The 288,358-nt window shown below is 34.7% G+C and overlaps 22 protein-coding genes and 1 pseudogene across 37 annotated transcripts; 10 read left to right on the forward strand and 13 right to left on the reverse strand.

Annotated features, from left to right (window-relative positions):
* Positions 1-1,516: 1,516 nt before the first annotated feature.
* On the forward strand, positions 1,517-3,658 carry LOC147403308 (putative indole-3-pyruvate monooxygenase YUCCA5). Its single transcript, XM_086438836.1, has 3 exons — positions 1,517-2,287; positions 2,543-2,914; positions 3,208-3,658. The coding sequence occupies exons 1-3, from the start codon at positions 1,625-1,627 to the stop codon at positions 3,430-3,432; spliced, it is 1,260 nt and encodes a 419-aa protein (XP_086294962.1). The 5' UTR covers positions 1,517-1,624; the 3' UTR covers positions 3,433-3,658.
* Positions 3,659-11,547: 7,889 nt separating this feature from the next.
* ILA (putative protein kinase regulator ILITHYIA) lies at positions 11,548-47,211 on the forward strand. Of its 2 annotated transcripts, none has more exons than XM_086438834.1 (60): positions 11,548-11,898; positions 13,248-13,633; positions 13,733-13,864; positions 13,994-14,375; positions 14,518-14,664; positions 14,763-14,947; positions 15,063-15,189; positions 15,297-15,370; positions 16,668-16,744; positions 16,872-16,908; positions 16,991-17,157; positions 18,401-18,584; positions 19,807-19,884; positions 20,449-20,568; positions 20,665-20,724; positions 23,325-23,450; positions 23,679-23,778; positions 23,882-24,051; positions 25,145-25,447; positions 25,543-25,659; positions 25,758-25,859; positions 25,945-26,094; positions 26,485-26,649; positions 26,730-26,906; positions 27,828-27,950; positions 28,107-28,187; positions 28,281-28,397; positions 28,950-29,122; positions 30,302-30,379; positions 30,472-30,619; positions 32,604-32,726; positions 32,835-32,891; positions 32,969-33,079; positions 33,165-33,356; positions 33,536-33,709; positions 34,593-34,703; positions 34,811-34,880; positions 34,952-35,030; positions 35,142-35,244; positions 35,320-35,490; positions 35,614-35,736; positions 35,828-35,941; positions 37,349-37,455; positions 37,562-37,613; positions 37,705-37,811; positions 37,890-37,949; positions 38,035-38,149; positions 38,893-39,003; positions 39,106-39,243; positions 39,321-39,443; positions 39,611-39,682; positions 40,302-40,414; positions 42,421-42,579; positions 43,267-43,363; positions 43,454-43,636; positions 43,823-44,017; positions 44,122-44,301; positions 44,452-44,584; positions 44,747-44,825; positions 46,743-47,211. In XM_086438834.1, the coding sequence occupies exons 1-60, from the start codon at positions 11,796-11,798 to the stop codon at positions 46,783-46,785; spliced, it is 7,884 nt and encodes a 2,627-aa protein (XP_086294960.1). In that variant the 5' UTR covers positions 11,548-11,795; the 3' UTR covers positions 46,786-47,211. The 2 variants fall into 2 exon arrangements, with proteins under 2 accessions (XP_086294960.1, XP_086294961.1); XM_086438835.1 differs by having other exon boundaries at positions 13,257-13,633.
* Positions 47,212-55,978: 8,767 nt separating this feature from the next.
* On the forward strand, positions 55,979-63,073 carry LOC147403310 (carboxyl-terminal peptidase (DUF239)). The gene is made up of 7 exons (XM_086438843.1): positions 55,979-56,453; positions 56,567-56,653; positions 56,918-57,184; positions 58,300-58,467; positions 58,608-58,661; positions 61,499-61,645; positions 62,034-63,073. Exons 1-7 carry the CDS (start codon positions 56,238-56,240, stop codon positions 62,409-62,411), a joined length of 1,317 nt encoding a protein of 438 aa, XP_086294969.1. The 5' UTR covers positions 55,979-56,237; the 3' UTR covers positions 62,412-63,073.
* On the reverse strand, positions 62,188-83,493 carry LOC147403311 (putative triglyceride lipase). 7 transcript variants are annotated; one of them, XR_015177468.1, is made up of 19 exons: positions 83,052-83,485; positions 82,891-82,949; positions 82,611-82,692; positions 80,651-80,718; positions 78,800-78,869; positions 78,481-78,562; positions 77,945-78,009; positions 75,004-76,029; positions 74,752-74,814; positions 74,619-74,665; positions 72,250-72,295; positions 72,016-72,095; positions 71,606-71,719; positions 69,410-69,491; positions 68,226-68,351; positions 66,108-66,188; positions 65,152-65,277; positions 64,161-64,297; positions 62,188-62,323 (listed from the first exon to the last, which is right to left on the reverse strand). XR_015177468.1 is itself a non-coding variant. In XM_086438837.1 (18 exons), exons 1-18 carry the CDS (start codon positions 83,382-83,384, stop codon positions 64,226-64,228), a joined length of 2,622 nt encoding a protein of 873 aa, XP_086294963.1. In that variant the 5' UTR covers positions 83,385-83,484; the 3' UTR covers positions 63,963-64,225. The 7 variants fall into 7 exon arrangements, 4 of the variants coding, with proteins under 4 accessions (XP_086294963.1, XP_086294966.1, XP_086294964.1 ...); XM_086438837.1 differs by lacking the exon at positions 62,188-62,323 and having other exon boundaries at positions 63,963-64,297; positions 83,052-83,484; XM_086438840.1 differs by lacking the exons at positions 62,188-62,323; positions 82,611-82,692 and having other exon boundaries at positions 63,963-64,297; positions 80,647-80,718; positions 83,052-83,103.
* Positions 83,494-87,352: 3,859 nt separating this feature from the next.
* On the reverse strand, positions 87,353-88,225 carry LOC147403312 (receptor-like serine/threonine-protein kinase ALE2 pseudogene; annotated as a pseudogene).
* Positions 88,226-98,164: 9,939 nt separating this feature from the next.
* Positions 98,165-110,459, reverse strand: LOC147403313 (receptor-like serine/threonine-protein kinase ALE2). 3 transcript variants are annotated; one of them, XM_086438846.1, is made up of 9 exons: positions 110,140-110,459; positions 106,104-106,196; positions 105,909-106,019; positions 105,724-105,828; positions 105,219-105,551; positions 104,896-105,135; positions 100,345-100,701; positions 100,022-100,262; positions 98,165-98,884 (listed from the first exon to the last, which is right to left on the reverse strand). In XM_086438846.1, exons 1-9 carry the CDS (start codon positions 110,243-110,245, stop codon positions 98,278-98,280), a joined length of 2,193 nt encoding a protein of 730 aa, XP_086294972.1. In that variant the 5' UTR covers positions 110,246-110,459; the 3' UTR covers positions 98,165-98,277. The 3 variants fall into 3 exon arrangements, with proteins under 3 accessions (XP_086294972.1, XP_086294971.1, XP_086294970.1); XM_086438845.1 differs by having other exon boundaries at positions 105,219-105,587; XM_086438844.1 differs by having other exon boundaries at positions 105,219-105,599.
* Positions 110,460-114,864: 4,405 nt separating this feature from the next.
* LOC147403314 (protein ELC-like) lies at positions 114,865-116,439 on the forward strand. Its single transcript, XM_086438847.1, has one exon. It carries the CDS (start codon positions 115,001-115,003, stop codon positions 116,225-116,227), a length of 1,227 nt encoding a protein of 408 aa, XP_086294973.1. The 5' UTR covers positions 114,865-115,000; the 3' UTR covers positions 116,228-116,439.
* Positions 116,440-122,019: 5,580 nt separating this feature from the next.
* Positions 122,020-123,451, reverse strand: UNE15 (Late embryogenesis abundant protein (LEA) family protein). Its single transcript, XM_086437648.1, has 3 exons — positions 123,314-123,451; positions 123,107-123,241; positions 122,020-122,401 (listed from the first exon to the last, which is right to left on the reverse strand). Exons 1-3 carry the CDS (start codon positions 123,365-123,367, stop codon positions 122,312-122,314), a joined length of 279 nt encoding a protein of 92 aa, XP_086293774.1. The 5' UTR covers positions 123,368-123,451; the 3' UTR covers positions 122,020-122,311.
* Positions 123,452-125,869: 2,418 nt separating this feature from the next.
* On the reverse strand, positions 125,870-133,163 carry LOC147403316 (beta-amylase 1, chloroplastic-like). Its single transcript, XM_086438848.1, has 4 exons — positions 132,399-133,163; positions 127,557-127,767; positions 127,059-127,169; positions 125,870-126,889 (listed from the first exon to the last, which is right to left on the reverse strand). Exons 1-4 carry the CDS (start codon positions 133,025-133,027, stop codon positions 126,080-126,082), a joined length of 1,761 nt encoding a protein of 586 aa, XP_086294974.1. The 5' UTR covers positions 133,028-133,163; the 3' UTR covers positions 125,870-126,079.
* A 10,575-nt stretch (positions 133,164-143,738) lies between these two features.
* Positions 143,739-145,155, reverse strand: LOC147403317 (uncharacterized). Its single transcript, XM_086437649.1, has 2 exons — positions 144,949-145,155; positions 143,739-144,076 (listed from the first exon to the last, which is right to left on the reverse strand). Exons 1-2 carry the CDS (start codon positions 145,035-145,037, stop codon positions 143,845-143,847), a joined length of 321 nt encoding a protein of 106 aa, XP_086293775.1. The 5' UTR covers positions 145,038-145,155; the 3' UTR covers positions 143,739-143,844.
* Positions 145,156-150,815: 5,660 nt separating this feature from the next.
* Positions 150,816-159,800, reverse strand: LOC147403318 (Nucleic acid-binding, OB-fold-like protein). Of its 3 annotated transcripts, none has more exons than XM_086438849.1 (6): positions 159,572-159,797; positions 159,057-159,131; positions 157,613-157,701; positions 156,667-156,751; positions 155,646-155,727; positions 150,816-151,213 (listed from the first exon to the last, which is right to left on the reverse strand). In XM_086438849.1, exons 1-6 carry the CDS (start codon positions 159,749-159,751, stop codon positions 151,122-151,124), a joined length of 603 nt encoding a protein of 200 aa, XP_086294975.1. In that variant the 5' UTR covers positions 159,752-159,797; the 3' UTR covers positions 150,816-151,121. The 3 variants fall into 3 exon arrangements, with proteins under 3 accessions (XP_086294975.1, XP_086294978.1, XP_086294977.1); XM_086438852.1 differs by lacking the exon at positions 150,816-151,213 and adding an exon at positions 155,311-155,440 and having other exon boundaries at positions 159,572-159,798; XM_086438851.1 differs by lacking the exons at positions 150,816-151,213; positions 156,667-156,751 and adding an exon at positions 155,311-155,440 and having other exon boundaries at positions 159,572-159,800.
* A 273-nt stretch (positions 159,801-160,073) lies between these two features.
* On the forward strand, positions 160,074-163,283 carry LOC147403319 (uncharacterized). The gene is made up of 2 exons (XM_086438853.1): positions 160,074-160,509; positions 162,461-163,283. The coding sequence occupies exons 1-2, from the start codon at positions 160,126-160,128 to the stop codon at positions 162,989-162,991; spliced, it is 915 nt and encodes a 304-aa protein (XP_086294979.1). The 5' UTR covers positions 160,074-160,125; the 3' UTR covers positions 162,992-163,283.
* Positions 163,284-164,635: 1,352 nt separating this feature from the next.
* LOC147403320 (Peptidase S41 family protein) lies at positions 164,636-171,719 on the reverse strand. The gene is made up of 13 exons (XM_086438854.1): positions 171,555-171,719; positions 170,105-170,477; positions 169,851-170,000; positions 168,657-168,739; positions 168,283-168,491; positions 167,758-167,826; positions 167,447-167,565; positions 166,105-166,180; positions 165,981-166,022; positions 165,746-165,854; positions 165,378-165,475; positions 164,985-165,078; positions 164,636-164,890 (listed from the first exon to the last, which is right to left on the reverse strand). Exons 1-13 carry the CDS (start codon positions 171,684-171,686, stop codon positions 164,765-164,767), a joined length of 1,680 nt encoding a protein of 559 aa, XP_086294980.1. The 5' UTR covers positions 171,687-171,719; the 3' UTR covers positions 164,636-164,764.
* Positions 171,720-176,781: 5,062 nt separating this feature from the next.
* HOT5 (GroES-like zinc-binding dehydrogenase family protein) lies at positions 176,782-183,645 on the forward strand. The gene is made up of 9 exons (XM_086438855.1): positions 176,782-176,941; positions 177,083-177,219; positions 178,380-178,426; positions 178,518-178,843; positions 180,577-180,659; positions 180,745-180,820; positions 182,415-182,572; positions 182,664-182,825; positions 183,308-183,645. Exons 1-9 carry the CDS (start codon positions 176,908-176,910, stop codon positions 183,422-183,424), a joined length of 1,140 nt encoding a protein of 379 aa, XP_086294981.1. The 5' UTR covers positions 176,782-176,907; the 3' UTR covers positions 183,425-183,645.
* A 1,757-nt stretch (positions 183,646-185,402) lies between these two features.
* TPR2 (Tetratricopeptide repeat (TPR)-like superfamily protein) lies at positions 185,403-191,094 on the reverse strand. Its single transcript, XM_086438856.1, has 8 exons — positions 190,904-191,094; positions 188,293-188,505; positions 187,997-188,188; positions 187,422-187,624; positions 187,215-187,293; positions 186,784-186,916; positions 185,957-186,049; positions 185,403-185,848 (listed from the first exon to the last, which is right to left on the reverse strand). The coding sequence occupies exons 1-8, from the start codon at positions 191,006-191,008 to the stop codon at positions 185,775-185,777; spliced, it is 1,092 nt and encodes a 363-aa protein (XP_086294982.1). The 5' UTR covers positions 191,009-191,094; the 3' UTR covers positions 185,403-185,774.
* Positions 191,095-192,808: 1,714 nt separating this feature from the next.
* On the reverse strand, positions 192,809-197,448 carry LOC147403323 (uncharacterized). Its single transcript, XM_086438857.1, has 3 exons — positions 196,545-197,448; positions 194,265-194,351; positions 192,809-194,167 (listed from the first exon to the last, which is right to left on the reverse strand). Exons 1-3 carry the CDS (start codon positions 196,884-196,886, stop codon positions 193,034-193,036), a joined length of 1,563 nt encoding a protein of 520 aa, XP_086294983.1. The 5' UTR covers positions 196,887-197,448; the 3' UTR covers positions 192,809-193,033.
* Positions 197,449-199,338: 1,890 nt separating this feature from the next.
* LOC147403324 (Transducin/WD40 repeat-like superfamily protein) lies at positions 199,339-205,524 on the reverse strand. 2 transcript variants are annotated; one of them, XM_086438860.1, is made up of 9 exons: positions 204,833-205,524; positions 203,865-204,077; positions 203,570-203,770; positions 202,689-202,796; positions 202,073-202,210; positions 201,708-201,959; positions 201,254-201,574; positions 199,996-200,171; positions 199,339-199,751 (listed from the first exon to the last, which is right to left on the reverse strand). In XM_086438860.1, exons 1-8 carry the CDS (start codon positions 205,415-205,417, stop codon positions 200,004-200,006), a joined length of 1,986 nt encoding a protein of 661 aa, XP_086294986.1. In that variant the 5' UTR covers positions 205,418-205,524; the 3' UTR covers positions 199,339-199,751; positions 199,996-200,003. The 2 variants fall into 2 exon arrangements, with proteins under 2 accessions (XP_086294986.1, XP_086294985.1); XM_086438859.1 differs by having other exon boundaries at positions 199,339-199,773.
* A 1,917-nt stretch (positions 205,525-207,441) lies between these two features.
* Positions 207,442-225,956, forward strand: AAS (Pyridoxal phosphate (PLP)-dependent transferases superfamily protein). Of its 3 annotated transcripts, XM_086438863.1 has the most exons (14): positions 207,572-207,600; positions 207,683-207,803; positions 208,407-208,479; positions 208,681-208,911; positions 210,169-210,332; positions 212,035-212,175; positions 217,377-217,436; positions 218,021-218,185; positions 219,082-219,138; positions 220,096-220,160; positions 221,358-221,481; positions 221,808-221,945; positions 222,624-222,742; positions 225,825-225,956. In XM_086438863.1, coding segments are annotated over exons 1-14 (1,494 nt in total). In that variant the 5' UTR covers positions 207,572-207,598; the 3' UTR covers positions 225,859-225,956. The 3 variants fall into 3 exon arrangements, with proteins under 3 accessions (XP_086294987.1, XP_086294989.1, XP_086294988.1); XM_086438861.1 differs by lacking the exon at positions 225,825-225,956 and having other exon boundaries at positions 207,442-207,600; positions 222,624-222,893; XM_086438862.1 differs by lacking the exons at positions 207,572-207,600; positions 208,407-208,479.
* MYB305 (myb domain protein 305) lies at positions 225,842-227,114 on the reverse strand. Its single transcript, XM_086438864.1, has 3 exons — positions 226,674-227,114; positions 226,340-226,469; positions 225,842-226,247 (listed from the first exon to the last, which is right to left on the reverse strand). The coding sequence occupies exons 1-3, from the start codon at positions 226,825-226,827 to the stop codon at positions 225,842-225,844; spliced, it is 690 nt and encodes a 229-aa protein (XP_086294990.1). The 5' UTR covers positions 226,828-227,114.
* A 4,476-nt stretch (positions 227,115-231,590) lies between these two features.
* Positions 231,591-233,449, reverse strand: LOC147403327 (membrane protein PM19L-like). Its single transcript, XM_086438865.1, has 3 exons — positions 233,238-233,449; positions 232,211-232,388; positions 231,591-232,071 (listed from the first exon to the last, which is right to left on the reverse strand). Exons 1-3 carry the CDS (start codon positions 233,365-233,367, stop codon positions 231,840-231,842), a joined length of 540 nt encoding a protein of 179 aa, XP_086294991.1. The 5' UTR covers positions 233,368-233,449; the 3' UTR covers positions 231,591-231,839.
* A 901-nt stretch (positions 233,450-234,350) lies between these two features.
* LOC147403328 (protein CANDIDATE G PROTEIN-COUPLED RECEPTOR 7-like) lies at positions 234,351-236,476 on the forward strand. Its single transcript, XM_086437650.1, has 2 exons — positions 234,351-235,241; positions 235,904-236,476. The coding sequence occupies exons 1-2, from the start codon at positions 234,458-234,460 to the stop codon at positions 236,470-236,472; spliced, it is 1,353 nt and encodes a 450-aa protein (XP_086293776.1). The 5' UTR covers positions 234,351-234,457; the 3' UTR covers positions 236,473-236,476.
* Positions 236,477-253,655: 17,179 nt separating this feature from the next.
* On the forward strand, positions 253,656-266,602 carry ABCC5 (multidrug resistance-associated protein 5). 2 transcript variants are annotated; one of them, XM_086438866.1, is made up of 12 exons: positions 253,656-254,119; positions 254,419-256,647; positions 256,737-257,057; positions 257,184-257,270; positions 258,501-259,196; positions 259,536-259,700; positions 260,793-261,087; positions 261,742-261,956; positions 262,841-263,146; positions 263,783-263,846; positions 265,111-265,350; positions 266,017-266,602. In XM_086438866.1, exons 2-12 carry the CDS (start codon positions 254,602-254,604, stop codon positions 266,127-266,129), a joined length of 4,548 nt encoding a protein of 1,515 aa, XP_086294992.1. In that variant the 5' UTR covers positions 253,656-254,119; positions 254,419-254,601; the 3' UTR covers positions 266,130-266,602. The 2 variants fall into 2 exon arrangements, with proteins under 2 accessions (XP_086294992.1, XP_086294994.1); XM_086438868.1 differs by having other exon boundaries at positions 253,656-253,945.
* Positions 266,603-269,188: 2,586 nt separating this feature from the next.
* LOC147403330 (NAD(P)-binding Rossmann-fold superfamily protein) lies at positions 269,189-276,636 on the forward strand. The gene is made up of 12 exons (XM_086438869.1): positions 269,189-269,381; positions 269,583-269,679; positions 269,861-269,925; positions 270,644-270,729; positions 270,835-270,919; positions 271,012-271,082; positions 272,929-273,060; positions 274,502-274,617; positions 274,930-275,053; positions 275,134-275,202; positions 276,032-276,152; positions 276,242-276,636. The coding sequence occupies exons 1-12, from the start codon at positions 269,285-269,287 to the stop codon at positions 276,382-276,384; spliced, it is 1,206 nt and encodes a 401-aa protein (XP_086294995.1). The 5' UTR covers positions 269,189-269,284; the 3' UTR covers positions 276,385-276,636.
* The last annotated feature ends 11,722 nt before the right edge of the window (positions 276,637-288,358 follow it).

Consider the following 288,358-nt stretch of genomic DNA (forward strand, 5'->3'; position numbering starts at 1 on the left):
TGGATTTTGAGTCACTATAAGTCCAAAAAGAATTTCATAAACTCATTTTATGATGTTCATTCGCACTTAAATTCTTTGAATGTTGGTGACTCCAAAACCCATCGTCGACGAGAATCAAAGCTCCCCTTTGAATATCCACGTATCTACACATCTCATACACATCATGCTCCCTGCACCTCTCCTTAAAAGCCAAAATTTAGCTTACCATGTCAACAAATCAAGCAGTTCTTGAGGGTGCCAATGGGTACCCAACTAATTGATTAATTGATCTATCTGAAATGTATTAGTCAATTTTGGATCTATCAAAATAGGCTTGATTATTTTTTAGTTCAATATCGAATGGTCATCATTGGAATCCATCGTTTGATGTACGGGCATTGCACGTGCCCTGGGACAAGACTATGGTCTATGGATTGGGCGCCCAGAGACGGCCTGATCCGCTCTCCACAGGCATACTCAGTCAATATCTTCTTTCAAAAAGTTTCATGTTTGTTTTTATAGTTTATCTTATAAGAATCCCTTAATGGCATCAACTATCAAGTGAGAAACTAGCTGTCAGATATTTTTTTCAGTCAAAAATAATTATCCATCTCATGGGTACCATTGCTAGAATGATTAAAGGATTTTGTACCAAAAACTAAAATCTATAAGATTTGGAACTGCTGTTTCCAAATGTTTTATTTAGGTTTCGATTACAATAATGTATAGAATTGTACCAAAACTGACTCATTCACATCCGTAGTCATTTGTATCACATCACATCAATCAATCAATCAATCGATCAAAATTGTTCAATTTTTCCAACTACCATTTTCTCCTGTATGATTTTTCTTAATAAACATTATAAAAAATCATCTTTTCATAAATAGAATTATCTATTAAATTCATCATTTGATGATTCCGCAGCCATTCATTCTTGGGCCCACTTGCCAACCAATATTCAGATTTCATAAACTGTGAATTATTTCCCAATTGGTGCAAAACCCACAGTAAGAGAAAATTTCACTATTTGCCACATGTAATAATTTTGTAATTCAACCTGACAGAGGGGACTCATAAACACAATTGATGTGTATGTATCCTTTAAGAACTGTAAATTTTTGTCTCTCGGAATACACAACTACACATCCCCATAAAATAAGTGCAGTTGTGTATCTCAAAGAAAAAAAATCTACAGCTCTTACACCTTCCACGTCAGTGAGTTTTTAGTTACTGTATCAGGTTGAGTTACAAAATCAGCACTCATTTAGTAATGTCCAAGGAATCTGTTGGGAGTAAATATGAGATGGATTGGTGGGTGAACTATTTATTTTTTATTTTTTATAAATAATATTATTTTATTTCACATTAAAAAAAACTATCAGATTATTTATCAAAAAATAAAAAAAAAACTATCAGATTATTAATATCATTAATATAATAATATGTAGGGGCCATAGAGAATGACCATTAAGACTTTCCACACTCATCACATGCAACTCTATTTATACACCCCCCACCATACTTCAAAGTTCAAACCACATTCGCTTCTCATCCTTTCTTACCTCCAAACGAACAAAACTTCTTTCTTCAACTTATAACCAAATCTCAAATACTCTCTCAACTCAACTCAATTGTTTCGAAAATGTTTCGATTATCCGATCACGAAGACTTCTTCTCACGTCGATGTGTATGGGTTAATGGCCCAGTCATCGTAGGTGCAGGCCCGTCAGGGCTCGCCGTAGGCGCTTGCCTCAAAGAACAAGGTGTACCCTTTGTAGTGCTCGAACGAGCCAACTGCATTGCCTCTCTATGGCAAAAACGCACCTACGATCGTCTCAAGCTTCATCTCCCGAAGAAATTCTGCCAACTCCCTAAACTCCCATTCCCCGAAGAATATCCCGAGTACCCAACCAAGAAACAATTTATTAACTATCTCGAAAACTATGCCAATCACTTCGAAATCAATCCGAGGTTCAACGAGTGCGTGCAATCGGCTAAGTATGACGAGACGTGTGGGTTGTGGCGAGTTAACACCGTGTCCACTACAGACACTACTCGGACTGAAGTCGAGTACATATGTCGATGGCTTGTAGTGGCCACAGGGGAGAATGCCGAGTGCTTGATGCCTGAGATTGATGGTTTATCTGAGTTTCGTGGCGATGTTACTCATGTTTGTAATTATAAGTCCGGTGATGATTATCGAGGAAAGCGGGTTGTGGTTGTTGGGTGCGGGAATTCGGGCATGGAAGTCAGTCTTGATCTTTGCAACCACAATGCCTTCCCATCAATGGTGGTTCGTAGCTCGGTGAGTCATCGTTTCAAATGGGTTTCAAAAGACCCATTTCTAGAATCGCTGCCTATTTGGTTCAAATTCTAGAATCTGATTCTTACCCATTGTCCGATATTGCATTTCTGCTCGGATTTTGATAAGAAATTGGTTAAAATCGAAAATGAGAACGAACCCATTTCTGAAATGAGTCAGTTTTCGTAATCCGATTCTGAGAATTCAACTGAGTTTATTTTGATTCTAACTCTTTTAAGTTCTGTTTCAAATTTACAGGTTCATGTCTTGCCAAGAGAAATTCTCGGGAAATCGACATTCGAGTTAGCATTTTTTATGTTGAAATGGTTACCTCTTTGGCTAGTAGATAAACTATTGTTGATTTTGGCCTGGTTGGTGCTCGGAAACATGGAGAAATTTGGGCTCAAAAGGCCATCAATGGGTCCTCTTCAACTCAAGAACATTGAAGGAAAAACCCCTGTTTTGGATATTGGTACACTACAGAAGATCAAATCTGGTGACATTAAAGTTGTTCCTGGAATCAAGAGATTCTCAAAGAATGGAGTTGAGTTCATTAATGGTGAAAATCTTGAGGTCGATTCGGTTGTTTTGGCGACTGGGTATCGCTCCAATGTTCCTTCTTGGCTACAGGTGAGAAGATGTTCTTATTCTTCTATTTTCATTTTTATTTTATTTTTAAATCTGTATTTAATAGTTCTGGAAACTGGGTGTCACTTAGATTCCTTCTTTTTTGTTTCTTTTCTTTTTTTAGATTGATTTTTATATCCATGATCTAAGAAAAAGTCAGAACTTAAATAGTTGATTTTGTCTTTTTGCCTAATTTTGCTCTTTTAGAAGTTTCTGTTTGATTTTCAAAAAACAAAAATTGAAATAAAATAAGTGGACAAATGGGCTAAATTTGTTTTGGGTGTTTGGTTTAACAGGAAACAGAATTCTTCACAAAGAATGGATTTCCAAAAGCTCCATTCCCAAATGGTTGGAAAGGAAAATCAGGACTTTATGCAATTGGGTTCACTAGGAAAGGGCTCTCTGGTGCAGCATTAGATGCTGTGAGGATATCACAAGATATTGGCAAAGTCTGGAAAGAGGAAACAAAGCAGAAAAGGCAGAATACTCCTTGCCATAGGAGATGTATTTCACAAATCTGATCCACTACCACTGCCACTATTAACATTCGCTGCTGCTGGCGATTCGATTCTCTTTGTTTTTCTCTTTTTTTTCTTATCCATTCGATCAATCTTTGATCGAAACTGATCATGTTCAATAGTAATATTATGGAAACAAAAAAAAGAATAGGTAGCACAGAGACTAGCCCTCTCCAAATAGCCCAAATTTTGAAAGGAATTGGGCATTTTGTGTATTTTAGAGGAAGATGAGGCTTGTTAGTTTTAGAGATTTTTGTGTAATAAAATTCAAATTATCAAGTCAAATGGAAATGTGTACCCTTCTCTCTCTCTCTCTCATGTACATTAGAGAAATAAGTTCTTTTCCTTCAGAATTAGATTCTCTCCCTTTGTTTGTCAAATTAGAGAAATGGGTTCTTTATTTTTCTTCAGAGAGAATGTATGATGTTAACTGTGGTCCATCACTCTCAAATGAAACCTACCCCCTGATACCAAACATGTGGTCCACCAACTCACTAATCCTTCTCCTTCAATTGTTAATCTACTTCTTAGTAGGGCTAAGAACGAGATTTAAATCCAATCCATTCTGATACAATAATTTGAAAATGTTCAAGGATTTGAGTTTCAATACACATCTGATCAGATATAGTTCCAATTTTATTACATATTGAATCGCTTCAAGATCAGCCATGTCCTCAGCCAAAACTGACCTGATCCAATTAAATTTGAAGAAAGTATGTATTAAATTACATATATTAAACCTGATCAAGTCAATTAGATTGTTTTCAAATTAATTTGATTCCTAATATTGAGATCAGGTAAAGAACCCAACTGAGATTTGAAATAAATCGATTCCTATTCAATTTGGACCTGATCCATTGGCGGCCCTACATTTTGATTTTTTTGTTCAATAAGCCTATTTTTAATGAGATCAGCAATTCAATGTCGGTGGAATCAAACCCAAGTCCATGGTATCATCACCCAAAGACTTTACCAACCAATTTGGTAGTTGGTACCGACTTTGTGAAGATGTACGATACTTGGTGAAAAAACTTAAAAACAGCCCTACATATTAGGTTGTATATAACGCTCAGCATTATTTAGGAGGCTAAATATTAATATAATTTTATAAATAATTAGTAATTTCAAACAAAGTATTGAAAAATAACCATCATATTTCTTTTTTCTTTTCTTGATAATTGGGTGTCCTCGTAGACAACAGATCAGGCATATTTCTAAGAAGGATTAGTCTTGGGGCACGTGCAACGCCCGCACATCACACATACTAGGTAAGTGAGGGTGCGCCGTCGCAGGTGTACCCTGAGGAAATGGTCTATTAGTTCAATAGTCCAAATTGTCGGTTTGACAAATCATGTGGTGGAAGGGCCACTTTAGAGTGATGGGCATAAGTCCATCATTGAAATTCTTTTTCTTTTTTTTCCAAGTTTATTTAGAGTCATGATGGATGCACGTGGTAAATCTTACAAGATCTATGCGCGGTTAACGTGGCAAGGGCACAAAACCTCAAATCTTTTTCTTCGGGATACACAAGAAAAAAGATTTGCGAGTTTGTGCTCTTGCTACATTAACTGCGTAAAGAACGCCTATGATTTACCACGTGCATTCATCCTTGTTCTTTATTTTAAGGTAGAAAATTCAAAATTGGCATTGGGGATAAATAGGAAAAGGTAGCATATGTACAAAGGAGATAATAATCTGACTAGAAACTTTCGGATCTGGGTTGATTTGGAACCATTCATATTAGAGTTGGATCGGTTTCGAATCAATCCAAAAACTATCAGATTGAATCCTTATATGATCTGATAAATTTTGGTACAAATTCCAATCCTATTGGGTTCTACTATAAACCGTTCCAAGAAGAGGGTTCAATCTAATAAATTATCAAATTGAATCATTATACGGTTATATCAAATTTGGTCCATATCCAATCTGATGATACCTATCAAGAGAAATGAAGAAAAACAAAAACTGTTTATAATTGGATCGGGTCAAGATGAGGATATGATCCATTGATCCAAACCAATCCAATAAGTGAGGTCCATCCCAATACATCTAGTCATGTTCCTATCATTTAATATCCATCAGATGATCACAACCATACAATCAAGTTGACTTTTTGACCAAATAGGATCTAGGTTACCGACAACCTGTATGGGTGCCATGTGTCCATCAATAAGTGAGTCTTTCTTAATTTCCAAGGAAATTAATGGATGCTCATCCTTTCCATTTTCAAAATTTCTGACCGAATCCTCCAAATTCCTTTCCTCCACAAAAATCCTCTCTTTGAATTAAAAACACTTAAAAAACAAATAAAAAATATTTTCAATGAAAGAGAAATCTAACTCAAGAGTGCCCCCCATCACATTCTTTCAATTTATGCATTCTAGAAAGAAAATTCTTTGACTTATTTTATTTATTCTATTCTCCTGATAAGTTTCAATAACAAAATTTTATTACTCATATAGACAGAGATGTTTCTTTCATTTTTTTTTAATTTTTTTAATTTTTTATTTTTCATAATTGGATATTCATGTAGACAACGGATCGGATTCTTATTTGGGTTTTGCCCAATCCATAGACCATGGTCTTGTCTAAGGATTAGCCCGCACATCACACGCACAAAGGAATTAACGATCATTCTTTCATTGTTAGGTGTAATAAATGGGTTTCAGTAAGAAATTTCAATCAATTTAACTCCTTGTATTACCCTCTTAATGCATTTATCGTATATGACATTATAAAAAATATCCCTGGCAATACATAGTACATATCATTGTTTTTAAACTTATTGAGTTGACTCGAAAATCAGCCGAGTCAAATCAACTCTATTGAATTTCAAGGTGACATGAGCATGGGTCCAAAAATGGACGGAACCAACTTGCCAAGTCAACTCGGCAAATCATTGTGTCAACTATAAATTTGGCCTAATCATCTGGAAAATGCACCTAGTCAGATCAGAAACTCAACTAAATAATTTCGCTAAGTCTGACAGTTTTATGGAGAGAAAAATAAATAATTTTAAAATATTATAAAAAAATTTCTATAATTATACAAATTTTCGAGTGTTTTTTTTATATTTATAATCGGGTAGCCCTGTAGATAGGGGACTATGCCCATAGCTGAGCTTTGCTCAATCCATAGATCATAGTCTTGTCCAAGGACTAGTCCTGGGGCATGTCAATGACTGCACATCATCAGAAACCACGTAAGTGGGAGTGTGCCCTCGTAGGTGGCTCTGGGGAACTAATGCTCAGACCGGGCATTGAACTCACGATCTATTGGCATTAACAATTTATCGGTCTGAAATTGCCATTGAACCAATCCTCGGAATTGACATTTTTGAGTTTTCAAACTATGTATTTATTTCTTAGTCTCCTAATAAGTTTCAATGATAAAATTTTAGCATTTGTTTTGTTGATAGGTGAAATAAATGGATTTCAGTAATGTAGCAAAAAATCAACTAATTCAAATCACTGCATTTACCCTATTAATGCATTTATTGCAACTCTGACAGCATGAAAAATGTGTCTGGCAGCATATTTCAACTTAGAAAGAAAAAAAATTTACTAAACAACCAAACGAAGAAAAGAGAGAACAACCCACATGAGTCCCCATGCTTGATGATTAAAGCATACAAAATGCTTTCTTCACAATGGGCCCACGTAACACTTCTATCAACCTTCAACCTTTCTTTCTTTTTTCCATTTCAAGGGCCCATATAAGGCTTCCAATGGGCCGCGGTTAATCTAGGTCTGAATAGTTATTGGGCTCACGAGGCCCGATATGTTTAAGGCAGACTTGAGAGATAGGCTCATTATGTGACTGGCCCTGCCCAATAACTTATATGTGGCGTTTTGTTACTTAGCGCGGTCGACCATTACACGACCTTAGAATTTTGAAGCCCAATTAATAAGGGCCCATTTGATGCCTGGACGGGTCCTTTTACAGGCCTAGACCCATGCCTTAGGTTCATACAAGCAACGATAGGAATCTTATTTAAATTGAAGCAATAGTTTGCTAAAAGAAATTGGGATTGGGGTTTAAGGTTTAGCAGGACTTGAGGCGGATCTGATTTGATAATTGTTGGATCTTATCTTAGATCCAATGGGATGTCAATATTTGGGCCCTAATCTTATATTATAGCCAATAAGTGGACTAGATCCAAATTAGATACATTCATTTGGATCCAAATCCAATTTTGTAATAATCTTGACAAGTCGAATAAAACCAAAAGCTAACTCCATAAACATACACATAACATATATATATATATATATATATATATATAATATATATATATATATATATATATATATAGATAGATGAAATATATAACATATAATTTATATATGAAACACATATTGTATGATTGAGATATGGTTGACACAGAACCATCTGACAAATATCGCACTAGTCTTTATCGGATATTATTTGTTTAAAATAATTGATTACTTTATTTCAAAATCGAATAATTGATTATGCATGTGGTGCGAGAAACCTAAACACCATCATAATTAACTAAAAAAGATTACGAAAATTAAGATTTTAGACTATTAAACTTGAATTAAATAAACACGTTTCATAAGTAAGAGTACTCTTATTTGTTACACCAAGTCATCCTTGTCTATTAGTTCAAATGCATTTTCATCTCTATCGGCATCACCTCCTTGTGCTCCCATGTTGAACTCTGTCTTTCAAAATTGCTTGTGGGGATATTGCACGTACCTGAGGAACTTGGGAGAGATATGGTGTTCTAAGAGGCTAGTTGCCTTGCTCTTATTAGTCGGACCTATGGGTCTGGACAACCCTACCATCTTAGAACCAATAAGTATTGGGTTACTGACCAAGGCTTACATCCAAAACTGGAGAGGTCTTGAGTTCAAGTCCCCTCGTTGGCCACCCATGAGGACTTAACTCAGCTTACTTGGTATGATGTGGTTTGTGGGGTATTGCATGTTCTTGGGGGATTGACGAGATATAATGCTCTAAGAGGTCAACTACCTTGTCCCTACTGGTCGGGCCTATAGGTCACCCATACACCCCGTCAATAAAAAAAAAAAAATGTTGAACCAAGTGAAGTGTTGATATTTAATGTGTTCGGTATACGATTTGGGAGAGACAACATACTTCATTAATGAAAGATTCTTTAATAATACATATTTAATACCATATTTTACGACAATAACAACAAATAATTTAGTAATAAATGCACATTTTTTATTCTATAATAAATATAAATCAAACAAACTAAACTGAATCATGGTTCCACCACAATATGACCAATTTCACAAATTTGGTTTGGTTCTTAAAATATTAGATCAATGTTTGATTACTTGCTTTGGGTATTTCGAAGTCGGATTTTAGATTGCAATGCCCTGCTACTAACCATGCACACCTTCTTTTTACAAATTACACCAATACAACCACTATCACTAGTTGTTGACTCTATCGAATTCAAGTCCCTAATTTTCTCTTTAGCGGACAAAAGGGAGATTGACAACCGCTTTCTTGTTAATTCACTCATCGTCCAAGTCAATTTTTTCAACCAAGATCGGATCGACATTTGGGTTCAATTTCATTTCTGTACTTCTTTCTCTCAATTTTATATTATACACGACAAAAATACGAGCATTTAATATATTTGTACACAACAAAAATTTAAGAATGCCTTTTAAAATCTAACTAAATTGAAATCTAAAATAATTCATTCTTAATTAACAAGATTAAGATAGTTAACCTGTAAGATACTATTATTTAAACTTACTTATCACATACTTGTTTATCTCTAAAAACTTGAAAATCTTGAAAGAAAATCAAACTAACTCTATTTTGGACAATAATAAATCAATTTTAGTGTTTAATAACCCAAATTTTAGCTCATGGTAACATGAAACATAAGCACGGTCGTATCGATGTAACATGGATAATGAGTTTATCATATAGCAAATCCAAATGGTATATCAAGTAGATTTATTACACAAATCATATCTAACGAGAAATTTTATGTAATAAGAGAATCAACGTCTTTGTATCAATTCAAACACATGTATACTTACAAATTGACCCTATTGTGCATAATAAGTTTGAGCCTTGTTGGTTCCAATTCATTTTGTAAGTCATATCGAACTACAACACTTTAACTTGCAGATATATATATATATCGCAACGAATTGGATACTCGTATTCATCGACGCCCTAATATCAACTCGTTACGATGATAGTAAGGTTACCATTGGCCCTATTTCATATTATCAGACGCTGCAAGGTCGTAGAATTCTAGAACACAAAATTTTAAGAATTTTAAAGGATAATAAAATAAAAAAATAGTTCACTCATTGGGGTAAAATAAGGAGTTGGGTAACGTTGCATTTTCAAAGCCTTGAATTAAGCTAAAAATTATGTTTTTTTTTTAACTTATGATATACTCCATGAACTCTAGAGGCTGAGTGTGTTATTTGACCAACATGACAAACCCACAATTCGAAGTTTCCTCGGCCCAAAACTCTTATTAAAAAAATAGGGAATTGTTTAAATTTTGGGACTCAATTTGTTTGAGCAGACATTGATCATGTTCATCATCACGATCACTTGTTTTCTTATGTGGGTGATCTTGGACAAGTTATCTACCCACTTATTAAGAATTTGCAACTCTCATCTCAATTTGTAACTCTTTTAAAAATGATAGTTGTATAGCATAAAAGTTGTAATAGATTCAAACCGTACGCGTGTCCAAATGCATGCAGGATAGATCAAGGCTAGACTTGTGCTTTGATGTGAGAGCATGGTAAATCTAGTAGGACTTGGCAAATCTGACTTTCGAAGTTCAAGAAAAAATCCCAAGAATTCAAGACATAGGAAGAGGAATAGTTATAATTTGATTGTGATTCCATAGATCATAGAATTCTTCATGACTGGATCTCAAATTGAAAGGAATCAAAGAGGAAATCCCTATTATAGGAAAAACCCCATAATAGGGAGAGAGAGATCTAGAGCAAAGGGGTTCTTTGGGTTCCCGACTGAAAAGTTAGGAGAGATCTTTCAACATTTTCTTCTGAAAAATCTAACTTGATCGTTGGAGAATTTTTGACATATTTCACATTGGTGCTACAAATAACAGGACGAGCAAGGAGTAATTCATCGGAAGTGCAAAGTAGAGTTGAGAGAGGTAATCAAGAAAACCCTCTACAATAGTTATAAAGACTTGAGAATTATAACTTTTTTGAGTTAGCATTTCAAACACACAGACATACATCAACTTTTGTCGTTGCCAACATTCATCCTTGATCTGCTCACAAACCACCTTGTATATAAATCATATGTATTAGTTATATTGAAATACATGCAAAGTCCACACTTCACAAAATCAACCTGTTTACTTGATATCAATCATCTATTATTCTAACACCCAAGGGTTGGTGAGATGCCAAGATCACGCCTGAGGAAGTGTTGGTTTTGAGTTCAAATATCTCACCTCAGAGGTCACCCTCAACAGAAGGATTGCGTGTGGCATGAGGTTTACTGGGATGCTCTAGGAAGCCCGAATACCTTGGTAAAAAAAAAAAAAAATAAAATAAAAAGGCCATTATACTGCATTTATTTAGATAATTTATAATAAAAAGATCAATGCCTTATCATGATTTTAAATCTCGTACAAGACTGAGATGACTTGTTCGATTTGTCTCGATATCGTCCACTAACGAGACAAATAAACAAGTTATCTCAAACTTGATGTGTTTCTCAAATAAGATGGATGGCGTTCATTATTAAACGAGATGACTCAAATAAATTGGATGACTCAATCTCGTTCATGGATGAGACGAGATGTCAAAATGAGTTTTAAAACCATGTGCCTTCTCTTATAATCAGAATATTTAACAACCATGTTTTATTGATTGAACTGAACAAATTTTTTTCCCTATATGTTCACCAATTTGCTTACCATCAATGCCCATCGCTTATTAAATATGCCATAGGTAGACAATCTTCATGGTCAATCCGCGACGCACCTGATAATTCTCCTTCCAAAAGGCTGCAAAATTTAGTCCAAGTCTTTGCCCTAGCAGGCCAGCCCAGCCCAGCCCAAATGAGATTTTTCTGCTTTTAATTGCGTTTATCATCTTTCAAGTGTCAGCAGTCAGCACTCACAAACTAAAACCCTAATTTCTCCTTCGGAAGAAACAAGTCATACTGAACTAAAATATCTGAAAAAACCTAGAAGCTCTATCTCGAAGAACCCTAAAAAGTTTATAAAACCACCAATTGAAGAGCCAAAGAAACTCTACTGTTCTCCATTAAAAACTGCACTAGAAGACCATAGTTTCATTTTTTGATTCAGCCTTTACAGGCTGATTTCACTTGCGGAACCAATGGAGGCGCTGAGATCTGTATCCGAATTGGTATCGACTTCCTCCACCAAGCAACGAGTTCGGCTCTTCCGAGACGATTTATCTTCGATTCTAAATGATTCAGGTGTGTCTGCATTTTTTATTTATTTTTGGTTTGTTATTTGTTCCCCACTCATTTGTGTTTGTTTCCGAACAATTGGTCGAGTTTTGATTTAATTTTTATTAATTTTGAAATATTAATTGTTCTTCAAAATTAGAAACTTAGAATATTTGTTGCCGAATTTACTGGAAATGATGTGTAATTGCACATGAAATTCTTAATTGGCGATATTGGTCATTAAAATTCAGTTGATCCCGATGAAACAATCGAAGATTAGGAGTACGTAGGACATCACTTTAGAGGAAACCGACCAAATTAGTTGTTAGTTGAACCAATTGAAATGGCATTTATATCTCTTCCATGAGAAATTTTGTTTGAAATAATTTCTACCAATTTATAACTCTGAAGATCTGTTAAACTTTAAATTTGCAAAAGCTCTTATTTTGTTTATATTTCCATCCATAATTATCTATGGGCAACGTCAAAATCTTGGGGGAAAACGGTTAGATTAATCGAGACAAAGTGATATAAAGCTGTGAAATGGTGAGATCAACCAAAGCCAAAGCATTGCAAAGATGGGGCATACCCCAAATTTATGTACCACTTACCCCAAGAACCCATTTTTATAGCTTGGAGAGTGGCAGGACCTTATGATACCTTTTTCTTTTTGGATCAGTAAAATTTCATTTAAAGCCAGTAGAGGAGACCACCCAGACTACAGAGAGATTACAGACCAAACCCAAAACCAGAAAACTATAACCCCTACTTCAAGGACATATTACCAACCCAATCCCAACAACCAAGGAAGTATTTGAAGAAGACACCCCTAAACTCCTTAAAGATTTTACACCAAACTTAAAAACCTTGGTTATGAGGTTCATTTTGACTACAACCTTTTGCACTTCCCTAATATATGGGATAAGACACTGTAAGCCTAACTTTATTTATGCTATTTCTCCTCTTGATTAGGTGATTAAGAAGCATTATTTTATAATTAAATTTCGTTATCATGAGTCACGATCTCTCTTTGAGCACTGTGACAGCAGAAGTCAAGAGGTTGTCCTACAAGAGGACTGTAAACTCTTCCCGACAAGTGAAATTCATGTTGACTCAAACTGCTTTTATATACCTTCAATATATTCATTTAACTTCACTGGTTTCAGTGTAAATTTTGATTTGGATAAATTTTTTTGAGCATATGGTTCCTTATTAGGTTTCACACATCTTCCATTTTGTAATAGTTGCCTTATTTTGATGAATGGGTGAGCCTTAGAACTTTATAAAATTTATGATTTATATACTTTTTTTTTGGGGGTATTATATCATGTCTTCTCTGGTTCTTGACATATTTTCCATAATTTTCCCCATTTTAGCCCTTGCAGAAATGCCCGTTGATCTTGCATCACTTTTGGTGGATATTATTTTCAAAACATTGTTCATTTACGACGATGGTGCATCAAGAAAAGTTGTTGATGATGTGATTGTCAAGGCTTTAGGTGAAGTTACCTTTATGAAGAGTTTTGCTGCTACACTTGTTCAGGCCATGGAAAGGCAGCTAAAGTTCAAGTCCCATATTAGCTGCTACAAACTTCTCAAATGGTCTTGCTTACTTCTAAATAAGAGTCAGTTTACCACTGTGTCAAAAAATGCCTTGTGGAGAGTAGCTTCTTTACAGGCTTCCCTACTCCATATAGTCTTGCAAGGTTCCTTTCGCGTTCAAAGGGCTTGCAAGCAAACATTTATTCATCTATTCTCTCAGGTATATGTTTCTCATTTCTTTCCTAGTTTTCTCGCGAGTATTGATTTGTGTAATGCAAATTCCAACTACTTTTTGGGTTTTTGATTTTCGATTTTTCAGTCACCGGACCTGTACAAAGTCTATGTAGAGTTGCTAAAGGATTCAAAGATTCCTACCAAAGATAGTGCTGAGTTGATATTGTTGTTGCTAGACTTTTCAACTAGAGTCCCTTCTCTATTTGAACAATGCAAGGTAAAAAATGTTTTATTCTCATTATGGATAATAATCTCTCTCTCATTTCCCGTAAGAAATTTAGCATTTTATCTTTTAATGCTTCTTCAACATTTTTTTGCTAAAATCCTTATTCTGTCCTTTGCACAGCCAGTATTTCTTGAAATATATGTCAATGCAGTTCTGAATGCAAGAGATAAGCCTTCAAAGGGCCTTAGTGAAGCTTTTCGTCCACTTTTCAAGCATATGTCGCATGAAGATTTTAAAACTATAGTGGTTCCATCCTCTATTAAAATGTTAAAACGAAACCCAGAGATTGTGTTGGAATCAGTTGGAGTTCTGTTGAAATCGGTCGATCTTGATTTGAGCAAATATGCCACCGAAATTCTTTCAGTGGTTTTATCACAGGCTCGTCATGCTGAAGAAGGTAGAAGACTTGAGGCTTTGGCCATTGTAGGATGTTTGAGCCAAAAGTCTAGTGATCCAGATGCTCTACAAGCAATGTTCAACGCTGTCAAAGCTGTCATTGGAGGTTTTCTTTTCTTTTTTGTTCATATTTTTATATAATTAGTTGAGCTATTCTGTACCTTATAGCAGTATGGGTTCCTCCATCTTCAGTTTGTGAATATGTTTGTCCTGACACAAGTTTTCTCACATGGAACAACTGTAAACAGGTTCAGAAGGAAGACTAGCGATTCCTTACCAGAGGGTTGGTATGATCAATGCCTTGCAAGAATTGTCGAGTGCTCCTGATGGAAAATCACTGAACAACCTTGTCCGTACCATATGTACCTTTCTTTTGTCCTGTTATAAGGATGAAGGTAAACATCCCATTTGAAATTTCTTATTTGGTGCACTGTCCCTCTCCCTCACCCCCTTATAATCCCTTAACCTTTGTATCATAACTTATTGTATACAGGAAATGAAGAGGTGAAGCTTGCGATCTTGCCTGTGATAGCTTCCTGGGCTGCACGATCTGCAGAAGCTGTTCAACCAGATGTTATTTCTTTCATTTCTGCAGGCCTCAAGGAAAAGGAAACCTTAAGAAGAGGGCATCTTCGTTGTCTCCGAGTCATCTCCAAGAATGCTGATGTTTGTTTACGGGTGTGGAAACTGATCTAGTTATTTATCTCTGTCCTCTGTATTGTTGATTGGGCTATTCTTTTAGTCTGTTCTGATTTAGAGTTTATTGTAACATATTATAATACCCTATCTGCAGATATCATCTTTACTGGGACCTCTTACCCAACTTGTGAAAACTGGTTCTACCAAAGCAGCACAACGATTAGATGTCATTTATGCATTACTTTTAGCAGCAAAGATTGCAGCTATTGATATCAAAGCAGGTTTTTTTTGGATTAGTATCTTTTATTAGCAATTTTAATGGTGCTTATTATTAGTTATTGCTTCTCTGTATGCGTTTGGTTAAGGTTAAAAATGTTGGCTTTTCCAGAGGAGACCATGTCAAAGGAAAAGATTTGGTTGTTAATATGCCAAAGTGAACCTTCATTGGTACATATTTCACTGGTAAGTGTTCAGGATTTTTGTTAATAGATTTTAAATTAGTTTTTCGTATCTAAAGCTGAGTACAGAATAAGGGATATCTCGCATTGTACGAGAAATTTGTATTTACACCACCATTTGTCTAGGAATCTGTGACATTGTTTGCTTTCCAAAGTGCATGAGAGATGATGAGGACCCATCTCTAACAAGGTCAATCACATTCATAAGTTCTTGGGATCTCTACGTTTGAGGAGGATCTGTGCAAGTCCTTTTGATCTTGATCAATTTGTTTTCTCTTGCATATGATTTACAAATCTTTGTTAAATGTACAAATGTAATTAAAAATTGTACCTAAAAAAGAATTAGGTTATCTCTTGTTACAAAAATCTTGTGAATGGGGTGATAAATTGGGACTTTGGGTTTAGAAGAACGTTTAATGATTGGGAGGTGGACAGTTTAGGGAGTCTAATTTCTTTGGTGGAGAGTAGAAACTGGGAGAGTTCCTCGGAAGATCAGAGAGTGTGGGGTGGTACTACGGATGAGAAGTTTATGGTTTAGTCCCTGTATGAGGGTATGGCACATGGCATGGTAACGTCTTTCCCTCACTCTGTTGTCTGGGGCAGTAAGGTTCCCCCAAAGATTTCAACCTTTCTGTGGTTGGCAACTTTAGGGAGACTTGCAACTTTGGATCAGTTAATAGGAAGAGGTTTTATCTCGCCAAATCAGTGTTGCATGTGCAAATCTTAGGCGGAAATGGTGGATCATTTATTCATTGCCAGGTGGCTCATCTTGTGTGGTCGCATTTTCCATCTTTGCTTGGTCTCGTAGGGTGTTTTCCCAAATCAGTCAAGTTAGCATTAGAGTCTTGGCTGACATGGGGAGGATCTTTCATGCCCTTGAAGCGGATTATTTAGTTCTTGGTTCCGTTCGCAATTTGTTGGGGTATTTGGAAAGAGCGCAACCGACGCATTTTTGAGGGGAAAGATTCTACCTTGGATGGTCTTATTCTCTCCATTTTGGAGATCATGTTTTCTTGGAGCAAACTTTTTAAAGAGTTTAAAGGGGTGTTTTTTGAGGATTTTTTTGTGAGATGGGATAGGGTGTGTTCTTTGTAGTAAGAGCTTTTTGTTGTTTCCGGTTGCTTTGTTTCTTCTTGTGTTTTGGGTTGATCTCCTCGACCCCCCTTGTTGGTTTTTAATAAATTTATCTTTATCGATAAAAAAAATAAAATTGTACCTATATTTCCCTGCTACAACACCACGTGCATGTTTTATATTCCTTGTGTTTTCTGCTATTTTAACATACTTATATTGTTCTTCAGCTTTCAAAATTATCAATCGAGGATTGTTTGGCATGTGTGGATCTTCTTGAGGTGCTGCTTGTGGATCATGTGCACAGGTTTTAAATTTGTACTGCATGGTGTTGCTGTCATATTTCTCTTTACCTCCGTTAGTTGTTTATGTAAAGCGTCCAATTAAACTGGGAATGTAGATTATTGATTTACTCATTGTTCTCTCTTCTGTAGAGTGTCAGAGACGTCCGTTGTTCTACAACTTTTACAGGTAACGGATTTGGAAATGCACTTCTTAAGTCACTATTTCCTGCTGAGAGTTTCATCACTGACTAATGATTGGTGTGATGCAGTCAATACTCTACCTAATTTGCCATCCAAGTTGGGACGTTCGTAGGGTGGCTTATGATGCCACAAAAAAAATCTTCTCTGCTTGCCCACAATTATCAGAGGACCTCTTACTTGAATTTACGAATTTCCTTCATGTAGTTGGGGATAGAATGTGCCATCTTAAATTAAGGTATGTTCAAATTTATTGAGAGGCCCTAAGTTTGGGTGCATTTGTTTGTGGTAAGTTCCTGGCAGGAATAGTAAATTCTAGATTGTTATTTGAGTTGTGTTAATTATTTATGGGATTTGAAAGTTCTTGATGGTGGCGGTGATAGTGGTTGCTGGAATTTGGAGATATGTCGTCATGTGTGATGAGAGAGTTGTTTGTTGTTGTTTGTTTTTGACCTCTATGATTACCAGAAACTAACTGATGCAAAAATGTTTGGGTGTTGAGAAAGATAAATGTACTGAAGGGTAAAGAGTACAGAAAAAGAAGCTCCAATGTGATTGTGTTTTCATCGAACTAGTTTGTGTTAGAAACTATGGGCATTGAGCAATGTAGTTGTGTTTTCCTGTAATACTAAAAGGTATTTTATTTATTGTAACACAAATCATCATCAATGCACTGTGAAATGATGGTACATTAAAGTGCTTTTGTGGAGATTTTTACTAGGGGACTGGGCAGGGGCGGATTTACAGTGGGGGACTTGGCCCGACAAGAATTTTCAAAGTCTATATATTAATGAGCTATTGCGACAGATATTAGCGGCGGATAAAAATCTGCCACTATTGCCTCCACAAAATATTTTTTTCACTCTAAGTTGCCCTACAAAAAAATTTCTACTCTTAATTGCCCCCACATGAGCAAAATCCTGGCTCCGCCCCTGGGACTGGGAGTGTTTTTCTTTGTAGTTGGGTAAAATGTGTATTACATTAATTGATAAGGTGTGTGTACGGTTCCTAAGGGATACAATTTTGTCCTAGTCAACCGACTTCATCGAGAAAGCTTACTATTTTTGGGCCTACCAGTTGATAACAAGATCACTAACCAACTTATAGGTCTCATGATATATCTCAGTATAGAATATGAGATCAAAGATCTTTATTTGTTTTGAAACTCCCCCGGTGGGTGGGTAATACCTAGAATAGGCATTTTTGATACTATGCGATATGTGCCTACTGATGTGTGCATACAGTCTGCATAGGATTAGCTGCTTCAATGGGATCTTTCCTCCTGGTTGGAGGAGAAATTACCAAACATCTAACAGTCCCTCACGCTTGGTGTCAATGATTTTTTTATTTGATTTGAGTAGGATCAGTGCCAAAACGTTCTCACTCATTGGTAGTCATAGATCATGTTGGGATTCTGGGCAAGCTAGTAAGCTGCTACCCTAGGATATTCTGTATTATCTCAAGTTATATCGGCTCTGTAGTGATGCAGAAAATTTGCTGGATGCTCAAGTGCCATTCCTTCCATCGGTTGAGGTTATGGTGAAAGCTTTGCTTGTGATTGCTCCACCAGCTCTAGCTGCTGGTCCAAATGCGTGCGCAAGGCTTATATTTTGCTCACATCATCCCTGTATTGCAAACAATAAGAACAGAGATGCAGTATGGCGGGTAATTCAATTCATAATTATTTTAGATACTTCATATTTTTTGGTTATTCTTTTTTGTCAAATTTCTCTTCACGTGACTATTAGAATGATATATAAGCCTTATCTGAAAGCAACCATGTCGAAACAAGAAAAAGTTTTTTCCCTGAACTGAGTTATGTGGGCATCTTAGAGCACCCGACTCATCCTTGGGGCACATGCAGTCCCCAACACGCACCAGGTAATTTCTGGGATAAATCCCTGAGGGTGGCCCCCTAAGGGGGAATTCGAACTGAAGACCTCTGCTTCCTGAGGTGTGGTTTTGGCCATCTCACCAACCCTTAGATGGTTGAAATTAAACCCCTAAAAAATACAAAACAAGAATTGTTGCTACCACACAGTTCATGGAAATTTGTTTATATCTTTGAGGCAGTTAAATATGATGTCTTATATCTTTGACTGCCTCAAAGATATAGCAAGATTCCTAAGTTTTATGTCATAAAACTATCAGAATTTGGTGGTGGCATGAATCGAATAGTAAGTTTTGTAAAACCAGACTAGACCGGCTGGTTGAACCGGTTCCCTAGGCAGCTTGGGAAACCATTGACCCTGTAAATTGGGACAGATTGGCATATGTCTTGCAAACCATTGAATCCAGAAGATGGTTGAACTGGTGAACTGTGTGAACCAGATGACTTGGAAGTGGAACATTTGAACTGTCAAGGTCCATGCGATTTCAGCCTTCTATTGTAAAAAATACCTTAAAATAAATTGAAATATGTTAAAAGTTAAACAAAACAAAAATAAATGAGGTCCAAATAGAAATTTAAATCCAAACAGTTTTTATAAACTTTAAAAGAAAATAAAACCCCCTAACCCTAGGAGCAGAGTTGGATGGTTAAAGTGGAGAGTTGTTTGACATCTTGAAAGGTTACATAGATATTTCACCACATGTCAGATATGAGAGGAATCTGTTTATTGTGTTCCGAAAGTAATAATTTTACGTCTGGTCACCGAGACAAAGATGATTGTGCTAAACTAAAATCTGTTTACTTGTGGCATAAATTGATTTTTATAGTTGATACTATAGGCTGAATTTTATTTGAAAAGGCTTTGTTAAGTTTGTTGCTTCATGTACTATCTACTGCATTTAGTTATTCCCCCTCCCCCCCCTCTCTCAAATTCAGTTGTTTTACTTGATGGGAGAGTATGTCTCTGAAGTCATTGCCTTTTTTGCTCATTTTCAGCGGCTTCAGATGAATTTGCGAAGGCATGGGTTTGATGTTATTAGTGTTATTACTGCAAATCTGGGGGACATATGCAAGGTAAAACAGAACTTTGGTTAAGTAGTTTAGTGAAATATTAATCCTGAGGCGTTTGAAGTTCATTCCTGAATGAACTTGCACTGAAAATATTCGGCTATGCAATGGATTTGATATTTCTTTTTTAGGCAACTGTTAGTTATTCAGCATTTCTCTTTGCAAACACATGCATGAATTGATTTTAAGAATTGAACTTCATTGTATCTAGCTTTCCACTCAACCAATTTCCTATTGAACCTTTCTGTGACTGGATCCCACACTCCACTAGCTTTTTTTTTGGGGTACCAAGCCCAAGGTAACTCAATTGTAACAAATGAATCAAGCAGCCCAAGATGCTGGCCAGTACAAGTGATGTTAACTGATGTTTCTTTCTTTTTCTCCTCTCTCTAAGTTTATAAAAGTGATGTTTTCACTGTCTTAAGTTGTTATTTTCATGTCCTCACGTCTTAATCAATATTCATTGGTCTATGCATTACTTATATTTGTCTTAGTTACCTAATATATTTTACACATAAATGACATGCTAGCAGCGACTAATATTCCCCATGATCATTTGCGACTTTACAGGGTCTGCTAGGACCAATGGGGCTAATGAATCCTAACCCTTCGGAACAACTAGCTGCTATAAATTCTTTATCAACCTTGATGTCTATATTACCCAAAGACACCTACGTAGAGTTTGAGAAGGTTAGCTGCTTTAGAACATCTTGTATACTTTCTGTACTGGTTTAATGAGTTCATACTTTTTAAATGCTACTGTCACTTGTCTACTTTTCTGGCCAGCACCTGAACAACCTTCCAGACCGCCTTTCACATGATATGCTTTCGGAAAGTGACATTCAGGTAAATTGTTTCAGCTTAACTACTTGATATTTATTTTTAGATCGTTTCCAATGTACGGAACATAACTTATTGTAATATATATTTTTTTCCTTTGCCTACTTTTTTTCTTGAGTTAAAATTTTCACAAATTGGAATATTATTTTTGAGAGTCATGTAAAAGAGCCCCATAATAGAAATGATGTTCAAATGCATCCTACCCAAGAAGGCCTTGAAATCTAATTCTGCCCTAGGGAGATCTTTTCTCTTGAGTGGTGGAATAGTTGAGCTTGTATTGGTTATATGCTTCATCAGAGGGATGTGGACCAATACAATAATGAATTTTCTATTATGTTTCTACTCACTCGTGTAACAAATCTTCCGTTAAATACGTTGCTCCATTTTTTTGATGAAGAAATATGCCCCTCCCATTACCGTGTACTGTTTAATTTCTAATATTTAATTTCTAATAGTTGCTGCTATTCAAAACTAACTTATGAAGACTTCTGATGCAGGACGATGAAGGGAGATAGGAAAATGAAATTTGATTTAGGAAAAAATAGGGGATGTAGGGAAATCTAGTAGGGGATTGGGTTAGGGGAAGGTTTAGGTTATTTGGGTGTAGGGTAGATTTGATTTAGGAGATTAATGAAGTAAAGGTTAAAAAAAGTGGGGAAGGATTAAAGGGTAGAACAAAATGGGGTTTGTAGGTTTCAAAAATCCAGAATCAAGAATTAAGAATTAAGAAAGGGATTTTAAGAATCAAGAATCAAGAATCAATAATCAAGAAAGGGGTTTCAAGAATGAAGATTCAAGACTTCAAGAAATCAAAAATTAAGAATTCTTGAATAAAATCTAGAAAACAAAATTTATGGGTTGGGTTCTTGAAAGGATTAGAGGGTTCTTGATCTCTCATAAATAAACAAAAGGGGATAGGGAGAGAAAAAAATGATATTTACCATAGAATCACCCCAATGATTTCCATGACACCAACCACATTGAATGTACCAACATTAAAAAAAAATAGAATCTTCTGTAATTTGTTTATTCCATTCATTCGTTGTCAATAAACCCTAATACAATCTATTACTAAGGAAAAAAAATATCAAGAATCCTATTCAAACTAAAATACAAAACAAATAAATCTAATTTTCGTAACTTTCTCTCTCCTAATTTTCAAACCCTAAGAAACTTAAATAAAAGACTAAGTAAAGTTACTAAACTATCCCTAGATGTTATACTAAGACCATGGGCCAATAAAACATGAAAATAAGTCCTAATAACGTAAAATTAAAGCCCTAAAATAGAAATCTAAATAAAAACTAAAATCTACTCTTCAAGATTTGATGTCCTCATCAATTCTCTTCAACTGGGAAGATTTCGTCATTGGCGAAATAAAATTGTAGTAATTCTGATTATCGGTTGTGTTCCGAAATAACTTCCCTTTTTGTAAGTAAGACCTGCACATTTATTCATTTTTTAAAAAATTTCTCTAGTTGAGATGTTCTAGCCGATGTCATCCTACGTTTAAAACATAATTCAATATCAATCGCTACAAATTGTCCACTTAGAATCAAATGTCTTATAGAAAAACTATGGTAATGAGAAGACACCATTTGATAATAAGGTTGAAGCATGGGGCATTTGTTTCCATTCATAGGACGGTCCTTTTATATTATGCATTTTTTGAAAGTCTTTTACTGTAGAATCTTATTTCCAAACCCATTAAGTAAGTTAATAGAAAAAAAATTATAAATTCAAAATTGGGAACTCTCCTAACAATGATAAGCTGATGTGATCGTACTATTCTAACCACTCCAAATAGTTGCTTATTTTATGAAGGTAGGGTACAAAATCTATGGTGATGATAATGATCATATGGTTGATGGTGTTGTCCTTGTCGGTGATGAACTGGGTCTCTAGTTCTCTTGCTTTTGTGTAATATATGATGTTTCTAGGTTGGACCCACTCCCTGTGCACCTTATCACAAGTTTTTGACATTTAGCCATGTGATTCTTGATAATCCAAACATTTGTTAAGCTTGCAATCATCTACTCTTGCTTGCCGCTGTCATTTAGAAACGTATCTTACTTTTGACCAAGATCTATGTTTTTTTATTTTCTTCATTATACTGGCTCGGGCCTCTAGTTCTGATACTTAGTTCAAGAGGCCGGTGTTTTCCAAAAACTCAAGATTCAAATTTTACTAGATTGTGGTCTTTTTGCAGCTCTCTTGTACCACAATAATTATTGTGGACCGTCTTTCATGGAATTTTTAATTTTCCCCTCAAATTCAGTCTTTGGATGCATCAGAATTCAGGAAAATATTGGTGGGGGATTTATAATACCCGCTGGTATTATTGTCCCCAACCTTGTGCATTTACCATTTTCTTAAAGATTTTTATTTTTTGATAGATATAGGTTTAGTGGTTAGCAAATGAAGTTGGGTTCAAGGGCTTGAACATAAGACGTGGGAACAACACTCCATGTCTTACCACTTAGCTAAGTCGGCACTTCAACTTTAAGATTTTTATTGTTACGATCATGCGTAATTTTTAGTTTTGATCTTAAATTTATTGCATCATGTTGTATAGAAAGTGTTCTGAAGTCGAATTTATCATACAGATTTTTCATACACCGGAAGGAGTTCTCTCCAGTGAGCAAGGTGTTTATGTTGCAGAGTCTGTTGCTGTTAAAAACACAAAACAGGCAAAGGGGCGTTTCCGGGTTTATGATGACCAGGATGACGAGGTAAATACATGTACTCAATTTTACCTTTTGTTTTTGATAGGTATAGGGTTAGTAGTTAGTAAATGAAGTAGGGTTCAAGGAGGTATGAACCTAGGACGTGAAAAACACTCCACACGTCTTACCACTTAGCTAAGCTGGCACTTCAATTTTGCCTTCTTTTTATTTATTTATTTTTTTGTTTGTGACACATCCCAATCTATGATAATACTTTGTTATGTCTGTTGCTAGGATCATGTCAGACCTAATCATTCTGTACAGAGAGAGCCTTCTAAAAGAGAAGCTACTGGTGTAGGGAAAAAGGACATGGGGAAGGGAACAAAGAAAACTGGCATGCCATCTTTCCACTTCTTTTCTTTGCGTAAATATTTTTTCCATTAAAGTACCAATTCTGAATTTTGATAATATTCTTTTAATTTATTTGGTCTATCTAGACAAGGGTAAGACTGCGAAGGAAGAGGCACGCGATTTGCAGCTAAGGGAGGAAGTTTTGACTCGTGAGAAGGTTAGATGTATACAGAAGAATATCTGTTTGATGCTGAGAGCTCTGGGGGAAATTGCCATCTCTAATCCTGTATTTACACACAGTGAACTACCTTCCCTGGTATGCATCTCACCATCTGTTTTTCTTTTATTTCATTATATTAATGTTTTCTGAAGTGAAAGTCATCCTTCTTGATATATGTATATTATGCTGGTACTTGTATCTGCCATATAAAATTAATTGTGCTTCATTTAGTTTTTAATGTTTGTGTCCGGATCCCATTTTCAGAGTATTACTTAGAAGATTGGAATTGAAAAATGATTTTCACATGTTTTTGCATAGAATTTGTGATTTGCAGAAGAACGTGCTCTATGTAGTCATTGGTCCAATGCTTCCCTTTAGAGTAAGTTATTTAAACGAGGTCAAAATCTTTCCTTACTTCCAATGTCAATCAACCATCAAGGGTTTGAATCTAATGGATATTGTTACAGAAGACAGCAATGTTATTTTTTTTTGGTTCCTAGAGAAAGAGTTGGTCTTGGAGATTATTTCATATCATCAAAGAAATTTGGGATCTAGCATTGAATGTAAATGTCTTCTCTCTTTTTCTGATGTCAGCCAATGTTAAGGCAGATTTCTTAACCGGTGGAGGTGTTTCTAGGGCGTAGTGGTGTTTTGTTATTTTTCATCCTTTTTGACAGCTCAATATTTAACGAGCGTCTTTCATTGCACATGGCCAAACTATTTGAGTCAATTCCTTTGTCTTTTTACCACATATTGGGGCTACTCCTAGTTTCTTTCGGAAGTGATCATTTTTAATTTTACATTCTTAGTTTTGGCATGTATCTGTTGCAGTAACCCTACTATGCACACAATTCTTTTTTCCTATATTTTTTTTATTGGTCCTTGTAGCTTTGCTTTTACTATGAAATAAAACTGCTATGGTTACTGATGATAGTTTTTTTTTGGTACATCATACATGTTTATTTTGATCTCAAAAGGTTTTTACCATGATTTCCAATGTGATCATGATATTGTGTGGTGGACTAAATTTCATATTATAGTGACGATCATGCACTTTTCTTCATTAGATATTCTGCTTGTGTAATTAATAATTCCATTCCTATGATATGCTCTCTCTCACTCTCTCCCGGTTTTTTTCTTTGACTTTTCAATTTTTGCTGCAGTTGATATTTATTTCTTTTAATGACAGGTTAAGTTTGTTGAACCTTTATTGCGGTCTCCAATAGTAGGTGATGTAGCATTTGAAACCATGCTGAAGCTTTCAAGATGTGTTGCTTCTCCTCTTTGTAATTGGGCTCCTGAGATTGCTGCTGCTTTACGTATAATTTCTACTGAAGAAATTCGTGTCGTGTGGGAGCTAATTCCACCAGTTATTGTCGGGGAAACCCGAGAAAGGCCCTCCGTGGGTCTTTTTGAGAGAATAGTTGTTGGATTATCAATATCCTGTAAATCTGGACCACTTCCAGTAGATTCCTTTATTTTCATATTCCCGGTACTTCTCACCGTTTGAATTATTTGTTTGTGTTCTCTACTCTTAATTGTTTCACTAATGTGTCTGATTGTAAAAAAATAAATTTTTTCATTCAGATCTTGGAGCAGATATTGTTGTCATCAAAGAAGACAGGGCTTCATGACGATGTGCTTCGGATACTTTCTTTGCACTTGGATCCCATATTACCACTTCCCAGGCTTCGAATGCTATCAGTTACACCTTTCAAACCCTAACTCTTGCACATCTGGCATTTTTTATCTTCATATTTATTTTTAATTACTTAGTACATTTTCCGCCTCCTGTTTTGCAGGTTCTTTATCATGTTCTTGGTGTTGTCCCAGCTTATCAAGCATCAATTGGACCAATGTTAAATGAATTATGTTTGGGTTTGCAACCAGAGGAACTTGCACCTGTGAGTGCCTTCATACCGTTATTGTTCTTCAAAGTGTTCTTTTAATACTGTAATGTTACATACTTTTCACCTACATGTTGAACAGGCTCTTTGTGGAGTGTATGCTAAAGATGTTCATGTGAGGCTGGCCTGCTTGAATGCCATAAAATGCATCCCCTGTGTTACTGGCCGTTCTCTTCCTCAGAATGTTGAGGTTGCAACAAACATTTGGATTGCTCTACATGATTCAGAAAAGGTTGTCATTCTAATTAATGTCATTTCTGAAAGAATAATTGATAACCTTTGAATGACCAATTGGACTTTATGGTTTTTTTTGATAATTTATGAGCGAGTTTTTGTTTTTTATGTCTGTTTTATCATTGCCCATTGTTTCAACAAAAGTTTCCTGAACATTTCCATAATTTTTGTTTAAATAGTATTAACTTCCGAGCTAAATGTACCTCAATTTCCTTGGCAGTTTTATGTCAGTTATTTTTTATGCATTTTCTTTTTAGTTTTTTGATTGTGAGTCAAAAATATTTATGTTTCCCCTTCAATGTTAGATTCCCTGTACCGCTTATTTGGTTTCTTACACTGCATGTGTGACGTCTTTCACATGGTTATCTTTATGTATCTTTCTGTTCAGTCAGTTGCAGAAGCATCGGAGGATGTGTGGGATCGTTACGGGTATGATTTTGGGACTGATTATTCAGGACTTCTTGATGCACTTTCTCATATCAACTATAATGTCCGCTTAGCGGCTGGTGAAGCAATAGCTGCTGCTTTGGATGAAAACCCAGATACCATACAGGTTTGTATTTTATGGTCATTTTTCATCATTGATTGTAATAAAATATTTGGATGGATCTCATCTTTTCGTGATATCTGCAGGAAACTCTTTCAACTTTATTTTCTTTGTATATACGTGATGTTGCTTCTGGAGAGAACAGTGTGGATTCTTGCTGGTTAGGGAGACAAGGGATAGCACTGGCATTGCATTCTGCGGCTGATGTACTGAGAACAAAAGATCTTCCTGCTGTCATGACATTCCTGATCTCACGAGCCTTGGTATGTGTTGATATGTTGTTGTTAAAATTTCCTGTTTTTGAACTTGGATTCTTCAGATATTTAGAACTTTTCATTTGCTCATATTTGAAACTAGTATAGGGTTAGCACTAAGATCATCCCTTTGTCTCTGTGTTTTCACGTCGAGAATTCTTTGCAGATCAAGAGATGTCAAAGGGGCTTCTTACTTCCCAGACAGATCCTCCCACATCTCTATATAAATGCTGGTTCATCAAGAATACGCAAGAAAAGTACTTAGAACTGTTGATTCATCACCAGAGATGACTTAGAACCAATAGGTCGGATGCTCCAGATAGAAACCCACTTAAACAAAAATAACTACTCTTCTTCCCCCTGTTGCCTCGGTTACTCAGGTTTCAACAGTTCAATTTGAATTGGTGAAATCTGTTCACATACTCGAATAAAGTAGAGCAGAGAGAGGGGCAAAGGGAAAATTAGTTGGAAGGAGTAAACCCAAACCACTAAGACAAGTCCTTTAAGGACGGGTAACAAAAATAAGAAAACAAAATAAAGTAAAAACATTCTTACTTTTATCCTGTAACAGGCATGTTGAAGAGGATGGCTATTCTGAGTTCATATCTGTTATGGTGTCATTTTTTTTTGTTATGTGTGAAGTATCGTGTTATTTTTCCAATCAAAAGAACTATTTTTTGTTGGTCTCTAGTTGTTCTTCAATATGCTGTCTGGCTGAACAATACTTCTGATCAAGTTATGAATTTTTTTTCCTTTTCTTTTTTTTTTACTAGTTTTTCAATTTGGAATTTTGGGACATGATTAGGGTGTTTAATGCATTGCAGGAAAAAAAAAGTACGACTAAAATGTCTATAATACTTCTGTTATTCATTTGATGAGTCTTGCTGATAAAAATATTCATGTCACAACTAACAGTAAATGATACTGCAGGCTGATCCTAACACGGATGTTCGGGGAAGAATGATTAATGCTGGTATTATGCTTATTGATAAGCATGGGAAAAACAATGTGTCTTTGCTATTTCCTATTTTTGAGAACTACTTAAATAAAAAGGTATATTTCCTTTTTAATGTTGGGACTAGACATTACATGTTCTTTGGTCAAAATTCATTAATGAAACAGTACTTCTTATTTCTTGTTTACATGTTCATTGGGGTCTTTCTCAGTGAGATCACCCAGTTTGCCTATCATTTTTATTAATTTATACAGGCATCGGATGAAGAAAAATATGATTTAGTGCGTGAGGGAGTTGTTATATTTACAGGAGCTTTGGCAAAACATCTGGCAAAGGTGTGGTAGTTACTATCGTTGATGTTTCACTATGGAAATATGGGGCTATTCGGATGTCCCTGGTATGCATTAATGTGTTTATTTTTTGAACAGGATGATCCTAAAGTGCATACTGTTGTAGAGAAGTTGTTGGATGTGCTTAACACACCGTCAGAGGCAGTTCAACGAGCCGTCGCAACTTGTTTATCTCCATTAATGCATTCAAAGCAAGTATGTTGCCATTGTTAGTACAGGAAGCAGTATTATAAATTGTCTTCTTATTTTTCTTATTCTGGTTAGGATAGATTTCATTTAACCCTTAGTGGAAGGACGATGAATCAGCATTTATGTCAGGAGTGATTAGATTGCCTTGAAAAGGTCATGCTGTTTACATTCATTAAAAAAAATGTTCATGCTTTTACAATTAATAGTTGTTGGGACCGGAACATGCATTCATTATCCATGCCTAACTAAAATTTTCCATATCATTCCCATCTTAATGATAAAGCATCGGGTACCATGAAACTTTCAACGAATGTACGAACCATTATTTATTACAAAGCATACATTCTTGTCCGTCTGCTGTTGTCAGGTTAACTTTATCATTTTCTTGTGTTTTCAGTATAACTCATTCTATCTGTTTTTCCATGTTGCAGTAGCAAAACAATTAAATTGATTATGTGGAACTGGGAACTACTATAATGTATTATCAGATTTGTTAATGTTTTATTTATCCTTGAAAGCTTCTTATCTTCTTGTCTTTGTTGATATTATTTTGATTAGGAAGATGGTCAAGAACTGGTTTCCAGGCTGTTGGATAAGTTGATGCATAGCGATAAGTACGGGGAACGCCGTGGCGCAGCGTTTGGACTTGCTGGGGTGGTTAAAGGATTCAGAATTTCTTGTCTGAAGAAATATGGAATTGTGACTGTATTAAAAGAAGGTCTGGAAGACAGGTGTGTTCTTCTTCTCAGTTGACTACCAGCTTTTGCACAAGAATCATATCATTTCTTTTGGATGGGCTAATAGAGTTTTAATGATTGAATCTCTAAATGCTTCAGAAGGTGTTAACTGTCTCTGTACAGCCCCCACGTTTTGTTTTGTAGGCCACTTATTTTTTTGATAAGTAAATGCAAAGCCCTTAAGGAAAATATGTAATAATGATTCTAAGTGTCTAGAATTATAAAATCCTTTGTAACAACTCATATATTAAAACAGCCACTTTATGAAATTGACCAAATGCCCGTCTTTTACATTAATTTTGAAAATTCCCATGGTTTTACTTTATCTCTAGATGGGATGTTCGGTCTTTTTGAGAATGCCAAGGGACAAGCACTAGAAAGCCAAATGTTATGAGGTGGCTCCCTCAAATATGTGGTACTGCAGGTGGGATCAATTTCCCATTATGATGCATCAATCTCAAGCTATTGAAGATGGCCCATGTTAAATTCTTTGAAAGATTTGGAAATAACATGTATGATGTTGAGCTTCCTGAAGGGGTATTTCCCTCTATATTTAATGAAGTTGACCTCTACCATTTCCATGGGGCAGTGGATATTGACGAAGGTTTCATTGAAATTAAGACCAAACTATTAAAAACGGCCATAAATCCATAATAATCAAAGCGGATTTTATTTGGGCTGATCTAATTTGATTATTTCTATAAAGTATGGAATATGGAATGTTTCTAGACTGTCTTCCTTGACTGCTGATCTTCAAGAAAGAAGGATAAGTCAGAGTCGAGTCTAACTTGCATTGGTTCAATACTTCAGCCAAGGAAGAAAAACTGGTTGAATTCCTCAGACCAATTATGATATCTGTTCCTGGTCTTTGAACACATACTGGGGATTTTTTGTATATGTCTTTCTAGTCCCCAGTAAAACTAGTTGTGGTACTGAGAGTCTGAGACTAAGTCAACCATTGACTTCCCCAATCTCATTAAGCTTTTTAGAATTTTTTGGTATTGTTATTACTTGGATAAATATGTAACTTATCAAAACATTTGTCTCTCTTGTTGGATGCGGTGGTGGAAATACATTACACTATTTAGATATTTATATTGTCTTGGATAAATGTAATGTGCTGAATTCTTCTGTGATCTGATGTTTAAATTTGTTACTCCTTTTGGATTACAGGAACTCTGCAAAAGCTCGTGAAGGAGCTCTTCTGGGATTTGAGTGCCTCTGTGAGAAGCTTCGTAGATTGTTTGAACCGTATGTAAAGATCTTTCTTTGGCATGAACAACATTTCTTCTACAGATGGGTTTATTCTTGTGTCTGATTTATTTATTTATTTTTGGGTCCAGGTATGTAATCCAAATGTTGCCCTTGCTTCTGGTTTCCTTCTCTGATCAAGTTGTCGCTGTTCGTGAAGCTGCCGAATGTGCGGCTCGTGCAATGATGTCTCAACTAAGTGGTCATGGTGTCAAGCTCATCCTTCCTTCGCTTCTTAAGGTGTTTATTTAGATATTTTGACCATTACTAGTGCTGATTCTTTCAGACTCTTCTTGAGATTTGTCCCATATGCTGTTTATAAATTGTTTTTCTTTTTTTTTATTCTTTGTGGTTTACATTAAGGATTTTTATCGTCAAAGCTGAGCCTTGCCAGGCCACATCTCCTTATAAAAAATAGGTGCCCGAGGCGCCTCTAACAACACTGGTTGCATAACCGTTCAAATATGGATGTTTCATGTGGTAACTTATTGTTGGAATGACCTGTATTACACATTGATGTCCATTATACAGCCAACCATGTGTTCTGCTGATTTCCCATAATGTAGAAGTGTAGTATGAGACCCTTGATGTTGCTGACACTGAAGCTAAAGAGCGGAGAGGACAGGTGATAGTTCAAACCCTAACATTTGTGCTCTAGCACAATGTATGATAAGGAGAAGAAGAGGATGAATTGGCGTACGATTTATCACAGTAGTATTTGTATTTAAAAAATTCATACATTTTACTAAACAACTTTTATGTATGGAAACACTAACGAAATGACAATTTTTACACGCGCAAATGCATATGAGAATTGAGCACTTTACTAGAGACAGTTAATTTAGTTCAGCAATAGCTTCTTTTGGCAAGAACCTTGAATAATATGTAAGCTAAGGAATGCTTATAAAAACACAAAAGATCTTTATTATACTATTGGAAGAGAGGAGATCAAGAAGACCTACCTTAAAGAGAACACGGAAATACAAAGAGAGATTAAAAATAAACTACAACAAATTCCACACTGGGCAAAGGGTTAGATTGCAATAATAAGGAGGTGGTCGACTTCATAGGGTAGTGGTTTACTAAGACAATCCCTTGTGGGATATGATGGTCAGTGGTCAGTATCTTTTCCAAAGCTATTTCCAAACAGAAAAGGAAACTTTTGATGGGATTTTGGACCTCCAAATGCTGGATCCCAGAAATCTGGGGAGAGTTTGTTGTGAAAGCATGGAATAAATGAACTAATAGAAGAAAACATTTCAATTTGGCTTCTGAACTCTTACATCCTCATTCCTCAGATTCATTGGGATATAAGAGGGACTGCACATTAAGAAAATTATGAATAACATCTGTCAGTTGTTAAATATTCTCTACTCAAACTCCCAGGGAGTGTGACCATTTGATCATACCCTAAAGGTTTAGAGTTGATTTATTTTTCAATATATCATGTATGGTTGGAAAATTGAGACATGAGGGGAGAGTCCCCTCACCATTGATTTTCCCAGGAAGATATCTTGTTCCCTTTACCTACCTTGAAATCAACACCCTTTTAAAACTCATTTGATCTTTTTAGAATCCCTTTTCAAACTCCACATCGTTTATGCTCCCTAACTAAGCCTGGCGATTCTCTTGCAAAGGCTATTAGGTTTAACTCCAAACATTCACAACCACTTCCCCATTAGAGCCAGATAACTGTCTCAAACCCAGTGACCCCTATTTTTTGAAGAAGGGATTCTTTTTCATTGGACTAAGGGAGTTAGTGCTTTATACTCTACTTACTTTTGTGCCATGAGAAGTTCCTCGTATGTTTCTCCATTTGAATTATAATTGATAATTGATTTTGGAATGCTAAAGAGAGACATATGCTGGACTGAAAACCGATCAAAAAGAATATGATGGACCAAAGTGCCAACTTAGCAAAGTTTGTAAGATGTGTAGAGTGTATTCCCAAAGAGAGAGATGCTGGACCGAAAACGGATAAAAAAGAATATGGACCAAAGTGCCAACTTACCAAAGTTGGTAAGACATGTGGAGTGTTGTTCCCACATCCTAGTTTCAGATCCCCTCGAACCCGCATTCACCTATCTAACCACTAACCCTTTACCTGTAAAAATAGATGTATGATGGACCAGGATACTGAAAAGAGAACGTTTGATTAGAACCAGCTTTCTCCTTTATGATAAAAACCTAGAATTATAAAGCTTTCTCCTTTATGGTTCCCCAGGGCCTTGAGGATAAAGCTTGGCGAACAAAGCAAAGTAGCGTACAACTACTTGGTGCTATGGCTTACTGTGCTCCTCAACAACTGTCTCAGTGTCTACCACGTATTGTGCCCAAGCTTACAGAGGTAAATTCCCTATACAAACTTTAGTTTTTATTCTTAACTGGCGATTTCATATTCTTTTAGTAATCGTAAGTATTCTTTCAATGATTGTATTATTCTTTTTTGTTACAGGTGCTGACAGATACCCATCCAAAAGTCCAGTCCGCTGGGCAAATGGCTCTTCAGCAGGTGATTGTTTGTGTGCCAAACTGTGAATCATGTTATTTGTTCTAATAATGAGTACTGGTGCCTTCTTTCTTTTTTAGGTGGGAAGCGTGATAAAGAATCCAGAAATATCTGCTCTTGTTCCTACCCTTTTGATGGCTCTTACTGATCCCAATGAGTATACAAAACACTCTCTTGACATTCTCCTTCAGGTAAGATTTTCCCGCATATTTTACATTTGTAATTCTGTCTTCCTTGTCCTCATTAATCCTCATATTGCTTATTTATGTGTTGCAGACAACTTTTATTAATTCAATTGATGCTCCATCTTTGGCACTGTTGGTGCCAATAGTCCATAGGGGCCTAAGGGAAAGAAGTGCTGATACTAAAAAGAAGGCAGCTCAGATAGCTGGAAATATGTGCTCATTAGTGACAGAACCAAAGGACATGATTCCTTATATAGGGTTGCTCCTTCCTGAAATAAAAAAGGTATCTTTTTTCATCTCTAGATGTACTTGGGACTTTATTATTATTATTATTGTTATTTTTAATAATATTATTATTGTTATTGTTATTTTGTTGTCATTATCATTGCCTTTATTATTATTATTATTGTTGTTGTTGTTGTTTAAAAGTTGTTACTCGTGGACGATTTTTGTTCTAAACAGGTTCTTGTAGACCCTATTCCAGAAGTTCGGTCTGTTGCAGCTCGTGCTCTTGGATCACTTATCAAAGGAATGGGAGAAGAAAACTTCCCAGACCTGGTCTCATGGCTGTTTGATACACTTAAATCTGATGGCAGTAATGTTGAACGCTCTGGAGCTGCTCAAGGATTGAGTGAGGTCAGCACTCCCCCCCCCCCCCCAGTTATTGTGGCATTGATCTTCTGTTTTGCCCTCTGCAAAAAATTATCTGTGTAGGATGAATGTTTATTTTCATAATTTAAATGAGGTGCACTGATCAAAAAAGAAAAAAAAAAAAAAGGGAAAAATAGATGAGGTTCCATGTCAGTGCTTATCCCTTGTATATTTTCTTTTTTATCTAATTTTCACTGATTATATCATTAGGAGTTAAAAGCGATTTTCTAGGGGTAGAATGCACCTTAGTATAGTCAATAGTCTATTTCTATCGCCAGTAAACCTCTTGGAACATGAAGTATACATTGCTCCAATTCACCCTATTTTTCTTTTTTGTTGGCGTTTTGGACCTGGCTATCAAGTAGTAAAACCCTAGCAAAGCAACAAAAAGTTTACTCCACAAGAACAGTAGCCCTAGTATACATAAAATGGAATGTGAGTAGATAGGTGCTTCTCTTAAAATATTCTTCTATCGTTGAAGAGAAACTGCATATAATACAAAAGATCTCTCTCTCTCTCTCTCTCTCTCTCACACACACACACACACACACACACATTTGTACAACTAGTATAGTCCTCGCCTTTTTTCCCTTCCTCTTTTTCTGGCTTTTATGTTTTTAGGATAAATTGCATATAGAAACAAGATCTTTTGACCCATTGCAAGATTCATTTGACTGATTGCAAGATTGAATATAGAAACAAGATTCTTCCGCCAACTGAGTCCGTCTCTAATTAATCACAACTTTTTTACAAAAATGGACGGTTTTTTTCACTATGTCCAGTAAGTTTACCCTTACAAGTAGAAAGAAAGGAAGAGAACTTACTGCTGAGTCGGTGGACTGACTGTTCTCGGAATATGTGTCTCCAGGTTTTAGCTGCCCTTGGTAAGGAGTATTTTGAGCATACACTGCCTGATATTATACGGAACTGTTCTCACCAAAGGGCTTCTGTACGTGATGGGTATTTAACACTTTTTAAGGTAACATATACAATTATATAATGTTAATAAAGTGATTTGAATGGTATGAGAATATACTCATCTATTTAATGTATTTTTTGTTGCTTTCTAATGAAATATGTGTATAGTACTTGCCAAGGTCATTAGGTGTCATCTTCCAGAACTATTTGCAGCTGGTACTGCCAGCTATCTTAGATGGTAAGTGCACTTTTGCCTTTGTAGGTATTTGGATGTCAAATGCTGTTGATACTAAGCTTATGATCACGCAGGACTTGCTGATGAGAATGAGTCTGTACGTGATGCGGCTCTCAGTGCTGGGCATGTTTTAGTGGAGCATTATGCAACGACGTCTGTGCTCTAATGATTCTCATACTTAATAGGGTTTATTTTGATGAAGTAACTTCTTACTAATGTGGTGTTGATGAGATTCTTGACATTTTCTCTTCTTTGTTAAATCAGGTCTCTACCTCTACTCCTTCCTGCTGTTGAGGATGGTATTTTCAATGACAACTGGCGTATTCGGCAAAGTTCTGTTGAACTTTTGGGCGATCTCCTGTTCAAGGTAGGCCCTTTCCAATGGTGATGTTTGGAGTCCTTTTCATTATCTGTCCTTTGAAATGGATTTTGTGTCATTCAGGTTGCTGGAACTTCTGGAAAAGCAATTCTTGAGGGTGGTAGTGATGATGAAGGTGCCAGTACTGAAGCTCAGGGTCGTGCTATCATTGAGGTACTAGGAAGGGAAAAGCGTAATGAAATCCTTGCTGCGCTTTATATGGTTCGTACTGATGTCAGCATATCAGTACGGCAGGTAATACTTCTTTTCCTGTTAATTTCCTGAAAAATATTTCTTTTGCACAACTTTCCAGAAGTAATTATAAATAGAGGATGCACATTAATGTGCTTATTTGTTCTTTACTATTAATTTTATCAGGCTGCTTTACACGTGTGGAAGACTGTAGTGGCAAACACTCCGAAAACTCTCAAGGAAATAATGCCAGTATTGATGAGTACACTGATCACTTCTCTTGCTTCATCATCTGCTGAAAGGCGGCAGGTTTGTTTCTCTATTTTCTTTGTGATTCTGGTCGGACTGATTATTTATACTATTGTTGAATACTTTGTTTGTGTTGTCCATAAATTTTCAGGTTGCAGGAAGAGCGCTGGGTGAGCTTGTGAGGAAGCTTGGTGAAAGAGTCCTGCCTTTAATTATCCCAATTTTATCTAAGGGGCTAAAAGACCCTAATACTAGCAGAAGACAAGTGAGATTTCTTCTCCCTGAAAAATTATTTAATGGATGTTCTTATTGTGCCCCTCTAGTGTTGCATGAGCGTGGTAAGTTATGAACTGAGAAAATGATTGCATTTGTTAATAATCATAAGGAGTTCTAGCTAAGAATGTGTCCTCTCCCAAGTAATCAGGATGCCTAGCTTGAACATGAATAAAGCGCTGTTGGATAACAGGTTGTGGTGATTTGGAGAGGAGGAAGAGGGCCTGTGGACTAAAGTGATTCTAGCAAAGTATGGGTGTAGAAGTCTAGCCTGGGAATGTTGAAATCATAGGTCTAGCAATGGATGTTGGGTTTGGAAAGGGATCTAGAACACCAGGGGGGAATTTGTTTTGGGTGTTATATTGGAAGTGAAGAGAAGTAATATGGTTTATTTTTGGGAGGATATATGGTGTGAGGAAGGATCTTTGAAAGAAACATTTCAATTTTTTTCCTTATCCAATATGGAAGTGAGCCTGATGTCGGATTTTATAATTAAGGAAGGTGATGACTTTTTGTTTATCAGTAAACCTGTTTTTAATGAGGTCAGTAACTTGGTAATGAGAGAATTGAACCCAGTTCTATGGTATCATGACCCATATACTTTACCAATTAAGCTATCTGGCACCTTCTTTGGAATTTTCAGTGTTGCCACCCACCCCGTAAGCCTGCTTTTAATGTGACCTGTAACTCTTGTAAGGGTGGGTTTTGAACCCAGGTCTATTGTAGCAACACTATAGACTTTACCATCTAAGCTAGGTGGCTCCTTTGGGAAGGTAATAACTTTTCTTTGGCAAAGTATTGAGTTCTAATTTTCCATCTACTATTCTGTCAGTGTGGAAATAGAAATATTTTGATCAGTGTGGATAATTCAGTTTACTTGGAAATGGTGAAAATGTCTTGGAAATGACAGAAATATTATTGAAACTATAAGAAATGTTAGAATTGACATTTAAACAAACTTGTAAGTCGTCAGAAACACAATAAGAACCATTTTGAGTGTGGAAATGAAGATCACTAGCGTTTCACTACATGTGGGTGCTGGAATTTGAGAGTTCACAATAATCACTACCCAAAAAACAGCTATATTCTGCATGTAAATTGGAATAATAATGTCACATTGCCTAGTATGCGTTGAATACATAAGAATGACAAGATACATAGAACCTGACTAACCATAATTTATTCCTGCTAGTAAATGAATATTGTGCATAACTTAAAGTCCCTTCTACTGGAAATTAGTTTTTGTTATCTTTATAAATTTTAGAGTTTTTTTTTCCCCCTAAAAGTTGAATATTCCTGTCAAATTTGATATTTTGTCAAAATATCTCCTTTGAAATATTTTGTCATGCATACATAGTTGATTTGTAATCCTATATTCATCTTCATGATGGTCTGGCAGGGGGTATGCATTGGTCTCAGTGAAGTGATGGCTAGTGCTGGTAAGAACCAGTTATTGAGTTTCATGGACGAGCTGATTCCTACAATAAGGACTGCCCTCTGTGATAGGTTTGTTCATTCTTTTCTAATATTTTGCATGATTACTTAAACTTGATGTATTCATTTCAATATGAAAAAGGGTTCTCATTTGATGTTCATATGTTTCCGTCAACAGCACACCAGAGGTTCGTGAGTCTGCTGGCTTGGCATTCAGCACTCTTTACAAGGTGCTCTAATTTATGTTTCTCTTCCCTTTAGATATGTTTAATTTGCAAATTATGAATGAAAAATAGAACATAATAAAATCTAACAACGCAGAGTGCGGGATTGCAAGCAATTGATGAAATTGTCCCAACCCTTCTGCATGCTTTGGAAGATGATGAAACCTCTGATACTGCCCTTGATGGCCTCAAACAAATCTTAAGGTAGGACATTTTCTGCCATACTTTATAAGTGCATACTTAGTTCTTGTTGGTGCTAAAGTTACCATTTGTCAATGCTAGTGTCCGGACTGCAGCTGTTTTGCCTCATATCCTGCCCAAGCTAGTCCACTTCCCCCTCTCGTAAGTGCTTTGTACTGAACTTCTTGTTTAGAGATTCTATTTCGAAAAAATGCTGTTTTGTTTAAAGCTTTTGTCATTCATCCAGTGCCTTCAATGCACATGCTTTGGGAGCCTTAGCAGAGGTTGCGGGACCTGGTCTTAACTTCCACCTTGGGACAATTCTTCCAGCTTTACTATCTGCTATGGGTGACGGTGACACTGTAAGTAAATTATACCCGGTTTTTTTTGATGTGTCATTCTTTTTCCAATTACATTTCTTGTACCATGTTGCTTTTTAAGCTTTTCTAATAGTCACAGGATCTTAATTGATCAAAGAAAGCCTGATTGTCATTGTCTTAATATTATTATTCATGTTATGAAGGTTGTGATTGTCATTATCTTTTACCGATTCTAGATTTGGATGGCATACCGTGTCCTATCTTTCTTGCTGAATTCTACATTTGTGCTAGGAAATTCTTTTTCGCTATTGTTACCTGCTCCATTATTTATCTTATTGATATTTTCTTGTTTTCTGGATTTGGGTACAAATAACTCCTTTTGTTGTCCATCCGACAATCTACTCTTTGAAAGTCTGGTTGAAATTTTTAGGGGAGCAAGCATATTGGAATGTGAAAGAAAAAGTCCCACATGAGCATGGTTTAAACATATATGGTGATTTGTGCATGTGGACATTTACCATAATATAATATATTGTAGTATGATATGATATAATACATTAATTTACCAACTTTTTCTTTATAATAATGTATTGTACTGTATGCTGTGATATGATAATATGTATACATATATTTCATGTGTGAGCATTGTACATCACTAACATCATACGTATTTTATTTTCAATTCTTTTTCCTGGCTGTTTTATTTATCTCTGTTTTGTAGTTTAAATATATGTCCTTTTATGTTTCAAACTCTCAATATATCTATTGCATGCTGAAAAAATTAGGATGTTCAAGATTTGGCAAAGAAGGCTGCAGAAACGGTCGTATTGGTCATTGATGAGGAGGGTGTTGACTCTTTGTTATCAGAGCTTCTTAAAGGCGTCAGTGATAACCAGGTTCTCTCTCTCTCTCTACTCTCACCCAGCCAGCCACACCCACACACACACACACTCTCTCTCTCTTGGTTTTTATCTAATTCAGCTACTCCTTTTTTTCAGGCTTTAGTCAGAATGGGTTCTTCCTATCTAATAGGATACTTCTTCAAAAACAGCAAATTGTATTTAGTCGATGAAGCCCCAGACATGATCTCCACCCTAATTGTTTTGCTAAGTGATTCAGATTCAGCTACTGTTGCGGTATAACCATCATCACGTAAATCGGATTTGAATTTACTTTTCCTTCTGTATCTTTAAGATTTTCTTCTATTCAACAGGTTGCTTGGGAAGCTTTGTCAAGGGTTATTGGCTCAGTTCCCAAGGAAGTACTGTCTTCATATATAAAACTAGTCCGTGATGCTGTATCTACATCTAGAGATAAAGAGCGTAGAAAAAGAAAGGTACATTAATTCCAATTTCACATTTTATGTTAGTCTTGCTCCATAGGATATGCTGTCATTACTCATTAGAATCGCCTATTTATGTGCTGAAACTAAATGTTGTGTCCTGGTCTTTTCTGTTGTAATAGCTGAATTCTTTTGTCAACCAAAATTTTTTACTATTTCAGGGAGGACCTGTTCTTATACCTGGGTTCTGCCTTCCGAAAGCTCTTCAACCATTACTTCCAATCTTTCTTCAGGTATTTCTTAAAATAATTTGCTGCTGCAAATTTTAAGTTTATAAGCTGTGAATAATTGATCTTTTCTTGATAACACATGTATATGTTCTACTATTTTGTCATTACCACAAACAGAATCAATGCTATTTTGGAAATTGATGGTAAATTTGTCCATGGAATTATTCTTGTTGTTTTTGACCTATGATAATATGTTCGCCTTTCATGTTATTATTATTATTATTATTATTAATTTTTGCATTTTTTTTCCTTTTCTGTTCTTTTCTTTCCAAAAAAAAGATTGAGTTCTATTTGCACGGGCTACCTGTTTTTCTTCATGGTAGAGTGAATTGAAATTACAGGTGGTTATACTGAGAACTTCTTCTGTCACATCACATCATTTCTACGAGCCTTCTTCTGAGCTAGATTCTTTTAGGAATTATTGGGAATTGTTCTCTGGTTGTTTATTTTTTTGATAGGTGTCTCTGATTGGCTTTTAAGCACTGCCAGTATAAGAACCCCATGGTTTTGCACCTCTAAATACATTTTTTTTTGGTTGAATGTAGACTTTTTTTTTCTTCTTGCAAAGCATTTTATTTTTGAGCTGTGAAGTTTCATTTATGATGTCCCTACGTGCCTTCAGGGTCTAATAAGTGGTTCAGCAGAACTAAGGGAGCAAGCAGCACAGGGTTTGGGGGAATTAATTGAAGTGACTAGCGAGAAATCTTTGAAGGAGTTTGTGGTTCCCATAACAGGGTATGTACAAGGACAAGTTTAGTAGATATGTTTGGTGATGTTATTTTGATTGAAATGATCTTCACAATCTTACACATGCCCCCCCCCCCCCCCCTCAAATAATTCCATTGTTTGGTACACATAAACTCTGTTATGGTGATCTTTTTTTTTTTTTTTGATCTGTTGGTCGAAATGATTTTCAGTCCTTTCTGGGAGTGTGAAAAATAAAATAACAAAAATTATGAAATAGTTAAATAGTAGTTACTATTATTACCATTACTTCTGAGAGCTACGCATAATGGGTTTCTTTCTGTTATTTCTTTTGTAAATTCTTATAATTTATGAGTTGAATTTTGTGATTAAAATCAAATGACTTGAATTCTAGGGTTTAGTCTGTTAGAGAAAAATAGTACAATCTTCTTGTGATTTTTTAATTCACAATATCAATCTTACGATTCAATTAAATCCTCTAATACAAGGTAAAATAGGGGGTCACATTTTTGGTTGAATATCTGATCCTTTTTTTCTGCTAAGCAAGAATATAGGATCCTCAGATTGTTGTTATTCTTAGATTTTCATTCATTCTGAATGCTACTTGAGACCTTGTATTCCCCTAGTAACATCTTTCTTATTTGCGTGGACATAACGAAAACATCATGCAGTGGAAATGATTTAAACCCTGGTTTTCTCTGCATATTTTCAAACTATCAACAAACTGTTTCAATTGATGATGTCAACTCCTAAGCAGGGTATTAAATTCTGATTTTGATGTTTATTTTGGTCATCCTGGAAATGGAAATATTTCAAATAGTGTGGAAAATAATACAATTTTTCGTAAATGATAGAAATATTATGAAATGATGGAAATGTTGAGGAAGCTTTCATTGAAAGGTTAAGAAATGATAAAACAAACATGAAAGTATACTAAGCTTTCAGTAGTGTTTTGCTACATATTGACATAACTATCTAAGAATCTGTCATCTAGAACAATTTTATGCATTATGGAAATAAGAACAATAATGTTGCATTAACTACAAATACTTTAAATGTAAATCACTTTCTTATATGAACAAACTATTATCTACTGTCTGCTCACATTGTCATATATTTTTTGATCTTTTAAATACATATGAAAAGGTTATTAATATATCTTACTAATTAGAAGTAGAATACTGTATGTTTATACTTAAATGAATATTTAGTAGAAGTTTGCCGTTCATCAAAATATTTCCTCTGAAATTTGGCACATTCATATATAAATTTTTTATTTGTTTCGGTTGAAATTCATTTTTCATACGAAATATTTTGCGAAATGAATAGGGATTTCCACCCAAATATATACGTAAAGGTACTGTCGGTTAAATTTTTTGTTGGACCTTGTTGAAATGTAATTATTTCTCTATATCTCCTAGAAAGATGTCAAAATTCAATATTATGCTTTTAAATCTTTCTATTAATGCGGTTTGAATATAATTTTCCTGTAGGGTTCTAGTTGTTTTGTGTTACTGTAAGTCGCTATGTGTAGACCTATTTTCCTCTAGTACCAGAATAGGGATTAAGTATGGTGAATCCTGCAGTCTGGCTACAAGAGTGAACCCACTATAATTTTCGCTGAGAGTGCCAGATTTTCGTTGCAGAAACAACAATGTCTTGTTATAATGAATACCATCCCGGAAATGTAGCATCTAGATATATTTTACCACTATCTTCTTGGTTTTGGATTCTAGAAAGCCATCCAAAGCTTTGAGCTATGGTAGTTTGAGAAGGAATTAGACACTTGAATGGGGAGCCAAATGTGTTACTTCATTCTTAAATGATGTTGGCGAAAAGTAATATGTGTTTCAAGAATAATGTACTTCGGATTGGTATCGGATCTGGATCCTTGGGGGTCCCTGATTGCTCAGATTAACCTAGCTTTGAATTAATCCAATCTCAATTAAAAAGTTTGCTATGCATGAACATCATGATTCCTTTTTTCCTTTAGGTTATGATGGTGAGCTTTTCTAATTTCATGGTTTCTATTACAGGCCACTCATTCGGATCATAGGTGATCGGTTCCCTTGGCAGGTGAAGAGTGCCATTCTATCAACATTATGCATCTTAATAAGCAAGGGTGGGATGGCGCTCAAGCCCTTTCTTCCCCAGCTTCAGACAACATTTATTAAGTGTCTTCAAGATAATGCAAGGTGAGATTTGCTGGGTTCTTTTTTTGCAAATTGTATCAGCTACGTGCCATTTTTTGAACACCACCTTGTGGAACAGTAATTTTTGTGGCCATGTTACTTTTTATTCTTTAATTTGGTTGCTCTGCCCATTCTGAAACTTCAAGCCCCATGTTTACAAGTTCAAGAATCGTGGACCGTCCATTTTTTGCAAACCATTTTTGATGGGGTTAGAAGTTTTGGAATGAGCCGATTTTTGGTGAGGATGACCTCCTCACCATAGAGATCATCCTCACCAAAAATTAGCCCATTCCAAAACTTCTAACCCATATAGGACAAAACACGTAGGGCAAAACGTAGGGTAAATAGCAGGGTTCCGAACATCCCCCTATATATATTTTATTTTTTGTTGTTGATGGGTGTCCCCAGACTCGTTGGCCCGACTAGAAAGGGAGAGGCAATTGGCCTCTTAGAGCACCACATCTCGCCCAAATCCCTTGGGTAAATGCGTTACCCTACACACATCTAGTAAGTTGGGATAAAATCTTTAAGGGTAGCCAACGAGGGGTTTGAACTCAAGACCTTTCGCTTTTTGGAGGAAGCCACTACACCCAACACTAGTTGATTTATAGACACTGCGAACATGATAAATCGCATCAAGCCAAGGATTGATCCTTTATTGGTTACTTATTAAATTTTGTGTTGTTGCAGGACGGTTCGTTCGAGCGCTGCTCTTGCACTTGGAAAGCTTAGTGCTCTCAGTACTCGGGTTGATCCTTTAGTTAGCGACCTCCTTGTCTCTTTGCAGGTGATTCCTCCTATCTTTACTTTTTTTTTTTTCTGAGTTCGAAACCCAGAACAATGTATCACTCACTGCTTAAATTGAACCTCCACCTAGGTATCGGAGGGTGGAGTCAGGGAGGCTGTGTTGACTGGTTTGAATGGTGTACTAAAGCATGCGGGGAAGAGCGTGAGTGCTGCCATTAGATCCCGTGTAGTCATTCTCCTTAAAGACACAATTCATCTTGATGATGATCAAGTTAGAAGTTCTGCTGCAAGAGTATTGGGCACCATGTCACAGGTCAGATGTTGGTGCTATTCGTAAAAGGAGTATCTTTTCGTTTTCTTTCTTACTTTATTTTGATGATGGATTTTTCGTAGCTATAACTGTATACATTAATCTTGTAAATGTGCACACAAATACTGTTTTGATTCCAAATTTCTTTTTTGTTATTTTCCCCTAACTTTATCTCTACTGTCATCACAGTACATGGACGACAGTGAGATCAGTGACCTTCTGCAGATGCTATCAAATTCAATGTCATCTCCATCGTGGGCTGTTAGACATGGCTCTGTCCTTACAGTCTCTTCCATGCTTAGGCACAATCCTTCGGTGATTTGCGTGTCTCCAGTGTTTCCATCTATTATAGGTCACCTTAAAGATACTCTTGAAGATGATAAGGTATAATATTTAGAATTCCATGTGTTGGTTATACCACGTTTAGATTTTTGACTAATTCTGTAAACAAAATCAAACTTTAAAAAACTTCACTCTTCCTGGAACAGTTCCCTATTCGTGAAACTGCAACGAAGGCATTAGGAAGGCTTCTACTTCATCAAACTAAAAAGGAGGCCTTGAACACTTCTGTTCAAGTGGAGCTTTTTCCATTTTTGATATCAGCTTTGCAGGATGACAGCAGTGAAGTCAGAAGGAGGGCATTATCTGGCCTGAAAGCTGTTGCAAAGGTAATCATACATTGGCATTTCTGCCTTTCACGTAGGAACCTTTTTTCCCCGTTTGGCAGTAACTTTCATATTAGAACCTATGTATTTGGAATTCTAAACTTCATGACATAGTTTTCACATGAGATTTGAGCAAACAAAATTTTGTGCCAGGCGAATCCTTCAGCCATTACGGCCTATCTTTCGAATTTGGGCCCAGCATTGGCTGAATGTTTGAAGGATGGAAACACACCTGTTCGCCTTGCTGCTGAACGATGTGCTCTGCATGTATTCCAATTGACAAAAGGTATCTCTCTCTCTCCTCCTGTGTTTTACTTTTTATTTTATTTTACGAACTGTGCCTTCTGTGATTGTCTTGACCTATTGAGAAGAGCCATTGTTTTGGTCTTCTTGGTTCTGGGAGAAAGAAATTGGCTAACTATAATTGTATAAACCAATGTCTTGATAGGTACGGAAAATGTCCAGGCTGCGCAAAAATTTATCACAGGCTTGGATGCCAGGCGACTGTCAAAACTTTCTGAAAACAGGTATGTCGTCATTAGTTTACAAACTCTATTGACTGGCATTTGATAACATTTAGTTTGACATGTTTTAACTGTCATGGGGAAGACATGGGGAATTCTTCATGCTTGTTTGGGGACTGAACACTTTTACTTGTATATAAGCGGTGTTATGTCTCATACCCTTTTTACTACCAAAAAACATGTTCATCAATTTTCTATGTTGAATTGATGGACCATTCTTGAACTTCATTTACCTGAACAATCACAATGAAGATGTTGCTAATTGTGACATCAATCAAATTCTTTCAAATTGCCAAATTTTTATGTCTATAAAAAGGAGAGAGAAAAGACAAACTATGGCCAATGGTCATGGTTAAAGCCAACTTCATGGATCTTCACATGGAGATGATTTTTTGACTTGAAGATCTTCCATGTGGGTCATTTGTTTCTTGTTGTTGCCTCTCATATTTCAGTGCCATTGGGGGTTACAAAGCTTTTTCCCTTAAATGTGAAGGATTATCACTCTAGACAAATATTCATAATTGTCTTTCTTGTTTTGCTCTGATTAATAACTCTGATTTCCCTGTGTCTATATTATGAGTGCTTTCCATTCAACTCACAGATGGGTTGTTTAAGGGCAGCCCACTTGAATTGTCTGTAGCTTGAAATTGACACGGACCATGCAAACTAAAACTAATCATGGACTTGCATTTGGAAGAGTGGGTATAGCAAATTACACGAGTCAATTTAAGCATGGTTTGAGAGATTCTGTTCATATGGTTTTTGCGTTTTTGTCGAAAGTGGCAGCCTACTAATCATATAGATTCACAAGGTACTAAACTAATTTTTGAGAAGGCTATTTGACGTGGAAAAGTTCCATAAAAATACACTATTTTGAGAAGTTTGGAAAAATATTATTAAAACATTAAAAAGGGTGATGGGGTGAACTTGATATACCAGTTACTTTAGTTGTGTTAATTCCTCTCAACAGGATAAACATCCTTATCCACCAGAGTCGGACTGGCATTACAGACTTTGTTGCAGCCATGGTTAAAAAAAAAAATTCAGCGATTTTTTTAAAAAGTCGCGTTTAAAACTCGACTTGCATCCCTGACGATTAAAACGATAAGAAAAACAAGACTTTTTCATTTGTAACAAAAGTCGCCATGTTTTCCTACTTTTTCCCAATTTTTTCACATGGACAATTTTAAACATTTTCTCTCTTTTAAAATGTGGGATTTGATACATAATAGAATTTGGCAATTCATAAATGTAAAAATATGGGATTTGATGACAATATATTGATTTTATGAATTTTCATTAGATATATATTTTTTCATAACTTTTATTTATTTTTTATTTTCATCATTTTGTTTGTTTGTTTGTTTGTTTTTTTTTTTTCTGTTTTTAATGTTTTTTCTGAAGTTTTCCTTTGCCGATTTTTATTCCCATACTCCGACTTTGTGACTATGGTTGCAGCATTCGTTTATTTCCTCTTGGGTTTTTGTTCTTTCATTTCTCTGTAATTGACAATTCCATAATTCATGTATGTCCATGATTCAGTATTTATTTCTAATCTGAGAGCTTCTATCAAATATAATATTAATATATACTGTTAGTACAGTATATTTGGTAGAAATATTTTTGTGATCCACGTGTCTTTGATCGCAACTACTATCCGATTATTAATGGAAAATGGTCAGTTGTACAAGGGCTTTGTTAGTTAAATACGGAAGATGGTTTTAGATGATTGTAGGACTAATTATAAAACTATGTTGGCTAAGGTAACTTTATTGTCTTTATTACCTTTTTTCAAGATAGTATAAGTTCTTCGAAGGGAAAAAAAAGGTAATTAGTAGGAAAGTTTGTATTTTCTGAAGTTTATGTTTGCCTTTTAAAATGTTGGTTGCTTAGTTTTTTAACCTGAATGTGGAAATGCAGTGATCAGAGTGACGACAGTGAGGAAGATGTGGCAAGTGGCTGACAGATTTGTCAATCAATGGATCCATTTTAATTATTAAATCCAACTTCAGGGGAAGATTTTTGTAAAGTTGGCGATTTTTCTATAGAAACTTTAGTCGAAAATGTATTTTTGTGTCAAGGAAAAGGTGGTCATTGAGGTGAGAGACCCCTTTTCCCCTTCCCATGAGGCTTGAGTTTATTTTATGTAATTTTGCTTGATGCAAGTGAGAAGCCAAGTTTAACACAGAGGGCATAATTGCCCCCACCCCATAATTATATTTTGTTTGAGATACACAAAGATAAAAGAGGGAAAGTTGATAGAAGCGATTTCTTCTTTTTCTTTATTTTGCTTTCTGAGAATTGTTAGCAAGAAACACCTTCAAGAGTCCTTGAACAGATTCCATACTATAGGTGATAATAAAAATATGTTGTTTTACTTTCTTTGAAGGATTGTTAAATCCTTCTCAAGAATCCCTGGATAATGGGTTTTGTTTGGACAAATATAAGGAAAAATTGGAATCAAAAGGATTCATGTGAAGAGAGAGTTTTGCTATTAAGGTCACACATTAATATGTGGTTTGTCATCTATATGCAGAAACCATCTCTGAATCATTACTATTGTCTAATTATATATACATTTAATTAGATTCATTATTAAGAGAAGTATTATTAAGATCATGTATCGATGAAATCAACACCTTATTGTTGTTTGAATACTATTGATTAATAACGAGCCGTACAGCCATCTATGGTTCTCTGTGGTATGATTGGATTTTTCAAAACCTATTTAAATTCGTATGAAATACAAAGAGTTCTCTTGCTTCTTTTGGACTTGAAACTAAAGTGAACAATTAGGAATTTTTGCAAATAATATTATTACTAAAATAACCTTGAGAAGCAACAATAAGAATGGTTAAATTGCATTGTTGTTCCAATGAGAGATCTTTTCGAGCAATCCTAAAATGATATATGATAATAGCCAAACTAAAATTAGAATTAGGGTCAGTTTTGATGTCTGACAAGTCGCACTATACGTCAATCCAAACTGCATCGTCATCTCCAGGAAGCCGAAAAGGTACTTTTGGAACACCAATAGGCATTAAGGGAAAGAAAAAGGCGTGTTAAGTACTATACATCACTTTGATGTGGAAACGTAACAATGGGTTTATTGTTTTCATAGTATTGCCGTTTATCGGATCTTATCCATAGATTGGAAAGTTCATAGAGGAATACGAAATGAATAAAGGAAAATTCTGACGAATGGGTCGGGCTGTTCGAATGATGAACAAGTATCTATGCATTCGTTCATAGAAAATGGGACCAATCCCCCCATTGCGTATTGATACTTATCGGGTATAGAATAGATCTGCTTCTCTTTGTTCCTACGAACAGAATTGTTCCATTATTACCAATGGTCACTTTTAAACAGAAAAATCAGCGAATTAATCAGATAATTTATGAAAAGTTCATGTCTATCCCTTTTTGTAATTCTCTTTTAAAAGAAACTGGTAGACTTAGACCCAAATGTCTTGCTATTTTCGGGATAGACCAAATTTTAAAATAATTTATATTAAATTCATTTTCATGAGTTATATGATGTAATACCAGTCAAAGAATGAGATACCTCATTCAAAATAATTGTTCCATTGATTACTCACATTTCACATTGACAGCCCTTCCATGACATCTATTTTTCTTTTGGGACCATCTTTATAGATTTTTGGAAGATATCTTCGCTATAGCATCCATAAATATATCTTGTTAGGTGGGAAGCCCCACGATACAGACTTCCACAAGAATATATATATTATATCTCTTAAAATTAGTCATCAAAATCTGATAAGACCCAAGCCAATGCACCAAAAATACCTGGGCGTCAATGGAGCAGAAAGTTTAAGTCTTAATCTAAGGATGGTAACATGCCCCCACGATTCAAGGCCGATGCCCTTGTTGGCTCACGTTATGACGAGTCCCCCAGCCCCTTGGCCTTCTTTCCAAGTATCAAGTCGCCCCTTCCCAGACCAATTACGGTGAGACGGACCCCTTCCATATCCCATACCATGACTAGCCCTCTTTTTTTTTTTGCGTACCCTCTCCATATCCTCATACTATAGAGGAGTCCCTTTTTCCCCTCTTTTTTTTTTTTTTTTTTTGAGAACCCCTTCCATACCTCATACCATAGAGAAGTCCCTTTAATAATAATAAAAAAAACTCTCCACAACGGCCTTCCCGTGACTTGAACCTTGGACGCAGGTCAAGAGAGTATTTTGAGTATGCCACATGGGAGAGTTAGAATATCATTACTCATAATAATAATAATTATAATAAATAAATAAATAAATAATAGACAAACGAATGCTTGAGTCAAGAGTTGCATACCCATTAAAATTAGGGTTGGATTTCATTGTTTTTTAAACAAAAAAAAAAAAAAAAGGGTGAATTCCCGCTTTATCCTTTATATATATACCCTTTGTTTCTTTTTTATTTTCATATCCAGTTCTCTAATTTTTGAAAAGTTCATATCGGATTTTGTAACTCTATAAATAAAAAAAAATCTTCACATGCATGTAACCAATATATCCTAGGTTTGTTATCTTAGGGTTCCATAAACTTATAAAATAATTTAAATTAAATTCCCTTTCATATTTTCTATGATCTAAGAATGTGGTACCTTATTCAAAATAATTTTCCATGGATAAAACTCTCATTTGATGTTGAAGATGAGTTTGATAAGATTTCCATGACGCCTATTTTCATTTTGGGACCATCTTCAAAGTATTTTGTAAGATACCTTCTTATGAAGTTTCCCTATAGCATCTATAAATGCCTCGTTACATAGGAAGCCTCGCAAATAGACATCCACATACAGGAATTAACTTATCGACTCCCCCGAACTATTATTGATAAATTTGGGGTCCAACTCAAAATAAATTGGTAAGGAGTGGAGAGGCAATGAGTGTCCGATGTGAGATTAAACTCAACATGGGTGCCCCTGCACGTGTGGGCTTGACTGGGCCAAAGCATATGGAGATTTGAACTGAGTGACGTGGAGGGGAGAATGACGCAGTCTGATACCACAATAAATTTGGGGGCCCAACTCAATACCAATTGGCAATGAGTGGAGAGGCACAAGAGCTTCTAAGAAGAAAGACAAGGCAATCAACAAGTATCTTAGATTGTCCATCAAAACCAACCCTTTAGCTAACACATGGAGGTTACAGACTTGATCAATCTTGGACATGATTTTCTATCTTCATTTGAAAGCGAAAATATCTATCATCAATAAAGATATTTTCTTCGTGTCTCTTCCATTTGTATTTTTCATCATCATCAATATAAACGTCTATATGGCAAGATATTTAGGAAATGAAAGTAATAAAGATGGTTACAGCTAACAAATCCGGATATTTATTTATTTGGTAGGGTATTAACTTGGCGAAATGTCAAATCCTCCAAGTTAGCAAGAATTCGTTTGTTTATTTCCTTGGTTGCTGAATTTTAAGAGATCGAGAATAGATCTAGTGACAGTGCTGTGTTGTGTACAATTATTGATCGTAGGGATGTCAATGGATCGGTCTCAAATTGGTAGAGATCTTATAAGAAGTTTATCAGACTCGGACCTAATCTGATCTGTATGTATTGTTTTGGATTTGACACGTTCCAATCGAAAAACAATATTTTTGATTCGTTCCCTATCAATTTTGATTCAATTTAATAAATGTATGTATATATATATCGCTTTGGGGGGCCGCACGAACCATTCACCTGGACGTGACAACAGTTAAATAAACCACTTTACGTGGTGGGGCATATTGAGATTTAAAGGTGTAACCTGTGGAGTATATCTAATCGTCCTTACAATCTCAGTTAACCCTTAGTAGGTGAATTAATCAATGTATATATAAAATACAACATATATCTAAATAGAATTTAAATAAACACATTATTTATATGCTTCAAGGATCAAGCCCTATTTTGATCATGGATAGTAGATCTAAAACCGATCTGATAAATTATCTAATCGAATCACATCCTTACTAGAACAAAAGTCCTTGATTAAAGCTATAGTCATCGATTTTCGAGTCGACTGCCTGGAGTCATCGAATTTCGTAAAATTTGACGAACTAAGATGTTGACTTTTTCATTTTGGTTTTTTGTTTTCTCGATATATGGGTTTAAACAGTCAAAATTAATGGAGGATGGGAGAAATTTGACAACTCTAAGCCGTCAAATTTGATAAACATAAAAAATTTCAACAACTTTAGGTCATCGAAATTCATTTTCTAAAGTTCGTGGGTTTTGGCCCATCGAATTTTGCAGTTTTCATGTTGTGAACGAAGTGAAATATTTTTTTTTAATCAGTAAAGTTGATAATTCTTATGTGTAAAAATGATATTTTTAGCTTGATTGCAATAGTGACTCTAAATCTTTAAGGTAAGACTCCAATAATGATGGCGTAGCCAGGAATATTTACATTTTAAAAACATGGATGCATGGAGTGATAGTTGTAATTGTAGTAATGGATGAAGAAGGCCTGATGAAAATCACCACTATCATCCAATAACAGAGTGACATGTGTATAATAAGAAAAAGATATTTCAATTTTCCCTTTTCTTTCCAATGGCTTTTTCTTTCTTCCATACGTGTCATTTTTTTATTGGGAATGGGAAATAGGTAGCAAGTACAGCAAATTTGATAGTGAGCAGAAATTTTCTTGTTTATTACTGTTACTTGACTTCACAAAATGGCCTAACCACCCAACTGTGGGACCTACAAAGGAACTTATCTTCCCTTGACGGTTAAACTTCAATCAAGACTCTAAATCTTTAATATATATTGGTAGATTGACGAAAATACCCCTATGAGCTTTCAACATTTAAATCGCGTAATTAATTTTTATATTAGATCTGGTTGTTTGACAGTCAACCATGCTCGTACGAACTCTAAATGTACTTGAGATGTATGGGATAAGAACCCGATATTGTAATGGAGTTTTAAGTTTCGACTAAGAAGTTTAAGTTTCTGCCTTGTGTCTGGCTTTTCAGTAATGTTCTAAAGGATAGGCAATGGAGATCAGGTCTGGTTTGGATTGGATTGATATGTATTGGTACTGATCCGATAATAACTTTAATATATATCCAGATCTAATTTAAATTTGGTGTTTTGGAATCTTTAACCCTATTTTAAGTTGGCTGATTTTTTGTGAGGATCATCTTTATGGTGAGGAGATCGTCTTCATCAAAAATCAGCCTATTCTGAAACTTTCAGCCCTATGTTTACAAGTTGAAAAATTCTAGACCGTCCATTTTTTGTATACCACTTATGATGAGATTAGAAGTTTTGGAATGGGTTGAACTTTTTTTTTTTTTTGCAAGAATGATTCCCTCATCATAGAGATCATCCTCACGTTGTAGCTTTATGTGTCTACAAATCTTGACTATATATATATAGGGTCCCTATCCGTGGCCAACAGTTTGGCAAACATTTTGGCAAACACTTTTTCAAAACATGGGTTAGAGGTCTTGGAATGGGCTGATTTTTGGTGAGGATGATCTCTACGGTGAGGAGATGATCCTCACCAAAAATCAGCTCATTCCAAAACTTCTAGCCCCATTTTACAAGTTGAAAAATCGTGAACCGTCCATTTTTTGTAAACCATTTTTGATGAGGTTAGAAGTTTTGGAATGGGCTGATTTTTGGTGATGATGATCTCCTCACCATAGAGATCATCCTCACCAAAAATCAGCCCATTCCAAGACCTCTAACCCATGTTTTGAAAAATGTGTTTGCCAAAATGTTTGCCAAACTGTTGGCCATTGAACGCTACTCATATATATATATATAATATATATATATATATGGGAGCGGTTCAGTAGTCCTAAAGTTTATCAAGTTTTGTGTCAAACATTTTTTGTAAATCACTTTTGATGGGGTTAGAAGTTTTGGAATAGACTGATTTTTTGTAAGGATGATTCTACGGTGAAGAGATCATCCTCACAAAAAATCAGCTCATTTTGAAACTTCTAAGCCTAGTTTACAAGTTGCAAAATCATGGACCGTCCAATTTTTGTAAATTACTTTTGATGGGGTTAGAAGTTTTGGAATAGACTGATTTTTGGTGAGGATGATCTCCTTATCATAGAGATCATCCTCACAAAAAATCAGTTCATTCCAAAGCTTCTAACCCATATTTTGAAAAATGTTTGGCACCAAACTTGGCAAACTTTAGGGTTGCTGAACCGTCCCCTATATATATTTTTAATGAGTGTCCCATGACTTGTAGGCTCGACTAGCAAGGAAAGGCAACTGGCCTCTTAGAGCACCATATCTCACCCGAATCCCTTGGGTACATGCATTACCCTACATACATCAAGTTAGTCAAGATAAAATCTTTGAGGGTAGACAATGAGGGGGTTTGAGCCCAAGACCTTATCCATTTTGGAGGAAGTTACTACACCCAACACTTGTTGATTCATAGACACTACGGACATGATAAATTGCATCAAGCCAAGGATAACTATGACTCTTGACCACACAAAAAAAATCATTAAACTAATCTACAGAGTTAACGATCGAGTCTTGGAGCAAACAACTTTATTTCACTAGTACAGGGTCTGTAGATGGGATCCCAATTATAAACTACTAATGAATGCATATTTTGAATGAATAGAACGCCAATGCAAAATGATCGATGCGACATTGTGACTTAGGACTAAATAAATTGACTTAATTTATAGTTCGATTGTTAAACTAATTCGACACCTAGCCTCAATGTAGAATTTGTGGTATAAGAATTTCAAATTAAGATTGATGCTTGTTAGTATTCCCAAGAACGTTATAATCAAGATACTATGAAATAAAGTTAGGGATTTGAAAATCTAGAAGAAAAAAAAATCTATAGTTCTTTGCACACTGCCATGTCAGCACAATATCGAAGGGAGTCAGTTTAGAATGACTCTTAATATAATTATATTATTAGATCAAGTCTCCATTAGAAGTCCAAATCATCGGTCCAAAAGTTTTTAGATAGAAAATGATGGGATTTTGAGTTGAATATCCGATCCCTCGACAGCCCCACCATGCATTATTCCATGAAAGGTCGAAGTATCACCATGTCGACAGTTTGAACCATTTTAGATAAACAAATTTATAAGCCACGTGTCTCAGCACAGTGAAGATGCTGCACCTGAGATACATTGTATAATATACTTACTTCCTCAAAACAGGTGATCCATTCGTTCAGCTTATGCCCGATGACGTTTGACAACGACAAGTTTGTTATGGGCACGCTTAGATAGCGAAGGTTTTTTAAATTGTAAAAACCTCCTTATATTTATACTGTATTTATAAATAGAGAACTTCCATTGACACCCCAACTTTTACTTATGACACTCATATAATTTAAATTATATATCATATTACATTAAAAATCTTACCCACTCTATTTAAAATGAGAACTAACATTTTCACATCAAAATTTCTCTTAATATGCTAATAAAATTTTTACAAGATAAAAACGAAATACCAATACCCACAATATCCATCAGAGAGAACATGAACCAATGAGAATCATCTACTTCGACAACTTAATGTTGATTTTGTGTTCTTTACTTTCTTTTCACTATAAAAAGAGGAAAATATCAGACCTAATGTTCTTTCTTAAGGTGAGAGTGCTACTATCACCATATTAAATTTTTTATTTTTATATTTTAATATAGGTGGGGTGTAATAAGTAAAAGTTGGGCTGACAATACAATCTCTCTTATAAATATGAGAGAGTTTTCGAGGGATACTTTTGTCATTACACTTATGTAGAGTCAATTCCAGAGTTCCAGGTGAGATGTAGAGACTGACAACTGAGTTTTTTATTTTATTTTGGGCCTTACGAATGAGCAAAGAAGCGTTCGAGAGTCAAGAATGGAAGTTTGCACATTAAATTATCACAACTTAACATATCTTACTGTTTTAATGCGCACATGCAAGAGAGCGTATTGTAGCACGGATCAAGGGTTATTGCTTACGACCCAAACCTCAACATGAGAATAGAAGCCTCTTCTCTCCCACCACCACTTGAAAAGTCAACAGAAGCCCCTATTCTCTCCTTGGCTTCCACATCCAAACCCTAGTAACAAAGTTAGATAATTAGAAAGGATGTAAAACAAAGAGAAGTTATAATACTCAACTAGGAGTATATAAGATGGTGCTCCCAACGCATAGAACGCGAACACGTGGCCCAACATGGACACGAAAACATGGTATAGAACACGAACACACCTAATAGGTATCTCTTGTTCAGTTGACACTCTATTTGAAGTATAGGAGGTGTCCCAATGAACCATTGGTCCGAATCAATGGGTCAATTGGATGTTACAATGATCATAAATAAGCCAAGAAGCATTAGGAAGCAGCTCTATGTTGAGAGTAGGCCAAGATTTTCATTGATCAAAATTTAGAAATTTAACTATTTTATCTCTGTGCGAGTAAAAGTCAAGATCTATGAAACGATTAAATTGCAAACATTGGGTATCTTTGATGAGATTTTTTTTTTCGCGCATAGAAAAGATTGTGAAATCCCAAATTGACCAATCATAGGATGTCGCATGCATTACAAGCATTCCTAATTTTTAAAAAGGTACCCACTTTAAGAAAACCTTCAATATACACGATGTTCTATGATTTACCAATCTAAGATTCTGTGAAATTTTAGATTGACTTTTGTACATAATTTCCTTTTTTCAAAATACTATCAAATTTACCATTGATTTGATCACTTGAATATTTTTAGGCGCAAGAAACAAAAGACATTCAAAAGGAAGAAGCCACACAAGTTTTATCCTTTCGTAACTCGTAAATTTCATCCACAAAATGTCCATAAGCAGGGCTATAGTTCCCATACACTATTAACTGGTCTCAATTAATAAATGGGTCGATCAAATATACATCGAAAGTTCATTGCAAATAGGGTGCATATTTATCCATGCTTCATAGGAGTACCCTATACATTCTATCAAAAAGTAAAAAAGAAACAAGTTTGTAAGAAAGTGAGAAGTTTGAAAAATGTATTTAAAGCTTATAATGAGATGGCAGATGGGGATATTCAAGGTGTAATAAAGGGTGTGTGGAGATGGGTAGGTCAAGTTTTTATAATGCTTTGAAGCCACTGTTCTAATCTGCTGGTGCAAATACAAATGGTAATGATGACGATCGATGAGTGGAGGAGTGTGGCCCAGGTTAAAATTTAACCTACACCCACTATTGCCCTTCTCTCAGCAATAAAAGAGACGACTTATAACACCTCACCAGCCAAACCTAGCAAAGCAAAGCAAACCCTTATTACATGTCGTTTTCTTAATTTCTTACGACTGTTGTTGTTGGTGTTCGGACTGTTGGGTGAGAGAGATATATATGATTAAGAGAGTTCTGATTTGTTAAGTATTACTAGTAATGGTGTTGTAGGCTTCTCAGTTTTCTTCTATGGCACTGAATGATATGGAGACCTTAAGGAGAAGAAATAGAGAATCAAATCTTCTTCTTGTCTTCTTCATGGTTGTCATTGTTTTCTTGGAGAGATCTACCTTTGTGTTTGGTTTGAATTACACCAATAGTTATAAGCGAGTAGGAAGCTTGAGACTTGGAAGGATACAAAGGCACTTGGATAAGATTAATAAGGGAGGAGTGAAGACGATTCAGGTAACAATATTAGGACAGTTTGATGATCTTTGATCTTGTTTTTGTTCAAATGGGTATCTGTTGTTTTGATGTTTTTGATTGATTTTTTTTTTTTTCATTTGTGTTGTATGTAGAGCCCAGATGGAGATTTAATTGATTGTGTTCATAGACGCAGACAACCAGCTTTTGATCATCCCCTTTTAAAGAATCACAAGATCCAGGTACAAAAAGCAAAAAAAGGAAAATAAGTCTCTCTCTCTCTCTAAAAATATTTATATTTGATAGTGGGTTTGTTTGCAAATTTTGTGATAATGGGTTTTCTCCCTCTCTATCTCTGTCTGAAAATATTTTGATTATGAGTATATCAAATACCTTTGATATTAGCTCTCTTTCTTTGCAAATATGTTGATAAGGGGTCTCTCTCTCCAAATGTTTTGATAATGGGTGCCTCTCTCTGATTAATTATATGTGTTTGTGTATTATAGAGGGTACCATCAGAAAGACCAAGATTAAGAGTAAGAAGAGATCAAGAAGAGATGAGAAATAATAAGATTAATGGGAGTAGTGCATGGCAACTATGGCATCAAAGGCATGAGGATGGGTGTCCAAAGGGAACAGTTCCCATTAGGAGAAGTTCAGTAAATGATGTTTTAAGAGCCAAATCTTTGTATCACTTTGGGAAGAAACAACGAAGGATGTTTCCTCATATAAATGTTGATGCACCTGATGTGGTCAGTGGCAATGGTCATGAGGTATATATATATATAACCACCATCTATCTTTGCATGTATTCATCTTCATTTTTGTTCCCTTTTGTTTTAATAGTTGAAACTTTTTTAGTGGTTAATGTGGGTTCCTCTGCATGAGATTTGAGTAAAAGAAAAGAAAATTCCTAAATCCAAAAAATATACAATAAGATCTATGTTAGAGTATTAGATTTGAAGTATTCTTATAAGAAGTATTTTAAAATCTTATAACAAATCATGTTTTTATAGAGTTTATGTAAGATTATGATTAGATTTATTAGAGATAGAGTTTATTTCTATTAGGATTTATTTATAATATTCATGTTTATAAGAAAAATAATAGGAAAATGATCTTTCTAGAAATATACAATTGACAGGTAGGCATAAGATTGCACATTCTCATGAGAATATATATGATTTTCTTGAGAAAAATGGATTTTTGATATTAATTGGAAAATATCCTTCGGCCGTCCGTCCTGGAAGTGATGTTATTGTCAGGGCAAAGAATACTTATGTATACTCTCTCAATTGCCCTGGCCAAGAAAAATAAAAATCATATTTCATATTGGCATTTGCTTTGGTGCAATCAAACATACAAACATTTTACGCGGAAATCCATTTCTCAAGATCATATTTTCATGAAAGTAAATTTTCTCTAAAAATATTCTCTGTGACCCTACTAAGCTTGGGCCCAAATTAAAAAGTTTTGATGGCAAGATGAGATTATAATGTCTCATAAAGTATGTCATATCCTAAACATTGATTTTAGCAAACATAAGTCCAATTTCCCCATCACTTTCTTTTCTTTCTCAGCTAAGAAAAATTAGAAAAAACCCAAACCTTAAACTTCCTCTCTCTTTAGGCATCACTTTCTATGTTATTTTCATCATTTTTAGAGCCTTCTCAGGTATTTTATTTTTTTAAAAAGAATGTGGTAGACAGTACACCAGGCCCATTAAATCACCAATCTCCACCAACAATTTGGAAGATTGTAATAATAATTCAACGGTTAAGATTAACAGAATCATGCAGATTGGTTACTCTTTTGCATAAAAAATTTCACATCAAGCGGCCAAAATTTATTTGATTGCTCTTTTTTTTGTCCTGATGTACGTTAATAGCATGCAATCGCATACACGGGAACATCTCAAGAATTGTATGGAGCAAGGGCTACGATAAACGTGTGGGACCCATCAATAGAAGTAGTGAATGAGTTTAGTCTCTCTCAGATTTGGGTTTTATCGGGATCCTTCGACTCGGATCTCAACAGCATAGAAGCTGGTTGGCAGGTACTTCTTTTATCTTGTACTCCGTGTCACACAATATCCAAAGTTTGAAATTTAATAAAAAAATATACATGGAAATTAAGAAAAATAATTAAATATATAATTTTAAGAATATTTTTTGAAGCTGAGATTCTTCTAGTCAGGTCAGTCCGGAGCTCTACGGGGACAGCAGGCCAAGATTATTCACTTATTGGACGGTCAGATCTCTTCCTTTAGTTTCAATTTTTTATTTTTTATTTGATAAATTTAGTGATTTCTTCAGGTCTATTTTTTATATTCTGGGAGCACTTTAAAGATCAAAAAAGAGACTTAGTTCCGGGGTATTAGTGAAATTTGACCTGAAGATATAAAACGTACTCGAAAATAGTTGATTTATTTATCAACTGAGCCACCTCGATGATTCACGATTCAACTCGGCCAAGTTAAATTCAACTAAATTATTTAAGATCTTAAAAATAGCTTTAACTGCTCTAATGGATTAGTTAAGGTGCACTTTAAACTTGTCAGACGTTAAATACAATTGCTAGCCATGTCATTGTGTTAAACTCATCAATTCTCAATTCAATGGTTATGTTTAAAATTTGGAAAATGCTGGAATGATACAAACAAAGACACAAAGGTGACAAATGATGTAGGCGCGCGCACATAACCGTAAATGCTTTTTACTTGTATCTCTCGAAAAAGCATCCATGGTAATGTGCACGATGTAGATGCAATTTTTCGCTTTACCTTGAGATCCTCCTTGAAGACTCCCAGTTCAGCAGATGACTTGCAACAAGATGACTTGCAACAAGATCATTCTGACGATTAAGTTAGAATTTAATGTTGAACTAATAGAGTGTTCTTAGGGAAGATTTTTTATAACCTTCAATGTGAATTGCCTTATGGTAGTATTTATAGAGTCCCTCACTTGTGGATTTCCCAAGATCCTTGTAATGATTTATGTCAGAGTAGTTGTGCCTACTTCCTGATCTGTCAACTGCAGGAGTTACTACACCTAACCTGTCAGGGGAGGAGAAGATTCAACCGATCTGTTAGGTTTGGGGTTGTCACATTTGACCTGTCAGTGACAGGACTGTTACATCTAACTTGTCAGGTTTCACATGCATCCGACCTACACTACATGAAAACTGGAAAATTCGACATAAAAATTTGACGGATTAAGGCCCACGAATTTTAGAAACTGAATTTTGACGGTCTAGGACCGTCGAAATTCTTGATGTTCCCAGATTTGATGATTTAGAACTGTCGAATTTCTCTCATCCTTCATTAATTTGACAGTTTCAACCCGTCGAAAAAAAAAATTTGACAATGAAAAATTCGACACCAATTTAACCTCTTGTTCCATCGAATTTTATGAAATTTGACAGCCCAAGACCGTCAAATTTGGGCTTTTTTCACATTGTGCTATAGTTATGAAAGTCGGTTTAATGCAGCTCGGTGCATTCTCCATTTGACTCGATGAGTCAGTTATGTTTTTTTGGAATTGCCATGTGTCAATAGCTTTGAGAAATACCCTCCACGCATGACACCACGCATTTTTGTCACCCTTGTGTCTCCCTTTGTGTCACCCAAAACGACTCTTAAAATTATAAATATTCAATTTAAGATTTTAAAAATATTCTAATGTGCACATTAGAGGGGTTGAATTTGTTAATCAAATTTTGTTTGTTTGTATGTGTTAAAAGGTGTTTATGTGACACATTTTGACATCTAACTTTCAAGATCACAATTGGAGTTGCTCTAAATGAGTTTATTTTCTGCTTTCAGAAATTGACTACAAGTTTCTAACATGATTTCAAAAATCATCTCAATATCGTTTGTAAACGAGACATCATTGACCCATTATTTCTTCTTCTTCTTCCCTTTTAGTTAAAAGATTCGGGCAAAAACTTACGTCTCGATTGAGATAACTCGGGTGTCTAGTTGAAAAACCAAATTTCAAAACCATGGTTTCTAATATCACTTGATGAGTTTCCGAGTTCACTCTGATTGATTTCTGATTTGACTCGATATATTAGTTCAATATTTAGATTAAGTACCGAGTCAACTCATTGAGTTCCAAAAACATCTCGTTTCACATTGGTGTACGACGGGATGATCAAATGCATCAGTTGTTGTTCTTCCCAAGTTACACGCAAGGTTAAAATCATTGCGATCGTTAGATTTGAACCATTGGAAGATTGGTGAAATCGAATTTACTTGCATGTCTACCACGTGTCATGATATGATGGATAGCCTTAACTATATGATGTACTAGATTGTTTTTCCCAACTGTCACCACCGACTCCATTTTAATGCACCAAAGTTTCTAGTTTTGATGAAACAGTAAACTGTCCGATCTGGACGATCTTTAGCCCACTGGGCCCACATTTATTAGTCTTAGATTGATGAGTCCACGTGACATGGGCCGGATTTACAGGTCAGTTGTTAATTGGGTGGGTTTTGGGTCTAGGTCAACACTGTCCGCTTTACAATTGGGACAATAAATGGATTGGGTTTTAGCTTCCCAATTGTCAAAATCATTATAAAAGATGGATAATGACTAAAATACCCTTGAAGTTTTGCTCAACAGAGATGATGCTTATATAAATGAGTGGAAAGACTAGAAGAAATAAAAAATAGAAAATTGTATTTTAAAAAAGTGAAAATGAAGTAAACTAAGGGAAACTTAGAAGAAATAATTTAGAAATATTTAATGATGATCGATTACAATCTTAATAAGTAGATATATTTAAGTAGAAGATTCTAAAAGAAAAGTATTGATGAAGACATGAAAGTAGATATGAACTCACTTTCAATAATAGAAGATTTAATTCTTGACAGAATGGAATAGAGAAAAAACATTTAACAAACATAATAAGTGACGCAAATAAGAAATTCGGTAGAAATAATTAGACTTAGCTATCTTGTTTAAAAAAAATGGTAAATTCAAACACACTTGGAATTTCCTGAACCCATACACACTCAACAACAATGTATGTTTAATTGTTGTAATACTAATTAGAGTGATTAACTCTTTGTAATTTTACAGAGTGATGCGTATCAAGCGACTGGGTGCTACAACCTTCTTTGTTCAGGGTTTATACAAACCAACAACAGGATTGCAATTGGCGCAGCTATATCTCCAGTCTCATCGTTCTTGGGCAGTCAATTCGACATTACTATTCTCATTTGGAAGGTTAGTTAAATCAATACAATCATAAGTACTTGATCAAAGAAATACAACATTTTAAGAACCCAACTGGTTGAACCAACAATTTGTCAAATTAGTTGGACCCATTTACCCTTTATTGAAGAATATTAAAAATATTTGTATTTTATTTTCTGAAAATCATAATATGTAAATGTATTTTATTTTTAAATTATCTTATTTGTATTTTCATAAAAAGTGGCATTAATTAAATGTCTATTAAGGCTTTGATTATTGAATAATCCTCCCATATCCACCCAACAGACTAATTGGACTGCAGTTATTAGCCTACTCTCATTTTCAATTATAAAATAGTTTAATTTCTAATTTTTGAGGATGTTCGACTTCCAACATAGAATTGAGTTGAATGTTTCAGGATCCCAAGATAGGGAATTGGTGGATGGGGTTCGGCGACAATACCCTAATAGGATACTGGCCATCCGAGCTGTTCACACACTTAGTGGACCATGCAACTATGGTCGAGTGGGGTGGTGAAGTGGTCAATTCGCGGTCCAACGGTGAGCACACATCCACCCAAATGGGTTCGGGCCATTTCGCTGAAGATGGTTTTGGTCGGTCCAGCTATTTTCGGAATCTCGAGATTGTAGATGCCGACAACAGCCTCAGCTCAGCCCAGGACATTTCTATCCTTGCCGAGAACACCAACTGTTACAACATCAAGAGTTCATATAGTAAGGAGTGGGGCACACATTTCTACTACGGTGGGCCTGGGAACAATCCTCAGTGCCAATGATGTAAGCAACTATATAATCTTTAACCCAATTAATTATTTTTTTTTTCGTCCTATAAATATCTATCTTATCTTTCACACAAAGTTAATTGTTTTTGTAATATTTAGTATTTAAACCGACATTGTTCTTTTTTTCTTTTCCTTACTTAAACAAAATGACTATAAAGGAGTTATTTTAAGGTGTTTTGTGAGCTTACATCATCTCCAATATTATTATTATGGTTGATAAAATGGTTTTAATACTCAGCTGAGTCACTCAAAACAAGTTGAATCTAACTCGACTTGGTGAGATTTCTAGGTGGTTCATTATCAATACTTAGTAAAAAGGAATTATCAAGTCAACTTAGAGACTAATCGAGTTTGATCGGAAACAAGGTAAGTGATGCATCACATAGTTGGTATATGCTTAATGTCTAAGACTTATCTTTATTTATAAACAAAACTTTTATAATATTCATATGGTTTGAGAATACCATGCTATTTTAGAATATTCAGCAAATATAACACTCAATTTATTTAACTTGGCCCAGTCAACTTATGAGCCATCAAGTTGTCTGACTTACAAATATCCAAGCCAGGTCAAAGAGTTTTACAACATGGCTCACAACCTGCAATATGCAGAGTATCTACGGGTTTTTTTTTTTAAAAAAAAAACAAAAACAAAATCACAATTTTGATAATTGTAATTAAAATAATCTCTGATTTTTAAAATGTCAACGAAATGAGCCATAGGTCCAAAAACAAATCGGTGTTCATCTTGAAATCATATTAAATTAAAATTTGGAGTCAATCCACATCTCAGCCATGAGTTGGAAGTCAGAAATGGAACAGACTAGAAAGATAAACCCCAACTGTAAGAATCTTCTATTATGTTACTCCTGCTAAGGAATTATGTCCACTCTTACTTTTAATTATAAAATAATAATTTATTTTTTATTAAGATCTCAATCTCAACATAGAATCGCTTAAATAATTACTAATAATTAAAAGAAGAATCCCACACTAGACGATCTCAAGTGGCTTTGCGTGAAATCTTGGGGAGTGGGGTACAGAATTACAATTAAAATACTGTTTAAATTGGCTTTGTTTTTGTGGGTACCAAAGCAAATAATTAATAAGTTTGGCCCAAGTCAAAAGCTGGGAAATAAAGGTAAATGGGAAGCACTTTGTATTAAACGCATTTAGTATAGGAGGAGTCAGGAGCTGAGCCTTTTAAGATTTCTTAATTGATTTGTAAATGTACTGGATTCTTCAGAGCCATTTATCTACTAAAATTGCAGAACTACCCCTCCTATTTTGGGATGCCAATTTTGCCCCGCCGTGACCCACCCCATGGGGTCGGATTTTTACTACCTTAAACGGTTTCAGTTTTAAAAATAACAAAAAACTGATTCGGGGCAGGTACAGTTTTGACATACCAGCCCCGATTATCCTATTTTCTAAAACATAACTTCTAAATGATAATACCAAGCTTCGTCTGTAAGATTAATGGGCACAAAAGAGTGTACTGTAGAACTATTACTGGGTCACCAGAATGATGCAGACACTCATTCGTTGAGTCGGAAAAACGATATAATTTTTTTATAGTATAATTGATGATTTCATATAAGAATTGTACTATGTTTGGGTTTAAGTATAATTGATGTTTATAATATTACAGTTAAGCCCAAACGAACGGAGATCGTAATAATTAAAGTAAATGTAAGCACATTGCCTCAAGAGATGTAGAAGATTATTTGCTGATTATCATACCTGTAAACATGGTGCAAACTGATGTGGGATGCCCAACCACTGATGGTGAAGATCATTTGGTCATCTCAGCTTATTGATACACTATCTTCTTCATTGGAGTTCGAGATACCAACAGTTTGGTAATTTGACCTGACATTCTATAGAAGGCAAGAATTTCAGAAGTCAATTAGTTAAGGGCCAACAAAGCAATAGCAAAGCCTTATACCAAAGATTTGGAGTCTGTTAAACTAATATTGTTCATTCATTCTAATTTTTCCAGATCCAAGTCTTTTGTTATTGAAAGTAAGTTCATATTTGTTTTCATTCTCTCCATCACGTTCTTTTTTGTGTGTTTCTCTCCCTCCTTTAAGACCTTCAACTTGAATATTTCTTCTAACTGGTGCCGTAATCAGCCTCAGTTAGATATGTCAAACTCATCTCAGTTGACTCTCTTAGTTTTTTGCCTATTGGAGTCACTCCTTCATTTTTGTGGAGTTATATTGTAATAAAATTAGAAAACTTGTATTACGGCACCTAACTTCTTTTTATGACACCAAACAACGAAATAAAATTGGTGTCTAAGTGCCAATAGATATTCAAAAATTTTAATGACCGCATTCTTTTTCTCCCAAGATCATCTTGGCTTTGGCTTTCTACTCAGATGAGAAACGCTTTTGGAGTTCTAAAGGAGCAATTATTACAAAAAGGGCTTAAAGGTCAACCAACAGATCTGAATTATTCAAAAATTCAATAATCAAGTATCTATGCACAACTACTACTCAAATAGGTCCTGGAGTTAATGTGGGAATGGATTTAACACACAAAAACTCAAGAAGGATGGTCCGCTGTTCTTTCAGAACTGTACTTAAAATAACATTTCTCTAGTTCATATTTTGCAATCACCAGAAGCCTCAACACACAATCACAATGTGATGTAATAGAAGTCCAAAAAAGTTATTTATAAAGTAAAATGATTCAGAGGAAGGACTAGGAAAATAGCAAAAGAACATACCTCTAGCAGTGTGATGTAATAGAAGTCCTCCATATGCTGCATAAGAGCACTCCCATCTCTTATTGAACGGAAAAGATTGATCTCGGTCAGCAATATCCTTTCAATTAGTTCCTTTTCACCTTTCATCTGTGTATGATAATGATCCAGGGTCAGAAATTATAATGATTCACCTTTCTTTTTCCCCTTATTCGTAGGTTATGCAACCAAGACAGACATGTCCATCCGACACTGGTATGAAGTGTTGAAGACTGTTAGAGAATAAGATGCATGAGATACACTGTATCATTGTTAGTGTATCTCATCACAAATGGAAGGTTGTGATGGAGGATATTCTAGAATATATATTAATATTTAGAATATATCAATTAGGATATTCTAGAATATTTATATTAGATAGTTTTCATATATCTTGGTTGATGTAATGTCTATAAATACCCTATTGGGGCTTTTGTAATATTCAGCCAAGAATCTCAATAAAATTCAAGTTTCTACATGTTAACCAACCAACTACTCCAAAAGACCGTTTTGTTGGAGAAGGGGAGAATTATGAATATAAGAGGGTCATGGGGCTTAACTAGGGTATGACTCACCCGAGAGTGGAGGAAAATATACACTCAACACTCCCCCTCACCCATAAGGGTGGAAAGATTCAAACCAAAAACAGTGGGTTACGATGAATATGAATCCAGCAATTTCCTTATGCACATGATGTTATCGGGACACATTTCTCTATTGAAAATTACTCATCTATTAGGAATTGATTTGCATTGCAACTTTAATTGCATATAAGATCTTTTCCAGATACACCTATTTGTTTTCATTTTTCATACAGACTCCTGGAATCTACAGAGGCACGACAGACCTTTTCTTGCCAATAGGTCAGTTAGCTATTGAACCTGTAGAAAGAATAAAATCCTAAAGCAAGAAACATTTACATAAAAATCATACAAACTTACAAATTCGCTGACTAGAACATCTGGTGTGTACTCCCCAATCACGTCTCCTTGGTATCCATCTTCTAAAAGCTCCATATTTACCTGAGATCACAAGTTCTAACTTGAAACAGCCTGCTGTTTATATGAGAATGCAATACACAGTTCATTGCAGTTGAAATTCTTTATGTAACATGCTATATCAAGTTCTATCGTCAAGTTCTATCGTAGAGAGTATAAGTAACAGAAAATCTCATTTTAACAATTTTCCTTTTCTTTTCGTAAATATTATCATAGTGTGGAAAACATACGGGGTGATTGGTACTTAAACTTAGTTTTGTGTAGACATCATTATTCATTAACAATGCCTTATTCCAACTGCTTCGGGTACGCGAAACAAATCTCTTCTGCCATTCAATACTATGTCTGACTATATCACCTGTCAAAGGTGTGTGCTTACATCTGTCCTTACTACCTCAATCCACATCCTTTCCAAGGTATTTAGAAGTATAGACAAGGTGTAAAAAATTATGTGCTGCAGGTACCATAGTTGTCCAAGAGTGAAAGGGTTCATGGATCAATGCTAGTCCTGAAAGCATTGTGGACGGGGGGAAAATATAATATAGGGGTGGGTAACATGAATCCTTTGTCTCCATTCAACTTTATGTACAATTAACTGTATCTTTTGTCAAGGCATGTGACATCATGTCTTTTATCACTACCCACAATCCACCTCATTTTCGACCTCCTAATGGCATTTTAGAGCCTTTAACTTGCACTGAAGTGTTTCTGTCAATGATCTTTGTTGTTCATGCCAGCCAAACCAACTCAACCAACTTTGCTTCATTTTATCTCCATTTAGGTTAGCCCCTACCAAAGTCAATTGAGACTAGCAATAATATAAGTGAGGAATGCTTTGGTAGAAATTTAAGGCTCTACAAGAGACCAAAGATGATCTAGATGGAGCTAGTAGAAAAAGAATACAAAGACTCATACCTTGCGTGAAGATATGGATCAAGGTAAAGTTCAATGGAGCAAGAGGGTTTGTGTTGAGAACCCCAATATTTGGTAAAGCTCAATGATGATTATCTTCAAGTGGTGCTATGAACATGTTTATAATGTATAAATAAGGATAATGAAATCATTCTATAAATCTCTAATTATATTCAATAAGGTCTAATAAAATTTTATTAAGGTGCAATAAACTTCGTTAATTAATGTTGAAGCTCAAAAGGGATGATCATAGTAGGACTTTTCATTCAGAATGTCTGTTTGCTTAACAATCTCAAAAAGATTGCATGGCTTTGGAGTTCAATATAGGGTCTTTCAACATGAGGTAAAGAAAAAAAAAATTACTAGGAGAAGCACAAAAGAAGACCAAATCCATGAGTTGATAAAATCTTTTGATCATATGAGAGGTTGGATTAGTATAATTTACAATATTCAATGGAGTGTATAGAAATTCCTTGCATATTGAAAATTATCTTTTCTAACCTGTAGTAATCATCTTTGTTAGTAAATTCTGAATGATTCTTCTGATGAAGGGGATGAAATAAGAATAATCATACTCTTACCTTTTACTAAACACATCTAATTTTTTTTATTTGGAAAGAAAGGAATGACGGAGTTTCAAAAGGGTGGAAGCGAAAGAGGAAGAAGTTGGATGTTCCAATGTGCCTCTCCATGTAGGGAGAGTTCAAAGTGGTATTTACCGAGGATTTGGTTTTTAGATGGGAGCTCTGCCTCGTGATGACTCATAGCATACAGTTGTTGTGTGTTGTTTTCTTCTCCCTGATCTGCTTTGTGGTCTTTTCTTTTCCCTATCCTTTCAGCCAGGTCATCTCGAGCTCCTTTAGCTGCTTGTACTTGTATTTTATCTGTACTAAATTTCCTATGCTCATCAATAAATATATAAGCAAACACAACTAGTTTAAGAAGAAGAGTTGGAAGATTGACTACTATAGTGAAACCCTTTCTCTGTTATAATGGACTATTATTATTTTGGTCATCCAAGATAAAACACAATACAAACAAGGTAACACCAGGAAATAAAGACCAACATATGTAGAAGACAAGTGATATTAAGCTTATATTTCCTTTTATGTTCGTTGGAAAATGGTATATGGAGCTAGCAATACTCACCAAAACCTCATTTAGATCTCCAGCTGCAAGATAAACAGGTTGAGCCACATGGCAATAGCCCATCAGCCGAGGGACTGTTGGGATAATATCTCTGTGGTTCACAACTCTCCAACTATCTATAACTTTCTGCAAATGGAAAGAAAAAAATGCAATTGCAAGGTGATGTGGAGTTATGCATTAGAAAACTACATAGAATAAATCAAAACAACATATTTAAATCATATGTGGGCATCAATGTTTATGAGTGAAGCAGCAAGGAAAAACCTTTTTAAATGTATACCAAACATCAAAGATTAAATAAATATAATAGGATAATTTCAAGAAAACTATAACAACCTGGAAAATATTTCATATAGGAGGAAAGAGATGTTATTATTTTAACCTAGAGTAGTTTACATCATCTTTACAATGGTTAGAGCCAATCAAACCCGAACAAGGAAAAACATAGAAAAAGAAAGGTAAGACCATTCAAAATGACACCACCACATGAGCCACATCACTTAGGTATAAGCGATCAGAGCATTTTCTCTTGTAAATCTTAAGCCATGTTGTGGAAGCCTCACCCAAGGAGTAAGCCTCAAATGCCTTTCAAAATAGTGGGCACAAAGAAGTGGTCAAGAGGTTGGCAGTTGCCAAACATTGCTTCCTGTGAATTACTTAAATGGGAACATGAACTTCTTATACATATAAAATTTTCCAACATAAATACTACCACATTGAACAGATAGGACAAGACTGACTGAATTTATTATGCTACAACTATGCATTAGGTACTTCATATTCAAATTCAGCTTGGAGAACTTAAAGCTCGAGTTTTCTGTCAAGAAAGGAAAGCATGATTGTATGCCTAAGTTGTAACAGTTAGTGATACCACTGTTCAAACCTCTCCTTCCTTTGAGTTATTGTTGATCTTTAAAACAGGTATACCACTTATATAAAAAAAAATATAATAAATAAAGCAACAATGATCATGTGCATGGCATTGTCAGGCATATTCATGGTAAACCACAAAGAAGGTTATCAAAGTGTCAATGTGAGCTTAGCAGCCAACAAGGATTGCAAGTCAGGAAATTGTTCTAATAGCTTCAATCAAACCCACCAAAAAAGGAAATAAAAACAATCCATGCAACATACATCTATTTAGGGATACAAATTGAAAAGTATTGACTTCATCTATTTATTACCTCATTATAGACTTCAACAAATCTTCTGTTCCCAACTCTGGGAGAGCCAAAGTTATACATTGTCACAGAAATTGCACCACGCCTATAAATAATCAATGAAATAAAAAATTAAATCCACATTTCAAGAGATTCCAATTTTATTTGCACAAGCGAGAACTGAAAACAATTACTATAGTAGTCCATATGAACCATATAAGCCAATCTACTTCTCTTTAATTACACCAGACCTTGCTTACAAATGTAGTTCATTACTGTGTAGTTCTTTTGCACTGGTGAATCCTTAAAACTAAAAATTATCATCAAGTCTAGATAGAGAAGATCAATCTAAGGTGTAGAAAAAGGGTGACTTACATTTATAAAACATTCAAACTGATCATGTTTGTTATTACATGTAAAAAACAAACACAATTGAAGTGATACACTTAATAGAGAGAAAATAATTGAGACCAATGGACCTACCCCCTATTACAGGCTAGGTTTTCTATCATTGAAAGTTTCAGGTATTCTAATCCAAGTAAGATACTAAAACATCGTCATGGTTCCCTTTAGTTGATATTAGTAAATGTTGATCCTTGGCTTCTATTGGATTGCCTAATGTTTATTTGATACATACTGTACAGATTTTTGATGCATATGATCCTCACAATCATCAATGCTTATCCAACTCTTTGATGCAAGTGTGCGTTAAGGAACCAGACTAAAAGAAAGATATTTGCAAATATTAAAAATTTCATTGAATCTTGCACTAGTAAATTGTTAAAACTTGTACTTATGCTTTAAATAAATAAGTTGAAACATGATATTTATATTGCCAGGGCATGTGCATGCTTATGTATACATGCTAACATGCTTAGACGACATGGTGATACCAAATCAAGGATATTTCATTTCTACAAATGAAAGAATATTGTGTATATTTTACAAGTCCTTTCTACAAGTAATTTATAATAATGTTCTTAGTTTCACAAAAAATTATCATTTATAAAGATCAACATTACGTTGATTATTTTAGTAATTATATAATTTTTGCAATAACTACGGATCTTCTGATTAGACATTTTATTCCATCAAATAGAAATATGATCTTCATGTAACTGGAAGTCACTGATGGATTTCGGGTATTTCATGTGCATGAAGTAGCCACTTGGCGGCAGATGAATATTATTAATAAAAGAAAACTATAGTAGTGGATCATACAGTAGTGAATTGCAAGGGCTGCATTTTGAATTGCATAGAGATTTGAGGGTGATGGAATAGTTTGATAGGCCTCATTTGTAGACATCTTTACTGAATTTTTCATAAATTGCAAGTCGAGTCAGAAGCTCTCCAACTGGAGTTTTTTACATCGAGAAATCATGGAATAGTATGTAAAATGATTGTGGCTATAAATTGACTATACCTCACAAATAAATTTTCTCCCATTGCACCACCTTACATGCATTCCATTCTCGGATAGATTTTCTAAATAGCAAGTCAAGCTAGAACCTCCCCACTCTAGGAAGTCTAAACTATTAAGAAAGGGAACAAAAGAAGGTTGAATATTCAGATTAGGATTCATCACTGATGTTCCCAAATAATGGTTCTATCAGGGTTTGAAGATCAGTTCTCATGTTTCCAAGAAACTGATAATGTCATGGTGATTAAAGATCAAACTTCAAAATCATCAAACATTTCGATATCATGGACATAGAATAGAGCTAATTCAAAGGACATGTCCCATGATATTTTTACTATAATTTCTGATCAATATCTCCAAACTCAGAAATATGTTAATCACCTTGCCTGTAATTTTTTACGAATGGAAGTTAAATGAATTCCACTGCATGTGTTTTTTTCAAATTTTAAAATGAGACAATTTCTTTATACATGTCTGCATGATAACAATGTAGAAGAAAGAAAAAACACTTAATATAAAGATAAATCGATGAGGAAAACACATTCATAAATTGACTGCAAGAAAGCAAGCCAACATGTAGCCAGATTTTTAAAGTAGTCTATGAATCCCATCACTGCAATTGTTCAAATTGATTAGGTACCAAATTGATTTCCAGGAATGTCTATAACAAAAGAAATTTGATTAGTATGCACATCTTATCTAATATTAGCCAAATTTGTAGCTAAATGAGAACAGATTTTCAGACTATGTAATGTGTGAAAAAAAGAATAGACATACGGGTTAAAATGAACAGAACTAACTTTGCCATTTGACTGGATGAAAGTTCAAGAGCAAGAAGAGTGGCTAAAGCACCCCCTAAACTATGACCAGTCACATAAATGAGCCAGTTGGGCATGGCTTCAGAATCATCATCTCTGCAATGAAAAACATAGTTTGTTTCATCAGACCAAAACAAATAAAACAGAATACTAGCATTGATCTTTAATGCTAATTTTGCATCGAAATAAATTAAAAGGCTTCCAAAGCTAGAAAGTTATGTGGCATTTAAGTGAAAAATCACAAAAAACAAGGTCAGGTAATGGTGAAGTTAAAACTTTTTGAAGAATGTTTGAACGCAGCCATATTTTTGAAACATTATATACATGATAACATGTGAAACTTTATGCCCTGGATGGAATTCAAAACAAATTCCTCTGGAAACATGACTTACACAAAACCAATCGACAGTTTAATGAGAGAGATGAGCCTAGTCCTGACTGAATCATATGCGCTTAAGAAACCACTGTGAACCTGGCAAAAGCAGCACCGTTCACTAAATCATGAATGAAACAGACGAAATTAGTTGTTCATCATTTTTTAATGGGAAATATTAGTTGTTAATCATCCCCCATATCTGTCAAGTACATTTAGATATAAGCTTTAATCAACATGGTGTGTTACTTACTTGAACTTCTTGCTTGAAATCACCACCTACCCTCTCAGGGTTTAACCTGTAAAAGTCAATTAGTTAACAGCTAATGAACATGATATAATGAGTGTAACTCTTCCAAATGGATGAGTATAATATAAATGAATCACTTGGGAAAATGATAATCAGCTAAGCTGCACTTATCGATCTAATGGAAAATCTTGCTCTAGATACAATATTAAGGCACAACATCAGAAGTTGCAAAATGATGGATATTTTGTTGCTGACACATTGACATGTTTCTTTTCTTCATTGCTTAGATGGGACTGGCAATCAAATCATTTAAGATGGAAAATGGATACATTATGTGGGATGCAGGGGAAATATTAAAAAAGGAAATATATATATATACGCAAAAGACTGAGCTTAAATTTAGAAGGTGAAAAAAGGGTATCCACAGAACTGGTAACCAATACAATCCAAAATGTCACACCACAGTTGCAAAATATTTTATTAGCAAGCAAAAAGCACAAAACAAGTCATATATTAATTTTTCTTTTAAGAAGTGTAATAATTCATAAAACCCAGGAAGAAAAATACAAATAGGAGGTAGATGAGATCTACCTAGCCAACCCCAAATCACAACCAAAAAACAAACACAAGACAACAGTGATAACCTAGTGCAAGTCCACAACTCATCCCGAAAAACAAACAAGCTCCCGCCTAAATAAAAGAACCTCAAAAAAGAAATTCCAAAATTCTTTATAAAAAAAAAAACAGAGAAAAATGTTGATCATGGCCTCGTGAAGCAGGAGATCCTTTCCAAAAAAAAAACTCGTCCATTCCACTCCTTCCAAATACCCCAGCAAACCTCAAATGGTATACAAATCTTTCTCCTTGCATTTACTTATTTCTTGAGAGTTATATGGGAAAAATGGCCAGACTTCCCTTAAGAGGGCAATATGTCTTCTACACATCATTTTTAATATGTTTTTACATTTTTCATCATATTAAAAAAAACTCTTATAAAGTCCGTCTGCTATTTCAAAAAAAAAAAAAAATCATCCCAGCAGACCAAACGCTTATCTGACTCCCATCACAATCCATTTTCCCATAAAGAAATTTATCTCTTGTATAGTTGAGCTAGTCTAGAATTGATCTAGTGCACTCTTCTTCCTTGGCTTATGTACAAAAGGTGCATACTTTCATTAGTTTCTCATGTACTACTCTATTAAGAATAACATCCAATATAACCAAAAGTTACTTAACCGGCCAGGAAAGCTTTACCAAGTTAGTTTCAGACAACATCTCATTGGACAAAATTCCATTTCAATTTTGAATTTTGAATTTATCATTTGAGTGTGTTTCAAATTTAATTTTCTATTTCTCTATACAAAAGTAACCCCCATTCCCTTCATGATGTTTATTTTTCTTCACTGGTTTTCATTTAGTATTGTGCAATATCAAAATTTACTCTCCAATCAATAGAAATACTGAACAGGAACAACATTGTCCACTTCTATTGGAGGTTTTCGTTTGATTATTAGCAGTCACATGTGCAATCAAACAGTTTCACTGTTCCTAAGGATACGGTGAATTTTTCAGGCTCTTGGCAATGTGATATTTAAGTTTCAATATATATATGAACAGCGTTCGGTAGACAAATTTTTGTCTTATATGGCTAAAACGTTTCAGAATGGGCTGATGCTAATTTTTTGTGAGGATGATCTCTATGCTAAGGAGATCATCCTCACAAAAAATCAGTCCATTCTGAAACTTCTAACCCCACGAAAGTGGTTACAAACTAACGGTGACGGTCCACGATTCTTCAACTAATAAATTAGGGTTAGAAATTTCAGAATGGGCTGATTTTTTGTGAGGATGGTTTCCTCACCATAGAGATCATCCTCACAAAAAATCAGGCCATTCCGAAACTTTTAGCCCATATGAGACAAAACACTTTGTCTAGACGTTTGTCCACGGAATCTGACCCTATATATTAAGGAATAGGGGCAAGGATCTTGTGGAAAATACTTTCTCAATTTGTGGGGGAATGTGAAAGCAATAAAAAGCATAATTTTCAACGATAGAGTACGCAAAATACTAGTTCTTTGTAAACACTATTGGGTGCCTTTTGGTGGACTAGTCATCAGTTGTTATCTTTGACCGGTTAAAACCTAAAAGAGAATTTAGGGGGGTTAAGATGGAAAAGTTTCTCGTAAATTTAGACATCAATCTATGGATTTCTTTAAAAGAGAATTTAGGGGGGTTAAGATGGAAAAGTTTCTCGTAAATTTAGACATCAATCTATGGATTTCTTTAAAAGAGAATTTAGTGGGGGTTAAGGTGGAAAAGTATCTCATAGATAAAAAGAAAAAAACCAACAAGCTAATCAAACCACTTACCCAGCAGGAACTAGCATCAAATCAGTTCGCAAATCCTTCCATCTTGTCTGGAAAAAATCAATAACAAGGATATTTAAATGCTAGCCTAATCAAGAGACTCCACACAGATGCATATAAAAAAAAACTAACACACTTGTTCAGTTCCCCTGAAAGCAACTACTAATCTTTTCCGTGGAGAGTCACGCCAAATTGCTACCTGCAATTATTTGAATTTAGAAATTACCATAAGATACATTGCAAAGGTGAAAAATAGAAGACAATACTTTGTTAAATAAATAATTCAAAATAATTTATTTCCCTTCTCAAGTCAAATGAATTACGAGAGGCAAAGTAGACTCCTTTCTAAATAATCATGATCACGCACTATTAGGAGATAAAAACATACTTGAGTATCAGTTGATGGATTATCAAGAAAACATATCTTCTCAAATTCAGATTTGATGAAACTTGGTTGGCCCAATGATGTAGCAAGCATAGCCCAAGCCTCCATGGCACTTTCTGCAGTTGAGAATAGTGCCTTCATCTCCTCTGCTTTTCTTTGATCAAATGATGATCCATCCACGCTCGTGGAATGTACCGAAACACCATTCACTACTGCAGTGGAAGCATCTTTCTGAGTCTCGCTATCTACCACTGAACGTGCTTCATTGTTTTGTTGAGAAAATGTTGTGGTCACCAACATCCATGCTCCTAAAATTGAATCTGTTTGCCTTAATACATCCTCTGACAACTTCTTAATATCTGGAAGAGAAGACCGAAGTGATTTGGTGGTTGATGTTTGATCTCCATCATCAACACCTTGCCTTTCTGGAGAAGCAAGCCCAGACTCAACATACCTCGCTTCTGCAATCTTCTTCGACTGTAAGCCAATTTTGTTCAACATATCAAACCCATCCCACTTTATTTTTTCCGGAATAGGAAAACCAAGCTTCTGTACAACACTTTGATTGAGAACATCAGTAAAGCTCTTCCAAAGAAAGTTGGCAGATTCCATAGATTCATCGACTTGTGTCTCGGGTAAAGAGCTATTTGTATCACCTCCGAAATCGTTCTCAGTATGATATTCCTGGAAACTGCTGTCTTGTTCGCACTTTGAGTCATCTGAAGATCCTTCTGTATTACTCTCCTGTTTTAAGGGCATATCTGAAGCACCAATTACATTTATGGATTTCCCAGAGCCTCCTGTGTCAGAACTATCACCCTTTGAAAATTTATCCTTCAGGTATGCACGATCAAATGATCTTAATTGTCCAAGTGCATATTGTGCAAACTGTTGTGCTTTTATTGTGTCAGAGCCAAGAACAGTTTTTAAAGCTGACTCAAAACTATTTTTTCCAAGAAGATCTGAAATGTAAGGTATTTTCCACCACTTTTTCTCTTCATCAACTTCATCAAAGCTTCTGTATCTAACCTGAACAATCCTACCAGAAACAGTGAGAATGATTCCAAATCACTAAGATTAAAATATGAACGTCTTTAGGATTATTAACTATGGATGGTTCTACAATTAATAAAACTAGATCTGGTACAGTAAGGACCCAAAGGAAGAAAAAAAAAACCCCTCAAATGCATGAAAATAAAACGATTTGAGATATTACTACAACAGAGCAATATTGTTGATAATGTCCTGGATGAAGACACATGGTAACTTTATCAGAAAAAACTTAATATAATGATTAAAGCAATGCGAAAAAAAAAAGGAAGAGGAAAAGAAAGAAAGAAAACAAGGAAACTCAAGAACTTACTCTAGAAATTACATAATAAACACAGACACTGTTCGGAGAATACAGATAATAGGCTAGGCCAGAGAAATTTATTGATATAATAAGCATCCAGGACTGCAAAACTTCAAACCAAATGTCAAAAGGGTGATTGCATCAGAAATGCCTTTGTCATCAAAAGACAGAGAGAGTATTCATAAAGTAGTCTCAGTGGGGTGGTAGAGTAGAAACAGGTACATAACAAGTGGAGGACTAGAAATGAATTACAACAGAAGTCAAGTTTGAAAATAGGGTAAATATGTGTCTGTCAAGCAGGGGCGGATTTACAGTGGGGACACTTGCCCCCACAAGAATTTTCAAAGTCTATAGATTAATGGGCTATTGTGGCAGATATTAGAGGTGGATTCATTACAGCCCCCACAAAAAAAAATCTCTTAGCTGCCCCCACAAAATATTTTTTTCATTCTAAGTTGCCCCCACAATTTTTTTTCTACTCTTAGTTGCCCCCACATGGGCAAATCTGTCAAATCTGGCAAATCTTGGGAATTACAAATCCTAACCAGGAAAAAAAAAATTGAAAGTTCCATTGGTAGTTCAGCTCTTGGTCAAGACAGGTCCGGTTACACCATACTTTTTTATCTCAAGCAAAGCCCAACTTGAATCGAAATGAGTTAACTAGAGCCCAACTTGCCAGTCATGAATCCCAATTCAGACCCAAAACAAGAAGGGACGGATATCTGGGAAAGGATTTCCATTTAAGGAAGAGATAGAAAGTGGGGCAGAGGAGATATAGTATTAGCAAGATTCAGGTAGATGAATAGTTTAGGGTTGGCAGCTATATGGTTATTTCCATAATTAATATAGATTGGTCTTCCGTAAAAGATTTAATTAAATTTTGAAGTTGAGGTATATTTTGACCTATTGGGAAAAGGAAATTTTCAACACAGTGTGAAAATAATGCAGGGAAACGATGGAATATTGTGCAAATGTTTCATTGAAACTTTAGGAAACAATAAAAACAAGCATAAAAAAAACTCTCTTAAGCCATCAAACTACAACAATCAACCATAGAGAGATGAAATGAATATTCATGGTGTTTTCTTACATGTGGTGCAGCTTAGTTTCTAAGGGCCTGAAAAACAATATATACATACACACACATAAAAATGATTATAAACATTTTATTTTAATTTTCAGTACATAAAGGCAAAATATAGATCTATAGAAATACATAAAATGATTATACTCATTATATTTTAAGTTTTCAGTACAGAGGCAAAGTATAGAAGCCTTGTAACCACTTGATCTGCAGCCATCTATCACATAAAACTCAACCTCCTTTCTAACCCTCTCATGTTCTTTAGTTTGTCTTTCTTGAATGCTTTGAATTTGTAAATTTTTCGTACACTTCAATTAGACACGTCGTGGAAATGTAATACTTAGATGCTTGGTGGTAAAGTAGTTTAAAACCCAGTGTTCGAAATAAATGTGTAGGGCATCTATTTGGACAAGGTGGATTCTATCGGCAAAATGGTATGATGCTCTTTATAGTTTATAGTCCAAGCTTATTCTGCCTTTAATGGTCACCAAGGGTAGAATATTTACCTCTAGATGTATCCTTCCACCACCTCCCAAGCCCTCCAATTCCACCAGCACCTCATGCAAGGTTCCTAACAAAACACATGTGCTACTTTTATCATTCTAAGATAAATAGTTAACAGCTTTCATATCCCCAACCGATTCCTTCCAATGTAATATATCATTTACACCAGTCTTCAATAGTTTAGTTCATTTCTGCACAAGTACTCCTTTCCAAGTAAGCAATTTGGTAAGGTTCTTAGTTAACTAGTAAAGTTAATGTGAGCAATTGGGGATAGTACTAATCCATGTTGTAAATCACAAATTTTGTTTCTGCAAATTACAATTGGTCATGCAAGTAGAAAAAGAAACCTCCAAAGAGGACCAAACAACAAAATATATGCATCCATGCCCCTTGAAACAAATATAGAGATGCCAATCAAAGTAATATGTGAGTAAAATTCCTCCCTATCACAATTTATTTCTGATAAAAAGGTGTCAGTAAGTTGACCCCCCTTTTTTGGATGATGGGGACTATAAAAAGGTGTCAGTAGCATTCTCACCATCGCATAATGATTCCAAACTGATTCCTGCATTACCCATGCGCTTATGTGGAGTCACAAGGTTTGCATCCCAAGCTGCAACCTGAAGTTTGAAAGACTACATATCAAAAAAAAAAAAGAATCATGAAGCCCTACAATTGGCTTCACAGACTCACACCAACCATAATATGGTTCACATCTTTTCACTACTTTAACTCATAAAATCAATATAAATAAAAGAACATGTCAATGCAAGGAGAAATAAAGAAGATATTAACAAGATTCACAAAATATATATTCAGATAACCTTAAGTTTTAAAAAAAAAAGGTAGATAGAGACCTGGAGAATTTTGGTCGGAGGTATCTTGATGTTTAAAGTGAGGTCCTCGTTCCACGTTGGCTCCTTTGTTCTATATTCATTCAAACAATAAATGGTTGAGCTGTCAAGGATCATGAGATAAAGATAAGATGATTCTTAAGAAATGCAATGTGATTAATTAGTTTCACCATTATTTTAAATTTAAGAACGGAAATCAGCCATGCTACCAATCGATCATATATACAAACTATTATATTGAGATTGAGACCCTACAATTAGTTGGCGTTTTACACTACAAATTCAATCTCGGGTGAAACTAGGCCGAACTCCAGTCAAAGTCAAGCCAGACTAACCTTTGCACAAGTGACAAAAGTGCCAACCTGGGATCGAGCTATCAAGAACCACCCCATCAAAGCCCATCTTCTAACATAAGCCAGCCTAAACCCATCCTAGCTTTTCATTCTTTTATTGTCATCGATAACTAACAAGAAGAATTGCATCCACTATGAAACATAATTTACAAACCCCGTGTATTTGGTGAAAGGCGATGATGATGATGATGATAATAGGGTAAGTAGGTTAGAGAGTTTCCAACATACACAGCATTTCGATTTATAAATTATACCAGTTTTGGCAAGAGATTCCACAACCAATGCTTTTAGGTCCTCTGATACCAAGTTGAGGTCTGTGATTAGGGAAAAATATAGAAGGAAGAAGAAGAAAGAAGATACAAAATTAAAGCAATGGTAAATCTCAATTGGGGTTGGAAAGAGCCTTAACCCTTTCTTTATTCCATAACACCGTTAAGCAAAGACACTAGATACCCCTTGCAATAGGTAACATTGAGAGCTATGTAAATATTTACACAAAAGACGAAAAACCAATCTACTTACATAATGATATGACGTATATAAGAATGTCAAGTAACAGTCAAATTGTACCAAATCATGCACCACTAATTTTTCCACAACATCATACATCATCATCATCAAAGCCTTAACCCAAAATTTTGGGTCAGCAAATTTCTTCCATATGTCAATTATGTACCACACACACCTCAATCTAAACTGCCGTTTTAGTTTGATGATAAGCGCCATCATAGCAATATTTTATGCCAAAATTTGCGAAGAAAATCAAAATGAATAAATCATGCACTTCTTGCCTCTTCAAAATGAATAATGGACTTTCTCACTTCTTTTATACAAGTACAAAACTGATTTCAAAACCTAATATTTGGAGACGATACCAAAGGCCATAAATACTTAAGATTGTAAATTGTAAGATGCCTTTTGAAGCTAGAACTCCAACATTTTCTTCCTTCTATAAAAATGATTATCATGACCAACAATACCTTTTCCAACTATTCAAGCTCAACAATCTTATTTGCCAGTTTCATCTAGAGTTGTCCTTCAAAAAAATAATAATAATCAAAATGTCTTCTACAATCCATGTCATCTTTGGCCTCCCCATACCATTTAGGAACCCCTTCAACCTACAGTGACCTCATCTAGCTCGTACTATCAGTTGCATTCATGGGGCATCACAATTATTTCAATATACCTTATTTTATACAACTGAAGCTAAGCATAATTAACCAAGTCTTTGTGGTTTTATGATATTTTTTTCATTTAGCATAATGTAACCACAAGATGTACATGAGATGTAAACATTTATTTCAAAATGCTCCTACATCTTGTAGATCTTATTAAGACTTTTAAATCAATATCGACCATATACTATTTGGCAAGATACTAAGTACAATAAATAATTGGTTTAATTTAGCATATTGAGAAAACTTAATCCAATAGAAATAACAAGACTTGATAAGTAACATCTCATGTCAAAATTACAATAGGAAAGGTACTAACTTACGCCCACTTAACCGTGCTCTTGACAACCTGACCATCCAATTGCATTACCACATATGGGTCACTTGTTCCCTGAAAAGCACATTTTTTATTTTAGAAGTCGAATCATTAGAGAACATCTGAGTTTATGAAAATAGATGTTCACTTGCACGTGAAATGCTGGTTCTTTAAGTTACAAAAGCATGCAAAAAATCATGAAAATGTGATGCAGGGAAAGATGGAGGTAGAAAGCTTGAGATAACTTTTGTATTATCTTATTTAACAAAATATGACATCAAAGCTATCATATTATTACATATTAGCTGAATTCTCAATAAACCTTGTTGATTTATTACCTAGTGAAATGAAGTTTACATATAATACTTCAACAAATTGCATTGTTCAAGTTCAAACTTAAAAGATGGTCTTTAAAACACTTCCATCCCCATTTTTCCAAATCTACTTATTATGAGAGGCCATAGGTGAAGATCGACCACTACATTTAGGTTTCCAAATAAAACCATTGTATATTTGTATTGTCCAGTAATGCCATGGTCAAGACGTATCAGTTTCAGCCAGATTAGAATGAGATATGGATCCTCAAAAGTTTGAGGTCTTGGTATTATCTCAAAATGTCTCAAGTCATCTTGAGTAGGATGATCTCGATTTTCTTTTTGACCAAGACAAGGCCTCAAGACGAGATTTGAAACCTTGGTTAAAACAGCTTGTTATAGTTAAGATCAAGATCAAACACTCCTTGATTTGCAGAAGAATAAGAAGACTTATTATAGTTAAAATCAAGATCAAACACTCCTGATTTAAAGAAGAAGAAGAAGAAGCTAAGAATCGATTACATATTTACACTGGATTTATTTGTTATTTTACACATTTTTATAGTGACAAACAAAATTTTCTTTTATAAGTGAACTTACTAGAAAGTGGGCAAGCCAGAAAAAATACAATGTCCCAACATCAAAAATCAAGATACTTGAATCTCAACCATCTGCACTTCAAAGTGAGAGAAGACCAATAGAAAATCAAGGCTTTAGAAATAAGAAGCATGTCACCAGCATCCTCAAGTTTGTCTTTAAAAAGTAAGTTATTCCTCTCTTTTGAAACTCCCCAACAAACAACGAAAGGGATACAACTCCAAAAAGGATCTCTCTTTTCATTGAGAAGAATCAGACCTCATCCAATGACCACCTCCAAGAAACTATGACATAATCAAGAAACACCCAAAGATAACAAGGTGTCATCCAAATAACTCTAGCGAAACTGTTGTCCACAAAAGAAGTAAACATTAGATGTAATCATAACTTTCCCTATGAATTAAAAAGTTGGATTAATCTTTTCCTACAAATTGAGTGGCGGAAAGATTTAACTATAAAGTGCCACATAATGGTTCCACCTTCACAATTCTATTTTCCTCATCAAAGACTACCCCAAAGTCTTCTAATTCTCAATCATTGAAGTTCCCATAAAAGAGAAAATCTCATGAAGATTGTCCATCATCAGTTGGCCAGCAATTCTTCACCCATACACCTTTAGCCTTCGAGAGAACAAAAATGGAAGGCCTCACCTCTCTCTCCAAACCTGCACAGCCACTTTCCAAGGTGAGCTTCATTCAATTATCTAAAATCTAGTAGAAGGAATCTTCTATTATCATGCCACTCCCACTCCAGAATCCTGCTCTTGCTTTTGGACATAATAAGTTCTATACTATCTCATCCCTAGCCCACCAACATAGCTTCTAATACACAACCAAGGGATGTTTGAACTCAATCTTCGTTGTCTCTTCAAAGGAATAATCTTTCCATACTCTTAGCAACACAAACCGACTAAGTGACAAGAGTGGGCAATAAAATTCAGTTAAATATAAAAAATAAATAGAAGAAGACAAACACAACTGAATAAAAGGGATGGTAAGAGAGTGAACACATAAGAGCAACTCTCAATAACAAAATAGGTTTAGCAAGATACCATACCCACGGGTCCATGGCAGGAAAATCAACTCCTTTTTTCAACTTTATAAACAATTGCCCATCATACACCTCACGCAGAAATGGCCTATAAATATAAAGTTCCAAACTTAAAATTCATTAAAAATGACAAATCAAGAAACCCTGAAAAACTGCAAATTTTGGCGATTATAAATTGAAAATTCTCTATTCCATTATAAATCATTTGATACATTAAAATATGCAATTAAGGGAATTTTCTTAATAATTTCAAAAAAAAAAATAATTCAATCATTTAATTGCTCACTCAGAGAGAAACACAGTTTGGCATTTTGCTGCATCGACTTCTCGCTTTCCTATCTTATCCTGCAACAGAAAATTCAGCGAAATTCAAAAAATACAAAAACATAAAGAAGAAATCAAATCTCGACAAAAAAAATGAAGTAATTCTGTGGAGTAAAAGCTTACAGGGGGACTTGAATAAGCTTCGAATGCGAATCCAGCGAGTACAACAGCAAGATTAATATCAAAAGGAGGCCGTTCGATCTCCTCCTCCTCCTCAATAGATACTTGTTCGATTTCAGAATTCTGTTTGCAGGAGCAACAGAAAGTGAAATTTCCATCTTTGCCGATGTTTCTCGACTTTAAAATCGTTAGTTTCTGAGAATCTTCTGCAGAGAACACCACCTTTGTGTGCGGAGTGAAGAAATTAGGGTTTCGAAGGTTTAGATGTTTAGGGGAAGAAGAACAGAAACATAGAAGGGGACGAAGAAGGTTTGGCTGATTTCTCACAGCAGACATGACTGAGACTGAGAAAGCTAATGGAGCAAAGCTGGTTCTTTGTTTAGTTGCAGTGGCAGTTGTGTAATTTTATGAAGGATAAGGAGCGTTCTAACGGACGTCATCGTGCTTTTCCCGCGTCCACGTCATCTTCAGAGAACAAACGAGAAAGCTGTGGAACCAACCGTCAATTTGAATAACGGCAGTCATGAGACTGAGTTGACTGTCTCAAGTCAAATCAATTATTTATTTATTGTTTATTATATTTAAATAATTAAAATACTTCTCTTGTACCTTCTAGATTATCTAAGATAATTGACCATAAAATCATATTTTCCCTAGATAACAAACATTTTAAAACACTAAAAATGAGAACAGTTACTTTTACAATAAAAATAGAAGAATAATGCTGAAATGGACTTAAAATCGGTCGAATTTAACGAGAGTTATCAAAATTTAGCAGATTTGATTTTTTCAAATATATCTGAATTAAAAAGATGAGTCGGATATGAATTGATATCCCTTGACCCGAATCAGATACAGATCAATCCCTATCCATCTAGATTCAAATGATATATTACTTTGTAAATTATATTTTATAATTTTTAACGACCAACAAGTGATTGACACATTGACTAACACCTCCCCCCCCCCTCTCTCTCTCTCCTCTCTCTCTCTCTCTCAATAAAGGAAAAAAGATCTTAATTCAAGTCGTACCTTTAGTGATTTTTATTGAAATACCTTGAACGGTTCAAAATTACCTGACCCAAATCAATTAAGCAAGTTGGGTTGGATTTGGTTATGGATCCGATATAAAATTTTGGATGTATATATATATATATATATATATATATATATAGACTCATGTCAAACCCGAACCCAACCCATTTTAATCCCTAATGCTAAAGTGACCTCAAGGTCATATTAATTTGAATAAAAATTTGTATATATATATATATAAGACCTGAACCCAACCCATTTTAAGCCCTAATGCTGAAGTGACCTCAAGATCACACATCCTGACGTAAAAGTGTGTAGGAACCACTGATGTTTTTCACGTCCTGATATACAATACGAGGTACAATCTTGAGGTCACTCTGGCACGACTCAAAATAAAATATTCGATTTTACTTGGCCAACATTTTATTAACTGAGTCCATGTTGTCAAAATATTGAACAAGTCATCTCAAATCTCAAACGAGTTAATGTGAATGATGATTTATATTAATCATTTTTCATGGGGTGATCGTTTGAGTCATCTCGATGTGTATGAGTTTTTAAACCATGCCATCACTTATAAAACTTTAGAATAATATAAGTGGGGAAGTGCTTCTCAACTTCAAAAGTATGATAAATGCGTTCCAAACATGTTACCAAACGCTACCTTCGATTCTCTAAAGAAATTTTGTATCATGTAGTAACTCATTTAATCTTAACTACTAAAGATAAGAGTAAGATACTAAGCCACATTAATTAATATTTTTAAATTACAAGATATCCTTTCTAAGTTGAGTATTGTTGAATGAAGTTCTCTGATTTTATATTTTTTTTAAATACAAAAAAAGCAGTGGGTCTGATGACTTGTGAAAAAAAGAAAAAAAAATTAAATCCTAGCCATACAAACATGAAATCTAGTTAGGTAAAGCACATATCTCGTTAACACCTTTTTATGTATGAACCTCAATCTTGACCATACACACACGGAATCTAGTTAGGTAAAGCACATATCTCGTTAACACATATTTTTATGTATGAACCTCAATCCTGACCCTACAAATACGGAATCTAGTTAGGTAAAACACATATCTCGTTGACACATATTCCTATGTATGAACCTCAATCTTTACCATTGGATTTCAAGTCTCCCCTCTTAAATATAATTTTTCTCCCTAAAAAAATTAGGGTTTTTCTATTCCTTTTCGATAACTTCAGAGCAATTCAGCCTCTCTATCATTCATTCTTTTGCCTAATCGCAAAGTCCTTTCTGTACGTTTTCTTCATTTTGCGTTCATCTCTCTTCTCTATTTTGTTTTTAGAAAGTAATATCTTTAAAAATTAAGAAAGTCATTTTGTTCTTCAATGGCTTTAGAGCAATTCAATCTCTTTTGTCACTCATTTTCTAGCCTAATCTTCAAGTTCTTTTTATATTTTTTTTATTTATTTTATACTTATGGTTAGGTTTGTTGTTTCTTTTTTGCCTTTCTCTTTACTCACGAACTTTTATCAACTTTACGGTTTATTTTAGGACCATTTTCTTGTTAAATGTAACTTTTGTTCTTGATTATTGCATTTAAATCAATTACAACATTTAAATATTTTCTTTTAAAAAAGTAAGATTTATTCTATCCCTGCCACACATACATCTTTCTTTATGTCTAGGATTTTTTAAAATAACTCGATCTTTTCTCTTTATCTATCGTACATATTTTCTCTATCAACCAAACCTTTTGGGGAAGAATGAATTACAAGATTCTCTTTTTGTCGATCAACTAAAAACGCAATGGGAAGAACAACCTAGGAATTAGGGTTTCTTTAATCTTTTTCGTGGTATCTAAGCTTATAATCTTTAAAAGGTAATATGTCTCTTCCATTTATTTCTTTATCTTTTTTATTTTTGCTAGTTTTCTAGAAAAAAAAAAGAAAGATTATTTTCGTTCAATAATGTTTGGAGACTCCACCTAAGATGTTGTTTGGATTTTCATATATATTTTCCTTCAATCTCTATTTTAGGGTTTCATTTGGTATACAAATCATGATTTTGTCTCACTTGATCATCATATATATGAGTTTGCAGGCTTATAAGGTAAGATATATATATTCCATATTTCAATGCCATATATGAGTTTGCAAGCTTCAAAAGGTAAGACATATATTCCAACTTTTCCAATCTTTGTTGATTGATCTTATATTTTGGTATCTATCATGTGATTTACATTTGCCTTTTGTGTATCGCTCATGCATTGTGCTAGTTTTTAAATAAACCAATCAATGAATTAAATATGATATTTGAGGTGCCAATAACCATTAATTTTTCTCTTATAATACCCCATTCCGTTTCTTCTGTAAAGAAACTCTTCAATGTTGGCTACTATTTAGATGAGAAAGGCTCTTCAAGTTCTACGATAAGAAAATGATCAAGAAATAAATCAAACCATATATAATCTTCTATGATCTATATATTTTGACTAAAAAACATTATTAATTTTTCTTTTTGTTCATTGAACTAGGTACAAGATTGTACTATGAAGAACATGCAAATAGATACAATTTATATGTAGGGATCATAGGATGGGTATCCCCATAGAGGTGTAGGGTCTTTATAGGGTTCCAACATTTTGGGCTATTGAAATTTTGGCAAATTTTAATGTTTTATCTTTTCAAATGGGGATAAACTCTAGATGAATTTTTCTTGATTCTATTAGTTATATTAATAGGGAGGTGCTATTGGCACCTCAACTTTTACTTATCACACCCCAATTTCTTAAATTATATATCACACCCAATTAAAGATTAAAAGACACCATTTAAACATTACAAAGTTGGTCTCAAATTATTCTATAAGCATTAAAAAACATTACAACACTTGTTCAAAAAAATTCAACAGTTGTTTACAATTATAATTAGGCTCATATTAAATCTTAAACCCAAAAAATAGAAATCTAGAAGAAAAAATAAAATTTGAGAGAGTTTCTATTGGCACCCCAATAGAAAGTAACAAGTCAAAGTCAAAGTGCCAATAGCAACTCTCTTAAAGCTTTGTCTCAATTAGAAGAAAATCATTTGTCTCGACCAAGACAACACAAGGCAACCCCCAAAACATTGAAGGTTTCGGGATCAATGCTTTGTTTCGATCTTCATTGAAACCAAGACGTCTTGACCATGACATTTTGATATAGTAAAAAACTTTAAACCATCATGTTACGACTACAATGCATCAATCAAAGATATTTGAAGATGTATCATATGGAATTGTACACATGAAAATAGTTTCAAAAGAAGTCGCAAAAACAATATACATCAGACCATGCATGCCTATAAAGAAGCTGTCCAACCTCACTCACATTCCCCTTAGCTCATAAAAAGTTGGTTTAGGGGGAGTCCTTAGAGGGCTTGATCTGTAAGTGTTTTGTTGGTGTTCTCTTCCTCTGACTAAACTTAACGAAGAAAATAATTTGTTTTCTTTCATTAAATGGACCTGAGTTGTATTTCGTGATTATGAAAGAAGAGACATACGTACGAGTCAAAGGTGGTGTAGCCATCACTAGCGTTCAGAAAACTCAATCAAAAGGGCTGAAGTAGCCCTTTAACTTGCAACTAAGTCCAGATGATGACTCATGACTTCTCAAATTCCCACATACCTCATCCATATCATTGTTTATGAGTTTCAAAGTCTGCACCACTTCACTCATGAGTGGCCTTTGGACCACCTCCAAATGAACACACATCAAAGCAATGTCTACCACTCATGCCATGTTGTCGAAGTCAGAGTTTCCAGCCAATGTAGGATACGTCAACTATTCTAGCCCTTCTTTGTTACTCAATAGTTGCTTTGCCCAAGTCATAAGACGTTCTTGTCTCTCGGGATGAGAAATATCTATTGGTATCATTCCTGAAAGAAGCTCCAGCAACACAACTCCATAATTGTAGATATCACTCTAGACAAGTGGATGTGTAGTAATTGAATATTCTAGAGTAATGTAGCTGCAAAATAACATTTTGAACCCTTATTAACAGGGAAAAGAAATGTCGAGAGCGCGTTGTGCAAATGCATGACAACAACAAACATGATTTTAAATCTCATATGGGACTGAGACATCTTGGTGTTGAGCCATCCGAGCATGCTAATCACTATTACTCATTCATTTTCACCACTCATCCGAGTAATTTCGACCAACTTTTCAAAACTCAACTTACTCAACTGTATAGATATGTTTGGACTTTTTTCCTACATGTGTGTGTATATATATATATATATGTGTGTGAATATTTGATTTTAAGAATTTAGTTGTTTGTGATCTTATATAAAATGAGACTTGTTATTGTAACATCCATTTATAATAGAAAAAAAAAAAAAAAACTATTATTTAAATATCATCATTCTCAAAGCCTTATCCCAAAGATTGGGGGTTGAATAAACAAATCCAATTCTTTCATACCATTCTGTGCAGAGCCACTTCTTCTATAACTAAAGGAGTGTTCAAATTATAATTTAAATATATGTGCCATTTGACTCATTTTATAAGGGTTGTCTACACAAGATGACTTGTCCAAGTTATTTTGGTCTTGTGGGTGCTATGCTTAGACAAAAGTTGATACTAAAAAACCATGGCAACAAACCCAAATTTAACAATCCAATTTTGAGGTTACAAAAGTTTGAATCCTACATACCCGAAAGTTCCCATGACCCGAGTTGAAATATGGTCACTTCCCTTGCCAGACCAAAATCTGAAATCTTTGGAGTGAAGTTGTCTTCCAGTAGAACATTACTTGTCTTAAAATCCTGATGTATTACCGAGGATAAGAATCCTCGTGAAGGTATGCAATTCCTCTTTCTGCACCAAGGGCAATCTTCATTTCGAGTATCACAATTGAGAAGTCTCTTTTTCTTGTTAGAACTTGAAACATTTTAACATAATGGGTAATTTAAAAGACATGCTATGTGAGTGAAAAAGTGGAAGGTAGTTCAGAAGCTATATACCATGCAAGTGAGACTCAATTCTCCCATTGTGAACAATCTCGTGTACCAAGCAGCGGGGGTTCTCTTCAAAGCATATACCGATTAGTTTGACGAGGTTACGATGATGCAATCGGCTAAGCATATTGACTTCTGAAATGAGCTCGCAATATCCATTTCGGTCCTCTCTCTTGAGCAATTTAACAGTAACTTCGGTTCCATCTTCCAAGATCCCATGGTAAACGAGTCCAAAAATCCTCCTTCACCCAATATCCTCAACTAGCAAAAATATATGTTGGATTATGTCCTCCACCAATATTTTTGCATACTTGGTATTTTATTACATTTAGATAGGTCGTTTATCGTAAATGTTAAGTTTATTATTGGTGTAAGAATGAATGTAGGATTTTTTATCCCAGACATATGGTATTACTTGCAGAAATTTACCAACATACCAAGTTGGCACCCTGAATGGATTTTATAACCTGATGGGTTGGTTGATACACTCGTTCAGTATAAGAATAGCTGTAGATAGGACATAGAACTGAATCTAGGGTATAAGGATTGACTAGCCCCATCCAATGAGATTTTGAATAGAGTAGGATTTGGACGCGTTTACAATGGGATCATGGATGATGGAACCCAAGTTGTTGTTAAATTACTTAAAAAGAGGACTAGAATAGAGACCGTGAGTTCATTTCAGAAGTTGAGATGTTATGTTGATTGCATCACCATAAACTTGTCAAACTAATTTGTATATGCATTGAAAAGTTCCCACGCGACTTGGTATATGAGCTTCGCCACAATTGGAGAATTGAGTCCTACTTCAATGGTATGTATTTTCTAAATTACCTGTCAACAATTTCATTTATATGGCATGTGGTCTTGTAAATTACCTATTATGTTAAGGTTTTTGAGTTTTGACAAGAAAAAATATGCCACTTGATTGGATGCTCGGATGTAGATATTTCTTAGTGCAACAATGAGGTTGCCATATCTTCATGATGATTTTAATTCTCGTGTAACACAAAAGGATTTTAAGGCTAGTAATGTTCTAACGGTTTGACTTTACTCCTAAGGTTTCAGATTTTGTTAGGAAAGGGACGTGACAGAAGGAACTGATCATATTTCGATTCAGATCACAGGAATTTTTTTATATATATGTTGGATTCAAACTTTGATAACCACAACTCGGATTGTTAATGTGGACCATATATTGTCATGGTTTTAAGTTTTGGTATTTTGTCTCAACTCGACACCCATGAGATCAAGATAACTTGGACGAGTTAGAGCCTTATAAAATGAGTCAAATGTATTTATATTTAAAAATAATGGGAATACTCCTTCACTAACAAAAGGTATGACTATGGACAAATAAGTGGTATGGAAGAATAGGATTCATTTAGACGACCCCAAAACTTTGGGATAAGGATTTGAGGATGATGATGATATTTAAATATGTTTTTTTTTAATAAATGGATTAATAAATTCTACAATCACAAATCTCATTTTATATCAATAAAAAACATTTACATTCTTAAAAAAAATTATATACATAGAAAAAAAAAATCCAAAATCAATCTATACCAATTAACTTGGCTGAGATTTGAAAAGTCAAATGAATGACTCAGATCTCAAACGAGTCATTAAGATGAGTGAGTATAGTGGGAATCTCTCTCAAAGGCCGAGATGAGTCTATCAAGTCATCTCGATCTCGTCCATGATTTGAAATCATGTCAAAATTTCTTTTCCTCTGTTAACAAAGGTACAAAGTGAAATTTTGCACATATGTTGCTCCAAAATATGCAATGAGAAGAAATCTACTTGTCAAGAGTGTTTTCTACTGTTATGGAGTTGTTTTGCTGGATTTTCTTTCAGGAAAGTTACCGATAGACTTTTCTCGAGCTAAGGGACAAGAGCATCTTTTGACTCGGGCAAGGAAGCTACTTAGTAGTATCGAAGAGCCAAAGTAATTGGTTGCAAACAACAACTTTGAACACATACGAGTAGCAATATTGTTTAGATGTGCGTTCATATCGGGGTGGGTGGCTCAAAGGCCTTTCATGTTTGAAGTAGTGTAAACGTTGAAGTTCATATAAAATTGATATAGATAAACCATTTAGGGATTGCAATAATCATGACTCATCATCTAGTCTCAGATGCTATTCAAGGACTACCTCAGCCGAAGCTTCTGATGGAAGTTCGCAGAATGTTGTTAACGGTACACTACATTTGACTTATGGGTATGCTTCTTCTTTCATAACAATGGAGTCCGATTCATGGCTACTTGAAGAAATAGACATTGGACTAGTTTTATTGTTATGTTTAGTTGGAAGAAGAGGATCTTTACCAACATAGCACTTTTACAAGTTAAGTTAGCATGGAGAGATTTTTTTAGAGGTATGCGTGATCTAATGCCATATTGGGTTTGGCACTTCTTTCGAAACTATTTTTCAATTGTATGTTTCTAGGAAAGGCATCTTTAGATGTGTTTAATTGATGCATTGTGTTTGCCGACAACATGACTTAAAGTTTTGTACGTTCACGGAATGTCATGGTCGAAGACATCGTGGATGAACATTAATGCTCAAACATTCAAAACTTTTGGATTGTCTAGGGTTATCTTGGTTGAAAAAATCTAATTTTATTATAATTGAAACAAGCCTTTGAAACTAGATTTTAAACCATACTAAAGATCACCGTAAAACTATACCTCAGACTATTTTGCTTATTCTCGCTTGAATTCTGATGCTTCCTTATGAAACACATAGTGACATGCATGCCTCCGACAAACTCAAGATATCCTCAAAACAATAGCATAAAGATAAGAGCATAAACTTCATTTTTTTTTTTATTACAGAATTTGTTTTATTATATAGTATAAATGCACATGCAACACCATACTCTATGTTGGATTACATATTAGCCAAGTGACCTCTTTTTCACTATAAAAAGAAAAGGAAAAGAAACACAAGAAAGGGAACTAAGTACATTTACTACTTTTGGACCCTCATGAATCCAAATATTTATTATGCTCTACAGCAATCCTCTTGCTAACTTGATCATCGGAGTTTGTTTGGCAGGTACCATGCCAATGTCCTAGCGACAAAGGCGACCGAAGAATACAAAGCAGCATGAGAGAAGATTTAATCTAGCAAATATACCAATCTCAAGGAGTGATTGGGAATATTGAGGTCAGTATACAAATCTCGAGGAATGTGTTCTAAAATCACCACAATATCTTTTTATTAAAACATAATTATTCAAACCTTCTTTTGGGATAAGGAATCATACAAATCTTTTACACAACCTCAATCAATGTCATTTTTAGCTTACTCCCATCTTCTTAGAGCTTCATCACAACACTCTTCATTTGTTTCCATTAATGGTCTTCAAACAATCTTAGTCAACTCTTCTTTATTCATTACCTATTGGAGTTGCTCCTAGCTTCATCAAATGTGTTCATTTCTGATTTTGTCTTTTAAAAATCTTTTCATTGATTCATTTTAACATCCTCATCCCTTGCCATGGTTAGATATTCATTTTGATTCCTGTTTGAGATCTAACTGAAATTCAAAATTAACCTCTTAGGTAAGTCTGTGATTCATTCTCTGAAGTCGACTTGGAATTTCTTCGTTAACATTGGTCTAAGGAAGCTGAAGTGGGGCAAGGGCATCTTTCTATATCAATATTGTTTTGCAAAAACTTGATATGGTTTTACGAGGAAATAAAGTAATATCATGTACCTTTTATCAGTAGAAGAATATCTATAAAAATGTTTTTTCTTTGGAATATAAACTGACATGTAATTTTGAGCAAGAGAGCATGCTTATGGTCTTAATCTTTCAGGAACTTTTCATGATGTACCTCCATACATATTGTTTATAATAGAAAATTTAGTGGAATTTGTTTGAATTAGAAAGTTTAGTGTAACATTGAAAAATAATGTTGAACACAACATTCAGTTTTAACTTCTATATTATGTTTAACAGTTTCTGCTATAGTAAGTACTTAAATTTCAATGAATTAGAACACTAGAAAGTTCTCACCATAAGAATGATGAAAAAAAATATCAATTTTCTTACCACTTGGTTTCTTTGAATGATCCAATAATTGATTATTGAGGTCATGAAAAGATCAGTCATATGTTAGTCTTCTTCAAATTCAAACCTCTTCAATGTCATACCCATTTTGATTCAAGAAGGTTATGCAGTCGAATCTCGTCAGTTCATATGTGGCTACATATTTCTACATCAAAGTGTTTGGATTGTAAGCATTTTGAAAGCAAAGAAGAGGTTGTTCACAACATTATCCTCCGTGTTAAGGCATAGTGTTTCATTGGTGGTGTTCAAAGAATGTGACCTATTTATTTTTATTTTTCGAGGATTTCGTCTTCAAATGGGACTCAATTGCTTGAAGGAGTCTGTAGGCTGTTTTTTCTTCTTCCTTGGTTTTCTGTTGTTAGTTTCTTGGGGTTTGTTTGTCTTCAGAGGGTCATTTCTACCTCTGAGGGTTTTTGAATATTACATTTTGCTTGGTTTATAAAATTCTACACTTATAGGAAAAAAATGTTTAGTAATAGTTACTAAGTATACACATTATCAAAGAGGCTAAAACATGCTATGGGATATATTATGACAAAGATAAAAACAAGGTGAAAAATAAAGACTTCATTGCTAATTTAGATTGTTAATTGATGTGATAAACAAAAATGCGCAATTGCCCTTACAAATCACACCAGATGCAGGAAATGTCAAACAAGTAGGAAATAATAGGTGAAACATGTGGAGAACACATAGTATACGACATTCAAATATTATGGATCAGTTATCTTGGTTAGTCTAGATCATTGTTGGTCTTAGAAATCTTTTACATGTGCCCAATAATTAAATAATTTGGAAACAGCATGTGGAATGCTTCTTTACACTTCATTGTTGAACCCAAGCTTAGATAAAGGAGCGTAAAGTCAAGATGATGGGAAACTACTTGCTTTTGCCCCTGCATGCAAACCTATGGAAATTCCCCCACGTAGAATGTAAAATATGAAATAAGTTACATTGGGGCCTAAATTAACACAAGCAAACCACAAAAAAGCACACCAAGATTTTTACATGGAAAACACCTCAATGAGAAGTGAAAAACCATGGGACCAAGTCCAGATAAAATCTTCCATTATACACATAATGTGATTACAAAAGAATGTTCTCTAGACAAAACTAGAGGATTCAAACATCAAGTAAAACAACCACTCTTGGATTCCAATATATGTATCTTTGCCAATAGGTAGATTTCAATCAACAAATACAAGAAATCTCTTACCCGGATTAGCATCGTAGATAACTCCAAAAGAATACCTTTCAAGCTTCCAATCAACACCTTCAACTTATGGAATAAGCCTTCACAAGTTTGGTGATGCACCATCAAAGTTGTAGGAAAAATGAGTAAGAAACAAACTTGAAAGAAGCCTTCAAAGTAGACTGGTTTTTCTTTCTTGTGTCGAAGATGCATAACAAATCATATACTTATGTCGAAACCCTAAGAGAGAAAGAGATGAGCAATAACGAGTCTCAACCACTAACACTTTTCAGGGGGTAAGAGAGACATTGGAGATGGGAAGAGAGATGGGTCCCACCTCATAATAAGGATTAATGGTCTAATAAGGACATATTTATAATTGTAAAGACTGTATTACAAAAATAGAGATGATGGGAAAAAAAAACTGCAAAATATTCTCATAACGTGTTAGCCTTTAAAGGGAAAGGACATTTCCTCAAAGACTAAAGCTCTTTTCGAGAGCCTTACTCCGAGAGGAGTCTTAAGGCATACAGCACCAACACCTTTGCAAACATTGTATAAGACAAAGCTACCAAGCCCCTAGCATGCAAATGGAAAGAGTTTTAATATGAGGTCACAAACATTCAGTCACAGTTCACCAAGCTATGTCATGATGATCAAGGGCTATGATCCTCAGCTTGATAATGTGAAAGAATGTATCAAAGTTAGGCACTTAGAAATCATAACAGTTTGTATAACAATAGAATGTTCTTGAAAACGATGTCTGATTAATAAATCATGTCTAAGACATTTCAATATAAACAGTAAGAAGCTTATAGAGAAGCATCAGTTAAAGCTATTACCTGGATTACTAATGTGTATCACTTCAAAATTGCCAAAAAGAGTAATATTAATGAGCTCCTTCTTCCAAATTCTCTCATAAATCAATAAAGAAATTTTTTTACCAAATTTATCCTCGGAGGGACCAAGTCAATATCTTGACTATCAGCACTTGCACCCATTATCCTCACTTGACTTTGTTTCAGATATGTGCCTGATGCAACCTCCATCACTAGCTCTTCATCCCGGGTAATGCTGCATCCGGAGCTACTCCAAGTTGAAGTTTAACCTGCACTGGAAGTACACACCATGAGGTAAACCCATTGAAGTTGAAGTAAGTGCCTCTGGACAAGTAATCTTATGAGTTATGACAACCTACCCGATATTCTAATATCAGGGCCATTAAATTTTGTACAAAAAAAATTATTTTTATTTTTTTAATAGATATATCAGAACTATTGAAGGACACAATAATTGAATTAATGACATAAAGAAGCTGGAATTGCAAAAGAATTTTAGTTTAAAATCTTCAGAGCTCAAACCTTGACTACCAAATATGGTGGAAGCGGTCGGTGAGGCAGAATGGATTCTCTTCCTATGAAGATGGACGATATTTTAACAAGTCCCTATTGCTGGGATGGGCAGAAAACTAAAAAACAATTTATAGATAATTATGAAAAGTTAGAAAGTTGTGATGTTAGGAGTTTGAGGTTAAGAGCATAAAGTTTACTTCGATACGTTGGAGTAGCAGGCAGAATTACTGGTCCCAATTAAGGTTTAGCTATTCATGGCTCTGGTTGGTCTGATGGAGCAAACCTCAGGCTTGTTGGTATTGAAATCTAGGAGGGCACATATTAAAAGGGGGATGTCAAAAGAATCTGGAACAACACCGTGAATAGTGGGTACAATTACTCTTGGATGTGCAGAAGGATGTACATGGACAGATGTGATCAAACCCGTGTTACCAGATGAATATTATCTTAATGTAATGAACTTATCAAGCGAAAAAGTGTTAGATGACAATAAGAATGCTTATGCAACAGCCTACCCTTGAAAAGAACCCGTGCAGTTTCCACACACATAAATGCTTGTATCTTATTCATCTGTTAGTAAGATAATAAAGTTCACTTAAATATCAACTAAAAATTAAATTCACACAACCAAATAAAGGGAATGGTTAGCAAGCAAACAGATTAGAGAAACTCTCAATAACGAAATAGGTTTAACAAGGTAACATACCCACAGGTCCATGGCAGGAAAACCCACTCCTTATTTTAACTATATAGACAATTGCCCTTCATACACCTCATGTAGAAATGACATAAAAATATAAATTTCCAAACTTAAACATCCATTAAGACAAATCAAAACACCCTGACTAACTGCAACTATTGTTGAATGGTGAAACAAATACAAATGCAGCATAGAAAAACAAATCAACAGAACGATTACACAATGAATTTTCTATTCCATTATAAATCATTTGATACATTAAAATATGTATTTAAGGGCATTTTCATATAAAGTTCAGAAAACAAAAAGGAGTAGAACAACTAAAAATTGCTTAGAAGGGAACAAAAAATCAAGTATTTAATTGCTTACTTGAAGAGAAACACAGTCTGTCAATCTCTTGCTACATTCTCCTGCACCAGAAAAATAAGTGAAATTCAAAAAATAAAATATCAAATCTAAAAAAAAAGGTTTAATTCATTTGAGTAACAGCTTACAGGGGAACTTGAATATGCCTCGAACACAAATCCAGCGAGTACAACAGCAAGACTAATATCAAAAGAAAGCCATTTGAATCCTCCTCGACAGATTCTTGTTTGACATCAGAATCCTATTTGCAAAACAATGCCTTTGTGTGTGGAATGAATAAATTAGGATTTTGAAGGTATTTAGGGAATGGAGGGCAGAAACATATAAGGCAACAAAGGATGGTTCCTGCTCACTTAAAATTTCACCAAGGATAAAGGAGAATTCCAACTTTTCCACATCATCGTGAATAATGACCATAACTATATAAAGCTTCAGAATAACAGAAAGGAGGAAGTGCTTCTCAACACCAAGTATAATATGATTTAATCTAAGGTTCGTTAAAACGAAAACATGGTTAATTTTTCTCTCATTGATCAAATTGGGTACAAGATTGTACGTAGCCAAGCATACAAAGAAATATGAACTTAATTTTTTTAAACTACAAATTAGCCTCATTAATGTTTTCTACATTCCATTAGAGTATTAGTCACAGAGACGCCTAATAAATTATTTGTCTTTAACCACTAAGGGTTTAGAAAATTATGTAGAGACATTATTATTTCAATTTAATCATTCAACCATACAATATCCCTTGAAAGCTTTACAGTAAACACATTTTCTGATAATTTCATGCTGATTCAATTGCACATAGGAAAAAATTGATAGAAAAAAGTTTTTAAAAATACATTGTCATAAAATACACATCTTTTGACGAATTTGGTAAACTCTTTTTATCAAAAACCATCAAACTTGGTTAATTCTATCTAACTGAAACATAGAAATAATGAATTGAACATGGTCTCCTTGATGAGGTGGTGGATCCCTTGTTGGACATTTAGTCACATTCAAGTACAGTATAATTAACAAAAATATCCACACAAATGTGGTCATTTTCTGATAAATAAAGTAATTTACACATGTACAAAGTAAAAGCCAGAATCCTCAGATTTAGGGGCAATCAATGCATAAAATATTATTTCTTCAACTAACAATAATGTTTTACCATGTCCATTATGTTTGGATCTTGATCGATACGTAATAATACATCCACACATAAGTTTAAAATTCATTACTACGGTGATCAAGATAATGCCATCATATCTTACAAAAACTTTGTACATGCCTATCATTTAAATGGGATGTCTATTTTCATACCATTTGTGATCATTTCAAGTTTGTAAGGAATTGGACAAATAGCTTTACAATTAACAACAAGAAGATCTTATTTCAAATTATGAAAATCAATAGAGATACCTTGCAAATTATTTGATTATTCATTAACAATGTATAACTTAAATATGAATTACAAGAACATAAATTTGCATGATATGAAGATACTTATTCTTGATCTTTACATTTAAAATAGTTTCAATATCCATCAGACCATGCATGCCTTGAAAGAAGCTCATGATCACTCACACTCCCCCTTAGCCCATAAAAATTTGGCTTACAGGTGGTCCTCAAGGGACCTGATTTGCTAAAGGGCTTTGTTGGTTTGTTATCTATTTCTTCCAATGGACTCGAATTGAATTCCATTGTGATCAAAGAAGAGGTGTACTTTTGGGGCAAAGGTGGTGTAACATTACTAGCATTATGTGGATTGCCACCAAAAGGGCTGCAATCCCCACATGCGTCATCCATATCATTGTTTATCAATTTCAAAGCTTGGACAACTTCACCCATGAACGGCCTCTGAGCCACCTCAAGATGAACGCACATCAAAGCAATGGCTGCAACTCGTGCCATGCTGTCAATGTCGTAGTTTCCAGCCAATGTAGGATCCGCCAATTGCTCTAACCCTTCTCTAGTCCTCAGTAGCTGCCTTGCCCAAGTAACAAGATGTTCTTGCCCCTCGGGTTGAGACATATCTACTGGTATCCTTCCTGAAAGAAGCTCCAGCAACACAACTCCATAACTGTAGACATCACTCCTAATAAATAGATGTCCTGCCATTGCGTATTCTGGAGCAACGTACCTGCAAAATCACAGTTTGAAGCTTTTTAATAGGAAAAAATAAAGGGCAAATTACTAAAAGAAAGTTAAATATTTTAATATTTACAAAAAAGAATCTATTTTTTTTCAAAAATTACCAAAACTGAATTAAGTTGTTTGACAGTCCAAAGTTTTAGTAACTCTCTGGACTGTCCAGCATTTTAAACGGAGGCTAAATAAAGCAAGCTATTAAACAGTCCAGCGTTTTAATGATTCGGAGGGCATTTTTGGTAAAACAGAGTATTTTAACACATTAAAACGCTAGACAGTCCAACAAATTACTAAAACCTTGGACCGTCCAGCAACTTAATTCGTTTTTGGTAATTTTTGAAAAAAATAGATTTTTTTTGTAAATATTAAAATATTTAACCCTCTTTTAGCAATTTTCCTAAAAATGTCGTAAGTGTTGTGTCAAATGCATAAAAAAAATACAATTTTACATCTCAAATGAGACCGAGATGACTTGCTCCCGTAATCTTGGCCTTTGATGCATCCAGCGAGATTCTGGGCAGACTTTTCAAAACTTAGCCAAGTTGGTTCGTATAAATCGATTTTGAATATTTTCATATATATAATTAATTTTTAAAATTTTGTTTGTGATCTATATATAATGATAATTGTGATTGTAGCCTTTATTAATCCATTTTATAATATAAAAAATTATTATTATTATTATTATTATTATTATTATTATTTAAATATCATCATTCTCATGTTTCTCTATTCCACTCCATCCAAAGCCACACCATTGAGAGAGTGATATTATTAACTTAAGGGTCAGGATCAGTGAATCATGAAAAAACATACAAATTCTGGCCATCAAAACACAAAATCTAATGGTTGGGAGTAATACATATGCCATTGATACTTACACCAAGGATAAATCTTGACCATTGGATTCATTTACTAACAATCGGAATCATGTATTTTTTGGGTTAGTGAATCTTGACCCTCATTTTATAATGTCATTTTTGTTAAATCCTGGACGAGATGACTCGTCCAAGTTATCTCAGATCGTGGGGTGCTTAGCATAGATAAAAAGTCGGAACTAAAAACTAGGGAAACATGCCCAAATTTAACAATCCAATTTTGAGGTTACAAAAGTTTGAATCCAACATACCCGAAAGTTCCCATGACCCGAGTCGAAATATGGTCACTTCCTTCAATTACTTCCCTTGCCAGGCCAAAATCTGAAATCTTCGGAGTGAAGTCATCTTCCAGCAGAATATTACTTGTCTTAAAATCTCGATGTATTACAAGAGGATTAGAATCCTCATGAAGGTATGCCAATCCTCTTGCTGCTCCAAGGGCAATCTTCATCCGAGCATCCCAATCAAGAGGCTTCTTTTTCTTGTTAGAACCTGAAACATTTTAACATAAGGGGTAATTTACAAGACATGCTATGTGAGTGAAAAAGTGGAAGGTAGTTCAGAAGCTATATACCATGCAAGTGAGACTCAATGCTCCCATTGTGAACAAACTCGTATACCAAGCAGCGGGGATGCGCTTCAAGGCATATACCAATTAGTTTGACGAGGTTACGGTGATGCAATCGGCTAAGCATATTGACTTCTGAAATGAGCTCGCAATATCCATTTCGGTCCTCTCTCTTGAGCAATTTAACAGCAACTTCGGTTCCATCTTCCAAGATCCCATGGTAAACAAGTCCAGATCCTCCTTCACCCAAAATCCTCTTGGAACTAAACTTCTCAGTGGCCTTCTCAAGCTCAGCTAGCGAAAATGCCTTTACCGAGAGTGTACAAGTAGCCATTGAAGAAATAAGGGACGGTTCTGTTGAGCCTACATTAAACATGTAAACTAACTTATTGTAATTTCTTCTTAGAACTATAGGTAGTCTAAATGGTCAAACCATGTGATAAGAAACAATCACAACAGTTTAAAATCTACAAGAGATGTAATACGAGATTGAACAATCAAGCCTAAACCATGATTTGGTGGGATGATTATGAAGTGGGTCCCACATGGGTAGTTTAGGCATTGCAAATAATAGTGGGCAACTGTATTAAATATTAATTGGGATATCTTGTCATAATTTCATGTCATTCTCCTTTTTTATGCACTAGAGGTAGTTTGGTCATTTTTCCAATTTACAAGAGAACAATAAATTTGGGTTATGGGACACTATAAGTTATTTTGTATTTTTTTATTGGAATTGATGAATTAAAAAAATAAAATTGCAACTTGCTATTTTCTTTTCGATGTGCGAAGCTCAAGAAACCAAGATGTGATTCCTATGATAATATTGGAGTGATTTCAATATATCCATCTCTTCTTATGCTCTAGCATTACTCTTCTTCCAAAACCCTAGATTTTTCTCCTATTCCTTCTTCAACATACTGAAAGCCTTTTTATTCCATATCTTACTGTTTTAACCACAATAATACCAATTTCTTATTTGTCCAAAATTATAACCACTTTCTTTAAACCCTTTGCTATTTTATGGCCCTAACTTTGGAAACCCTAAACTTTAGAAAATCCTTATTTCCTCTAAAGGTCCTATATCAACTAGGTACCAGAGCTTAAGTTCAGCCATGTGTAATATTCAACAAAATGAGTTGCTGTTGAAAATTATTGGAAAATCTAATACCCTGGAGACTTGCAACTATCAACCCATTAAGAATTCAACTGATGAAGTACATGGAGAGAATCCCAGTAACCTAAACAATGCAATGGAGGGATATGCCAACAATGAACAAAACATGGAACAACCACTTCAATATTCTAGGCAAAACTCTAGGACTACACGTGCGACAACCACTTCATGTATGTCCATTTTCATGGAGTCTTTAAATTAAGTTAGTAGCCTCTTTGTCCTTTTAGAGGTAATTCTAAAATAGTCCTCCCCTCTTTATGGGTATTTGGATCTTTTTAGGACTCGAAATTTGATATGGTGTCTTGGCTCAATTATGTTAAAATGAACTTTTTTCTTGATGTTATAGCTTCTTTTTTTTGTATTAAGTTTAGTTTTTTCAAGACAACGTTGTTACTTGGACATCAAGAGTCAAGGAAAACAACCTTAACAATTTCAAGGAAGTTTGATAAGGAGCAAAGGGACTATGATTTTGCATCACTTATTAGATTCTACGTGATGAAGATGGTCACTTTACAAATACTAGATTGCCAATATCTTAATATCCAAATAGAGTGTTAATTTCATCATTTATTATCTTCCTTTTTTGCATATCACTAACAAATATAATAACTATTTTTAAAGGGTGGTGTTCGGAGGCCCTAAAGGGAGCCAAACATTTTTTCGATGTATGGGTTAGGAGTTTCGGAATGGGCTGATTTTTGGTGAGGATGATCTCTATGATTAAGAGATCATCCTCACCAAAAATCAGCCCATTCTGAACTTCTAACCCTATCAAAAGTGGTTTACAAAATCAAATGGTCCACGACTTTTCAACTTGTAACTAAGGTTAGAAGTTTCGGAATGAGCTGATTTTTGGTGAGGGTGATCTCTTCACTATAGAGATCATCCTCACAAAAAAATCAGCCCATTCCGAAACTTGTAACCGCTATTTTGAAAAATGTTTGGCTCTCTTTAGGGCCTCCGAACGCTTCCCATTTTTAAATATATTAATATATAATATTTTTATACAACATAATTATCAATACTAATTAAATAATATAAAAATATATATTGTTATTATTTTTATTTTTTTATGATTATTAATAATTGTTAATATTATTATCCATAAATTAATTTTTGTACGACATAAATAAATATATAACTTGAAATTGATAAGATAAGATAAATGAGCAGTTATAACTTATAATGAATAAGTTTTTTCATCTACCACTTTATCTTATTTATTTCATAGGTAACTTTTAAGCTAAATTTTCTACATCTTTTAGTTGCTCTATTCAGTGGAACACATTTAGTTTATAATTGTATTGTACTTTACAATTTAGTTTATATAAATTGTTTGTTTTTTTCATGAAAGTCGTCCAATCTATGTTTCTTAGATTTATGATATTTTCAAAATAATTCTTTGATTAACTAAAAGAATAATTTTTAATAATAAAAAGTAAGTTGTTTTCCATTTTTCAACATGTATTCAACAAAGTATAAAGAAGGTATAAATATTCAAATAAATAACATTGCTTATTTAATTTATGATTAAATGCTTTTTAAATATTCAATGAAGTACCAAGAATATTGATTTAGGTATCTTTTAAATCTTGTTCTAAAATATGATCGTATAATATTTCACATGCATGTTACTAATAAATTCAAATGCATTTCTCATTTTTGGTAGGTTTCACGTAGTGTTTCATGAATGAATGCTTCTTAAAGTATTTCTCAGATTTGCCGAAACCAAATTGCGCCCTCGTTTCCTGTACATGTTTCCCTAGAAACACCTACCCCCGTGAAAAAAGCATTTCCCGAAGGTTAAAACTGAACATTGCCATTAGTTCTCTAAGATTACCTAAATGTTCTTCAAATGGCCAAACGGAGTTCCTCAAATGTTCCCAAGGCCAATTTGTAAAGCAGATTCCAACAACGTAGAAACTAAGGCAATTCTGCAATCATTAAAAGTTTAAAGAAGATTTTGATCGTCCACGATTAAATGGGGAAGACTCCATAAAAGCTATCGAGTAGGGAACAATAGAGATTGATGTTATTAATAATGACAATGGTGACACACCAAATCAAATCTAAAGATAAGGATAGATAATTTAAGAAACGTGGGTTGTGTTTAATGGGATATTTATGCAACTACCTAATTTCTCTATTTAGTGTGATCTTGTGGGAGATCTCGTTTCTCTCGTCTTAATCACCACCTGAGTGGTGGAGCAATGGTTCAACGACCTAGATGTGCTCCCCAAGGTCATGAGATTGAGTCTCCCCCCTGCAGGCCGCAACTTTAACTGATACGCCTATCTGCAGTGGCAAGGTGTATCCGCAAGGATCAATCCCACTCCTAGAGGAGGTGAGGACACCATGTCACTAAAAAAATATGTTTCACTCAGTTATTTCAGTCTAATTGGAAGTCTAACATGGTATCAGAGCCATGAATGGCTCCAATCATGTGATTCGATCGGACATGATCCTCACTTCTACTAATATTTCGTTACCTTCTCATTTCTTTCTCTGTTTCTTAATCCTTTTTTGATCAATAATCCTCTTCATTTACCCCGCATTTTCAATCTCCCACGCATCATAAATGCATTCCATATGATCCTCACTTCCATCAGTTATAATCTCCATTGAGGTAAATTGCCACACGATGCAATCAAATGCTTTTGGGAGAGATCACGAGTTCATGACAGATTTAATCTAGCGGTCCATTGGCTTTGACCGACTCCAAGATGAGCAAAATGCAACAAAGATGAACTTCACATACTGGCAATGACCACTGACAACATGATTGACATTTTTTTATAAAATCAACCTTTCAATCAATGAGATCATGATTGATACAATTATAACCAATATCATTTTTCCTATGCCTCCAATATGTTTGAAAACATCATATAAGACAAAGCTAACCAAACCCTAGAATGCAAATGGAAAGAGTTATAATATGAGGTTGCAACCATTCAGTCATAGTTCACCAAGCTATGTCATGATGTAAAATTACGAATCAAAGTTTAGTACCCTGACCAAACCCTAGAATGCAAATGGAAAGAGTTATAATATGAGGTTGCAACCATTCAGTCATAGTTCACCAAGCTATGTCATGATGTAAAATTACGAATCAAAGTTTAGTACCCTGAAATCATGCCAGTTTGAAATAGAAGGTTCTTGAAAATGCTGTCTGATTAACAAACCATGTAAGAGATTTCAATACAATAAACCTCTGATTGCCAATTATCCACTCCTAGAGGTATGCATTCTCAGAAGTTCATGCCTAATAATAATCATAGAACAACTAGGTTTTCTTATTGGATGATAACTTAAATAAGAGTAACAACATAATGATCTCTACAGCACTAATAGAACAATAAAGTAATACATGATCTTACCAGGTCCCCTAGCAATAGGTGTTGTAACCGGCCCAATGGCTGTCGATGGTCTTCTGCACACCTCGCTTATTATAAAGATGGAGATGGTTGCAAACCATACCAAGAATACTACCAATGCAGACAAAGTAACGATAACAATGGTTCTAACATAATTCTTCTGGGAGTTGCCGAGAACAATTGCCGGGACAGGATGTTCTTGACCTCCACTCGGATCATTCCATGTTGCAGACGATTGAAGCCCTGATAATGACACTTTCAGACACTACAATAGTATAAATCACAACAGTAAGAAGCTTAAAAGAAACATCAGTTGAAGTTATTACCTGGATAATGTGCATATATCACTTCATAATCACCAAAAAGAGTCATATTAATGAGCACCTTCTTCTTCAAAAATCTCTCGGAAATCAGTAAAGCAGTGGTGTTATCAAATTTATCCACCAGAGGGACCAACTCAATATCTACTACTGCTTTCTCCAGATCTCGACCAGCAGCACTTGCACCCCTTATACTCACTTGACTTTGTTTCAAGAATGTGCCTGATGCAACCTCGATAGCTAGCTCTTGAGACCGAAACAATACTACATACGGAGATACTCCGAGGTGTAGTTTAACTTGCATAGGAAGTACACAGCCACAAGGTGAACCCATTGGAGCTGAAATAAGTGGCTCTAGACAAGTATTATGACAACCTTCCAGAGATTCTAATATTAGAACCATTGAATTGGATGATATTAAAATAATGTCATAAAGAAGCTGATCATAGAAATGAGAGAAGCTGGAATAGCAAAAGAATTTTTTGAAATTTAAACTCGTCAGAGCTCAAACCTTGACTACCAGATATGGTGGAAGGGGTTGGTGACGCAGCATGACTTCCCTTCCTATGATGGTGATGTTTTAAAGAGGATCTGCTTCTAGGACGGGCAGCAGAGCCTGAAAATGATGAATTATATAGTTAAGAAAAGTTAGAAAATCGTGATGTTAGGCGTTGAGGTTAATAACATAAAGTTTACCTTGAAATGTTGGAGGTGCAGGAGAAGGTGCTGGTCCCAATGAAGATTTAGCTGTCCATGGTTCTGGTAGTTCAGATGGAGCAAACCTCCGACTCATTGGCATGAAACTTTCTGCAAATAGAAGTTTAAAACTGGGGATGTTACATGGGAGGTGCACATATTAAAGTGAAATGTCAGAAAAATCTGGAAAAGCACCTTGAATAGCTGGTACGGTTACTCTAGGATTTGCAGAAGGATGTCCTCGGACAAATGCGATCAAACCCGAGTTAACAGAAGAAGATTCTCTTCCTGTAATAAAATAATCAAGCAAACAAGTCATAAATGACAAGAAGAATGATAATACACCAGTCTACCCTTGAAAAGAATCCATGCAGTTTCCATACATGATGCAAAATATAATCAAATGGCAACTTTCATTTTCCAGTAGTAAGGCGTTTTATCAATCTATCTCAGGCAATTCAAATCACTACCAAAATAAAAGCTCTTCTTTCCCATAAATGTGTGGAACTGAAAAGAAAATAGTGGAGATTCTCAGGCCACGTGCAAAAACAAAAAATTGAACAATTAAGAATCTCTTTGATGGATCAAAGTGGTAAAATCTTTATGCTTCCCACAACTGTGAAATGGGTTCTCTGATTCAATGTCATTCGTAGGCCTCAACAAATAGATCCATCTACTTTGAATAGAGGTCATTTGATCTCTCCCTAACCCCTACCATAAGTTCAGATATTGGTACCATTCAGCATATTTCTAAGCTCATATGAGATGGTACAACGCAATGGAAAAACATAATATGCTCCGATTCGAATATAGATTACAATATATTATGTTTAATGCTTGGATTGCCTACAAAAAATAATGTTGAGTGAAATAGTACTGCTTTCTCATGACTAACAGAAACTTTAAAGAAGAAAAGAACAAGAGACTTGAATGTGAAGAAAACTATAGTGTAGGGAAAATAATTAAGAACACCAACAACAAAATGGGAGAAGCAACAAACCAACCAAACTATCTTATATAAAGATGAAATCATCAAAACGACAACCCCTTAGTTCCTTCAGAAGCGCAGATGTTGTGAAATAAAAGGGCCCTGGTCGTGAGGATCAAGGTTAAAATCATGTCTCAAGGCAATGTAAAAAAACCAAGTCAGTCTCAGCCGAGACATGTCGAAGCACTCCAAGACAATCCGAAATATTCAATGTTTCGAGGTAAAATTTTCATACCAGTCTTGGCCAAAACATTCAGAGAAGTATGAAACTTCAAACCATGCTGAGGATAATAGCTTCAAGCGTCTCCTTATCAAAATCTCTTACATTTCTCTCCTTCCATAGAGACCAATAGAACACCAAAGAGAAGAATCCTCCGTAAGTGCTCCCCTTTCTCGGAAAAACTTTCTATTACCATCCATTTTAAAAGAATATAAACTAACCCAACATCCAAGTTCCAAAACATGCAAAGATTCAAGAAGAATTCCAGCCAAATAGCCAAAGAAAACGGGCAATGGATGAGAAAACTGTCCACCAACTACTTTGAAGACTCACACATGATGCACATGTTTGGGGATATGGTGGCTTCCATTAATTGATTGATCGATAGTGAGAATTGTGTCTAGCGTAGCCATCAAGTGAAAACCTTGGTCGAAAGAGGGTATTCCTTAATGAGCCTAACCAGGAAAATAGAAGGTCCTTGCAAGATATAGCCGAGTAGAAAGATCTAACAGAAAATTTGCCATTTGGGGATCATATCCAGTATTTGATCGGTGTATGGATTAAAAACAACTCCATTAATCATCTCATGGAAATAAACCAAGATATCAATTTACCAACCATTTAGGTTTCTTCCAAAGTCAAGTTTCCATGTCAATAGCTAGCAATAACATCGTTGCTCTTTGAGAAAGAAACATGGAGGTGGGTTCAAGCCTTGAAGGAGAACCTCAATACCATCCTTAATCCCATAGTATTGTTCACATCTTATGTAAATAGGATATCATTCCTAAAAGTATAGAAATGCTTCATGATACCTTTCCGTACCTCGTCCCATATGTGTAAGATGGCAGTAATCCTCCTATAAAGGCTGATCATTTCCTCAACATATCACTATAACCTCTGCCCAACAAAAATTGTATTCATATCCTTCAAATTTATCAAGCCAAGACAACACATACTCGACTCCACTCAACAAGGGGATATTGGTGGGAACATGGTTTTAAAACTCGTTTTGACGCCTTGTCTCGTCCATGAACAAGACCGAGTCATCTCGGACGAGTTTTCCAATGCATTTGAGTCATCTCGTTCAAAAATGAGAAAAAATGAACTGTGATTTAAAATCTTGTCCGATACATTTGACTTGTCTATCCATCTTGTTGGTGGACGATACCGAGACGTATTAGACGAATCGTCTCAGTCTCGGACGAGATTTAAAACCATGGGTGGGAATGATCTCAATTCTTTTAACAAAACACTCTTATCATTTTCTCCCAACAATTAACCAAAAATATTGGAATATAAAAAGAAAATAGGTAATAACTAGATTAAAGTTCTTTTAATCAAAGTAAACCACTTAAGATAGGTACTTTTTGTTGTGTAAATGTCTTGTATTTTGTTGTGCTATGCAGAGTTGCGGGGGTGCAGGGGGCAACGCCCCCACCGGGGGTCCTATTTTGGGGAGTTTTAGTTGTTTTGATAACTCTCGGTTATATAAATAGAGATCTCTAGGGCAGTAAAACCTATGAGAAAATAGTGATTATTCTTGTTCTGTCCCGTGGACGTAGGCACACTGCCGAACCACGTAAATCCTTGTGTTTTGTGAGTTTTGTTATTTCGTATTTTTCACACTTTTCTTCCACAACACCAACCTCCTCTCACAATGCTTCATTATCGGATCCCAGTCAGTCTTTGTTCCATAACTAGCACCCAAAGAGAGGCCTAGACTGAAAAGAGAGTCCTTCTTGGCTGCTAACCCGTAACTGACAATCCTCCTCCCAGCTAAAAAATGGGAATATAAGAGATGCAACTAATAAGGGAAGAGACAACAGCCTCCCAATCAGTAAAGTTCATTCCGAATCCAAAATTCCAAAACAACTCTTCCCAATCTGAATCTTGAAATTTTGAAAGGGTATTTAAATAATTTTATTTTTCTGTTATAAAGTGAATTAATAGAAGCTCAATCACAAAATCTCATTCCATAGATCACATGCATTCAAATTATTAAAGATCAATTATATTTGAATTAACACGAGCATATAGACACACCCATGGTTTCAAATCTCATCCGAGATTGAAATAACTCAACCAAGTCATCTCAGTATCGTGCACTAACGATACACGAATTCTCATGTGTCTAAAATTGCACAACAATTCATTTGACAAAGGAGATGACTTGGGTGGTTTTTTGGAAATCTCGGCCAAGTCAACAAACTCGTCCAGTCGATCAGGATTTTGTATTTTTTAATAAAATAATTATTTTCTATGATTGACACATTTATTATCTGAATAGAAATATGATCTTATAATCAAGCATCTTATGATCTACCGTATTTTATAATAAAAAATATAACTATTTACAAATATACATTAGGGTGGCGTTCGGAGGCCCTAAAGAGAGCCAAACATTGTGTCAAACATTTTTTCAATTTATGGGTCAGAAGTTTCAGAATGGGCTGGTTTTTTGTGAGGGTTTTTTGCGAGGGTGATCTCTATGATGAGGGGATCATCCTCACCAAAAATCAGTCCATTCCGAAACCTCTAACCCCTAATTTGAAAAATGTTTGGCACAATATTTGGCTCTCTTTATAGCCTCCGAACGCTTCTCTGTATATTAATGTATACTTGTAAAACCGAGTTAAATAGTTTACTCGTCTGAGATGAGATGACTCGCCCAAGACCACTCGGTCTCGTCCATGAAAGAGACGAGGCGTCAAACAGAGATCTAAAACCGTGACAATTGACACACACACACACACAACCAGTTGACTCGGTCGAGTTTTCAAAAGATTGGCCGAGATTCAAAATCTCGTACAGAGATGATTATTATGGTCACGCTCGAATCGTTGGGAGGCCGATTCACAGTGGAAAATCTCACTCATATGCCTCCCAGACCGAGACCAATACGACTTATCCGAATCGGCCTCGACCGATATAAACAACCATGAAAAACATCAATTCCACAACAAATTAACTGATTTTAATCTATAATTCTGAAGTTTCATAAAATCAGAGATACGCGTACGTACCATTAGCAAAAGCAACCAAATTGAGCAGAATAAGAAGCACTACAAGACTCATCACTCCATTAAAGTCTGCAACTCGTTTCCCCGAAAACAAATTCATGAAAGTCATCTTCAGAACTTGAATCCACTGAGAAGGAGATGATCAAACGCGACTGCAAAACGATTAAAGATGATGAGATAATAAACCCTAGCTCTTAGAGAGCAATGTAGTAGGTGAGAGTGCGAATCTCCGAAATTTGGCGTTGGAAATTTGAGAGAATTGGCCTACTGTTCGGGTTTTATGTGTTTGTGTGTCTGCAGGTGGAAGAGACAGAGAGAAAAGGAGGGAGAAAGATTGAAATTTTTCTGACAGCAAAACAAATGAGGTGAGAACGGTTTCGATGCTCCCTCTTGTATAGGGAGATTGTATACCAATCGCTAATAGATGGACACGTCATTGTCCCAATATTGATGAAATTCCATTTATGTGAAAAAAATAATTTGCTACGTTTCTTGATATAAATTTTTTGATGTACTCCCACTGAAAATGTATTGTGTTGTTTTCAATTGATCATCGATAGCCTCGTAGATTACGTGATTTTGAATTGAATCGTGATGAATGCACACGATTTTTGGTAAGCTGTTGGTAGGCAGTTGATATGGCAAAGACATAGAACCATAGCTATATAACAAAGCATATTTATGGACCCTACCTAGTTACAATTATTTCAAATATGAAGATTGAGATAATATGTGGGGTTTACATAATTCTACTTTATTATCTTTCTCTTTCTTCTTTTTTAACTTTATTGTCCCCCTTCCACTTTTTTATAATATTCCTCTAATTTTATTATCTTTCCTATTTAGTTATAATTTGGTGGGCCTCACTTCAGTTATAATTTTGTGAGAGGATAAACATCCCCTAGAATACAGTGAAGTGGGGTCCACACCACTTTTATTATATTTCTTCTAATTTTATTATCTTTCCTATTCAGTTATAATTTGGTGGGTCCCACTTCAGTTATAATTTTGTGGGAAGATAGACATCCCCCTAGAATACAGTGAAGTGGGGTCCACACCACTTTTATCATATTTCTCCCCTCCCCCCTCCCCCCTCCTTTCATCTTTTTCAATAATATCCTTCTTGTTTTATCTCTCTTTTGTCTTCTCTTTCAACCAAATCCTTTGTAACTCTATTATTTTTTCTCTTTTACCCCTCTTGGTATGGAACAAACTATAATCTATATAATAAAAAACAACAATGGACTCATTCTACTACAATTTTGTCAGTTATAAAAAGAGAGACAATAGAGTGGGTCCGTATAAACCCACTTTATTCACTTTCTTCATCTGTTCATTTTTATAAAAACTCTTCAATTTTATTGTCTTTCATGTCCTCCCCTTTTTCAATAACACTATTCTAATTTTACTATCACATTTCTTTTACTTCTTTAATTCTAAAGAGGATGCTCCTGCCATAGTGTCACAGTCATGTTCTTTAGAAGCGAGGTCGTTCGATGTAAGGGGTGTTAATTCACAAGTAAACTTATAAAAATAATATCCGCACATACAATACGTAGCTAGCAAGTAAGAGAATGGGACAACACGAGACAAAATCCAAAGATAACTTTGTTAATATAATATTGATTAGGGGTGCAACTCAATTCGATTCAAACCGAAAACCGAACCAAACCATGCAATTTGGATTGGTTTGGTTCAGTTTAAATTATTACCGGTTCAGTTTCGGGTTTAAAAAATGAAGAACTAATTAATTCAATTCGATTCTCAATTCAGATAATATAAAAAATTGAATCAAACCGAAAATCGAACCGTTATTAATATAATATTAAATATTAAATTTATAATTGATTTTTCATTTTTTACCCAAAACCTTTCGGTTCCCACTTTTCTCTGTTCTCTCTCATTCTCGTCTCTTGCAGCAATCGTGCGGGTTCAACTCCAACTGTCGACGGTCACCCCTCCCTCCCTCCCCCCCTCTTTCTCTCTCTCTCTCTTTCGTCTCTTGCCATTTGTGCGACTGTGCGACAGTACGATTGCAACTGTGTTTACAACTCAACTCCGGCGATCGGCTATGGGCTACAACTCTTTCTCTTTCTCTCTCTCGTCTTAAAGTAAGGAAGAATCTCTCTCTCTCTCGGCGTGCGGTTACTGGCGTGCGACCGAGGGCGTGTGGCTGGTTGGCTGCAGGTGGCCGACGGATCTCTCTTTCTCGGCGTGCAGCTGCAGGTATTTCTCATGGAAACCCATTTTGTTTTGGGTTTTATAGTTTTGAAAAATAATTAAATTTTTCAATAAATTTTAGAAACCCAATTTTTTTTAAAAAAAAAAATTAATCTAACCGAATTTAGACAAATTTATCATGTGTTTACATAATTTTGATAAATTATTTTTGACAAATTTGTGTACATAATTTTTGACAAATTTTTGATAAATTTGTGTACATAATTTTTTAATTCGGTTCAACCCAACTTAATTCATCATGTGTTTACATAAATTTGACAAATTTGTGTACATAATTTTTGATAAATTTGTGTACATAATTTATAAATTCGGTTCACACCCAATTTAATTCATGTGTTTACATAATTTTTGATAAATTTGTGTAAGTTATTTTTTACAACCCATGGAATCGAACCGAACCAAACCGAACTAAGATCGGTTTGGGTTGGTTCGGTTCTAGATCAAATCGGTTCGATTCTGATTCTAATATAATGGAACCGATCTTAGTCGATTCGATTCTGATTTTACTCTAAACCAAACCAACCCGAACCAAGTTGCACCCCTAATATTGATTATACAATGTAACATGTTATAAAATCAAATAGGTGTATTACAAGTAACTGATGATTTATGACACGTGGGAGTCCACGTAACCTGATACGAGGGCTTGGAGTCAACGTGGAATACGATCATGACACATAGACACAATATTCTATACATACTATAAGGTGTCGCAAACGCACGTGCAACAAAAGGACTTATTTGTATTTAAAATATTTATTAAATGATTTTTTAATATTATATTAAATTGTAAAAAAGATATTTTTGTAACATTTAGAACTAACCTAGTGATTCTAAAACCATCATTTCTCACTTTTGTTTATGGGACGACAAATACATAAATCGTACGGATTTTTCAAGAAAATCAACAACGGTGGACCTTCCCATCATTTTAAAAGCACTTCTTAATTTCAAAGGAACGTTGGAAACCAAAAGCATTTTCGTGTTCCTCTCATTCATAATTGACTTCTCACTTTTGTAGGAAGTCAAAAGCTGAATGTTCCCTGAAAGATGATTTTAAAATCTAATGTTATTTCAAGGGCCCATATACGTTCCTAACGTTGTACCAAGTTTACATTGGTTTTTTTATGACTTTATAAAATTTTAACGTGTTTCAAAATTAGATCTTCATTTTTCTCCATTTCAAAAAGGACATGATCTCTCCTTCCTTCTCTGATTGCAAGTAAGAACATTCATTTGTTGTCTCATAAGCTTGATGCATGATTGAAAAGATTTGTGCTTCACGTGCCGTAAGTCCAATGTGAAACTAAGGTGGAATGTAATTCTTCTATTCTCATTAATCTCTGAATGTTTGACCCAACTCTCGCTTGATCCACACACACACACACACAAATCAATCTCTTTAGTAGATTATACCAATTGGATTCTAATTATTATTAATTTTGATTTTTTTTTTTAAATATCATAAATCCAATGACTTGAAATTATAAATGAGATGGGTCTTCTTATGTAAATCCACTAGAAAATCCAAAGAAGTTGCATGAATTGGTTGAATAAACATAATGTCTGTGGTTAATAAAAAACAAAAAGAGAGAAATAGATGAGGGCATTTAAAATTTTTCCAAAAGATAGAAGACGTGGAATTCAGAGAAGAAAAATTAGAGAGTTGTTATTGGCACCCCAACTTTAATTTATTTTCCACCATTGACTTATTATTATTATTAATTATAATTGAAATGTAATAAATAAAAGTTGAGGTGCCAATAGCAATTTTCAAATTAAAGATTTTCTACCAATTGTGTAGTAGAAATTTAAAATGATGGATGAGAGAAGAGTTTCAATTGATTAAAAATAGTTACCAATATGAAGATTAAATTTTTTATGAAAATAAAAAATAAAGGATTTTATGAAAAATAAAGAAAACGTGTATCGTCACACCAACTTTTACTAACACCACCCAAATGTGGGTTAATTATTGGGTGAATCAACCTTTCATGCATTGACTATGACAAAAATTTAAGTTTTGTACACTGATAATTTTAATTCAAAAAATGTGCTTTTCCAATGAATTTGTCACTTTTATAATATACGAATTCATGAATTCGTCACTTTTGGATAAAATACTAATGATTTTGTTATATCAGCGATCTCGCTGGTAATTTATCAATGAATTCATTGATTATAAAAGTGACGAATTCATTAGGAAAACATGTTTTAGAAATTTAAATGAACGGTGTACTAAACTGAAATTTTGACATAAGTTGTGCTGTGCATGTTTCGGGAAAAATCCGTAATTCTCTAGTGATTACATATGAATTGGAGTGCTGTAAGTAAAACTTGGGGTGGTAATAGAATCTCTCATCACCAAAATTTGAGTAGTTGATTCGTCCAAGTCGGATCAACGCAAACCGGTTCAAACCAGACTCGAGCGGTACTGAGCCGGTCCAAAAGCCGGCTTTTAAAACTTGTTTTTTCTTTCTCATCTCGCTTTCTGGTTTATTCTTCTGGTTTTCGATCTCCACCTCCATCGTTTTCTAGGGTTTCTTCTTCAAGTTTTCGATTTACTTAACCTTCTAGGGTTTTTTCTTCTTCTTGTTCTCCATCTCCATCTCCATCTCCATCCATGGTTTCTCCTTCACCACACACAGCGCAAAACGCGCAATTCATCCAACAATTCCTCTCAAACGTCCTCTCACAACGCGGCCCTTCATCTCTCCCATACTCCGAAGATGTAAAATGGCTAACCCGCCAACATCTCTTAACCCTAATCGAAACCTACCCAAGTCTCCAACCCAAAACCGCAACCTTCACACACAACGATGGCCGAACCGTAAATCTCCTCCAAGCCGATGGAACAATCCCCATGTTCTACCTCAACGTCACCTACAACATCCCCATCAATATATGGCTTATGGAAACCTACCCTCGGCACCCTCCATGCGTCTACGTTACGCCCACTCGTGACATGATCATCAAACGCCCTCACCCTCATGTGAGTCCATCTGGACTTGTTTCGATCCCTTATTTGCATAATTGGATCTACCCAAGTTCGAATCTTGTCGATCTCGTTCGAAATTTGAGTCATTGTTTTGCTCGTGATCCGCCTCTTTATACTCGTCAAACCCGTCAAAACCCTAACCCTAATGAGAACAATTCATCGATTAATCTTTCTCCATCACCGTCTGTATCGTCTGGGATTGTTCGGCCGGCGATTCCCCCTAGGGTTTATTCGGCATCTCCTTATGGTGGGCGGCTTCCACCGTCTCCACAGAGACAACAATCGACGGATGATCCGAATGAGGTTTATAGAAAAAACGCGATTAATAAGCTTTTGGATAGCTTACATGGAGATATAGGGGTTATGAGGAAGAATCGAGAGGCGGAGATGGAAGGATTGTTTAATGCTCAAGCAATATTACGGCAAAGAGAGGAGCAACTTTCGAAAGGGTTTAGGGAGATGTTAGGGGAGAAAGAAGGATTAGAGCAGCAATTACAGATGGTATTGATGAATACGGATGTTTTGGAGGCTTGGTTGAGGGAGAACGAAGAGAAGACGACAATGAACAAAGGGAATGTTGTGGAGGTTGATGACGTGTTTCAGCCTTGTGATGCTCTTTCGAAACAGATGCTTGACTGTACAGCAGCGGATTTGGCTATCGAAGATGTGGTTTATTCTATGGATAAGGCGGTCCAGGAAGGATTGATACCGTTCGATCAGTATTTGAAGAACATTAGGGCATTATCGCGTGAGCAATTCTTTCATCGTGCTACTTTGGCTAAGGTTAGGGCTGCACAGATGCAAGCTCAAGTTTCTAACATGGCAGCTAGGGCATCACAGTATGCAATGTAAATGTATGGATTTTTGCTATATTCTCAGCATACATTGAAGAATTTTCTTCCATAAGGTTAGTTTTAATGTGAAATTTGTTCTTCTGCCATTCTTGTATATGTCGTGTTTAGATTTTTCTTTCTCAATTTTCTTTGGGAAGAAAATAAAATTTTTCTATTAAACAATTTATAATCATTATGTAATAGATATGTGGAAACTTATTCTTTATGTAATTTGTTGGTATGAATGCTCTACATATTGCAATTGCAATGCTAATTGTTGCTAACTGCTAAGAATAATATCGTAATTCTTCCAATCTCAACCTGAGATTTGGACTTATTTTTTGTGTTCTAATTAGTATGAGAACTTCATGACTCTGGAAAAGGGTGCACCTAAAGTGGTAGCTTGCGAAGTTGTTTTGGTTTATGATTGTTGATGCCACAACCTGGGTTCAAAATCCACCTTCATCCGTTGATTACTAACCACTAACCCGTGTGCCTAATAAAAAATTGAAAAAGAGGGGAGTGGGGAGGGAGTACATCTAGTTTGATTACACTTTCTGCAAGGCATCATATCTTCTTTGTTTTGTTATGTGCTCCTTAATGGTAGAAATTATTTCTTTGACGATCTGTTTTGAGTTTTGGTTGACTTGGAGCTACTCTTTTCAAAGTCCAAGCATATTTTGTGGGGTTTGATCCCTTTTGCTATTTGTTGGGGCGTTTGGAAGTAGAGAAACAAACAAATCTACAAAGGAAAGGAGTTGTCTGTGAAGGAATTTGTCTTGTCCTCCTTAGCTTTGTTGTTTTTCTAGTGTAAGCTCTTTAAAGAGTTTAGGGGTATTTTCCTAGAAGATTTCGTTATAAGGTGGGATGGGGTAGTGCGGAGTAGTGCGCTTGAGGTTGTGGGTTGTTTTTTGATCGTTGTTGTGTTTCTTGTTCCGTTTTCTTGGGTGATCACCTCAACCTCTCTTTTTAATAAAATCATCTCTACTTATAAAAAATAAATAAAAAATTCCATGGGGGCATAAGAGTGTTCTCACTTCTTCCTCTTTCTTATATTGATGGAAATCAAGAAAATTCAAAGTTAGAAAAAGGAATTTTTAAAACCGTTGATTTTGATATAGAAGTAATTTCATTTTTTAAAAGGAGACTATTAAGAATAATAATTATATTGTTTATACCATACCGAGTCAGGTTCTTCTCCTTACCCGCATTGAATAGATCATATTGAGCAAAATCTTCTTCATGTAAAACCTCCCTTTTTAATAAAATTATCTCTACTTACTAAAAAAAAAGTTCCACGGGGCATAAGAGTGTTCTTGCTTCTTCTCCCTTTTTTGTATCCATGAATTTTCCTTAGGTCCATGTCACCTCTATTTCAAAGTTCTTAGTTTTTAGACATAAAGAAGGGATTTTATGGAGTTTCTCTCTTTACCGATTTGTTGAGGGATTTAAAAGAAAGGAATAACTGAGTTTTTCTTTGGAAGGAGCACTCTTTCTACAAGGTCCTCATCAACATTTTAGGGTTCATTTTATATCGGTGTGAAGCTTTTGAGGATTTCAAGTGGTTCAGTTTTGAGAATTTCCTTTTAGATGGGATCTTGTTTGTAAAGTGAGCTCATATTGTTTTCTTTGGGGGTTGAAGATTCCTTCCAAAGTTCGTTTTTTTATTTGGCTAGCCTCCCTTGGTAGACTCCCTACTTTAGATCTTATTTCATGTGGAATGATACCCCCCAATTGTTGTTTTCTTTGTAAATCAAGTGCTGAATCAGCGGACCATATTCTTATTCATTGCGAGTTTTCGGCTTCCATTTGGGCCAATTTTTTGGCCATCTTCAAGATCTCTTGTGCTACCCCTTCCTCTTTGCTGGCATTCTGTCAATGTTGAGACCATTCCGTATTCTCCAGGAGGAAGAAAATCTTGTGGAAATTCCTCCTCTTGCTACTCATGTTTTTCCTTCTTTTCATCTCATTTACTTGTATCAGGCAGGTCTTTGGATGGTTTAATGAAAATGTCTTTTTATCTATAAAAAAGTAATATCATTTATAACACCTACGTGGGTTCAATGCCACCTTTGCCTCTGTCAAAACAATGGAGTCATAAACAAAAAATGTAGAGAAAATCAGGGGTGACATGCATGCCCCATGGGATTAGTTGGATGCTCTAAGAGGCCCGATTACCTATAAGGTATCAAAAAAAAAGTTGAGAAAATCAGGGAAGGTTATTTTTTTTGGAGAAGTCAGGGAAATAAAGATAGGTTATTTCAATGAGATTACTGTTACTCTTTTCTTTAAGATTTCAGATATGCCCTATGTAGATAAAGAAAAGAAAAATTCTCCTCTGAGAATGAAAGGACTGTAAGTTTGAAAGACCCAACACATACCAAAGAGAATCCTTGTGACTTCACAGTTTATGATTCACACTTTCCCTGTTATCTTTGCATTTGATACTCCTATGAATAAGATGGTCAAAATTAACTATTTTTTTTTCAATGTCAGCCATCCATGAGAAAGTGTCCATATAGGAGATTCTTGAATTTCAGTGTAAGCATAATAAATTGGCGAATTTGACATTTTTACTTTGATTAGTTGTAGTTGTTTTACTTCAATGCTTATTTTTTTTGATAAATAAATAAAAAAAAAAAGAAAAAAAAAAAGCATGGAAGTAAAACAACTACAACTAATCAAAGTAAAACAGAGGTTTCTGTATGATGTTATTTAAGCCATGTACTTTTGCATTTATCTCAATCACCATTGTTTATAAAAAAATGTTGGGACAATGCCTAGTAAATTATATGATAGTCGTTCATGAATAAGGTAAGAATAATGGATCGGAGGCTAGGTTGAGGGAGGAGAACGTTCATGGGGCATTTGTTTCAATTATTTGATTCTTATTCAAGATTATGATTTTGGATTGTTAGTACCCAATTTTGGAGGCTTTGCTTGTTTTGCCGATGATGTTTCCACAGTTATGATACGAAATAATTATGCACCTAAACTAAGTGTGGCTTCAGCTCAAAGTTGTAAGAAAGGAGGCCTGCATCATTTCTGATTTTAGTTGATTTCCATTATTTGATTATAGTTGATTTCAATTTCTGATTTTGGGAGAATCACTTATATAATTCTTCATTCAAATGTAACTTCTAATTCTAGAATCAGATTTTGGGAAAGAGTCGGTAACGGGATTTTTGGCATTTTGTGATTCATGTTGTGAGTGTGAGTAAAAGACCCTTGTACAAAGTTTTATAGACATGGATTGGTTTTTTGCGTGCATGTGGTCAGTGTGCCACATTCCTTAATCTAGCATGTTAAGGCTTAAGCCCCCAATAACAACCAATGTTATCAAGTCGTGTGCTTGAGGCGCGCCTCAAGGTGAGCCGCAGCAGTAACGCCTTAGTGTAAGTAAGGCAGGTAGGTTTTTCAAGGAAGAGGGGGAGGCGCATGAGGCGAAAATGTGATTTTTTTTTTCTTTTTTTTTTTTGTAAATCTCTTTTAATTGGTTGACCTAACCTATTAAGTTAGGTCATGTTGAACCATCTACACATATATTTCCATTCTACAATTTTGTTTTTACAAATTTTACAATTTACTAATTATTGATGAGGGTTATGTGTTACATGATGAGTGATGCTTTGAGGCTTGTCCATAGTTGATATTTTTGAATTTTAAAACTTGTCCTTTGTTTATTTTACTCTCGGCATAAAGAGGTTGTATGAGATTTTGTCTTAAATTTTTAAGTTTTAAATTTCAATTTAATTTATGATTCGTGCGTCCTTATTTTTGTGATATTTTATTCATACTTGATTTTATTATTTATTTTTTTACTTGTTTATTGTGGTTTAGTCTAGCCTATTTATAGAGATTGAAATACTAAATATTTGTATATAAATATAAATTTTATATTTATTGTAATTGTAAAATATTTATAAAGTAGTGTAATGTACTTTCACTATTTCATTTTTGATTTATGTGATTTTTTAATTTAATTACGCCTTCCTTCACTCAAGTCTGCCCCTCGCATTATGCCTTAGGTACTAAGAGGCTTTTGCTCCTTTCGCCCTTTATTAACTACATTGGTAACAATCATGGTTGCAAAATTTGCCCAATATTCAGATATATTTGATTTTTTATTTAATTATTATTTTTGTTGGAAATTTGAAGGTTTGCCACTTTAGTCGGTGATTAATCGCATAGATTATATGTATATCGATTTAATCATTGATTAATGAATGTATATATGTTCAATAGGAGTATCATACTTGGACCTTTTATGAGCCTCCCAATCCTGCCCAAAAATCAATTTGATTATTGTTAGTTATTCCATCATTGCTTTTCTGAACCTTGAGAATTGCAATGATCGTTAATGTTTCTTTACCATCACTGCTTAGAAAAAAAAAAAAAATCTTAGACTTTATTAATATAAAGAGAATTTCAACATTTAGGAATGAGTTTCCAATATTTGGAACAAGGTTCAAAAAATATCATAACGCATGTGCAGATACACGTTGGTGTCGGCCAAGACTGATATAAATAAAACATGAGTAATAATTTTTTGACACCTCTCTCTGACACTCCCCTGCGTACCCATCACAGAGACATAGATCATTTTGCCTTGGGATATTATTAATTATAAATCTTTTTCTTATGTATCCCGAGGTAGTTGATATATGATTTTATGATGAGAGGTGTCAGCCATGTGTCAGATGGGCATGACATGGGCGAGCTGTTCAGAGAGACTGCTTGACAGGTAGGGCTGTTATTGGCCTGGCTGTCGATGATTAGGTTACTAGGCTCGTTAAGTTTAGTGGGCCTGGTTTGATAATTTATATTATAATATTTAGAGAAAAATATTAAAAGAGGGTATATTTAAAAATTATCAAAAATGAATTAAATCTCTGGATTATTCAACATTTTAAATAAAGACTAAATTATTGGGATGTTAAACCAAACTATTAAAACACATCTTAATAATTCTAAAGGTATTTTTGATAAAGTAATGTATTTTAACATATTAGAAGGTAGGACAGTCCAATACGTTACTAAAATGCTGGAGTGTCTAGTGATTTAATGTTTTTTTGATAATTTTTGTAAAAAAATAGATTTTTTTTTTTATAAATATAAAAATATTTAACCTTTTTTCTAATAATTTCCTCTGATATTTATATAAAATTGTTATTGGCACCTCAACTTTTACTTACTGCAGCTCAATTTCTCAAATTATTTGTCACACCCCAAGTAAAGATTAAATCTCTATCTTCAAACATTTGACTCAAATTATATTCCCAACATTACAAAACGTTGTAATACTCATTCAAACATTTTCATTAGTAGGGGTTTGCAATTATGCTTAGGTTAAACAAAAAAATTCCATAAACCTAAGAAACAGAAATCTAGTACAAGAAAAAAAAAAAAAACTTGCCCCCCCCCCCCTCTCCCAACTTTTACTTAGCTTCAATCATTCATTTATTTTCTTTATTTTTAATTGCGATGTAATAAGTAAAAACTGGGATGCCAATAGCAGCTCTACTTTTTAGTTTATTCTTAATGATTAATCAGACTATTTAAATAAACTCATAATGCCAAACACATACTCTCTTAATTTAATGGTACAAGGGCATAAGACCTTTCAACGGCCAAATTTCAAGAACCCACATTTCCTTATCCACGGTTTATGAGATAAAAAATTCCATTTTTCGAATTCATTATCCTTGGCTTTGACATTGTATTCTTCAAACCAAAAACCCCTTAATTTAAAAAAATAAAATAAAATAAAATCATTTATGAATTTATTAATAGTAAACTTGCAAAAAGATATAGCCAAAACAACTTTGCTGATTCTAGCATTTTATTATGCAAAAAATTAAACTTTATTACAGTCTCATAGATGAGTTATCTTAAAAAGATAAACTCCATCACAGATAGACTTATCCCCAATGAGGATAATCAAAACCCTAACAAAACATAGAAACAAAACAACACCTCTCCTCGTTACATAACTTCCTTCCTTAATTCTCTCAAATTCTAATTAAAAATAAAAATAAAAATAAAAATAGGGAGGTGAAGAAGAGGGAGGTTTCTTGAAATTCAATCTCATTGGTCTTTCCTTTCATTTCTTGTGGCTGTGATCACCTACTCCAAGTGTGTTCTTCACAGTGTCCACTGCACCTTGGGCCATGTTCATCACTTGCTCTCCAGTCTACAATAAAACAGATTTTACTAATAAGAACATCAGATCATAACAACTCAATCCAAGGTGGGCCATGGGTCATCTTAGCCATCAATTCAATAGATAAACATATCAGATCTTGGATGATCAGGATAATTTAATGTGACCCATGGTAAACTTTAGGGTTATCAATGGATCAGTTTCAGAATCAATACGATCCAATATGATATTGGATCAAGACCTTATCCAATTGGATTCCGTAAGGGATCTAAAAATTGGATCTAAATCCAATCCTATAACAATTGGATTGGATGCATAGGAACGAGTATAATTTTTTTTCACATATTTTTGGATCAGCCCCATATCCGATCAGAACATGGTCCAAAATGGATCCGATAAGTTGTAAAAAGGATCCTAATCAGATCATGTCCTATCATAACCCAAACCCTCAATATGGGCCATGCTTATCAGATCAAATGGATCGGTTTTGGATCTGATCTGATCCTGCCCATTGATAGTCATAAGCCATGTGTGTCTGATACACAATACTACAAGGGACCATAGATAGACCCATATGGTGCCAGCACTACTGGATATTTACACCAAAAAGGAGGAAAGATATAGTGGTGCTGGATGCACTATACACATCAAGAGTTATGCATCCACACCGTCAATCTCATCAAAAGTCACAAATTTTTTTTTCAAACAAGTGGGGTCCACAAATTGGGGGAAGACCTGCTGAAGGAAACTAGCGGCATGTTCCTGTCCTTGTTGGGCCGAATCTTTTGCACATTGGGCTGCATCGCAGGTCTTATCTTGGGCCTTGTTTGCTGTATCCTTAGCCGATTGAACCCACTCATTGGTCTTGGCCTGCAAAAGTAAAATATAACATATTTCAAGGCTAAATCAGGCATTAAAAAATATTTTACAAGTGAAGCTCACCTCTGCTTGGCCGCGGGCTTCACCAGCTTTGAATGATTGCTGAGAATTCGACATCTTATCTCAAATAATTACAACAGAGGGATTTGTTCTAAATCTCTTTTTTTTTTCTCCTGTCACACAATGGCTTGTGAGTTGATGGTTATGTATGTGTGTGGGGGTGTTATTTATAGTTTTTTTAAAGCTCACGTGGGAGTGACACGTGTATCAATGATCTGCTTTTTTAGGTGGCACGTGTTGAATTTCAAATGGTGTGAGCTATTATTAATGCCGTTGACGTGGGACTTGAAGAATTGGTCTTCTGGTAATGTAAGGGACTTTTCTAACCACAAACTGCTTTTGAAGCCTCGAAATGATATTTGTTAATCATTAGATTTAGGGATAATCAGGTTCAGGGGCGGAGTGGCAAATAAGAGACGAAATTTTTTTATGGGAGAGACTTAGAGGGAATTTTTTTTTTTTTTTTCGGGCAATAGGGGTGGATATATATATATTTTATTCACCGTTGTTATGTGTTGTAATAATTTATAAATTCTTATATACTTTAAAAATTCTTGTGGGACAGAATGCCCTCACGATCAATCCGTCCCTCATCAGGCTCGAACTGATGACTTTTATCATGTCAAGGTGACACACTACCGTTGAGTTATATCTTTTCTTGTCCCCATCGTGAAATAGAACTGATTAATCCTAAGTCAATGACCAAATTCAATTATTCTTGAATAACTTGGAGTTAGACCTTCTCTTCGCATTATTATAAATATAAAAAATAATGGAAAAAATTGGATTCAATTGTCATATGCTCCTATTAGAAGTAGGATTGACGAAGAATTCAAGTCAAAACACGTGGTTTCAAAAAATCCGTACAATTTTTTTGATCTAAATCAAGGAGGTTTTACACAAAGAGGATGATCAGTTTTTCATAAAAGGATTGAAGTCTTGATGTGGTAATGTGAGATTTTTTGTATTTTTGGGTTCAAGGCTTCACGTAAACATCACTAACCACCAATTAACTTGGTTATTAAAAAAAAAAAAAGGAATATTTTATAATAAGGATTTTCTAAATAATTCTAAGATAATATTAATTCTAAATAAGGATTAAGATCTATTTTCTCATGATAAAACTCAAAAACCCGACAATCATTCTAGATAAAATGCATATCTCAAGATAAATTCAAATCATTCGAGTATATTGATGAACGTTGATATTATCCAAAATTACTTTTGTGGGGTGGATTACTAAAATATCGTCGGAATGATTGCATAAGGGTCAACATCAAATAAAAGAAAAGACAAATCCACAACAAGTGATATCAGAGCTCTTGTTTGGAGAGAGAAACATCATCGACTATCAATGCCTTTTAAGTCAACTTGGATCCAAGGCAAGTAGTGAGGGCAATCATAAGGATACATATGCACAACCTTTAGTCGATGCATGCTTTAAACAACTCATAAATACAATAAGATATGAGGTGGAGCTTGTTAAGTTGGTTAAAGTCTTTGAATGTCAATAGCACCACTTGAGTACAAAACCTACCTTCATCTACTAATTACTTATCACTTGCCTGACACAAAAAAATAAATTTGTTATCAGATGGCTTATAACATATTAACATCATAACAATTATCATGTTTTAAAATTTTTACAATAGACATCATACTACGTCTTGGCCATGTTCTAACTAGTTTACGTAAGCCTAAAACAATATGTTTTAGTACATGCCCGCTACTAGAAATCATACCATACCCTGACAATATATATATATATATTTTTTGATATTTTGGGTGCAGACTAATCCCACAGTCTCACACACATCCCCCTTGGAAAGTCCTACGTGCAACAGGGTCAACTGGACCTTGGAGGGTGGCCCCAAAGAATTCATAGTTTCGTGGGGTTTCGAATACTTGACCTATCCTTCCTGAGGAGCTTATCAAGCCTCGACTTGTCACTAAGCGTACCCTTGAAGTTTACCTTGATGTTTTTAACCAATAATCACATATTATTCTAGTACCTTTTATGTTTACGATTATAATGAGAGAAGGGTGACAAATTTTTACATTGCAAAGATGACTCTTTGACCGAGTTATTTCGGTCCTTCACATGACTCGTTTGAGATCCGGGATTATTCATTTGATATTTTGAAAATATTGGCCAAGTCAATCAGATTTTTTGTATTTTTGATAAAATAATGATTTTTTTATTGATTCGAATTTTGAATATTATTTTAATATAAAAAATAATCTTGTGATTTGAGCATCATTAAATCCACCTTATTTTATAAGAAAAAAATTATTTGAATATAAATAAATAATTTCGATTTGAGTGAAATGATTCATCTAATCTGAGAGATACAAGAAGAGATAGTGTACCGGGTGTTACAAAGCTATGCTGTCCATTTTATATTTTAAAGCAATCTCTAAAATTAATTATATAAATTTTTTTCAAATAAATTATTGTAAGATCTCTAAACCAAACAGATAAGTAGAACTCATTCTATATGGTCCTCTTTATCTTTATAACAAAAGACCTAAATCACAAAAAATAAGTAAATAATTAGATTTTCTTTTAAGAAAAGAAGAAAAGCATTTGAATTATTGCAAAATAAATAAGTTTAGGGTGCATCAACAAGCCCCTTAAATCCCAATCGTTTACCCTGGCCCTTCACATATACAAGACCACATACACCATACAACAACAAAAGCAGGAGAGGAGAAAAAACCACAACATTATTGCTTTATTACCCCATTACCCATATATGCCTATCACAACTAGTGCGTCAGAGCAACAGCAGCCTCTTGCACCAAAGGCCGAGTAACATGCACAAAGTGCTCAGCCTCTCGTTCGACTTGCTCCCAACATCTGTTTCCACCGTGACCTTCCTTCATCTTCTTCACAAACCCAACAAACCGTCTCCAATTATCAGCTTGGAACAGATCCGGGTTCATGCGCAAGTACGTGAATGCACACATTTCCCTCTCATCTACCGTTCTACCGTCAAGACTTAACGAGGACGTGTTCAGGATCTGCTCAAGTGCAGTGTCATCGTACCTTGGCAATGCATTCTCACCTGCAAGGTGTACCCCGGCCTCACGGGTTGCCAAAGCCACTTGTCGAACGAGTTTCTCAGGTGCACATTGTGCGTCTTGGGGTTGCTCATGATCACGCATCTCTATGCAAGTGAAGTTGAAGACGGCACCGTGGCGTGCCAACATCTGCGCAATGGGTAAGTATCCATCTCGGAACCGGGTGTTGTAGTACCCGGCTGTGAGCTCAGGGGCATGGGACCTGGTCCCATAGTGCCAATGGATGCCTGCAACTTTCACGGAGATTTTGACCGGTGAGTCTTTGAAGATGGATTCGGCCGATGATAGTATTCGTTCACCGTGGTCTAGGAGCATCTGAGAGTACCAAGTGAGAAAGAATTCACCATAAGGACTATCCCAACCACCACCTTCGCGGCGGAAAAATTGGGTATCTTCTGGCCAGTTGTTATAGCCACCAGCATCTGTAGGAGCACTGCTTCCCCATTTTGGTTTCCCAATAGCTTCAGCTGCAGCTTTCAAGCTACTTTTCATGTACTGTAGCAATTCATACAAGAAACATTAGCAGTTTTAAACCGATTTTTTTTAATACGTCTCAAGTGTGTAGGCAACTTAATATGTCCAGCCACCTTTTTTTAACCTGTTATATCGAAAATGTGTATCTAAGAAATAGAAAGATCAACATGAAAACGGCTCTTATTAATACCTTGTCGTAACATTGGAAAGCTCCTATTCCAGGGAATCTCCATGTTCCGTTCTGCTCTGGGTAGGAAGGGTATCTGAGCTCTCCAGCTGGACCCATTCCCACTTGGATTTCCTGGATGAACCAAATTGAATCAATTTCAGTAAACGGTAAAATGAACTACTTTCAAGGACATATGATACGTTATCTGGCTAAAACACTAAATGTTAGAATTCCTCCCCCGCAGGGGTAATTCAAAAGACATAGCATGCAAATGTTTCATTTCTGAGTCACAAAAGAACCTGTTGATATCGTAAGTCACCACTCATTATGATCCAATAGGGGCCAAGAACATCTTCTATTGTTGGATGGATTCAGATACAATGATCCACAGAACGTGGCTAGACCGACCTTCAAGACTGAGGTAGAGTCTGTGAACCAGGTCAATGGTCGAACCCAATGATGACCCATGAAGAAAACTGAATTCATTTAAAGATAACGAGTATAGGTTTAAGTAGTTACCACAATGGTGTCACCAAGAAGGTGTTTGAAGTTGTCTCTGAAGGAACGCATGAAGTCAGCATAGCATTGAATGGGAGTTCTGCCTTTGAGAACTGGAAGGGTGTCACAGCCAAGTGAGATGTATTCATGATTTCTTCTGCCCCATTGATCAGTGTATGCAAGATCTGGGTCTTTATCAATCTCCTCTGTGGCCCACTTGGGTAGAGGTATACTGAACCATGAGAACACACAAATTATTAGAGATCTTTTTTCTTTTCTTTCTGGTAAGTTACTAGAGATTGTAAATTTTAGAATCCACTGAATTTTATTTCATTCCATCTTATAGGAAATCAAATAAAGTAAAGATCCAACATGGATTTGGCAACACAAGCATCTTGACCTTCCAGTCGTTCACAAGGCCACTGACCTAAGAGCCAACTGTTCTGCTGGTTCTGAAACCAACACAGTTTCTCCTGGACTGACCCAAGTTGGGTTAGAATACATGTGATCTGCACCTAAAATAAGTGAGAGCTTCAATCTCAAAGCCAGCAAATTGGTTCTGTATTACAATGTACAGAGTAATAAGGTGTACTATGATACACCAAATCATGTTCTCCTAAGGATTAAGATGAGAAAAATATTATGGTAGATTCTAGTTAGATTAGGTTTAAGAGTTTCTTTCTATCTAGGAGTGTTCCTTTACAAGACATTAGTTATTGTAAAGGAATTGCAAGAAGAAATTGACAAAAAAAGAAGAAAAAAGAACAGACTCGCTTAATCAGCTCAACTCCAACGGGTACAATACACTAAAACACCTGATTCAAAATAAGATTCAAATGTTTTCTGTTTGAAGGATCATTATGGTAAAATAAGGCTCCAAATAAGAAAATACATTAAGGGTCAATCCAATTATGGCACTGATGCAACCTCTTTACAAGGGTTGGAGGACTAACATCAATCAATTTTTTGGTCATTGTGGTCCCAAAGTCAGCACTATGCATCACTAAATTACTATAAAACTAACTCAACACCGACCCAAACTTTATCTTAAAGTAAAATATTAGAGTGATAGCTTGGATGATTCAAAGTCCAAACTAGAAGGTTAGAATAATACATTTACAAGTGACATATGAAACTAGAAAGAGGAAGAAAGTAAAATTAGAATAAAGAGAATATACCATTTAGTGCAGTCTAACCCGATTAAAAATTAAATGCTTTCAAAACGAAAGATAACATAACTGCATAAAAGACACCCCAATCTTTGAAACAAAGAGTAAATGTTGATGATGACTACGACAAGATAAAAAAATAGAAGAGAAGAAACGATTTCCTATGGACCAGTACAGATTTCCTAGAAACATCAATGTGACATTAGGAATAGACCAACAAAAATTGCAGTGCACTTTGTGGTGTAGCTGTCATCTTGACGAGGACATCTTCCCAAAAATATATGCTCAAATGGTCCCCAGGTTCAATTTCACATGAGAATACCAATAATCTGGACCCTACGAGAAACATCCTCCAATCTATGACAATACCCGGGTAATAGACAAAAGAAAGAAGTCTGATTTAAATATGGGTTAGTAACAGACGAAAGGAAAAAAGTCTGATTTAAATATGGGTTAATAACAGACAAAAGGAAAAAGTCTGATTTGGATACCGGTCGGGATCAGATGACTCATAAAAAATGACAAAACACATGATCCCGACTTCAATCTACTTTGGAAAAGTTATGGAAATGACCAAAATGCCCTCATCCAAACCCTCTAGCCAAAAATCCTTGTTTAAAAAAAAAAAAAAAGGAAATAAAAGAAAAAAAACCATCATCATCAAGCTCTTCAATGTCTACGGTAAAGTACTGTTAGCCTATAGGGTAAAGTACTGTTAGCCTATAGGACCTCCGTCTTTAATCCATCATCTTCAACCTCTAGTAAAAAACCATTGATTTTTCTCCCCCAAAGAACCATCATCCTCTACTTACGACTTTTAGGGCAAAGTAATTTTAACCTATAGGACCTTGTCTTCATTCCATCATCTTCAACCTCTCGTAGATAACCCTTGATTTTTCTCCCCGACATCCATCATCTTCTACTTATGCCAAAACCCTAATCTGTTCTTTAGGTTTGAAGGAGAAACAATCCTAAGGTTGAAGACGAGAGTGAAAACTTTCTACACAAGAAGAAAAATCAAGGTTTTGAATCCAAAGGTTGAAGATGAGAACATTTAAGTCTACTATTTTATTCTTTCTAAGAAAAGTTGGGCAAAGCAGTATAAGGATGTCAATGAGTATCTGACCACCCAATCTATCAAGAATCAATTAATTGGCTTTGGATCTACCATCCAATTATTATTTTCTATTCAATTTTGGGTAGCCATTTTAGCAACCCGTTAAGAATCGGGTTTCCATCTGGTATCCCCCATGTATTAGCATGTACATATAATTTTTTTCTAGATAAAATTGTTTAGTTTTGCTTTAAAAATTTTGTAATCCATTTTACAAATCTAAAAGTCTTAACTTCCTAATTTTTATGGAAAGCAGTTAAGAAAGGGAAAATTACTAAAAAAAAGGTTAAATACTTTAATATTTACAAAAAAGAATTTATTTATTTTTTAAAATTTACCAAAAATGAATTAAATTGCTGGACAATCCATTGTTTTGGTAACAAGCTGGACTGTCCAACAACTTAATTTGTTTTTGGTAATTTTTTTTTAAAATAAGTTATTTTTTGTAAGTATTAAAATATTTAGTAATTTTCCCATTAAGAAGTGTAAGAAGAATCTACAAGTCATTCCTATGTTTGAACTTTCTTATGAAATTTATCTCAAACTCAACGGATCCAAACTGTCTGATTAAAGGATATTAAACCATTACTGTACATAGATTTATTTTATTTATTATTATTATTATTTTGGGAAGTAGGGTTCCTAAGTTTTAAAACTCAAAAGCTTGATTCAACTTGCCTCGGATGTTCATCAAGTTGAGTCTAACTAGATAACTCATGAGTCAAGCTTAAATAAGCCAATCAAAATTTGGAGTTCGCTGAATGAATCGTGTTCTTCTATTTAATTTTGTTTGAAGTCATATCCTATGTTATAACAAGTGTTTAATATCAATTCTAATTATCTAGTTCCTTTGCGCATTTCAAAGGCAAAGGATTTGTAGGGTTGGCTCTAGTTCAAAGGGTCTTAGACAAAGAATCAGAATTCGAATCAAGCCGAACTGAACCAAACCAAAACCAACCCATCTAAAAGGGTATCAAAAATATCTTCTAAAATATCCATCAAAATAGAGAGTAGGTCTCAAAATACAGTTTTTATCCGAAATCCAAGTGCACCAAATTCGAATTTAGTGGATTTGGTTTAATCAAGTATATCCGAATTAAAATATGATTCGGATATAGGTTGATGTCCCTTGATCCGGGTTAGATCCAGGTCGAATACGGATTCATTCCTATATCCTCCAAAATCCAAATGATATATTACTTTGCAAGTTATATTTTTATATTTTTGAAATCATCTTCTATCAACTAACAATAGTTAAGTGTAGTGATTAAGATCTCTCTTGAAAATGGAGAGATCTTGAGTTCAAATCATCATTTGACTACATTTTCGCAATTTCATTTGAAATAATCTTGAATGGTTTAACATTATCCGATCCGAATTAATTAATTTGATCAGATCCGGATATGAATTCGAAAAAAATAATTCAGATTAGAGATGGACATACTCATATATTTTATTTAAAATAACCTTAAATGATTTGACATTATCCGGCCCGATTCGGATATAAATCCGATAATTTTTTTGGATATGGATATGGACATACTTATATCCGAACAATATCCGACCTGTTTTAAGCCCCAATCGGGAGGGGTATATTCCTACATCACCAAAGAAAAGGAGGGGTATATCCCTACATCACCAAAGAAAAAGAGACTATTTTTGTCTTTTCACATGGTAATCGCCAACTAGAGACGTGTGCTATTAAAGTTATAAAGCCATCAAAGTTTGAAACTCTAACTCAAGCCTCACGGGCTAACCTGTAACCGACCGAACTGGTTACCTGTTACCATTCACAAAAGATAGCCTCAAACAAACCAAACTTCACGGATGGCCACGTGAAGTAAACCAATTTCAGAAAAAAAGAAAAAAAAAAGATAGCATCCATCCGTGCAGGACTGTAAAAGTCGTCCTCCCAACGGCAGAAGTCCAACAAGATATTCCTCGGGATTGGAACCGAAAATCTCAAGGAATACCTACGGTTTGGACCTTGGGCGAACGACGATCCCATCAAATACTTTATGCCCTAATCAATAGTTTTATTAAAAATTATATCAAAAAAGGAAATAGAAAAAAAAAAAAAATTGAAATTCTATTTTCACGCCTACTTTTACTTATAACACACCAATCAATATACTTTCTAAGTATATTTGCCTTTTATAAGTAAAAGTTGGTGTGTTAATAGCAGCTCTAAAAATCCCTAAAAGAAGTAATTCAGATTCAGGAGATCTGATTATTCTTTGAGAATTCCTTTTTCACGCCAACTTTTACTTATAACACACCAATTTATATACTTACACGCATATGTATGCGTTATATAAGAAAAAGTTGGTGTGTTAATAGCAGCTCTAAAAAACCCCTAAAAGAAGTAATTCAGATTCAAGAGATCCTGCGTATTCCTTTTGAAATTAACCATATAGATTGGTGTATTATAAGTAAAAGTTGGCGTGTTAATATCAGCTCTAAAAAAAAAAACCCCTAAAAAGTCATTCAGATTCAGCAGTTTCTAGATTATTCAATCAAAATAGAAAATAAGAATAAAAATAAGGCGTACGATAAAGGAGAGGATGCTAGCTTACGCACGTGCAAGAATCACCAACGTTCCCTCCACACTGATGAAACGACATCACAGCCTGAACCTTCAATCCATGTTTCCTCGCCATCTCCATAATCTCATTGTACCCACCCCAATTGTACGAACCCGGGCCATCTCTCTCCACCAATCCCCACCACACATCCATCATCACCCCTTCAACCCCGGCACTTTTTAGCGCTTGTAGACTCGCATTCATTGCTTTCTTCCTGTTCAAACCATTCCCCATTGTAACAGTATCTAATGGCAACATCACGTAAACCGGCACCCCCTCCCCCTTAACCTGCGCACCCCCCTCTCTGTAATACTCCTTTACCTCCTTCTCCTCCTCCACTATTGCTTCTGTTTCCGTCGCGAAAGCCTGGCACGCGACCGTTAGATCTGGTCTTGTCCCACCAAATACTGGAGATTGAGATCTACACGGACTCACCGGTGGAGATAACACTTCCATCTCTGTTCCTTGTTTTTGAATTCTACATCGAAGATTCGACGGTTGAGATTTCCACATCGCTGATGTGTTTATGACCGCCGTCGGATCATTGGATGTTGTCTCGGATTCCGTCGTTGGGATTTGTGTCCCAGCCAGGGAACCGATCTGGTGAGAGAGGTTCAAAGCCATTTTTGAAGAAGATCAAAAGGAGATCAGATTGAGAGATTTAAAAATAGGGTTAGGGTTATTGTTGTTGCAGAGAAGATCTTGTGTTGTGTTGTGGTTGTTTCTTCTGGTTGTGGATTTTGAAGGTGAGGAATGAGAGGTAGATTATCTCTTCTATTTATTAACATCGGATCACGAATTATTTCTTTTTAAATTGTTACACAGTTCGACACCTGTCATCCTTGCTACGTGGCGAAAGAATAGCGGTTTTACATCTTGCGGTTAGCATTTATTGATGCTCTTGCGAAGGTACTAGTTTACGCGCTTTTTTATTTTAAGATAAATAGATGATATTATCCAATAGAGTTATGACACGTGCAAAATGTATGTTTGTGAGTTTTGATTATGCTATGTCACGCGTCCAAGCTTTCGGTGTCAAAGCCTTGTCGTTTTTTCTAAGATTTGAAACTTTTTTAGTGGAAAAGAAAAGGAGGAAAGTTTGGCGTCTAAAGTCGTTGGACACTTGGTGTACAGTTGACAGTTGTGATTCTAAGATATTTCCTAAAGAATCAAATCTCTAGGAAGGAATCTTTACTTCTCTTCCCATGAATAGTTCGTTGGATGTTTAGTGTCTAGCGTCGTTGGACTATATACAATTTAACGATGCGAATCATTGTAAGGGAACTTAGGAATCTCTTCGCATCTTAGCCGTTCGTTGGTTAGAAACCGCCCTAACATTCTTAGAGATTAAGAGTAGTTTAGGTTGCATATTCGACACGTGACACGTGGCCAATAGTGATAAGGTCGGTGAAGTAACATGGTTGTCTCCATGCTACGGTTGTGAGGAATCCTCTCCTTTTACATGACACGTGCTCCCTCTTTATGAAAACTTGAGACACCCTGGGGGTGTAAAGTGGGCTGGCCCAACAACCAAGAAAGAATGGGTAAGGGCTTTGCTATTAACCCAAAACGTTCGGCTCCGAGTCAAAAGTTTTCAACCCATTAAATTCGGGTTGGCTTAGCGTCCAAGAATACCCAACACCATCCACTATTAAATTTTTGTTGTATATATTATTCATTTATAAATATCTCAAATATTCACAAAAACATACGATTCCTATATCTGGGCTTTGCCTATATATATAGATCATGATCTTATCCAATGACTAGTTCTTGGGCAAGTCCAACCATACAACACACACCAGATAAGTGAGGATTTGTCCTTGCGGGTGGCTCCTAAGGAATTAATGCTCGTATTGAATGTCGAACTCATGACTTATTGGCATTAACAACTTATTGGTCCAAAATTTTCATTGAGCCAATCTGTCGGGATTGTCTTCAATTCGAAGACAAAATAAATCATGTGTCATCAATCTGAAATCTCAAATATTCACACAGCATGGTGATAATTTGACTCTTCCATGTGGCATACTCAAAATACTCTCATGATGTGGCATGTCCTAGAATCATAGATCTTTTTGTCTTAGGATACACATTACCCATCCCCATAAATATGTGCAGGCAAAAAGATGTATAGTTTGAGTCAGAAAATCATTACTCATTCACAAAACATATGTACGCATGTGTATGTATGTCAACCACGTGTCAAGTACATGGGAGAATTCTTCCAAAATTTTGAAGTGAGCTGGCCACTTTAAACTTGGGCTGGAAAGTTCCATCTGGTAAAAAGATCCTATAAGATATTGAAGACGGTGTATGTGGTTTTCAGTAGTATTAGTCACTTGGATTGTTGTGTTGGTGGGCCACTTTTAATTGGAAACTTGTCTGATTGCCTTAGATTTTTCAGCTCATCAATCTCTTTGTCTTGGTAGTATTCCTTCCTATTAAAAGAGTCGTGATGAATGCACCCAGTCATGGTACGCAGTTGGATATGCAGCTGATGTGGCAAGGGGACAGAACTAGAGACCATTTTCATCGTGATACAGTGCCGGTCTGGATAAGCGATAGATGATAGATGATAGATTCCCAATTGCATTCAACTTTCCTTTTGGATAGGAGACAAATCCTTATTTTTTTTCTCATTTGGTTGTTGATGCCCTATATGAGAAGGATCTCTCGAGGCCATTCTTTCAAGTTGTAGTCTCTCACATTGGGATATACAAAAAGAAGATGTGCGGTTATATACTTTTACCATGTCAGCCGTGTACCCAACCACATGTCGAGACCGCGTGCATTCATTGTTATTTTATTAGAAAAGGAGTTATCTAAATAAAGGTTGCATTATTTGGCATTGGCCTAATGGCCGAGAGTAGAGGTTGAGCCTATCCCTCCCTCCAAACTGATTTGACATGAATTAAATTATAGAGGATAAATTACACTGTCATCCCCAAGGTTTGGCATAATTCAATATCGACCGACAATTGCACTTACCTAACCTATAATTATATCTTATCTAAGTCGGTTCACTTCAAAACTTACCTATCCTACAAATACAATTGAGTCTCGATAATATGATTCACCAGGTGGCATACTCAAATGACTCCATGATGTGGACAAATTTGAAAACCTTAGATCTGAATGCCTTGGGATACACGACACTTTTTTTTAGGGAAATGCAATCATGTATCTCGAGGCATTCAAAACTACGGTATCCAAACTTATCCATGTCATGGAGTCATTTGAGTATGCCACCTAGTGAGTCATATTATCAGGACTCATACAATTATCTAACAGTCTCACATATCTCCTTTACTTGTTGTGGAAGTCCATTGGGGGTCAAAATGAGAATCTAGGTCCAAGCTCTATATGGTCTTTCAATCCATATAAATCAAAATGCATATTAAATAAAAATTTTAAGTTCACAAACATACCTTTGAATGAATTATATAATATGTGAAAATAACTTATCAATAATAAATATAAATTAAAAAAAAAAAATAGATTTTAAATTCTTTTAAATACGTAACAAAATGTGCATCAACAAAAGAGTTGTCAACTTAGCATCATTGTGCCTACTATATCTGACAAAAGAGTCATAAATCAATGAACCAAGAAGCATAATTCATTGATTCCAAATAAACAAAAACAAAATCAAGAAGTTATTTCTAATACTTTATTTACAAGAATATGATTATAATGATATAATAGAAGAGCTTTAGTAAAGATATCAATAAATACTAATGATTTTCTAACTCGTAAATTTTCACTCGATCTACACTCCGTTGATGTGATAAGGGCACAAAAACATTGATCTTTTACTTGTGTATCTTGAAGAAAAAGATCTATGGTTTTGTGCCCTTGTCATATCAGACAAGTACAGATCGAGTGAAACTTTTCGAGTCAGAAAATCACGACTGATCACTAAATTGCTTTCCATTAGTCCATTGTTTTCATCACATAATTCTAAAGCACATTTTTTAAAACATAGAAAAAACATGTATTTTGTTAAGATATTTTGTCTTTTTATGTAAAAAACAATTCACAAATATATGAACACATTATTTAAAACATTGAACCAGTAAGGTAGTTGTTGGGGACTTTTCGATCAACACCGTACACACACCATCCATGTGACGAATGGTTTGATTCTCAATTTTGTTTTTAGTCTCCAAGTTAATTAGTAGGGTACTCGAAAATTCTACTACGATCCTTGAAGCTTGTATCTAATTAGAATTAGATGAATACTTAAATTCTTTCTTTCCATTTTATTTTAAGTCTTTATCTTTTAGTAAGCTCTATTTTATAAAAAATAATAATTAATTGATAAAAATAGTGATATATTTTATGATGATTGGCTAACATCAATGTTAAACTGAGAAGAAAAGTAACAAGATTGTGGTTTGATTTCTTTTATTGATAAATTAATGCATTATTATTTTGGATTTATTTATTTATTTCTTGATTAGATTATTAATGAGATTAATTTACTTATAAAATTTCTTTATTTAATGTGTAATATTCTAATTATATCAGATGCTTGAATTCTCTATAGTAGATTAAGATGTGAAAATTGTTTAAAAATAATATTTGATAAATTTGGCTTTTTTATGAAAAACTTAATCTGTGCAAATATTAATTCTAGATTTTTTTATTAAATGAATTTTATTTAGATTTAATTGAATCTTAAAAAATCAATAAAAAAAAATATCAGTGCATTTTTGTGGTGGATCTTCGCGTTCTTAACATTTTTCGTATCTTGAATTTTAATTTTTTAGTTGATTAAATTTAGATTTCAATCAAGAAATTTTCAATTTAAAAATTTAGGATTTTTTTTTTTTAATATTCTCTCTCTAGATTCATAACCTTGAATTTTTTTAAACACCAATTGCCATATATCAACCTTGGACCCCCCTGAGTAATTTATTACTTCGCTACATACACCCTGCACTCGGTGTTTGAATCTGCAATATTTAAGTTATAACAAAATTATGTCTAACTCTGTAATTTTAAAGATCATAAATATGTTATTTTCTTATTGGAATTGATTGAAAGCCTTTGTTAGTATATATTAAATATAATTATTTTTTGCAATAAAGTCAAAATCGTATTTCAATTTCTTGTAAACACATTCTTTAGGGTATTTATAAGACACACTATTATGGTCTCTCATATTCGACCGAGTCCAACATTCGGTTGAACTTGATTATATTAGAGTATTATAGAATGTATTGCAATAAAGCGTATTAAATGATTGAACTTGATATAATAGTTTTTCCTGAAAAATAGTATTATAGAAATTATATTACAGTATTTCTCCTCCCAATCCATCAGGAAAATGATTTTCTAATCTCCTGAAGTTATTATATCACGATTACCCCCTACCCTCAAAAATAAAAGCCAACTCTCTTCTATTTTCCTAGATGTTGGAATTCATTTCCCCATTACTATTCTTTGGAGTAATTTATTTTCCTTGAAAATGTTTTCTCTACAATCAAACAAACCCAAATACATTATCATTTTGTTTACTTGTTGGGTTGATTCCTTCCCCTCTTCATTGAGCTAACATTTTTACTAAGAGTGTTTACGATGGCAGTTGATATTTTTAGTCTTCCAAATGATAAACAATAAACTAAAATGAGGTTAATTAAAAGCGCGCGATTGGCATGCTTTTTATTAGGATTATGGAGATTACGGAAATTTTCATAAAGGTACGGGACTAATAGGAATTAAAAAAATGAGGTTGAAAATGAAAAACTAAAATTTACATTCAACGGTGTTTAATTTGGTCCTCATGGGGGCAGGAAGCAGAGGAGCGGCCTGGGGCTGCTCCTTCAAAATGCATTTTAGCGGAAAGTTGAAGGTGAAGGTGCTTCCAAACGACCTCAAAATACATGGAATCACTTCCAGCTCCCTGGAAGCGTTCCCAAACACGGACTCATCACATCGATTTTTTTTTTTTTTTTTTGCTTCAACCTTTAGAAAATAATTGAGAAAATAAGATTTCAAATCAAGGATAGCAAGAGTTCTCACAATTAAGAAAACTAGTTAACATGTTTTCTTAAGGATAACTCATAGCCTTAGAACCATTGCTTGATAGAAAAAGTCATCTAAATCATCAAATAATGCCTCTCACCAAGGAAGTATATAAGCCAAGGAATATTGTCAAAAAGATTAGAAAAAATCTTCTAACATCAGCATAAGTTTACTAAGAATGACTCTCTTGTAATTTTCTTTTCCATTGAAACCAATCAAGCTATTGTTATAATACTCCTCATTGCATTTATGATTGGGTTCCTATTAACATCATGATTTCATGTAAATGCAACAAGTGAGAGTTTGTTTCTGAATTCTCTTCACCAAAGCATGATATTGATTTATACTCTCAATATGCAAAATCAATAATAAAGAGAGAACTACACGTACGACACTGAATTTACGTGATTCAACAAGATTTTCTATGTCCATGGGCAATGATGATGTTCTTTACTTGTTGTGGAAGTCCATGTAGTCCAAATGTGAATCTTGGTCCAAGCTTTGTATAGTCCTTCAATCTATATAAATCAAAATGCATACTAAATAAAAATTTTAAGTTCACAAACATACCTTTAGATAAGTATCAAAATGTACATCAACAAGGTAGTTGTCAACTTAGCATTATTGTGCCTAGCACGTTTCCTTTGCCTACTATATCTGACAAAAGAGTCATATATCAATAATCCAAGAAACATAATTCATTGATTCCAAATAAGCAAAAGCAAAATCAAGAAGTTATTTCTAATACTTTATTTACAAGAATATGATTATAATGGTTTAAGCTTTAGTAAAGATATCAATAAACACCAATGATTTTCTGACTCAAAATTTTTTACTCAATCTGTACTCTTTTGACATGGTAATGGCATAAAATTGTTGATCTTTTACTTGTATATCCTGAAGAAAAAGATCTATGCCTTGTCATGTCAGGCGAGTACAGACTGAGTGAAACTTTTCGAGTTAGAAAATCACGACTCCTCACTAAATCGTGTTCCATTAGTCCATTATGGCCTTCGTCATAATTCTAAAGCACATTTTTTGAAACATAGAAAAAACATGGTACTTTGTTAAGATATTTTGTCTTTTTGCGTAAAAAATAATTCACAAATATATGAACACAATATTTAAACCATTGAACCGGTATGGTAGTTGTTGGGGACTTTTCGATCAACACAATACACACACCATCCAGGTGACGAATAATTTGATTCTCAATTTTACATTTTAGTCTCCAAGTTAATTAGTAGGATACTTGAAAATTCTACTACAATCCTTGAAGCTTGTATCGAATTAGAATTAGTTGAATACTTTAATTCTTTCTTTCCATTTTATTTATTATTTTTTTTAGTCTTTATCTTTTAGTAAGTTCTATTATTTTTTTATAAATATAATTAGTTGATAAAAATAGTGATATATTTTATGATGATTGATTAACATCAATGTTAAAATGAGAAGAAAAGTCACAAGATTGTAGTTTGATTTCTTTTATTGATGACTTAATGAATTATTATTCTGGATTTATTTATTTATTGCTTGATTAGATTACTAATAAGATTAATTTACTTATAAAATTTCTTTATCTGATGTGTAATATTCTGATTATATCAGATGCTTGAATTCTCTATAATAGATTAAGATGTGAAATTGTTTAAAACCAATATTTGATAAATTCAGCTTTTTTATGAAAAACTTAATCTGTGCAAATATTAATTCTATATTTTTTTTATTAAATCAAATTTTATTTAGATTTAATTGAGTCGTAAAAAATCAATAAAAAAAAATATCAGTGCATTTTACTGGAGAATCTTCAAGTTCTTCACATTTTTCGTATCTTGAATTTTACTTTTTTATTCGATTAGATTTAGATTTCAATCAAGAAATTCTCAATTTACAAATTTAGGATTTTTTTTTTATTCTCTCTCTAGATTCATAACCTTGAATTTTTTTAAACACCAATCGTTATGAATCAACCTCGGACCCCCTGAGTAATTTAGTACTTCGTTACATACACCTTGCACTAGAGGTTTTGAATCTGTAATATTAAAGTTGTAACAAAATTATGTCTAACTATGTAATTTTAAAGATCATAAATGCATCATTTTCTTATTGGAATTGATTGAAAGCCTTTATTAGTATGTATTAAAAATAATTATTTTTTGCAATAAAGTCTAAATCTTATTTTAAATTCTCGAAAACACATTCTTTAGGGTATTTATAAGGCACACTATTATGGTCTCTCATATTCGACCGAGTCCAACATTCGGTTGAACTTGATTATATTAGAGTATTATTTAATGTATTGCAAAAAAGCATATTAAACGATTGAAATTTAGATAATAGTTTTTCCTGAAAAATAGTATTATAGAAATTATATTACAGTATTTCCCCTCCCAACCAATGGGGAAAATGATTTTCTAATCTCCTGAAGTTATTATATCATGATTACCCCCTGACCCTCAAAACTAAAAACCAATTCTCTTCTATTTTCCTAGATGTTGGAATTCATTTCCCCATTACTATTCTTCGGAGTAATTTATTTTCCTGAAAATGTTTTCTCTACAATCAAACAAACCCAAATACTTTTTCATTTTGTTTACATGTTGGGTTGATTCCTACCTCTCTTCATTGAGCTAACATTTTTACTAAGAGTCTGTTTACGATGGCAGTTGATATTTTTATTCTTCCATATATATATTGTGGTATCTACTAATAAAATAACATTGAAAATAAGAAAATATATAATGAAAAAAAAAATTAATCACTGAAGTAAAAAATAACAAATCCAAATAATCAATGATCATTTGATCATTTGGTGAACAATCAATGATTATATATTTTTATTAATTTTTTTTTTTGATTGGTTAATGATCAGTGATCATAAATCACTTATCAATGATCGTTTAGTAATACAGCCCAACAATTAGTAACTAATGATTATTAAAAAAAACTTAACACCATAAATAATCAACAATTAATTATCAATGCTCGCTTAAAGAAAAAATAAGAAACTAAAGGAGGTTAAAAACATAAACAAAAATGAGGTTAATTAAAAGCGCATGATTGGTGCTTCTTATTAGGATTATGGAGATTATAAAAAATTTCATCGTGGTACAGGAATAATAGGAATTTAAAATTTGAGGTTGAAAACGAAAAACTAAAATTTACGTTCAACTGTGTTTAATTTGGTCCTTACGGGATCTGGAAGTAGAGGAGCGGCCCTGGGCGGCTCTTTCAAAATGCGTTTTTGCGGAAAGTTGAAGGTGAAGGTGCATCCAAACGACCTCAAAATACGTGGACTCAATTCCAGCTCCCTGGAAGCGTTCCCAAATGTGGACTCATCGCAACGATTTTTTTTTCTTCGAACTTTAGAAAATAAGATTTCAAATGAAGGATAGAAAGAGTTCTCACAATTTAAGCATGGCCTACAAGAAGGGAAGTTGTTAACAAGTTTTCTTAAGGATAACTCATAGCCTTAGAAACATTGCTTGATAGAAAAAGTCATCTAAATCAACAAATAATACCTCTCACTAAGGAAGTTTATAAGCCAAGGAATATTGTCAAAAAGATTAGAAAAAATCTTCTAACATCAGCATAAGTTTGCTAAGAATGACTCTCTTGTAATTTTCTTTTCCATTGAAACCAATTAAGCTATTGTTATAATACTCCTCATTGCATTTACGATTGGGTTCCTATTAACATCATGATTTCATGTAAATGCAACAAGTGAGAGTTTGTTTCTGAATTCTCTTCACCAAAGCATGATATTGATTCATAGTCTCAATATGAAGTGTAGAAAAATAGGTGAGGAGCAACTATAACAATCAAAGCAAAAAAAAAAAATGCAAAATCAATAATAAAGAGAGAATTACATGTACGACACTGAATTAACGTGGTTCGACGAGATTTTCTACATCCATGGGCAATGATGAGCTCCTTTCAATCTCACTGAAGTATCTCAATTCCATTTTTTTTAAGTGTAAATTTCGTTAATTGAAAAGAGGAAAGAAAAGGGTCTAAAGGAGGTGGAATTGATCTATATACTAACATAAAAGCACAACTACTCAGCTATGCAAGAAGCATCCTTAGAAACCAACAAAGTTTTTTATACAGATAGAGGAGTGGAATCAAAATCACCTAAATTACACTCTTCCATAACATATAAAGCCATGTGTTTGACATCAAAAGCATTGCTGGATTTTAATTACTCTTCATATTGACGATAGTTTGGTTAATCTTAAAGTACCAGCCATCTGTGTCTAGCCATCTGATCTTGAGCGCCAACATGGCTGACATCCTCCCCACCAAAATGGTTTTGTCAGGCAATTATCGGGATGGTTGGGCGGTCACACATTTAACCGTTCGATCTCTTATTAAATTTTAATAATAGTAACAAAGTTTCATGATTTGTGAAAGGAGGGAAAAAGAATATTAAGCCCTTGATTCTCACATGTCGAATCATGATCATGGGTTCCAACATTACACTACCGTCGCCTCGCGCCTATTTTGTAAATATGCAGTTCTGAATAATCCACCAAAGTAAAAGAAATTAAACATAATATTATTCCAAATAGTAAAATTTCAGTTATTTTAATTTGTTCAAAAAGAAGAAGAAAGAGAGAATTTATATACAAAGTTCCTACACCATATCAATCCCTTAAAATAATAACTAGTGACTTAAGAGGATAAACCCATGTTACTCCACCTTTAGGCTTTAAGATAAGGAGAATAGAGAATAGAAAGGAAGTCAGTCAAACTTATGCTTAAAGCAAACAAAACTGAGAATGTGGTCATGCCAAGGCACGCACACACACACACACACACACACACACATCAAGCTGAACAAAACCCAAAGGATAAACCCAACACTTCAAAAATCACAGAGAGTACAATCAATGCCAACCCTTTTGCCAAAACTGGAAACCCTAGTACCTGGGACATGGTAGATTCCCTCTTCTCCAACATATTCTGTTGTGTGAAAAGGACCCAATTATCAATCTAGACCATCAATATTGATCTTATGATGCAGATTGGTTCACCATAATTTGTTTTTTCTACTGAACCCTAAAAAGGTGGGTAAGATAAGAACAAGTAAAAAAAAAGATTCCAACATTTGGATGACATATGTGATAAAAGGAGGGTTCAATTATAAGAACTTATCTGTCTGACTGGTCAAAGAGACATTAAAGTCACATTCAAAGAACATAAATAAGATTACTTTGAATGGGACATACATTGACTGATATACAGTTTTTCCTTTTCTTTGACTGGAATCATAACACTTAAAAATCTGATCTAAAGTTACAAAATATAACACATATTAAACAAAACAAAGAAGTAAAAACCATTGGAGTCTAGAACAAAATGAAGAACGTACACATACATGAATTGTGATCTAAAATACAATGAAATTATGATGAAGATGATGATGTAGAAGAGCAATCGAATTTGTAGTGCTTATCGACCGAGACCGATACATCCCAAGTGCAACTAAGTCCCTTAGGGATGGTAACAAGATCTCCAGCACCGAATTCGACATATTCCGATGACCCTTTAGTGTAGACCTTCACCTTCCCTTTGAGCAAATAACATGTCTCCTCTGCATCATATTTCAATGGAAACTTTCCTGGAGGGCACCCCCACCTGTATATGAAGAAAAGATAACATATTAGAACCATAACAAGCGAAATTTGATTCACAATGCCTGAAATGATATAACAAAGATTTCGAAGGACTGTAAAAAAAATGGACTGGAGATAAGGCCCAAGATCATAGAATGGAATAACAAAATATGATAAACATTTTGGAATAATGAAGTTACGGGTGATAATGAAGTTGATGATATAAGATAATTAAGATTTTGATGACTAATAAGCAAAGAAATTAATGGATAATGGTTCAGGATAGAATGGAATGACGAAATAGGATTTGATTAATCAACCTAATGTTTAGGATAAGGAATAGATGATGATTTATTTTTATTTTATTTTATTTTTGATATCTTGGGTATCCCTACCCTTCGGATGGGATTAAGCCCGCAGTCACACGCACCGCCCCCTCAGAAAGTTCTACGCGCAACAAGTTGAGTCGAGGGTCAACATGACCCTAGAGGGCAGCCCCAAGAAATTTATAGCACTTGACCTACTCTTCGGAGCTTATCAAGGCTCGATTTGCCACCGGGCCAATCCCCTTGGGGTTGGGGTTAAGGTATAGATGATGAATGAAGATTTTGAATGTTGGAAAACAAAATTGAATTATAGATTTGATTCGAAATATAATGGAATGAAGGGATAGTATTTATATTATGGACTTTACATTTGGGATAAGGTATAGATGAGTATGATTGATGATAAAGATTTCATACCTCGGAAAGAAAAGAAATAAATAGAGGATATATATAGCTCTAGATTGAATAAAATGGCAAAATAGGATTAATTTAAGTTGCCAACCCAATATTTAAGATAAGGCATAGATGATGATGATGAGAAATAAGATGAGAAAATAAAACCACTTACTTAGGCCATGATTTGATACCCAATTCGGACAAGCGCGAAGTGGATGGATTCCTTTCTATAATTATATTAAGATTTGCATTGGACGCCATGGATTTGAACTTTAAAGAAAGAAGAGCAAGAACACAAGAGAAGGAAGAATATTGAAGAAGATGGAGAGTAGAAGTTTAGGAGTGATATGGAGGTGTTTTAGTTCTCTTTTTATAGCAAGTTTCAGTCATCTTAAATTTATTTATTTAATTCCTTGTGCATTATAAAAATAATCTGAAAACATCAAATAATAGACTGATAACATCGCTTGTAACGCATAGTAGCTTTTGAGATGGAGTCTTCTTATAAGAAAGTACAAGTAAATACGTCAGCACAAAGGATTACAATTTACACGATAAAATGAACTTGAACTTGTTTCCAGTGAGATACCAAGTGGAGTTACGAGTTATGGCGACATTGTTTTAAAAACTAACTCGGACGAGTGGATTTTGAGGTGACTCGGTCTTTAAGTCCGGGTAAACTTGGCAACATGACCGAGTCGACTAGGAAACACACTAGAAAATTGGCTGGGTTATAAATTTGTATTTAATTTTTTTTGGAGAACAAAAAATAAATTATTATTTTTGAAATAATAAAAATTATTAAAAGAAAACCCTCTTTGGATTTCATTTAGGAAAATGCTGGATTGACACATGCTATTTACTACGATTCTCACAAGTCTGACATGGGATGTGCACATAACCATTGTTATGTTTCCTCGCGATACGAGTAAAAATCATCTACGGTTATATATGCATCTCCACGTCAGAATTGTAAGAATCACAGTAAATCCTGTGTCACCCCAACACGACTCTTTCATTTATTTATTTCGATAGCTTGTTTTGGTTTTGGTGTATTTCACGTAAGAACTTCAATGGTCCTGGAATATGAGTGTACAATTCTCGTGGACTAATTATTGGAAAAGTACAATCGATAAATCTTACGTGAAACGTAAAAGATTTTGATCCTTTTGTTATGGGAGGAATAACCTTTCACTATATTGTAGCAAGGACATGGGCATATTAGGGGGGGCCTATTCCATCTTAGTGTTCACCCATATCAACGTCCGTACAAAGCATTACATATGGGTAATGTTGAAATTGTCCTTTCCAAGTAGTATCATTGCTATCATTTTTGCAATTTTTATATTTAATAAATATAATATAATATTTGTTTGACTTGCAAAAATCATCAAGTTGATTATATTCAACGGACGTCGAAGTCGAATTTTTGAAATTTTAAAACTAAGATGTCTTGTCAAGATTCATATTAAGGAGTGACAGGTTTCTACATGGGTTGCCAACTTACTGAAACTCTCTCCCTTTATCAAGGTTTGGGATCAACAATGTAATGTAAAAGAGAGCAACTATACAAGAGTAGCAAAGATGACGACGTCCAAATTAGTGAGTGGAAAGAGCATGAAAATATTATTAGAAAATATCACAATTGAAAGAACAAAGGAATAACATCAATAGGCATTAAACTAAAAGAAAATCAGATGAGATGGTTTGACCATATTCTACAAAAGTCAATTACAACTCCAAATAGAAAAAAAATAAAATATTCCAATTGAAAAACCTAAATGAATAAGAGAAAGGCTTACAAGAATGTGGATGAGACTCCAAAAATAAATATAAACTTACTCTCAATAACAAAATTAACATAAAATAAAACGAGAGAACAAGATTTGTTTAGTCAAATCCCAAATCTTTTGGATAAGGTTTTGTTGTTGTTGTTGTTGTAAAACTTTGATTTAAAAATATTAAGAACGAAGCAACATCTCTATGTAGAGTGAAATTCAGTTTTAGATCAATGTTTTAGAACTCTAAAACTCGTTGCAACTCTCCCACAATGCATTGAGTCAACTAATACTCCATGAGTCAACAAATTATAACCCGAGTTTATCAAATAACCATCAAAGAGATGTTGGTGAGATTATCGCGATAATTTGAGCAGAAGTTGAGAGTAACTGAGGAGGGTAACAGAACTGGTGCAATCTGGTCAATGGTCAACGATTGACCAAATTTATTGCTGATCTGGCATAATTTTTGCAGCTTTTCTATTGGACCAAGCGTGTTTGACCATTGACTATAAAGATGCCGACATGGGCCTTGCCCAAGACATTTCTTTTGTCGCTACTTGTGAAGTTGTAATAATATCTCCTCTCACAATGCCAAACGAAACCCACTTTCACACGTGGAAAATTAATTTTCTAGAAAAACGATTCTATGCTTTTACAGGCAATAAAATTACTTTTCCAACTCCAGGGGCGGGCAGATGATTCACCCCTATACGTTTCTTGTTGGAATTCAAAACGCATTGAAGACCAATATCAATCAATCATATTTTTTTTCTTAGTCATCTTTTCTACAAATACTCTGACAATCAAATTAATCTTCATTTTAATAGAATTCAAATTTTAATAATAAAAAATTATATATTTCAATTTTGTTATTCTCTTATTTATAAAATTTCCAATCTCTTAGGTGTCATTTTGTTGTTCAATTGTACATTTTATTTAATCTTATAATGTTTTTTTAGTGTTGTTTCTCATTGTCCTTACCCATAGTAAGATGTGTGTCAATTGTAAAAGATGATGGTTTCGTTTATTGACTATTTAGGGCACATCGTTGTCTTTATGAGTAGTCCAACTTGGTGAATCATGCACACACTATAATTACCCACATTTTTTAGGATGTCAACCTACGACGTATCATTAATAATAAAAAATGGCATTATCTACCATCAAACAAAAGCTTTGAGGATTTTTTTTTTTTTTTTTTCACTTAATATGTGGAAAATTAATTTTCTAGAAAAAAAGTAAGGTATGTAGATTGGGTTTTTTATATTAAAAAAATGACTTTGTCATTTATTCAAATCTAAATTTTATTTATACAATAAGGTTGAAATTAATTAGTAGAGGAGATGAATTCAAGTATGTTAAGGTTTCCATATACCCTTATAATTGATTGGATTACTATAAAGTATGTTGAGGTTTCCATATACCATATAATTGATTGGATCACTGTACCAAACATCAACTTGATTGGTGACTTTTAGTTTGTTTGACTTTGAGCATTTCTTTTGTCACGTGGCCTCATAGAGAAGCCATGCGTGGACTCAAAACCCAAGAAGAAAAGTGCTCGAATCCAACGACTACAATTTATTACAGGTCAAAATACTACACATGGATTGCGTGATTCACACACACAAGCATTTAAATAATAAAAACACTTTCCCAATCATATTTGGACTCTTTAAATAAAGAGACGTGATGCTCTTGACGTGGCAGTGCACAATAAGAAAAACATCTAGAGAGATTTATCTGACTGACCTATTTGGTACAATTTTATTAAAAAAAACTCTCTTACTTTATCAACAAGTTTGTTAGATGGAGAAACCTTACTTTAATAAGCTAGTATGACTAATTTAGTAAGATATTAGGCTCACATGGATTATGAAATTAGTAACCCAACATTGATTTTATGGAAAACTCATATTCAAAAGAAAAAAATTCACAAAAAAGAAAAAAAAAACACTCTTTGAACTTGATCGTATTTTTTCAAAGAAGATGACTATTGATGTAAAATTAAAATTCAATAGTAAAAATTAACTTTCTTTTCTCAAATTTATTTTTTTTTAAATTGTTAGAATTTTTTTTTTGTAACTTTGTATCATCAGATCATGTTTTCAGATGTCACAAATTGATGTGATTAGAATCCACTCCAAGGTATGTTAGGTAACAAATTAACTGCATAAATTTGAAATTCATGATATGAATCCCACTTCAAGGTTTGTTCAATAACAAACTTTGATAAAATGAGATTTGGTGGATAATAAATTTCATAAACCAAGGTGCAACAATTAGATCTGCCACTTATATCTTTCAAAGATCTATGGTTTTGTGCACATGTACCATGAGCGTCAGATTATCAAATCATTTTATCATTAGTCGTAAATATAAATAAATGAATAAATTAAAAAAGAGTCTATGCTAGATGGGGGACACGACGTGGTGGCACGCATGTCCATAGATGTGTTTTACTCATCTTTAAAAAAAAAAAAAAAAACATATCTACAGGCATGCACAAGCCACCATAGCAAGATATCCCCGTGTGTCCTCCCGCTAAGGTTACACCAGCATTAATCATTCAAAAATGTCAAAACTAAAAAGTAAAGAAAAAAAAAACTTTTTAAAAAGTGAAAAAAAAAAAATTCTACCATTATTTTTTTTATTTTATATTATGATGGAGGTCCGGACCGACTAGCACGGCAAGGCTACAAACCTCTTAAAACAACATTTCTTGCCCAAATCCCCAAGATGTTATCATATTTTAACTCAAGACCTATTCTTTTGTCATTAGTGTGGGGAGTACAGAATAATTGCCCACGCACCAAGGTGAACTTATTTTAAGCATCTTTAACCACTGTATCTGAGTATTAAAGATGAGTTGAATTCTATTGATTCAAGATTGTGATTATGAGAACCCTAATAGAAAAACAATTAACAAATTATTATTAGAAGAAAACTAAAATCTTAATCAAATCTAACATTATCATATTCTTCATGAGAAGGTGGATTTGGGTACATCAATATACACCTTAAAATAAAGAGTCGGTCACATCTTATTATAAAATGCATTCATGATCTAATGTATTAATACACACCTTACCAATGCTATAGTACTCCCTATCAAACTCATGGGTACTGTAGATGCACGAAATGACTCTACACTTTCCTTCTCTTTGAGCTCGGGGGGACCTGCAAAACAGCCCACTCCGACGATCAAGTTAGCCAAATTGATCAGTGTAATGTGCTTAGAGAAGAAGAATTCGAACCTCTTTTACTCATAGTTTCTTCCTTATATAGGTGTTCAACTTGATCGTTTTCTGTGCCACCCCTTGAGGTGACCTGGGGTAGTTAGCCTACTCTCTGACATGTCAGCTGCAGGAGTTGTTGCAACTGCCCTATCGCTTCTGAGAAAGTCAGGTTTGGTCTGACATGACGTGGGTGGTTAGAACTGGCTGTCTATTGCAGGCTTATCTGTCAGACCTGTCATACCGACCTACGAGCTGATGGCACAGCTCCGAGCTTGGAATACATGCATTCGTCGGAGTTAATAAACCGAACAAAAGTCTTTGTCCGACCTCAAAATCATTATCCTTGGCCCTTTATCCGAGCCACGTGTCGGTGCTCAAGAATTTCCCCCCACAGGTACCAAATATCATCATTTCATGAAGCACATCAATTCAATTGCCTTCGTTTTGCAAGACAAATTGTCGATTAGGAACAACAATTCCCAAATATGGGTTGCCGATGAAACATTTTCCAATGATGTAAAAAAGGTAGAAGGGCAAGCCAAGTGAATCAAGCCTAATGGTACAGCCCTCAAAAATAAACATAATTGGATGGTCTCGATTGAGCTTAATGAATATTTCATTGTGAGGGGGTGATCATTGGGCAGTGTCTCTTTGGGGTCTTAAATGATCTCTATCAAGCCCCATGTCTTTAACTTAAGCTTTCATCAACCTACAATAACTTTTTTTCAACAATAAATGAAGCCCTAAATCTTACTAAGAAAATGTTCTATTTTGCTCACCAAAGATCTTGACTTTTGCCTTAATAGTCTTTTAAGACGGAATGAAAATTTTTAAGTATGATATTAAATAGACACTTTGTCAATTGGTGGAAAGTAGATCCCACTCTAATTTTATTAGTTTCATGGGGCATTTCATAGGGACCCTCCCATCTCTTTAGGTGTGGGACCCATGAATAGGCCAGTTGGGCTCAATGTCTAGTATGGCTGTATGGATCACTTGCACATATCCAAACTAAAGTGGTTAAAAGAGAAGCAATTTGCTCCCAAAAGATGCGATTAAAAAGTAAAATAACCTGGAGTAAAACTTTGTGATTTCTACACAAAGAAAACATAATTTCATTGAAAATGTTCACTTCCTAGCCCTCCTCCCCCACCCCCAAAAAAAAAAAAAAAAAAACATTGATACAGATGTAATGTGGACATTCAGAACTACCATAATATCAATTTTCCTTCTTTAATTCCTACATGATTTCATTTCTACAATAAATTGGAGTGACAAAAGCATACCAGAGCTTCACAACACTTGCTTGTTTGATCTCTCAGTTGTCAACCTCCTACTTTAGCAACCTTCCTTGGTTCAATCTGGCTCGTCATTGGGCACTGCATCTCCGTCCAACTGATTGGAACCATTGTTGCTCCTAAATAACACAAAATAATTCGGAAAAAAAATAAAATAAACACAGCAGTTAGAATACCAATAATGCTACCTTGCTAAAATTCTCGACATATTAAACTTTAAAATTTGTAAGACACCTACAAGAGACAACAATTTTTCTCTTTTTTATGTTCCCCCACCATAATTTTTTTGGCCGTTTGAAACTTCCATCATTTCACCAAGTTTGTTATTGGCATGGATTTTCCCCTTAGATTCCCAAAACCTTGTTCACTACTCTTTAAATACAAATGATAATTTCATTCTAGATCATATTTTCAACCTCTACATTATAATTTTTAAGCCACAACTGCCTTAATCTTTGATATATTTTATTTTAATCCCGCCCCGTATACCGTCTTAATGAAATTGTGGTCTTTTCAAATTTCATTTGATTGGTAACCTCAACCTGTCTGTCCAGGAGTTTTAGGAGGCACAACACCGATCCAACAATAGTTGTGATTTCATACGTGTCAGTCTTCATATGTAGGAACCACACTACTATCCATTTGCTAACATTTTCTTCTTTGTACTAGTTCTTAGTCTAGAAGAATGGTGTTGAACAACTTGGAGCTTACTCTAATTGTTTGTCATTTTTTACCTAATTTCTTATTAATTTTTCAAATTTGATAATATGTTTTTCCCTAATTTCCTATTTATTTATGATGTTTTGAGATATTAAATCAACCTGATTCAACCGTAAATCCAACTTACTTAACTTGACAATCCCTTTTCAAGTTCAAGCTTCAAGTGGGCTTTCAAAATATTGCCAACGTATGAAATGAAATATGATCGTCATACTCTAATTTTTCCAACATTTTTTTTTTTTGATAATTAAGTTTTCTAACAAATCACTGATAAAGTCCAATATCTTTAAGTGTCGCACCATCGTTTATGTTCGTTTGATGATTCTGATCCTTGGGGTATCGATGGGCCTAGATTTTGTTCGAGTAGATTAATAATATAGATCCTCCGATAGACAAATATCCTCTCAAGGTTCTAGCCACTTCTATACAAAAGAAGTACTTGAAGGATATAAGTCTTATATATACACACCCACCTTACCTAGGTATTTTATATCTCTCACCTTACCTATCAGAGTTGTACTTCACAATGTATACCCACCTGCAACCAATAATCTTCTCCTTATGTAACATTTTCAAATCCCAAGTATTATCGTGTTCAAGAATCAAGAACTTTTCCATTTCCTAAATCATGGCATTCCTCTATTGTGATTAAGACTAAAGATAAATATGATTATATCCCCCATCGTACACGAATCACCTTGAGATAAGGAAAGATTAATTGTAAATTGGGATACAAAGACGAATAAAGAAACTGTGTAACACATAACTGTTAAGGAGGTCGAAATAATTACTAGATGGTCGATAACGAATACACCAAATGATTCGAAGTGAAAAATAAGTTAACAGATATAGAAAGGAATCACTAAATCAAGGAAGCTAACATGATTGGATATAATTAGTAGAGGATTCTAAAAATGAAGCAATCTTACTAAAAGATGAAGACTAAGAAATCTATAAATAAGAATAAAATAAATACCAGTTATTCAATTCATACTAAAAACGAGATTCTTAGACTGATGACTAACTTGAGCATTGGAGTATTTTTTATAGGTACCCCTCTAAAGTCGAGTTTAAGGTGTTTAAAAAAAGATCGAGATATGTGCAATTCAAGGCACAAACATCAAGGTGTGCAGATTTTGAGAATTTCCCACATAATACATCAAATAAAAAAAAGGAGAAAGAGGTTTCCTTGTCTCACTACCCTAAGAGTTTTAAAGTAGTTTGAAGAAGATCCGTTGACAAACATGGAGAAAGTTACCAGATATGCATTTCATAATCCGCTTTCTCCACTTCCTACCATATAATCTAGGAATTTTCAATTAAGGTACTTGTATGACTTCTCAAACTTGATTTTACAAACGATCTTTAGTTCCCCTAACTGGATTCTAGAATCAATACATTTATTTGCATTTAACACTCACCCAAGATTATGTTACCCATTGCAAATGCTCTTTGCTCACCAAAAAAGAATTGTTTCAATTCTTAGAACCAACACTTCAACTATAATTTTTGTCAATGCAACCAAGCTTTATGGGCTTACAATCCAAGGTGTCCTTCACTCCCTACTTTCAAATTAGGGCTAGAAAAATAATATTCGAACTATGGTCTAGGAAGAGAGGATGAAAAGGAGGAGGGGAAGGACTATCTAGCCCTAGAGAGTCATTTCCATCTCCATTCTTTCCATCACAACAATGTACTCTTTGACTGGCCTTTCAATTCATATTGCTTGATCTTGGAAGATACAAAAGAAATAGAGAACATCCAAGAGAGAGCAACATGCTTGTCTTTTGAATGAAGTCCAAAATATCAACTATCCCTTCCTTAAAAAGCCTTCCTCGATTACTTCATGATTCCATCAATCTTCATGTTTGAAATGAAGTTCCTTTTTATGACCATCACGCACTCTATTGAAATTTTGGTGTTATTCTCACCTTGTCATTGAATACCTCATTTATTTATTTTGCTATTTGAATTCATCAATTCCTCTCTTCAGTTGATAAGCTTATTTGTTCCTCATTATCAATTTGAGCAATTTCATTAAGCACCATATTCTTCTTCCCATCGACCTACCAAATTCCATTATGTTCAATATTTTAATCTTTTTCTTAAGAGTTGTAAGCTTCTCGTGAAATACAAAACCAACCCTTCCCAAAAAAGTAAGGTCCTTTCATCATTCTTCAACTTCCACAATAATTAGCGAAGGAGTAACATGTTTCAGACCTAAAATGAATTGCCCTTAAAGAAATATCCCTCGCGTCCATGGTAATAGGAGTATGACTTGAGGTCTATAATGTGAAAATTGTGTTGCGGATTGTGCTCTTCCCAAGATCCTGATACTAAGAATTTGCCAACCAATATTGGATTGGACTATTTTGGTTATTGGTCCAAGTGTACAAACTTCCCTTACACAAAAGATCATTGAATATATTCACGTACTTCATGGCATTAATGAATTTAAAAATCAAGCATCTCCGACATATGACACCAAAGATGTGGGAGGAGTTTTTGACAATTAACACACCTTGAGATATGTTCCACGAACTACTCAAGTCTTTGTTTTCATATATTACACCCCAAACTCATCATTGGCAAGGTACCTACCAAAAACACTCTGACGCTCAAGTTTGACATCAGTCTAACAGCAACCTCTAGTAGAAATTGAATGATTTAATTAAGTTATCTTACTCTTATTAGAGACTTTCTTAGTCTTTATCTTTTATCAAGTTACATATATTCTTAAAATTCTCTATTAATTATCCTCACTCATGCTAGTTTTCCTAACTTAAAGGATTACTTGTTATATCTGCTAACTGATTTGTGACTTTGGATCGTCAAATATATCCATGAGCGACCTAATAATTACCCCAATATCCACGCTAGTTTTGTATTACACTTCATCATTCATCTCGAAAACTTGGTTTACAACTTGTCTTTCCTTATCTTGAGGCGACACGTGTACGATAGGGGATAAAATCATATTTGTGTCCCCACATAGTCATTAAAACTCGTGGTTATTTTTCTATTAAAGATATTCTTGATGGCTCGGTAAGCTCAAAATATCTTCCCTCAATCATAATAAAAAAAATTCTCCCATCATTTTTGTAGTAGGGTTTGAAAGGTCCCAACGACGGTGAGATCCTTTATTTGGTGCACATACATTGGTAAAATCCTCACCATTGATTACCTCATTAGTCATATAATACATATTTGTTTTCTATCATACGTGCAAAGTCAATGGTTATTTTTCCATTAAACATTTTGGAAATTAGTAGAAAATCACTTATTCATTTGTCCATTCACTGACTTGTCAGCTGGTCCCTTATTTGGTGAATTTTTCTGATAGTAGAAAAATCACTTATTCATTTGTCCATTCGCTGACTTAATCAGCCGGTCCCTTATTTGGTGAATTTTTCTAATAGTGGACAAAAAAATACAAGGAAATAGTAGGAAATCAAAAGTTAACCAATAGTACGATAGAAAAGGAGCAAACCAGCAGTGTAGAAGTATCAATGCATTATTGTACTAGTAAGGGAATCACATTGTGTTGATACACAGGTAAGCATAGCATACTGAAGTATCCAATAGTCATACAAATGGATGCAATTACATTTTGCAGGGATAACAACCTGAAGTCCAAATTATTGCAGCAAGGGTGGTTAGACAATTTTAGGTGCTAATCAAAAGAAGAGTAACCAGCAAGAGTTCTGAACAAACCTTCAACCACTTTATAGATGTAAATGGATGTATCCTCAACCATAGACTTAGTATAAAAAACTAGTTGAACTGGAAACTGAAGTGTATTAGAAAACATTGGTCGCAAACAAATCTTACCTGCCATGCTTTCAGCGGATACAACACCCAGTTCATTCTTTGCTGTAGAAAGATAATATGCCCGAGCATCTCCGAGAGACAGCTTAATAAGAAAATTATGTTAAAGTTGACCGTTCATTCATAAATAATTGAGTCACTCATAATAATTGAAATTTCTAATCCATGTACAAGAATGGAATCGCTGCTCAAAAAAGACAAGTATATCCCCATTGTAACGAGCAACCATGATGGAGAGCAAAATGGAAATACAGCAGATTATGTTTACAGTTAACATGTTCATTTGTAAATAATTAAGTTGTAATCATATTAAATTATAAGCATGCAGAAAATGGCATGGCTGCACAAGAAAGATGACCATATCACCATGAAGACATGAAACAAAGACAACAAAAAAAGCCATCCTCAATATGCAGTCTTTGGAGTGATAACATTTAAACTAAAAAGAAAAGGACCCTTGGAACATGGAAAGGTTTCAAAGAATACTTATAATAAATAAATAAAAAGGTTTCAAAGAACATTTTTACAATACAAAATCACAAATAATCTCAATACTAAAAGGATTCCATTACCATAGGGAAAGAATTGTTGAACAGGTAAGGATATAGTTCTAGCAGAAACAAAACGTCTTTAATAACTATTTTGTCGATTATGTTTTAACATAAACCCTATCCTTTTGTATCGTGTCGAAGAAAGAATCATCCCCACGGTTCAGAATAGAGATATGGCAGCATTACCTAGAGACTAAACCTTTCTTTAAGGATGCTGAAAAAATAAGAAAAAAATTACTGACATGATCAAGCCACTATAAACAGCTTCAATATAGACTAAACATTATTGCATATCCAATAGGGTAAAAAATATTCCATCAAGGACAGGTCAAAGTGTACAATGAGAAAAAAGTTCGAATGAAACAATCAATTTGAATACTCTATATATTACGAAAACTATTTGAAGATGACCAGTAGAATAGTCTTAAATTATTTTAGACCAAATAATATGGCCATTTCAAGCATAAGGATACAACTACAGCCCTAACAATGTCGCCAGGGCGAAAAGACAAGTGCATATCCACTTTATCAATTTCCGTTGCACGAACATCTTGTTGCCTGTTGACATATATAGATAGATAATGAATAACTCTAACAAAGAAAGTTCTTCTGTTGATGTTCTATACCAATAACACATAAAATCCTTATCAAATCTATGCTACTCAATGATAGATTCCATAATCGTTCTAAAAACTTGAATATTCCAAGGATCGGCATAGATAAGCAATTAAAAGAACTCCACTAACAAATGGAACAAAAGCAACACACACACACACACACACAAATAAAAAACTGAAATTACTACAACTTAGAGACATAAAGAGAAACTGGGAGCAAATAGATTTGTGACCTGAGAACAAAAATAATTTCTCCAGTTAATGCCACTCGGCAAGGTGCTAACTCTTATGTTTGAACTTAGTAATTCCCAATTTCACATTGTGTCTCATACATCTGAATTATTTGAAGAGTATCTCCAGTAAAAGGAAAAGCTGCTTCTACACTACATGAAAAAAAAAAAAAAGACTAGAATCCATACCTATCATAGTAAATTTTATTGTTCACATAATTTACTTAACATTATGACCTCTGGAAAATGATTCAAGGAACAATGCTGTTCAATTGTGTGGAATAAACCTTTTTTGATATGTAATAGGGTGAGGCGGAGTTTATTTCAAATGTCTTAACAAACTGAATGTGAGAGTTTATCCATAGCAACAAACGACTTTATTGGATATATGTTTCAGGAATAAAATTCAAGAATAATTTATTAAATATTTATCTTAAAACTATGACATAATTTCCAATACTTGAAACAGCTCACAAAAATAATTTACCTCAAAATACAAAGATATGTTAGCCTATAAAAAAAAATATAGTTATTTTGATTTCCATTTCTTACTTGTAAGAGAAAATACATACCTAATAGTGCCAGTGAACTTTTCTCTCACAGACTTGGAACCAACGCACATTATATCAGCAGATGCCATTCTAGGCATCACTTTAGTAACCTAACATAAACATTAAATACTACAAATAAGGATCACTAAGCAAAAGCGCATATCATACAACCATCATCAATCGTTGACTCTTTATCCGGTTATCCCAAAGATCTGGGTCAGCAGAACAAATACTATTCCTATGTTCAATTCCATTCAGAGGAAGATCTTATGTTATTGAAACTGAGTTTATATTCCCAAATCCCAATCACTAACTCAATCCACGTTCTTTTGGTCTTTCTCTCTCTCTTTTAGGACCTTCAACTTGCATATTCTTTCTAACCGGGGCCTATAATCACCCTTCATTGAGCTTCAGCATGCACAAATCATTTCAACTGACTCTATTTGATTATTGCCTATTGGATTTATTCCTACATTTTCTGAAAAATATTATAAACATCATAAATGGGATTGAAATTAATGTATTCAAGAGTGTTATAGCAAAACCAATAGGAATTGCTGAAAATCACGTAGTTGGAACAATTTGCCCGTGAATCATTTTCTTTCCCCAATTCAATTAATTTCTAAGAGTAAGCGAAATACAAACTTGAAGTTATGAACCATGGTTTCAAATCTTGGATTGACATCTCGTCTCGTTCATGGATGACACCAAGTTATCTCAGACAGATCATCTCATCTTAGACAAGATAAACCATTTAAGTTGGTTTACAATTATTTATTCATTTATAAAATAAGGTAGATTATAAGATCATTTTTATTTAAATAATAAAAACTTAAACTATAAAAAAATTATTTTAATCACAAAATATAATATCCGAGTTTTACCAACTCGTTCAAGATTTTCAAATTATCTTCCGACTCATCTCATTTAGCCCGGTAGATGATATGAAGCCAGAAACGTGGTGTAAATCCTTCGCGTCAGTGAACGATACCGAGATGACTTTCACAAACAAACAAAAAAATTGATAAGTTGTGACTTCGCACAAAATGGAATGGGGTTTGATAAACAAATCATGTTTCTCCATCCATTCCATTCTCTCCAGACCCAAGTATTTTTTTATTCAAAGTTAGTTCATATCTGCTTTCACTATCTCCGTACACACTCTTTTGGGTCTTTGTCTAACTATTTTAAGGCCTTCAACTTTAATATTTCTTCCAATTGTGGCTATAATTGGCCTTTTGTTGAACATGTCCAACCCATCTCAGTCAACTTTCTCTTAGATAGTTGCCTATTAGATCAACTCCTACATTTCCCGAAATGTTTTTTTCTAACAGGATTCATTCAGCTGACCCAAATATTTGGAATAAGACTTCCGGTGATGATATAGTGTTCAAAACCCATAAAACAATTAAGTTTCAACTGAATGAACAGAGACTGTAAAAATAAATAAAGAAAGAAAGCTTACACGGGCGATTACAACAGTGCCGGGTTCCGGGATGGCGCCATGGGCCTTGTGACCAGTCACCTCAACTGTTGGTCTCTGAGGAATGTAAACAAGAACAAGTATGAAGTAAAAAAAAAAACTTAAAACCCTGAATCCTAAAAAACAAAGACGAAGTAAAACAAATTGAACCCTAGACGCTAAAAATAAAAATGAAGCAAAACAACTAGAACCCTAAAAAATAATAATGAAGCAGAAAAAAAAAAAACACTTAATAAAGCAGGGAAAAGAATGATGAAGTTGAAAAAATAGAACCCTAAAACCCCTATAAAATATAGATAATAAAAAAATTCAAAGAAAAATAAACAAAACCCTACAAAATAAGGATGAAGTCAAAAACAACTTAAACCCTTAACCCTAAAAAATAAGGATCAAGTAATTAAAAAAAAAAAAAAATGAACCATAAACCTTAAAAAAGAAGTGTTGTTTGTAAAACAACTTAAACCCTAAGAAATATCAAAGTAGAGATGGAAAATGACCTGATCTGATGAATCAGGAGAGGGAGGGATGATGTTGCGGCGTCCAGTTAGGGAAGCGTATACAGTTTTATTATGGGGTGCCACGTACGCACCCCTCCCTGGGATTAAACTCGAAGCTCTCCCCAATACTTCTCCTGGAGTTACTAACACCTCTTCTTCTTCTTCTACTTCCATCACCATGTCTCTCTTTCTCTGTCAAAATTTGAAGAAGACTAATATTTGTTTTTTATAGGTTTAAAGCCTGCCCTGCCCCTGCCCCTGCCCCTGCCCTCATCTACTAAATTATTTAACACTAATATTGTTTTTTATATAAAAGAAAAAGACCTTATTTGGTCTTTTTGTATTAGTCTTCCAGCACAGACCGAGATCAAGAGATATGCCACCTTTTAAAAATGTGGGTCCACTCCCAAGTCCCAAGTCCCACCACATAATTGTCCAACGTGATTTAAAACAGATCATAAAAACCGATTTAAAGTGGTCCAGATTTCCAAACAGGGTCTTGTTTATCCATAAACTTCATCTAAAAAATCTATGGGGTTTACAGAGGGTTTCAAATGGAGACATCTCGTCTCCTCCTCTCATTGCTTCCTTGCTCCCTCACCACTTCACTAAAACCTCGCAAACCCAATTCTTCCATCGTCAGAAACCCTAATTTCTCCTCTGATTCTATCACTCGCTGCTCCTCTACAAGGCGGCGTAGTTCGTTCTGGGATCCAAACGCGGAGAGATTGAGGTCCGAACGATCCAAATTCAGCTTCGTAGATGAATCAATCGAAGACGATGAAGGTGATGATGATGATGATGACGTTGATTTTGGGTTTCGAAGGAGAGAAAAACGAAAGCGTAAGTGGTGGTCCGAAGATGATTCGCAGGAGAGCGATGGCGAAGGATTTGGAGGGATTTTGGAAGAAGCTGTCGATACTATATGGATCATAAAGGTACGATCTTTCGTGAAAATCATTGAAAATTTTGCTACTTTTAAAGGTCTTGTATTGTTTTTTTGTTAATTTTGGGTGTGTTTGAAAACATCTAGTTGAGTTTGAGACTTGAACTTTCAGATGTTCAACTCTCTAAGTTCAACACCCGATAGTTGAAGATGAATGTTGATTTAAACTTAAGTGTTTGGTTGCCAAAGACTCAAACGGGAGTGTTTTTTTTTTTTATATGACAAAATTGCAAAGAGCTTCAACTCAACAGTGGGAGAACAAAGAGAAGATCTAGGATTAGGGTTCCAAACCAATTGCTTGCATTCAATCCAAGCATCTAAAATCTAGGGTTAGAAATTAGAAAACTTGTATTTGTTTGTTTTCTAGATTGGGCAGAAGATCAAGCCTAGGGTTTCAAAAACCAGAAAAACCCCTATTTTGAAGAAGAATATAGGACGGGAGAAGCTCTGTGTTGGACGGTATGGCTGGGGAAGAAGGAGAGAGAGAGAGAGTACCTGGGCTGAGAACTTGAGATTTGTCAACATTCATCATTTTCAGTGAATGTTGAAATCCCTTAAAAAACACAAGTTTGAGAGTTAGCTAGTTCTGAACTCGTGTGAGTTTAGTTTTTCAAACACCAAATTTTGAGCAACTAGCGTGAGTTGCAAACTCTTGCACGAACCTTCAGTTTTCAAACACACCTTTTACATGGTTTGAATTTTGCATAATTTTATATTAAATGGGGTTTTAAACAAGGATTGGTGTTGAAAAAAGAATAAGAATATAATTTAATGGGGAAAATTTTGAAACAAACTTCCTTGTTTTTCCAAGTGGAAGAGAGGAAATTGGGTTGAAATTTGCTATGGTTTGAAAAATCATCTGAGACCAAGTTTGGAGGCTATTAGGCAAGATAGTTAATGTGTATCGTTCATCACATTGACTTGTCTGAGATATGAGATGAATCGTCTTATATATCGAAAATATTGGTTGAATTTTTTTAAATCTCGACCAAGTCAACAGGGTTTTATGCTTTTGATATATAATTATTCATTTTTTTTTTAGATTTAAATATTTGTCGGCTGTATAAAAATAAGATTTTGTGATTAAGCATCAACTAATCCACCTTATAATAACAAAAAAATATAATTATTAGAAGTGTATAAAAATAAGATTTTTTTTTTTGTGTGTGAAACGTGGTATCAGTGGGGAGTGAGATATTGTGTTTTAAGACTGTGACGTGGAGAGGGGAGTGAGTTATTGCTTTTACAGCTCCCTGCAAGAGGCCTTATGGTCTATTGGTATCTGATTTTTTAGGACCAATGTTGTTAATTCGAGTCTGATCGTAAAATCCTAATGTAGGATTCAAAATTGAATAGAGATTCAATTCTTGCATCGTAATATTCAAAAGGACATTTCTTATGGGTTAAATAAAATTTGTTTTGAGTAACTACTATAGAACTCACCATAATTTGGTAATCCAAAAGGATCTTCATGCCAGTGTTCTTAAACTTTTAGTGTTACAAAGTTAAGTGCCACTATTGCCTTGAACTCAAATTCCGTTACCTCTGCAAAAATCTTGTTTTTATGAAATTGCTTTTTAAGCCCCAATCTCATCAAACTTTGCCTATTAATATTAGTATAGGGCAACTATGACCTTTGTTTTTGAATCGTTTAGTTTGTCAACACCATGGTTGATCAATCTGATATTATAGAAGGCTAGCAGGAACATTTCAAACAATGCCCATTAGCATGATAGGGCAGAATTATTTATTGTTCACTATTTCAGCTAATCATCACAAGGAAATGTATTATTTTAGTTCACAAGTTCAGGGACATAATCACAAGGACTTTTTTCTTTTTTTCATAAACACTCACAAATCTCGTTTATCACTTTTCTCTATAAAAAAATAAAATCTAATTGAGATATCTTCTAAAATACGACAATGTTGACGGGTCAGTGCAGGTGTTCCGAGCGTTCGGTTGGTTGCTTCCAGCCTTTGTTATATCAATGCTGCTAGCAACAGGTCCGAAAGCTTTCCTCATGGCTTTAGCCCTTCCACTTGGACAGTCAGCACTTTCTTTTGCAATTGATAAGGTTTTCAGAAGGACACGTGACAGACCAAAACCAAGGCCCAGGACCAAGAAGAAGCCATTTTCCAAGGCTACCACCACCAATTTTGAAATGAGTTCGGAAGAACAAGAAGAAAGCAGTAGGACCACTGAAGGAGGAAGGCAGGGATATCAGTCATGGGTAGCAACAGCTGATGGTTCAGTTAGGAAGAAGGATGAACAACGTGGGCCCAGTTTTGGCGGATGGGATGAGCTGGATAGACGTCGAGAGTCTGATAAGGGCCCCACAAGGAGGAGGCCACCTAGGCCAGGTATGGAGAAGGGCAAGTTGAGTAGGAGAGGGAGAAACAGAGAGATACCCTTATTGCTAAGGTTACTGATTGCTGTTTTCCCATTTCTTGGTTCATGGACTAAGCTATTATAGCGAGTCTCAGCATTATTGTTCAATTAGGAGACTATGTTGCTTGAGAGTCCTGTTCCACGAATCATTCAATTTGTTGGTGACAAATGAAGTTCCATCTGGGAGGCCTTTTAATGGCTCTTCACGAAAGTGGGTCTATGGCTTCTTTTGCCCTTTCAAGGCCTTGAAAGTTTTCACTTTCGAGTTTCAATCATACATACCTCTTGTACAAGTTTTACAGGTGAGAATAGTCGGTCTATTGTTAAACTTGGAAGTAAATAACTATAAAGGGGATTTGGCAAAATCTTGTTTTGAAGAGTTTCCAATAGCCAAGTTGGGCAGTATTTGGAAAGAGAAAAACTAATGTCCAAGCTTCCAATACATGGTAAGAAAACCAAATAATATGGCTGAAGAAATAAAAGTACAGACCCCTTTAGCAAGCCAATCTGGGTATAAACCCTGTTTAGTATAAGTTGTAACTTTTGATTACCAGGATTGTAGTGCCAGAACAAGAAATGGGTCCCTACCAGGTTCGGATTGAGGTGGATTTGGATCTGACCATACATGTCGCAACCTGGACCTATACTCGACTTGATCCATGCAGCAGGTTACATATTTGATCCAAACTCATTGATCGAGTGAGCGGTGCTTTTTTGATTGCTTAGGTAGTGTTTGCAACACTTTTTGCCAGCGTTTTAACCTTTCAACCTGAATTATTCGGAGAGGTTTCCAATGGAATATAGGTTGGTTCATTGTTGTTGAGAGGTAGTAGTACAATGGAATGTAGTCTACTCTTTGGTATGGAACTAGTCAATTAGTGTGTGTGGGTTTCATCATGGATGTCCTCTGCCATTTTGATGGTCCTGGGATTGATATCATGGACCATCCATGGTCCTTAAGGTTGCTCCGATGTGCTGGGCGGATCCCGTAGGTTGCATGGATACCTCCTACTGTGTGATATTAGTTTATCGATCATTGAACACGAAGCGTCCAACTGTGTACCCATCATTTGCAACAAATTATCATTTATTAAAAAAAATCAACTTCCTTTCATTCTGATGAGAACTCCGATCATGGTCACACAATTTCGTAAAATTCTCCTTATAAGGGATTAGCCTCCTTACAAGGGATTAGCGGATTAAATATGTGAATCAATGAATGAATTGTAATGTATTGATTAATGCCAATATGATAATATTTTTAACTTTCACCTTCAAAAATTTTGAGTCTCTTCAAGAACAAGATAGGGTTCTTAAGGAAGTTAAAAAATGATAGGACTTTGATAAGAAATCTATTTTATTACATTCTCCGAATCTTCCCTTTTTTTTTTTTTAACCAAACTTTCACAATGTAACCGAATAGAACCTCCACCCAATAATTAGAGAATTTTGTTACAATTGACTTCAACTTGAATTTTGAAAATATTTATAACTAATAAATAAAACAAATTTGTACTTTTATAGTGAACAATCTGCTAGAACATATAAAACCATCACCTGTCACTTGTTTGTGTGACTGTTCTACCTCTGAGAAAATTAAAATGCACGACTCTCTTTTCAAGTCTCGGCAGGTGTTATTAGTAGTTATGAGCAAAGCCGACAAAAACAATCGCTAACATAATCCAAATAGAACAAATATGGGAATTTGTTGAATTAATCATCATGAATAAATATAGTAATCAATACAACAGCCACTCCTAAATTATAAAAAAGAACTTGAGAGTTGGATCCAACCAATTGTTAAAAAAATGGGATTTAATTAAAGAGTGCTAATTTGGGCTTAATAAAGAGGTCATCATCATCTTGAAAACAACACAACTTTGTTGACATAGCAAGCCGATGCAGGGTCCTTGAGGCAGCTACACAATGCATCTTCGTCCATAGGAAACAATGCAGGTAGAGGATGGTCTGGGATTACACCCACCTTAATTGAAACAAATGGATTAATAAATAAAATCCATTAAAAGTTCAATAAATAAATAAAATCTTGATTTGAAAATAGTTAAGCAGTGGGAAACCTTGTCAATATCAGTGTGAGTTGGGGTCTCATAACGAGCTACTGTGACAGCCAAGCCAGAACCATCAGATAACTCAAAAACTGACTGGATCTTCCTGCACCAGTGAATTGGATTAGGTTACCATTGTAAGATTTCCAATATAAATGAAACATTAGAATGGTGTTTGAGATAATGTGAAATTCCTGGATGATTATGATTTCTGGTTAAACTTTTATTAAATAGAAATGGTTACAAGAAGTTACATAACTACCCTAACTACATTAAATCAAGAGAACGATCCGACACTTCTTTTGTCACCTTCATATGATACTCCATATTCCATAATCTAATGCTCTAATAACTATAGCTATACATACAATGCAATTCATTCTGTAATGAAACAGCAATGCTTACCCTTTCCCAAATGTGGGCTCTCCAAATAGCACTGCACGCTTGTTGTCCTTCAAAGCACCAGCTAATATCTCACTCGCGCTGGCAGTTCCTTTGTTCACCTAAAGCAAACTCGGAAGCAACAACATCAGTGAATTTTTTCAGCAATATTTCTATATAGTATAAGGAAAAAAGCTTAAAATGAAAAATAAATAATGTGACACGCCACAACATGAGCAAGTTGGATTTGGGGAAAAAACGGGCCAGGGGGGTAAGAGAGACACCACTCGCAGAACTTTTATAGTCTTTTAAGTATTAATTAATAATCCATAAAAAAAAATGTTATTACAGCAGGATTGCTTCCAATAACAGAAGAAAATAAGAAAGCATACCAACACTGCTAGAGGCTCTGATGTCGCTATTGCATTGCTTCCATCTGTCTCATATATATCTCGAACACCAAGACTATCACAAATATACACAATCACGCCTTTCTTCAACCTATATAGCAAATACTAACAATGAATATTAGCACCACAAAATTTAAAATAATAGTAAAAAAATACATTAGCTTTTGATGGATACAGCTTATAAAAAAAGCACATTGATCCTGTTAAGAAAGCTTACCAGATCTTAGCAATTTCAATTCCTTCTGGAAAAAGGCCGCCACTACACCAAGTTCAGTATTTTAGAAACACTGCCAAAGGGTGAAAAACAAAATGGAAGTATGTCCTTATATAATGCTAATCACCTGTTATCTCGAAGGTCCAACACAAAGGCATTAACATTGTTGCTCCTTAGAGTTTCAATTGCCTCCTTGACGGCCCCTGCAAGGAACCTTTTTTAAGAGCGCATTACATGGAAAAAAACACTGATATCTCAGGTACATTCACCCCAAGCTAATTGAAATGCCTTGACAAACTAAAATGCAAGATTGCTTGATGCAGAACAGGGTTTCACTATCGAGTGATTAATCTAAGGATTCCTGGGTCTTTTTTGTTCAATTAAAGAATAAGATCAAGTACAGTTTATGGAGCAAAATATTGGAAACGAAGGAACATGTTTTTCAAATGAATGAAGAATCGGTACAAAGATAAAATCATAAACAAGTGCGTACAAAGAAATCTAGAAGTAGCTTCAATTGGGATAAAATAAATTAAAGTCAGATTAGAAGGTATGGGTATGACAGAGACAAATGATGACTACTGGGAAAGCAGCACTTTAGTACAGTTTAAATGTTTTGAACAAATGAGAATAGGCTGGAAAGGACATGGGATTTAGGTAGTAATCATTAAAAAAAAAAAAAACTCATTAAGTACACGCCTAAATAGAGGATATAATTGTAGACTGAACTGAATGACAAAAAGCGTTCATGTTGGCAACCCCAAATAGTTGGAATAAGGTATTATGAACAATGACGACAACGAGAATGATGAAGATGCATGTCACCAACTAAAGTGAACAGCAATGAAAACTAGTGACTTCTACAGTCATTTTTATTCTTCAAGGAAACTAGTGAATATGCAGAATGCATCAACAAACCATTAAGTAATGTGACTAGAAACATCACTGGAAATAGAGTAGGTCCAAAAACACCATCCAACCACATATAACTCCATATCATCAAAAGTCTTGAGCCTAACAGCCAATTAGGCTGCATTATTAGCCTAATAGATATGCAGTGGTTCCATTGACAGTTGATACTAAGTACAAGTACAAATGTACAATTAAGATATGGTTTACCAATTTGGCTCACTCTCACGAACCAAGACAAAAATATTACCTAATGAGATTACAAATTAAAAAAAAAATTGCGGTTAGCTAACTTTTTATTTATTTATTTGGGTGGGGTGGGGGGTTTGCAGTTGGCTAAGGTAGCATCAATTTTGTTGTTAATCCTATGATAAGGTATAATTAGGTTCAATATCTGCTTCTCTCAGATAGCCTCTAGCACTCAAAATAAATTTTATTGGACACCATCTATAAAAAAAAACTCCAAGAGCTGACAACACACCCCTCCAAACTGATATCTTATTATAAAATACTAATCCCATGTTTAAAAAAAAAACACAAAAATAACTAGCAATACTCACTGGAAGCACTTTGGTTGAATGTTGTCAATTTGATATAGCCAATTCGGGAGGTGTCCTTTCCCACAATGGCAACCTCACATAGTTTGGACTTCACTGGGTTCAATGAAACCTTCTCTCTCCTGTAACCAAAAATAATAATTAATCTCAGAAAGAAAATTTTGGTACATGTACCAGTAGCTAAGTTTAAAGCAATGAGGCAAAACATAATTTGAAGTCTAAAGATATACTTGGTTATTCGTATCCACAAATGCAAAGAAAATAGTTTATCTTAAAGAATTGTAACAAAATCTCCTATAGAAAACAGAACTTACTTCAAGACCATCTGTTTTATTTCAGGTCCACTGAGAATGGTCAATTCCACTAGACTTCCTTCAGGACCCCTGCAATACACTTCCATATTTAGGTAAATTAATAGATAATGAATGGTAAAGAAAAGCAAAATCTTTAAAGAATGGGCTTCCATAACAAGTGCAGATTTTTATATTGGGAAGCAATCATCAGCACAAATTACCTAATACAGTACACTTGAAGAGATTTTAAAAAACTTTTCCAAATCCATTTTTTTCTATTCGGAAAAAGAGAAAGAGTACAGAACTGGTGTCATCACTCTAGTGGATACCATACTCGAGTTTTTATTGGTTTCCATCCCTTCTTCAAAGAATGTTGGCTGATACAAGCTCAGGGTTTCCTCACCCGAGTTCACAAAAAAGGTGAACAAACCCCCCCCCCCCCCCCCCCCCACCCAAATATATATATATATATATTCCACAGCTGAGCTCATATGAGGAGATTCTTAGCAAAATAAATTTGATAACAAAGTAAAAAAAGAATCTTACTGTAAGCGTTCAGCCGCATCATATATTCCCATGGTTTCCGTACTTGTACCATCAATCGTCAAAATAACATCTCCAGACATGATGCCAGCCCTATTTGCAGGAGCTCCTGGAGTGGATGAAATAACAAGAAGCCCTGAGGATGATCCTTCAAGTCCGATGGGATAACCAATCGACAGCCCTACGCCAGTGAGAGCACCTTGAGTGCCAGACTGCCTTCAAAGAAGCTAATGACAGATTAAAATATAAGATTTAAAACTACTTAAATGCCTTTAAAGATGAGAAACTAGTATATCATAAATAGATCACTTGATGATTCAAGCTTTTTTTTTGCAGCAGATGTTGCATTGTTTTTAGGAGTAGAAAAGGCCATATACCCGCAAGCTCTTAAACTTTTCTGGCTCAAGAAAGCGAGTGAAAGGATCATCCAGTGTGTCAATCATCTTCTTTATCGCTGTATCTGAACAACATGCCAGTAGGATTTAGACACAAATCTACATTACAAGGAAATGTGCATAACAAAATTTACGTATTTGAGATACAACGGACTAACGTGGTTAATAATGGTCAAAATCTTCCTTATGGCCATGTCTCACGGGTATATTCATCTAATGAATAAATTAGAAAGAAACCCATTTCATACCATCCAAGTTACAACCACATACTAATCCAAAAGATAAGTAAATCTACGATATGCCTCTGTGGTCAAGTTCAGATGTTCATGAGTTCCTCCAAATGTAGATAGACTTTCCTGCACATGGGTGATCTAGCAGATCCATCGTGCCTAGTCCATTCATAGGATGAAGATTAAAACTTAGGCCATGCAATTCAACACACCCATTTCCTGTGAAGTATGTCATGGTACTGTGTACCCAGCTCAGCTTGAAACACACACAGAAGTCCCATACTTCGTTGCTACTTGTTACATCATACAGGTGTACAACTTGAAGCAGAAAATATAGTTTATTTCTCAAAGAATTCCCCAAATGCTTCCCAAAAGTTTTGTGCACGGTTGGCATGTAATTCTCTCACTTGTTTCCAGGGATTCCATCAAGAAGTTCTAAGGTGTTTCCCAACTTTTGGGAAGCATAGTGATCCTCTCTTCCCAAACTAATTTCCTAAGAAATGCCATGTTCATTAGTGAAGTGTGTAATCTGCATTGTATATTTTTTGCCTTTAAATACATGAATTGTTTTAGAGAATGCATACAAATGGAATTTAAATTGTGATAAAGGATTCTACAAATGGAATGTCAATAGCAGTTCTGTAATTATAAGCTTCCATAGAAATAACTTGACTAGTCTGGTTTCTACAAATTACAGAATAGTTTGGGGGATAATTAGAGATTATAGGTCCCTTTTTAACTTTCAGTGAGGGTACTTAGAAGATAACTTTCATTTTATTTTTTTACAAGTACTTAGAAGAGAATTTATTCAAGATTAATGATTGACACTTAACAGATCTGTCCTTCACTAGAAAATTGTTATAGTATAATCCATTCCAACGCAATATGCAAAGCACGAGCCATATATAAATTGTGTTATGAAACAAGAGAAGGCAGGAGTCCCTACATGTTTCTTCTCGTGTGTTCATTGGTTCATTACGGAGTGCATATTCTCGATACCGAAACCAACTTTGTCCATTAAAAGTTTTGTCAACATACGCACGATCGATAGTTCTCCATGCCTCCAAGAAAAGGAGATTCTCTTCAGTGAGTGCCCCTACATGTAAGCTACATGTTAGTATTGTGATCCTCAATAGAAAAACAAAATTTTAGTCAAATATGGAAATTTAGAACTTAAATTTGGCATGAGAATATACTTACAAGATGGAGTTTTATAACCAGCTATAGCAACTGACATAACCAGCACTCCAACTACCAACTGGACAAAATCAACACAGAAGTGGCGCTTGAGCTTCTCCTTCCAATTTATTATTTTATGTAGAGTGACAACATGTCCACTCAACCCCTGAAGACGGGCACAACCAACCAGGATCAACCCAGTTTGAGATGAGAAGCCTTTATGGAGCTTATCCCACAATGGATGAAAGAACGAATTGTATTTAAACTCTCCATTATAATTTCCAACGGGGAGGAAACTTCTTGATCTGCTATTGATATTATAATTGAAACGTTTTGAGGACGCCTGTGAGCGAGCTTCTATGGTCCTCGAGGCCAAAGATTTCCATGGAAAGAACTGCAGATGATGCACTTAAATGGATTAGGCAAATAGACGACCTAGTAATCCAACCAAACTTCTAAATCTTGGGTTCGACATCAATTTTTGTTCTGAATGCAATCAAATTGGAATGTCAAAAATATGCGATTTTAAAAAAAATCACAATTAAATCCCGATTTCAGTAGTTGTCAATTAAATCATGATTTTTTCAAAAACTTGAAAAATAGCCAAGTTTCTGAAAAAATCTCTGATTTTTCAAAATATCACAATTAAACATGATTTAATCGATATTTTGGAAGGAAAAAAAATCACAGATTATTTTTATTTTTAGCATTTTTAAGTGTCATTTTGTCATTTAATAAATGAAATACATATTTTTTACATTTGTGCATACTTATAAAAAAAATTATTTTTACTTTATCCAATGTTCTCCTGACTTTTGATGACTTTTTCCAAAGCTTTCTCTTGCCCAATGATTCCCGAACCCCAACTTTGTCACTATGATTGGAATCCAAAAATTCCAATATTTATTTAAATTTTCGTTGAATGCTATAAATTTTATCTAACATTGCCCAAAATTGAACTGTCAAACTTTACAAAATTGACCGAAATGAGAACAGAAACTCAAAATTTTCTAAAATTTCATTCAAATTTGGAATCTTTAACAATGCACTTGTGTAAACAACCATGATTCGCCATATTTCAGTAATATAAGTCTTTAAATTAACACAACAGCACAAAGATGCTCCAACTAGCTAAAAAATACATCATGGACCAAATCATGTCTGGGCCAAATTCACAAGACTTCACGAACTAATCAAAGCTAGGTCACGGAATCATGAATCCACATAAATTCAATCCAAAATATGCCCATTGATTGAAGAATTCAGAAACACGAGCATGACCCATTGTGTAGGAAATGCAATCGCATTGTCCTCCAAATTATAACTCGTCTGAATCAATTGAAATCACGAGTTCGACAAGAAACTCAAAAGTAGTGATTCGGAACAATTTTATGGGCGGAATCACGAATCAAATATGCAAACCAGTCAAATTGAAGAATTTAAAAACAATAATCGGTTTGGAGAGTAGTACCTGGCGAAGATGATTGATGGATTTTAGGGTTTTATTTCTAGGGTTTCTACTGTTTTTGTTGGAGATGGTGGAAGAAGAGACGATGAGCGACGGACGCAGATAAGGAGCAGTAGCGTACGCCACTGCATCCATTCTTCCACACAACTCTGAATTTCTCAGGAAAATCTTGGCTTATCGTTCAGTTATTTTAATAAAATGACCAAAATGTTCGGCACATTTGATATATTGACATATTTACCAAAATGTAGTTAAAGTTATCTATATCAGGATCTAGGTTCAAAACCCTCCTCCATCAAATAATTTCTAATCACTTACTTGCTTTATTATCTTTCCATTCCTCACCACCCCCTTAAAAAACTATTTAATTGGTATATTTAATACATTTAAGTTGGTTTGGTGCGAAAGAAGAAAATATCTAATATGATCAAGTTGTTCTCTTACCCTTATATCCTACTCAATTTAACATGTCCAATGAGGATCTTTCTTAAAATCTAGTTTCAAGACAAGTTTGACACATGATTTCAAAACTTGCCCAAGATCGAAACGTATCGTCCGAGTCGTCTCGATATCAAGCATGGACGAGACGGACGAATAAGTCAATTTTTTGGATGAGATATTAAATTCAGTGTTCATTTTTCGTTTTTTTGAACGAGAACGTATCAAAAAACTCGTTCGAGATGACTTGATATCTGGCATAGACGAGATGAGACACAGAACTAAGTTTTAAAATCATGATTTGACGTAATTGGCATAGTACAAATTGGTTATGAAGGTAAGAGATAAATAATATTTTATTACACACATATCCCTTTCATTACTTTAATGCAATACTTTAGTGGAAAAATATTGCAATATTTGTTTTGACTACTCACTATTATGATTATTTTGGGAGATTTATGATAATTTTTATCTTTTGTTTAAATAAATTAATTTTTATAATTAAATAATAGGATTAATAGTTGATAATTTTCTCATATATTATTTGCTTTGCTAATCACCAATTTTCTTGTTGAGAGATTGTTTTACAACTTACAAACCGTGACTTATCATTTTTCTTATTCGTGTGTCATTCAAAATTACAGTTTTTTTTTTCTTAGTACTTGTGTTTGTTTGTCTTCCAATAAAATATCTTTAACATAATTTCTTTGATATTTAACTAATTCTATGGATATTATGATATTTTATACATCAAACCTGTGTTAAAAAATTTGTTATAATAGAAGTGACAATAATTATTTAAATATTTTTCTAAAGAATCTCATGTGATCTCCTAAAGCACGTGTTTGACAAAATATAATATAGAGTCGTGCTGGAGTAACATCGAAATGTACATCGATTCTGACATTTTGAAGTGGTGATACACACATAACCATAAATGCTTTTCACTCGTATCTTGATGAAAGCTTCTATGATAATATGTGCACCACTACATCATAATATGTACAATGGACGTACATTTTAATGTTACTTCAACATTTTCTTATAATACATGAGTTGAAGAAAAGTATGATTGGATTTGAATATTGGACCATCGGTGCCTCGCCACCACTACCACACCTCCTACCTTCAAATAATAATAATAATTAAACTCCATGATGGGAAGGAACTTTGAGGTGATATAAAGGGAGGGACATCTCACCCTTTGTGTTTCGTGCACGTTAGTCTCATAGCTATAATTGGATTAGATAATTGATGTTGCTATTGATGGCACTGATTATGCATGTTTTTAAGAAATTAATACCTCGAGTGAGAGTGGGTTTTGAACATGGACATGGGATCACTATCAACACTCACGACCATTGTTTGAAAGATATAATTTGTATTTCATTTATTATGGTGGTCAACGGCATAATGCATTATAGATCATCGTCATCATATCACACAATGAAATTAAGGGGTGGGGGGAGGAATTGGGCATAGATTAAGAGAAGATACAAAGACAAAAGAGAACCACAATGGTTTTTATACCCATCAGACCAATTGGGATATCTTTTCGTCAATAAATATTGAGTAGTTTATGGGGAGGAAAATGCTAAAGTGGTATTAAAAATATCATTGATTCACACATTGCTGATGTGGATGTAGGGCGGGGCCAAGATTTTGCCCATGTGGGGACAATCAAGAGTATAACTTTTTTTGTGGGGACAACTAGGAACAAAAAAAAATAGTTATAGGGGCAATTAAGTGTGAAAAAAAAAAATTGTGAGAGCATTAATGGTAGATTTTTTTTCATCCATCACTAAAATCTGTCTTAATAGCTCACTAATCCATAGACTTTGAAAATTCTTGTGGGAGCAAGTGCCCCTATTGTAAGATGCTTTTCATCCATACGAGTGAAAATCATCTATGGCTCTGTGTGCACTTCCATATCAACAATGTGTGAATCGATGTCATTTTTAATGTCACTCTAACACGACTCTTATAATGATTGAGAGACCAAGGAGGATGTTGTCTAAATTTTTTGAGATAAATGGTTAAAAATAAAAATTGGCAAATCATATTTAGGATAAAAATAAATAAATAAACACCTAAGGGTTGATGAGATGGCCAAGACCATGCCTCGGGAAGTGAAGGTCTCAAGTTCAAATGCACCCCACCCCACCTTGGGCCATCCCATAAGATTTGTCCCATAAATTACCTGTGCATGTGGGGAGAGGGGATGCACGTGCCTTGAGGAATAGTCTAATGCTTTAAGAGGTCTATATACCTCGATTTAAAGAATAAATAAATAAGAATGCTTAGATTGTTTAAGCTACATAAAATTTTATACGACAATGTTAATGCAACCTATTGCGTAGATTGAGCATAAAAGAGATATAATGATGGAGATGATTGGGTGGAAAAGTTATAATTATTGAAATACCAAAAGCACTTAGAAAGAATGTAGGAGGGTCTCAATAGGTGATAACTTAAGGAAACTCGAGTGAAATTATTGAGTCCGGCGTGGAAAAAGGTCAGTTACATTTTCAATAAAAAGAACATGCAAGTTGAAGATTTTACAAGAGTGAAGTAAATCGAAAGAACAATCATTGAGATAGCGAGTGCAAATATATACCATGAAAACTTGATAAAAGGATACCACAGATTGAATGATATATGATCACATGAAGGCAATATATGATCATTTGGAGGCCAATAGAAAAACTTTGTATCTATTTGGGATAGTTATTTGTTGATTGGAAATTGAGAATCAGAATCCCAAGAAACAAAAGTTGAGAAGTGCATTTGTAGATGTTTGAGTTTGATAGCCATGCAGTAAAAGTGCATTTTGTGTGTGTGTGTGTGTGCGCGCGCGTGTGTAGAAGTGATATAATTATTTGGTAAACGGAAGTGAATTTAAGAGCTAAAACAACATTTGGAATTGCTTGAATAGATACCTCACACAAAAACTAATTGGCCAAATCAAGATTCTTTAAAACTAACCATGATTTGAGATGGATTGATCATGTGTTGAACGTTGAAGGGGATTGCTTATTCATGTTTTTCTCTCATGAGCGTTCTTGATGAAATGCCAAAACCATAACTTGTCTTGAGCGCCATTTCTGATATAGGTGTCTGATTTTTTTTTTTATGTAGAGACCATGAGCATTTTAGGTAGCGTTTAATTTTCTGTTCATTGAACAATGCAACGGTTTGTAGGCCCTTCCAAGCCTTTAGAACCACATTTTAAGATTGCTTAGATAGTTTTTTAATGATAGGGTATTATTGTAATTTCATGTGTAGTTTGTGTAGGTATTTTCATATTTTGTTTTTAGAACTTAAGATCTCTCTTTCAGATTCATTGGTAGTTTTGCATTTGTCCTAATCTGAAAGAAATATGTGGTGTAAATGTCTTGTATTTTGTTGACGAGACGTTGAGTTGTGGGGGTGCCCTTGACAGGATCAAATTTTCTAAGGTTATGAAAAAAGGTAATTATTTACTATTTTCTCAAGGGTTTTATATTTTTGGGGGAGATAGATGTGTTTTACCAACTCCTGATTTTATAAATAGAGATCTCTCGGACTATAAAATTTTGAAAGAAAATAATGATTATTCTTGATTTGATCCACTGAACCACGTAAATTCTATTTGTTTTTTTTTTCCGTGTGATTTTTGTTCTCTTTACTGCTTCATTTTTCATAATACGTAACCTCTTATACTTTTCATATCTTTTTTTGTGATTTTGCCTACATTACCCCTTTTGTTAAAGTTTTATTTATCATTGGAGACAAAAGATGGATGTCAATGGTCCGCTTCTTGTTCAACTTTTGAGATACCTAGAATTGGAACCATTATATTTTTTTGGTTCCAGTTATGAAACACTCGCAAGTGAAACCACAAAAAAAATTGATTTCTTGTCTATTTATGAGATAGAAAAAATTACCTTGAATAATGGTAGAATTCTATGTTATTTACATGCAAGTTTTCTCCATTACAAAATATGAGAAAATGCCTTCTTGAAGTCATCGCAAAGCTTGTTTTTTGTTTTGTTTTCTTTTAAGAATACGAACACATTATTTACAAAATCATCAATAGTATAATTACAATTTATTTTAGTAAAGATTTGTATTAACATTTTACCCTCAAACAAAATATATATATATATATATATATATAATAATAAATATATATATATTTTTTTGAAAATTTAACGAAGTTTATGTAGTATCTATAAACTTTAAATCGTAATGTTTTTCTGACACACACTCCATCACAAAACCATATACCAATTGCCTCAAGATATGCATAGTTATAAGTTTTTATTGTGTATCTCGAGGCAACTGATTTATGATTTTGTGATGAGAGCATAGTGGGACAGGTGTCAAAAGGGGGGGGGGTTGCATATTATAACGACTCAACTTTAAAAGTTAGAAAAGTCTTCAACCATCTAAAATATATATATTTTTTGATAAGTAAAATATTGAAAAAATAAAATAAAACAAATTGATTATGGACACCATACCAGTAGACACCCATGGGATAGAATCCAATCAGTTTCAATTACTCTTTTAATCCGACTCCAATCGGGTATAGGAAAAGTGAAATGCTTTAAGATTTTAATCTTTACTAAAGGAATTTTTTCTCAAATGGATTACCACGTCAATTTCAAGTTCAGATTCAGATTCTTATTAATGGGCACTCCGAATTCCGAAAACAAACCAAAAGACAAATTAGCGGGCCCATTAATAATACAAGACGTGGGCTGGGCCCTACAAAGTCAAGAACAGCACATATTGATCAGATACGTTTCATATATCTTATCAACCTCATATTCGCTTTTTTGCCCTAGAGATAGTGAACTGTCCGGCTCACCTGGTATTTCCCCTTCATAGTATAAGTTTGAGAGAGACTCTTGAGCTTCTTCAATTCTTCATGGCTTTCCAGGGTCAGGTTATCACTTGCAAAGGTACTCTCTCTCTCTCTCTCTCTCTCTCTCTCTATATATATATATATATATATATATCTCTTATTTTCAGGTTTTTAATTTCGAGTTTAATATTTACGTTTATTTTATTTTTTTCCTGGTTGGGCGGAACAAAATGTTAAGCTGCGGTAGCATGGGAACCCAACAAGCCATTAGTGATCGAAGACGTGCAGGTGGCTCCACCCCAGGCTGGTGAAGTTCGGATCAAGATATTGTTCACTGCTCTTTGTCACACTGATGCTTATACCTGGAGTGGCAAGGTATAACTGGTTTTCTGTTCAGTCAGATCTCCACGTTTTATAGATTCTTGTGTCATTGTTTCTTTGTTCTTCTGAAAATGACCTAATTATTCGACTTAATTCTTTGATTCTTGAGCTTGGCTTAAAACTCGGCCAAGTCCGATTTGAATCTAGTGAGTTGGAACGGATTCAGAAGGAAATCCCAATGTTAATTTGGGCTCACATCCTCTCACCCGATCTCTGATTCAATTTTCCTATTTTTGAGAAACTTCGGATTTTTTATTTTTTATTTTTTAATTTATTGTAGTATCTTTCTAGTTTTTATTTAAAAAAAACAATTTTTTTTTTTTTTAAATTTTTGGATTTTCTTCAATTGATGTGAATTTGGGATCCGCATTTTCTCGCACAATCCCTGATTGAATTGTCCCATTTTTTGAGAAACTTCGGAATCTAATTTTTTAAACGTATTGTGATTTGCTGCACTGTATTCTATCGTGGACTTTTTTAGTAAGTCTAGCCTTACTAAGTTAGTAAGATTTCAAATCTTACCAAGGGTCGTTGATCTCACTTGTGGCATCCAAAAACATGATCTGATGCCACAGGGATGTAGAAGAAAAAATTTTAATTTTAAATTTGGGAGTTTAGTAGCCTTCCATTTTCAAAACGTTGGACCAAGTTCAAATTTTTTTTGGATCTTAGTTTATCCATGAAATCTAGAAGGATGTGGTGTTGTCAATTTGGTAATCCATTTGAGCTCAATGACCCTTAGTAAGATTAAAGTGTTTGTCTAGATTTTTTACTAGATTTGTACTTGATTCCATATCCACAACTTATTCATGGGAAACCCAATTCAGAGTGGGAAACACTTGTTATGAAACAAGAAAGGAAAATTTGAATTAGCTTGCTAAAACATTGGAATGGAAAATGAAATGGGGAACAACACAAATTCTGGGGAAAGAAATAACATAGTGTATAGCAGGTGTTACTAATGAGTTTCTTTTGTTATTAATATCTCTCTCTGCTCTTATTAAAACTTAATTCACATTTTCTCTCCATTGCTCAGTACATTGCTTACTACCTGATGTGTTATGCTTCTACAAAACCTCTTTAAAAAGAAAAAAGCCTTTTAACCCTTGTTCGCAAATTCTATAACCATGTGTATTCATTTATTTATCTCACAGGATCCTGAAGGTCTCTTCCCATGTATTCTTGGTCACGAGGCTGCTGGGTGCGTGTTCTCTATATGTCAAGTAATATGACCACAATTAGGACTTGTTTTGCCTGCGAGGAGGAGTTTTATTTGAAATTTTCATGTACAGGATCGTCGAGAGCGTTGGTGTAGGAGTAACAGAAGTTCAACCAGGGGACCACGTTATACCTTGTTACCAAGCTGAATGTAAGGAATGTAAATTTTGCAAATCAGGAAAGACAAATCTCTGTGGAAAAGTCCGTGGAGCTACTGGTGTTGGTGTTATGATGACTGATCGCAAGAGTCGTTTCTCGATAAAGGGAACTCCTATATATCATTTCATGGGAACCTCCACATTTAGTCAGTACACGGTCGTACATGACGTTAGTGTTGCAAAGATTGACCCAAAAGCACCTCTAGAGAAAGTATGCCTACTTGGTTGTGGTGTTCCTACAGGTGAATCTTATTTCCTTGAAATAATTCACGGAAGTGTTTCTGATATTAACCACCAAATGTGTTTTTTAAGTTCTTAAGGAGTTAAGGTTACAGCCTATGATTGTTGAATTTGTACTCCTTTTTTCTCCCATTTTATCTTCTATCTATTCTAATTTGAGTTCAAGGTTGCTTCTCTAGACTTAAGATTAAATTTCATGACGTATTCTAACATTTATTTGATGTTTCTACTTCATGGTCTATAAGCTTGTATAATTCTTATATGTGAGATTTACATTTTGGGCACAACACACATAAGCTGCATGAGAGTTTATTTAACGTTAGATGTGGATAAACTCACATAAGCATGGAACTTGTCAATTAATTTAAACCAAATTCACACAATTTTCTATTTGAATACTAGAAAATTGTTCAAAATATGGTAGGACGTGTCTCTTATGAGGACTTCATTAGGAGCCTATTGATTGCTTGAAAGTGTGCTTTTATGGATACCCATGATTGTGTTCCTTTCTTTTGTAAAAATGGTGATAGATGTGATTGGTTGTTGGACTACAGATTGGTTTTGATGATAGATTTGGGTTGCTTGATTGATATGAGATTGTTTAAAAATTGTTGCTTATAAATAATATGTTTGTATTTCAAGAATTATCTATTGTTGATAACATTTTTTTTTTTTTTTTTGCTTTAGCATTTGTGTAGATCTTTGGATTTCGTAAATGAAGTTGCTCTCATATATATTTATGTATGTATGTATTTATTTATGCAAAAGATTCATCCATGAGCATTGTTTCTTTTTTGATCTATAGCCACAAGTCAATCCCTTATGTTGGGTAAGAAGGATTTGAAGATGTTGACTGATACCATATTTAGTGGGTCATTGACCTCCTTTTAGAACCTTCATGCGTCAAAAGAAGCAAAACAAAATTCTTAAAATAGCGGAGACAACATTTTCTTTAGTGTGGCCCACACTGAAATCCGTCTTAGTTCTTACTTAAAAAAGTGCATGATTGGTGAATCATCCCGTGGAGTAACTTTCGACCTTTCTGGGCCATTATACTAGCATATTTGTTTATTGCAATTGGATCCACAATTTCAGGGTTGCTTTGCAGAATGCCCCAAATTTAGTTACGGGCTTCAACCCACCTCAAATTTCTCAAGGCATTAGAGAAATTTAACTTGAGGGAGATTGTGACATGCCCTGAAGAAAATGTAGTTTCTTGCAAGTAGAACGATGCCCACAAAGAAGACTAGGAAGCCTTTTGGTTGGGTTTCTTTGGTCTAGGCCTATGTAACGAAGACAGGGACATGTGTCGGTATAGGTACCACTTGGCAGACACGCTGACCTCCATATTATCCATGCATGATTAATTATCAAGGTCAAAATTTGGAAGATCACTAACAAATCATGAAACATCTATCCTCTACCATGGTACTGCTAATGAATATGAATTCCTGGGAAACATAATCTGAATGTGACCAGTTCATTACAACATTCTACTCATCATTAGCCATTTTGGTTGAATATTATTAGGAGTTTCTCCATGAATTCTTGTTGTAACCTGTAATTGAGTGTAAATGAATTCATATCTTATTTCCAGTCTGATGTTCCTTTTCCTTGATACCTAGTAAAAGAGTGGCCGTACAGGCATTTTCATAAGTTCAATTTCGATTCTTGTATCATGTTTCATTTTGTGATATCCTAACTAAATATTCTTATTTGTAAATTCGATTTTTAGGTCTTGGGGCTGTTTGGAACACAGCGAAGGTCGAAGCAGGTTCGATTGTTGCTGTTTTTGGTCTTGGAACAGTTGGCCTTGCAGTAAGTTGTATAAAAAACACCTTCAACATTGCCTTATGGTACTGTGCAGACTTTTATCGCTCTGTAATTGATATAACTCAAATAGGTTGCTGAGGGTGCAAAGGCAGCTGGCGCATCACGCGTAATTGGCATAGATATTGACAGCAAAAAGTTTGACACTGGTACATTTTGAACTCTTCTTTATTAGTGTCATTATTAATAGCTTGCAAGTAGTATACATATCAAAAAGAGAAGAAAAAGTGGTTCTGGTGTAAATAAACATCCCACATTTGTGTTAGTCAGTGCTTTGTTGTCATGACCAATCTATTGTTGAGGAGGTTTTTTTTTACTTGTAAGAGCTGTTAAAGTGTTTATTAGTGGTCTTTTTCTTTTCGTGTAGTTTTCATTTGTTTAGTAAAACAATCCATTATTTATTTATTTTTCTGAATATCTTATTATATGTTATTTAAAGCTGCCCTTCCCCCAAAACATTCTTAGGAAATGTTGTAATCATTATATCGAGCTCTAACGACTTTGTTGTAATGGTCTTAACTCTTAACTTGCTTTACCTCCATAACTTATTTAGTAAAGATATTACATTTAAAGTATAAGGTTTTTCAATCTGGAATCACAAATGGGCTCCAACAAAATCTAGGCCTTTTCACTTAAATTTAGTAATCCTTGTCATAATTAGACTAAATTTATTTTCCCAAGCAAAGGTAAAGTTTGCTAATCACTGTACTAGTATATGCAAATTCTTTAGAAATGACCATTGCACACAGTCTATACCCATTGTCTTTAGATCTGTCTAAGCTTATATACCTCTTTTTTTTCGTTCTATTATAAACCAAACCTCTTGAATTGCAAACCCCCCAATGCTTGTACCATGTATTAACAAAATGCCCTCCTGTTTAGACTGTAAGTTTGTTACTCCAAATTATTTGACTGCATTTGTACCTAAAATGCCCCCATTCATTCGGTTGCGGATGTTTCCACCTATTTTACATACTTGTAATATTTATTCATCAGAATGGCCTTCCTCGTTAGCTTGCAAGTTTGTCGTCTTATTTCCGACTCTTATGAATTTGAACCCTAGTTATGCCATTTATTTGAAGAATGTGCTTTGTATGTATACCATTTGTCACATATAGACTTATGCCTTGAACCTCCCAATCACATCCTCAACTCTATTCAACTAGCACCTTTATTAGGATTGATTTTTTACCTTATATTCCATCAGTAAATCCTAATACCTGGCCTAACTCAACCTTTGTCCCTTGTAACTACTGTTGAGATTTATAAAGAGAATACTTTTTCGGTTGTACGGATCATCTGATCACACTAATACTTAACTCTTGCGAGCTCTCTTACTAGGCCGTGTCAATGCATCTTGAATGGCCTGAGGGCACTCCATATTAGCTCTGTTCGATTTCCATGTTGCAAGTCTTTGACTCCAAACCTTGACTTATCCACGTCATTTATTCGAAATTAGAACCATATCCACTCCATTAGTATGAGCCTCTTAGCTTAAAACTAGCCCATTGCCATGTTGAATCGACGGCTTTTCTTTTCCCGCTTATTGAACACAGTTTGTAATGTAATCTTGCAACAAAGGGTCTGTGGAAATTGTACATGTGGTGGCCACTAAAGCTAGAGGGCCCACTAATCATGGTTTTCCCTCCTACCCTTAAGGGAGAAAAAACTAATTGATTGCCCAGTTGTGCGTGTGTTTGCATTTGAGTGTTTTTGTCTAATCTTTTCGGGTAAACTTTTCAGCGAAGAATTTTGGAGTCACTGAATTTGTGAACCCAAAGGATCATGAGAAACCGATACAGCAGGTCTTAGTTGACCTCACTGATGGTGGTGTTGACTACAGTTTTGAGTGTATTGGTAATGTCTCCGTGATGAGGGCGGCTCTGGAGTGCTGTCATAAAGTGAGTTTGTTGGCTCAAACCATGATTTGCCGTGACTGGATTAGCTTTGTTACTATAACTGATACTTGCGATTTGGCGTAATAAATTTCAGGGTTGGGGAACATCAGTTATTGTAGGTGTTGCAGCATCGGGTCAGGAAATATGTACTCGCCCGTTTCAATTGGTCACAGGACGTGTTTGGAAGGGAACAGCCTTTGGCGGCTTCAAGAGCCGTTCCCAAGTACCTTGGCTTGTTGAGAAGTACATGAAGAAGGTATTGCATTCTCCACAACTTTTTAAATATTTTTTGGCCAAGCTTCACCAAGGGTCTGTAATGTATGATTGTTCAGGAAAATCAACGGAAATTAGTTTTCCCTGGAAAACACTATTTGATGGTGTATGATTGTGCATTTTAATGAGAAAATCATTTTTTGAGAAAATGACTTCTCTTTCTTGGTGACCCAACCACCTACACTTTAGAAGGTTTTTTCATCTAAGCGATAAAATCCTGATGTTATTCTCTCACGGCTACTCCCATCCCCAAAACTTAAACCAACTTTTTTAATGATATTTTTCCTAGATGCAATAACAGCAGTTAACTTGCTGTGTGAAAATCTATTTTCTTAGTCCCATTTTGTTGAAAAGAAATTTTCCAAGAGAATTTGTCCTCTGCTGTCACTTCCAAATCAGAAAATACAAACACCGTTTATTCCCTCACATTAATTGTTATTTCTCTTATTTTTTTGTAAATTACAGGAAATCAAGGTCGATGAGTACATCACCCACAATTTGACTCTTGGGGAGATCAACAAAGCTTTTGATCTGATGCATGAAGGAGATTGCCTTCGGTGTGTGCTTGAGGTGCATACATAAGGTGGTGTTTTAAATGCTATAGATTGTCATTGTCAATTTGGTTCATGTCAAAGTTCAAGCTTTTTTTTAAGTTCTTGTTTGTTGTGGTGGTTGGAAACTCAACACTAAATCTGCTCTCCGTAAAGTAGCTTAATAACGATGCTTCGTGAACTATTTACCTCATGTAGAAAGATGAAGTGACCCAGATATAAATATATGAGTGAGGTCATGTTTGAGCTAAACATTGAGTTCTATGACCCTATAACTATGAGTTTTGCTACCATGAATCTATTTTTCACTCAAAACATTCTTTCCTGAGGTGGCATGGTTTGTAGGGCCCAGATGATTGTCAGGTTAGCAGTTGGCGAGAAAATTTTCCTACTTTGGAATTTGAGAAAAGATTTCAACTAGCATTACTAGGCAGGGATATGAACCCGTTCCAAGGGTCCTTGGGCTCACCTTGGGACATAAAATACATGATCCGATGCTTTAAGGGTTGTAGATGACAAAATTCTTTCGACTTCAAAAAAAGGTGAAAGGTTATTTTTTGCCGTTGAATTTTAATTTTATGTTTTGGAGTTTGGTGGAAGTCCGAAAGCCCTCCGCCCCCTTCTCTCTCTCACACACACACACACACACACAAGAAGAAAAAAACATGTTTTTGAATATGTACATAAATTTTTTGGATCTGATTTTTTTCAATGAAATTTAGAGGGCTGTGGTGTTGGATTTGCTTAGGGCTGGCAATGATCCAAAATATACCCGATGTCCTAACTGATCCAATCTGAAAAACTTGAAAACAAAAAAAAACGGATTTTTGGATTGAAATCTTAGATTCGAAACAATTTTAGATCAGATTCGGATCTACTCCAATCCGAACATATTTTGATAATTTTTTTAATATTCTTAATTTCATATAAATACATATAAATAAAACATTTAAGTCCTTTTGGTTTCTTCTTATATTTGTAGTTGGAAAGTAGGTTTTTTAAAAAAAAAATTTATATGATTTTATACTTTTTAAACATTGGTCATTTGAAAATAAGGCATGCGTTCGGATCGGTTTGGTTTCGGATTAAGGATGAAATGAAGTAGATCGGATTTGGTTCACATTTCATTAATCTGTTTGGATCGGATCAAGTACATGTGTAAAATTTTTTGGATCGGTATTGGAGTGGTACTGATTTGGTATTGAACCAATCCGTTGCCAGACTTAGATTTTCTAGTGTAATAATCCATTAGAGCAAAACCACCCCTGGTGAGGCTTAAATATTTACCAACGAAAATGTTTCTCTTTGGAAAAAAAAAAGGTTTTGTGGAGTTGGATCCCTTTTGAGGTTTGTTGGGTGCATATATGTGGAAAGTGAAACCATTGTACATTGGATGGGAATGTGCATTTGATCCACAAAAAAAACTTTATCAATGGCATTGTGTCCCAAATTACTGACGTTTCAATGCTTCTTCTTGGAGGGATTTTAATTTTTAAGTTGTACTTATAAAAACTTTTAGTACTTTTAACGGTTTGTTGTTTGAGACAAAAATATCTAGACTTTGGATCCGTTTTTATAGTGTGATGATGATGGCTAGTAGGCCCAAAGAAATGTTTTATGTTCTTGCATTCGCTTATCATCTCATCATGTGAGTAGTAGTACATCGTGTACACTGTCTTGTGCATATCTCACGTCTAGGGTATTGAACATAGCACATACAGTTGCAGTCCCATACCTTGTGTCCATTACATTGAGCTTGAGACGAGAAAATTATCCCATTTCGTTAGCCTAAAAAAATTCAGATTTTAATATAGGCCCATAGAATGTATTAACCTGATTAAATAATTGGGTCTCACGATGCCTGTCGGGGAGGAACCCATTTGCATTTTATCTCTTTATTCTGCTAAAATGGTAGTGGCAGGAATTTTTTTTGTAACTTCACCTCTTCTTCTTGAATGTTGATCAGTCTTGGTTCGCAACGTGGAAGAATGAACTCTTTTCTCCAGATGAAAACAAGCACCAAATATTTTATTTTCCACACCATCAATTTTCCATGGATTTAAAAATCCATGGAAATCGAATTTCCATGCAATCAAACAGAACCTTAGATCAAAATACTTTCCTACATATGGTATGAAAGTGATTGCAGAACAACAGAGCACAAGATGCCTCCAAAACATATGTGCACAGCAATGCAAAGTTCTAATGTTACAAACTAACCTGGCCCTGCAAAATAGATAGCAGTAGACAATACTGTCGCTCAGACAATCTGTACTGATTTTCATATCAACTTTACCAATATATATATTATAGCCTCTGACCAAGAGATCCATCAATCTCTTCTTTTTTCCTTCCTTTTTTAAGCTAAACCTGCCACAAATTTACGGTGGAGGAGCCCACTTCCCAGCTTTGAATTCCTCACAGAATCTGGTGCGCTTCGAAACAACATAGAATACTGCAGACATTTTAAAAAAAAAGATGAAAATAGCCAACAAAAGGAGAAGTCGAAGAATTGTAGAGGTGTGATAAGATGTCTACTTAGTTTTCTAGAAAAGACACACACCTGGGATTCCAGGAATAATAAATTCCGTCTGCTTCAGAACATCGTGGAGTGTTCTCTTTTCATTTACCTTGACCCATTTAATGGGGTTATTGCCTAAGAAATAATGACATGTAAAACGTTAGTATGACCGGAACTGGTTGTTCCAAACAGCAAGAGCACAATCAAAAGATGATATTTGAATATATCTTCTATTGCCACACCAACTTTTACTAACAGCACCCCAAACGTGTGTAAATTCTTTTTTGATGACGGTGGTTCAGGAGGGACCCATAGGCCCGACTAGGGGGCGAGGCAACTGGCCTCTTAGAGCATCATATCTCGCCCAAATCCACCCGATACATGCAATACCCCACAAACCACACATACCAGGTAAGCCAGGAAAAAACTTTGTGGGTGGCCAACTATGGGGCTTGAACTCAAGCCCTCTCCCTTTTTAGAGGGAGGCCCTGGCCACAACGCCCCAAACTCGTTGGTTAAATGTGTGGTGATTTATATATGAATTGGAGTGCTGTCAGCAAAAGTTGGTGTGGTAATAGAATCTCTACTTTAAAATAGATTGATAGGGATTGAAATTATGTATTGAACTTGTTTACATTAATGAACAATGAATAATGAATAACAAACGGGTGGCGCACAACTACACAAAATTGAAGAATGAGAAATTTCTAATTTGCTTCATCAGTTTTTTAATGACTACAACAAAAGGCTTGCAGAGTCCCCAAAGTAAAATGGGATTTATTTCAACATGTCATTGGTAGTGAGAAATAAAAACCATGAACATATTCCTTAACATAGTAGCTAAGCAAGGGAAGATAAGAAGATATTACTTGCAGAGTAGCTAGGGTAATGGTCACTTGTATCTTTATTTTCATCAAAACTGTTTTCTTCAAGAGAACCTGTAGTTCCCTCAAGGAGGTACTTCAAAACCTCCATCTTTGATAAAGGAACACTAGAACCAGCCTGATAAAACAATGAATAAAAGAGATTAGAAATGAAAAGGTGCAAAAAAGATGTGAACATTGCATATATTGGAAGGTATGCTTACACCTACCCTGACCATTTTGAACTAAAGTGGTTAAAGTGTCTTTATCTCACGATAATCTTAACGCCTAGTCAACATTTTGCTAACAGGTTCAATGTAACACATTATGCAGAACTAGGTCTTAGTAAAAATACAATTAACCATGTTTTAGCCTCAAGTACTCCCTTCACCATACAACAAAAGAAACACATTCAAAGCTTACATGTGATGACATACCTCATAATACAACTCAATAGCTTCGCGGGTGTAAGCCTGTTCTTTGTCCCATGGTAATGGTGGACAACTTTCTGAAAACATGTTAGAAGCTAAGGATATACGGAGTGTTTATGTGCTACCAACTATACCATTTACATATTAGTTTAAAGGAAAATGAAATACAATATATCAATGACTTATAAAAAAAAACACAATGTAACAACGGATATCATGTCAAGATGAGCTGAGAACATGTCAGTCTCACAGAAATCCTCAATAACATCACTAGACATAACTTCTGGATAAAGAAGAAGAACAGGCCAGTGAAGAATATTATTTCTATCCAATATTGGCTTTCTTATTCCAGTCAGTTCTCGATACATTTCCTTCCCAAGCTTCAAGCCTCTAGTCTCAATTGCTGAGGCAAGATCCTGCATAGTTTTGGTAGGAAAATGATATAAGAAATAATGATCCCAAAAGAATATTATCCTAACAACAGTTGCAAGCAGTGTTCTGTGTTGGAATATGTTGGTCGAGATGTCCCATTCTGGTGAGGAACCGTATCGTCATGTACCAGAAGAATGATGTAAGTTAAATTTTGGATTTATAGTCCATGTGTTACAAAAACTAGTATTATTACACTAAATATCATTTTTAATATATATTCATCTCTATTTGAAACAAGCAGTCATTTTTCCAATGTCTCATTCCCACTCATTCATCTCACTCTATAAGCTTACTGAGATGTTGAACAAGACCTATATTTAAAGGTTGTGTATAACAAACTAACATTTGTATCTAACCTTAGCTGTGGCCACGGCCTTCGAAACTCGGGTTTCATGGTTTTCACGTTCTAATATACGTAAATCAATTTGCTTCACCAACTTTTTTAGTTCTTCATTACTCGAAGAATGCTCAAGTCCAGTTTGGCAGAATGATGCTGCTTCAGTCAACAAATCTAAAGAGAAAGCAGCTTTGGCAGCTCGATAATGTGCCTAATCAAGATCCATACCTTCAAATGGTTAAATACGTAACTCTGCAATTAAAACACATAATTCAGAAATCTTTGAATCACGCAAGAGTATCTATGAACAAATACCTTGATATTTGTTGGGCACAACTTAATTGCCTCTTCAGCATCCGTGAGAGCTCGTCTGTAATTTCCCATAAGCAAATTCACATGGGCACGATTTGCAAAGATGACTGATTCATCAGATTCGCTTAAGACCTTCTGATTGAGTGCCCTAGTGTAGCAATCAATAGCATCTGAATAATGCTTTTTACCCATCTTCACATATTGGTTACCTTTATCCTACATCACCATTCATCAGTAGTGTAAAACTGTGAATAGCAGCACAAGGAAATGGAGGAGCAGATGGAAAAAATTATGAAGTAATATGACATCCAGCAGAAAGTGCCTCAATTAAAATTGGAAAGAAAAAACAAAACTAATTTATAAAAGAATACAACATATCTCTTCGAGAGATTATGCCTCCTAGACCACTTCGGGGGTGAACAACCTCCAAAGCCAAAGCCTGGCTCTCATAAACTGTCCATTACAATTCATACATGTAAGTTGGAGTGTGGAAAGAGTCCTCATTTTTCCGTTTATAGTTTTTTGGGTTTGAATAATCTAGGAGAGATTACGGGGGACTCTTTGAGAAGCTGTATGGAAGTATTTGGGACATTATAAAACAGTACATTTTAATTGTTTATTTGTATATGGTTATTTTAGATTTTAAATTAATTATAGAAGTTAGACAAAATTCTCTCTCAAACGAAATGTACATCCAATCTACCTCCGACACACTATCCCTTTTGTATTTATATTTCCTTATACTAATTCATTATATCTAGAGTCAGACCATCCACTTTGAGCTTGTTGGAAACGAAAGCCAATCATGTTTCCTATAGTGAATGGTGTCAACTCATATTGGCGGGCTTGAGTAATTCAACTGAAATGCGGGATCTGAGGCTACCTCTATAAAAGCAATTCAAGTCTCCCGAATAGAACTTTCAAATGCAGGGTTGAGGTATACCTTAGATTTGACTCAGACTTGTGTGGGTGGGTGGGGGGGAGTTGGACCAGGGAAAGGTTTGTTGGAGGCACCAAATTTGATGTCTAAGAGCAGGGCCATTCTTGTCGTTGTCAGAGTGGTTGCATAACATGCACAATCGGGGTTTATTCACAACGGAGGTCACGTGCACGTTATCTCATAACAAATATTAAAAAGGAGGGATCTATAAAAATATATGCAATTTTTCTAAGCTTGAGAGACAGACACATGAATATTAACTTGGGTGCAGATAATCTTTTATTAATACCCTGGTGTGGGGGATGAATTTTTTTGTGATTGAGACAGACACAAAGATTAACTTGGCATCAAAGAATCTTTTATAAGTGCCCCTGGCATCGGGGGATGCAATTTTCTTACAATTGAGATAGACATATAGATGCATGGAGATTAACTTGGGATCATAGAATCTTTTGCAGGTACACCTAGCGTGCGAGGATGCAATTTTTCTACAATTGAGACAAAAACACTAAGATTAACTCGGGCATCAAAGAATCTTTTGCAATTACACCACCATGTTCAATGGACTTGGACCAACGGAAAAAATGAAGACTTCGCAAATCTCGTGGAAGATTGTATTTTTTTTTTTTTTTTATAGCATCCATAGAATCTACACTGAATTTGGGGAACATTTGGCACATGCTACAAACCTAAGTGGTTAAGGGCCTAAATTTGACGTGTCCCAAACATGTCTAGGACTTTAGGCATATTGGTTTACATACCTAACATTTGGTATCAAAGCCGAACCCGAGACCGAAGCTGATCCCACGTCTTGGGTTTGAGTCACAAAAATGGTTACCTAGTAAGGCTATGGGATATGGGAAAAAACACAGAGAAAATCCCCGAGAAGTGCCCTACCCCAGAGCGAAAGCCGTCATGGACGTTAGCGACAGAGGTGATGGTTTGTTACGTGCCTAGTGGTTAAGGGCTTAAATTTGACACGTCCAAGTGGTCTAAGCCTTTTGGCGTATTGGTTTAGGTAACTAACAGCACCAGACAAAACCAAAGGATTACAAAAAAGCATAACTAGAGTTTTTTTTTTTTTTTTTCGCTTTGTTCGGATTGAGGGAAATGAAGAGGAAAGAAACTCATTAAAAGAAAAGAAAGGAAAGAGAGAAGAAATCCAGTTTCTTTCCATCTTGTTTGGTTTAACAATAGAAAAACATAAGTTAGGAGAGAAAAAAAAAGGGTGGAGTTGTAACTTTTAGTGCTCTTTTTAGTCATTAGCATTTCTTTTTTCTCCGATTTGGAGAGGAAAAACTGACCCGTTTTTCTCTCCATTATTTTTCTTTCCCCTCCTCACTTTACAATCCAAACAAGAAAAATGGAGAGAAACTCACTTTTTTTCTTTTCTCTCAAGCCAAATACACCGTTAAGAAAAATAAGACAAATCCAAACAGGCCATTAACTAAACCTAGAATTCGTACTTAACTGGGTAACGATGAGATTCAAGCAGGAGTGTTCATTCTCTTTGATTAACAAAACATGAATCCATCTTTCATTTACCACATTGTACAATTATTCAATCACTTTGACGACAAAAACTAACAAATTTAACAATTAAACAAAGAGTATTAAATGAAGATTCGTGTATATTAGATGAAAATTTAAAATAACAAAAGAAAACGAAGAGACCTTGAGCTCAAGAGCAGCGGATTCTTTAATGGCGGCGATGGCGTCTAAATCTTCTCTCTCTTTTTCTGTTTGAGGTTCCGCACCTGTCTCCATCCATAGAGCCATGGCGATGACGTCTCTCTCTCCCTCTCTCTATTCTCTAACCTCTCTGTCTGTGTTTCTGAAAACCAAGGGAACCTCCGGGGCCGAGTAGGAGTTTAACTCATGGTTTTAAAACTCGTATTAGACCGAGATGAATCGGACGATTCATAACAGTCTCGTCTCGCTACTCGTATGCACCCGGACGAGTTGGTAAATGTAAATCATCCATCACATTGACTCGTCCGACTTCTAAGATTATCCGTTCGATATGTTTAAACCATAGATCGATATTTCACATACTCATGATAAAGATTAATCAATTTAAGGGAACGACTAGTTGCGCACCATTAATCGTTGATTGCACATCAAACTTAAAAATATTCATATTTTTTATAACCTCTATTAACCTACAAGTTGCACTTCAATACCTAAAGTTTAGGTTTAAAATTTAGTCATCTTCCTACAGTTCTGTTTTTTTTTTGTTTTTGCTTGTTTTGCACTTTCCTTAAGATCACCGATTGTGACTGAAATTACATGTGTTCTCTTTGAATCTCATCTAAGGTACAATTTTCTTATTTTCTTTAGTGGAATCTTTTTTGTTTAGCAATTATTTCTGTGGGCATCGTTGAGAAAGAAGAAAAGAATTATAAGAAAAGAGTGCAACATTTTTTTTATAATAATTTTTGGAGTACAATCATCCAAATGGAGTGCAAAGTGAAACTTTTAAGTGATGGAGTGCAATTGGTAAGGTGTAAATAAATAAATAAATAAATAAAATTAATGTTGAGGTCTCACGAGATTGATCTTGATGGAGGTGGGACAGGATACTGGTTTCAAAGCTGCGAGAAGAGTGCAATTCATAGTTTTAAAACTCGTCTTTTTTCGAGAGCTCGATACTTGGAAAATCTCAGACGAGTTTATAAAAATATGTACTGCATTTTTTGTCATTTTCCATATTTTTGGTTAAATTTTAAAACGAATTCCAAATCATACTCGAATTAATCCGATAATGATTTATGCTAATAATGAAATTGATTAATAAATGTTTGGTCCAACCCTTGGTCAAAGGGTTGAAAAATACCAATCAATTTGATTATTGGCATGTAGGCCTAGGAGTTCATCGCCCAAATGTCATAGTGCCAATGAGGTAAAATTAACCAATTCCAAACAAGTCTTAAGGTGTTATTATAGTCTCAAGTGATCCAACTACTTGAAATTTATAATACTAATTTATTTATTTTTTTTGAAAAAAGCTTATCTCAAAATAAATTTGAAGATAAAAAAAATTTGAAATTTGAAATAATGTCCATCTTTTATAGCCATTTTACCATGTATAATAATGTTTATTTTATTATAGTAATAGATCAATGTCTCATTCAAATTATTTAGAGTCGGATAAGGTATCTTATCCTTCCATTAAGAATTTAACTATCTCAATCCACGTTCTTTTGGGTCCTTATCTCGTCCAATACATGTTTCTTCTATCCAAGTTGTAATCAATATTCTTTAAAGGTACATAAGTGAGATTCACTTAGTTTATCGGTTCTTGATGCTAGTGCAACATTTTCTCAAATGGATTCATTTTGAGTGTATCTACTCATCCATCTCAACCATTAAACTCTACACCGCTCAATCTATTAACATAGTTGATCTTACTGCCCATCTTATAATATTTCATTTTAATTTAATTGGCTTAGGTTCAGCACCGCATTAATTTTCTAAGGCAGGTTTGGCTTGGAATAGTTTAGACCCTGATTCTAGTAGATTGGACTGACGATAACCTAGCATGCATCATTATCACATTCAAGTAGGAGAAATAGATCATAAACAAAGTTTGAAATAAGATTGGAAGATGAGAATACTGCCATTAACAGACAATTCAGTTTAGAAATGTACAAATTCACAATTATTGCCAAGTTACCAAGATCTGTACAATCTTACCGAACCCAAAAGGCATTAACTCTAAAACTATAACACATAAGTTTTCCCAAAGTACAAACATCTGATATAAAAAAAAGGACTCGCCATGCTAAAATGTGCTTGACCATTCTAAGAGTTCTCAAAATCAAACAACAACATCTCCGCATTCACAAGGTCAGCTTGAGCTTGAGTGGAGACAAAATCCAAATCCGATGGCACAGCATCCTCGGGAGTTTCTGAAACAGGTTGATGTTCCAAAGCACGGAACCAGCTGTCCAGGTCAAAGTCCGTTAAAGAAGGATTTGGGCCCTCAGGACACGGGGGAACGGGCTCAGTTACGGGCAACGGCTCTGAGGGTGGTTGTACACTCGGAAGTTGTGAATTTTCCGTTGTGGGAGTGAGGCTCTGAGTCGTCGTCACATTTAACCAACTGAAGTCGTAGTCTAGAGAACTTGGATTTGTGGTATTAGGAGCCAAATCCGGATTCTCATTTGATTGAGGAATGGGCTGACTATGTACTTGAGGTTGCGAAGAAATAATAAAACTGCTGCCCATGTCTGGTTGGGAGGAGCTTCGACAAGTACCAAGTTCCGCATTAATGGCGGTAAACAAGTCCTGATTACTTCTACTGTTTACGTCATCATGGGATATTACAGGTGGGCAGCGATTTCTGTGTGGTAGTGATATGTGGAGAGGATTACTGTTACTAGATGAACCATACCCATATTGGTTCTTCATCGAAACACTCCCTACAGATCCTACCCGTTTAAAATTGGATTGTGTAGAAACAAAATGAGGGCCTAAAGATCCACAGGCATTGCTTCTAACCCTTCGAGTGTTATTATTTGTAGCACGAATCGGGTGTGATCTGCTTACTTGATGTGGGAATCTGTTTCTGCTCAGGTTGGATCCTGAAAGCTGGTTATTCTTATGGCTTATGATACTTGGCATACCAAAACTAGTAGCCGATGTGCAAGCACGGAGTGGGTTTGACTTGGAGAGAGTGTGTAGTTGAACAGAAGCGCAATTGTGGGGTTCGGGAATAATGAGTGCTGGACCTGACTTATGTAGGGGTTGTGGACTTGAGAGATTAGTCTCAGAAAGCTTATGCGATAGCGGTGGAGCAGTTTTACCTTGCTTGAAATAGTCCCTCTGTATTCTCCATACTTCTTCCTTATCGGTCGAATGGCAATGGTCCATGCTGGAGGCACCGGTGCCCCAATAGACGCATGGAGCAAGAGAGTCACACACATAACAGTGACACTGTTTTTTTTTTACAAAACAAAAGCCAAAGATCATTAAGGGAACAAGAGGTGACCAAACAGTATAGAAAGTAAAGGCGAGGGAGGAGTGGTCTTACCAGATCACAATATTTTTCATGTGGGGTGGTACTGAAAACAAATGTAGCACACAGATGTCGTGAGTGAGGGTAGTCTCTGCATGCTATCTGCAGGAGAAAACAGAAAAGTAAAGAACAGACGTCAGTGGCCCGAGAGAGTGAAAAGTTCCCAGATGAAAAGATATAGGTATCAACCTTATGTTCATGAATGATGAGAACTAGTATATGGTCAAAGATATATCTATCAGACGGAAATGCATTTTGAACTCATCCCAAAAGGTGCCACGTAGACTTAATTTCAATGTGTTTTAAGCTCCTGCCAGCTGGTATCACATAGACATCATTCCTATTTTGTAGGAACGAATCTATGGATCTTGATTCTTAAGATTTATACCTTGTCCAGTTGAGTTGAGATTTGAGAACCCCCTAAATAAAAACGTTTCCAAAAAAAATTAAATAAAATACTTAAGATGTCTTAGAAACCATTGAAAATTGGAGCCCAACTAAACTTACTTAGTAAGATTTCAACTCTTACAAAGGGTGTTGAGCTCACCTTCTGGCATACAAAAACAGCATCCCATGCCACAGGGTTGTAGAGGACAAAATTCTATTAACTTGGGGAAAAAATGTTATTTTTCACCATTAAATTTAAATTTGGGAGTTCCGTGCAAGTTCGGTAGCCATCCATTTTCAAAACCTTGGATCAAGTCCTAAAAAATTCTCTTTCGATTTTTTTTTGGATGTGAGTTTTTCCATGAAATCAAGGGCTGTGTTGTTGGATTGCCAATTGGTAATCCATTTGAGCTCAAAAACCCTTATTAAGAGTTAAAGTCTTACTAATTTAGTAAGGAAAATGTTTTTTTTATAAAAATTACTAGTTTCCGAAAATAAAAATAAAAACTTCTCAACACCCAAGTTGACACTTCAAGTTTTTTTTATTAAGTTGTTTATCTAATAAAAACAACTCTAACCCCACCCACATTGGATGTCTATAAAAAAAATTAAATTTTTTTTTTTGTTCTTTTCATATAATTTCTCCTTTCTCAAGATTTCAACTCACCTCTCTAATCCTATGACCACCATCTTCTCTCCTACACATATAATCTCTCTTTGTAAACACCTTAAAAAGCTAGCTAAAGATGCAATTTAGTTTGGGGCATTGAGGCACAAGTAGGGCATTCTTATTAAGGTAAATTTAATATTTGGATTAATTAAAAAAAATAAAAATTGATCTTTCTTTCTTTATCATCCTTTTTTAATCTATTTATCCTTATTTAAATTTCACATAATTAATTATTTGTTTTTGGTAGCTTATTTTTTAATCATCAAAGGAAGATTTTCAAACTTATTTTGGATTTAATTTGATTTTTTCATTTTTCAAGTAGATTAACCTTATTATTTATTGGAAATGAAAAAGACAGGACAAATGAATTTTAATAAATTTTTATTATATAAATAAATAATTAATATTATTTATATTAATGTATTAAAATATTAAAAAGGCCTCCTTTAGAGTTTTCACCTTAGGCCTCAACTTGTGTCGAGACAGCCCTGGTTATATCATCTCTTTCAAGGTTTAGAATTTTGTTTCAGTCAACAACCACGAAAAAAAAAGGAAATATTCACCAGAAACTTTTCGAAACATCTGTAAAAATTAACATTTTAATAATAAATACACAACTTCAATACTCCACGTATTTCATTGTACACACAAATCATTTATCGTAAGAAACCCTTCATAGGGATTCTTATATCTCATGTATCTCTCACATGATTCTTCACTTGTATTCATTCCTTTTGACAGATACCTATAATCTCCAACTGATAAGAGCACTCCCTTCTGTCAAGCATTGCATCATTCCATGCCTATAGTCTTGAATGTGCTTTTGAAGAGTAAGTTCAAGACTTTCATGAATCACGAAGCCTAACATTCACCAGAAATCTATACAAAAGAATGATCACTAGATCTACTCTACATGGTGTTCCTCAACCTCCCAAGAATTTTCAACAAAAAATCGTAGATATTTTCAATGAAGAATATTTTTTTTAATGGTAAAATGTATCACAAATGACAACTGATTAATGTTTCTAATCTCTCCTACCAACATCCAAAAGCATTCCCATTTCCCACAACACATTGTTTCCTCCAAACATGAAAATTGCAACAACAAAAAAGGGATTTGTAGCGATCTCTATAAGATTATTAGAACTATTCCAACTACACTTACCAATCATAACTACACTTACCAAGTTCATTAAAAAAACACCAAATAACAAAACAAGGAAGACAAGGATCGGTACCTGCCCCTTCTCGCCAACAATTAGCAACTCATCCGAACCATTTCCTGGATCGTCCACAACTGAGACTGGTTTATCAGGATCACCATCCAAGATCAAGCATTCATCATCCAAATCATCTCTGATGATGGCAGATTTTACTGCATCCAAGGGTTTGCAACTCTGCTTCTGCAACGCTGAACTGCCAGAAACCTCACGCACAACTACAACGTCATCAGATTCATCTGTTATTTTCTCAACCGTTCCAAATAATTCAGAGATCCAATCAAGCGGAGTATCGCTGGGTTCCTCCCAACCAACATCTTCATCCGAGCTGATTTCAAGGATTTCAGTGTCCGGATCCATAACACTAAATATAACCTAAAACTAAGAAATTTGGATTTTTTCCATAAATATTGCAGAAATTTCTCCAAGCAGAAGTGGTTGGTCCAAAAAAAATCACTATCTACATGTAAAAAGGAAAAAATTTGGGGCTAGAGATCGATGTTTCTCTATCGTAATTCATAGAACATCGATGTGTTTCAAAATTAGGGTTCTGATCTAAAGAAATTGAGATCTTTTGAAAAAGAGATTTATGGTAAAGCACGGGTGAATCCTCCAATAAAGTTTGCATTTTAGGGGAAGAAACAGTTGGAGAGAGAACGATAGAGAGAGAGAGCTGAAGAAATCGCCACAGAAACCCTAATTAAAACAGTTGGATAGAACGCGAAAGAGAACGGAAGAAATCTCCACAGAAACCCTAATCGAAACAGAGAGTAAATAGGAACCCCTTTTTTTTGGGTGGGGGGTTGTTTAGTGAAACCCTAATTCTTAGAAACGAAGTAAGTCTTTGGGCTCTTTCTTGCACTTCTGCAAAATCAACAGAATTAGGGAGTTGCAGAGAAAGGATGCCACTTGACAACTTCGTGAACGACTCGTTGAAGTCAATAGATGGGCTGGGCTGACGAATTTAAAGACGACACTCTAGAGTCCAAAACCAATTTGCCTAACAATGTGAGATGGGCATTACTGGTAGAGAAAAAGGCCCATTATGGTACTCATCAAAAAGTCGTTAGAGTGCATGGTTTTAAAACTCGTCCAAGATCGAGATGTATCGTCCGAGTTAACTCGATATCCGAGTTGAACGAGACCAACTCACAAAGTCACTTTTTTTACCGAGATCTAGGACTCATGTTCAATTTTTTGATTTTTTGATTTTTTGAATGAGACGTCTCAAACGAATTGAAAAACTCATCCAAGACAACTCAGTATTGGGCCTGGACGAGACGAGATGCGGAACCGAGTTTTTAAAACCATGTTAGAGTGAGACTACTGCCACCCACTTTAAAAATTAAAATAAAAAAAAATAAAAAAAAGGAAATAAGTCAATGGCTCAAAATAAGTAAAAGTTGGGGTGCCAATAGAAATTCTCTCTCTTCTTTGTTTATAGATTGTGTCGATGCCCACTTTTTGTTGATGTATACGGAGGATAAGTCCTTTATAATAGTCATGTACCGAGTGCCACTTAGAGTAGTGCCACCACCTGCCTAATTCATGTTCTCTAACCATTTTGTGTTGGTATTACACCGGTATGAGCTGTACAAAGAGAAAGAGAAAATAATATACGATTTATTTACTTGATTCATCCAAATCTAAACTACGTCCCTAAGTTTAAGAAGTCATTCTATTATTCTTGAACTCTTACATGATTTACAATACATGAGGTTACAAAGGGAAAGAGAGGAAGAGAGTGAGAAAGAGAGAGAGAGAGAGGAAGAGCCCCTTTGTGAGAACATAGACCCCCCTTGAGAAGTCAGCCCTATGTCTTATTTATAGTAAAAATGAAGGTGACATAATTAAATTGCCCTTATTCCATTGACTATGTTTTCCCACCTCACATAAGATCAATCAACATGGCACAAAGTGGATCCATTCAATTTGCATGACCTACAGATTGTTAGATTTAGGATTTTACATGAGCCGAATCCTAATTGCAAACAATTGTTGAAGTTGTTTATAATGCTTTGTAATATTGAGGTAATAACTTAGAACCAAGCTTTTGCATTGTTCTAATGGTGTTTTTTTAATCTTTAATTAGGCCGTGATAAAAAATTTAAGAAGTTGGGTGTGGTAAGTAAAAGTTGGAGTGCCAATAACAGCTCTAAACAAGGTGAGTATTTTGTGGAGGAAAGTTTTGCAAAGTTATGTAAGTTGTGTTTTTAAGTCTGGTAAAGTTTTGCAAGAATTCTTAGACAAAAAATAAAATAAAATAAAATTGGAAAGACAAATCAAAAATCCAAAAAGAAGAAGAAGAAGCAACGACTTGCGCCGGGCAACCAAGCACCATATTATTTTATTTTTTTCACATTGATTTATGAGTTTTTGCAGGCAAGCCAAGTATATACCATATATTATTGAGCTAAAAAAAGCATTCAATTCTAATAAAATCCTCAAACCAATCAACCATTTTATAGGATGCTTTGGATAATACTTCTAATCGATGAAAAGGAGAATGGGATGGTGACCGTATCAATAGTCACACATTGATACTACACTCAAAATCCAAAGATGATACTATGGTATCTAATTCCTTCCAAACTTTCAATTATTGTAGGCATTGGCCTCACATCCATGAAGTAGGGTCATGAGAATCATACACTTAGAATGCTAAATCAGAATCCAAAGTCACACACAATATATGTTTTTGTTTTCTGTTTTTTGCCCATTTCTATGCAAAATTTTAGTCCCACATCAACAAAGAGAGAAGAGATGAGCAGGTCCACACAAATGCCTATGCTTACCATCATGACCATCGACATTTACCAAAATTCTAAAAACCATGTTTTACCATATTCTCTCGTAAAATTTATACGTGTACCCAATAATACATATCCTGGAGACGTTTTAATCCCAATAGTTGGATTTCATGTTTACAAGGTTGGGATAATTTTCCATGTGTCACCTGACCCATATATGTATAACACCAATCCCAATGTATCCGAAACGACTCTAGACAAGTTCTCAAAATTCATAATCTCTGACAAGATGATTTGTCTCCAACTAGTCATTGAGGAGATCAATTCACAGTGAAAATCCCGCTTGGATGCTTTTCGAAATCATAATGAAAGTTCACATATCAAACCCCAATTATCGCATCATTGCATAAAGGTGGAATAATAGCTAGCTTCACATAGGTCTTCACATTCAGTAAGTGAGATGCCTGACTCTCAGCTGCACAAGAGTAACCAAAGATCTGAAAAAATCAATAAATTTCACATTAGATCCAATTAAAAGAACATCAAAATATTAAGAGAGCAGATATTGCCACCCAACCTTTGCTAATGCCAGCCCAAGCTGTGTGCTAATCTTTGGTGATTTACATATGAATTGGGGTGGCAATAGAACCTCTCAAGATTAAATAAAGGGCTGATATCGTGGCTTTAAACAATGTAATAGCAGAGAAATGTGGCCATACATTACAAGTCATTTATCTTCCTCCTCAGAATCAGACTTGGCGAAAAGTGGTTCAGGTTGGGTCTCTGCATATGCTGGGGCGATGAACTTGGGTTCCTTTGCAGCTACATCAGCATATTTCAGTATTGCTTCTCTTGGATCTTCGTCCATCCATGTCTCCTTAATCAAACCCCCTTGCTGCAAAATGAAGTTTATAAGTAGGTAAGCATCTTCTACCTCCCTCATATCCACCTATGTTTAACTATATTCACCAAGGATACAATCCAATACAACATGTACGTGGATTTTACACTTAGAATCAAAGCATCCGACACAGATTTGAAGTACATAGGGTAACATAGATTTTCAAATTTAAAAAGATGATAAAGAACAGCACATTGCAATCATTAAAAAGAAAATTTTATCAGACAATAAGACTGACATGCTTTATGGAGCTAAATGTTGGGCAATTAAGAAGCAACATGTTAATAGATTGACATAGAAGAAATGAGAATGCTGAGATGGATGAATAGAAAGATAAAATAAAATTAGGAATGAAAGTTGAAAATGTAGTAGTAGCCCCAATATGTGATAAATCTAAGAGAGTTGCTTAAGATGATTTAGTCATGTGCAATGAAGGCTGATTATGAAGGTGCCAAATTAGCTAAGCTGGTAAAGGCGTGTGGAGTGTTAATCCCACAATCTAAGTTCAAATCCCATTGAACACAACTTCACGGTGATTACTAACCACCTTGCTTACCCAGTTTTGTGGGGATAAGGATCCCATCGTGTCCACAATATCCACTTTATTACATTTTCTCTTCACCCCCTTCAACTTTACAGTCTCCTCCCAACAATAAAATCCCCCCAATTTTACTATTATTCTTCTTTTACCCCTTTTTTCAATAATACCCCTCTAGCATTACCATCTTTCCTCACTCTATTGCCTTTCCTCTTCTCCACCTTTCCTAATAATTACCCTCCCAACTCTATTATTTTTCCAGTTTTACCCCCTCAACCCCAAAGAGGATGCTCATGCCATAGGCACAGGTGAACTCTAGTATATGAAGGCTAATTATAGACCCAGTTACAAAGAATATGCAAATTGAAGGTCTGAAAGGAACAATAAGACAACCCAAAAGAGAGTGTATTAAGACACTCAGAGTGAATATGCACACAATTGTAATAATAGAGGACATGACTTTTAACAGACCTAAAATTTGTGGGATAAGACTTTGATGCTGATGAAAAGAAAATACAGGAAAAACAACGATATTTACCTTGAGAAGATACTGGGTCAATAAGCTCCCTTTAGTAGTACCAACTCTTCCGCCAAAGCCTGGTCCAGTAACAGGAAGTTCGGGCTTATGTGATTTGATTGGGTCCTTCAATGCTTTCTCTCGCTGACGTTTACGGCTGGGCTGATCTCTAAATAAGGGCAGTGAATGAGGGTTGTGAATAACAGGCTTCGCCTCGAAATCATCCATGGATTTCTTCCTTGGTGCACGTGCAACACAGACAAGAGCTCCTCTTTCGCTTAGAGAGGGATCGTAAAGTATGTGGGTTCCTCCTTGGCTTTTGTCTCCAACTGTTGCAAAGACCTACAGAAGAAATGGAAGAAAAAAAGAACATTTCCAGTAAGAAAGGACGAGTTTGGACTCATCTCAAAACCCATAACACACACGATACAATATGTGGTGTATCTTAGAAATGAACTTATAGTTGAGGGTCAACCTGATTCAGCTTCGGATGCCAAGCACAACGCACAACACTGCAAGTTGGAGATATTCCCACTCTCGACACAAGTTCAAGTTTTGTTCGATCGTAAAAGCACAGCAAGCCTCCACTTGTGCTCTCTCTTTCAACAGAGGTTCCAGTAAGGATAAGTTGCTCATCAGGACTAAATGCAACATTTGTTTGTGCATAATTATTTGGGAGCTCTTCGAAGACTTGGACAGCCTTTTTCATTTGCCGCAAATCCCAAACCTAACCACAAAGTTCAAAGGCAATTCTGGTGAGCCAAGTGTAAAACAAACCTAGCATGAGCATTTTTCTATAAGGAAACACTGGCGTGCGATGAACAAATAATCATAGACTACCTTCATTGAACCATCCGTGCTTCTTGAAAGTAGAATACGTCCATCACTAGAGAACTTAAGTCCGGTGATATCATCTTCATGTCCTTTTTCAACATGTATATCTGGCCTGCTTCCCCATCCAGGCTTAAGGTTCCATATCTATAAAATTGAAATAAATTGTGAAAAGAAAGGGAGAGAAACACACAAATGCAAAGTGCATAAAGGTTACCAATGACATCTTTACCATTATAATGAGAGAAGGCAGAGTAATGCCCCCACTTTTATGATTAAATTTAATATAATCTAGGTCATTTTGGTAATAAAATAAAATAAAAACCAAGAAAATTGCAACACCCGACCGTATAATCATGTTGCTTAGTTTTCAAAATTACAAAATTATCCTTTTTTTACTATGTAATCTTCAACAACTCTTTAATCAATATTTTAAATTACAAATAAACCCTTTTGATACATGTGTGTTTGCACATGCCACCTTCTAGTTCAAAATAAGGAAATGATTGGGAGCACCAAAAGCAACAATCTTCCAAACAAAGTTATAGTAATAAGAACAAGAAAGGAAACTAGAATAAATCTGTAAGGAACTAGCTATCCAAAAAAAAATTTGATAGAAAAGTACCTGTATGGAACCATCTCCAATACCACCAGCAATGCGTTTTCCATCTTGATCCCAAGCACAAGTCGTAACCGGGACTCTTCCAGGCCTTGCAAGCTTGGGTTTGATGACCTGTGTACATGGCATGAATATTGCTTTTAGTTTGAGATTCTCCATATCCTTGCAAACCAAGCACTTCGGTAATAACATATTTTGGGCTATTGTTATGGATACTCATAATTTGTCATTTCAAATGTGATAATAAACACGGAAAATAATTTGAGGGAAGACCCATTATAAGAGTACCAAACACCTTCCTCGGCCTAAGAGGAAAAAACAAGATGTATCATCAAATTCTTTAAACAACTTCACACAGTAAACTTTAGACTACAGTTTCCAAAGAGCTCTAGGGTTTGTTAATTATTATTTTATGAGATATTCTGTTGCCACACCAACTTTTGCTAATGCCACCGCAATTCGTATGTAAATCACCAAAGAATCAGAACACATCTCGGGGTCGTATTAGTAAATGTTGGTGTGGAAATAGAAGCTCTCTATTTTATAGATATCTCTCACCAATTGTCAGAGATATTTAACCAGAGCCTCATGCTTCGAGAGTATGCATTGAAACATATGAGCTTAAATTTAAACAAAATCATAAAGAGGTACCCATCTCGAGTTAATGCGGAATATCTGAAGATAATGAATTTCAGTTTCTAAACTCTTTTTTGTGAATAAATTTAAGTTTGAACAAAAGCTCGATTAAAATAAAAAATGAAAGAGAAACAGCAATGGTACCCTAGCATGTTTTTAAGTTGTAAATTGAATGGGATGCAAGACATGAATCGAAATTCATGTATTGTGAGTTCATAATGGCAGTGGGAAGTGGATGAGTATGCAAATACCTGTTTTTGACTTTTGAAGTCAGATACATCCCATATTCGTAGCGATCCATCCTCTGATGATGTTAAAACTGTCTCCTTTTCTCTTGGATGCCACTCTCCACAAGTCAATCCAGATATATGCCCCTTTGTATTCTTTAAGTCACGAATATACATGTCGCCCTTTACAAACTCACCCAGAGTAAGTCCATCCCGGTCATATATCTGAAATGAAGAGGAAGGTAAGTGTGAGTACTATTTTAACACTCGGTAAAGTATGACCTAAGCAATATATAGAAAGGCATTATTGTAGAAGCACCTTCGCCTGAGCTGACCCAGTCACACACAAAAATCGATCTGCGGTCGGACTCCAACTTAGACTACGGACTTGGTGCCCTTCAAATGGTTCCAACTGTCTAAATGATGACAATCGAGAATTCATTCCTTGAAAATCATACATGCGGACTGTATAGTCATAGCTTCCAGAGAGAACCCTAGATCCTGAATGATCAACAGCAAGGGCTGAAACAACCTGCCACAAACCATAGTCTCGGAAAATTAGACTATTAAAAAAGTTCATAATACAATCGTTCGGGTGGTGTAAATAATAAAATATATAAACTGATGTGGATGGTGCAAAATAAATCGATCCAAGGGTATATACTACATAGAGGGACAGGTTGAACATTGATTTGGAGGCCAAGAGATTATAACGACCCATGCAGTCCCGCATTTTGTGCCCTTCACCTAAGAATTCACCACATCTTATGGCTATTGTGATTGATGTAGTTTAGTAGTTGGAAACTATGTGGTGTGAAGCCATCTTAGTGTAATGTCAAGAACCATTATTAGTTCCTTCTTCTTCATCATCTCATTTTCTTTATCTTTTATTGTAGATCAAATACCCTGAACCTTTTCTTTATTTTCTACTGGTAATTTATTACTGTTGAGTTGGTTGAATGTTCACATTATATCCATAATTGCAAAACTTTGCATTTAGTCTTTCAACATATAGACAAATGGGGTTTCTGAAACCTTTTTCTTAAAAAACCTTTTCCATAATGCTTCTTTCTCCATCATGGTCTAATTAGCCTTCCCCTACTCTTTATAAATTAGAACAAACCTAAAATAAATAAAAACTAGGCTCTCCTACATCACAAATCCACCTCGCGTTTACCTTCTCTCCATAAATTTCTTAGTTTTTATCCATGTCTACAACTGACAATAACAAAAGGACGAAAAAAAAAACATTCAAAAGCTCAATAATTTATAAGGTGAAAGCATTACCTTCGAATGCCCCTTCAGGATAATTTCATTACTGAGTGGAATCCAGTGTTGATCCTCTGGTTCATCATCCAAATCCTCATCAGAATCTGACTCCTCCAAATTCGAAGGCGGTGGCCGAGGAGGTCCAATTATCAAACCATCGTCCTCCTCATCTTCATCTGAAGAATTCGAAGCGGGTGGCCGAGGAGGTCCAATTATCAAACCATCTTCCACCCCATCTTCATGAACTAAATTCGAAGGCGGGCGAGGAGGTCCAATCACCACATCATCAGTAGAATTAGGTTTCGCAAGCTCTGAATTGGGAATTTCAATTTCAGGTTTTCCAGAATCCTCAGAAACATGGTTAGAATCTCTGCGATTTCTGGATTTAGGGTTAGGGTTTCTGAGGTTGTTTAACCAGGCCTTGGAAGATGAGGATATAGAAGGAAGATTGGTTTTGTTAGTCGAGTCAGATGAAGACTCTAATGTGCGCCGTGTGGCGTTATGTATGGTTTCGAGTGGGGTTTGGTTCTTCGTTTGCTTACCAAACGAAAGTGGAAACTGTGCTCTGGTGCCATCATACAGCTCTCCTTCGTCGTCCTCCATTTCTCGTCGTCAATCTCTTTCTCGCTAACGTACGTGCCTGGTCCGCCGCTTTTTTAAGCTTATGTTCCGTTTGTGAGTGCCGACTGCGGATTTTTTTAAATGAAAAAAAAAAAAACTGTTTTTTGTGTGCACGGGCGTGTCACTAATGAACACGTGATCAGATGGCTGAGTCACGTGGTTATTAAAGATAATTTTGTTGTTGGGTCTTTATAGATCTTAGTGTGTTCCAATGAGATAGAAATAGAGTAATCGACCAGGTTTGGGTAATCTACACTGCTTAGCTCTCTCAAGGACGGCCATAAGTTTTGAAATTGCATGTACCTTTACGTTACGGTACACTCAACACCAACTCAATCTTGATCATACCCAGGGGTGGAGCCAGGATTTTCTTGTAGTGGGGGCAAGCTAATGATTAGTTGTATAGTTGAAGAACTTGAATGGAGGGAGGTGAGTGTGTGGGGGCAAATCGGGATAGAGGTGAAGGAGTAGCGACAAATGAAACATGTAATTAATTGAAAATATAGGGATGTCTCAAAGTTCTATGGGAGCAATTGCCCCCATCAACTCCTTACTAGCTCCGCCCCTGATCGTACCCCTAAGGAATTGGCCTAATGGCAAGCCGAACCTTGATAAACTCCTTGGGAGGGGTAGGTCAAGTGTTCGAAATCCCATGAAACTATGAATTTCTTGGGCCACCTTCTAGGGTTTGATTGACCCTTGACTCAATATATTGCATGTAGCACTTTTCTGAGGGGGTGATGCAAATGGTGGGGATTCCCATGATATTAAAAAAATTAACAATATCTATACTTAATGTAAAATAACTCTTTCTTAAATAAAACTATAAAAAGAGGGGAGGGGGTCAACAATTACATCCATGGATCATAAATTAAATTGCACTCTATTATTCTAGAAGTCGTGTCAAATTATTTTATTCATTGAATAGCTAGTAACCTATATGGAAGAGCAACACTACTTTGCTAGCTTTAGGAGATTAAGGAATGAAGCTCAAAAATTGAGAGTCATCCAGTCAAAAAATTAACAATCTCTATGCATAATGTATGATAACTCTTTCTTAAATAAAATTATGAGAATGGGGGGGGGGGGGGGGGGACCATATTCTTTCAAAAGTCATGTGAAATAATTTTATTCATTGAATAACGAGTTACTTGTGTGCAACTAACTACCAAGAAAATTAATTTATATATTTTCTCATACTTATTGGGTTGCAATATGGTTGATCCAAAACCAATCTGATAGATTATCAAATGGAATATTTATTAGATCCAATCCCTATCGTAACTCAAATCCTCAATCTACATCCATCAAACGTGTGGAAAAACCAAAAAATGAAGTGGTTTTTTTCGTCAAAAGCTTTTTTCTTTTCTTTTAGTCGGAAGTTCTGCCCCCCTCCCCCCTACTAATAATATTTAGATGCCATGAAACTCGATGGTACCAATTTATAGAAACAAGGGATGTGTGCAACTAACTACCAAGAAAATTATACTGATGAGTCACACATGAAATTAAGGGAAATAGCAGTGAGAAAATAGTTAATGCAATAAATAACTATAGGCTATGTTCTTAAAAGAATACTGGGACGTTTCGAGAGAAGAATAATTTGTTATCGAATAGTAAAAATATCATACTGTATTTAGTAATAATCTGATGGATACTGATTTTTAGGTGAGACCCATTGAGATTTTGTGCATCCATCAAAGTGTATAATTAAGTAGGAAGATTTGCTAACTAGAAAGTCTTCACTCAGTCAATACTCGGCTGACATGTACTGGACACAGAATCATAAATCTGTTTTCTCGATAAATAACATTCAAATTTGAGATCCCGAGAAAACAAATAAATGATTCCGTGTTCACAACACGTCAGCCGAGTATTAAGCAAGTGAATACTTTATATTTAGAATGTCAGCACTCTACAATTAATCACCACTATGACAGATGGCAACATTCCATTGGTTAACTGTAGATTTGTCCATTTCGTTGGGGGGCAAATAGTAATTGGAGTGAGTCCGTCATTGAGAATCTTATATCCGCACGACCCCACATCGAAATTCTCGGACACAGAGAGAGAGAGAGAGAGAGTGGTGTGTAGTTGTTCCTTTCATACTCTTCTCCCTATTTTCCTCCACAATCCAAAATCCTCACTAACATTTTGTCAAACATGTAAGATCATCCTTTAATCTCTCTCTCTCTCTCTCTCTCTCTCTTTTTTAAGAAAAATTTATTTAATTGTTTGTGTGTTCAGGGAGAATGATTTGAAGCCCATGGATGCTGAACAACTCAGAGAGAGTGCTCACAAGATGGTAGATTTCATAGCCGATTATTACAAAAACATAGAAAACTTTCCAGTTCTCAGTCAAGTCGAGGTACGCCACGTCACGTTCTCTAGTGAAACATTTCTTTTATTTTCCAGATTCAATTACGAACTATGATTGTAACACTTGGTACTAAAGTGATGATCCTTGGACTGATCATTAGGAAAAAAGAAATGTTTGCAATTTAGTTCAATTTTGGCTTTGTTCTGACCAGTTTTCTTGAATCAACAATGCTTGCCACAACCACCATCACTGAAATTGTTGTTGAACCATGAGTGTGCTCTATAGTTATCATGAACACAAGAACCCCATAATCGGTATAGAAGCGTAACGATGCTTTGGGATCTAGCCATCACAACTTGACTCTTCTCAACTTCATTAGAGTTCCTACATGTGTCTTCCATATTGATGAAAAATGGATTGTTAATTGCCATGCCATGCTTATCCATTGATCCTCCATCGTCACCTATAAATTTCATGAGCATATGCAATGATTTGAAATTTAACAACAACAGCAACAAAGTTTTATCCTGAATGGGTTAGATTAGAACTTTTAACTACTCATTTGAAATAGTTCATGACATTAGTTAAGCAATCAGTTCACATGTTTTTTTATTTTTATTTTACTTCTCTTTTTATGGTCCCCTTACACAGCCTGGGTATCTACGCGATCTTTTACCAGATTCTGCACCAAACCATCCTGAATCATTGCAACATGTTCTTGATGGTGAAGTTCCTCAACTAAGTTCTTAGTTGTTTAAAATTAATGATTTGGTAGAAACCCTTTTTCCAATCTTTGTTAATCATTATCATCTCTGTTGGGTTGTTTAGAATAGTTAATTGGCAAGACGTTGGAAGATTCTTACGTTGTCAACTTTCATTGGTCAAAAGTTCGTACTTTGATGGCTAAACTTTTTGGTGACTGCAGATGTTCGGGCAAAGATATTACCCGGGGTAACCCATTGGCAAAGCCCGGATTATTTTGCATATTTTCCTTCTAATTCCAGCACTGCTGCATTCTTAGGAGAAATGCTTAGTGCTGGTCTTAACATCGTGGGTTTCAGTTGGGTGACTTCTCCTGCTGCCACTGAATTGGAAGTGATTGTGTTGGATTGGCTTGCTAAAATGCTGAAGCTACCTAAAGATTTCCTTTCAATGGGTAAGAATGGAAACAATTTATATGAATATATCTCAATGTGGGAAGGTTCAACTATTTTTCCATGTCAGCGATCCTCTGAGAAATAGATGGCAAATCTCCTAATCTCTCTCTGCACAAATTGGGGCTTTACAAGTTACAAAATTGTAAACATCAGATTTCTCTAGCTTATTAAGCATTGAACGTACTTTAGTGTAATTTACCTTAGTGTAGAACAAAAGTGTGATTCTTTGTAGTATGTATGGTTGTAGGCTTGTTTGTATTGATTGAACTAAAAGGAACATTTTACAAGAAAAAAGAACACCACATAATCATATCACATACGGACACTGACACACACACACACACAAATTAAAAACAACTCTCTAAACACTCTTTAAATAATTTGACCAAAGAAACATGGAGGGTTTGATATTTATAAAAAAAATGTATTGGGTCTTTTCCTAGTCCTTCCTTTCCTTGAAATACCGTCTTATTTCATTCCTTCCAAAGGCCCCAACTAACCACAATGGTTATGGTTGTTAATTGGTCTAAACATTATGTTCTAGGTTATTGATGTATTAATCACAGTTTAGAGTAATATATTGATTATTATCTTACATGTCAAAGTGTATTGGTGACTTTTCCAACCTTGTTTTGATAATTGATTTTTCCTACTTATGATTATGTACTAGAATGTATTGTTTTTTCAGTTTATCTATACTCGGAATAATACTGATATTTTAAACCTTGTAAATTATATAGTGATCTAGTTCATTTGAAACTAAAGCTGTTCTTAAGATTTGAGATTGAATGTCACATCAACTTCTTACCCTAATTGAATGGTGATGTCTTGAGAAGCAATGCGATCATTTCTGTTGAAGAGTATGGAAATAGAGGATGGCCAATCTGATGTCTTCCAAAACGAATTGAAGTCACTACATGGAACTTCAAACTCTGATTGGGATGCTTGTCCGTTCCTACCAGGTGTCCTAGAGATAGTAAAAAAAATCTGATAAAATGTTTATTGTGAAAACTATTTCACGATTGCGATTATCTGACTGACTGTAGGATTTCTTATTTATTTAAAGTCAGTGATTTATATGTCCAAAAAAAAAAAAAAAAATCTCTAATCACCCGGAATAGCAACATAAGCAAGGTCATTTTTTTTTTCCAAATTATGTTTCTCATATGTATTTATTTGTACCAGAGGCTTTTGTAATTCTCACTAGCAATGATTAGCTAAGGTTGGTAATTGGACTGTTGAGTCTAATGTTGCAGGGCAGGGTGGTGGGGTGATTCAAGGTACAGCAAGTGAAGCAGTTTTAGTTGTATTATTGGCTGCTCGTGATAAGGTCTTGGGAAAGGTTGGAAAGAATTCCCTTTCAAAACTTGTCGCATATGCATCTAACCAAGCTCACGCTTCTCTGCAAAAGGCCTGCCAGGTATCGCCATACTATATATCAATATGTTTATTCTTCTTTAAAAGATCTTCCAATAATAGATTCTCCCGTTTGATTTATCCACATTAAGGAAACAATCTGCTTATGCTAGTTCTGGGAATTAGTGCAAAAATGCGACCCTGTAAAGTTGTTTTACTAATGCAAGCAGTTCTTGAGTTTAGGGGTTACTGTTTTGAGGATTTCTTGTTTAGATGGGAGCTTGTTAGTAGCGGGTGATTCCGGCTTGGAGTGGGGTGGTGCCTGTTTTTCTCTCTTGTTTGTTTCACATTTTCTTTGTTTTGATCTCCTCTAAGGACTTCTTGTCCTCCTTTAATAAAATTTTGGTTATTAAAAAAAAAAAAAATTCTGGGTGTCTCTCTGTTCAAGATTTGTTCCTTAAATGGGATGTGGCTGTGATCTGGGTTCTTGTTTTTGCTGAGATTTTTGGTACTTGCCTCTTCATCTCCCTTATATCTTTTGTAAATTGGTCATGTTTTTGAATCCCGATCAGATTAAGAAAAGGTGTGGCTCTTGATAGAATTGAATTGAGGAACATGATTCATTCAGCCGACCCCATACAATGCTTTGATGTAGTGGACATTGATCTCATAATTCATACCATTGATCATTCTATTTCAAATTGTATCTCATAGATGGCACCAAAGACGCACTTATGCTCAAGTTAGATGATGAATAATGTATTGTATTCACGTCTATGACAGGAGAATCGAATGGACGATTTGGGTTAGACTTCATTTCTTGTTTTTTAAATTTATTATTTTTGTGTCTATCCCTTTAGTAATTCTTTGGGCATTTTCCCCTTTTCTTTGGATTTCCCATTGATTTGGTTTGATTACAGAGGTTTTTGAGATCATCGGTATCTCCCTTTATCTTTTTCTGTTTTTATGTGTTACTGTTGATTCTATTTTCTTGGAAAAATGCAAGTGGGATTGTGGTGATTATCTCAACCTCTCACTGAAGTTGGGTATCTGGATTTCCAACCTACATGTCAGGAATCTTAGGATGGTCCTTATCTTGGAGCAATATGTGTACGTTGGGGATGAGATCTGTTTTTTTTTGGTCCCCACAACTGTCAATCTCTTTTACTTGCTGCCTAACCCCCTCACATTCCAGGGAAGAATCTTTAACTCATGTCTACTCCTTATCTTCAAAGTTGATATGTAGGTGAGATTTTGCAGTTCCCTGGCTCCTCTAGATTTAATTTTCTGCAAAGATACCTGCTTTGCTGAAGTTAAAACTGGTTCCTATGAAATCATTCTACTGTTTAGTTGGGCCTTAATGGAAGATATGACCTCAGTAGAATTAAATGAAGGAAAAAATTCTTGTTATGACTCCAAATATTAGGGATAAGGAAAATGATGGTGATGATGATCATTTGCAAGTTCGGTCATTCGGCCCTAGCTTAAGTGCCCAGGCTTTGCTCAGCACCAAGGGCGTCTATCACTTGGGGTGGCATTTTTTTTTTTTTTTTTTTGAAATCTTGATTTGATCGTGTGTGAATTATTTTTCATTTTGGGATTTGAACCAATTTTGCATGATTACACGAGTGTGTCGTGTTGGAATTCATTTCAGGCTTGGATATGTCAGAGACATCATTGAGAGTTTAAATCTTAATGGCTGATATTCTTTCTTAAATACAGAAGCTGAATTATATTCTCAATCAATGTTTCTTGTATGATGGCAGATTGGAGGTATTCATCCAGAGAATTGTAGGATGCTGAAAACAGACTCTTCCACTAACTATGCACTTTCGCCTGATGTGCTTCGTGAAGCCATCTCCAAAGACATTGCAGCTGGTTTAATACCATTTTTCCTATCTGCTACTGTAAGAAACAAATAATATTGACATCTTGACATAAATTTTGTTCCATTGTATTAATTTAGTAATATTTTCAAATTTCTTTCACCAATTGTAAAAATTCCAAATGGCCCTTATGTTTCTTGGCAGTGTTCATTATCTTCATTTTCTTGTTTGAGTTAATCACTAGGACTATGCGACCAAGAGGGGGGTCTGCTAAGTTGTATCCTAGTCACAGAGGTTTAGAGAAGATGAGACAAGAAAATATACAAAATAATAGGGGTAATTAGGGTACACATCACGTTTAATGGCTCCCCTTTCTCTTACCGCTTTTGTAGGTCTTCTCAGCTCTAAGGATCTGTGTGGCGCCCCGCCGAACGCTAACACAAATCCCCATGTCAGATCTCGAGGTACTAGGTGGCACCTCAAAATTTCGGCATGGTCTCCTCTGTTTATGTTAGCAATCCAAGGCGTTTAATCAGCACCTGATAAACGGCATACAATCCTGCATACAGATATAAAATATAATACTAGCGGAAGCCTATATAAGTCTAATAACGTACGAAAGATCAGAGTGCGCAAGAATAACCAGGATACAAGATTATACAAAATTTCTCACTCTAACAGAAATCCTAACACTCAGAACAACATGTATAATACTCTCGGATAAATCGACACCACTAGGGGTAATAACCCCAATACTCACCAAGTGATGAACTCTGACTGTCTATCTGACCCACCAGATGATTCTCACTCGTGCTCTATATCTGCCTCGCCAAACTTCGGATCTGAAACTAAAAAATGGAGAAAGAAAGGGTGAGTAACAATGGTTACCCAGTAGGGAAACAAACAATTTCTGCCAATAACCCCTCCTAACATGAACGAATAAGCATACTGAATCATTTTAAAATAGTCAAAGTTTTACAGAAGAAATTACGATTAACTGGTACATATAGCCAGGGATGAACAACTAAACATTTTAAAACTCACATTACATCGATCAGCAGTACTCACTATAACATTATCTTTTTATACAAATCTAATTGATCAAAGGGAAATAATAAACATGGATTTCATTTTATATATCAAAATAAACAACAGATACATAATACACAATGGTGGAGTATTGGAATTAGAGAGTTGGGATTCACGACTGGATCGCTCCCAGTCGGGACATAATGTTACAATTCTTCTCTGGTTTTTAGTTCCTGATTTTGTGGCCGGTCGCTGCACTTACCACACTTGGTTGACCATTTATCCGGCTCAGGCTGGCCGTTTGACGTGACCGTAAGCAATGGGTCTATTTTCGATGTGTCAGAACGTTCGACTACTATAGATTGTTAGTGATCACTGACCAATCATCTTCGTCTATGCCTATCAGGCGTACATGTGATTCCCAAATATGCAAACCATTCGTATACGACCACCTTTACATTACAAGTTCACTGGTAAAGATAGAGAGGAATAAACCCGGATTCCAGTTGTGACTCCACTCTCATACGCGTCCCATACCACGTATGAGTTTGGTGGTCCCTACCGTACATCCCAGGATAGTACACCACTCCGGATGATATGACGCACTATCCCTTCAGGCATTCACAAACTCTTTAACAGTTCACAAAATAGTTACATATATATATTATTTTTTTTTGAAAACAAAAGAGAAATTAACAATACAAGGTTGATAATAGATATCCAGTTTCCTACCATGCAAGTGTGGCCACCCGGCCTAAAATAAATAACATAACGGAGCGCCTCGCGCTAACAGAAATTTAAATAAACATGCAACCAACAATATTATCCCTGGATATCTGTTCACCAACCTGCACACAACACAACAACGTAAAATGCAGACATCACCCCTCGGGTGTGACTCTGACATTTTACCATTTCATGCCCTTTTTCCCTCTTTCCGATTTTTACAATTTGCAATTTCTTCAATAAAACATCCATTTTCTGATATTCATCAACTCAATATGAGTTCATTGAATATTAAATCACATTTTCCAACTAAAGAATTTATTTTTATCAATAATATTGAAAAAGAAAACAAATTTTTTATCAAAACGGGGTCCGAACAGTGCACAAGACCCAATTTATGGAAATAACCCGTTATAATACTCTACCCACGTATAATTTGTTAAAGATACAATTAAACATATCAAACATGCAATTTCTGGCGTAAATTTTGAAATAAACAAAGAATTCTATATTTCAGAAATACATCCAAATTTTTTCAATAAAATCCTAAATGCAATTTTCACAATCTATGATTACTAATAGAAATTGAGAGTTCCTTACAATCTCTAGGCGAGATGATTGAAGCGTGTGTGCAAAATCGAGACGATTGGCGCGGAAATCGAGACGGACCGAATTTCGAAGCGGCTAATTTTCGAAACTGGCCTGGTGATTTCGAAGATCTCGATGTGCTCGTCTCTTCTCCCTTCTACGGCGAAAGACAGTTTGACCCCGAAATCGATGAAAACCGAGGTCAAAGTTACGAAATCTCCGTATAAAAATACGGCTGATTTTTGACTATATGGGGTGAAAAAGACGAGAAAACGAAAGGAATTTGGGTGGGTTATGTAGAGAATGAGGCTGCAGACGTTTCTCCCTTCTGCGACGGAAGACGGTTTGACCCGGAAACGGACGAAATCCGAGGTCAAAGTTTCGAAATTTCCGTATCCAAATACGACTGATTTTTAACGATATCGGGTAAAATAGAAAGTGAAACAAAGAAAGGTTGGGTGGGTTTTGTAGAGAACGTAGCTGCGGACATTTCTCCCTTCTGCGTCGATCGTCGACGGTGAGCCGTTTGTGAGAGATCTGAGATGGAAGATCGAAGAGAAAAAAAAATTTTGTTTTTTATATGTCTCGGCCGTATGGACGCGTTGGGGAAGATGACATATTAAAAAAAATTAAAAATATTATTTAAATAAAATGTGGGACGAATTCGGTATTTTATCAATTGTTTCGATCGATGATAACTTGATCATCCGGACTCCAAAACTGACAAATGAATACTCTATTTCACCTAATTTTTCGTTCCGGATCTAATGGTATAGTCAATTTCTACAAATTATGTCTCCAAAAAAAATTTACATTTTTGGCCTGATGTGACCCCTAAACTTGATGTCGTTTTCGTTTTTGGCGATAATTCGACTTCCTGATTTCCAAAAATGACAAATAAATAGTCTATGTTGAATAATTTTTCGTTATGAACCCAATGGTATGATCGAATTTTAAAAATTATTTCTCTAACAAAAAGTCACTGTTTTAGCCTGGTCTGATCCTGTAATCGAGGATTTTGAAACTTTTATATTCGGACTCGCATTTGAGCGTGCTTACAGGCTAAACTATGTTTTTCGATCATTTTGAATATAATGGTGAGGTCAGATTCTATTAAAAATGATCAAAACAAGGTCCTACAGTTTTACCCTAAGTCCCACTTTTCAGGATTTTCTTAAATTATACTATTTATTTTTTCTCGAGATACGAATTGAAAATTCGGGGTTTTACAATCTGGGTCTCTTGTACCCTCTTTTGACTTTTCCTTTAATAGATTTTCCGTACTTATCCATGTTGGTGAAAAAAGAGTAAGTGATATGATGGACAAAGGTGTGTAGTCCACTTCAATGATTGAATCCCACCATGATAACTTACTTCTCACCAGCCACTCCCCCAAAAGTTAATTGATATTTTATATTTAGGGGTACAGTCCAAAAATATTAGGTTCTATATATTTAAGATAAAGTTGGCTCCTATAGTTTAAGAAGCAAAGTTAATTTCTTGTTTGGCTTTGTTTAATGTGTGTGCTCTATCCCTTCTCTTACCTTTGGGCACTAGTAGACAGTTGAGGGTTATGTGGGACGAGGATGCTAGATTATCTTGTCTAAATCAGAGCCAAATAAGTCTGCATCGATTTGTTTCGCATATTTTTATCCTGATACATTCTTAGGATGCTTAAGTGTTCCGAGTAAAAATTCAGCCTTAACAAGATCTTTCTTCTGGGCAGAATTCATATAGACAATTAAAAATAGGATCACACTGTTTACCTTAGGTATTAAGAATGCAATGTCCATTTAGAAAGCATCATTGGGAGAGACAAGAGGGAGATTTATAGAATCTTGTTCCCATCAAACTTCATTTAATTAATCTTGTTGGGGGAGGGGGGTGGATATTTTTATTTATTTATTTTGCATCATAAAATGTGTACATATTAATTAAAGCTTGAAGTGTACAATAGTTACAAAAGAGGGTTATGAAAGATGTCTTTCTGAAGAAGAAGAAACAATTGAGAGATTACAAAGGTTCTCACAATCAACATACTATTTTCTTTTATCTAAATTAAATTCCTTGCACTGGTCGCCTTTAATCTTTGAAATAATAGAAAACCCAAAAAGCATAGAGGCCCTCTTCTTCATGATTAAAGAGTTGTTATGGATTCTTTGTTCTTAAAAATGTGATTGTTCCCTTCCTCCTAGCTGATCCAGCGAACAACTGAAGGAAGGCTTTTTCATAATATTCTTCCTTGATGGAGAACACATCACTACCGACCATCAAACATCTTGAAATATGATTTTGGAATAGTCAATGAATGCCAAATAACTCGAAAAAGATTACAATTATAGAAACTAGATAATTTCAATAGTCAGTTTTCAATCTATTCTTCACAGGCTTTGCACATGAATATCATGTTAGGCATATAAAAAAAATTCATTAATCAAATACTCTGCCACGGTAATCTTGTTGAGCATCAGTGTTCAAATGAAGAAGTCCACCTTTGAATGAATATCACATGGAAGATATATCCAACTGAGAATACCTCATTAGAGTTCCTTACCGAAATTTTCTTATCTGCTTCCGAAATCAATTTCCCCCAAAAGATTGCCAAAACTACTGAGCTCCCAACTCCCAACTCCCAACCCCCAACCCCCAATTTTCAAATTTCTGTTCAACCCAAATTCCATGCTCCATCGTCATTGTCTGGAGCAATGCAATCTTTAACAAGGGTGCCTTTGGTATAGGATATGGCATAAGTAGAGGGAAAAGTATCATGCAGAGGACACTCACCTTGCCATAAATCATTCCAAAAATACATCAAATTGAAGTATCCCTATTGTGTATGCGTACGTGTGTATGCGTATTTGTGTGCATGCGTGCTTGTGTGTGTGTGTGATATGTAAATAATTTGGCTGATGGGAGAAATCTGGCATGGTTATTTTCAGGTTGGTACCACTTCTTCAACAGCCATAGATCCTTTATTTGCATTGGGAAAGATAGCAAAGGTAACACGTATAAAAGTTACAATTTTGAAAAACTAATAACGAAAATCTTTTCAAGATAAATAGATACAATATTCCTGTATCAGTACATTGTACTTACTTACTTCTGCTGATTCAGTGTCCCTTAATAGTTGCACTTTATGGGCCTTACTTCTTGCACGAGGGAAATATTGTTACTTCTAGATGAATTTCCAACTTTTTCTATCGGTTTATATTAAAGAAGGAAACGTCATATTGTAATTTATTTTTGGATTATTTTTATGATTTTGGGTTATGGAAGGATGCTGTGATGGGAGTGGGTTCATAAAATTAAGGCTTGTTTAAGTAGTAACTAGATTCTCGATAGCTCTGTTTTCCTTCCAAGAAAATTATTTTGTTTTATTTTATTTTACGGGAGGACTAGCTGATTGGTTTGAACAAAATTTGAAACCCAATGATACGTCCTTTCCTTTGTGCAAAAGAAAATGCATCTTCGAAAACCTATTCCCTGTTAACTTTGTCTTTATTCAACTTTCTGTTGTGTACTCTAGCAGTTTTGAAGATTTAGCAAATATAACAGCACTTACCATGTCATCTATTCTTAATAGGATGATGAGATTTGGTTCCACATTGATGCTGCATATGCTGGAAGTGCTTGTATATGTCCAGAATATCACCACTATATTGATGGTGTCGAAGAAGCAGATTCATTTAATATGAATGCACATAAATGGTTTCTCACAAATTTTGATTGCTCGGTTCTCTGGGTTAAGGTATGCCATTTTATATATTTGATATATTCTGAACATGTTTTTGACGCTGCCACCCTGGTGAGGTGCAATAGTCTGTGAGTGCTAATATCACGACCGAGTATCAAAACAATGCCTTCACCTACTTACTTATCAAAAAAGGAAAAAAATAAAATATATGTTGAACTTGTTCTTTCTTTTTTATAAATATGTTGAAATTATTTGTCTTAAACTGTGGAATAAAATACTAGTTTCCAAAGCTTCATTTGAATTGTATTTCATGAAAACCTCAATATGCATGACTGTATTTTATCTTTGTGCAAAAATCCTCTTTTTTTTAATAAGTAAAATATGTAAAAAACAAAACATGGCTTTAGATAGAAATGAATGTACGAAATATGGAATATGGCTTTGATTATGGAGCTTCATTTTATAGTGTTGTGCAATAAAGGTGCTTCCCTTTATATGATAACTAAATCAGGTTAGTAATAAATTAATGTGATAACCATCTCATATATATATACTAGAGTTCACCAGTGCCTACGGCAAGGGAATCGTCTTTGGGGTTAGGACGGTAAAAGAGGAAAAGTAAATTTGTAGGGGTATCATTAAAAATCTTCGGGGTTAATCCTATTTGGGGTTAAAGGGGTAAACGAGGAAGACAGTAAAATTGGAGGGACATTATTGAAAAGGAGGGAGGGGAGGAGAGAAAAGAGAATAAAGTTGAAGGGGGTGAAGAGGAAAAGAAATAAAATGTGGGGTGGTGTGGACCCCAATCACTCCATTGTAGTTGGAAGGGACATTTATCCCCTACAAACTGTAGCAAAGGTGGGTCCACAGTTGTATTTTATTATATATATCATTATTTGTTTTTCAAATATGAAATTAGATAGCATCTTATGCAATTTTCTTTTCTACAGGACCGAAGAGCTTTGATTCAAGCCCTTTCTACAAATCCAGAATATTTGAAAAATAAGGTAAGCTTCTTCCCATCTTCTGTATGCCTGATCTATTGTGGAGCTGGTTGCCAGATGGTTTGTGAAGATTCTGAATCCATGAAGTTGTATGGTGTACTTTATTACCAATTTCAATGGCATGATCAGATATTGCTAGGACTTATTGAGACATTGATAACATGACTGACTGGCATGTATTTGAGCATAGTTATTTGTTGAGAATATATTGGTACATATTGAGTTAAATAGCTCTTCTAGGCAAATTAGGCATAGTGTACGCATGTTGTTTAGGGGTACCCTAAACCTTAGTGGGTAAAGTTGGTTAATCAAACAAGTGTATTTTGTGTGGAACACATTTATTTTCAAGTATATTTTGGTGGCTTGAGGAAGGCTTGTGATAGAGTTCTAGAGAGAGAATTTGGTGGGTTTTAGGGAACAAAGGAATTCCGTGGATGGGTATATTACATGATGAGGGGGGAAGGAATGAGGGATCGAGAACTAGTGGAGAGTCAAATGAGTTCCAATTGCAGGCTGGATCCGAATCCAAGAATCTGAATCACTTTTATATGCTTTACTGGGACATAACAATACCTAAAGAAAATAGACTGTAACAACCAAAAAAATTGTAGGAGTTTTCTTTTCTCTTGATGTTCTGTGTTAATCACAACATAATAATTATTATTATCTTTTGTATAAATCCTTTTCATAACATGTACAAATAAGAAAACATAGTAATAGAGAGGATTTTTATAGGTGCAGGTGCATGTTAGAAATACAAAATTCAAAATTTAGAGACTCTTTGCATTCTTTAACAAAGAAAAAATATACCCATACTCTTTGCATTCTTTGATATTCTGTAATTTGCCAAATGTTTAGTTCATACTTTGTGCTGTTTTTTTTAATTTTGATTCAAGTTACTAGAATCGAGCAATGAATGATTTATATTTGTCTATTTGTTTGATGTTACTGATTTTCCAGGCTTCACAAGGGAGCATGGTAGTGGATTTCAAAGATTGGCAAATTCCTCTTGGACGACGGTTCAGGTGCAAACATTTCCGTGTACTATTGAAATCTTTATGATTTACTTAAGAAGCTGTTTGGATTGTATTTCTGTAAAAAGTTACTCTGTGTGGAATTTAATCGATATTGATGTTATAGAAACTTAGTGTCAGAAGGAGCTTCCACCTGGGGGTGTTTGGTTATGACTTTCATGTTGTGCCTCAAGAGACCATCCACTTATTAATGATGCAAGTTTTTAAAATCAAATTCTCTTTCAATTTAAATCATACTGAATTTCAGTCTATGAGTTGTGTTTGGGTTCTGCTTAACCTTTGATGAATTCAAAGGTATATTTTTTGAGGATTTTGTTTTAAATGGGATCTGATGTGTTCAAGGTCCTGTTAATCTTTGTTACTTTCTAATGTATTTATATTTATCAAAAATAAAAATATCATCCTATGATGCCCTTAGCATGCCTCCGATTTTAACACATAATGACATATTATCCATATTCTATAAAATTAGGCAGGTACCAAATACCCCTAAAATTCATCTCCTCTTTAAATCGGCACCTCAAGACTTGAAACTCAACCAAATACCCCCCTTAGGATTTCACTATGTAACGAACCATATAAGAGCATGGATCTAAGGATTTTTATTATTTTTTTAATTTTGTTAATGTTGTTTTTTTTTTTTTTTTAAATGAAAATTTTGAAATGGATGAAATATGTTGTTTTGTGATAGATATCTTTAGGTAGCCACTTTGATCCAATAATTTCCCAAGTTGAACCAACTAATTTTGTTTTTTTAGTGTGTTTGTTAAAATGGTAGAGAAGAAGAGAAGAGAAAAGAAAAGAAAAGAAAATATTTAAATGAATTCAATATGATCATATCCAAGTTACAACACAATCTGTAAGGGTGGGGAGTGGTCATTTGTATGCTATTATATACGCCTTTGGCTGCTATCGATTTTTAGATTAGTTAGTAATGGAATCCAGGTTATGATGTAATGAAGAAACAAACCTCTAGTGGCAAATAATTCCTATTAGAGTCTTAGTCTATTTTGTTATCAGTTAATGGCACCATGACATTTTCAAATGCATATTTATATCACAAATAGTTCTTATCACATTATGTTGCCCATGTTTTCTTTTGCAATTGTTCTCAAAAGATTAATCCATTGCAAGGTTCGGATCCAGAGAAGCATATATAACTGTCTAACCAGGAGTATTGTATTGCAGATCGTTAAAGCTGTGGATGGTCTTGCGATTATATGGTTTGGAAAACCTACAAAGTTACATAAGAAATCATATTAAATTGGCGAAACATTTTGAAGAATATGTTGCTGCTGACCCAAGATTTGAGGTAACCATGTTAGAAGCAATATGGACTTTATGATGCTATTGAAATTCCTCATTAAGTTTACAACACAATTATTTTATTGAAATCTTGAGACTAGCTTAAGTAATAATTTTCATTTATACTAAGTAACAAATTTTAATTTATATCTCGACTATATAAATTAAAAATCACTGTAGCATATAGATCCTTATATTTTTTTTAAATTTCTTGTTGGGGCAAGTGGCCCCGCTGTAAATCCCCCTGCTACCTTTTAAGATATTTGGAGATTTATTTTATGCGATTTTCTGCAAGTATTTTCAGCCCTCTCAATTATTCTTCCATCTGTGCAGATTGTTGTACCTCGGACATTTTCACTTGTTTGTTTTCGTCTTCTGCCTCCAAATGATGATGAAGATTGTGGAAATAAACTCAACCGCGACTTACTGGATGCTGTAAATTCAACGGGAAAAATATTTATATCACATACAGTAAGCTCATATTTTAACCTTGTCTTTTTCTTCCATTCTATTGGGTACAAAGTTTGAAACCTTTGGGTAGACTTCTTCCATAGCTAACCTGACTTCTTTTTTTTTTTGCATATTATTTTGAGCACACAGTTTAAAATCCTGTTCAAGTCTGTTGTTTGGGTTTTCCAAAAAACCGAATTGGAACCAAAACATTCAGAATGGATTGAAATTCGAAACATTCCCTTTGAAAATTCTTTTCTATTAGATTAAATAAATCATAGAAGTAACAAAATTTAATGCTTAGTTTAGCCTTGAAACATTTCATTTCCCAATGTAGCGAAACATTCGTTTCATTCTCTTCCTTTGGAAAAATCTTTTTTTATTTGATTAAATAAATCTTAAAAGTTACAGTCTTTTAATGCTTAATTTAGTAGCAAAAAATTGTATTTACCATGTTTCGGTACGTTTCACGAAACATTTCAAAAAATCTGAGTTTCAGTCAGTTTTTTTCTGTGCACATCGATACGTTTCATGAAACATTCACATAACATATCGATATATTCGAAATCTTAAAATATATAGCAACGTTTCATTCTGATACATAAAAAAAACCCATACCTTTTCGGTTGAAACATTCCTGAACAGAATGAAACTTTGTACTCCATGATTGGGTATCTTTGTTATGGCCTTTTTGAGCAGGTTCTCTCTGGGAAGTACATTCTACGTTTTGTAGTGGGAGCTCCACTGACGGAAGAAAGGCATGTAAATGCTGCATGGAAGGTGTTGCAAGATGAGGCCACCACCTTGTTAGGATGCCTGTAAGATTAAATTATAGTTTTGGTGTCTTCCCTTATTTTTTCTGCTTAATCATATCTGTTATTCGAAGTTGTTAAATGTCAATTTAAGCTACTTAAGCAGATTATTCATTTGTTTCATTAATTGAAATGAAACTTTCTCTGCTACGTGAAATCTGAAAAATCAGCATTTTATTTTATAAACTGTAGATATTAGTTGCATTCTATATTTAACCTTGAAATCTCTGATATGCTATGAATAATGAAATGTCTGATTGAGATAAATCACTTCTAGCTGAACCTAGGAAGGCTAAAAATGTGAGTAGACTGTTAGTTAGTGGAACTGACACACACTAGAACAAGTGTCAGGGGACTGATTAACAACGAATACAGTCAGCCATTGCTTTGCCTTATCTGTAAATGTGTAGCTTCAAGTGCTTTGTAACAATTCTTTCATCTAAATATACATCCAACATTTGGGATTTATCATAGGGACATGTGATGTATCCTTGGGATATGTATTTTATCCTGACTTTTGAATTTTGTGTTGCAACGGTCGGGAATTTGTGTTTTTTATGAGAACATCTTCTTCCACGACCCCCCCTGCTCCCAATCAATCAATAACGACTGAGAAAACACGAGACTAGGAAAGATGAAATTATTAATGAAAATGTAGGGAGTCGCATAAATGGATGATAAACTAAGAGACATTTGATTGACTGAGCAAACACGAGACTAGGAAAGATGAGATTGTAGGAGTCGCATCAGTAGATGATAAACTAAGAGACATTTGACTGAGATATTAACTCATGTGCAAAGAAACATGAAAGTTGAAGGTTCTGACAGAGTGAGAAGATAGTAAATGGAAAATACTCGATTAAAATGGCTATAAATCATGGTGAATGAGGCTGATTTTTTTTGGCATAGATCTACCTTGAGATGGGTCAAACATTCATGGATTATGGGCTCAAAGAGTGAGCCATGTGGTGCGAGGTGCAACAAATTATGGGGATGTAGAAAAATTTTGAATCAGTCTTTCGGCACATCGGAGTCAATAAACACACACACACACACAAATCAATCAATAACGACTCAATAAACACAAACCGGTATGTACTTGATTGAGCTGAGCCAATTAGTTATCCAATGACCCAAACTATCAATGAAAATACTCGAATCAAAACAACTAGATGTCGTTGATGTTGATTTTGTAGGGCTGTCAATGGGTTGGGTTTGGATTTGGATCGGTAAAGATTAGAAGAAAAAATAAATGTTGGATCAGATCCAGACCTGATCCAATACTTATCGAATCAGGTCAAATATCGACATGATGTACATATCTAGTTGAATTAGAGATGCAGTTGGGTTCAAGTTTTTGTACGAACTTGTCCTGACCCAGACCCATATCATACAGATCGTCAAACAATGTGTGAGGTTTTCCATCAAATGAACAGCTGACATGGGATGAATTTTCTTGGAGATTCCAATTGAAATGGATCCTTTAGGAACCATGTACTGATCCCTAGAAAATTTGTGTTCTACTACCTGCATTTGTGTTCCTGTATTTGATGTTAGAGCAGTTTTAAGAACAGATCTTTGAGATTTGGATCGTTCCCCCCTGGTCAGGGTTGACTAGACTTATCCAACTTGGGTCAAACCCTTGTGTATAAATTTTAAAAATAAATTTTTCAATGTTATAATCTGTATTAAAAGACGCTAAAATCACAATATTTTAATTTATATTAATCCAAATTATTTAAAATCTTAAAAAACATCTAGATATTCACAACAGAAAAAACAAAACAAATTCAAAATGGTTAACTGAGTTTTGAAAAAAAAATACCTAATCGACTAATTCACCGTGAAAACCTGAGCTACAGTGTGTAGACCCCATCCTATAGAAGCTAATTAATTTTCCATGGAATGTTTTTTCTGAAAATATATTTTTCTAGGATCTTTATTTGGTTGGACACTTGGAAACATTTTCCTTTAAAAAAACCTTTTTTGGATCCACCTACTTAAAAATTTAAAATTTCTTGTAAAAAAAGGGTGATTTAAACATGCCCCCCTACGTTTCTGAAGACTGAGGTCAAGGGATGCATGTCATCAGTTTCAAAACATAGGGGGTATCTCTAATATTCAGCAAAACATGGGGGCATGTCTAAATCACCCAAAAAAATTCTTGTTTGCAGGTATTTTTTAACTTCCAAATAGGCCCTCAGAAGAAAATTTTACCACTCTGAAAAAGCAAAAACACAAGAAATTTCTGTTCAGTTAAAATTTTCCTAAGGATTAAGTTTTGGGCTATGATGTATTGATATTATCACTCCGGTGTATTATAACTGTAGATCACCCTAAATAAACTTAAAAAAAAGAAGATTTTTAGGGAGGGATCGGATTGAATCCTTAGTAGATGCCCATATTTAGATCCAATTCTGATCCGATGACAGTTGAATCAGGTCTAAATCAGATCCCATCAATTTGATAAAAGTATAACTATACATATTATTTGATCAAGTCCCTATTAGATTGGGACATGGTTGATGCAGAACTGATCCGATAGGTAATGAGATCGGGTCTATCAAAACTCAAATCTTTGATCTAGACCCTAAGTTATCGGATCAAAATGGATTGGATTTGAGATCTGATCCAATTGATTGACAATCTTAGGCAAGAATCTCTATAACCTTTTGCTCCAAATTTGAGGAAATGATTTTAACTCTTTTGTTTTCACAATCCCATGTCCTTGGCAAAAATACTTCAAAGGAAGACTGATTATAGTAGAAATATTTTTTTCTAGGACTTTTCTAGCTTCAAACCACATTAGGACAGAGAGAGTATGTGATGATATCTAAACATGAAAGACAGAAAGTAAATTTCCAACATTAACCTTTTGAAGTAGGAAAGTTTAGAAATAGTTACAACTCTCGACTTTTCGAGCAACAATATAATTTGCACAATTATTCATTAAAACTAGAAAGTTCAAAATCTTATACTACTCTTAACTAATCTCACTTTCGAGATGCTTTGATGATGAAATAGTAGACACGAGAGACTCAAAATTTCATACTAAAGAGAGTAAAGCTTTGAGTCGTCTTTTTGGCAGAGTAACTTGGAATGTGATCAACGAAATGGAGTGACTTGATTGTCATTCAAGTCCCACAAGCCACCCCATAGAATATCCTCACTAGATGAAGCTTCTGTTGAGTAGGCGTCACCGCTGAACATGAAAGATAGTATGCATTGATCATCAGGCGACGAGTCGGGATACATAGAGACCATATCTTGCCTACCTTGATCATCATTCTCATCTAGTAGAGAAATGTTCTTTTTCATATCAGCTTGGCTTTGTTCTTGTTGTTGTCGTTGTTTTTGTTGCTGTTGAAACTGCTGTCGTCTTAGAAGTCGGGTTTTTGACTTCTCAGAGTGATCTGATGAACTCTTCTCCTTTTTCTTGAAATGGGTCCTCCAATAATTCTTGATCTCGTTATCGGTTCTTCCAGGTAAGCTCCGCGCAATTGTCGACCACCTATTATCATAATTTTCTTAATCAATCATGATTTTCTTGTTCTCATATTCATATAAAACTAAACAAACTTATAAGAAACACTATTGTCTCACCTGTTTCCCCACTTTGCATGTAGCTCTAAAATGAGATTCTCTTCTTGTGTGGTTATTCTCCCTCTCTTGAGGTCTGGCCTCAAATAATTCACCCATCTCAACCTACAACTCTTCCCATTTCTTTTCAAACCTAAACAACCAAAGAGAGAGAGAAAAAAATGGTAAACTAAATTAGTCTTCAAGACTTATAATAAAAGAAAGATTTTTTTTATTTTTTATTTTTGCTAAAATATTTGGTATTAAACCTTAAATTCAGTGACCCAACTTAGTTTCTTGGGTCTATACTGAGTCACAAACTGAGTTGGGAAAACTATGAAATTAAAGGAGTTCTTACCAGCAAACCTTGCAACAGAATTCCATCTTCCTTCCCCATGCAAGCTAACATACTCAACGAGCAATTTATCCTCTTCAGAAGTCCAAGGTCCCTTCCTCCACCCTTCTTCAAGAATTCCCCAACCCAAGGGCCCATCCATCACTCCCCCAAACATTTAAACAAGCTTTTCTTTGATTATTGGTGAAGCTTGTCTTCCTAATTCTGTGTCATTAGTACATATTTATATCTATATAACTCTACCCCACTTAATTAAGTGATGAGATACTATACACCAGGTGTTGGGTAGTTACTCAACACCTGGTCTCCTGATTCCTCCATAATTAACTCCAAAAATAATTTAAAAAAGGTTTTTTTTTAAGGTTTAATGTTTTTGGAGGCTTGTAGGATTACTTGGGGAATTAGTTTGCCTTTAAAGCAAAAGAAAAAAAAAATGAGAGTCAATCCATTGCTTAAGTAACTTGTATTTCTCTTCTCATGTGTCACTGTCTCATTGGTTTGTGTCCCATGCGATTTGACACATTTTTTAAATCGACCATGGTAGTATAGGTGGCAAAGTAGGAGACTCGATGTAGGGTGACTTAAGCAGCACCCGTGGCCAACAAAATCTCAATTATTCAATCAATCAATTTATTTGATGCCCCTATCAAATAATCTCTATCCATCTCTTTAACTTAGAGGTGATCCCTAGAATACCACCATCACTTGACATGTTTTGCAAAATACACTTCCACTCTTTTTTGTGTTTGTTCGAACCTTAGATATTGAAACTGCCAAGAGGATTCTATGTTGAAAGTGGGAGCATCATAAAAAATTAGAAATCGAACTATTCTATGATAAAAAAATAAGTGGGAGATTGTTATGGTTTGTGGAGTCTCTGATGGTATAGGTCATTAAGAAGGTGTTGTTCATCAAGCCACACACAAATTTTTTGGAGAGATTTTTTCAATCGTATTTTCGTAATTTCACTGTTAGTATGTAAAACCCTAGCTAGGTTTTTCTAGGGGTAGATATTTCTATTTTTAGTTAAAGGATTTATTTGTAATTACAAATTTTCTTTTCATAGTAGAATCATTGTGATCTATATGTTCATACCTCAATCTTGAGGGAATCATGTAAAAATCTTTGTGTTTTATATGTGATTGTATCTTTCTTTATAGTTTTTTGATTGATTTCTCTACACAAGAGAGGAATCCAAATTAAGGACAACATCTTGGATAGAAGATTCTTGTTATTAGGGTTTGTACTTCAAAGTGAAATATCGTATACACGAGGTCCAAATTTGTCGAACAAGTTTTAAAAAGTTCGGACTAACTAGACCCGATTTTGGAATCCCAAACTTACCATGAGGGCATTTTAGGAAATCTTAAAAATGGAAGCTCATAGAGTGACATGCCTTCATAAGGATCAAAATCAAGTAGATTACATTAGATTGATTCTAGAAAGGACAAATGAGAAAAATAATAGAATCTCTTATGTCCAGCAGCCACGTATGTACTTTATAGGGCTTATGTCTAAAGCACTAAGAACTAATGTCACTTTTGAAAACACAGCTCCAAACCTAAGGTACAAATAAAAGGGAAATCCTTTTTCCATTAAAATACCCGCAAAAAAACTAAGTGGAAGATTATATTTTTCTTGAAAATCACTACAAGACTAATGGGTGCCCACCACCTGTTTGATTTGCTTACCCTGTTAAGATCGAATGCTTAAGAGTTTGATACTTGGTAATCTCAAAATCTTTATTTTAGTATATAAGCTTGTTGAAAGTTGGATACCATTTAGGGTATGTTTGATTGCACATGGAAAATAGGGTGGAAAATCAATTTCCATGGAAAATGACATTTTTCAAGTGTTTGATTGCACATGGAAATGGAAATTCATTTCCACCCCATTCCAAAAGTCCACTAAATCATGGATTTCACTTTCCCACCCATATGGGTGGGAAAATGAAATCCACCCATATTTTCCATCCTCAATTCTTCCCTACCACCACCACTACCACCACCACCACCACCATTACACTAACCTCGTCGTCGCCGCCGTCGTCATCTCCATCGCCGTCGTCACCATCGCCGTCATCGTCACCGTCACCGTCGGCTCCGTCTCCGACCACCTTCTCTTCTCTCTCTCTCTCTCTCTCTCTCTCTCTTCTCTCTCTCTCTCTCTCTCCTTCTTCTTCTTCTTCTCCATCACTCACCTCTTTTGGCACCACCACCACCACCACGTTTTCCCCCCATCTTCCTCACTTACCTCCATTGTCGCCACCGCTACCGTCGTCGCCGCCGCCGCCACCGTCGTCGCCGCCACCGTCACCGCCACCATCGCCGTCGCCACCGTCGTCGCCATCGCCGCCACATCCTCCCCCTTTCCTCTTCCTTGTCATCTTCTTCTTCCTCTCCCCCTTCTCTCCTCTTCTTCTTTTTCCTTCTCTTCTTTTTTCTCATATTTTTTCCATGATTTTATCCAAGTGAAATCAAACAATGGAATTTGATTTTCCAACCCTACCTATTTTCCATTACTAATTTTCCATGGATTTCAATTCCATGGAAAGTGACTTTCCATGCAATCAAACATACCCTTAGGGTATTGGAGGGTGGTTTTAAAAAAATGGAAGCGTGACATATTTGATATGTCACAAGGACACCTGGTACTTGTGATAGAGAGTTGTGTATTTGAGCATGTATTGTTTATTACAAAATTTCAATCCATATCTTTGTAAGGATGTGAACTAAAATCCTAAAAAAATCCTCATTATAGATTTGATTTGCACACTCGACAAGCCCGAGTTGATTATGGAAAACTCAGAGGCCAGTGAGCGAAATTTTCTCAACTCTTATCTAGTGGACGTAGGGGTAGTGGAATCACTTATAGATCGGTTTAGAAGGATTTGACTCGTTCAAGTTTGATCGAATGGACCGAGTCAAATAAGAAAAAAAAAGTGGTTTTGAAAAAGAATAATTGTATTTGAAGAAGATGAAATATAGGAGCTTTAGTAGTAGTGAGAGATAAGCTTAGGGTTGATTAGTCAAAAAAGAGCCATTATAAAAAGGGGGAAAGAAGATACCAACTTTTAAAGTGTCTTTTCTTAGCAGATTAAGATAAGGTTGTGAGGGAATAAGGAAACATATAATATCACATCTATGATTTTTACAGAAAAGTGTTGGAGTGATCTAAAAACCGGACAAACCTATAGGGTTCAATGGGTGACCCAATATTAAAACCGGTTCAGTTGAATTGGTAAACCAGTTTTATTAGGAATATATAAATATATATATTTTAGAGAATCAAAACGATTTGAAGTGTGGGGTGAGTCAATTAGTACTAGAACATCCAATGCTCTAATTAAAATCAAAACTTATCATTTTAATCCCGAGATTACTTATATTAGTATTAGAATTGGAACTAAAAGAACTAGAACTATTTCTCCTTAAAATTGAGATCTAATAAAAAAAAACTTATCGATTCAATTTGAATCTGATCCGTTGACCTACCAATACTTGATTGGAACCAAAACCCACTATCCCAATTTCGAGATTATCTGTTTTAGAATTGTAATTAGTCTCGATCATCATCGTCAAACCTTATTCCAAGGATTTGAGGTCAGCTAAACGAATTTCATTCCACTATACATTTAGTTTTCTATTGTAATTACTTGATATACAATATATGATGGTCAATATGGGTTGACCCAGTGATTGAACCAGACCAAACCCACATCTTTTGTTCAATTACCGGTCCAAGTTTTTAAACAACAGAATTTTCTGAAATGCCACTGGGTTTCTAGAAGCTTGAGCTTTTTAATCCTTCATTAGATACCTTAAAAACTCTTTTTTAACGTTAGGTACGAACATATGAGATAAAAATTCGTGAATACAGAACATCACAGCCAATAGCAACATTGGTCAACAGAGGGGTCTTTGGTTTGACCATACCTGTCGTCAACAAAGATGATAAAATAGTTTTGCGTTACAGAGCATCGTCCAACTAAGCAATTGGTCAACCAAATTCTCCTTGACTTTTGACCAAATCTTCTTACTTGATTGATATTGGTAACTAAATATGTGGGTCCGGTCTCTTTTTATTCGATTATATTTGGATAGATCTTGAACAAGATACGTTGTGATATGGTTTGACCATAGTTTGTGATAGGGTTGTCAGTGGATCGGGTTCAGGGTTCGGATTGGATCGGTATAAATTGGTATTGACCCGAAATGCATCCGGACCGATCAGCTCTTCAATTTAATAAATTGATTAAAAATAACCTTAAATTCCCAAAACCAGTCACAGTGCGATAATCAGCAGAAATAATGGGTTAGGCCCAACCATTATTTCTCTATGGTATGGGTTAACGGGTCAGTGTGCCTGGGTTCAAAATTGGGTTTTATAAAAATGTTTAGGCTGTTAAGCCCAACCTCAATATTGAGAATTTAGTAATCAATTAGCCAAAATTTGGGAACAAAATTTAGTATTATTAGTATCCCATTTGATACATCCCCGAGACCCCTGAGGCCCCTGTGACATGGTGCATGCACCGAGGCTCAACACGCTGCATGCGTGATGCACTCAACCCCCCAAACCCGACCTTGGGCATGAAATGCTCACTGTGAGCCCAAACCGACTTGATAAGTTTGTTGCTCAAGTGGTCTCGTTGAAACAAGATACCAAAATGTATCGTAGACGAGGTAGACGAGATAGTTGTGTCTCGGACTCAATTTAAAACCATGTGGGCAACACGCACAAGTCATGATGGGCATCTCATATATGTCTATGGATTAATGCAACAACTATTTTGGTTGGTTGCATTGCAGTTTGCACCTCCCGATGGCGGAAACACTTGTGCTTTTCATAGTTTTTTATTTCGTTTTTGTTTTTCTGGGGCCCTCACGAAAAAATTATGGGCAGAAAACATAAAAAAGCTAACAAACAAAAGCTTATAAAACCAAAATAAAAACAAAAATTGGATTCTACACTTTCTTGAGACACAAAGAAGAGAGTACCTAGCGCTAGAAAAACAAAAAGTCGTGAATAACTTCTTAATTGCTACCTAAACTAAGGACCACCCCAACTAAAACTTACAAGACCACACAGAACAGAAGAGCCATAGCACATACATGCACACACACACACACAGCAAACCTACATAACAAAGATGATGATGATAAGAGTCTAGACCATAGTTCTGGTAGCGACACCTCCTCCTTTGTGGGCTGGATCAATACCGGCTTCAGCACCATAGTCGGTGTCACGGTATCCAGGACCATACTTGCTACTATTGAAACTAGCTTGGATGAGCAAGAGATAGAGAAGTTGTGTGAATGTTAGTATTATCATGAGAGCTTCCAACACCCTCAGTCTCCATCCCCTGTGCCCACCTACATTTATCTCCTTGCATGCCAACCTACACCATCATACATCATTTTGTTACTCAAATGAGAAAGGAGGAAAGCTTAAATATATAATGCAAATAGGGAGCCAAGATTAATACATCTAATTAACTAGGGAGCAACTAGTTAAAATAAATAAATCAAGCCCCCTACCCAAAAGCCAAGGTAGTGATGGCCCAAGCCACAAGAGCTGAGGAAGCAGCAGCAGCAAGACTATCATTCCTCCAAAACCTAATATGGTTTCCACCAGCAAATTTTGATACCACCCCTACCACTCCCGCCAATAGCGAAAACAACACAAAGTACATCGTCGCGCCATTCCCTCCAAATACTTTTACCATCAAAAGCAAAATTTATTATTCATCTTATGGAGATAAGAAATTATACAAACATAGTAACAAATTCGGGATTCGGGAATAATTCAGTAATAGAAAGCTTTGAAAAAAGATGGATAAATTAAAATATATATATATAGAAAAAAAAAATGTATTTCACATACTAAACGATAAAATAACACTTAAAAATACTAAAAATAAATATAATGCATGATTTTTGAAGACAAATATTTTTTTCAAAAACTTCATGACTTTTTGAAAAAATCACGATTTAATTGATAAAATTTAAAATCACGATTTATGGAAAAAAATCACAGATTTTTGTCACTATGCATAGAAAACATCAAAATATACACAACTTCAGCCCAGGGCTGTCAGTGTGCCGGCCTAGCCTTATGTAAATCGGGCCTACTGACCCCATTCCAGGTTGGCCCATCCATACTGACGAGACAAATAAAAACCCACCAATGTTACAAGTATTTGGGCCCATTTATGTTGATTAGTATGTTACCTGACCGGGTATTTGACGGGCAAAACTCAGAATACTTGTTATGATTTGTGGAACCTGATTAGTAATATTGTAAGCAAATTTTCCTAATTTGTGCTTGTATCATAGTTAATTTTCCTATATTATTCTTGGATCAATTTTATTACAAATCCTGATCCCAGCCCTAAACATCAATGGGGCCTACTCGGTCCGATAATTAAACGGGCTCAGTAACACAATCCTAGGATAATATATAAAAAAACCTAAATTAAAAAAATAATAATAAAAGAAAATGAGTGAGATTTGTTATCAAACTAAGTTACCAAGTAGATTAAAAAGGGGAAAAAAAAAGTGTTACCAGGGTGGTTAGTTTGGCCATTGATGAGCTTGTTAAGACTCCAACTAGCAAACCCAATGACCAATATATACAACACCAAGTTCAGAAACAACAATGGTGCTGCTATATTTCTTCCTACTGTTGTAGCCATCACACCTCTCTCTCTTTCTTTCTACAAACTCACCAGATTTAGCTTCTTTTCTTCTCTCTATATGTGAAAGAAGCATGATAGATGGAGATGGTGAAGCTATATGTAGAGAGAGAGAGGACCAAAGAACATAGTGACACCACTAAACGTGTCTCTCTTCAATGTAGGTTATGCCACCAACTACTATCCTTCTAACTTACACGTAGTTACAAGGTATCACACGTGTTCAGTTTGGCTGTCTCGCTTTCCCATGAAACACAATAGCTTGATATCTGGCACTTAAATGTGGCGAGTGTGAGAGTATCCCAAGACCGATATGTTATAGGGCTGCAACCTGCGCATGTTAGTCCGAACTTGACCCGATTTCCATTTGAGTTGAGATTATAAACAACCCGACTCAACCCCAACCCGATAAATATTTTATTCAATTTTTTTATTCCATCTTATTATTATAACTTGTGGGCAATAAGTTAATATTTATGCGAACTTTGATTTAATATGATTTGCCTAAATATTCTCCCAATGGTGGATTTGAGTTTGACAATTGTATGCCATTTTATTTACTAGTAATTCTATTTTTGAAATATAAAATTTATTTGTTAATTAAATTAAAATTAAGATTATTCCACGAGATCAAATCATCCAAAATTTACCTAATTCAGACTAACTCGATCACAACCTGATTTTAGAAAGTCAAACTCGGGTTGAACTTCGGTAAGTGAACTTAAGCCCAATGTTCGGGTTGAATTGAACTCGGGTTGAATCTGGATTTATCTTCTAATCCGCCCTAATATGTTCAAGAACCATGGGTTGGATCCCATTTTTTGATTGTAGACCACAACTCGAGTCCATCAAATAATTTCCACTAAATTAATTCACAAAAAAATACGTGTCAAATATTTGCTCTCCAAACTCTCCCAAATCCACGCCATTCAAACCGTTCCTCTGTTTTACTGTTAACCACCACTCTTGACGACCCAAACAAACCCACATGATAGTGAAACTACATCCAAATCTCCAAATACTTCCAAATTGTTTATCAAATTCATTCATTTGAGCTTTTTAATTTAAGATATTCAAACCAAATCACACAATGGGCAATCTTCATTTCTTCACAATTCTCCATCATAATGTCAATCATCAAATACTTCAATTGTTTTATGCTATCTACATAATCTCAATCATCCCATTTTCAATTTCAGAGATCAAAGATACTCGCATTATCGACGATTCGAGGCCCTTGATCTTATTCGAACAATTTGGGTTCGCGCAAGATGGTCATGTCTCCATATCAATCAAAGGTGTCTCATGGAAATCTATACAAAAAGATTCAGAACTAGACCCATCTTCCATGGGATTTTTCCTATTAAAAGAGGATTCATATTCAAAGATCTTGAATGAATCCGAGTACACCGAGCACTTTTGTGTCGTATCAAGTCGTTACGTGAAATTAATCTTCAAATTCGAACAACTTTCTGTCCATTCTACCTACAATAGTTCAATTGTCGTTGATGATCCTGATGAATATAGTTTGTTTTTCGGAAACTGTCAACCCGAATTCGAAGTCTCTATGGATGTTCATACTGAAATGTACAATGTGGAAGGTGACACAAAGAATTTCCTTCCCGAAGGCCAAACCCAATTGCCCAAACTGTATTTTATCTTGTTTTATGTGTATTCGACCTTTTTCGTGGTATGGGTCTATGTCTGTATCAAACAAAGGCGAACAATCGATAAGATTCATTTAATCATGGCTGCTTTACTCCTTTTCAAGGCATTGAAGATCATATGTGCAGCTGAAGATGAGTTATTCGTTAAACGAACAGGGACTCCCCATGGTTGGGACGTAGCGTTTTACATCTTCGGGTTCTTTAAAGGTATTGCCATGTTTGTGCCTTGTATTCTGTTGGTGGTAACTTTATATCATGGTTATCCCCACCCTTTCCCCTCGGAAAGTCCTATGTGCAATCAATTGAGTCGAGGGTCAATCGGACCATAGAGGGTGATCCCAAGGAATTCATTGCTTCGTGGGGTTTCTAAAACTTAGACCTACCCTTCGTGAGGATCGCCACTAAGCCAACCCCTTTGGATAACTTTATATTTTGTTCATGATATTACATTGGTAGAAGGGATTGTACCCCGAGAAACTATCCTACCTAAGGGTATAATTCTACCATTTTAGAATTTATATTTTTGTAAAAAACTTGTTTTAGGGTTTCATAGGGAATTTTTAGTTTATTTATAAATAAATAAAAAAGTGACATTAAGGGATTCCAACCATAATTTTCATGGCTTATTGGATCTCATGAGAAATCCGTAGTTAAGTGTGCTAGGACGATAGTAGTACTGAGATGGGTGACCTCTTGAGAAGTCATTGCGTTGATAAAAATAAATAAATAATTTTCATAGATATAGTGAAAGGATCTCATCATTATTCGTGGACATAGGTAATCTTACCAAACCCCATAAATTTTGTGTCGTGCTCTGTTTTATTAACAAATTATTTTGATTGTTATATATATATTCCATTTTTCAACAGGCATAACACTGTTCACTGTAATCATCCTCATCGGCACGGGTTGGTCTTTCTTGAAGCCCTACTTACAAGAAAGGGAGAAAAAACTTTTGATGATAGTAATACCATTGCAAGTTTTAGAGAATTTAGCTTCAGCTGTGATTGGTGAGACCGGTCCAGCTACGAAGGACTGGTTGACTTGGAACCAAATCTTCTTATTGATCGATATCGTATGTTGTTGTGCCGTGTTCTTCCCTATAATTTGGTCAATTAGGAGCCTAAGAGAGGCATCAAAGATCGATGGAAAGGCGGCTAGGAATCTTGCAAAGTTAACACTCTTTAAGCAATTTTATGTTGTCGTCGTGGGGTACATGTACTTCACTAGAGTGATTGTTTATGCCATTGGTGCTGCTTTTAGTTACAAATTCAAATGGATTATTCCAGCTGCGAGCGAGGGTGCAAGTCTAGCTTTTTATGTATTTGTTTTCTATAATTTTCAGCCAATTGAAAAGAATCCATACTTAGTGATTGATGATGAAGAAGAAGTTGTTGCAGCCCATGTGTTAGAAGAAGATGATTCATTCGAATTATGAGTTTGTTTGTAAAGTAATTTGAGGTTTTTAATTAATTATGTAAGTTTCATATTCAAATTTTGGGCTTTCAATAGCCTCTTTTCTTTTTCTTTTTTTAAGAAAAAAAATATATAAAAATGGCTCAATCATTTGGACTTGGGTCACCAATCTTGATGAATCTTGGTACTATGTTTGGGGACGGATAAGTGATTGCTGATGTAGACGATGACAACTAAGGCATCACTATTTGATCTTTGAAATAAATCGCTCGTTGTTTGGCTAAATATTGAAAATTTATGAGAAAATCTTATTTCCTTTTCTTCAAATAGACACCATGGGCAGTCCACCCATGGAAATTGACCAAATTAGTGTAAAAAATTCTCATCCAATCACCTCCTGATCCTGTTTGGTCATCTACAAATCATTGTTAAATGTTGTAATTGCAAATATTTTCAACAATTTGCTATTTGTGGGTATTTTGTTGCTATACCGTAAAGTGGATCCATGTGTATATCATTATAAAGCCTAACAAAAAAGATTGGAAAAAATACATGACTTTTGGGAGTTAAAAGTTTCTCATTTAAATTATAAAGTCGTAAAAACGATTCCATTAACAAAAGAATTTGGTGAATAATTAAGAAAATGGGTAAAAACTATCAATCAAATATCAAACTATTTAATTATGGGTAATTAAAAATTACTTACAATTATAAAAATAGTAAAAGAAAAGTATCAATAATATAAAATAAAATAAAAAGTTTATCATGAAATTTGGAGCCCAATATTTATTTTTATTTTTTGTAAAAGAAGGAATAGGGAAACATAACATCTAAAATGACATAAACCTAACAAAAGAAGAAGACAAAAACAAGAAAGAGTTGTTTTCATGAAATCAAAAAAAAAAAAATATGTAATATCCAATTGTTCTCCTTAAAGTGGATGCAACCACACATCCGTACATCTTAAGCTGCTGCAGTTGTCTGTGGTCCTCCACCTCACCTTTTTCTTACTTTTAAGGCTTTGCATGAACAACGGGAACATTATTGTTTTTCTGAGAAATATTTTTTCATTTTTTTAATAAAACCGGATCGGGTCCTATCTGGGCTTTGCCCATTTGGATTGCTCAAATGGATTACTACCTTAGCAATCCAACACCTCAGACCTCTAAGTTGCTTTTAAAAACTCATATAAAAAAAAATCGAAAAACAATTTTTTTTTTTTTTTTAAACTTGATCCAAGGTTTTGAAAATGAACGGCTACCGAATTTTCATGTAACTGGCATACTTATAGTTGAAATCCAATTGTGAAAAATAAATCTATTTTGAATTTTTTTTTTTTTTTTTTAAGTTCATATAATTTTATCCTCTACTACAACCCTGAAGCATTGGATCATGTTTTAGAATGCCACAGCCCACCAAGAACCTTTTGTGAGAGTGAAATTCTTACTGACCAGTAACGCTAGTCAGATTCCTCTAATCCCAATGTGAGTCTTCAAATTGGAAGGAAGACCCCACAGTATAGTCTCTAGCACCAAGAATTTTCTTTAAATTTCTATTTTGCTCTTCCTCATATATTTCATTTAAATTTGATATCAGTTACGTCTTATATACTTTTTCAATCATATTTTTATAAAATTATTGTAACTCTCAATCAACAAATTTGATTTTTATAAAATTTGTATCATTGAAAGGGATTGTTGATACTTTTAAAATGAAGCCAGAATTAAATATATTTTTAACATATATTTAAAAAATATATTTCTTTAAACATATATATATTATAGGAGTAAACAAATCCCATTTGATTTTTTTAATGAGATTTTTTTTGGGATTTATTAAAAAAATACTATATTCAACAATTTGGGATATATATTAGAGATGTGTGATGTAACGACATATGGAGTGTTGATCCCACTTCATCGATTCAAAAGCTATTGAACCCACCTTGGGCTATCGACATGTGTATTTGAGTTCTAATAATCTAACTCGATCTTTTTTTTTTCTTTTCTTTTTTGTGCACTCTTGATATAGGAATCGCACAAAAGCAAAAATATTTGTCCTTGTGTATCCCAAAGCAAATGATCTATGGTTCTGTGAAAGGAGCGTCCAAAAATGAGAGTCAGATTATCAGGATTCTATGTATTTATATTTCCAAGATGTCATGGGAATACATCTTGGATTTAATCAACTTACTTTCCTTCCAATTAAATAAGATCAAACTCGACTCGACTTGGATGTCCTTTGGGTTGAGTGAAACAGACAACTTACAAGTTGACTCAAATGAAACCAAATAATTTCAATTTTTAAAAAATATACTAATTTTATATTTTGACTAAAACATTTTCTGAGTTGGCCAACAAATGTTGAAACATAGAAGGTGATTTTGTCAAGATTTATAACAGTTGGTCAAGAATGAAATTGCTTGGTCCTGACACTTGCCTAACAAAAATGGGACCCAATAATCTAATCAACTTGAAATAGTTGTCACATTAAAAAAAAACCAATTGTGAACCACTAAGCAAATAAGTAAATTCTATCAATCAAAATATTAAAAAATTTAATTATAATTAATTAATTTAACTAGTTGATTGTAAATTACTTAAAATCATCAAAATAGTTTTTTTTTTTTTTTTAAGTACAATAAACATTAGAAAAATTGGTGAGCAACCATGAAAATTTGTAAAAAAATTCAGGCATTAAAATCTAAAATATTGTTTTTTTTTTTTTTAACGTAATTTTTTAAAAATAATAGTTTAGTAGCAAAAATTATTATTTACAAGTTTTTTTAGTTTTCATAGTGTAGACACTTGAAATTTTTTGTGGGAATTTTCTAGAGTTACTACCAAGCACTCACAAAGCAAAGTATATATTGCAAATGTCGTAATTACAAAAGTTTTTATTTTACAATATATCGATTAACAACGAGTAGGGCCTAAATTTACTTTAGGCGAACTTTCTCAAAAAATTGATAATTTTTTCTTCTTCTTCTTTTTATTTTTATTTTTATTTTTATTTATTTTGATCTCATATATTATTGGTGAATTATATGAATATGGTGCTATATAAGGAATTGTTGTGCAAACCCTAAGATTTAGATTCCAATGTACATTAAGAACCTCATGCTTTATTCCACTACTTTTTTGTTGTGGAAAAAACCTCATTTCCTCAGGTGTTTATTCTAGTCTCCTTTGGTGGTACTGTTAGCTCCCTAGGCTGGTGATCTCTTAAGGAAAAAAAAAACAAACAAACAAATGAGGGGTAGATTCCAATAAACATAGTGAACCTGAGGACTAAGGACCACACCCACACATATTTGTTTATTTATTATATACTTTTTCTTATGGAAGTGTGGAACAAACTATTTTTTAAATATTTTCATTGTCAAATTCTTGTAGTATTGGGAGAAAAAGAAAAAAATGGTATAGAGTCGTGATTTTTTGACGTCCCCCTCTAAAACACGCCCCCTGACATGGTATGGGCTAGAACTATAGAATTTTTTTCTCTCAGGTTCATAACTGTACAACCCCATAAATATGTGCAATTGTGTATTTCGAGAAAAAGAATCTATAGTTCTGACACATGCCAAGTCAGGAGCCCTGTGTAAAAGGGGGGTGTCAGAAAATCATTATTCTTTTGAATATTCTTCGAGTATCAACGCATTATTCCAAGAATTCAATTGTAATGCTCGATATAATAAATATAGAAAAATATTAAAGTGATTTGAAATAGCCCTCGAGTGTGTAGAGAGCGATAAAATTCCAAGAAAAATTAGGGGGGTTTCAAAAGAAATCCCTTCATTAGGGTTCATTTAATAATTTTCCCTTTTATCTAATAAAATTCTGGCTGGATTATAAACCTTGATGATATATAATTAATTGTTTACAAAGGTATAGTCTCAGTGCTTGATTTGGATCACTCAAACGGATTACAAGTTTTATCTAAGCACAAATCATGGAAGATCTATTTCTTATTTTGGGTCCAAGTTTAGATGTGTGGTGTCATTTATAATTTGCAGGGGTTTTCCTTTAATTTAAGAGGGAAAGGTATACAATTTTTCAGAATTTTAGAATCTACAATGCCATCTTTAGCAACAAGATTGGTTAAAGGTCCTTCGTGACACATGCCCCCAACACAGAATCATAGATCATTTGTCTCGGGATATATATAATTATAAATCTTTTTCCTATGTATCTCAAGACAAATGATCTACGGTTCTGTGATGTGGGCGTGTGTCATATTATCACGACTCAAATAAAATAAAATAAAATAAAAAGTTTCATTGATGACACAAGTGCAAAGAACCCCTGTGGGGAATAATCCTATAGAACATATTCTACCATATCAAAGGCATACACCAACAAAGCTTGCAAGCATTAAAATCAGATCATGATCTGGTGGTGACCATGATCAGTTGCTCAACTATATGTGAACCAGCTTGGTGGGGTAAAATAAAACATTTATAAGTAATGTTTGATTATTAAAGTTTTTTTTTTTTTTTTTTTTTAATCTTACCAAAAAACTTACCTTGAAAAGGAAACATTTTTAAATTTTGTACCCAATAACTTCACAAACATCAATAATTCAATCAAATTTTAAGTGTGGTTCATTTTCAAGCTTAATTATGTCTCCTTTTGTGGTTAAAATAAAATAAAATGTCAAGGTCTTATTTGGGTAGCAATTTTCTTTGGGTTAAGTCTTTGATAATGATTTGTGTTGCATGCAATTTTCTGCAAAAATTAAAAAAATGTATTTGGAGAATTTTTTCATGCAAAAAAAAATATATGATAATCAAAATTTAGCAAAAATGAGTAGTAGAACAATGTCGTGAATATGCCTTCATGATATTTATGAAATAACAAAGAATCGTGCCACCTTGAGACGACCAAATGTGGAATCGTTGATAGGTGTTAGAATAAATTCTACAACCACTACTTATATCCAAATCTCATTAAAATTTGGACTAAAATGTTTTAGTTCATCTAACAATAATTAATAATTTATATAATTATGGGTTCAATGTCTGGCTTAAATCATTTAGACATATTCGAATCATGAATTTTATTTGTTGAAATTCAAAGCAAAGTTCAAGAACGATCTTGCCATTTGTACCTCGAAAGACTTTTATGTAATTACAAGAGACATACCATTCATTTTTGCAAATATTATGAGATACCAACCCGTCGGGCCCACTAATAACTGTGATATACACAATTTAAATATTTGATACAATGACAATAGTTCTTGGATTTAGATTCCAATGAACATTGTGAAGCCATGGAACCATGACCATATACTTCTTTGTTCCATATCTTTTTTCTAGTGGAACAAAATATTCTTTTTAAATGCTCTTCTTTTTGAAAATTTCTATCTCTTGTCCCCTTTGGGGTTGAAATATTATTAGTTTCTAAAGGTTTGTGCACTATTGAATAATAAGGATAAGTTCGGATTTTTTTTTTTTTTTTTTTAAAAAGGGATATTTTTAGAAGGTCTTTCTAGTGAACCAATCGATGTTGGGTGTAGTGTCCAGGGCTTCCCTCTAAAAAGAAAGAGTCTTGAATTCAAGTCCCTTCGTTGGTCACCCATAGAGATTTATCTCTGCTTGCTCAATATGTGTGATTTGTTGGGTATTACATGTACCCAGGGGATTTGAGCGAGATATAGTGTTCTAAGAGGTCAATTCCCTCATCCTTGCTAGTCGAGTCCACTGTCTGGATACCCTTATTGGGAAAAAAAAAAAAAAAAAAACTCTTTCAAGTGAAACATATCTTTCTTCAAAGCAAAAAAAAAAAAAAAAAAAAATGGCAATCCAAACAAACTCTAAATTCTATAAAATGAGTTGACGAATTATGTCATGGATATTCCATCAAAGGAATATAAACCTTCTTTTATTTTATTTTTTTGGAATATTCATCGGGTACCAAAGAATTATGCCAATTGATATAACAATAATTTAAATTCTAATGCTCGATGACAAACCATTAGAAACAAGACCAAATACATCCAATCATCCGTAGGGGGGGGACTAACCTGAAAAAATACATTTTTTTTCTCTATGTATTTGATTGGGCATTTTTACGGAAAACAATTTATCCAATGAAAATGATTTTCCCCACCATGATTGGAAAACCTGCGTCAATCCTAACCCTAATTTTATAATGATTTACTCCCAATCAAACACCAACAAATATTTTCTCAAAAGCATTTATTGCCAAAATCTTATTCTCTTGGAAAAAGTTTTTCTGAACAATTATACACACCCCCTTAAGAGACATTACAAAGTCTTGTTGAGTGGAGAGATGGACCTTTCAAAGAAGAATATATGTAAGAGGCTTCCACACCAACACGTCCTCATGGTTTATTTTCCCAAAATAGAATTAGATTCCATATATGGGGAATTCTCTAGGAATATATAGTCACTAAGAGCCATTCTTACATATCCAAGGTATCTTATACCTAAACAGGATATCTTAGTTCTTGTCCAGTTATCCAGCTTGTGTCACTCGGAATAAAATCAATAATTTTAAAACTGGTCAAGCCAAGTCGAGTCGACTCAATTGTTTTCAAGGCGACTCAGTCCCAAAAAATTGGTGTAACCAACTCATTGAGTCAGCTCAAAAATTGGCCGACTCAATCCTTCACGTCAACCTGGTGAACTCAATATTGAATCGAGTCGGACTAGAAAATTGATCGAGTTATTTGGTTATATATAATATTTTTGTTAAGAACAAGAATTAAATAATTTTTATTTTAAAATACTTATAAAATAATATTTTTATTTGACTCGACCTCATGGAGTTTGGAGTTGAGTTGAGTTTAAGCACTATGGATAAAAGTATAAAATCTAGAATTTACCAAAACAGTAGAGTTTTCTAAATTAATTCCGAAAATGGTACACTATAGCAATTAATTTCGAAAACGGTAAATTTACTGTTTTCGAAATTGATATTTTTTACCAAAACGGTAAAAACAGTAAAATATATATATATATATTTATCGAAAATACCTTTTTTGGTTTTACATATATATTTTCAATTTTAACCTTAAAAAAATGAAAATCCAACTAAAAATATTCACTCTCTTTCAGTAATCCAACAATCATATGTATTTATAATTTTTTTTTTACTGAAATCAATTTTATTTTCATAATTTCAGTCAAAAAATAAAAAAAGGCATTTTTTATATAAAAAAATATATATTTTACTGTTTTTATTATTTTGGTAAAAAAATTAATTCTGAAAACAGTAAATTTACCGTTTTCGAAATTAATTACTACAATGTACCATTTTGATAAATATTCAAAATGTTGTGCATGTTTTGGTAAATCTGCCTAAAATCTAACTAGATTTGTAGTGTTGGATTGCTGACGTGGTAATTAATTTGAGCAAAACGACCCTTTAGTAAGACTTGAAATCTTACATCTTAGTAAGGAAAGTGTCTCACTTTAAAAAAAAAAAAAAAAAAAATGTTTTCTAACCACGGGGCCCACTTAATTATGAAAGTTGGTGTCTCCGTAGGACAGAAGAGTACTGTGTCCCATCATCTACATAATTCGTCTCGGATTCTCGTTACGTAACCCAATGCATCATCTCTCGTACATAATGCTGAATGACTGTACACCAATATAATACGCACGTACATGTTGCCACCAACTCATTTGATGGAGACATCCACTACACCATTTCAAACTAAATCCAAAACAATCGAATTTAGTGGATTTGGATTTTATATCATTGGAATAAATCCAATTCAAAATGGTTTACTTACACTTGACCTGATTCGGGTCTGGGTCGGATACGGATCCCTTCAGATTCGAATGGTACATTATGTTGAAAATATATATTTTTAGATTTCTCAAAATGTTTTTTATTTATTTTTTCATTATTTTTCTAATAGAATTCCCAAGTTGATAAGATGTAAAAGAAAAATATGTAGATTACATTTTATATTTTATATAAAAATATTTGGAGTTTGTTTATATTTTGTGTATCAAATCATATTTGAAACCCAATATTGAGATTTGAAGATGGAAGAAAAAAATTGATTGATTGAGTTAACTAAAAAATTTGTTAGTCAACTTGGATAAGTCATACAAAAAATATATTAGCTTTGTAATATTTAAAAAGTAATTTTTACTTATTCAAATTAACTAAAATATCTATTATTTAGAATAAATCCATCAGTCTTTACCAGACTCCTTGCATTTTCAAGTTGACTTGGTCAAGTTGATGAATTACCGAGTTGGTTCCAAAAGTATGAGGATTGATTTCCCTCAAAATATAATCAAGTCAACTCAATTTGACGAGCTTTAAACTAGGGGTGCAACTTGGTCCACAACAAAAAAAATAAAACCAAATCGATGGGTTTGACTTGATTTGACTCAATTTTGAACATGTTGTAGATCACTTCTAAGTTAAGAAATTGTCAAACCGATCAATTCAATTCAATTATCATTTCAAGACTGATATAAAATCAAACCCTTATAAAATATTTAAAAATATATTAGTTTATTATAGATTAGAACATGAAAAGAGGAGGAGGAGGATTGATTTTTTTTTTAATCATGCTTACAGCTTAGGAGTTAGGACATAGACAATGATTTATTATATGAAATATTTTATGTTTATTATTTATTATTTATATTTTTTATTATTAAAATATATATTGTTCCGAAGCATATTTGATTCAATTCTATGGGCAATTTGGTTCAAATTTGATTCTGACTGAGTGGAATTAACCTAGGTCGGTTCGATTTCAATTTGATACCCTACTGAATCAAATTGCACCCCTATTTAAAATTATTGTCCAAACATTATTCCATAATAATGGATTTTGGGCTAAGAGGTAGTAAAGTATGTCACTCACGCTTTTATGAGCACGTGGAGGGTGTTCGGTATGTTAGGTGTGGGAATATGTCTAATAAACACAAAAAGTACTCAAGTCCACGTCACATTTATACTCCTCTAAGCGTAAAACCTTATTCGTTGAATGGTAGTCCAATATATCATAATTGAAATCCCCTCGTGAATCACTTATATAAGAATTATGATTGCCACATCGATTACTTGAGTAAAGAATTCAAGAAATCATTTTTAATTTAAAAATGATTATAAACTAGTGAAACATTTATAACATGTTTGGAAAATAATCCGGTGTCACTAAAACCCTTGACACATACAAGTAGACGCTAGATCCAAGATAAATAGGCGAGTAGAAATCCACTAATCAAAATAAAGATTACAAGAATGGAGGTCAGTATTTATCTTCCACACTTAGATGAAATTCACCAAATTTTTTACACCCAACTTCAATAAAGAGATTCAAACAAGTAATCTTGCCAAACATTTCCAAACATTAATGTTCAGGTGATATTGGATTTATCGCGATATCTCCAAGAAACACATTTATAATTATGTATGCACCTCACGCCAGAAATGTGAGAATGGCAATAAATCCCAATGTCACCACAACATTACTCTTTCCAAAAACACACATCAACTCTATATTGTCCAAGTTCATTTTTATATTTCATCCCATACAAAATTGGAGACTTTAAGAATAAGACAAAAATGAAATTCTTCATGTTTTTTTTCTTCGGAATTGGAAAATTTAAATGAATAAAGCATTGTCAAATTAATTCATGACCAAACCAATTGTCATTTCGTAGAATTAATTGTTGATTCATGTATTAATGGACAAATCAACAAATATGAAAAACATTTCTTTAATTGACTAAATCAAACTTAGCTAGTTTCTCTCTCTCTCCAAACCTCATCTCTTTAATGCACATGTATTGCTTAAAATCATCATTTATATGATATACGAAATTTGTTGTAAATCTTTTTCAAATTAAATGGAATAGACCATGTCAAATTATTGCCCAATCCAAACTTATAATTATTATGAGAAGAGTCGTGGTTTTCTGATGGCCCCTCTGACATATGCCCCATGCGTTCTGTGATGTGGCATGAGCCAGAATCATAGATTTGTTTCTTGAAATACATAACTGCATAAACATGTGCAATTGTGTATTCCGAAAAGAAAAAAAAACTATGGTTCTAGCACATGTCATGTCAGGGGGGCATATGTCAAGAGAATTAAAGGAGTTTATTTTTGAAGTCATGATTTTCTGACGCCCTCTCTGATGCATGCTCCCGACGTGACATGAATCATAACCATAGTTTTTTCTTTCAGGATACACAATTATACATCTCCATAAATATGTGCAATTGTGTATCCTGAAGAGTAGAATCTATGGTTCTAACAAATGCCATGTTACTGTGTGTGCTCGCGCACCTGTGTCAGAGGGGGCGTCAAAAAATAATTATTTTTATTTTGACTCTATGCAAAGTTTTTTAAATAAAAAAAATATATATATATATATACCGTACCTCTTCTACTTTAACATTGCCCTTTACTTTACTTCGTATAAGGCTTCGCGAAGAGCTGTGCCATAAAGGGCAAGGCAGGAAAAGAAAAGCTAAAATTACTTACTTTTGACCAAAATAAAATAAAGAGAAGAGTACGACTCTACAGATCCACGTGTTAATCAATGTAGACATCTTAATGTCAATGGGAGATGTCTTTAAAGTTATAAGACGTGGGACAATTCTAATTCTGCACGTTTCTACTTGGTCTCTGATTCGAGGGTTTTTTAGATGACTCACCAATCAAGACTCAAGTGGTTCATGGCAAAGACACTCCAGCCATTCGATTAGAACATTTTGTCATCATAACTAGGACAAATGAGTGGAAAATAAAATAGGGTTTCAAAAATATGATGGACCACAACCTCCATGTGGCATCCTAAGATATGATGAGATGCCAGCACAAATTTCTCAATAATTTAAAAAAATAATAAATAATGTATTTTGAATTTGGGAAGAAATTAGAAAATGCTAAAATGACTTCCTAGAACACTGCATTCAATACTGTACCGATGAGGTGGTGTGCAGGGGCGGAGCCAGGATTTTGTATTCGTGGGGGCAAATTACAAATAGAAAAATTTTCTGATTTTCTATGGGGGCAAAGTAGTAGAATGTTAAAATTTTGTGGGGGCAAATTACAAATAAAAAAATTTTCAAAACTTTTGTGGGGGCAAAGCAGTAGAATGTTAAAAAAAATTTTAAATTTATTAATATTTCCCTATGGATTTTAGAAATTCTTGTGGGGGCAATTGTCCCCACTGCCCCCACTGTAAATCCGCCCCTGGTGGTGTGCACAAATCCATAGATGTTTTTCTAGAATGACTCATTTGATAATTTTTTTTAAAGCCTTTAATTAAGTTTTTTTTTTAACTAATCAAAACCATGGATCCTAGAAGGTTGAGGTGTCATTAGGGCCACCGGTGTAGTCCACCAGGCTTAATCGCGGACCGATTTATTTCATATCTTTGTTGTTAGATATAGGATGAGAAAATTAGATAACTAAAAAGTAAATCAGACTTTTCCTTTATCGCTCGATCGATCATTTGTCGCATCTATATTGTCATTCTTTGTAGATTTTCCATTGGATTTTTATCAAAATTCACAAGTATTATGTTGAATTTATTAATTTAGAACACATTTTTGAAATATTTATCAAGAAGTAAACATATCAATTTCGATAATTTGCAAAAGAAAAGGCATCAACTATACCTTTTTTGGAAAAAAAATGAGTTTATTTGTAAAAATGATCCAAAACAAGGGTATAAAGGTAAATTCAACAAAATGTTGGTACAACATTATCCATTTCTGTCAAATAATTATTTAAAAAATGTGTTTGGATGATAATTTTGAAATCACATCTGCCCATTTTTATACTTTTCTCTTTTGCATATGACCAATAGAATTAAAATTAAAGTAGGATGAAGAACAATTTTTCAATTGGTTTATTCTTAAAAGATTACCTATAATTAGGAATAAAAAACTTATAGATTCAAACAAAATATCAAGTAATTGAAAAATAAAGATTAATTCATTAAGAATGAGAATTTTATTAATCAAAAGTGATTTCTATTGCATTTGCTAATTCATAGAACCAAAACTCTCAAATATACCCAAAGTAGTAAAATTCCTAATTTGACTTAAACACTTTTAATTTCATTGAAAAATATTAATAAAGACATTAAAAAAAATATAATCGAAAAATTCGCTAAAATCACTAAAACCAAAATTCCTTTAAAGTATAAATTTTATTGAAAATGTTCAATTTGACCTTATAAACGATTGAATTTTACGAGTTCATTTTAGCGTCAATTCTGAACTAACATTTAGTGCTCGTCAATAGCTATGCGTGGATATATAATAAAAACGATTCTGATCTATGATGGAAAAAGTTATGGCCTCCAGACCTAAGAAAAGAAAAGAAAAAAATACTTTTATATATTATCTCAAACATTATTGGATCAAGTTGTCCTTTGCATCGAGATCCCCAATCCTACATCTATTGGGTCATGTCGAACTTCATGCTTGTCCCACTCCATTGCGAGATCAACATGCAAAGATGTCACAAACATATACGAAGATTCATCTAAGTGGGGACTCTAAATCTCTTATTGGTAATTAACATCATCTTAACTAAATTAAGGTCTAATAAAAGTCCTAACCAACTTTTTTGAAAAGTTTAAAAAAAAAAAAAAAAATTGATCCATATCCAAGTTTTATGGAATTTAGTTGTTTCAGCCTATCGAAATTAGTTTTACTTTTGGGGAAGAAAGAAGAAAACAAAAAAACTCAAACAATTAGCCTTGAGACACTAAACTTTTAAGTACGTCAGATGTACTTTCCACCTAGGAAATCCAATTCAAACTTGTCAGATCCTATGACAAGCTCCACCAAGGGAATCTTTGGATTTACTGCGTTTCTGACGTGGAGGTGCATGCAGATGTTTTTCCCGTATCTCGAGAAATTGCCTCTATGGTTATATGCTCACCTCCACACCAAAAATGAGCTGACTCTTAATAAATCCCAATGTCAATCCAACATGACTCTTATTATTATTAGAGGAATGATATGTGAATAACAACCATGATAAAATCTTGTCCCAAGGGATTGGCCAAGTGGCAAGTCGAGCTTGGATAAGTTCTTTAGGAAGAGTAGGTCACGAGGCAATGAATTCCCACGAAGAAATGAATTTCTTGAGGCTACTCACGAGGGTTTGATCGACTCTCAACTCAACCAGTTGCACATAGGACTTTTTGAGGGGACAGTGAGTGTGATTGTGCGATTAGTCTCACCCTAGGGATGAGAATACCTACAATAGGCACACAAAAAATATGCATATATATATATATATTTTCAAAGATTTAGGATTGTCGCTTAAAGGAATCGTGTTCCTTTGTTTCATTATGTTCGAAGCCAAATCTTTACCTACTTTTCACTACAATCAAACTCCATTGCAATGCCTTGCTTCTGAAAAATGCCCAACATTCATGTTAGAGGAGAATGATTTTATTTTTTTATTTTTACTACCAATTGGATGCAACCCTTCTCATGTATTTGGACTTGGGATCGACAATGTAGTATGAAGGATGTCCTATACAGGCTAAGTTGACTAAATATCTAATGCTCACTCTAATAGGCTAAAAGTTCATTTTGACCAAAAGCTTTAGATTACAATATAATTAATTTTTTCATTAATTTTTCAATATCTCGAGGGCCTAGTCCCAAGAATTTGGGTTCAATTGAACAAAACATGTTGCTATATTTAGTTATATCTTATATTAATCGATAGGTTCATATATCACTCTCGTGTTCTATGTACTTTCTTATTCTTCCTCTCATTCTTTCTCAGGAAATTGGGAATATAACAAGGCCGTCCATAATTCATCTTGTGATTCGTTAATTTATATATATATTTGAAATTTAACCTTAATTATCAAGGTCATTTTCATCAAATCAAAATATATAAAAAAACAATCCCACAACCCCTATGACCATGGGAGTTGTTATTTGGTTCTCATCCTTTATCTCAAAAATCATGTTTTAATATTTTAAATTATGAAAAATCCTTTATAATATAAAATTACAATATTTTCAAAAATTACAAAATTAACTTTTATTATGCCATCTCAAGAATCACCTTAACTAATATTTTAAATTACAAAAATCTCGTGATATATTAAATGAAATTATCTATTAAAATATTTATAAGCTATTTTAATCATGCATAAATCCTAATTTTTTGTAATATTAGTGAGTTCTATACAAATATTTTTAATAATTTAAAATCATAATTATTTCCTGTTTCCCCGGAATCAACATTAAATTAATATGGATAACAAGCCAATTTCCAATTCGTCTCTTAGGTTTGAAAGTCAAAGTTCCATCAAAACAAGTAGATTCGTCCGCGTTTCAAGGTATATTGAACCGTTAAAGGGAGTAACAAAATGTTTTACTAAGGGTTTTTACCAAAATGGTCCATTATTTTGTCGAAATTATCGTCCAGTCACACTTTTGAAATATTTACGAAAGAGCCATATATCCATTTTGGCATTTTTCTGAGAAGACACTAATCTGAATTTACCTTTATGCCCTTCTTTTGAAATTCATATAAATAAAATATATTTTTTTCTTCTAAAAATTACCAGGATGAACTTACTTTTAGATCACTATTTTTCAGCCCAAAATGTCCAAACCCTAACATAATTCTGACTTTTCTGTAGTTTTGTATATAAATATGTGACAAATAAATACCAAATACCAATGGGTATCTGTTTTGGTGAATACAAACAAATACCAAAAAGGGTACATGAGTATTTTGATAAAAATTATGGAAGCATGGCTGGTTCAGTACTTTAGTCTCATACATGACTTTTTGGTGCTTTTCCTTTTTACTAATGTACCCTTCATAAACTACATGAGTCCAACATGTTCTACTTGTCTAATGCAAATTATATCCAATATCTGAATCAATATATGATTACTCAAGTACTTGATACGTACCAGGATCAAGCAAATTAAATTCATTATCTAGCCATTTTGTATGGTTTGTGATTTTAGATCCGAATCCATAAAAAATAGGTCTAAATTCGGTTGAATCGGCCCAATTTGTGCCCTCCCCATATGGGTTGAATTTATTTCCTCTTAAACATGTTTTTCTTAAATAATAGGAAGTAAAATACACTAAGGGTGCCTTACCAAAACGGCTATTTTGCCAAAAATGATGGCTCAAGTTCAATCATGTTGTTGAAATATTTATGATCATAAACCCATTTTGATACGTATTTGTTTTTACTAGAATTGTGGCCATACACCCATTTTGGTTTTCTTTTACCAAACCATGCATACATTAAACTTTTACCTTCATACCCTTTTCTTCACATTTAAAAACAAATGAATTGATGTTTTTTCTTTTTTCTGAAATGATTACTCATTTAGTTGAATTTACCTTTATACTCTTTTTTCAATCTAAAATAAACCTAAACCTTGAATATAATTTGGCATTTTCATAATTTGTAAGAAAAAAGAAGTTGAGACTTTTATTTGAGGTTCATGAGAAATATAAAAGAGAGACCATATATGTGGTGGGAATAGATCTTTTGCAGTCCATTTTTTCTCTAGTTCTCTGTAATTATTATAAATAATTGAGGTTCTGCCACATCATCAAGACAGTTATTTCCAATCGTTTAAACTTAAGAGTCAAAATAATTTTTTTTTTTAATATATATTTTATATTTCAATTTGGTCTAAACCATGAGTACAAGAGGATTAAATTATTATTATTATTTTTCCATGTGATGTTTGTCGAACGTAGAATAAGAACTATTGGAAAAGGGGGCTAAATAGGATCCATTCCCATATATGTTAGTTTTTGTAAAAGTTAAAAAATAATAATGGTTGTATGACCTTTTTTTAATTTTTGTTAACTACTTTAAAGGTATGGTTGAATGAGTAATTTTGATTTCGAAAATGACCATTTTAGTAATTTCCTCTTACTTTAAACTGGATTATATATATTAAAAAAAATGAACTATATGACAAAGTTCCGGAAAGAGACCCACGTCCACACGAGACAAAGGGGCCGACATGCATGACACACTTCATTTTCTCTTAAGTTGCACAAAAGCAAAATGAAAGTGAGGTCCTTTTGAAAATACATCCAAAAGAAGAAGTTGGCTACTTATACTTTTAACACCAAATTAATTATCCCATAAATTATTTTTATAATATCAAATAATGAAATTAAATAATATGTTTTGGTGTCGATGACCATTGCTTTATTTTTTTTATTTATAATCACACCCTTTTAAATTTCTCATCCTTTTTGAAAGAAGTTCATTGATTCTAGTTTCTACCAATGAGAGAAGCTCGAAGAGGAACTGATCATCAGTAAGAGAGAGAGTTTGAGGAAAAAAATCAAATATTGATTATAGTCAAATTATTGGCTTAGCTACCTCTTCATTGTTGTTTTTTAAAAATAAAAAATAATCCCATTTAATTAGTTTGACTATATCATTTTTTTAATTTATAATATTAAAAAAAAAAAATGGTATGAGCCAACCTCCATCTCTCTTGTAATCAACCCATAAAATCTTTAACCATTTTACCCGTGTAAGTAAAAATCTAAATAAAAACACTTCTCTGAATAGGAAAAGATAGAGATGTATTGTCATCACTAAAAAAAAATTATAGAATGATAATTAGCATATCAAACTACCATATTTAATTTTAATGTTTAAAACGGGAAAAGTTGGTCTGGCAATGTACGTTTTCTTAATGCATTAAAAGTCATCTTCAAGGATTTATCCCATAATTACTTAGTCCTTATGTGGGGAGGAGATTGCACATACCCTGATGATTAGTTCGGAGTTTTAAAAGACTAAGATACCTCGATTTCAAAAAAAATTAAAAAATAGAAAGAAAGAAGAATTATAACAATGATTCAATACTAGTCAACCTCTAATTTCTTCTCCAAACACTATCAATCTCTTTAATGTTCAAATCAGTCTATTCGTTTAGGTAAAACTCCAAATCAAAGAACTTCTTCAAACAAGAAAAAAGTAGAAAAGTGTGCCTAGTGATTATAAAAGAAATGATAATTTGCACATCAAACCACCAGATTTATTTTATTACTTGAAAAAAAGCTGGTTTTAACAACACTTTATGGGATTGTTTACTTAATATATTAATAGCAACAACATGCTATCTCACTCTCTCGTCACAACCCACAACCCACTACCTCCCACAACACTATTAAAATTTTAAAACCAGTTCTCTTAGTTTTCTAGGAAAAACAATCCCATAAAATATTCTTATATCCTCTTGTGATCTAATCTACCTTTTTCAGTATCTATTATTTATTTTGTATTATATATTATTCTGTCATTCAGTCCCCACCCTTAAAAGAGTCTTTAGATGGTTTTCAAGATCTCTCTCTTTCTTTCTCTCTATAAATGCAAAACTAACACCAGCACTTGATTTAAAGTCTCAACTAACAAAACCCATTTGATTCTCTTAAATCACCCAGAACTCGGAAGGGGTGATCTTTCTTCCGTCCTTTAAATGACCCCAAATCAAGTAATCTTTTTATTCCATCAAAGCGAATTTTGTTCTAGATTTTCTTTATTTTAAATTCAGAATCTGCTTCTGCTTCTGCTGCTGTTGCTGCTGTTCTTATCACCACAGAGTGCAAGACAGCAGCCTCGGCATTCTTCAGTGCCTCGATTAACGATTTTTTCAGGACATACCCAGGTCTGAATTTTCAATTTTATCTTCTGGGTTTCTCTCAGATTTTGATTTTATCTCCTTTTGTCTGGTTTTGGCTCTGACTTTGATTTTTCAGAGATAGAAAAAAAAAAAAAAAATCTTGATTTCCAATTTTTTGTTGTTGTTGTTTTTTTTGTTTTGTTTTTGTTTGGATTTGGGTTGACGAGATACAACTTGATTTGTTTTAATGTTATCTCCAAAAACCCTATTTGTTTTCTCTTTAATTAGTGATTTGTCGTCAAGTTTGCATTTTTGATTCCATCTAACATCTGTTCATCATCCAGATGGTGAAATGCACCTAAAAGGATTCAAATTCAATTCTCTGTGCCACGAAATCGTTCACCGACTTGTTCTCGTTGACCTTCTTTGCTCATCATCATCACAGATTAACAACTACGATATTGGGTTTAATCCCAGTTTTCCTCAACAGATTCTCTTCTCAGTGTTCAACATTATTGTTTCCAGCAATGGACACCCTTTTGAGAGGATTTCAAGATTTACCCATGTTAGAGAAGATATCAGTTTCGATCCATTCGGTGTTCTTCGTTATATTTCTGTTCGTTCTATCGGCACGAGTAATATCTACTTTTATCACTAGGCTTCCCATCGTTAAGGAGGACGAATCGAATTCAAATTCGAACTCAATACCTATTTGGCTTGGTGAGGATGGAATTTTGAAGGTTGGTAATGGATTCAAGGTTTCAGTTCTCTGTTGTTTCTATGTTCTGTTTATTCAAGTATTGGTTTTAGGGTTTGATGGCACCGGTTTAATAAGAAAAGGGGTTCATGGGGAGAAGAGAGATTGGTCTCTTCTATACTTGCCTGTAGTTCAAGGGTTAGCTTGGTTTGTATTGAGCTTTTCAGCTTTACAGTGTAAATTCAAGGTTTTGGAGAAATTCCCATTGTTGCTTAGATTATGGTGGTTTGCGTCATTCATAATGTGTATGTGCATTCTTTATGTCGACGGTAAAGGGTTGTTTGGAAATGGGTCCGATCACTTGAACTCACATGTTTTAGCTAATTTTGCTGTCACCCCAGCCCATGCTTTCCTATGTTTTGTTGCAATTCAAGGTGTCTCAGGTATACAGATATGTAGAAACAATGACCTTCAACAGCCATTGTTATCAGAAGAAGAACCCGGTTGTCTTAAGGTGACCCCATATAATGAAGCAGGTGTCTTTAGTCTTGCCATACTTTCTTGGATGAGTCCTTTATTGTCGATTGGTGCGAAGAGACCTCTTGAGCTCCGGGATATCCCTCTTTTGGCACCAAAAGATCGGTCCAAGACATGTTACAAGATTTTGAACTCGAATTGGGAGAAATGTAAAGCCGAAAACCCTTCTAAGCAGCCCTCACTGGCTTGGGCGATTTTCAAGTCATTCTGGAAGGAAGCAGCCGTGAATGCTGTCTTTGCCGGAGTAAATACTCTCGTTTCTTATGTTGGTCCTTACCTCGTAAGCTACTTTGTCGAATATTTGGGCGGCAATTCGACCTACGCCAATGAGGGTTATGTTCTAGCTTCGATCTTTTTCGTTGCTAAGCTAGTCGAGATCATGACCACTCGACAGTGGTACTTAGGGGTTGACATCTTGGGCATGCATGTGAGATCAGCTTTAACAGCCATGGTGTACCGAAAGGGGCTCAAGCTTTCGAGCTCATCCCGCCAGAGCCACACAAGTGGTGAGATTGTAAATTACATGGCGGTTGACGTTCAAAGAGTTGGTGATTACTCTTGGTATCTCCATGACATATGGATGCTTCCTATGCAAATTGCACTCGCTCTAGCGATTCTATATAAAAACGTGGGAATTGCCGCAGTGGCTACGTTAATTGCGACCATCGTCTCCATTGTTGTTACGGTTCCTCTGGCGAAGATGCAAGAAGCTTATCAAGACAAGTTAATGACTGCTAAGGACGAGAGGATGAGAAAGACCTCTGAGTGCTTAAGGAACATGAGGATTCTAAAGTTGCAAGCGTGGGAGGATCGGTACCGATTGATGTTGGAGGATATGCGGCAAGTTGAATTCAAATGGCTTCGGAAAGCCCTCTACTCACAAGCTTTTATTACGTTTATCTTCTGGGGCTCCCCAATATTTGTTTCGGTGATCACTTTCGGCACTTGTATACTATTGGGTGGTCAACTTACTGCTGGAAGCGTTCTCTCTGCTTTGGCAACTTTCAGGATCCTCCAAGAACCACTTAGGAATTTCCCTGACTTGGTCTCAATGATGGCTCAGACTAAAGTCTCTTTGGATCGCATTTCGGGATTCTTACAAGATGAAGAGTTGCAAGAAGATGCCACAGTTGTTCTTCCTAGGGGCCTGACCAACGTATCCATCGAAATTAAAGATGGTGAGTTCAGTTGGGACCCTTCGTCTCCAAGGCCGTCATTGTCAGGAATACAAATGAAAGTTGAAAAAGGAATGCGTGTCGCTGTTTGTGGCATGGTTGGTGCTGGAAAATCGAGTTTCCTCTCTTGCATACTTGGGGAGATACCTAAAATCTCTGGAGAAGTAAATATTCTTCATTTTTCTGTTCTTAGAATCTTATATCTTTACATTTTATGAATACTTTTCTAATAGATAAATGGCTTGTTTTTTAGGTTAAAATATGTGGGTCTGCAGCTTATGTCTCTCAGTCGGCGTGGATACAATCTGGAACCATAGAGGAAAACATTCTTTTTGGAAGCCAAATGGACAAGGCAAAGTACAAAAATGTTATCCATGCATGCACATTGAAAAAGGATTTGGAACTTTTCTCACATGGAGATCAGACCATCATTGGTGATAGAGGCATAAATCTCAGCGGTGGCCAGAAACAAAGGGTTCAGCTTGCCCGGGCACTTTATCAAGATGCGGACATTTATCTGCTTGATGATCCCTTTAGTGCCGTTGATGCACACACTGGGTCGGAACTATTTAGGGTAAGACATAATTTAACTCATTTGTCAAGTATGTAGATCTGAATTACTCTCTCTTCTGAAGTTTCGGCTAAATGAAACAATGGTTTTAATGAGGATTTTGGCTAAACAAATAATGTGGTACTGCAGGAATACATATTGGCAGCACTGGCTTCTAAGACAGTAATTTTTGTTACTCATCAAGTCGAGTTTCTGCCTTCTGCAGATTTGATACTGGTATGTGATCCATTGTATATGATGGCAGAACTAGGATGATAGCCGGGTAATGAAATTTAGATTTTGATCATGCCTTTTGTGCTATATTTAATAAATGGAAAAGATTTGCTGTCCTTGCCTCATTTAAGAAGTAATGTTCCTCTAGGTAGAGAGTACACCTAACATAAAATTAGAACGAAACTTCTTGTTGATCTAATAAACGTGAGACATTAGTGTATTTTTTTGATGGGTAGGGACTTGAACCCATGACCTTAAAGTTGACATGTCAAACGACTGAGCTATGGGTCTAAGCTGTGACATTAGCTGGTTGATTTATATTTTTTTTTTTTAGTTCTGCGCAAATTGATTTATATTTTTTCAGATGAACATTAGTTAGTTTTCTCAGAGTAGAAGCCAGATATAAGTTCACTACGAGTGTAGGATACTGTTTAACCATGCCCTGTAAATTTTTTTTTTTGTTATACAATGACCTCAGAAAACTATCTTGTTTTCTTATCATGATATGAGGAATGTTGTAAAGTTTCTTACTGCCAATAATCCGTAAACATTAGAGTTCGATTGGATTGACCGTAATTTAAAGGCTTGGAATAATACCTATCTTTATTTTTTTGATTAATGTGAAAAATTATATTGACCGAAGAGAACACAATCTATCGATCACATTTTCCAAAAAAATGGCATCCTTCTTGTGTCGATGCCTAATCCGGGGTATAAGGTTTCTGATACAACATCTTTGAGATAAATATTTTTTTTAAACTGATCAGTGCTATATTCTTTTGTGCTGGTGATTTCCTGATTAGTGATTTATGTCTTCTTTTGTATCCAAGTATATTTGTTCAATTTTATGTAATTATACCTGTTGAAATTGCAGTCTTAATTTTGCTGAAGCAATAGATAAAGGTTAAGGTTAAAGCATTGCTGAGTGAAGTTTCTTATCCAACACACTTTGTTTGGAAAATTACCAAAAGAGGGTTACATTTTTTATTAATTACAAAAAAGATTCTATAAGTGGTTTTAAAACGTTGGACAGTCCAGACTCGAGAGAGTTACTAAAACGCTGAACAGTCCAGCCAATAAAGTTGTTTTGTGTAACTTCCAAAAAAATAGTATTTTTTCAATAATTAATGTAAATATTGGCGCTTTTTATTGGTAGTTTTCCGCACTTTGTTAGATCGCACAGTTTTGAAATAACTAAATATATCTTACTCAGTTGCTCCGCCATCCGTGCAGGTCCTTAAGGAGGGTCATATAATACAGGCGGGAAAATACGAAAATCTATTACAAGCTGGAACTGATTTCAAGGCATTGGTTTCAGCTCACCATGAAGCAATTGAAGCGATGGATATTCCTTCATGCATGTCTGAAAATTCCAATGAAAAAGTTCCTCTTGATGGTTCTGTTATGTTGAGTAAAAGATGTGACTCAATGGCTAGTAGTATTGAAAGTTTAGTGAAGGAAGTACCGGAAAATGAATCAACTTCGGGCCTAAAAGCAATTAAGGAAAAAAAGAAATCAAAACGCTTGAGAAAAAAACAGCTTGTTCAAGAAGAGGAACGCGAAAGAGGAAAAATCAGCATGAAAGTGTATTTGTCATATATGGCTGCAGCATATAAAGGGTTATTGATACCACCAATTTTACTTTCACAGATACTGTTTCAGGTTCTCCAAATAGCCGGCAATTGGTGGATGGCTTGGGCAAATCCACAAACCAAAGGAGACCTACCTAAGACAAGTAGTACGGTCCTTCTTGTTGTTTATATGGCCCTTGCTTTTGGAAGCTCATGGTTTGTATTCATTAGAGCCGTTCTCGTAGCCACATTTGGTCTGGCAGCTGCACAGAAGTTTTTCATAAAGATGCTTAGAAGTGTCTTTCGGGCACCAATGTCGTTTTTTGACTCCACCCCGGCTGGACGGATCTTGAATCGTGTACGTTTTCTGCTATAATTGGAAAATATTTACTTTTATTGAAGAGTCACAATCCAGTATGGTTTCCCGTTCCTATTTATTGGAACGGTGTCATGTGACATGCTTTAATTGGAGTTTAAAACACCTCGGGCTCCTAACCAAGCTGTGCACGCAGCCCAATGAGTTTATTCTTCAATCAAAATGTGCCATGTAGGCACTGTTACTATTTAATAGAAACATGACTCCTTACTGAATCCAAAGTATTTATTGAAAACCCATTCAAAAATTAGATTCAAGATATATGATGGTTCTTTGTGTTCCGAATAATTTAGTGTCATGGATTCATTCTTGAATTACCAGGTGTCTGTAGATCAAAGTGTCGTGGATCTTGATATTCCTTTCAGACTTGGTGGATTTGCTTCGACAACAATACAACTTCTTGGTATAGTTGCTGTAATGACAGAAGTTACATGGCAAATCTTGCTTCTTGTTGTCCCAATGGCCATTGTTTGTTTGTGGATGCAGGTAATCAAATGAATCCTGGCCTTCTAGATCTACAATCTAAATTATGAGAGCTTCTATTGGCACCCCAACTTTTACTTATTACACCTCATTTAAAAACAAAGAAAATAAGTGAATGATTGAGAACAAGTAAAAGTTGGAGTGCCAATAGATGCTTTCTCATTTTTTTGGCTAGATTTCTACTTTTTGGGTTTCGGATTTTATATGAGCCTAATCATAATTGTAAACCACTACTGAAATTGTTTGAACGAGTGTTATGATGTTTTGTAATGTTGAGATTATAATTTGAGCCAAACCTTTGTAGTGTTTGAAGATTGCGTTTTAATCTTTAATGGTGGAATGAGATAAATAATTTTAGAAATTTAGATGTAATAAGTAGAAGTTGGGGTGCCAATAGCAGCTCTCTAAATTATTCATGTGCAATATCCATAAAATAATGAAGATTGTATGTGTGTTTTTGTCAACTCTGTATCTCTACGTTGAAAATTTAATGATGCTCTTTACTTGGGTCTATGGAAAAAAAAAAAAAAGGAGAGTTGAAATGTGAGTGCACACAAGTCGTTTTGTTCTTTTGCTTTTCTAATATAACATTACACCGGTAAAAAAAAAAAGAATTAGAGATTGCTGACATTCTATCTTCATCATCAGCGAACCCTAAACACAAAAACCGCGGTCGACTGAATGTATCCTATTCCTTCATTCAATTCTTTCTTAACTCTAAAACCATCTCTAAGTCTTCACATTTGAAGTGATGGGACGAGTCCTAAGCTCTTGGATTGACTTCTTTACTTGCACTTGCCATCCTGGTGTGAGAACGCCTTGCTTACTTCTCACCCCAACTGAGAATTGTTGTTGCACGTTGTTGTCTAGAGGACACATGGTGAAACCATGTCATTTGCATCTCACCCACTTGAACTTTTCATAGGATCATTGCACTGGAATTCTACTTGATTAATAGAGAGTAGCCATGGTTTGGTTGTGAATTTCACGCATTTTTATATTGATTGGTGCAAGTGCAAATTGGAAGTTCAAAGCATTTTATTTTAAGGTACTGGAGCATATATATCCGTTTTAGGTTTCTATCTGTGAATGCAGAAATACTACATGGCTTCATCAAGGGAGCTGGTTCGCATTGTTAGCATCCAGAAATCTCCAGTCATCCATCTGTTTGGGGAGTCGATTGCTGGAGCGGCTACGATTAGAGGCTTTGGTCAAGAAAAGCGGTTCATGAAGAGGAACCTATACCTTCTTGATTGTTTTGCTCGCCCATTCTTTTGCAGCCTTGCAGCCATTGAATGGCTCTGCTTACGCATGGAGTTACTCTCAACTTTCGTATTTGCGTTCTGCATGTTTTTGCTTGTGAGCGTTCCTCATGGAAGTATCGATCCAAGTATGTAAAGCTTTTACACCTTCCCTTGGTATTTGATACTTCTGCTTATTCTCATGAAGAGATGTTCTGAAGTTGTTTTAGGCCCAGTTTGGATAGAAGTAGAAGTAGCTTTGGGAGAAGGTAACTTGTAGAAAGTAGTTTCCTTTTGCTTTTTAAAAAGTTAGGATTTTTAATATTTAAAAGTAGTTTTCTAAAATGAATCCAAACGAACTTTTTAACTTTTAAAAGTAAACAAAAGTTACTTTTTTGTGTGTATATCCAAACGGGCTCTTACAATTAAAAGTCTAGAACACTCCTTTTCATGCATTTTCTGTGCATACAACAGTATTTGTGTAGTGTGTTGGGACAAGGCTTAGATATTGTTTGTGGTTTAGTTAATGTGTGCCCTTAGGGCACACGTTAAGGTGCATTAAATACACCTTGGAATAAGCATTTGCGGATATTTTTGGTAAAAACAATAATTCTGAGGGCAGTTTTGGTACAAAAATCAATTCCCAAGGTGTATTTAATGCACTTTAATGTGTGTCCTCAGGGCACATTTTAACAAAACCCTTGCTTGTGAATCTATGATGATTTGTTTGGTGTATGAAGAGAAGATAAATGTAAATTTTAATTTCATGCTCATTGATTGTGTTAATTGCTGCTTCTGTACAGGTATGGCAGGTCTTGCAGTGACATATGGTCTTAATTTGAATGCACGCTTGTCACGGTGGATACTAAGCTTTTGTAAGCTCGAAAACAAAATTATTTCTATCGAACGTATTCATCAGTATTGTCAAATTCCAAGTGAGGCTCCATCTGTTATTGAGAACAATCGCCCTCCATCTTCATGGCCAGAGAATGGAACCATTGATCTTATTGATTTGAAGGTATGGACTTGTAGTTCATTCCAATTCTTGGATAAAGTTCCATGCGTTGTCTTACAAATATTAGCTTGAATCTGATGCAATTTTTTTTATTTATAGTGAGTATAAATTTCATTTTACCAGGAGAAAAGTACTAGTCCATCCTAGAGGTTGAGGAGACCTACTAAGTAAATAGAGAAGCAAATTAATACACTCCAAGATTCCCCAATATGAGAATCTGAACTTACTTAAGAACCGCCGGTACTTATGAATCAAGGTCCAACCGTTAAAACCGACCAACTTGATGAAAACCAACCGGTTCTTAAAATTGAAAAAAACTCTCTTAAATAAGATTTTAAAGATGTGGTCCATAAAGTTTGCCTTCTTTTTGTAGGTAGAACTGAGGTTAAGACTATTCCAGTGAAGGTTCCGTGTTTACTCTCAATTTTTTGAGTAATTAAGAATTACCAATGATCATGAAACAGAAAAAGTCGTCCTCGGATTAAACAAGAAATTAATTCATTGTTCATCTCTTTGGAGATACATATCTTTGGATAATTTTACCATAAATTGCTTTTCTTTCTGAAATTTCTAATAGTAATGAAGACCAAACTGAAAATCACTGCTACAATAGCAACGTCATCTTTGGAACTCTAGAATCCCAAAATGACTATCTTGGCCATTCGGACTTCGGGATAAAATTGGGTTATCTTTTAGGTTTTTTAAATATCAATAAAATATTTTAGGATGAAAATTATATTTCTTTGTTGGCATTTATGTAATCGTCAGCATTCCATTTGTTTTTCTTGTTTAGCTTTCAGCCTTGAACTTGTAATAGTTTGGCTGGAAAGAATTACTTCAATTGTATTTACTCCTTCATTGTTTGCGTAATGGTATTTTATTGAAAGGTTCGTTACAAGGAGAGCCTACCTGTGGTCCTTCACGGTGTAACATGCACATTTCCCGGTGGTAAGAAAATTGGGATTGTCGGGCGCACTGGAAGTGGTAAATCTACTTTGATTCAGGCTCTCTTCCGATTGATTGAACCTGAAGGTGGGAGGATCATCATAGACAACATTGATGTTTCAACGATTGGACTTCATGATCTTCGTGGACGTTTGAGTATCATCCCTCAAGATCCAACTTTGTTTGAAGGGACCATTAGGGACAATCTTGATCCCCTTGAAGAGCATTCTGATCATGAAATTTGGCAGGTAATAGAGAATCCCATAAAACCTTGACTTTATTTTCTAAGGAGTGTGTGCTTATATTGCTAGACCAACGTTTTTATGACATCTTTAATATTATAATGAGAGAAGGCAGGGTAGAAGTAGTTCGACACCAAAATTTGGATCTCACAAATGCTCGCACTTTTATATTTAAAATCATGGTCATTTTGGTAAAAAGAAAGAAAATTGGAATCCAATGACCCTATGATCACGTTGATTAGTTTTCAAAATTATAAAAATATCGTTTTTTACTATGTAATCTTAAAAAACCTTTTAAAGTAAAAAAATAGAATAAAATGAAAGGTACAACTGCGATAGCAACCTGACAGCAATCAATCTTCGATTTCTAACTCAAATAGTTCACTCTCATAGCCAATTATTCTAGAGCTTTTCTCAAAAACCCAAATTGAAGAGCTTCTTTTGAGAAGAAGAAGAGATGGAAAAGAAGGGGTGTGGTCATTAAGAAATAATTGTAATTTTTTTTTTCATTTTTTGGTGTGTTATACAAGATAGTTAGTGTAGAAATATAAGCTTCCCATCTAAATTGTGTTCCAATTTTTTTCATTGCTTTTGATAAGTGAATTGTGTTCCAATTTTGATCCTAAGTTGGTTTTCTCTCAGGCTCTTGATAAGTCTCAACTTGGAGATATTATCCGCCAAAAGGAGCAAAAGCTTGACACTCCAGGTATGTTCTCCGTATATTTTGTTATAATGCAGGAGCACACACACACACTTATATAAACACAGCGGTTAGTTCCACCGTTGTTATAGTTTTGTGGAGGATAAACGTCTCATTTGGCTACAATGAAAGGGTCCACACTACCCTACCTTAATCTTTATTGGCTCTCCTCTTCACCCCTTCAACTTTATTGTCTATCTTCTCCTCCCCTTCTCTTATTTCAATAATATCCCTCCAATTTTACTATCTTTCCTCTTTTACCTCTTTAACCCCAATGAGGATGCCTGTGCCCTTTTACTCCATTTTTTAATAATACCTTTCCAACTTTATTATTTTTTCTCTTTTACCCCCTTAAACCCCAAAGATTTTTTAATAATATCTTTCCAAGTTTGTTATTTTTTTGCTTTTACCCCCTTGACCCCAAAAAGGATGCCCGAGCCATAGGTGTGAGTTAACTCGTGTGTGTGTGTGTGTATATATATATATATATATATATAGGATTAGGATCCGTATACACATAAAGTTACAACGTGTTTTGTCTTATATGGGCAAAAAAGTTCAGAATGGGCTGATTTTTTGTGAGGATGATCTTATCCTCTTGCCAAAAATCAGCCAATTCTGAAACTTCTAGCCCCATGTTTACAAGTTGAAGAATTTTGGACCGTCCATTTTTTGTAAACCACTTTTGTTAGGGTTAAAAGTTTTGGAATGGGTTGATTTTTTGCAAGGGTGATCCCCTCACCATAGAGATCATCCTTACAAAAAATCAAGAGACGTCGCCAAAGCACCTGTTTTCGTCGAAAACTCGAAAGTTTTTACGTTTATTTAAATGCTCGTATCTCATTGTCCATTCAATTGGGTAGATTTGTAACATATACCCACTCATCCGTACGAATGTTAGCTACTTCACCATGTCCCCTGATTTCATCCGCGAGACAAAAATCCTTTCTGAAAAACGTGATTTCTGTGTAGGTACACCATTTTCGAGGCAAGACACCCATTTATTCAAATGGTCGTATCTCATCAGTTTTTCGTCGCTTTTTAATGTAATCTAATGCCCAATCGTCCGTATTGAAAATTCACACGTTTGTTGAGCAAAAAAATATCATAGAGATCATCCTCACAAAAAATCAGCCCATTCCGAACCTTTTTGCCTGTATAAGACAAAAACATTGTAGCTTTATGAGTAGCTTTATGTGTCTACGGATCCTTACCTATATATATATATATCAAACTGTCTTTTTTAGCTAATTTCATATGAAAATGGCAGTGCTGGAGAATGGAGAAAACTGGAGTGTTGGGCAGCGGCAACTTGTCTCTTTGGGAAGAGCTTTGCTGAAACAGGCACGAATATTAGTGCTTGATGAGGCAACGGCTTCAGTTGATACAGCCACAGATAATCTTATCCAGAAAATTATCCGAACTGAGTTTAAGGACTGTACTGTCTGCACTATTGCTCATCGTATACCAACTGTTATTGACAGCGATCTAGTTCTTGTCCTCAGTGATGGTAAGTACTAAGTACTCATATCTCTGAACGTACCTTTCAATAGAAGAGGCCGAAGAGGTCAGTGTACTTGAGAGTGGTCTAATTACTCTAATAGAATTAAAGGATATTAGCGGCTTAGAGACTCTCTAGCTGGTTGACTAACTGATCTAATGGATTGAAACCTTGAGAGATGCCTCTCGGTGTTTTGATGAAAATTATAGATGCCTCTCTCTGTTTTGACGAGGGCATTTAGGTCATTCGCTCTTATTTTCTCGTGGAAGACCATGGTCAAGAGATATATCACCAGTTTGAAAAACTGGGGTATGGGTATCTCTATTTTTCACCAAAACCCCGAGGGGTATCTCAACATTATCCGATTAGAAAAGCACCCGAGCCAGCTTTCAGAGTATTCTATTAAAAATCCTATTCAATTCTCTTACTACAGGAAAATGGTAATTTTATGACATTTTAAGGTCAATTCTAAAATTTGAAATTTTGAAATTTACTTACATAATTGTGATGACTTGGCTCTGGACATTGTGGAATCAAGGAACAGGATTCGTTTAGCCGACCCAAACCCAATATCCCATCTCAATAATTATTTATTTTCACAAAAAAAGAAAATGAAAAAGATGATGCCTCTTGCCCATGGAGCGACATCACAATCTGTGGACATGGTTTTTGCAGGTCGAGTTGCGGAATTTGATGCTCCAGCACGATTATTGGAGGACAATTCATCCATGTTTCTAAGGCTGGTGTCGGAGTATTCTACTAGGTCAAGTAGCATTCCAGATCTTTGAAGTGTATGGCTAACCCCTTAACCTTCAAGGAATAACCACAATAGCAGAGGATTACATTAGCAAAAACCAACCGCAACTGCTCCCCGGACCACAGCATTTGGCAGTTCGGATGAGAATGTGAGGAACCCATTGAGAAAAGAACACTTATCATTTGAGCAATTATGGGTGAATCTTCCACTTTCGAGCGGATTTGGGGAACAATTGCATGGTTTACGAAAATCTCTAATAAAATGTGAATTGGGTCTGTTAGGGTGTAGCGGTCGGGGTAATAGTCACCAATTGAAGAAATTGATGGCTTTTTATTTTTATTTTTTCACTCGCAGTTTTGGTAGCAAATCAAGTTCAACATTTTGAAGAATATGTAGAGCCATTGAGTCGTGTCTATTCCATAATGCTGCAATGCAACTGTGAACCAATTCTGTTATTAACATTTATGCAAATATTCGAGTCTGAAGTTGCAGTTCTTTTGTTTCCTTCATCATTTTCGAAACTCATATAGCACCAATGATTTGATGGGTCTTGTATGAATGTTTCCTTGGCCATTGTTGACCTCATCAAATGGTCTGTCTGATCATTTGTTCTATATCACATTCTTTAATGCACCAAGAACAGAAGAGAAAACAAGCTGTGGCCGTGCTTGCTTGGCAGAGAACATTTATTTGTGCATCGTCGAGTTAAATGAGAGCACATTTCATGGGTTTTGGTGTATATTTGAGATGCCCGTTCGTCGGACCAAAGATGACACCGATGATTGACATTTGGAGGCCAGATGTGCTAGAGATTTGAAAGTATTTTTCATCATTGGGGGGTTCATGTACAAAGTTATTGATAGATTTCAAGCTGAGAATGAAAATCTCAAGTATCCATCAAATTAAAATGATTTATTGATCCTTGGTATATAGTCCCATTTTGCCAATATAATCATACCAAAAGAGTACAAGACATAAATATAACACCTACGCATAGTAGAACTGAAGATAATGAAAATGGCCACCAAGGGTTCTTTTACACCTAAGGATATGCTCCCAAAAATCAATCTTTGATCTAAATCATCATAATTCATATATCATTTGTTTTCTCTCATAATAATCGCATGACTTCTCATATATGTTCTTAATTATCTCTTATATTCATTTTGGACACATTGCTTTTCTCAGTCATTTCCTTTGGTTTAACTTTAAAAGCATTTGTACATATCCTTTCTCTAACTAAACAGTTAAATTTTCATGTTTTTTCTCAAATTGCTCTATCATTTATTTAAGTAGAAAGATTACCATGAATTGCCATGGAACTTGAAAGTGTTCCATACCTTTATAGAAGGTGAGTTATATAGTAGAAAATCCTTGAACTTTCTGCCCAAAGTTCCACTGATTTTCACTCCCCAAAATTTTTCTCATCTTTAAGAGTTTTTGGCTAACAAATTGAAGACGAAAGCATCTAGGCCATTTTCTATTAGTCTATGATAGAAGACTAAGTCCAAGGGGCATGTCATTCGTTCGAAAACATTAACACTTCATTTGACTTGAGAGAAATGGGGAGTAGAGAAGTGAAAAGAATCGATTTTCTCTCCATTTCTTTTGCATGAGAAGTTAAATGAGGAGAGAAGAGAAAGCGGAAGAGAAAATTGTTCAATTTTTTTCTCCCCCAGATTAAAGAGATTTGAAGAGAAAGTGAGAAAATAGAACAATTTACTTTTTATTCTCTTATTTTTTCCTATCTATCCAAACAGGGTGGAGAGAAAGTTGTTTTCTGTTATCTTCTCTTCTCTTTGTTCCTCTCAATTAGGAGTGTCAATGGGTTGATTTTGGTTTGGTTCCTATGAATATTGGAACCATAACCTTTATATTTTATTGATTTCGGTTCTTGTCAGTTCCAGTTCCAGTTTTAGTTTTAAAATAAGTGGAACTGGAATCGAGACCATAAAAAATCACGGGTACCTATCGGTTTCAATTCTCAAAAATCGAATGAGAAAAATCATTATAAAAAAAAAAATCCTTCTAAAAAATAATATTATTTGTATAGTATCAACTTAATAATAATTTATTCCACTAAAATGATGGTTTAATGACTTTTATTTTCAAATATTAAAATTTATTCCTTTATAAGTAATAAATTTAAACAGAAATAACTCATCTTAAGCTTAAATTTTTAGTTTATGTGAAATTTGAAGAATTTTATATCATATATATTAATTTTAAAATATAGGATTACCTTGAATCATATATAATGTAAAAATAAATCGGTTATGAGTACCCGCGGGTATCCATTGGATAGAATCTAATGGTTTGGTTTCATATTAGACCCGACTCTGATCAATTCCAATAAAAAGGGAATCGGAACCGAGGTTTTCGATTTCGGTTCTGAGTAAATGGGTACCCATTGACACCCCTACTCTCAATCCAAATAGGCTCCAGGGTGTATTTCAAATAGGAAAATGCTGAAATGACAAAAAGCATTTACCGAGATTTTCACAACTCTGATGTGGGATGTGCACATAACCATAGATGTGTTTCCTTGTGATACAAGTAAAAATCATCTATGGTTATGTATGCATGTTCACGTCAGAATTGTGAGAATCACAGTAAATACTGTGTCACCCAACACGACTCTTTCAAATATTCTCCAGAACGTGGAGGATTTTAGTTGTATCCCCTGAAAATTTGCAATATTAGGTTTATCCCCTTACAATTTGTAAGATTAGGTATACCCTCTTGACCCAAAATTAAGTCTATTTTTATTCATGAATTAACAATCAAACTTGGACTTTATACAAGATATCCTTCAAAATTTAAATTAATAAATCACAATTTCAATAAAATCAAAATTTCGCAGTTAATTCATAAAAATAAAAAAATAAAAAAAAGAGAGAGACGTTACTTTTGATGAGGGGTAACTAATCATACATTTAGTTGGTGGGTAAACCTAATATCACTAATTTCTAAGGGGTATTACTGAAATTCCCAAAATTACTTGATATAAAGTGTAGGTTCACTAGTATACGCTCTATGCGCACGTTAGCACGGGTACACCGTCCATTTTCCAAAGTAACTATTTTCACCTCAGGTTCTTAACTTACCTTTCGCCTTCTCTTCTTCTTTCTTCCGAAGAGGGAATAAAACTAAAAAAATCAAAATCAAAATCTGTACGGAAGAAAGATGCAAGCCTACACGAGACGATTAGGGCAACAATATCCGAAGCTCTCACCTGTACTATCGTCTTTCAAATCAGTCTACAATCCAGTCTCCGAAAACTGTAATCGATCTTCTCTTCTTCTACGTTTCTAGTATTTCGATTTATTAATTATTCTCCCTTCAACAAAATTATCCCCCTTTTTTTTTTTTGTGTGTAATCTGTTATTTGAATTTAAATTTCTGCATTTCTACAGATTTCTTACTGCATTTTATCAAATTGATTTGGGGTATTTGTTTTCTGTAATACTGATCTTGATTTCAGATTATGGAGTTGATCATCCAAGGTTCGGATCTACACTTGCAACCAAGGGAGTAGGGCATCTTGTTCGAAAGGGGACAGGTGGAAGATCATCTGTTAGGTATGATTTTTTTCTCCTTTTTAGTTCTCTTAGATCGAGTTTTGATATACTGAAGTAGGATTGATGGAGCTACTTAGATAATCAAACGAGGAACGGAAATTATATTGTTTCATATTCTTTATTTCTCCAATTGTGGTTAAAAAATAAAAATAAAAATCAAATTATGCTTTTGATTGGGCAGTGGAATTGTCGCAACTGTGTTTGGAGCTACTGGGTTTCTCGGCCGCTATGTCGTGCAACAACTTGGTAAGTTTAATCATTTTTTTTTTGTGTGACTTTATTTGGTCCATTATGAGATCATGAGTTCAGCTTTGTATGTTAATTCCAGTCCCTACCAAGGGATGCATAAGCTAAAGAAGGGAAAATGTGTGTTGGGGGGGGGGGGGGGTGGACAGCTAAAAATGGAGATTTTATTTCTGAATTAATGGATGCAAGGATTTAGGTTGAGAAAGGTCCCAGGATGAGGTCTAGTGACATCTTAAGCTGAGAAAATGGTTTTTCAGCTACTTTTTCTTTGCTAGTAGAGATGAAGAAGGAAAGGATGAATTGGGAGGAGAGGAGTTTTTCAGAGAAAGTGAGTGTAGAGGCATACCAAGGAAAGGCTTGGCATTCTCTCTTTCCTTCTAATAAATGTTTATACTCACCAAATATATATATATTCTTCCCCCTACCAAGGAAAGGCTTGGCATTCTCATTAGAGAGAGTGCTTACCCAACAACCGTTGCCCACGGCGAACGTCTTTTTCTTCCTATGAGCCTTTCCCCTACCGAGGTAAGGCTTGGGATTCTCATCAGAGAGTGTGTTTACCCAACGACCCTTTCCCACGGCGAACATCTTTCTCATCCTATTAGCATTTCCTGACGCATGTCTATGCCAACTTAATGGGGTACAAGCCATATGACAGTCTGAGGCGGGACATTGTCTCTTTTGCACCTTAGCGTTCATAAGCTTTTCTGGTCTGCAGCTAAAATGGGATCTCAAGTACTGGTTCCTTTCCGAGGTTCCGAGGATTCTCACCGGCATCTCAAATTGATGGGTGACTTGGGCCAGGTACAACTATAGATGTTTGATGCACATTAAATTTCATGTTTCTATTGGTTCCTTTTATTCTGTGAATATATTATATTTTGACTTTTTCGTATCTAATGCATTCAGATAGTTCCGATGCAATACAACCCAAGAGATGAAAATTCAATTAAGGCAGTAATGGCCAAGGCTAATGTCGTTCTCAATCTCATTGGTCTGTATTCACTTCAAAATTTATTTTTCATTATCGTGGATTTCCGAGAATCTTTAAAATTTCCATGCTGATTTAACTATCTGGACTGACAGGAAGGGAGTATGAGACAAGAAACTATAGCTTTGAGGCAGTGAATCATTCTATGGCTGAACAGCTTGCAATGGTAAGTTGCTGGTCGGGTCTTTGTTACCTTAATTTTTCTCTTAAATTCTGATAGTTTTTTGTTCTCTTGAACATCGGATTTCGTACGCATAATTCAGAAGCAGTTAAGAAATACTGTTTTTACAACTTGATTTTCTTGCAACACTTGCAGCACGGATGTTATTAAATTGTAGACTCTGTTACATGTTCATTGATTGGAAACGAAAAAAGAGTGTAGGAAGAAGAACCCAAGGATATTATACTGGAAGATTGTGGGCCAACTTTGAGGTGTGCCTTTGATTGCGGCTCATCGATTAAAGAAAATAAAATAGAAGGAAAAATTATCTTTACTTTAGATATATATGGAAGAAAAGAATATATGATCACGATATCACCATCTTATCCCATAAAACAATGGGAAAGAAAGAATGAAAAAAGGAATCTCGATATCACTTCACATCTACATGAGTAGGCATTGACTCATTTGATAAAGATTCCAACAAGATTCAAAACTTTTTTCAGACAAGCTAACTGAATTCTCCCTGTCTGTTCAATTCAATTCCAATCTAACTAGAGATGCTGGTCTTCTAATTATATTCATGGAAGGACTTATTAAAAATAACAATAATAATTATTATTATATTAATTGAAAGTTAGGTGTATGGCTTTTACAAGTGTATGAGTGTATCTCTACCGTTGCAAACAAAATCAGCTACATGCTCCATTCTTAAATTGCTTACAATGCTGAATCTATGATTATAACTACTTTTTTGCTTGCATAGTTGCCCAAGTATCTCATTGTCCAATCCTCCACACTTCCACAATAAATTAAAAGATCTGAGTTTCTGCAGACTTGACTTGATATCGACATAAAAATGCTGCTGCTTACTAAGATGATGCACTTAAATTGAGATTATGCGTAAGAGGGTGAAGATGAAACTATTTTCGGTCTGCCTGTGTTGTCTTAGCTGGACACTTGACATGCTCCATGTGTTGAGATAGACCCCTGCAGCTGGCCTTACACACTGGATGCCATGCAGCAAGCCGTTCTCCTACATCCATTTGGCATGATAAACTCACTTCTTATACCCTTATATTCAAGAGTAAGGAGTCAGTGGATTTCATACCAACTTTCTCTTCTCTAGTCAGCGGAATGAATCCTGTGGTGTGCACCGCTAATGATGTTGGTACCATTAGTCACTGGAGAGCAACGATGCACCAGTTATGTCAAAGGCCTCAACACAGGATAAGGAATCCTATTATGTGCACCATTAACATAATGAGCACCTTGGGCTAGAGCATGCATCATGGCATATGCGAGTTTATTTCTAGAAATTGCATTTGTGACTGCATATGCGCACATAAGGGTTGCATTTGACTAGAGTGGGTAGAAGATCCACCAACCTTTCCAGTCACTCAATTTTAGCTGAAAGCTGTTACTTTTTAAAATCCATTACCATTAAGGCCATTCAACAACGTGCATCTTACATCTTAGAATGAGACCCAACTGGGAGTCGAGTTCAAATGCAACCATACAATTTTCAAGACATATCTTAAAAAAGTAGCTTATATATATTCTTGGTTGATGGTCTATGCTGTTGTATTCATTTTTAGTGTAAAATTATTTTTTACGGAATGTGCTGTGAGTTTTTTCTGCACTTAATAATCTATTTTGCAGGAAATCTTCTTTTTTACACTGCTTCGTTGTAGCACTTCATTTTTAAATTTTAGCTTCCATTTAAGTTATATAATAGCTGATTGTGAACATATGCTTATCTATTTTACCAGGTTTCTTAACTAGTAGTATTGGATTAAATGCCAATCCGTTATAGATTATGTAATAAGGAAGATTTTGGCAACTTATGCAGATTGCTAAAGAACATGGTGGCATCATGAGATTTATACAAGTTTCATGCTTAGGGGCATCTCCATCATCGCCTTCCAGAATGCTAAGAGCTAAAGCTGCTGGAGAGGAAGCTATTTTAAGAGAATTGCCCGAGGTCAAACTTTTACTCTGCGTTTCTCTTGGCATTAATTTCCTTCTATTGATTTAAGAGAAAGTATGGTCTAGTTTCGTTTAAATTTGACATAAATAGTGGCAAAGCTGTAAAACTTGGAAAAATATGAACTAATAAAGTCACCTTTCTTTAACTATGTGAAATTTTGTCTATTAATCTGTTTTGCACTTTACATAATATTTTGAGTAGTTCTTTTTTTAATGTGGAGGTGTGGGGGGTGGTGCTTTATGTCCTAAAGCATGGAGTCGTAGGCCTCATGAGCATGTCTTTCTAAATCATTATTAAAAACAAAAGTCAGTTTTACTAAAATTGGCAAAGTAGCAGCATAGAAGAACGAGCAGAGTTTAGGGAAGGCTATGGTGAGCATAGGAATGGGAAAGCCCATGATTGGGGTAAATCACTGAGAAAGTTCGTAAGAGCATGTCTGGCTGGTGGGTTTTTAAACAAGAACTCGGCTTGGGAGTCAGTATCTTTTGGGTTTTGAGGGGATGGAAGATCCCATACAAGTCTGTGGTCAATCTATGTGGGGGACTATTTCCATTTGTGCTACCATCATAGGCTGATATGACAAGAATCTTGCACATAGCATAGAAAAGTTCAATGTGCATATCCTTAGATTTGTGCACAGAGTCCTAGGTTGGGTGCAACTAACGGTAATGGTAGAGAATGGTTGTGTTGTGTTAACATCTTGGAGCTACAATGTGTGCAGTGAGGTGTTTAGGGCACTCTAGCAACGCCTGTGTACAATTTGATGGCTCCATCTATCACCCCATTCATTATTGTTCTCGTCAAAAGTTTATTTTGATGGCTTAGTTTCTCCTCTATTTTCTTGAACAGTATTTACAAGACTCTATGGAACTTCCTTGAGTCTCTTATTATATAACCTAAATAGTTATGTTGCCTTAATGGTTCATGATATAGTGGCTTTATTCATTTTCAAAATTATTGTGTCAAGATACTTATAAAAAAAAATCATTGTGTGAAGATGGTTGTGACCATGAGAAAATTTTGTGGTTTTTCTGCTCAAGCTGACCTTCCTTAAAGTATTTTGTAATGTGTATTTAATGCAAAATTGATCATCAGAAAAAGATTTTTAAAAAAATTACTTGTATTTTCCACATTCGCCTTTTATCAACATCGCAGTTGAAGATCTTTCAGGAATTTATCATTCAAGTGTTGAAGTGTAGTTGAATGAACTCGATGATAAGTAGAAGCTTGATTCCTGCAGTGTTTTAGTAGTGGCCATTGCTTATAGGTCTGTTTTAGTTACTGAAGACATTACACACCTTGATCTTGCCTGGAGTGTAGAGGCTTGCCTGGAATAATTCATTGAGGCTAAAGTAGTACATTTTGTATCCATCCCTAATTCTCAAATCTTATTCTTGCTGCTAAAATAATTGTCGGTTTCATATTCCATTCACAGGCCACAATTATGAAGCCCGCTGTCATGATTGGCACAGAAGACCGGATTTTAAATACATGGGCGCATTTTGCAAAAAAATGGAGCTTTCTTCCACTCATCGGGGATGGGAGTACCAAGTATATATTGAACTTTTTAATTCCATGCTCTGTTGACCACAATTTCATTTAGAAAAGACAATAACAATAAGAATAGGTTGATAACACTATACAATCTTATTTAAGGTGCCACTAGCATAGTGGATAAAATCTATGGGTGAGGATACCATAGATGCCCACCATCAGTATTGAGTTACTGATCTTATTAAAAACAGGCGTACTCCGTGGCAACACAAAAAAAAAATTATCGATAAAAGAAAAAAAAAAAAAAGCATGAATCAAGTCTTGTTGAATTTGTGGACATACTTCTAATCTTTTTTTTTTCTTGGGAAGAATCCAACCCGTATATGTTTTTGATGTTGCTGCTGCAATTATTGCGGCATTGAAAGATGATGGTACAAGCATGGGAAAAGTTTACGAACTCGGGGGGCCTGAAGTTTTTACGGTGCATCAGCTGGTAATATATTTTTTTTCCATTTGTTTTTTTGTTGCATTCAGAGAGGGTAGGTTCTTGCTTAGTTCTTTAGTATGCTGCAGGCGGAGCTGATGTATGAAACGATCCGTGAATGGCCTCGCTATGTGAAGGTTCCATTTCCCATTGCGAAGGTACGCATATAAAATACCCACTTCAATTACCTACCACAATAATTGCACTGGAGGTCAACAAGTTTCTAGCACTCATGGTGAAGAGTGAGTGAGACAAAGAGTGGAATGACCACAATTATTTGGTCTCTAGGTCATCATTATCTGGCATCTTAGGTTTTTGTTATTTTGGTCATACTCTTCAAGTATATAATGTAATTTTATACCTATGGGGGAAAAGATAAGCTGATATGCATAAGAACAATATAAATATATAATAATATATAAAAAATTCATTTAAGGTTTTCTAGAGATGAACACTAAGATTCTTCACTGTAGTGCTGGGTTTTTCTTGCTTTGAGGAGGGCTGATTGGATATTGCCTTGTCCAAGTCATGTGTATATATTTGTTGCTTGGGTTCTTCTATACTAGTGAAGTATGCATGTGAAATTTCAATACTCCGTCAATTCTGTAGTAACATTATTTTTTTTTTCCTTACTTGCAAGCTAAGAATTTACATTTAGTGTAGGTAATGAAACATTTGCCTTGTGTTATGTTTTTTAAAGACATTATACTGCTAAATCCACTAATCCTAGTTTTTGAGGATCGATGAGTCTTAACACTCCTTGGTCCTTGCCCATGTTGGACTCTTAACACCTGTACTCGTATCAATGCAGCATAGGTGTGTACCTTACAATCTATTTTCTATTTTTATTTTTGCCACAAATTACTGAGTGAATTTTATGGTAATTTCTCAAAAAACAGTATCCTTACAATGTTATTTAAAATTTTTGCGGTTCATGATAATGCCTATCATGGGTTAACTGCTAACCGGTTTGAAAAATTATTTCAGGTTCTTGCTTCTCCTCGAGAATTATTACTGACAAAAGTTCCATTTCCTCTTCCAATCCCCACAATTTTCAATCTGGAAGAGATCAAAGCTCTCACTCTTGATACAGTAGTGTCAGAAAATGGTTAGTGCTCTATTATTTATCCTCTTTAATGTTCGTGTTTATTTTCGTTCATCCTTGTAATCATTATGTTTATTGGGTGCGTTCTGCAGCATTAACATTTGATGATCTTGGGATTGTGCCTCGTAAGCTGAAGGGATACCCTATCGAATTTCTTGCCGCATATCGCAAGGGTGGACCACAATTTGGTTCAACAATCAGTGAAAGAGCGTCGTCTCCTGATTCTTGGTCTTAAGGCTTTTGTTTTTGTTTTTGTTTTTTTTGCAATTCTTGTCATCTTCAATTTTGAGGTTCAGTAGTTGCACTACTGTGGACAAGACTCCTTTCAAGCAGGAATAAATTCCATCAAATACTGTCATGTTAATACCATTTATTTGTAACAACTATAGACTTTCAAGTACTGATCTGTATTTTCTTTTTCACAATGAACAACTTGTGATCACTATCTTAACATATATCATAGTTCTCTGATACTTTCGGATGAGTACATGACCTCTTTTCTTCTACAAACACCCGAAAATACTTAACCCACCCAGCAGGCTACCAGATACTAACCTAGAAAAGGAAGATATAATTTGGATCTCTGATTTTATTTCATTTTATGTAGTTTGATGCCCGTTAAGAAGGGTGTTAAATTGAGAGTATAATTAGCTAATTATAAAACTAAGTCCTAGAACTTTTAAATATATAACTTTACTATAATGGTGAAGTTTTCAACTTCATTAATTCTCTATTATAGGCTTTCTTCTGCTTTTTTTGTCTGGGTAAGCATCAGAAATATAATGTCCTAAATGTACTTAATATTCAGTTTGCTTCAGAGGATTGTTTTCTTCAAATTTTGCTATTAGACTTGTTATTTGCTCTCCAAGTGGCACATAAACTTACCTTGAAATCCCCATAATCTGAACACTATTTATTGGAAATTTTCACTTTTGAGCCAATTTTCTAAAAGAATCTCATAAAAAATGAAATTTATAATCCCATTTGGAGCCTTAATCCTCGTCTGATCTCATTATTTCTCCTAAATTAACCTTGGTGAAACTCTAGAGCCATCTTTCTAATTCTATAATTTGGAGAAACTCTTCTCAAAATCTCAAAAAATACTAAGTTGGAATCCCATTCTAATGATTCTTGCGGTTCTAGAGAATTCAACTATAGAAGAACTAGGAACGGAGAGCTTTCCGCCCTTTTTTGTCTGACTCTTTGGTCTTATGATCGTTGATTTTAAGAATGAATGATTGTCCTTCTCCAATTTTTTACACATTATATATAATTAATTAGAGGGCTCTTTCAAGTCCAACATGTCCAACAAACCATTGAGATAGCGGCTGGTGGAAATGTATAATGCAATCTAGGCAATCAGTTTCAATTTTTCGAAACAAATAAAAATGTTGGTGGAGCCGGTTGCCTAAAATATTTGTATCTGATTTCTCTCATGTCCTATTTATTGGTTAGTAGTAAGGGTCGTGATACTCTGACATACATCCCCATCACAAAATCATAGATCATTTGCATCGGGATATATAAGAAAAAGATTTATAATTTTGTGTATCCCGATGCAAATGATCTACGATTTTGTGACGGTGAAGTCATAAAATCATTATTCTAGTCCTAATCAAACTCTTCTTTATTTTTCGACACTTTTTACAGGCCAAAGTTAGAGTCGTTTAAGAGGATTTTCAACAAGTACCAATATTGCCCTTCGGTTAGTGATTTTTAGAAGATTGTTTTACTAGCCAAGTCTAGAGTCTAGACAAATTTTTGAAATATTTATTAAAGGTTTATGTATCCATTTTTATATTTATTATTATTATTATTTTTTTGCAAAATGTAGGCATTAAATTGAATTTACCAATGTACACTTTTTTTTCTTCTTCCAGTTCTTACAAATGAAATCATCTCCTAAAAAAAAAAAAAGGTGCCCATTTAGCTGAATTTGCCCTAATATCATTATTTTCAACTTGAAATAAATCATAAACCCTAATTATAAAATTTTTGAAAGAAAAAAAAATTGATCTTTTATTTGAGCTTCACAAGAAAGTTAAAAAAAGTAAAATTGCAATGTGATGGTACTCCATGGATTCGAGACAACAAGAGAATTACTTAACAAATATTTGGTTGGTCAATCTAAATGTGCGCCAATTTAGACACCAAATAGAACCCATAATTGATTTAATAATTCATAAGGTGAATAGTCAGTCCATTCAATGCTAGGCACAATTTGGATAATAACCTCAAAAAAATATCTTCACTTGTTTATCCATTTTAGAATACTACAATGAGGAAGATTTGCTTGAGATCGACTACATTAGAGTTCACCAGATCCGCGAATTTATGAGCCATCGCCTTTCGCTTTGCATGAGAAAGAGGTCCCAAAACAGTTCGATAAGTTGTCACATCACCATATTTTTTTATGATTAATGATAATATGACACCCTCACATGACATACTCAAAACATTCTATTGATGTGGGATGTGCCAGAACCATGGATTTTCTTTCATGAGAATACACAATTACACAAATTTATGGGGATGTGATGTTGTGTATCCCAAGGTGTAAAGTCAATGATTCTAGCACATGCCATGTCAGGAGAGTATTTTGAGTATGCTACATGGGGGAGTCCGATTATCACGACTCTATTTTTTATTGAATGGTATGACAAATAATTGTAGGTAGAGTCATGATTTTCTGACTCCCCCTTCCAACCTACCCCCCACCCCATACTCTCATGTCGTGGCAATTGCTGGGATCATAGATTTATTTTCTCGGTATACACAATTGTACATCTCCATAAATATGAACAGTATATATCCCAAGGAAAAATTATGATTCTAACACATACCACGTCGAGACAGAGCATGGTGGAGTATGTCAGAGGGAGGGAATCAAAAAATCATTATTCTTGTAGGTATGATGATTGATGTTCAGAATCAAGTTAATGATTATTTCTTTTTCAGCCCTCATGTTGAGCTTCTCAATTCTTCCCAATAAATAATTAACTACAAAAAGATTTATTTTGATAAAATAAATAAATAAATATAAAAATGGGTACAGGACTTTTGATAAATATTTTAAAAACATAATTAGAAGAACACCTTTTAAGAATCTTCCATACCCTTCTAGAGTTCTAGTATCTTCTGATTTAAAAAAAAAAAAAAAATTCCTCTCTCCTTGTTTTGTGTCTAGATTCTATTAACCTCTCTAGGTCGTGTTCGGAATGACTTGTGTGGGGACACATGGGGGACAACTTGACGTGGTGACTCGTGTATATCCATAAATGCATTTTACTCGTATCTCGAAGAAAATGCATTTATGGGCCTGCGCGCCACCATATCAAGATGTCCCCCTTATCTTCCACCAAGCATTAACCTTTCTTAAATGGCTAAATATTTTCTATGAGATTCCAAAAATGGTAGAAAACTAATTTCTTAAATTTCAATTGGAAAAGTCAGAAAATGGTTAATTTGGAAAGAAACCCCACCTCCACTGCAGACGGTCCATGATGGTCCCTTACTGCTATTTTATTATTTTTCTCGAATTACGTGAAAGTTTTGGGGGGTGTTAACTTTGGAAAACCAATTCCAAGATAAATGTCGGTGGCCATTTTTATTGGAGATTAGATTTGAGATATTATATATCTTCATCATCATCATCATCATCTTTTCTTATGCAACAAAACCTTATCTCAAAAATTTCGAGTCAACTTCATTTTATCTAATCTCTTTAACCCATATTTTATTGGGAGCTAAGTTGATTAGAGTGCTCTAATGATTTCTCCTTCGCGGATTCTTCCATTAACTAAGGTCATTGAATGTGAACAAAATGTGCCCAATAATTTTATTGAGGTTGCTGTGGTAGTCCTCCCCGAGATTAGTCGTGGTGCGTGCAAGCTGGCCCACACACTCGATTAACCAAAAAAAAAATTATTGAGGCCCTTTCTGACTCCAATATTTTGCAACCGTTTGATGGATTTTATAAGCAAATCAGCTTGATTAATTATGAGAGATTCTATCGCCGCAACAAAATTCTCCAACGGGCACTATAATGAAGATAACAAAGCTAGGGTGAGATTCCACTGCCTAATTTTCACCTTAGATCATGGTAACAAAAATCTGTGATTTAAAAAAAAAATCATGATTAAATCACGATTTTTTTAAAAGATCACGAAGTTTTTTTTTTTTAAATCTTTATTTTTTCAAAAAAACACGATTAATCAATGATTTTTTGAATATATATATATATATATATATAGGGTAGCGTTCAATGGCCAACAGTTTGGCAAACATTTTGGCAAACACATTTTTCAAAACATGGGTTAGAGGTCTTGGAATGGGCTGATTTTTGGTGAGATGATCTTTATGGTGAGGAGATTATCATCACAAAAAATCAGCCCATTCCAAAACTTCTAATCCCATCAAAAATGGTTTATAAAAAATGGACGGTTCACGATTTTTCAACTTGTAAACTGGGGCTAGAAGTTTTGGAATGAGCTGATTTTTGGTGAGGATGATCTCCTCACCGTAGAGATCATCCTCACCAAAAATCAGCCCATTCCAAGACCTCTAACCCATGTTTTGAAAAAGTGTTTGCCAAAATGTTTGCCAAACTGTTGACCATTGAACGGGACCCATATATATATATATATATATATATATAATTTTTCAGTGTTTTTTTTTTTTTTTTCTGGTAGTCCAGGGAGTATCCCCATCATGAGACTAATCTACTTGGGGCCATACACACCATCCCACCCTATCACGTGTTACGATATTTAAGTGTTATTTTATCATTTAATATATGAAATACATTTTTTTTTACTGAAAGAAATTATTTTGAGCTCATCATGGAATTGGGTGGTAGCAAACATGGGTGCCATTAGTAAAATTGGGATGGCAATAGAAACTCTCTTAAATATTTGTAGGTGGCTGTATTTGAAAACTTTCAATCCCATCAATTTTTATTTGATTAATGTTGGAGTGACCTCAGTGGGGGACATCTTGATGTCGTGGTGTGCGCTTGCCCGTAGATATGTTTTATTCAAAATACAAGTAAAATGTATCTATGGACATGCGTACGCCATCACGTCAAGGTGTCTCCCGCTGAGATCATTTCAACATGACTCTTTTTATTTTTATTTTTGACTTGTAGCCTTCATTCACGATGACAAATGCTCAAAATCTAATGGCTAGTGTGCCAGTAATTACTAACTACTAGGCAATTGTTGAAGCCTCGAGATAGGCCATTGAGGTCATATTCTTAATTAGGACTACTTAGTAGGGGTTGACTCTTAATTTATACTTGAAGGTGCCAAGGTCTCTTGTGGAATCTGCAAACTACATGTATCAAAGGGTTTATTTGTAATTTAAAATATTGATTAAAGATTATATGGAAAAATAATATTTTTGTAAATTTGAATACTATGCCACATATTAGTTGTAATTTTATTGGCTTTTTACTAAAATTACTTTGATTATATTAAATTTAAATATAAAAGTGAGGGTATTTATGACTACTCAGATTCTCTGCTTTCTCTTATTATAATATTAAAAATTAGAAGGTGGTATGTGCAAACACACATGTATAAAAATGACATTTTTTTAAAATTTAAAATATTGATTAACGAGATTTTAAATATTACAAAGTAAAAAAAATAAGATATTTTTGTAATTTTGTAAACTAAGCAATTTGATTACAGAGTTGTGGATTACAATTTCTTGGATTTTGATCAAAATGACCTTGATTATATTTAATTTAAATAAAAAAGTGGGGACTTTTATGACCACTCAAACTTTGGTGTCAAACCACTTCTACTCGGCCTTCTCAAATTAATAAGGAAATCTTTATTATTATTATTATTATTTTTAAATATATTCCTTATATCATGTAGATACTTCTTGGATGACTTAAAAGAGATCACATCAACTTTAACTTTTTTAGATATCATTCACATTTCAACGTTAAATTAGGTATTACAGACATCTCAGGAATCACATGTTTGGTCTAGATTAGATGCAATTTATTATACCCACATAGCCCCTTCTCGAAGGTGGATGATGAAATCTTAACCTACCTTAGAGAATATCAAATTTGGTTGTTAGGTGTTGTAGTTGGTTTGGTTTGAATAAATTATTCCCATCTTGTATGCCAACAATAAAGATGGGGGTACCCCTATTCTCCTTTGGCCAACTTCATATTGGCCTTTACAATAAACTGTTGTTAATTGTACTCGATTTTAGGTGCGACAATGCTTGGATATTACCTTGACCGAGGTACCCTATTTTGAGCCCGAGATAGGGAAATCGACCTACTAAGGATCTTTTATCTTGAACTAGGCCACAAATATGAGGCCAAAACAGTCTAAAATGGATGGCATTGGTTGTGACTTGATATAGCTGTTTAGTTGGAATTGATTTCCCTCTTATTTTCTTTTCGACTTTCCCGATTTTAGCAATAAATAGTGCATGGTTTAGTTCTAATAAAATTGAAGCATAATTTCCTTGATGTTGGCAATTTGTGAGTACATTTCCCCATAGCCCCCCATGATCACATTTTTCTAGGTAGAATTTTAATTCACATGTACATACACAAAAACCTAGGAAAGGAGAGAGAGAGAGAGAGATGTTTGTCTCGATATCGTCCACCAACGAGACGAATTGACAAGTCATCTCAAAGCTGACGTGTTTCTTAAATAAGGTGGAGGACTTTCATTATTGAACCAGGCGGCTTGAATAAATCAGACAACTCGCTCTTGCTCATGGATGAGACGAGACATCAAAACAAGTTTTAAAACTATAATTTCTTTGAGCTTATTCATAATGATAGTGTTTCTTAATACATTTGGGGGTTGCTTCCTGCATTTTTAGGTGCTTTAAGCCTTTAGAGTTTTAGGTTTTAGTTTGTTAATAACTTGCCTTTTCAGTTCCACCAAATGTGAAGTTGAAGATGGATCAAAAGTGTGTGTAATTGACTACCTTCTTGCTTCTAGGGTTCGAAGAATCTAATGGAACTTAAAGGAATATTTTTTTTGGACAAGAATATCCTTACTTTTATAACAAATGACTAAATAGAGTGTATTTTTTGTATTAAATCAATTATCAAGAAGTAAAAAAAAAAAAAATAATAATAATATAATTTTCAAAATAGTACTTCTTAAACATTGTTAGCAAATGATCGATTCAGAATCACGATTCCAACAGAAGTACGTAGACCAAGAAAGTGTGTTTCCCCGAATGAGGCATACTATCATTCTTTACATAAGCTTCTTCATTGTTGTTCCTTCCACTTTCCCTTTCCTCAATGGAATGGGTTTTTAAATTTATTAAAAAAAAAATCACAAGATTGTAGTATATTAGATTATATTATGGATTGATTCTCTTTCGTTATATGTTTCGATGAAAATCTTGATATTTTTTTTTTTAAATTCATTCCTTATATAGATAACATCTCAATGGCTTGGAAGAGATTACAGTTATATTAAATAGGGGAAATTATAATAATAATAATAAACCTAGTTAACAAAATATTTAAAAACAAACAATAATTTTTCAAAAATTATTTAAAAAGTCAAAATTAGCTCTTTAAGGGCCATTTTTTTTGTAAGTCAATAATTTTCAGCCATGAACCATTTTTTTTATAAAAAAAACTTCAAACATGCAGTCCTTAAAGGGCCGAAATATATATATATATATACATACATAAAAAGTCAACAAAAAGTTGGTGATGGTTAAATAAACTGGTTTATATTCATTTATGTGGGAACTTCTTGCACAGAGAGACATGTCATCAGAGTCAAGAATTTTATAAGAAAAAACAAAATGTTTCGATGTCTAGCATCTCGTGGAGTACCATTTTGGATCCATTGCCTCATAAATGAATCTTTTGATGGACCCATCCATAAACATTCAACTTGATTGGTGACTTCTAGTCATTCTTTTTTATAATCTTTCATGGTTAGCTTCGAGTTGTAAATTTTATATATATTAATGACTCTTGGGAAGAATAAAAAACACATGATCCTAGCCGTGTAAACATAAAATCCAACGGTTGAACGTATCATCGAGATTTATGTTATCTGGATTCATGTAAATCCTGATCATTGGATTTCATATTTACACGATTGAAATCATGTGTTTTATTGTGACTTATTCTTAATGAGGCACTAGGGGAAATGAATCAAAGTTGGTAAGAATTGTTGTACATGTTCTGTTGGGATGAGTGATAGGGTTAGCAAGAGATGTTCATGTCCTTTTATAATAGTCTAGCAAGAGATGTTTCTAATACAATGAGGTTTTTGGGCCCATTTAAATGTGCAACAAAGGAAGATAATATCAATTAATTTTATTTTCTACCCCTTTAATAAATATAAATAAATAGCAAATTTGCTCCAATAGAAGAAGTCGAATCAAACTCGGATTACATATCGCCTAGCAAGTCCAAATAGAAAGATAACATTGGCCGAATGTTTGAATTAAAAGAAGAAAAAAAAAAAAAAAAACCGGCTCAATGGCTGAAATTGTTGACCTTTTTTTTATTAAAAAAAAAATGACCATTAAAGGGTCGAATGTTTGAACCTTTTTATTAAAAAAACGGCCATTCAAAGGCAGAAATTTTGAGTTTTTATAAAATAAAAATAAAAAACATTTTGTTAAAGGGTTGATTTTGATTTTTTTTTTTTTTGTTAAATAGGGTTTTTCTTAATAATTTTCCCTATTAAGTATTATTTATTTTTAAAAGTATCAATTATTCCACCTAAATTATGTGTATTTTATCAAGAATAATGATGAAGTGATCTCAAAATTGTACCTCATATCGCACATAAAAATCTTTCATCAGATACGAGTGAAAGACATCTATGCTTCCTACACACTTTCACGTTAGGATGTGCAATATAAGGTACAAACTTAAGGTCACTGCACCACGACTCTTTTATCAATCCAAAAAGAATAATGTTGAAATGACCTCAGGTCGAAACATCATATTGTAGTTCTTGAAGTGAACGTGTATGAGAATCATAGATATTTTTCATCGAGATACGAGAGAAAAAGCATCTATGATTCATATCTATTTTCACGACAAGAAGTGCAATATGAAGTTCCAACTTAAGGTCACTCCAACACGACTCATCAAAAAATTTAAATCATCAATTATTTAGACAGTTAAATGCAATAATAAAAAAAAAGTCTGAAAGAATATGCCTCATTGCACTTTTGGATAATCCATTAGGGTTAGATGTCTCTAGAAATTGTCTTGGGTTCTGTACATTATAATTTTATTATTATTTTAATATATTATGTAGTTTTGTCAAAACAAGACAAAAGACCCTTCTAGAAAGTTGTAATATAACTTTAAAATTTTGGAGGAATCCTCCTTTTACATCACATTGGTATGCTTTCAAAGTGATGATATCCTCTTTTAATCTACCTTCGAATCTTGAGGATAATTTTTGACTGTATTGTCATGTCTTTTTTTCTTTCTTTCCAAGAATACCCTTCCATCTTCAATTATTTTTATTTCAAAACTACCCCTTTACTTTTATTTTATTTTTTCTTTTGCCCCTTAAAAACTCCAAAGAGAATGCACAGGCAAATTCTAGTATACATGATAAAATTCAACAGTGGATCACACTCTTATTATCCTCTAAATAAAGAGGGGTTGGGATTGAATGCCCTTACGAATCTTTCATTTTCTTTTTCTTCCCAATAACGTCCTTCCAATTTTATTGTTTTTTCTTCTTTATTTTTATTTTCAAGAATTCCTTTCTCCTATTTTTTTTTCTATCATTTTTATTTATTTATGAATAAGTTGAACTTTAAACCACGAGCTCAAAGTTGTTTTGCGATATGTCATCCTCATCTTATCCAAGAGATGAACTCTTGTAAACTAATAAAAAATGATCTCAATAAAGATCAAAGATCACAAATTTTGACAAGAAAAATCAAATGTTTCTAGATTAATTTTTCACGAGTTTATATGAAAAAACTAAGGTCAAGGAACATGCCATCAATTTTAAAACCTTAGGTCATGTAAAGATACGGTATAAAATGGGTTAGACTCAATCAAAAATCCAAATGATCTAACAATCAAATTTAATGGGTTTAGATCCCTGGAGTAGATCCAAATAAAAAATCAACTTGAATTTGGTTTAATGTCTCTTGACCCAATTGAATTTGGGATAGATACAGATCCATCCAAATCCAAATGATATATTATTTTGAAAATTATATATATTTTTTAGGTATCTCAACATATTCTTTTCTACTAGTGTTATAAACTATGGATTCTTTTAAAATGAAAGGATTATAATGATAAAATTTAAAGAAAGAGAGAATAAAAAAGAAAACGAGACTGTTAAAAATCACCCCACCCGACTAATTCAAACCGAATACAGCCTGACCCAATTTTAGTGAACACAAAATGGTTCATATATGGTCTTAATTAGTAGGATCGAATGGATCCGATCCGATTCAATATAAAATATCCGAATCAAAAGATGATTATAATTAGATTCGACCCATTTTATGCTTTATGTAAAGAGTTGTGATGAAAGCGCGCTTAGGTAGGTGGCAAGGACACAAAACCATAGATTTTTTTCATCGGGATACACATGAAAGTGATCTATGATTCTATAACCTTGCCACGTCAGCCACGTACCCGACGTACCTAGCCGCGTGCGTTCATCATTATTCTTAGTAAAACTTGGGTGCTCCGCCACTACGTTGAAGCGGGTTTAGATTCATCATGGCGTAAATCTGGAATTTAAATTTGATGTGCCACTTTACATCAAATAAGATAAGAAGCAATCTGAAGCAACCACGTGTCTACCAAACAGTTAGTCAAACATAAATAATTACAGGAATATGATGCTGTCTAACTTACACAGGAAATCTTGGTGTCAAACTATAACGTCTTTCGCCACTATTGTGGGCCCACCAACACTATGTGCTGAACTTTTGATGAACACATTTTTCTTGATTGATCAGAAGATAATCAATATGACTGTAAATGTATGAGAAAAGATCCAAACCCTTTTTGGATCCGATGATTTGGATCTCAGTTGAAGATTTGAATTTCGATGAGTATCCATCTCATTGAATCGAATTCATTATAATAAAGACACAATAATCGATTCAAATATGTATTTTATATAATTTATCTAAATATATGAAATTTATTAGATTGTGTATATCAAATTGGGTTTGATCTGATTGTTATTGGATCGAATTTAAATCATATAATGAGATACTATAAAATCCAATTTGACTTATATATATACCTATTGGATTCATGTTGAGTCTTGCAACTCGATCCAATCAAGACATGTAGAATACTTTATTTTCAGGCCCACACCACATCGAAATCCGAGCTGGTTATTAATTTGTAGTCATTGTTTTGCACCCAAAACATCTTCGGGTTTTCATGGTAATTAGGGCAGGCACGTATGGATCCATATCCGTATTTGTTTTCATATTTGTATCAAAAATTTGTATTATCTGAAATCTATATTTGATTGCTTATCCGACTTTTCAAAAGATATCTCTACTCCCACTTGTACCTAAATTTCAAGTGGATATCCTAGTCATGTATATCTGTATAATAAATAATGTATCTCGAGGATGGTTGCCCTCCTCTTTTGTCTTCTTCCCATTTTCAAGAATACCTCTAAATTTATTGACTTTTTACTTTTACCCCCTTTCCAAAAAAACCCTACAGTTATTTATATTATTTTTTCTCTCTTTTACTTTATCAACAATACCTTTCGAAAAAATAACTGCAATGATTGTCTTCCCCCAATGACCCAATGTTTATCCCCCATAAAGAGGTCCCAATTCAATCTCGTACATGTCTCAAGGAATAATTTCAACTTTATTTATTTTTCATTTTTTTATTTCTAAGAACACTCCTTCAACTTTATCGCATTTTCTTTTCTACCTCTTTCTAGTTATACCCCTCCAACTTTAATCTCTTTCATCTTTCCCCCATTTTTTCATTAATATTCTTACAACTTTATTATCTTTCCTATTTTACTCATAGTGACAAAATCGAGATTCGAAAATAATTCAGTAATAAAAAACTTCATAAAAAGATCGATAGAGTCGGAAAACATAGGATAAATTTAAAAATAAAAATATACTTTTAAAAATATAAAAAATGTAATATATATATATATATATATATACACTAAATGATAAAATAACGTTTAAAAATACTAAAA

Source organism: Akebia trifoliata, chromosome 4 (assembly GCF_017979445.1).
Source record: "Akebia trifoliata isolate Shusen 1 chromosome 4, ASM1797944v1, whole genome shotgun sequence".
Classification (NCBI taxonomy): domain Eukaryota; kingdom Viridiplantae; phylum Streptophyta; class Magnoliopsida; order Ranunculales; family Lardizabalaceae; genus Akebia; species Akebia trifoliata.

Bases quoted from the DNA above. Each gene is read 5' to 3' on its own strand.
- LOC147403314 (XM_086438847.1), top strand. From the start codon at position 115,001: ATGGTTTCTCCTTCACCACACACAGCGCAAAACGCGCAATTCATCCAA.
- LOC147403318 (XM_086438849.1), bottom strand. From the start codon at position 159,751: ATGGTGATGGAAGTAGAAGAAGAAGAAGAGGTGTTAGTAACTCCAGGA. The intron at 159,132-159,571 runs GTCATTTTCCAT...TACATTCCTCAG, and splicing joins CTCCTGATTCATCAGATCAG to AGACCAACAGTTGAGGTGAC. The intron at 155,728-156,666 runs GTATCCTTATGC...TTTCTTATTAAG, and splicing joins ACATTGTTAGGGCTGTAGTT to CTGTCTCTCGGAGATGCTCG.
- LOC147403330 (XM_086438869.1), top strand. From the start codon at position 269,285: ATGCAAGCCTACACGAGACGATTAGGGCAACAATATCCGAAGCTCTCA. The intron at 270,730-270,834 runs GTACAACTATAG...TAATGCATTCAG, and splicing joins TGATGGGTGACTTGGGCCAG to ATAGTTCCGATGCAATACAA. The intron at 274,618-274,929 runs GTATATATTGAA...TTTCTTGGGAAG, and splicing joins ATCGGGGATGGGAGTACCAA to AATCCAACCCGTATATGTTT.
- LOC147403311 (XM_086438837.1), bottom strand. From the start codon at position 83,384: ATGTCTGCTGTGAGAAATCAGCCAAACCTTCTTCGTCCCCTTCTATGT. The intron at 72,096-72,249 runs GTAAGTAACACA...TGCTTTTGCCAG, and splicing joins ATTTCAAGCAAGAAGTTCAA to GTTCACAGTGGTTTCTTAAG. The intron at 68,352-69,409 runs GTAATAAATAGA...TTCCATTTGCAG, and splicing joins TTGTTGAAGTCTATAATGAG to AAAGTTATAGATAGTTGGAG.
- LOC147403316 (XM_086438848.1), bottom strand. From the start codon at position 133,027: ATGGCTTTGAACCTCTCTCACCAGATCGGTTCCCTGGCTGGGACACAA. The intron at 127,170-127,556 runs GTAACTACTTAA...TGGTTCATCCAG, and splicing joins TTCTTGGTGACACCATTGTG to GAAATCCAAGTGGGAATGGG. The intron at 126,890-127,058 runs GTATTAATAAGA...GAATTGCTACAG, and splicing joins CTTTCCAATGTTACGACAAG to TACATGAAAAGTAGCTTGAA.
- TPR2 (XM_086438856.1), bottom strand. From the start codon at position 191,008: ATGGCTCTATGGATGGAGACAGGTGCGGAACCTCAAACAGAAAAAGAG. The intron at 186,917-187,214 runs GTATGTCATCAC...TTGTTTTATCAG, and splicing joins CTATTGAGTTGTATTATGAG to GCTGGTTCTAGTGTTCCTTT. The intron at 186,050-186,783 runs GTAATATCTTCT...ATTATTTCTTAG, and splicing joins TTACCCTAGCTACTCTGCAA to GCAATAACCCCATTAAATGG.
- LOC147403310 (XM_086438843.1), top strand. From the start codon at position 56,238: ATGGCACTGAATGATATGGAGACCTTAAGGAGAAGAAATAGAGAATCA. The intron at 56,454-56,566 runs GTAACAATATTA...TGTTGTATGTAG, and splicing joins GAGGAGTGAAGACGATTCAG to AGCCCAGATGGAGATTTAAT. The intron at 58,468-58,607 runs GTACTTCTTTTA...TCTTCTAGTCAG, and splicing joins GCATAGAAGCTGGTTGGCAG to GTCAGTCCGGAGCTCTACGG.
- LOC147403327 (XM_086438865.1), bottom strand. From the start codon at position 233,367: ATGGCTACAACAGTAGGAAGAAATATAGCAGCACCATTGTTGTTTCTG. The intron at 232,389-233,237 runs GTAACACTTTTT...TGATGGTAAAAG, and splicing joins TGGCCAAACTAACCACCCTG to TATTTGGAGGGAATGGCGCG. The intron at 232,072-232,210 runs GTAGGGGGCTTG...ATGATGGTGTAG, and splicing joins ATCACTACCTTGGCTTTTGG to GTTGGCATGCAAGGAGATAA.
- LOC147403324 (XM_086438860.1), bottom strand. From the start codon at position 205,417: ATGGAGGACGACGAAGGAGAGCTGTATGATGGCACCAGAGCACAGTTT. The intron at 203,771-203,864 runs GTGCTTCTACAA...TCTTCATTTCAG, and splicing joins CTGGGTCAGCTCAGGCGAAG to ATATATGACCGGGATGGACT. The intron at 200,172-201,253 runs GTAAATATCGTT...TTCATTTTGCAG, and splicing joins TGACCCAGTATCTTCTCAAG to CAAGGGGGTTTGATTAAGGA.
- ABCC5 (XM_086438866.1), top strand. From the start codon at position 254,602: ATGGACACCCTTTTGAGAGGATTTCAAGATTTACCCATGTTAGAGAAG. The intron at 257,058-257,183 runs GTAAGACATAAT...GTGGTACTGCAG, and splicing joins CTGGGTCGGAACTATTTAGG to GAATACATATTGGCAGCACT. The intron at 261,957-262,840 runs GTATGGACTTGT...TTTTATTGAAAG, and splicing joins TTGATCTTATTGATTTGAAG to GTTCGTTACAAGGAGAGCCT.
- LOC147403317 (XM_086437649.1), bottom strand. From the start codon at position 145,037: ATGGCGTCCAATGCAAATCTTAATATAATTATAGAAAGGAATCCATCC. The intron at 144,077-144,948 runs GTAAGTGGTTTT...CTTCATATACAG, and splicing joins GGTATCAAATCATGGCCTAA to GTGGGGGTGCCCTCCAGGAA.
- AAS (XM_086438863.1), top strand. The intron at 208,912-210,168 runs GTAAGAATGGAA...CTAATGTTGCAG, and splicing joins TAAAGATTTCCTTTCAATGG to GGCAGGGTGGTGGGGTGATT. The intron at 212,176-217,376 runs GTAAGAAACAAA...GGTTATTTTCAG, and splicing joins CATTTTTCCTATCTGCTACT to GTTGGTACCACTTCTTCAAC.
- LOC147403328 (XM_086437650.1), top strand. From the start codon at position 234,458: ATGGGCAATCTTCATTTCTTCACAATTCTCCATCATAATGTCAATCAT. The intron at 235,242-235,903 runs GTATTGCCATGT...ATTTTTCAACAG, and splicing joins CATCTTCGGGTTCTTTAAAG to GCATAACACTGTTCACTGTA.
- ILA (XM_086438834.1), top strand. From the start codon at position 11,796: ATGGAGGCGCTGAGATCTGTATCCGAATTGGTATCGACTTCCTCCACC. The intron at 18,585-19,806 runs GTAATTCAATTC...GCTCATTTTCAG, and splicing joins ACAGAGATGCAGTATGGCGG to CGGCTTCAGATGAATTTGCG. The intron at 25,860-25,944 runs GTGAGTGCCTTC...CATGTTGAACAG, and splicing joins AACCAGAGGAACTTGCACCT to GCTCTTTGTGGAGTGTATGC.
- LOC147403308 (XM_086438836.1), top strand. From the start codon at position 1,625: ATGTTTCGATTATCCGATCACGAAGACTTCTTCTCACGTCGATGTGTA. The intron at 2,288-2,542 runs GTGAGTCATCGT...TCAAATTTACAG, and splicing joins CAATGGTGGTTCGTAGCTCG to GTTCATGTCTTGCCAAGAGA. The intron at 2,915-3,207 runs GTGAGAAGATGT...TTGGTTTAACAG, and splicing joins ATGTTCCTTCTTGGCTACAG to GAAACAGAATTCTTCACAAA.
- MYB305 (XM_086438864.1), bottom strand. From the start codon at position 226,827: ATGTTTGGGGGAGTGATGGATGGGCCCTTGGGTTGGGGAATTCTTGAA. The intron at 226,470-226,673 runs GTAAGAACTCCT...TTGGTTGTTTAG, and splicing joins TTCTGTTGCAAGGTTTGCTG to GTTTGAAAAGAAATGGGAAG. The intron at 226,248-226,339 runs GTGAGACAATAG...TTATGATAATAG, and splicing joins CATGCAAAGTGGGGAAACAG to GTGGTCGACAATTGCGCGGA.
- UNE15 (XM_086437648.1), bottom strand. From the start codon at position 123,367: ATGTCGAATTCTCAGCAATCATTCAAAGCTGGTGAAGCCCGCGGCCAA. The intron at 123,242-123,313 runs GTGAGCTTCACT...TTACTTTTGCAG, and splicing joins AAGCCCGCGGCCAAGCAGAG to GCCAAGACCAATGAGTGGGT. The intron at 122,402-123,106 runs GTCTTCCCCCAA...GTTTTATTGTAG, and splicing joins CCGCTAGTTTCCTTCAGCAG to ACTGGAGAGCAAGTGATGAA.
- HOT5 (XM_086438855.1), top strand. From the start codon at position 176,908: ATGGCTTTCCAGGGTCAGGTTATCACTTGCAAAG. The intron at 177,220-178,379 runs GTATAACTGGTT...TTTATCTCACAG, and splicing joins CTTATACCTGGAGTGGCAAG to GATCCTGAAGGTCTCTTCCC. The intron at 178,427-178,517 runs GTGCGTGTTCTC...TTTCATGTACAG, and splicing joins CTTGGTCACGAGGCTGCTGG to GATCGTCGAGAGCGTTGGTG.
- LOC147403313 (XM_086438844.1), bottom strand. From the start codon at position 110,245: ATGACTTTCATGAATTTGTTTTCGGGGAAACGAGTTGCAGACTTTAAT. The intron at 106,197-110,139 runs GTACGTACGCGT...ATTTTATTACAG, and splicing joins TTTGGTTGCTTTTGCTAATG to GAAGAGAATCTTCTTCTGTT. The intron at 100,702-104,895 runs GTAAGATCATGT...TGTTTAATGTAG, and splicing joins ACCTATTGCTAGGGGACCTG to GCTCAACAGAACCGTCCCTT.
- LOC147403320 (XM_086438854.1), bottom strand. From the start codon at position 171,686: ATGGATGCAGTGGCGTACGCTACTGCTCCTTATCTGCGTCCGTCGCTC. The intron at 168,492-168,656 runs GTATATGGCCTT...CTTTGAAGGCAG, and splicing joins AAAAGTTTAAGAGCTTGCGG to TCTGGCACTCAAGGTGCTCT. The intron at 164,891-164,984 runs GTTTCCCACTGC...GTTTCAATTAAG, and splicing joins CTCACACTGATATTGACAAG to GTGGGTGTAATCCCAGACCA.
- LOC147403323 (XM_086438857.1), bottom strand. From the start codon at position 196,886: ATGGATCCGGACACTGAAATCCTTGAAATCAGCTCGGATGAAGATGTT. The intron at 194,352-196,544 runs GTACCGATCCTT...TTTCTCCTGCAG, and splicing joins TTGTTGGCGAGAAGGGGCAG to ATAGCATGCAGAGACTACCC. The intron at 194,168-194,264 runs GTAAGACCACTC...AAAAAAAAACAG, and splicing joins ATGAAAAATATTGTGATCTG to TGTCACTGTTATGTGTGTGA.
- LOC147403319 (XM_086438853.1), top strand. From the start codon at position 160,126: ATGGAGACATCTCGTCTCCTCCTCTCATTGCTTCCTTGCTCCCTCACC. The intron at 160,510-162,460 runs GTACGATCTTTC...GGGTCAGTGCAG, and splicing joins ATACTATATGGATCATAAAG to GTGTTCCGAGCGTTCGGTTG.